The 288358-nt window shown below is 37.6% G+C and overlaps 17 protein-coding genes and 2 long non-coding RNA genes across 34 annotated transcripts; 13 read left to right on the top strand and 6 right to left on the bottom strand.

Moving 5' to 3' along the window:
- The first annotated feature begins 29247 nt into the window (after positions 1-29247).
- LOC147761350 (uncharacterized) lies at positions 29248-31625 on the top strand. The gene is made up of 4 exons (XM_087016004.1): positions 29248-30163; positions 30366-30515; positions 31011-31194; positions 31483-31625. Exons 1-4 carry the CDS (start codon positions 29333-29335, stop codon positions 31623-31625), a joined length of 1308 nt encoding a protein of 435 aa, XP_086872130.1. The 5' UTR covers positions 29248-29332.
- A 244-nt stretch (positions 31626-31869) lies between these two features.
- LOC147761349 (chitin synthase chs-2-like) lies at positions 31870-35347 on the top strand. Its single transcript, XM_087016003.1, has 6 exons — positions 31870-31955; positions 32269-32287; positions 32992-33115; positions 33405-33610; positions 34375-34542; positions 35069-35347. Exons 1-6 carry the CDS (start codon positions 31870-31872, stop codon positions 35345-35347), a joined length of 882 nt encoding a protein of 293 aa, XP_086872129.1.
- An 876-nt stretch (positions 35348-36223) lies between these two features.
- On the top strand, positions 36224-50617 carry LOC147761348 (uncharacterized). Its single transcript, XM_087014643.1, has 14 exons — positions 36224-36350; positions 36612-36738; positions 36942-37052; positions 39557-39640; positions 41819-41894; positions 42908-42996; positions 43240-43343; positions 43617-43685; positions 43931-44047; positions 45720-45843; positions 48831-48884; positions 49285-49443; positions 49630-49773; positions 50022-50617. The coding sequence occupies exons 1-14, from the start codon at positions 36321-36323 to the stop codon at positions 50297-50299; spliced, it is 1566 nt and encodes a 521-aa protein (XP_086870769.1). The 5' UTR covers positions 36224-36320; the 3' UTR covers positions 50300-50617.
- A 4843-nt stretch (positions 50618-55460) lies between these two features.
- Positions 55461-76460, top strand: LOC106166961 (chitin synthase chs-2-like). Its single transcript, XM_087014642.1, has 23 exons — positions 55461-56283; positions 58772-59713; positions 59937-60086; positions 60873-61056; positions 61636-61784; positions 62242-62353; positions 64060-64265; positions 64773-64940; positions 66747-67002; positions 67267-67382; positions 68076-68202; positions 68512-68622; positions 69517-69600; positions 69796-69907; positions 70316-70404; positions 70861-70964; positions 72520-72588; positions 72819-72935; positions 73428-73551; positions 74298-74351; positions 74709-74867; positions 75029-75157; positions 75439-76460. Exons 1-23 carry the CDS (start codon positions 55825-55827, stop codon positions 75681-75683), a joined length of 4266 nt encoding a protein of 1421 aa, XP_086870768.1. The 5' UTR covers positions 55461-55824; the 3' UTR covers positions 75684-76460.
- LOC147761347 (uncharacterized) lies at positions 71028-79741 on the bottom strand. The gene is made up of 2 exons (XR_015334935.1): positions 79615-79741; positions 71028-71746 (listed from the first exon to the last, which is right to left on the bottom strand). It is a non-coding gene; the product is annotated as an uncharacterized LOC147761347 (long non-coding RNA).
- On the top strand, positions 79094-101312 carry LOC106175109 (chitin synthase chs-2). Its single transcript, XM_087014641.1, has 23 exons — positions 79094-79815; positions 83024-83965; positions 84196-84345; positions 86702-86885; positions 87863-88011; positions 88429-88543; positions 91417-91622; positions 92127-92294; positions 92426-92681; positions 92911-93026; positions 93607-93727; positions 94072-94182; positions 94673-94819; positions 95016-95091; positions 95477-95565; positions 96021-96124; positions 97433-97501; positions 97749-97865; positions 98022-98145; positions 99259-99312; positions 99719-99877; positions 100033-100176; positions 100455-101312. The coding sequence occupies exons 1-23, from the start codon at positions 79360-79362 to the stop codon at positions 100700-100702; spliced, it is 4305 nt and encodes a 1434-aa protein (XP_086870767.1). The 5' UTR covers positions 79094-79359; the 3' UTR covers positions 100703-101312.
- Positions 101313-104314: 3002 nt separating this feature from the next.
- On the top strand, positions 104315-111571 carry LOC106175088 (uncharacterized). Of its 2 annotated transcripts, XM_087014639.1 has the most exons (9): positions 104315-104562; positions 106980-107117; positions 107581-107681; positions 108095-108193; positions 108452-108599; positions 109087-109223; positions 110049-110188; positions 110536-110710; positions 111042-111571. In XM_087014639.1, exons 3-9 carry the CDS (start codon positions 107666-107668, stop codon positions 111248-111250), a joined length of 924 nt encoding a protein of 307 aa, XP_086870765.1. In that variant the 5' UTR covers positions 104315-104562; positions 106980-107117; positions 107581-107665; the 3' UTR covers positions 111251-111571. The 2 variants fall into 2 exon arrangements, with proteins under 2 accessions (XP_086870765.1, XP_086870766.1); XM_087014640.1 differs by lacking the exon at positions 108452-108599.
- A 15858-nt stretch (positions 111572-127429) lies between these two features.
- On the top strand, positions 127430-134716 carry LOC106175108 (ankyrin repeat domain-containing protein 16-like). The gene is made up of 7 exons (XM_013556945.2): positions 127430-127937; positions 128160-128282; positions 128667-128764; positions 130366-130514; positions 131179-131337; positions 132054-132132; positions 134062-134716. Exons 1-7 carry the CDS (start codon positions 127600-127602, stop codon positions 134220-134222), a joined length of 1107 nt encoding a protein of 368 aa, XP_013412399.2. The 5' UTR covers positions 127430-127599; the 3' UTR covers positions 134223-134716.
- LOC106175107 (uncharacterized) lies at positions 133890-147651 on the bottom strand. Of its 3 annotated transcripts, none has more exons than XM_087014637.1 (6): positions 147568-147651; positions 144629-145387; positions 140171-140707; positions 139441-139609; positions 136831-136915; positions 133890-136356 (listed from the first exon to the last, which is right to left on the bottom strand). In XM_087014637.1, the coding sequence occupies exons 2-6, from the start codon at positions 144768-144770 to the stop codon at positions 135304-135306; spliced, it is 1986 nt and encodes a 661-aa protein (XP_086870763.1). In that variant the 5' UTR covers positions 144771-145387; positions 147568-147651; the 3' UTR covers positions 133890-135303. The 3 variants fall into 3 exon arrangements, with proteins under 3 accessions (XP_086870763.1, XP_013412395.2, XP_013412397.2); XM_013556941.2 differs by having other exon boundaries at positions 147319-147603; XM_013556943.2 differs by lacking the exon at positions 147568-147651 and adding an exon at positions 146848-147215.
- Positions 147652-149644: 1993 nt separating this feature from the next.
- Positions 149645-157618, bottom strand: LOC106160237 (uncharacterized). Of its 3 annotated transcripts, none has more exons than XM_087014794.1 (8): positions 157525-157618; positions 154903-155281; positions 154468-154569; positions 153491-153628; positions 152839-153045; positions 152241-152403; positions 151414-151588; positions 149645-150996 (listed from the first exon to the last, which is right to left on the bottom strand). In XM_087014794.1, the coding sequence occupies exons 2-8, from the start codon at positions 155215-155217 to the stop codon at positions 150354-150356; spliced, it is 1743 nt and encodes a 580-aa protein (XP_086870920.1). In that variant the 5' UTR covers positions 155218-155281; positions 157525-157618; the 3' UTR covers positions 149645-150353. The 3 variants fall into 3 exon arrangements, with proteins under 3 accessions (XP_086870920.1, XP_086870917.1, XP_086870918.1); XM_087014791.1 differs by having other exon boundaries at positions 152235-152403; positions 157525-157617; XM_087014792.1 differs by lacking the exon at positions 157525-157618 and adding an exon at positions 155638-155822 and having other exon boundaries at positions 152235-152403.
- Position 157619: 1 nt separating this feature from the next.
- LOC106175102 (uncharacterized) lies at positions 157620-174221 on the top strand. The gene is made up of 13 exons (XM_087014790.1): positions 157620-157816; positions 161812-161994; positions 163328-163515; positions 163941-164048; positions 164597-164698; positions 165168-165308; positions 165910-166116; positions 166386-166533; positions 166773-166965; positions 167245-170401; positions 171092-171312; positions 171599-171744; positions 172261-174221. The coding sequence occupies exons 1-13, from the start codon at positions 157720-157722 to the stop codon at positions 172386-172388; spliced, it is 5019 nt and encodes a 1672-aa protein (XP_086870916.1). The 5' UTR covers positions 157620-157719; the 3' UTR covers positions 172389-174221.
- A 134-nt stretch (positions 174222-174355) lies between these two features.
- LOC106175083 (HMG box-containing protein 1) lies at positions 174356-186089 on the bottom strand. Of its 2 annotated transcripts, XM_013556907.2 has the most exons (13): positions 185937-186089; positions 185005-185216; positions 184420-184580; positions 181127-181382; positions 180742-180879; positions 180108-180235; positions 179617-179734; positions 179342-179505; positions 178942-179080; positions 178346-178403; positions 177725-177903; positions 177156-177303; positions 174356-176844 (listed from the first exon to the last, which is right to left on the bottom strand). In XM_013556907.2, exons 1-13 carry the CDS (start codon positions 185949-185951, stop codon positions 176833-176835), a joined length of 1728 nt encoding a protein of 575 aa, XP_013412361.2. In that variant the 5' UTR covers positions 185952-186089; the 3' UTR covers positions 174356-176832. The 2 variants fall into 2 exon arrangements, with proteins under 2 accessions (XP_013412361.2, XP_013412362.2); XM_013556908.2 differs by lacking the exons at positions 184420-184580; positions 185005-185216; positions 185937-186089 and adding an exon at positions 182934-183174.
- A 105-nt stretch (positions 186090-186194) lies between these two features.
- LOC106175084 (centromere protein K) lies at positions 186195-191970 on the top strand. 3 transcript variants are annotated; one of them, XR_015334948.1, is made up of 10 exons: positions 186195-186384; positions 186626-186731; positions 187102-187237; positions 187897-188041; positions 188406-188504; positions 188929-188998; positions 189224-189286; positions 189608-189709; positions 190600-190866; positions 191152-191970. XR_015334948.1 is itself a non-coding variant. In XM_013556910.3 (9 exons), exons 2-9 carry the CDS (start codon positions 186642-186644, stop codon positions 190756-190758), a joined length of 849 nt encoding a protein of 282 aa, XP_013412364.2. In that variant the 5' UTR covers positions 186195-186384; positions 186626-186641; the 3' UTR covers positions 190759-191970. The 3 variants fall into 3 exon arrangements, 2 of the variants coding, with proteins under 2 accessions (XP_013412364.2, XP_086870921.1); XM_013556910.3 differs by having other exon boundaries at positions 187912-188041; positions 190600-191970; XM_087014795.1 differs by having other exon boundaries at positions 190600-191970.
- A 275-nt stretch (positions 191971-192245) lies between these two features.
- On the top strand, positions 192246-219346 carry LOC106176359 (NFX1-type zinc finger-containing protein 1-like). Of its 2 annotated transcripts, XM_087015214.1 has the most exons (10): positions 192246-193438; positions 196335-196466; positions 204093-204218; positions 204730-204855; positions 205624-205749; positions 210274-216165; positions 216364-216716; positions 216982-217263; positions 217795-218004; positions 218291-219346. In XM_087015214.1, the coding sequence occupies exons 2-10, from the start codon at positions 196348-196350 to the stop codon at positions 218293-218295; spliced, it is 7239 nt and encodes a 2412-aa protein (XP_086871340.1). In that variant the 5' UTR covers positions 192246-193438; positions 196335-196347; the 3' UTR covers positions 218296-219346. The 2 variants fall into 2 exon arrangements, with proteins under 2 accessions (XP_086871340.1, XP_086871341.1); XM_087015215.1 differs by lacking the exon at positions 204730-204855.
- A 2010-nt stretch (positions 219347-221356) lies between these two features.
- On the top strand, positions 221357-237549 carry LOC106176345 (NFX1-type zinc finger-containing protein 1-like). Of its 2 annotated transcripts, XM_013558688.2 has the most exons (7): positions 221357-221607; positions 224347-224406; positions 228896-229024; positions 229371-235013; positions 235208-235560; positions 235837-236097; positions 236350-237549. In XM_013558688.2, coding segments are annotated over exons 2-7 (6393 nt in total). In that variant the 5' UTR covers positions 221357-221607; positions 224347-224404; the 3' UTR covers positions 236355-237549. The 2 variants fall into 2 exon arrangements, with proteins under 2 accessions (XP_013414142.2, XP_086871291.1); XM_087015165.1 differs by lacking the exon at positions 224347-224406.
- Positions 237550-237712: 163 nt separating this feature from the next.
- On the bottom strand, positions 237713-239026 carry LOC147761346 (uncharacterized). The gene is made up of 3 exons (XR_015334994.1): positions 238794-239026; positions 238097-238349; positions 237713-237808 (listed from the first exon to the last, which is right to left on the bottom strand). It is a non-coding gene; the product is annotated as an uncharacterized LOC147761346 (long non-coding RNA).
- Positions 239027-241157: 2131 nt separating this feature from the next.
- LOC106176335 (NFX1-type zinc finger-containing protein 1-like) lies at positions 241158-256914 on the top strand. The gene is made up of 6 exons (XM_013558676.2): positions 241158-241394; positions 247952-248080; positions 248427-254315; positions 254518-254870; positions 255159-255398; positions 255651-256914. The coding sequence occupies exons 2-6, from the start codon at positions 247965-247967 to the stop codon at positions 255653-255655; spliced, it is 6603 nt and encodes a 2200-aa protein (XP_013414130.2). The 5' UTR covers positions 241158-241394; positions 247952-247964; the 3' UTR covers positions 255656-256914.
- LOC106176392 (uncharacterized) lies at positions 256908-259360 on the bottom strand. 2 transcript variants are annotated; one of them, XM_087015166.1, is made up of 5 exons: positions 259167-259360; positions 258410-258515; positions 258160-258376; positions 257451-257703; positions 256908-257182 (listed from the first exon to the last, which is right to left on the bottom strand). In XM_087015166.1, the coding sequence occupies exons 1-4, from the start codon at positions 259280-259282 to the stop codon at positions 257474-257476; spliced, it is 669 nt and encodes a 222-aa protein (XP_086871292.1). In that variant the 5' UTR covers positions 259283-259360; the 3' UTR covers positions 256908-257182; positions 257451-257473. The 2 variants fall into 2 exon arrangements, with proteins under 2 accessions (XP_086871292.1, XP_013414216.2); XM_013558762.3 differs by having other exon boundaries at positions 258160-258515.
- Positions 259361-267416: 8056 nt separating this feature from the next.
- Positions 267417-284603, top strand: LOC106180909 (uncharacterized). 5 transcript variants are annotated; one of them, XM_013565086.2, is made up of 18 exons: positions 267417-267620; positions 269197-270249; positions 271891-271932; positions 274346-274375; positions 277306-277388; positions 277850-277982; positions 278244-278318; positions 278765-278853; positions 279140-279213; positions 279624-279784; positions 280127-280179; positions 280492-280569; positions 280838-280898; positions 281323-281389; positions 282637-283185; positions 283462-283625; positions 283962-284096; positions 284414-284603. In XM_013565086.2, the coding sequence occupies exons 2-18, from the start codon at positions 269746-269748 to the stop codon at positions 284558-284560; spliced, it is 2445 nt and encodes an 814-aa protein (XP_013420540.1). In that variant the 5' UTR covers positions 267417-267620; positions 269197-269745; the 3' UTR covers positions 284561-284603. The 5 variants fall into 5 exon arrangements, with proteins under 5 accessions (XP_013420540.1, XP_086871644.1, XP_086871645.1 ...); XM_087015517.1 differs by lacking the exon at positions 267417-267620 and adding an exon at positions 267640-267658; XM_087015518.1 differs by lacking the exon at positions 271891-271932 and having other exon boundaries at positions 267418-267620.
- The last annotated feature ends 3755 nt before the right edge of the window (positions 284604-288358 follow it).

Here is a 288358-nt window from a genome sequence, read left to right as displayed (position 1 = left end):
GACAAGATGTGTATTGATTTATTTAAAAAATATTTTTTATCTTTATTTGCTATTAAACATATAAATGGAATATTTAGCTATATCACCCTTTCATTTAATGATCTACCGTATATGGTACTATTATAGTTAGTTTCTTAAGACGCTAGCATCCGGAGAGAGAGAGAGAGAGAGAGAGAGCGTTCTCTAAAAGAGAGTATAGACTTCATTTATTTTTAACTTTTAAGGGGAGGGGGTCCTGTTCTCATGGGATCCTGTTCTCATTCAAAGATGCTACCATCATTACGGGTTGAGACAAATGTCAAATCTGTTTGAAACTACGATCCTGTGCACAAATGTACCCAACCAAACAGATATTAGCTACAAACGACAATGCGCGCGACCTTCAGACCAACTTGCCGTAAGGCGACATGTATGAGTGCGACAGAAAGGGAAGTGTGTGGGCTACTTTTCATTGCATAAACTTTCCAAGAAGCAGAAGGCACCTTGACAATTGCCTTATTAGACGACATAACAAATATATATATATATATATATATATATATATATATATATATATATATATATATATATATATATATATATATATATATATATATATTGTAATAACAGGAAAAGTGCCTAGAAAATGTGCTTGACTTGCGGTATTTTTGTAATAAGCTAATGCAGGTATGCTTATGAAATGGCTTTCCATGCGACCTGGTTTGAAAGACGCTTCTACATTCTCAAATAAATGTATCATCGTGTAAGGGAGACATGTTTTAGTTAATTTTTAAGGTTTGTAAGCACTTAGTCCGAAAGCCGTGGAGGAAGACGTTTTATAAAGATAAATAAATATAATATATTTATTCTGAAATCTGAGCTGCAGCTCATAAAATTATGATATTTTTCTTTATCACAATGCCAGCAATTCATGCAGTCAAAGTACACATGACACAGGATCATTTGTAATAAGTCGAATTTTTGTCACGTACTGGCACAGTTTTAACCCCCCCCCCTTCCCCCCGCCATCCCATTAAGAATCATTTGATGGAGTAAACGTATTGGTAGTCGCCGCGCTTTTTTCAGTATTGCTCCTCAACTGAAATTTTCTACATCATTTCGAACGTGGAACGTGGAAACGTGACTTTAGTGAAAGTCTATTTGCACGCTCGTGACCCAAGGTGACTTTGTTATATGCCACAGGGTCTGGACATACGCTTCAGGAACCCCGTGAAAGACTTGCACAAGAATTCACTCAGACATATTATTCGATAAAGGTCATCCTTCTTTCAACGTTGGCATAGGGAGTATCTGATCACGAGTTCTCGATATACAATTTAGATGGTAAAATAAAATTCAAATTTATTATTATCATTATTATAATTATTATTATAGAGAAAAGATAAAGTCAAAGTAACGCACATACGATGTATGGTTTTATACAGCACCAATTATAATAAAACAGGCATAATACCAACGCTCATCAAAACTAACAGTCCACATTACAGTGTGTCCGTCTGCACAGGGAGGTTTAAGCCTTAGTAAGGCAAAGTCTGGAGCAGATGAGAATGTAATAAAAGTGAATTGCAACTCAATGGCACTATTGTCGCAGAGTTTACAGAGCTTGAAAACACCCCGCTTACGTATTAGTCATATTTGTGACATTAGTGTCAGTTTCTGATAAATGAATATAATGACTTCTTTCACAATACAACACTGGTACCGATACATTTTGCATCTGTCATATATTCGTTGTAGACAAATTGGTAAAAAATTAATAACGTTTTGGGATCGAAAACCTGGTCATTTTTTTTTCTTTTTGCTACTATAGTGCTATCAAAACGCATTATTGGGCTTATTAAGTAGACCCACACCAACATCGAAATTAGATGAAAGAAAGCAAGACAACAAAGTGCAATTCCATTTGACATCGCCACACGTTATAGTAAAGATGAAACAAATGTCAATTTTTATTGGGTTCTTATTAGACAGGCAATCGATTTATCTAAATGCAGATTCCCATCTATAATAGCAATACGCCAATGTTTGTTTTCGTTCCGGGACTGTTTGATATGCAGGTGTCACGAGGTGTGTCCTTGACCTTTCATTGACTGCGGTTGTTTACTATTACTCGATATCTATAATGGGGGTACTCTATATATACCTTACATTCAATTCCAAATGAAATGTGGTCATGAGTCAATCGGAAGGCTAACTGGCTACGGGACATACATACATACATAGGATGGCAAAAGAATTGCACCATCTCCATGAATAGTGCGCTACATGACATGGGAGCCAATTCGTAAAAAGTGATTCGCAGTTTATTCCTCATCTAACCAGTGGTAATATTTCATCCATGTGTACTATAAAGGGTTCCATCGAAGGTACAACGCCCTTCTGGCTGTCAAGTTTCTAACATGGCGAAGGCATGAGAGCTCACAAATCAAGGAAAAAAGAAATTGTTTCTCTGAGGGAGGAGGGTATAGATATTCCCTAGAAAACCATCAGACATGACGTGCTTGCATGGTCAGCCCTATACACTGGTGATGTCCATGAAGTCAACAGGAAGTTGCCGCCTGAAGAAGACAAGTGCCGGAGAAGACAGACGTCACTTTATGCTGTCAAAGTTTAGGAGGTGTGAAACATGCAGCAAATTAGTTTTGCAATGGTCTTGCAATTTGCAGAGGAAACCACTCATCACTTTGGTAAAAAGAAAAGAAAAGTGGCAAACATTTCAGCCATGCGCCCCCCCCCTCCCCCGCTAAACCCTGCATTTGTCAGCGGAAGTCGCTCTTCCAGAGATAATCGGTGGATAAATTGTTTACCATTAGACCACTGAACATTTGCTTGCTACTAGACAGACAGACAGATAGATAGACAGACAGACAGACAGATAGATAGAGTTATAGTTCGTAATTTGGTGGGTTGCTTAGATGACTAAGCAAATGGCCCGATAGAAGGACGGAGAGACAGGTATATAGCAAGATAGATGGTTGAAGGAAGAGAGCGTTCAATGCAGATTCAAAATCATGTGCCGATTACCTTATTTCACACGATGTGACAACGCGATTACGCTTTGTTTGGTCGAGCGCTTTAGGGCAGCTAATATACCGCACAAATCATTAGTGCATCGAGCCAGGGAAACCTTTTAGCCCTTCATTAAGACGCTCGGTAGTCATTTCCGAAACATGTCACTTCAAGACTTCTTTGCCTGACATCTTTATGCTTTAAAACGTAGGGTTGCTTAAATCTATTAGGAAGTTTCAAATAACCTTTCAAACCTAACAGTTCATTGACTCGTGTTGTAATAGTTCGATTTTTTTATCTTCTACTGAATGTTATTATCATCTGTCATATTCAGGCGAATGATTAAAAATAATAGTGGCTTATTTTTTTCATGCACCAAGTGTGTTTGCAATATTGACATCAACACTGCAATTATAATTAATTTTTTATTATTAAAAGAATTGAAATTCCTCAAAATTCTTATTTTGTCATCCACGGCTTTTTATACATGTAAAACTATACATACACTTAAATTGTTTAACCCCTTAAATATTTTTTCTGGGAGGTATATATCTTGATATATCCATTAGAGCTTATGCAAAAATGGTGGCCATTCATTTTAAGCTAAAATCAACCTTCATAAATTTTATCAAAGCTCGAATTCAAGTGCAGAGTGGGATAGAAAAATTATTCGTGAGTACGAAATAATTCCTTATTTCCCAAGAAAAATCCATGGAGTGTACCTTTAAATATCAAAATGAATTGTTGAAATTGCCAAAACATGACAACATGTGTTAGGTTGAAAACCTAACCATTTAAGCATGATGGATAATTGCCGTATCAGCTGTACAGAAACTCAATCTGTGCCATCGGCAGTCAACTTCTATTAGACAATAGAGCACAAATCCTAAACTATATCATATTATATTCCAAGAATCGTGCTTTCTCCCTATCATTGCCGACTAATTAACTCAGGATGCACCTTGATGGATACGCGTATGGAGGGTCGTTGTTAAAAGGTTAAGGTACTTTAATTTGATCTCTGCAGGCTATTATCACAGAAAGCATGGCTGTAGGTCTCATATCGTGATTGCTTTCTACCATACATATATATCACCAAAGGCTCTTTGCCCGTAGTTGACCAAAGTAGCTTAATGTGAACCCTTGTTACCGGCAATTCCAATGGATATGACACACGAGTGCCATGCTTACCAATTGGATGCTTATAAACTATTTAAATCCCACATAAAAAGCTTGAAAGGTTCCAGGGAGCACTTATGGTTAATTATTTTGCTGAAAGTCACGCTTGGGGCACACTTGACTGCGGGCTATACTTTTCAACATGTTGTTCGTGTATACATGAGTGGCAGCTTTTAAAAGTTGATTAAATGAATCATTGCAATGCGTGAATCTTCGGAAAAAATTCTGAACATGATACAGCGGCATGATATCTTCTGACTTCCTACCCTTTTAAAAGGTCACAGATTGATTTTTCACTAGATATTCACAAATATGTCTCTGGCTAATTTATGACACGATGCTCTGCCGCGCTGGAGAAAAATGCAACAAAGGCCACTGTTTTGCTATTTGCCAATTTTTTGCTCCAGTGTATGGGGGATGTGCGTGTGATCATTTAATTTGATGTTGGCATATATCCTTCTCTTGTAAATTCGTATCATATTGCATTTCGTCATTTTTATAAATGACACTTTTCAGTCACTTGGCCATTTATTTCTAATTGAATTTTGAGCAAAAACCAAGCTTCGTTGTGTTTGTGAACAGAGAATTTTGGGCTACATAAGCATAATAATTCTGCGGCCCTGGTAGAAGGCACTTGCTTATTTAAGTGATCCTCTACAAATGGTGGCTTTGTGCCCCTCCATAACGTCCATAATACATCACACGTCTATTTTATACAGAATGGACAGGATCTGGGACCGGCGTGACCGGTGTTACTCCCTCTAACCCTAACATGTACTAAATTTTTAATAAGGTACCGCGGACTTCCAGTCCTAGCACTATAATCCCTGTAATACCGCAATGTTCCGTCAACCACGTGCTAATTTTGCATGTAAGTGGACATTCAAGAACAGGGCTAAATTCAGTCACAAACTAACACGTTGACTCGTCTAAAAAAATCGACGACAATGTTTTCACTCATGCATCGATTCGATTAATTTTACAATCTAAAAAAATGTACAAGAATTCATGTATACACTTAACCATACGCGAACCAATGCTACTTAATCCAGCGACAGGTAAACAGGAGTTAAATGGTAGACCCTCCACTCTTAAGAACCATACCTTTGTCATTTAGTGTATCATTCAAATCTTCAATTGTTTCGGAATCCATGGGCACGTTCCCGAATGATTTTCCAATCCAATATTTAGCTGTCTCTAGCAACATGTGTTCTTCTATTCAGGCGCTGCTACTGGTAGTGGCGATAAGAGGATGAAAATGTCAGCTATCGGTTGCAGCAAGGCTATGTCTATATCTTTTATATCTTCATTTGATGAACTTTGGGTGACTCAGTAAGCGGATGATAAGCTTAAGCCTGCGCTACTGCCGGAAGGATATATTCGATATTTTTGTCTAATTAATATTCAATTAATTAGTTCAATGAATGCACAATGTTTCAATAAAATTGCTTTTGATCATCTCTGATCTATTTTTATATCAAATTATCATTCACCCCACGCCTTTCATTAAGAAAAGGATTTTGTTTTTCTTTATTGTTAACGGGACGTGCGTAATAATTTATTTCTAAGCATTTTGCTAAGAATGAATGCCACGGAAATGTAGTGACGGGGCCCGGTTTACGTCACGGAAGGGAAAAGTTATTGAATGGTCACTTTTCATTAGTAATACACAACTTAGAGAAAGAAATCAGATATAGATGAAACGTTCGACCGTTGCTCTGTGGGTGAATAAACGGTTGAACAAGTACTAGTATACCACCTAACCCTTCGGAACGGCATACTGAAACCATTGTTTCTAAACATACATGTACGTGTATGTAGGTCTACCTGTTTTTTTTTTTTTTTTTTTTTTTTTTTTTTTTTTTTTTTTTTAACAAAAAGACAAACAAAAATACATATGCAAACATACACACACACACACACACACACACACACACACACACACACAAGACATTCACTATACATTAAGTAAACATGAAATATATGTAGATAGCCAGAGTACGTACAATACAATATAATACAGGTGATGCTGCACATTACACGATACAAACATTTTACATAGAAGAAAGTAGCGGAAAAGTACCATGACACTGTAAAGTACATTTGTAAGCGGAGAACTAGTCAAAGATAGAATCCAAGGTTCTCCACTCTGTACGAAAATGGCATAACTACCTGTGTTATTTCACTAGCGTATCCAGGATTTTGTTAACAGACAGTGGAGGAGGGGGCAAAATGACATGGCATTTAGGGAGAGAATGGAAGAAAATGTGAAATTGCAGTCGACAGTAATTTAACTATAACATACTGGGGACAGGGATGAAAAGGGTTTTGCCTCGTTTCGCTCGGTTTGATGGGGTAATGGGGTGAAGATGAGGAAAGGGGTCGAAGGGGGTACTCAAAAATTAAGGCAAGGGCACGTGCTGCCTGCCACCTGCCTTCTCCTGTCGACAGACTATTGTGTTTGTGGTTGCCGTAGATGGAGTCAACGCACTGAGTATAAACACACCAGCCGTTCAAGGATGCCTTTAATGGTCACAAATGTAGTGCAAATCTGGCAAAGAGATTGAAAACAAAGATAATTGATATAATCATATGGCAGCTAAGACAAATAAAATCAATACCACAAATGCTCGCAATATCAATACGGAAATAAGTGCCTGACGGGTTAGGCGAATGAGCTGCCTACTAGTATACCTATAGATATGCTTTTTATGAAACTCCTAATCATCTCATAATCCGGCTTGGGTTTTTATCTGTGTAATATAATGCGTCCGTGTGTTTTCGCATTTTTGAATATACAAGTATACCGATATTACTACAGTATATGGTACATTGTACACCAAAAGCACAATCATCTGATTTAAGTTTGTTTCACCGGTACATAAAGAATTTTGGTGGAGAGTGAAGAGCGGCAAATGCAAAACAACAATTGCAAGAATGTATTCTGCACGAAAATGTATTCGTAGGGCGCACGAATGAAAATGTTTGGTTTCATCTGTTTTGCGCATTATCTAGACCTACATTTGAGGCAAGGGGAGAGGAAAAGGGAGAATGGGGCACCACAAAAGACAGGAAAGGTCACGTCGTTAATATTTTGACTTTGGAAAGTTGAGGAGGCTAGTTATGTATGGATTAACAACGTCATGTGATAGTGCGCTTTTCCGTACTAGCATCGCTCGCCTTTAACCTACGGGGAGCACTCTGCAACAGTGAAGAAACCAGGGTCACCGCACGTACGAAGGTGCCCCTGACATCTACCCCCTGCCTCCCCCCCCCCAAAAAAAGGAAAAATAATGATATAACAAGCGAACGACAACTCATAGTAAAACTTTCTTCATCTACCATTTCATAATTGATAAACTTTGATCGCTTGGCCAAAAATGATTTAATTAGTTAATAAAAATAGATATAAAAATGTTCCCCACGCTTAAGAAAAATCTTACTCCATGGACGACGACACTATAGAACTCTCGACTTCTTTTAATACATACAGTATCTACCTGCAGGCTACATTTTATATTCATTTAGGCCTATAGTACTCAATATACAGCGACTTACATGCTTGTAGGCTATGCCTGGTTTCCATTTCAGCGTTCAAATGACACAGGATGCAATGTACTACACGGATACGACAAGTTGAAAGCAATCAAATTCTCAGGCAAGGAGAAGCCATGTGAATGTCCACAGCATTTTAGCGTTCGTTCGGCCAGGTCCCAACTCCTTCGATACTTCAAAAGCTCATTGGCTACAGTACCGTCGTCATGGCAATATGGGGAAACTCACTGAACGTATTATATATTAAATAGTATTTATTGTTTTTGTAACGTTTTTTCATTAAAGTCTACCGTTGCCACCTCGTGTAAACAATAGATACTTGAGTAAATTAGATCCATTTTGTCACTTTATTTAAGAATTGTAGACGTGATTCCGTCGAAAGCTTATTATTACTTTATAACAACCAACATTTCATCTGCTTATTGTCATACGTCTTCAATGAAGCCTTTAAGTAGACGAAATGTAGACAGGAAGAGTATCAATTTATTTTTCTCGTGCTATCGAAAAAAATAACTGCCACATCTGTTGCAATTATGGCACATAGGTAACGATACTTTCCATCAGTGGTAATGAGATATGTGTGGTGACATAAAATACTTCAGCTCATCCTCTATCCATCCCTTATAAGTTCCATGTCGTGTTTTACTACTTTTTCTACATGGTTGAATTTTCTACAACATATCCTAAAAGTTGCGACATTCGGTGCTATGGCCGTCGTTGTTTGAGTTTCTTTCATACACACACACACATTCTGTCAAACTTAATCAACCTGGAAATGGAGCTCAAGGCATTTTTGTTTACATAAGTGTTTTCTTTTCTGACGAAGGCTGTCAAAGGTAAAGAGAAAGAGAGGCTCTTGAGACCGACAAGATACGTGCAAGCGTGTCATTTTCATGGATGTCGTCACACGGGAATTGGTTTAACCTTGGCTTATTCTTGGGGTGTCTTAAACAAAACAATAAAGAAACAAATAACTCTATCGGTACTTGTGCTAATAAAAAGAGAGAATTAAAAATCACGGAGCCAAAGCTTTAAGTTATTGTACGTAGAGGATAATTGTATCGAACGGTATTTTATTTCAATGTACACAAAGGCACTTTTTAATGGAACTGATGGTTATAGGCAGACAAAAAATCAACAGAAACCATTATCAATCTTCCTTTAAGCCTTATAGAGTCATTGAAGATAAAGGGCAAACTGTAAAATCCACAGTTACGTTCAATAATTTGCATTTCCACTACAGAAAAAGTCATTGCACTTCAGCCAGGTATCTAATGAAAAGAACCTTAGGGATCGAGAAACGGTATTGATAAGATGGTTAACGAGAGACTGCTGTATGTAGATAGGATCGACTGACGTCCTTTTTTGTTTTGTTTTTCAAAATGTGTTATTTGAAGGTCGTTTCTTAATTTTTTATTTTATTTTTAATTCATTTGTAATTTGGGTGGAAGTCGAACCCACATCGTGGGAAATTTTGAGGATAATGCTTACCTGGGGTCAATTTAACATTTTCGCACCAACTAGACCAATGCCCAATGCTTTTTATTTTATCTTTAAAAATTGGACTGTCAAAATATCTTATTTGCTTTTGTTATTATTATTATTATTCAATTTATTTATTGAACGATTTGGAGACTTTATTTTATTATTATACATCACCTGCCTTTAAAATATATATTTATGATATATATTTTTATTAACACTGATAAAGGGACATCTTTTATCTCGGATGACTGAACAACAGCTGTTTTCTTATTTCGTTTTAATTCTTTTTAAGATAGGATGTACACTTACTGAACAAGGTTATTTATATTTAGTACTAGTATATGTATTTATTTATTTCATTATTTCATGTACATTCGGTTCTATTTTTGTTAAAGTATGGGAATGTATAAATGGACTGACTTATCACGTGGCTGACGGTACAGCCGACGCACTAGATCTAGAGCATCCATTGTCTTTCCCGCCATGCGTAAACTTTGAATTAGAACCGCATGTATAACAGAACAAAAACGCCAAAACTTACAAAAGATATGTCGTTATAATCGTTCATTACTTTACTCTTTTCTCTTTCATACCTTACTCTTCAAATCATCAAAGGTGTCACCATTTTCACAACATATTGCACGTAAACAAAATGTTTTTATCGAAAGGAGAGCATTTGGTAATAATCTTCTGTTTACGGTATTAGTTGCTATCGAAAAACAAAGAATTCACTGTTAAGTGTCTTATAATGTGGGAGATGCCCATGGCAAAGTAAAAGTCAAGAAATTAGTTTTGCATTCGTAAAGGCAGAAGAGGTATCAACATCACATGTGCGTGATCGTTTAAAGCTTGGAGAATACCATTTTTGTCTCTGTCTTCTGGTTTGTTCTAAAAAAAGGGTTCCCATTATGCGTATAAGGAAAACCTACTCTTTGATTAACTCACGCACCGTGCGATTCAAGAATGTAAAAGAACAAGATAGATACACACTGTAACTTAGATATTGAAATTAAAGCGCAAGGTGTGTCTTCTTAATATGCAGTTTATAATCACTGCCTCTTAAAATATATCTATATATAGGCCGATGTCAATATGGCATTATTCAATCATGCTATGATTTTCAATATTCCTGGCTGACGATTGCACGACAAAATGTGTTAATTTCCTCGCAATTTTCCTGCGAGCAGGTGAAAAGTGAATGTGATTCGTCATCTCTATAAGCCTCAATTTGCCCTTCACTTTGTTATTTCTTAAGTAATCTAAGGCCTACTTTTAGTTCGAGGCGAATCCAATCGGGTGATTAAATATTTCTGTAGGAACGTAACTGTATTGTCCAGGCCCAAGTTTCACTCTCTCTCTCTCTTTCTCTCTCCCTCTCTCTCTCTCTCTCTCTCTCTCACACACACGCTACATGGGCATATGCACACATTCTTAGCCAGAGAACTGAGTTTTTTTTTTTTTTTTAATTTTGTAACAGCGTTTTATCCAAGCTACTTAATATCTAACTGGTGTGTTACAGACAGACAACTGTACCTCCCGTTGTTAAGAATAAAGACCGACTAAGGCCACATTCAGAATAGTGGACTAACTAGTCCAAGGGCCAAACATGGCGACCCCCTAAAAGTTTGCCTTCTAATCCCCTAATAGACACTGCATAGATTCCCCGTGGGAGAGTATTCAAGTGGGTCGGCCATATTGACTCTCGGTCTAGTTAGTCCACTGTTCTGAATGTGGCCTAAGATATAGCAACATGTTGCATATCAATTAAAATACTGTTTGTTTAAACAACTATTAATTCCATTTCGTTATCGCTATGAGCTGCGCAGGTGCAACGAAATACAGTTTTAGTATTTCTAATGCCATGAAACATTTCGTTTTTATTTCAGCTGAACAGGAATCCTTAGGTCGATAATTGTTTAAGTATAGCTTTATTTTATGCAATGAAATAACGATCGACCGCTGTGCACCTGTCTCCGCGCCGTATGTAATAAAGTATGAATACATAATCGAACTTTTATATAATTGTACCACAATGTGTCCAAAATGCAGCGCGTAGGCAAGACTTTGAATCAGGACATTGTACGTCGATCGTTTTAAGGGTTACAAGGTTGTAATAAAGTACATTAATTAATTAATGCCCAAGAGTCGTTATTCATAACGTACCTTACATTTGTCATCCATCACATTTTATGTATACAGAATAACTAATTGAGTACTAATTTAGCGATACTCCTGTATTGAAATTATTACAATTACTACCAGTACATCCACACTAAAATTAAAAGAACTCCCAAAGGTGTCCCATAAACAACGATCTTCCTTACCAGAATGTGGGATGAATTGTTCTAAGAGGGCAATTCGACAGCTGGAACATTGCATAAAAAATAAATAAATAGATAAATAAAATGGAAAAAAGAGAGAGAGAGAGAGAGAGAGAGAGAGAGAGAGAGAGAGAGCCGGTGTAACGTGGCATAGAGTCTTGACGAGAGTCCACTTCCCATATATTTGCACAGGTAAGCCTCGCCCTAAATTTTGACCCACTTAGGTCAGGCTATAACCCTAACTATGATAACTAAATGGTGGGCGGCTATTCTGTTACACGGAGCCTCAGTTTCGTTACACCAGTCTCATTTGCACGCAGTCAGTGCGCTTGTCCACCCATTTTCTGTCTGTTCAGTAAACTGCCGTCCCTCTACTCTAACGACACGTCTCAGATAGAGGAAACAACAACACCTCGGTCCGTTTCAAAAATGAACTTCATCCCGATAACTGGTCTTAACTTTTTGGCCAAAACTTACGTCAATTTTGGCCCAACATAGGGGCCAACAAACATGTTTTTAACCTTTTCGAAACATAGCAACTCCCGCAAGAAAACGCAGTAGATACTCCAGCGCAGTAGAATACTGCAATCATACTGCAAACCGCAGTAGACTACTGCAATCATACTGCAAACATGTTTCAAATCTGCTTCGATTTGGGAGCTAATTAGCATATTTGAAAAATGCTTCTATCATGCTGCTAATCTACTGCATTAATGCTCCTCTCTGTACAAACCTATGTACTTTTTGGAGTAGAATTGCAGTAGGCTATGCTGCATTTCTACTGCAAATATGCTCCACATCACTACTGCGTTAATGCTTTTTTGCTATTTCGATACTACTGCATTTTCGTGCCGGCTAAGTTTCTTTTGAAATGTTTTCTTTAAAAAATTGCAGTCCACAATCTAATGCATAGATTTGGGGTAGTCCAATGACATGAAATGCATTAAACCTATTGTATACAAGCAAGATAATGCTAATGTTTCAGCTCAATGATTACTTCATATGAGTGCCTTATTATATGTATGATTTACAAGAGTATACCAGCTTTGTTGTCCTAAAATCTTAGATCAATTTTCTGGTGTAAGTTATATTTTGAAACCGTCCGCTTAGCCCCATTCCCAACAGACAAATCTTTTGGAGACACCATCATTATGTGAGCAAAAATAACTCTGATTGTGGTCGTCTTAAAAAAACTGTTTGTGTTACAAAAGTGTCTTTGTTATTTGTTTGTTACGCAACGGGATAAAAGTAATACGATTGAGCTGTCGGTTTAGACGGAACCGGTTTACACGATTTGACACCATAAGCTGATCACCGTGGAGGGTTAATCGGGTTACTTTAAACTCATAAGAATCGTTCAAGGTGACAAAGATAATTAACGCAGTGGTATTGAAAAACACGTCTTTCTGGGGTATACATGTACTACCGTTATCACGAAAGAGCTCTAAAAACATTGTCAAACAAGGGTTACATCAGGGGACAGACGGTTGAATTATGTTATATCGAAGAATGTAGAAAATCAAGCATATATCCTGTGAACAGCATACATACATGAATAGCATATATAACCAAGTGTAATTGAGTCACATGAACAGTTTTTTCTACGAAGATAATAATGAACCCAATAAAATGTTCAAATGTATCAGGATATTGAATAATGTTGACTTGTGCATGTTAAGATGTGCATATAGATGTATACAATATATACAATGCACCATTGCATGTTCCCTAAACTATTGTATAACTCAGTATGTGAGAAATAAACTTGTCACACACATGGGAACTCATTAATTTCAATTGTAAGCTACTGGTATTTAGCGACATATAAAGTCAGACTTTTTTGTAGACAAATGTTAACTAATTGGCATTTTCACTGTCGCATTTACAACCGTAATGATCGAGCACTCTCTCGATATATAAAAAAACAGAAAATTGAAAATCTGACGTCAGATCTACATGTATTTTTCTCTCAACAAAATCGGGAATTGGTTGCTACCGGACTCTGCAAGATAATTGGCTGATTCTGACATGCAGGAGTAGCATAATTTGTATTTCATTTGACAGATCATGATTCACACATGCGCTTCACGTATCTTAAAAACGTGCCATTTCCTGCAGTTTTCCCTTGGGAACATGAGATGGCATAAACGTACTATATGCGCGTACTTAATGAGCTCAATGTTGCCCTCTTACTATCTACCTACGTACTGTAATTCTAAGCACAAACAAATTATCCTGTTCACTTCTAGTTGCCAAATGTAATCACCGTATTTACGTACTAGCAATTCTCATGTTCCTTACTGGGTACTTGCACGCACGTTCACTTCAAATCTGTACGTGCACATGGAAATTAATCGACTGAAGATTGACTTTGTTTACTCTGTGGTCTTTCTTTTTTTCAGTACAAACGGTAAGCAGTGTTGTAATTAGATATAGTAAACGGACTGGCCAGTCATTTATAACTAAACCATTCAATTAAAATCAAACTAGAAAAGCACTCATAGAGTGCAACCTTCCGTGAAGGCGAGACAGTTCTCATCATTATTAATTAATTGTTAATTAAATCTTAGATATAGGGTGTAGGTGATATACACAAACAAATCCTGTTTAATACCGCATTTTACTGATATGCATATTACAGGTATTAATGGTAATCCGTGTTGCCACTAAAACATTTATCCCTTGTTCCTTTACCCCACTCGATAGTTCCTAAAAATTCATTGAAATCCACCCATAACTTTTTTTTTGCATAAAATTGCCAACAGACAGACAAACTACAATACCAAACAAAGGGAACCATAAACAAAGGATCGATATTGCATGCTACCGCTGAATGCAGACATGTTTTTAACTTTATGCATGTTGCCCTTGGGGTGTCCACATTTTCTTAGCTTTAAAGCACCAGCTTCTGCATTAGTGACTTTTACAAAGCACACAGCACAGAGCTTGTCCTCAAGGGCGTCAGGTTTTCTTCATTTCATCCGACTGAAGAAGATTATTGATTGTCAAAGTGAAAATGTAATACAGGTTTTTTTTAAATGTACCTCATATCGCTAATACAGGTACAATACCTACAGTATGTGATAGTAAGTGAACACAGAGCGTTTTAATTGTAACCATATATATTGAAATACGTTATTTTATTTGAAGATGACTAAAGATTATTGCCGGATGTTAAAACAGATTTTTACGCACAGATGAATTCACGATGAACAAATAAATGGATGGATAAAAGAATGAATAAACGTAGGAATCGATAAGTCAGAGAAAAAAAATAACAACAAGAAAATCTACGATATTGATACTGAATTAGATGAAAAAGACAGGCCCTGTGATGGTCTATTAGTGGTGAACACGTACGTGTATCGCCATTAGTTGATTACTTCGGTTTCATTACATAAAATGCATTTCACGCAAACGATAATATCAATTGCAGTGGCTAATCACAAGCACCAGGATAGACGCGGAAGATCTAAAATATTGAATACAAAACATGTTTATTTTTTAATGTCACCAGTGAAATGACAGAGCACGCCCCCTCATATTTACCACCTGCTGGGTAAACAAAGTACCTCCACAGGGAATATTGATGCGTGCGTTTCCCAGAAATGGTACCGTCCCAGCGGGAATATATATATTCCTGGTAAAACCAATAAAGCACAAACTATGTAAATTCCTACTAGATAAATCCAATTTTACTAGCATTTCGGTACGTACATTTTTCACTCAGTATAACCAATTGGAAGTATTATGGCTATGTAACTGTATTTATAATTATCTGTACATGCATTTACTATTTCCTGTGTTGTTGGGCCACCAAAGCTTGGTATCGTTAAAAGTTGCTAGATTACAGTCTTGTACTAAGAACTAAACACACTACATATCGGCCTCCAAATGGAAGTTGTCATTCGAGAGCAACGGAGTTGATTTTTCCCCTCGAATCCTGGTCTAAAACTGTTTCATATGAATGGTTTTATAACTATTACTGTTACTGTAGAAAGTTATTAACCCATGTCCCACATATTTAATTATATAATTTCAAAAATGAATATAAATATTTATGCCAGCAGAACATAAAGACATGCAGACCTAGCTGCCGTAGCAGTTTTTAATTCTGGGTAGATCTTGGAGCTTCTGGAATCATTTCACATCTCATTAAAATGCCCTTTGTTAACAAAAATTCCCAGGCCTACTACTCAAAACGAGAATCCAGTCAATGATAATAAAAATATATATATACCACTACGAGTCCTATCAAATATCAGTATGCATTTTGACATTATTGTTCACTTACCGTCATGACAAGAATTTGCTTCTGATTCCGATCCGATTGGTAGTGAGAGTCGGAAGCTGACTTAGACACCAGAGCCGCGCCTCGCCCTAAGGGATGGTCTGAGAATACCCACTGTTGATACGTCAACCACGTGCCCCAGTTCAAACATCGGTAAACTTAATAAGGTCATCATCCTGATCGATACTACAATGTGAAATACCAATTATGCGCTGAGAAGTTTTCACAACCAGCTGGGGAATATGACGTCCATTATTGTTGACAAAATGGTGGGAGGTGCGTTCTAGCACGTGTATGCAAAGCGAGTTACTCCACGTGCGGATTGTTCATTCCCGACATCCCCCGTGGTGCATATACGTTAGTCAGATACACGACACATCGACGAGACATATGTGTCACTCAGCAACGTGTTTCGCATATGTGCATGTTTGAAATAATTGATACACTGTCACAACAAGAGATATAAGCTGGGACACCTCGAGTGTCAGCGTCACTGGGTGGCAGTGTATTATTTGCATTCATACAGCGAGAAAGTACTTGATTTTCACCGAAAAATACCCCAAAATCCTAGAAAGCGTATTTTGCCCCGGTCACATTACATTACTAGGTGCGAATGGAGCAGATGCCTCACAACGGACTCCTGGCGTATCTATTGCTTAGTTAATATAAGTACATGTACCTACATCTATTTTTGACCCTTAAATTTATATTCGTCGCAATTCTGAGCCAGTGCACGCTGTAACCTTCATGTATGTCAACCCATATGGCAGTTCCTCAAATAAAAAGTGTATGTAAGCATATACCAGTATACTGTCGTAGTGCAGTGAGGTTCCTCCTATACCAAGCTAGTGTCCTTTCAGTGTATTTCCTGATGTTTGATATTTTGAGAAAAAACGTTGTACATCTCTACGAGGCGAACTGCCTCATTGGAAACCTTTCTTTACCAATGCGGAGGCGATGTTTTCACTCGATCGGCTTACTCATACTAAATGATAACTCCCTCGCACTGTGAAAGCATGGAACAACCTTGCTACATGTACTCTGAGCTTAGCGTCTTCGTGTTTGTTATCTTTACAACGTTTCGCATCTTTATTTTTGCAACGCCTACACTGTTTAAGGCGAGATAGAGAGCTACCTCTCGCAATGATCAGCGATAAAGTCAACAGCGGATGGCTTTATTAGCGAGCCATGGGATGTTTATATTACAGGAATCCACTCCACGGCAGATACGTCAACAGAGATTATGCATTATTGTGCTTTTATTGTATAAACTCGCTGGCTTAAGGTTAATTAGGCAGGGTAAAAAAACGGGGTTTGGAATGGTTTTTTGTCAAATACCTGTTGAACGCCGAAGCGCAACTCAAGAAGTCGCCTTTTCAACTAAAGCGGCCCTCTTCCAAATGGTAAAGTCTACTTTATTAAGTACGCACGTTGAACTGCTAACTGTTTTACTTAAATCAATTCGCCCGTGCATTTAAACGTCAGTATAGTAAACTAACATTCGAATGAAACTCCTATGTCAAAATGCAATATCTCTGTCTGCAACCTTAAAGAAACATTTAGGTTTCACTTGAAAATATTAATATAAAATATGTGTTTTGTGCACTTCGGCAACTAAACACATTTAAGATTATCAGGTTACTTGTTTTGGCCAATTAAATTGGTCAGGCTGTTGTGAGATAAACAACTACTGTTGTGAAATTGAAGTTGAAAACAACACGCGAATATGACGTCACGATGGCTTAAAAAGTAGGCAGACCAACGAACCCAATTGTGAAACGACTTCCGCCCCGTTTATATTTTCAAACCAATCTCACGACTTCCGCCCCGATTTCATCGGCCTTGCGAGCATTCGAAAAACGAAATTTTGCCCACTTTTGGGGTCAGGACAAGCTGGTCAACATCAGATTCTTACATCAGTTATAACAAACTGCAAATATCGTAGCTTTTTTGTTACATATTTGTGAGAATTCAATCTCCAAGAGGTCGCAAACCCGATACGTGCAGCACGTTTATAAGCACGTGAAACACGCTTATTATATACATGTATTTACAAGCATTCAATAAAAATACATAAAGAGTTGGTATAAAATGTACAGTATCTCGCCTGAATCCGTATGCTGGATCATTATTATTCCGTGTGTACTCACCCCGCTCCCATCTCTCTTTTTATGTGTGTGTGTGTGTGTGTGTGTGTGTGTGTGTGCATTTATCCGAGGCAGTTCCCAAGATATTATCTGATGACCTCCATCCGCCGTTTATATTTTCAAACCAATCTCACTCTTTGAAGATTCATCACAATCACCGTGTTGATCTTTAAAAATTAAAAACCGCATCTATAAAGATTAACTTAAACAAGCTAGAAAAAAAATCTTTCCATTTTTTAAATTTTTCTTACTCTCTTAAGATAGCACATGTCAAAAGCTCGGGTATTTCCAGAACAAAATCGGCGAGTCACTGATACATTGTCCCATTTCAAAATTATCCGATAACAATAAGCTTAGACTACTTGACGAAATATCGGAAGTATATCTGAAGTTTATGAAATTTGACTGCCGCCTTAATTCAAAATGGCCTGGTTTGCCTTTCTTTTTACAGGAAATTAAATGTTTGAACAGGAATTTAGTAAGCCCCAGAATTACGCTGTGTTATAATCTTAATCTTCAAAGGGATATTGGAAATATGTAACACACTTCCCTCTGATTTAGAGGCTCCTAAAATAGTATATATAATTAGACTGTGAGCCATGGAAAATTTTTGTTACAGGTTACTAGTGCACCCTGTGCTCAGAGAGTAATTACACCATATACATGTAAAAGCAACCTCATACGACATTTGCGCACTGTTTTGAGAGAATGTGCACATTTTTGCTCCCACTAACAGTACGTGTATAACAGGATGCATGTTCTCGTAAATGGCGTCAAATTGGTATTTGCACCTTTTGTTTTGCGTACGTGACACTTGCAGTGTAAATATGTCCAGAAACTAATACAGTCTTAACCATAGAGAGATTCTTGAGAAATTTGCCTCCCTCTGATCTGTCATTAAATATACAAAACCTCATCCTTTGTGCATAGCAGTGTGATTGTGAAATGTGACAGCTGTGCAAGTTTTCAATTTTGTACTCTGCACAATGACATTTAGATGAATATATGGTTATACAGAACAATTCATTTACAAAACCAAACACTTTTTTACTAACATGTTACGGTATATTTATTAGTTGTACATGTGATGACAGCCGAATTTTAACATGGCTGAGCACTATATTCAGTTCATGTGCATGTGTACCTGTATAATTAAAAAAGAAACTTAACGGGTTTCTTCGCCCATATAACTGTATAGTGACAATTAACCCATATAGACCGTATGAAATAATCCTAGGCATGCATTCAAGCAACCAGTGACCCGGTCCGCACTTTAATGCAGAGTCAACTATATAAACAGGCTGTTTACCATGTGTTAATGGACATTACATGTAAGAGAACTTTCGTTTAATAAGGTAATTGCACTGTTATGTGCCTTACTGACGTGACCTTAATGCTGTGTACGAAGACATGGTAGGGACACTAGCTATAAATAATGTATTTTTGTGAGCAAAGTCAAATAACATCGCATGTCTACGAAATGAACCTATTTGTTATATGGGGTCGTGTTTAAATACTAGTGTTACGATTGCCCTTTATCCTTCTTTGAAACCGGAAGTTAATTCGCCCTTGAACCCGCAAGAAAATGCAGTAGTATCGAAGTAGCAAAGAAGCATTAACCCAGTAGTGGTGTGGAGCATATTTGCAGTAGAAATGCAGTATAGCCTACTGCAATTCTACTTCAAAAATTACATAGGGTTGTACAGAGGAGGAGCATTAATGCAGTAGATTAGCAGCATGATAGAAGCATGTTTCAAATATGCTAATTAGCTCCCACATCGAAGCAGCTTTGAGGCATGTTTGCAGTATGATTGCAGTAGTCTACTGCGCTGGAGTATCTACTTCGTTTTCGTACGGGAAGACTCGTGTAATTATTTGACAGCAATCATGAACATGGTGCGTACGTGAACAAGGGCATGTCTATTTAATTTTGAAATTGCACTTATGGGAAGCACTTACATTTTGCCTTTATTCGAGAACATGACACCCTTTTTTGTTTTGTTTTTTTTTTTTTTTTTGTTTTTTTTTTAATATAGGTATCTTTTTCGTACAATTAGTACAAAGTACATGTACACGTACCTGCACTCATGCAAGCAGCTTTTTTAATACAGTTTTGAAGCATTAAAATTGACAATAGATGAACTTTGGTCCTTTACTGATAGTATCGACCACTCTGGAGTAAATGCTGAATACTGAGAACATCTGCTCCATGTCTTTTTGATGTTTGTGTGAATATCTAATAATAAATCGCTGCACTTCATGAAAATTACAATTGCCATATATAAAACATTATACAACATGTCAGTGACATCCCCTTCAAGTGGCGCTCCGTCTGATAGCATGATTATATAGCCAAAATAAAACATAAAGCATGATGCTATTGAGGGTTTGTAGGTTTCGTCATCAAAACAAACGGCATCCATGTTGGAGTGAGACCTACATTGTACCCGTTTTAGTCTGGATCATAGGTCACTATCATCTGCCGTTATGGTCTACTTTACATAGGTGACTGTCCCAAGTATAAGCATATAAAGTATTCTTCCCAGCAAAAAAGTGTCACCCCTAATGCAATGCGTAAAGTGATACAGAAAATCGTGTCATAAACCAATGTGTTTTACTCAGTTGCAACTTCTACAAGGATTTTTCTCACAAAATTTTACAGATTGTACGACCAATGAATAAACTATAACCATAGTAAAAGAAAAAAAAGCTAAATTTGAGTATTTTGTACATTATTTCCGCATTGGAAGATGCACCTGATTCGTCTGTGCGTGGAGTCAAAAAGTTTTGTAAGTTTTGTAGAGTGATGACTTTCGACATACGATGCAAAAAAATGAGATAATTCTTGTTTGGAGGGTTATCCTTCAGTTATCCATTCCGAGGGTATCCCACATATTCTTATTGAGGTTCTGATCTAGGGATTAAGATGGCCATTGCGGGGTCTGGATCTGGTGCGCAAATGACCTGTCTATTGTTGCATTAGCTGTACGTGGAGTAGCACTTTCATGCTGAAACATATCTGGGTGATCATGGCGCCCGATGATATACTCGTCGTGGTAAATTCCTAAGGTTCCTTTCTTTAGATGCATTACTCTGCGTTAGGGTTCCCGTTGACAAATATCAGCTCGCCTGCACCCAAAGTAACCAGTACACCCCATACCATAATTGTGTGTGGTGTGTCACAGGCAGAGAATTGGAAAAATTCTTCTTACCAGCTGTTCTCTAAACCCTTACGGGCCCATCACTACTTACAATGCTGGACCTGCTTTCATTTGAGAACAGTATAATTGCCCAGTTGTTGACTGGTGTCGATGCCAGAGTTGTTGTATACCAGCTGACTCGACGTTAGATGGTTCCTAGCGGTGGTCATTGGTCTCCTAATTGCTGCAAAAATAACGGTGGCTATGCAGTCATCTTCTTACGGTAAACTCAGAAACATGGGTTTTCCCTATTCTTGTGTAATGTTGCAGTCACGTTCCTAAACGACAGGAAATTTTTTCTACGAAAAAGGCGTGGAAACATTCTCTTCTCTGGGTGTGGTTTCCTTTGGTCGGCCTGCCCAGGCAAACTTGCCCATCAATGAGGAGCCTCATATAAAACTTAATTGGTGTTGGGGTACTTCCACGCTAGGTATGTCAATGTTCTACTACTCACATCCCCGATTTACGGGTTGCCTACTGGTAGTTATTATGAAATATATGGTTAGATAAAATCTATGGGTACATGTACCCATATAGTAATGTACATAAATGCTGCAGGTGTGACGCTCTTTTGCTTGGGATGTATTGTATAAGACAGATTGTTTTATTATTATTGAATATTGATTGATTATTGATCCGGATCCCACCAAAAACTGTTCCTTGGTCCACTTCTGACCTACCCTGAAAATTTCATCAAAATCGGTCAATAATTTTTGGATAATGTCGATGATTGATTTTTGATTATTGATTGATTATTGATCCGAAACACCACCAAAAACTAATCATCTGTTTCTTGGCCTACTTCTGACCTACCCTGAAAATTTCATCCAAAATTGGTCGATAACTTTTTGAGTTATGTTGATGACAGACAGACAAACAGGGGTGAAAACATAATTTACCTCTTTGGCGGAGGTAATAACATTAGCAAATATACTTAAATAAAGGTCTTATTTAATAATATTTTGATAATTATTTGCTTTAACTAAATATTTACAAGTATCGTATGACGTAACTTGCCATATAAGATACATACACTGCATTTGCATTTGTTCTTACTGCACAGCATGGCCTTGCAATACAGAACATAAAAACGTGCGTGGTACCTCATTTAATAGCATATCAATAAGCGACAAACCTTTCTTGAATAAACTTAATTCGTATGACTAACCTGACTTTAAAATAAACACTTGTATTCTGACGAAAGCATATTGTTACAGGCCCCCGGTATCTAATAACGTCTCTACACGTGTTTACCGACTCTTTATATATTAGTCGAGCTTGACAAGTTTCTTAAATTGCCCCACTAAATCTTTATATTTCTTTCATGTATCACTAAATCATGGTGCACCACTTTCAGATTGAAAAATATCTTTTATGAAGCAGATCTTTTTAGCCCCTTCTTTGCAACCGTCAGGGCGGTAAGGGTAAGCAGTCGCAAATCGCGCGGATTCTTTTGTGTTGAGTCACTGGGAAAAAGGACCCGCGAGGTAACAATTTAAGGTGTTTTACCTGTTGTATTCAAGACTACAATTGCAATCTATACATAAACCCCAGCAAACGCAGTGCAAAATGCTCCTTCGCTCAAACTCAAATTATAAAATTATAAAATGAGTTGTTATCTTTAAGGAAGGAATGAAAGGTGAACATTTCGTCACGAAAATATGATCAAAGATGCGGGCTCACCTTTCGATAACATTTTTTTTTTTTTGTAAATAAATGAAAGGTGAATAAAGGTGTTTTTCTTGCAATGCTAGGGTACCGAAAAATCAATAATAATAATAATAATAATACAATGGCAGGAATTCCAATGGCTCAACGTCCTCATGTAAAAAAAATAAAGGTTTCATTATTCGTTGTTGTTACAAAAGCGACGTAGTAGCAAAAGGCACTCGGTTGGAAAAAAACTGCTTTTTAAAAGTCTAACGTTACTTTCTAAGAATGTTCAATCGAATGTATTTGATGCGTCTGCAAACTTTGTACATATGATATAATTAGTTTTGCCAAGCCGGGGTTTATTCACCTTTTAATACTGACATTGAAAGGGCAACTCGTAGCACGTTCGGCAGACGCGTGTTGGGTTTCGTGATCATTCCCAATCAAACTGGTGAGGTATCAGACATGGATAACTAATGTAAAATAATAACGATAAATTTCCAAACAGAAATACAAAGAAATTAAGAAAATATATGTTTTAATATACATTGTAACATGGAGATTTTGATTTTCCTTTTCTGCTACCAGACATACATTTGATTTTCTTAAGCTTATAACTCTTTAAATTAAACAATTTTACATTTTATAAGACATCTGACATAGCTGATTATAAAGGACCGCACCAATATATTGAGGTAATCCATGCACATAAATTGAGCCTTGGAAGTTTTTAGGTCAGCATTATGTGTTTTATTTAAACTCGTTTTTGAATATACAGTAACCTGCCCTTATACAAACAGAATCTCCTTTTCTCCGTCGGTTGAACGTAAATAAAGAGTGCTATTCACTGGAGTACCGAAAGATAAAAAAAAAAAATCAATGGTTGACATTCCAATGACTCAAGGCTCTTTTGTAAGGGGTTTCGATATGCTTCGAAATAACAAAAGCACGCCGTAGCAAAGGGCGTTCTTCTGGGAAAAGCAGCTCCACAAAAGTAACGAGTTACTTTTGACGGAGGTTCAGATCAAAATACTTGTTGAGTCCGTAAGATTGAACTTTTCAGCTAAATATATTTAAAAAAATAGCATTATCAAGCCGGGGAATAATAGCCTTTTTATATTGACATTAAAAGTGCAACGCTTAGCACCTTGGACAGACGCGTGTTGGATTTTGTGATCATTACCAATAAAAATGGCGACTCCGCAGGAAAGCTATGGCGAAATAAAACCGCTCCCACAGTTGACCGTTACAGAAGACTATGGTCAGCGTAGAGAGATCAAGAAAGGGTCAGCTTCTCTTTGGTACGAAGTGGCCAAATGGGTGGTCACGACCATCGTTTGTCTTGCGTTACTTTTTTGCATGGTCGCCAGCAAAATTTCCGTGATAGTAATTTCACAGGATTTGACCGAAGGTAACGGCACTGAGAGGCAATTTCAGACGCACCTTGATGCGGACGGACGTCTCTCTATGTTGATGCTTTTGCTGATATTTTTAGTTCCTTATGTTGTGACATTTCTGCGGTGTCTCTGGGCGTCTGGGGTGCTGTTCACAATGACAAGCTGGCTGTGTTGTCGGTGTTTAGTGCCTCATTTTGAAGAAAAAAACTCGGATACCGGCTTTAAACCATGGCCTGGTGGATGTTCTATAGTCGTGGTAAGATACAATGCATTAAGCCAGCATGAGCTCGGTTTCTCAAGTTTAATTTAGTTCAAATTTGGTCTTAACTTGTGGATCAACATACCAGTCTAATTAAATTCAAGATAAACATTCAAATGGAATTTCAAGGTGTTGAATGGCTTATACTCATGCATCATACACCTCCATGGGCTTTAAAATATCAGCCATATATTTCATGTTACAATACAAATATTATGCTCCCTTTCATTGATATACTACTTATTTATCTTGGGGCAAAGCAAATCGTTTTACTCTAGTTTAGTTCAGGACAGTTTTAGGGATAATATATTTGCAAAACAGTTCCTTGTTGACAAATTAAATGCCTCACAACGAAAGTTCAGTTATGAGATCCCAAGTAACCAATTTACATTGGCCAAAAAGGTTGTCCCACCCCTAATTCCATGTGCCTTTATTTACAGAGGATCACTTCACAGGTGTAAATTGTCTTTTCAAAACAGTGCTTTTTAGTCTTTTAAGAACAGTGTCTTTTAAAAACAGTGCTTTTTATTCCAGATTTCAGATCTTATATGATTAATGTTTAAGAAAATACAAAATAGTGGTGAAAATAGCCATATTTCATTCATCCATTTTATTTTATTCAATTCAATAGCATGTACCCTCTCAAATCCAATGTTTCACTGTAATTTCCACAGAGGTAAAGAAATGCCCGCAAAATTGAAAAGACACCACCAAATATCAAAATTTACACAGAAATAGCATTAGGGTATGTTCGTTAAATGTACGTGTTTAATAACGAGTGTGCCTATCGCGTGCTGCAATTATCCCCTGTAGGCGGCGCGACAAGCTTTCAACAAAGATAACAATTCTATTTTGTGGGATATTACGCACTTCTCCTAAAAAGCCTAAAGAGGTTGGTCCAAATTATTAGGCGGGTAGGTTCTCCTCTGCATTTCAATTGTACACATGCCACATGTGCTCAGCGCGTTAATACAGACTTGACATTTAATATGGAATATTTTTTTCCAAATCATTTTTCATCAGTTTTTTCCTATTTTGCTGACTGATAAATGAAAATAAGGATTTAAATCGTGTTTTAATAACTTTTAATTATCTCTTTGATGTCATTGTGACATCAGATCATTAATGGAATTCGCCAGAGAAGCAAACAAAAACACGTTGCCTATTCTATGTCATACGACAACAATTAAAAGCGATATTTTGGATCTCAATATTTTCCAAATTATTTTCTGTAAAAGAGTTACACGCCTCACAAAGAACCCCCATGTCAGTGTCAAGTCACAGTAACGGTAGCTGTTACACTTGACCTTTTCTGTTTGCTACCAGCACTCTCAAGTGGCAAGGCATTCATTGGGTTAGGTTTTTAGGGTTCAATCTGGAATAAAATTCCAGGCATCGGTCAAAATCTGTCCAATTTGGTCCAGTTTTGTTGTAGGACATGTAGGCCATTGATTCGGCCAGTAATGGCCTACCCACATATTGTCTATGTGGTTTAAATATGGCGATTTTGATTACCAAGATAGCTGCTCATTCCCTTGGTTCTGTAAGTAATCTGCTGTTAAAAGTGCCATGTGTGTACCGGGAATTTCACCGTGCAACCTAAAATTGTTCCTAAGGTGCCCCCTATCAAATGATAGTCAAGTGGTTCTCAGATTATTCCTTTATTTGATCTGGTCCAGGTTTTCGTGGATGACCATCATTGGTGTTTTGGCACCAATGTGGTATCCACTCCAATTACTGACGCTGTTAATGACCTTAGTCACTTTAGACGCGGCACACGCTTAGTCGTTGGCCTCTTCTGGATGTCTGTAAACTCTGTTTTGACTGGTTGAGCGGTACAGGTGAAAGCTGACCTCAATAAAGAAAGTCACGAGGTTTCAGTGTTCAACTCAGAAACGATTAGGGTCCCCAATTCATTAGAGAAACATACAACGACGTTTTGCTGTTTACGGTGGGTTCCCCTCAGGTCGACCGGTATTCTAACCAGCTAAAACAAGCTTGGTGTTCGCTAATGTACCTTGAAAAATGCGTTTTGGTGGCAATTTGCCCCTCATTCTGAACGGACTGGGTGGTTTTGTTTAGTTGCAATAGCATATCCCGACAGACAGTGGGTCCTGTACCCTGGTGGTAAGATTTCAATACATTGGTTGTGGCTTCTGTGTAGGTACATCAAACTGGGTATTACTCTATAAAACTGTGCGGACCCTTTCGTTTGGCGCAATTATCTGTCTGGCAATGTCTGTCTTTTTCGCGCCATTCTGCCACAGATTAACAAATATGCAGAGCACGGCATAGCTCATTTTACACCTTGCAAAACCGACCACTTGCATGCAAAATTTCAAATTCTTCTATGCAGTAGTTGCCGACATATGGATACTTTTTTGACAGAACCATGCTTTGCCAAAGCCAAGCTATGACCTGCCCAAAGGAGCACTACCCAATTAAATCACTGCATATTACATAATGCAGCAGCGCAACAAACCTGGTATTCAGTTTATTGGAAGCGACACACCTGGCTACACACTTCTCCATTCACATATCTTATATGAGATCGGAGTTTTTGAAAAAAGAATGCATTTTTACCTAGGCATACCTTCGAAACTGAAATATTCCATATTAAATGTCAAGTCTGTATAAGGGCTAAAAGATGGTTGTCCCATCATCAGAACATTGTGTTTCTGCAACAAATCGCTTGCCACATGAGACGTCCTTTCAAGCAGGGTCGTTAATTGCAAGGAGCGATTGCCGTGGAAATTGTGCTCATTACTTGAGTTTGTCTTGCTTCTTGTGTGCGTGGCACACACTCACCACTTACGAAGGGAATGCAACGCAGGGCGAAAGTAGTGCGCTCTTTTGCGTCAATTTTGCTCCACACTTGCCTCACACGTTTGTAGTGACGCACTGACGGCGTACGTGAATTTTGCTTCCTGTTCTCCTCTTCTTTCTTCTTCCTCCTCCCTTTTTCTACTATGTAAGCTTCTTTCTCTTGCCTTTTGGAGGCAATTTAGAAACTAAACTGAGCAAAAATTTGAAATTTTTGAAAATCGTTGTACACGTTACACAGTCGACGTTCATTGCAAAGACACGAGCGTGCGTCGTGAGCACGCCTCTTATACACCAGGCGTGGGGGTGACGCACCTGCGACGCATTCCCTGTGTGCTCTCGATTTTGTTCGTTAATTGTGAGGGCGTGCGCCTTACTCAAAACGCAAAGGGCACTTCTTCCTTCATTGCTTGCGACGTGCGTCTTGGACAACGTGCGTCTCTCTTGCTAACCCCGTGCGAGAGGAGCAAGTTACGCTTGCGGTCTCGCTGATCGCAGGCTATTCGTAGAATCTTTTGGACATGTCCAACATCCTTCGTACGTGCTTACGGGCTGTCTACGAACTCGAAATTGCGTAAGAAGGAATTGCGTACGACCGGTTGTGACCGAGGCTTTACTGAAATTTTCGCAACCTGATATCTCGTTCCATTTGCAAGAGCTGACTTCAGGTACATGCTACCGTACTGCACAGGTATTGTACGGGCATTGTACGGGCAATGTCCGGTGGACGAGTAATAACGCAAGGTGATCCTGCGATACGGAACTGTCAGAATTAACTTTACGGTCAGTTTACGAGCAGCGTACGGGCATCGCATATCAAATGTAAACGGGTTATGGGTTCTCGTGGACCATTTGCACCGTATGCGCGCGTTTACCCTCATGTTATTCCTAATGCGATTGTTTTACCTTTCTTTCCTTATTTGTGTTTCGATGGTTTAATGAAGCGCAATAAAAGTTAAAAGCTTAAAGACGTGCATCTCCTTGATATTTCGACGCTAGTGGTCAAATACGCATTGGGGCTGCATCGACAACGTATCGAACAATAATTCCGCACGGACACTGTATGTCAACTGCACAGTGGCTGAAAGGGCTCCATATATGATCGCTTTTCAACGGACAAACCGATCTTTCACGACCTGACCTCAAGGCCATGTGGGAGGAATAGGACAGTGACCGTATGCAATGTAGACATACTCGGCGTATTCTCTAGCCCCTTACGGTGTCAAAGAAATAATTGTGCAGAAAATCGTATACAATTTCATCGCACGGCGCCCTTGGCAAATGTAACCTAGGCTTTAATTATCACACTCGTCTATTGTATTTTTTAACTTTTGAATTACAGTGTAATCTTTTGTTGATACACGGAATACATATACAGATACAAATAATTATGGCCCCACGGTATATTTCATGTAAGTACGTACACAGTTCGGCTGACAGGCCCCGTACGTGGGAAAAAGTATGCTGGTTGCTCTTCCACCTGACATTGTTAGCCCTTAACCAACTTACGGAACGGATGTTTTCTTAAGTATTTATCAATGTTTATGTCACAGGCCAGATCCCAGTCTAGTCCAGTTCCTAACTGGCACAGACCACATTCCAACCGGGTCTTCGACTGTGTATTTCATTTGCCACACCTGTAAGTATCATTATATATGTCTTGATATATATGACATCCCCTATTCAATCACACATGGTAGCTCACCTGTAAATTACTTGGCCAATTAACATGCTCAATATGCAGCTAACAATGCAAAGACCCAGCTGGGACCGCGTCCTAATTGGGATGTGGTCTGGGCCAGTTGGGAAGTGGACTAGATTGGGACTTGGTCTGTGGCATTTATATTATATAACTTGTCCTCGCTTAACTAAAAAAAACATTTCTTTACAAAATATTTCCATATGCGCCATTTTTCATTTCAGGGGTTTCTGTCAAGTGCTCTAGAAGTTGGTGGACTCTGGTTTCTTGTCACCGTTGTGTATACTCACGCATTTGGAATCACAAGCGTGCTAATGGGAACTTTTGCTTTTGCCGTCTACAACGCCTGGAATGTTTTTTGCATTATATCATATTATTGTAGATGTAGGGATAGATGGCCCTTTCCCAATAGAGCGGTAGCTTGCTTTGAGTTTACAGCTGTCGTATTGAACATTGTTGGGCTTTTGGTAATAACATTACTTGCATACCTCTATAAGTCTAATAATTTGTTTGGACAGCTTGGAAATCTGTCATGGACAATTGCAGTGTCTGTGGCGTGTTTTTCTCTGGCCTGGTGTCCTGGAATTTTGAAATTCCAATCAACAACTTCTAGATCAACCAATGAGGCTGTTAACATGGCTAACCCTACACGCTGGAAGGCAGGACTTTTAACAAGCATGGAAAAGATATTGTTGACCCCGCTCACTTTGTATTTGTTCGGGTTATATTACTCCCATGATGATGCTTTCATCAGAGCTGTCTACGAAAATCAGGGTTGGGCTTGGGTCACTGGGCTAAGAGAACACCGTCTCTTTTGGTACTTCATCACAAATGTTTTGACCAGTTTCATCGCGTATGTCTTAATATGGTTGGCAACTGTCATGGACATTGGGTTTAAATTAAGGAAGAGATACATTTCGTTGGCGTTTGTTCCCATGGTGTTGGCGACCCCTCTGTCGGTATTTGTGGTTGGATTTTACCCAGTATGCAACGCGTTACTACCTGGTTACCAGTGCGATCATCTTGGGACTGAATCCTCGGTACTGAATTTGTCTGTCTTACTAGGTCTCTTGATTGCGAACTTTATCTCAGTGGGAGTGTGGCTGGCAATGAACGAGACACCAAAGATTTCAAAGGAAACTCGGGTATGCAAAATCCCTGACTTAAATATGTCAACGACCTTTTATGTTTCGCATTTGGTGAGACCGTAATCAAATATTAATTTCTCATTTTGCTTAAGTGTTTTATAAGAGTTCCCAACCTATTTTTCAAATTCCCGTTTCAAAATGTATTTGATCATAATAGTCAATTTCTTTCTTTTTCTGTCTTATTTTTGTTATTTGGCAGTTGTTCTGGCTTCCTACCTACAATGGGGTACTTATCGAGCAATGGTTATGGTTGAACAGAAGAACGGAAAAAAATGACCCAAATCACAGACGCATGTTCTTACAGAGAAAGGAATGCCAGATCTATATTTGTACTACAATGTATAATGAGGTACGACTGCATCGTGTACATTTACATATAAAAAAACAAAATTAAAGGCATTAAATTTCGTAATGGGGGTTAGAAACAGACAGGTAAATGTCAATTTCGGTAAAATAAGGAATTTAGAACTCAAAAGTGAGTAGATGAATCAATGGTCTTTGTTAGGTATGAATTAAAAATTATCATTTTTATTATTGCTATATGAAGGTCAACGTACACACTATACCTTAAAAAGTGTTGCATAGTTTTCACGTTTTAAATAACAAAAAAGAACCTTCTCGGAGACGATAGGGTAAGTAATAAGAATCTACAGTATTTTGGCCAGTGGGATGGCAAAGAAAGGAAATCCTTTCTAAAGAAACCAACTATGCCAAACTAGTTAACATCCCAAAGCTAGCACAATATCCAAAGAGATATTTAGTGTTAACTTACAATTTACCAGTAGATACATGTAGATGTATTCAATATTTTACGCGTTAGCTGTAGTTTCTTATGTATATGTAGTCCGAAGAGGAGATGCGACAGCTGCTGACGTCCATCAAAGATGTGGTAGACAAAAGAGATGAGAACTCCCCAAGTTACCAGTCACACATATGGCTGGACGGGGCGTTCGATACCAAGAGGAAGAAGTCCAAACATCTAAATGTAAATGCCCAGCGTCTTTTGGCATTGATGAGAAGCGTTTTCGGTAAGCGTTTCAGTAGCGTCTTCTAGCTCTGACATAGGAATCTGGCACAACCCATCGTGATCATATTACACATACCATGATCAAGATTTTTATTCTTACATGGGGCAGAGAAGTGACTAGATATTTCATAACACGATACATCTCGACAGCCCCTCGCCCAAGGATAATCTCGTCGAATAAATTTCCAAATAAATTAATTAAAATGAACCAGTGCATATATATATATTCTAAACCATTCACTTACAGTCTTAAGTTTGTCTAACGGGACACGGTTAACATTTTTCCCAGGAGTAGATTTCAAAAGTAATCAGGCAAGGGAAATTGGCTTCGAGAAGCATAACACTCCCTATGGACTTCAACTTGTGTGGGAATTTTGTGGTACCGAAGATAATCAATATTCAATGAGTGTTGTGTTACACTTAACCCCATAGAGCCCGTCGCCGCATATGTGCGGTTCAATTATCGCTTACCCCAAACGCCCAGAACCGCATATGTGCGTATCTTGGAAAGATCGTCTTCTGTACTCTTTTGTATCGTGAGTCATGAAATGATATATAGTTTAACATCCGGGCATGTTTCTTGTCTCTCATTGCCACCATTTTTAAAGGCGATAGAAATATATATGAGCGAGAAAACGGCGATTTTCAAGACTTAGTTGGAGAAAGTAAAATCAAGATGGCGGCTCCTCGCTACGGTAGGGACCTGCGAAGGGATACTGTTATTGAAATGATTGAAAATCCGGACTTTGAAGAGAAGTTTTCGTGTGACAGTAACATAGACAGTGGCGTTGATATTCATTTATTTATGATATAAAGGACGATAGAAATATATATGAGCGAGAAATCGGCGATTTTCTAGACCTAGCTGGTGAAAGTAAAATCAAAATGGCGACTTCTCACTACGGAAGGGGCCTGCGAATGAATACTGTTATTGAAATGATTGAAAACTACGACACTGATAAGGTGTTTTCGAGTGACAGTGATATAGATAATGGGGATGATATTCCTTTATTCATGATATAAGTTTTAAAGATGTTTTTGTCATAGATGGTGTAAAAATTTGACTTCTATTCAGCTCTGGCCACGATGTTCAGGTGAGCTGAAAAGCTGGTATACCTGATAGCAAAACGATCATAACTTGAAAATTGATAGAGATAAATTGCTGAAATTTCCTGGATTGAAAGTTACTATAATTGACATCATCCCTGTGAATTTTCAGGCAAATGTATGTAGAAATAAAAAATTGATGTGCATAAGATAAATCAACTTTGTTTTATTTTACCCATTACCAAATAAAAATGTAGTTTTTAACCGGCTATAACTTTTGATACTGCATGTTAAATTTAAATGTAATTCTATTTTCATTTAGCTTGAAATATTGGCTTTTTAAAAATGTATACTTTGTATGGGTAATAAAGGCAAACAAATAAATTATGACCAATTTACTGAGGTGACCCGGCTTTTCAAGGCTAGCTCACAGAATTAATTGGGCACAGCAGAGCTTTATGGGTCAGCATTAACTGGATCCTATGGGGTTAAAAGACAATCGGAAGGTGAAACCTCTCTTCTTTAAAATTGAAGTATTTTGTTGTATACCTTACGATTATTTTATTTCTTACACTATTCTTTTTATGTGTCAATCTAAATGATGTATATTTTTCTCTTCTTTTCTTGGTATATATAAGTATTTGAAACTGGTGTGAAACTTCCCTTCATATGTGAAAATTTATGCTACTGTCACTCTACGCTAAACTGTGTCCAAAATGTACCCAGGAAGTTGAAATGCTTGATGTTACAGGTGAAAAACAAGAAACGCTGGAGTCAAATCATGTACCTGTCATATATCATTGATTTTTTGCGAGAAAAGCCACTCGATGGAAGTGCTTCAATTGAAGAAATGAGTTACAGTGGCTGGGAAGAGCGTAAGTCTGGCGGGACTTTTTTTTTTTTTTTTTGCAAATACCTTTTTAAAAATTGCTGATGACCTATAAATATTTTCCTGTAGAATTAACTCTGTCTTCCTCTCATTTTGGGAACGAAATAGAGCCAGTTGCAGTGGGATACCTTCAAGCTGATTTAGACGAGATTATTGTATCAAAAGACGCGGTGATACGATGACAGAAAAAAAATGCAAAGAAAATAACATTACTTTCTTTTTATCATATTTATATCAGATAACAAGTTTAGGGTATAATTTTATTTTTTGTTTAGGTCTTAAAAAGACATTCATCCTCGCCACAGACGCAGATGTCAAATTTACCATGGATTCTGTGGAGGCGTTGTTTGACGTGTTTTTGAGAGACGGCGACCACAGTGTCAGCGCCGTCTGTGGCCGCACGCATCCTTTGGGGTCCAAAATCCAACCTATAGTGTCCTACCAGGTGTTCGACTATGCCATTGGCCACTGGCTGCAAAAAGTATAAAGTTGCTTATGTTCAATCTGATTTAGTTGACAACTGTGCATCTTTGCCCTTGGGTACTGATCAAAGATCGTGTATTGATTGATGAATGATACATATCAACGCCACTGTAAAATGATGAGTTTATAATACAAATAACCCATCTTTATATTATAAAAACCATTAACTTTATTACATACTACTCATAGATTACCTAATCGAAATAAAACGGAAGCAAAATGTCCATAAGAGTTAAAAGGAAATAACATAATGCAAAGCCTAGGTTACATTTGAAATGTACGTGTGAAAAAAGTATATAGCCCGTGGCCCCTTGTGAAGAATTCGTACGGAAAACCGCAAAGGATTTCATCGCACGTCGTCCATGGCAAATATAATCTAGGCTTAAGACTGGCTGAAAGAAAAGTTAAAAACAATTGACTAAAACACTACGTTTAAATAGTTTTTTATATACATTTTGCTTCCTGTAAAATTTGAATGTCTGTTTTGAGTTGAGGGAATAAATAAGGCCATGTAGTTGTTTCAATCATAATCTAGTCAGTTCTGATCGAGTGACTCGACCTCGTGGTCATAATGTTACCGCAAATGCCAAAATAATTTTAATGACTCATCTACAGAAGGTTGCTAATATCAAAGATATACCTGTTTATTCTTGCAGGATAACATAATTTGCCATTTTAAATTGTTTATTTCTGCTTATATATCATTAATGGGTAACGTATTTTGTTACTCAAAATTAAAAAACGATAAAATCAATATCTTAGGTCGCCAACCATGTACTTGGCAGTGTGCTGTGTGCCCCTGGATGCTTCAGCATGTATCGGACATCAGTCCTGAAAGACACAATAGCTGAGTACGCCAGTGACGCCAAGACTGGCTTTGAGTTCTTGTACAAAGACATGGGGGAAGACAGATGGCTGTGTACTCTGATGGTATGTGTGACAAGTTTTGGATTAGATTATGATCATCATATTTATTGTTTTCTGCCGTTGCATAATGTAGGGATACATAATATAGGAACACCGTTAGTTTGCAATCATTGTTTTATCATTTTTTTTACCATTGCCCTTTAGGCCTACTTGTATATACATTACATAAAATCCTAGGCCTGGATTTTATGGCAGGCAGAATGTACTTTCAGTTGACTGATTTGATTTATGCTGTACCTGAACACTGTGAATCAGTGTGACACAGGGTCTGATTTGTACGGCTAAGCCCCGTCCTAGATTTTTACCTATTAAAGTCAGGCGAGATTGTAAAACATTATTCGTTATATATATATATATATATATATATATATATATATATATATTTATTATTATTATTATTATTATTATTATTATCGTGGAGGTCAGAGTCTCAGTTACACGAACCTCAGTCTCAATTCCCCACCCGGGACGAAGATTAGGCCTGCAAGGTTTAATTATAACTTCTTGAGTAAGCTTGTATTCTCCCCAGATTAAGAATCAAAGCAGGCTAGAGTATTGCGCAGTAGCAGAGGACAAAACGTTCTGTCCGGAGACGTTTGATGAATTCTTCAAACAGCGCAGACGCTGGATTGTATCAACGACAGCCAACATGTGGCTACTGCTGCAATCCATCAGGGATTTGGTGACGTCAAGTGGAAGGATCACGTACCTATTTATGGTATACCAGTTCTTAATACTGGTGTCCTCGTTGATTGGTCCAGCCACTGTCATCCTGGTTTTATCTGGTAAGGGTAATGAGAAATTATGAATATACAGTGAATTCTCTCCTAGCAATATGTGTCACCCGAGCCGCATTTATGTACATTGATACAAGGGTACCCACAGTTTTAATTTTACTATTACATAACAATTAGGCAACCTGTTATCGTGTAAATTTGGGATGTGAGTGAAAGAACATTGACCTACCTATCGTAACCATTGAAATAGCCCAAGACCAGTTATTTTAAATATGCGGCTTCTAACTGAGAGGGATACAATTTTTTACCAAGCGGTTGACATATGAGCGAGTTTTGATGCACCGAATTTACAGAAGGTTGGGTTATTGCATGGGAACCATTCAGAGGGATAAATAATATCATAACCAAACAGGTCCATGGTCAAAATAACCTGCGTAGGGTCGATCAAAGGAAACCAAACCCAGAAAATTAAGAAAGAATGTTAATGCGTATTATTAGTACTGGATTAGTACTGGAAGGGAAAGGAATGATGTCGACAATATCTTTGGGGGCCATGATCGCCATGTTTATGACTAGTTTGTTCATTGGTTGTTTAATCAATTAGTATTTTGTGAAAAAAATTTTTTTGGAAGCTGAATAAAGAGCATTAGTTCTTGCCCTGATTTTCTGTACATCTCTACGCATTGCGTTAGGGTTGACACGTTTTGCAAGGGAAATGTATATACAGTAAGCAACTGGGAAGAAAGGAGAGAAAAGGTAGCTGTGTGTGAGTGAATGTGTACGTGCACGCTTGCGTGTGTGCGTACACATAGATGATAGGGTGGGGACAATATTAAACTGGTGCATATTTGGTTGGACTACCGTAAGAGACTGTTTCCGTCCCTCAGAAAGTTTTACTTCTAATTTTATTTTACTCCATGTGAAATAGATATATAAAACTACATCTTTTTATTCGTAGGTGGTTTGGAGTACGCGTTTGGAATAAGCGACATCACCATATCCGTGGTGTTGGTGGTCGTTGCTATCTTGTTCCTCTTTATTTGCATGTACACCTCAAACGACACGCAGATAAATGTGAGTGATGCGTTTAATATTGAAGACCAAGTTCGTACAGACATGTACTCGTACAGGCTATTTTATAATTAAACACAATTTAAATACACACACCAATAAGCTAAATCATAATAAGTCAAATGCCCTGGTACACGGACAATTATTTAATAAACCGTTTTGGGGGTTGAGGGATAAAAGTGTGAAGCTTTTGCTCACTGTCCCCTTAACCAGATCCGCCATTTGAGCTTCCAATTAAATGCATTTTTGCATCATTACATATAGGTAGCAATAGGAGCCAGTTCAATATTTGCTCTAGTAATGGCGGCGGCGTTCATCGGTACCATTCGGCAGTTGGTTGAGGAATTCAGTACCTTTAACCTACCGCCTGCATCTAATTCCTCTCAAGCAAGTAAGTACATGTGGCCTCTAGTGGGTAGTAACAAATAATGGAGGAAAATTCATCAAACAACAAATGCAAATATATATAAACCTAATAATATTATGTTTGTTTTTTTCACTAATAACAATTTTCACTTGAGCGGTGTTCGTTTTTAAACTGACTCTACTTGTATTGTAATATCTTGTGAATAGGGGTTTGGCATATTTTTTCAGATGTGACTGAACTTCCGGTTCCGGTTAGCTCCATATACATCTGCGCAATAGCTGGGATGTTTATTTTAACGGCATTATTGCATCCGACGGAGATCACGTGTCTTTTTCATGGTAAGGGTGCCACAAGAATAAGAACAGCGGGTCCAAAGGCCAAAGCAGCTAACACTTGTTTACAATCACCACTGGCCTTGTTTTACAAATAATCTTAAATCTGTAGTTGACTTAGCGTTGCTCTTTGACTTTGCTACAGGAAGGTCGACGACGCTATTGCCGACTTAGAGTGTTTCACAAAGAATCTTAAGTCCTAGCTTGGTGGGTTTACTGTTGCTAATGCGCTCTTCAACAAAAGGGGGTGGAAAGTCCCTAACATTTCATAAAAGACTGCGTTTCGTGACTTTTTCGGCTGCAAAGTTTATGCACAGTTGAATTAAAAAAGAAAAAAGAAAAAAAACCCCTTTTGAACTTAAGTTTAATTTAACTTCAAGATCAAAGTAAAGTTCAAATATAGGCTTGTATTGGAACGTTACCATCGGACATCTAGCGGTCAAAAAGTATAAACAAACACCGCAACCGACTGAGCGATGTTTCACTATTTTTTTATTTAAAAGTTTAACTTTAGTAACATTCAAAGACATTATAACAAAATATATTAAAGCAGAGTTTTGTTTGAGCTTTGTAGACTAAGTTAGACATAAGGCAGCTCCCTCCAGGCTATACTAGTATGTAGGCCTACATGTACATGTAGTTCCACTAACTGCTAAGAAAAACAAAGCAGCAAAGCTGCCAAATGTGCAGTCAAACAGCAGAACATAATGTTGCATGCCAAGTTCACACTTTGAAAATGCCAGAACGAGAAAAATGAAAAACTTACAAATAAATTACATAAATTTAAGAAAATCCAATCAAGAACTGTAAGTCTATATTAAGAATCATTCTTGTAAGTTACACAATAATAAGTAACACAGTTTTCTTTTCATAACATCTGTGATGGCAGTGCAGATTTTTTTTTTTATTTTTATTTTTTATTTATTTTTTTTTTTGTCAATTTTGATGCAATGTACAAAATGACTGATAGAATATGCAGGTAACATAGATATTTAGAAAATTTGCTAACCATTCGGCTTCATGCCAGTGGGAGCTTTGTTTGAAGTCCCACACTAAAAATTGTAGTATGTGAAAAAGAAAATTTTCGTTAAGAACTGCATTGCTTCCAGGAGAGAATGCAATCAGACTGGTTTTCCAAGGTTGCACTCAAGTTGCATTTCAGCTCTATTAATCTTTTCTGGAAGTTTGAGAATTAAATGTAACATAGTGTTCTTTAAATGGTCATAATGATGGCAGTGCCAAAAATTGTTTTTTTTTCCTTAATTTTGATGCAATATTACACGGTGGTTCGCAGCATGATGACCATCGATTTTAAAGAAATGTTCATATCTTGTAATTAAGTCAGACAATGTAACTAGTAAATGTCTTGCAGTCCATGGAATTTCAAAGTCACACCTTGAAAATGCCAATATTTTAAAAATTAACATTTCAGTAAAAATGTATAGCTTCCTGAAAATTATAGCAATCAGACTGGTTTTAAAAATGGAGCTATATTTGACTCCTGTTTTTTTTTTTTTTTTTTCCTGTACGTACAAGAATAGTAAGTGACATGATTTTTCTTAAATGGTCTCTGTTGTAGCAGTGCCCATAATAAAGTTCTTTTCAATTTTGATGCAATGTTACATAATGTTTAACAGTATAATTACCACCAATCTTTAATTATGCACTGCAGATAACATGGATGTTTAAAAATGAGACTAGCAAAGGTTTTCAGGCCAGTGGAATTTTAAAGTCACACCTTGAAAATGACAAAATTTAAACAAGAGAAAATCGTAGTGAAATAAAAAGCATACCTTTCGAAAAATGGCCTGATCACGCTAATTTTTAAATTGTACCTGTATTTTATAAATATTCATCAGTTTGAAGACAAAGGGTAAAAATGTTTCTGCTAATCTTGTTTTCACTGAAAGTGCACGGCGACGGCGCCGATGGCTTTAATAGATATTTGATTTTATTTTATTTGAATGACTTTATTGAGTACAAGATTATATACAAGAACTTTAAAAGAGCATAATGAAACAACTTACATCTAATAGTACGACATAACTTTAAATAATGCAAAAATAAGATTGTACCCAAAAGGGTTTGCCTAACGGGTCAATGACCCATGACTGGACACCCCCCCCCCCCCCCCCCCCATAGATATACAAATATCTGTGTCTGTACATAAAAGTAAGGTAAACGGCATTTAAGGTCGTTCATGAAACAGAAAAGGAACAAAACATCGTGCCAAAATAAAAATTGACTCTGTAAAGTAAGTCAAAGAACCAGACTTATTTCTTTTTTTTATTTTTTATTTTCTTTTTGAAAGCCCTTCTTCTTTGTACCTCCTCCCCACCACCAAATTAAACTATATATACATTTGCTTTTAGCGCATACGGCACCTACTCTGTATCGGTGCTGTTAACTGCTGTTAGCAGTTTTGTTAGCAGGTGTGTGCGCGATAATTCTTTCATTTACATTCTTCACTCTAACTTATACATTAATACAGGTATGCATTCTCTTTTAAGGTATCACATATTTGTTCTTTCTACCAGCCGGCTATCTCTTCCTCACTATCTACAGTATATGTAACATTACGGATCAGAGCTGGGGTAAGTACAAGTACCATATACACACTGTACATGTACACAAGGTAATAAAAGAAGACTGTACTTGGGGTTCGGGGCCCGATGAAAGGCCCGAAAATTGTGGTTATTTTAGAGGCTGAACGGTGCCATTTGGTACGGTTTAGAACTTTGATTCAGCTGGTCAAAATTCTACAGTAATTTCAAGAGGGGACCAGAAATTGAAGGGGGGGGGGTTGCAGGACCCCCCTGACCCCCCTTTCAATCCGCCACTGTCATTTTAATGTTTAAACACCCCAACACGATGGCTTCGTATAATTTGCCATCTGATTACCTCGTTGAGTCTTCTTCTAACCATTACACAGGCGATATAACAAATAGTGCCCATGAAACTACCTGTAGTCAACTTGGAAGCTCCGCATGGCTGCCCAAACTGAGTTTTTCGCAAGTGGTACCCCTAATGTATTCTACCTGTCCAGCAGTAATGTATAAGTACTCAAATATCACGGTACAGTCGTTCAAAGTAAGAAAAAGAAAAAGAAAAACATCTAGCTAGTATACAAATTTTGCACCAATGAAAGCTTGGTTGCTGTGAAATTTGAGAAATAAAAAAGTGTAGCTTAACTTATGAGCATCGATATATATATATATGAACTATTATAACGTTCAGTATTACATAAGGTGGGGCATCACAAAATGTGCAACACAAAGTAGGAACCAACAATTTTGTAACCTTTGTTTAGACGAAAAGCTGTTAATGATGCTAACGCCACAGATACTTTGAACAAAAGAACAGAAATTAGAACCACGTGCCGTCACAAATTACAAGTGACGTAACTACTACGGCATGCGACGCAAGAGACGTTACGCCCTTGCAACCGGTTGAAATATCATTTTGAATAAACACCCCCTGACGATCGGACATACCCTATTTATTCATTTATTAATTTATTTATTGTGTAAGGCCACACTTTTTTATTTTTATGGATGACATCCTGCGCGCGCACCGATTTTCGTCCGTTCTCAAAAAAAAAAAAAAAAAAAAAAAATCCCCCCCCCTCCCCCTAAGGAGGTCGGTTGTCGCAAACGTCGTTATTGAATTTGCCGGAAAATGCAATCGGCAATCCTCGGCTAATTCCGCAAGCTCCATACTGTCATTGTCGACTGCGGAGACATCCGAATAGTTCCAAATGCGGAAAATGAGCTTTCTGCGCATGTGTATTATCACCACATGGAAATATGGCCGCTTTGCCGTCAAATTCATCTCTGGCATAAATTTCAAAATACACGACAATTAAAGTCATAAAGAGAACGGGGGCCGTCGTTTTGGATTGGTTTGCCATTGATATTGGACATGGAGATATCACCCTTTTACAATTATACGAAAGGCTGGCCGCGGCCAGCGATCATCGCCCGGAAAATTTCAGTGACATTCTGTCCAAAGCAGCACATGCCAGGTTTTTTTTTGTAGCGAAAAAAGGGTCGACAAGAGCGTCATGGTATTTGGTGGACTGAAGGCCGGACAGGCCACCCGATAGTTGGCTGCTACGTGTGAGTCGAAGTAGACAAAATGGCATCGACCAAAATGACCTTTTTTAGATTTTGTAGTACTGTAGGAAGCATAGGCCTATCTTTGCTTCATTTTTTTAACAATTCTGTGAAGTGTTTACAATGCTTTAATTTTCTGAGAGTACAAATAAAGACACGCTGTTTATTTGATATTTGTTTTATTGATTGCTATACCAACAGAATGCATGAAATAACCTTAAATAGATTTGGTAATATGCAGCATATATGTTCATGACTTTTTACCTTTCTACGAAGTAGGCCCTATTCACAATGCTTTAATATTTTGAGAGCATGGATAAAGACATATTGTTAGTTTGATACGTGTTTCTGTGGTAAATTAGTGTTTCCAGCTGTGTACTGAAAACATAACTTTTCTTAAGCAGTTTTTTTTTTTTTTTTTTTGGACTGTTTTTTTTTTTTTTTTTTTTCGCCCGCTCGCACCGATTTTGGGGTCCCCAGAGGATGTCATCCATAAAAATAAAAAAGTGTGGCCTAACATCCAGTAAAATAATTGTGTTAAATGCGTTTATCTTATCTCACTAGACTTCATACATGTGGATCTTTAAGAAAGTTTTTTTTTTACAATTTTGAAATGCCCTTTCCTGCATCGTAGGAATTGTTGTCATATCGCTTCAGGAACAAGGGAAGCGAAGACCTGTGAACAGAATAAAAGTGCTCTTCAAAAACTATGGGGCCGAATACAAGGGACATGGTATGTAAGAAAACGTTAAAATAAACAATTTCCGAACCCATAAATGTGAGTACGCATCAGGAATTTTCTCGTTTTTTTAAAAATTAAATACAGTATATGAAGCATTTTGAAAATCAAATGTAAAATCTATTAGCTAAGTTTTCAAAGCCTACAATACATCGATGTTATGATCCTATGACAGTTCCTCCCCGGACAACCCCCCCCCCCCCCCCCCCGGACTATTCCCCCAGACAATTAAAGTAGGAAGTGTAAAGTTTAAAACATTTCATCCATTTTATTCATATTTTTAGTGTGATAATACAACTTCATCATGAAACAAATTATTTTATAACAAATTCCTTTTTCATTGAGTGCAAGTATAGGACTTATTAAATATCTAATCAAAGTACAGTATAACCACCTATCCTTCCGGTAAAGGTGGGGTAAACAGATAACAGGTAAACAAATATTTTGTGAATATTTTTATGAATATTAATAAAAGTGACAAATAATCAAAGGGATACCTGGATAAGCGAGAAAATCTGTTTACCCCACCTCTACCTAGAGATGCACCTTGATTCAAGAATTACTCAACCAAGGGGGGAGTAATAAAGCAATTAAAAGTAACAGTTAATTCATCAAAGGTTACCTGGATGAGTGAGATCATCTGTTTACCCCTCCTTTACCTGGAGATATACTTTGATCAGATTTTTGATAAAATGTTCTGTACTTTTATCTCGAAAATGTTATGTACTGTACTCCATGAAAATAATTTGTTTAATGAAATTAATATTATCTATCCTCGAGTTGCATCATCACACTATGAAATATTCAGAAAATGGATGAAAAGATTTAAACTTTATACTCTTTACTTTATATTTGTATATAAATATATTTTCTTCTGGGGCGAATCGTCCGGGAGGATTGTCCTGGGAGGGGGGGGGCTGTCCGGGGGGGGGGGGGGGGGGGGGGGGGGGGGGGTCCGGGGGGAATTGTCCTGATGCCCGATGTTATTTCTATCCATTTTTTTGTAGTTGCCCAACCCAGAAATTTACATCTGAGATCGGTCACGTTGAGGTGATCACGGATTTACCAGACGAGGCAAATGATACAGCGACAGGAGGTGAGTAAACCATTTCAGTGAACACACTTTGCAGTGAATGTTGTCAATTGATGACCCATCGCAATACAGGTTATTACTAGTCAGTGATACCAGCAGAAGCGATCGATGTGGTATACGACATGTAAGCGCCTCTTCGCAATTAAAGCATTAATATATGAGTCGTGTCTTGTTTATGGGGAATATATCACTGAGAAGAAATTGAATCATGATGTGTAATACTTTTATACTCTGTGATTCTGGAAGAAACACAGGAGGGCGTAACAGAAGCCACAGGTGACGATACTTGTGAAGAGGCCATTCCAGTGAAAGACTGGTTGTTTGCAAGGTTTTATCAGAACGAAATCAAGGTACCGTGAAACTGTGATGTTCAGCTCCAGAAATAATCTCACCATGAATATATTGATACTTGAATTTATCTGTACATTTTATGAACTAGATTGATGATATTGTTAACAATTGCACAAAAAAAAACGATTTTTCTAAGAAATTTCAACAAAATTTTATGATAATTTAGATTCATTTTAAGCGCTAAAAAGCTATTTTTTTATTATAAAAGCGGCCATATGTTTTAAGTGTTTTTTTTTTAATGTTACATTCTATTATTCAAATTTCTTTTATAGGCTTGTGAGGACAATTTTAAAAAGCTAGGCTATGACGACACCACCTTTATTGCCGAGATGAGCAAAGAGGTATTTTTCTTTTAATGTCAAATAACGAGTCCCAGCGTTTTTGCAACTGTACGAGCGTCGCGGCCGTCATATAAATTAAAAAGGCTTCAATTTCAAGTACATGTAGTACAGTCCAGCTCAAATCAGTAGAATAAAAAACACAATGGTCTTATTTTAAAAGAATTTGTTGTTATAAACATATATCATATAAATGTAGATACCTAGCCCAAACATGGTCCTTTCTTTTTTCTTTCTTTTTTTTTCAGGAAATTCGCCAAGTCGGTATAATCAATTGGGCCCACGTCAATTTGGTACACGCAGAGGTGCAAAAACTTCCCCCCTTTCAGATAGATCCACAGGTACCAACAACCCCTAAAGAAAAGGTGAGGAAGTAATAAGGTTAAATTTTGAATTTGTGTCAGGACAAATAAATCACGATTCATTTAGAAACAGCTTTTCACTAGAAATGACAGAAAAGATTGCTGAGATGATGTGCTGTGCTGTGAGTGATGTGCTGGGGCTGATCGGGCAATAATTCGAGTTTAGGGGAAATTCTTTCTCGCGGAAAACAAGAATTGCATTTAGAGTGAAAATTCCATATAGACTATGGCTGTGTTTTCTCCATTGCTTATTTTATAAGCAACTCTACAGATCGTGATGCAGGTGAAAAATACCAGAGATGGGACCGTCACTGTATCAAGGCAAATTCACAGTGTTTGCTTAGCTGAAAGGATTGGTGCTGATAAGAGGGTAAAAATGCCCACCTTTGTACATGAAAAATAAATTGTCAGTGAATGAAAAAAAATGATACCAAATTAATATTAAGGTATTATACTTTGATGATTCACTGTAACTTTTTTATTTTGAAATATCAAAAATTAATGTCAAAATGACCTTGTCAAATATTTATGAAATTGTGTGTTTTAAGGGAGTTCTGAAATACATTGCTGCCTTTTTATAGTTGTAGTAAGATGACAACCAATTTTGTAATTGGGTACAGAAGGTGCCAGTTTAAAAAAAGAAAAGCAATAAGTGGCCAAAGTGTATCTTTTGTACAAAAAGAACAACTCCAAAATACGTAGATCTTTGAAAGGGAAGCAGGGGTTAGAATTAGTAAAAAAATTTCAGTTGCAAAGAAAATTCATTTTCATGTAATTCATGCTAAAAAGGAAAATATGGGTGCCAAATGGAGTCTAAATACAGTTAGTATATATTTTTTCTATTCTTATTTCTTATAGGATTAAGAAAGATAAAATGTAAATTGTTCTTCAGATATTCAAAGTTATATTAATTGTGATAATCGCAGACGCACATTGTGGTGGCCCCTACTTTATAGAGACCCATGCTATATAGAGACCCTCTACACATAGGGTGGGCTTGACCAGCCCCACTCCTAATGGGCATGAAAGTACATATTGTACAACGGAATTGTTGTGTAAATACATGTACCTCCTTTTACATCTGTTTTGCATAAAAAGTAAAATAAAAAGCTCCATTACACACATCCTAGGTTTGTTACTTAACCTTCCACACCAGCACTATTTGTAATAGCAATGTAGATTGCACGTGCTCATGGTATGTTTTAAAATATTCTGATATGTGATTTTTTTTTTTTTTTTTTTTTTTTTTTTTTTGTGGAACATGAACTTCAGTTCTTATGAATGATAAATGTTTCTAATCTATGATCTAGGATATTTCTGAAGAGGAAATCATTTCTGAAGTATGAAATACTTCCTGATACGTTTATAGATGTTATTTTTGGCATTGAAATCATATTTTTCTGAATACTATTTATTGGTTCTGAGCTGTGATAAACATGTCCTGCAATTATTTCCCCTTTGGCATTCCATAACAGTACGTACCATTGATACACCAGTATTGTACTCAGTACATTTGTAAATGAGTCATTAGCTTTTAAACCTCTGGATAAAATATATTTAAGTCTTCCCGAAAAAGGAAACTTACACATATATTTAAACCATTTATCAAAAATAACAAAGCTTGATTTTGTCATTGATATATGCACGCCTTTAAAATTATAGATTAAAACTTCAGGGTAGCTGGATTGAGTCCATAGGCCTCGTAAGATACAGGAAAGCATTACTAGACCATTTCGATGACCTGTCGACAACCACGGAAAAAGATCAGCTGAGGATTAAATATGGAATTCACAAACCAGGTAGATGTAATTGTATTAAGTACCTGTATGCTGCTTGACCGATAATGTTTGTCTGTTGCTGCACCCCCTCCCCCCCCCCCCCCCCCTTTTTATTTGTTTGAATAAAAAAAATAGGAGGGCAGGGATCTGAGTACCGGTGAAATATAACATTTATTATATCCAAGTCCGCCAACACTCAATTACTTTTCCGTCAGTTAGCCTCTGGATGTGTTTCACAAGCGTTGCTAACAACGTTAACCTGCTTGCATGATCTGTAGCCCCACAACAGATGACCCCCACCCGACCCACTCGGAACTACCCGGATGTCTCCGCACTCGACGCATCCATAGCACGCTTTGAATGTTGGCAAGGAACTACTTTCAGTCCCATGCCCATGGGAAGACTAGTCGCAGTTTAGGATCAGGTTTGGATAGCTCGGAGACAGTATGCAATTTCATTTTATCTGAGTAGTCTTTATGATACTGCCCAAAAATTCGATTTTTGGGAACTTGTTCCTCTGGCGTATAGGCCCTGGTTGAGAGAAAAGGCAGTTCCGGCGGAGAAATGTATCGATTTGATGCATAGTCCTACACCTATCACATCCGAGGTTTGTATGGAGCTTGCGGAGTCAGCCAAGGAATGTCGATTGCCACCCGACCCCCAAGCCATTTACGCGGTATCTCAGTCTTGCCGGTCTGTGAAATATGATGTTTTTGCTACAAATTCACAGTATCTATGAATTACAGTTAAAGACAGTGGACGGCGTGTAATTTGGTTAGTATAGGCCCTATAGGGGAGAGCGGGGTGGGTTGGAACGCGGGTAAGTTGGAACATTGGCTTTATTTCTTAAATCACAAGACCGATCATGTGCTCCTTCAGCATAAAAATGTCACGTGGCATGGTCATTCATCTGGTAAACTTGTGGAAGTTTCGAAAATGCATTAAAAGTTTTATGCGAAAAAAACTTATTTTCGCTACTCGAAGTAAGTTTTCATATTTTTGACATTCATCGTGCTGTAAACTAAAGTATAAGGATTATATCACTGAAATTGTGCAAAGCGTTTAGGACCACCTTGATGTTCAAAAAGCTGTTGTTTTTTTTAATCACTTCCCACGTGTTAAAGAAATACAGTGTCATAAGTAGGCCATGACGTCATGGGGGCTGGTCGGAACATTTGACATGGGGCCAGTTGGAACACTGTCAGGGGTGTTCCAACCCACCCCGCACGGTGTTTTTCATTTTTTAAACCTCTCCAAATGTTTTAATTTCAACTTTGAAGAGAGTAGTAACGTAGTAACCCAGTACAACTCCAACTGGAGACGAAATCTAGCTGATAGAACATCTCCAAGATGCCGGAATGTACATGCGTGTAGAAGATACAAGGGGGGATGGTCACTGCTTGTTAAATGCAGTTGCTAGCTGTTTGGTCGAAAATTGTCTGCATGCCCACTGTTGCTTTTTGCGATAAATTGCTTTTATATGTGGAAGGAAATGTCGATTATTACTCTGCTTTTCGCGGCAAAATGAAAATATTCTAGCTGAGAGCCTATGTTATGGATAAACTATACAACACCAATTCTGCCGATATTGTTTTAGATGCTTTGTGTAATGGGTTGGGGGTTGCTGTTAATGTCTAGTGAACGAGGGCACAAAATCCGCCAGAAAAGACAAACATTCACCTCGTAACTTAGGCATAGATTCAGTTGAAATCTCAGTTGCCCTCACCGGAAGAGGTGCTACAGCACACTAAGGCTTTTAGATCGATCTAGATTACTGTCACTAGATTACTGTCAGATAATCCGGCTTAAATGTCCGTCCCGCCTACTACAAGCTGTAAGGGGGTAATTAACTTTGGTGTCCGCTCGGCTGACAGCTATTTAGCGTGAACCCCCAGGGAGTTAGGTCGATCTAAAGTAGATCGATCTAATCTCTGGAAATGGGGTCTAAAGCGCACTTAAGAAAAGCCCAAAACAGCTCAAGTCCAGCAATAATTAGACCGGTTCCAAAGGCTCACCGTCGCAGTCCAAATGTTAAAAGAAGAAAACGATGCAGTGCAGTACTAACTGACACACCTGAAAATGAGCTGCTCGAAAAAGAAAAGGCCAAGCCCAACAAAATTAAAAAGGACAAGCGCAACAAAAATAAAAAACAGTTAAAGATTTCTAGTCGATAGAGAAAATCAAGAAAAAGGAAATTAAAGATGACCAACGATTCTGAGTCAGAAGAAGAGTGGCCATCTCTGGTTTGTGGGGAGCCGTTCATTAACAGCCGACCAAAAGAGAAATGGGTTAAATGCATTGTTTGTCTAAAGTGGTCACATGAAGACTGTACTAAGGTTGACCAAGTGTACATACTGAGTATGTCAGAACTGCGATTTTGATTCTGAGTTGTTGAGTTGAAAGAGATACAGTTTTCATTTGTAGGTCTAACATACTGTTGTTGATAGGTTGAGTTATGTGAGTTCAATTTCTTTTCTCTTAAACTACACCACTTTTGTTATCATTATGAAATGACGTGTACCTGGATATGGTTTATACATCGAAAAGACTATTTGAAAGCGAATTGTAAACGTAAAAAATGCTTACAAACTATGGAGATACGAATACAAAGTAACACGCACTTGTTGGGAAATTAATATAGATAAACCTACTCTTAAAATGAATTATACTTTGAATTTATATGCAAGCGTTCCAACTCGCCCTCTTGTTCCAACTCACCCCACTGCCTGTTCCAACTTACCCCGCGGGTGGGGTGAGATGGAACGTTTTAGGAGGCAACTTTGAGCATTTATTACTCTAAAATAAAAAGACCTACTTGATGTTTTATTTCATAGATGAGTGCGGCATATAATTTTCCCCTATCAGATTTTTTATTTTTGTCCCCAAAGCTTTGACTGCTGAGATATCGCAAAAAAGGTGAAAACTGTTCCAACCAACCCCGCTCTCCCCTATACCCCGTATAAGTTTGGATGCATTATAATATACGACTACATTTTGTCCCAAACCAGGTCACTTGAAGCGCCTGTACAAGTCCATCCAGCAGCTTCGGCCTCCTACTCCTGGTAAGACCATGTGGGTGTCTGTGTCAATTATGAATCCATCATCTATCGCATTTATACACAGACCTTATAACGGTCACATTGATCTCAATGACAGTTATCATGTGCTACTATATGGTCATTAAAACTAATGCAAATATATGCATGCATGTAAGTGTGATCATGAAACAAAATATTTCTTCATACGGTGTTAATCGAAAATACATCCAATATGCAAACACTGAGTATATATATTTTACATGATGTATGTTCTTATATGCTACATTGCTCAAAACTTCAACGCTGACATACCTTAGTGAATTATTTCTTGTAAAATTAAGCCTTATTGTTACAAACAAGCGAAACTCAAAATCACTTAGATAGTGATTGCGATATAAAGATTTCACTTTTTCTACTTTTTAAGAAGAAAAACGCTTGATGGAGGTAAGAAGTGAATTGAAAAGTTGCAAGTTTGCCCCAGAGCCGCCAGACGTTATACGAGAGAAACAATTTTGGGAGAAACTTATAGCTGCTCGCCTGAAACCGGCAGCCGTTTTCAAGGAAAAGGAGGACGCACTGAAAAGTAAATGATCCCAATCTCTTCTCAAACCCAAACCCTTCTCAAATCCAATAATTTTCATTCTCAAACGCATCCAATAGTTTCCATCTTTAATTTAAAGGATGCCACCAATGTAAACTAATTAAATTTCATGATTCCTGTAAAACATAAATGTATCACTCCTATTGCAATCATTTGTGGTTATTTTAGATGAGCTGAAAGATCTCCGCAAGACGGCACTGATGTGGTTTGCAGTAGCAAACACGTTGTGGCTCACAGTATTCCTGACTTTTAGCAACTTGGTTACAGACCCAGAAAAACCCGACCTCCAACTTTTTGGGAATAATCCACTAGGTAATATGAGGTCCCTATAATTTAATTTTTTTAATGCAGGACAAGTGAAGCGTCCGTATGATTATTTTTTACACGCCATTTGATTGTCACGGATATATGTCAGAGATAGTTGTGTTTTCATTTTAATGCGGTCGTTCAGCCTTCTATTTTCCAAGTAAAATTATTTAACCAAATTTTTCTATTTATTTGCTTAACCCATTAATTTATTCATTACATATGTATTTATTCAATGACATATCTTATTACAGGTCTAGTGTTTCTGTTCATCTTCTGCTTCCTCCTTATCGTGCAGTTCCTAACCATGCTATGTCATCGTCTGCTGACCTCCATTCATTTGTTGTCGCGTGTGCCCTTGTGCGGAGGGAATGTCGATGGCTGTTGCCAAAGATTAAAATCCAAGAAATTCTGCCCTTGCCAAAGTGATCCTGAATCCGTCCAAAACACAATTTCATGTACTGCTTGCTGTTTCCAAAGAGCAGGCGACCCACAATCCGACGACAGATTAATGCCTGAAACTATAAATTAGGGAACATGGTGACAGGTTTCCTCTACAAACTGTAGTTTGTTTAGGAAGTTACTTTATCTGTTGCATATATCGAATTTAACATTGAAGTTAAAAAATCCAAGCGAATTGTTGAAACATGCTAGAAGCTGTAAGCGATTACATCGAGCTTGAATGTTGCTTGTGTGACCTACAGAGACCTGCAGAGATTATCAGGCCTACCCAACTACCAGACTCGGCACCTAAGGATCCTGAATTAACCGGTATATCGGACCACGCTACCCGTTTTCAAGGTGTGTGTCAGATCGCATTTCGGAGTATCATACCCCAGAACAAATTTTGTAGCACCCCGCAAGAAAACGAAGTAGATACTCCAGCGCAGTAGACTACTGCAATCATACTGCAAACATGCTTCAAATCTGCTTCGATTTGGGAGCTAATTAGCATATTTGAAACATGCTTCTATCATGCTGCTAATCTACTGCATTAATGCTCCTCCTCTGTACAACCCTATGTATAAATTTTGAAGTAGAATTGCAGCAGGCTATACTGCATTTCTACTGCAAATATGCTCCACACCACTACTGCGTTTATGCTTCTTTGCTACTTCGATACTACTGCATTTTCGTGCGGGACGACTGCGGGCTCATCCACGCTCGGCTGAACAACCTTAAACTGTACTCTTACTTTAGAGTACTCTATTTTATTGTCTCTATGGGGATATATGGGGACTTAACGACATTCGGTTTGAATGTTTTAACCACTTTTGATAGGGCTTTTTTGCATTGTATTAGATTAATGTGGCAGTCTAAGGTTCATCTAGGTGGCTTTCAAAATTATGCACCCGGTTTTAAAATCATATAGCGATTTTACGACAATCGTTTACTATCCAATCAAGGTGACAGTCGAGCATGTCAGGGCTCATCCTGTCGGTGTTCTGGCTGATACTCCGAAATGCGATTTGACACACACACCTTGAAAACGGGTAGTGTGGTCCGATATACCGGTTAATTCAGGATCCTTAGATGCCGAGTCTGGTAGTTGGGTAGGCCTGATTATGATCGTCCGAGTATATTATCCTTTTTAGAGTACGAAAATTCGACAGTTAATACCAGAGCACTGCCAACCAAAGTTGTACCTTGAGGAAGTGCACATGGTGCGGCCGCCGAAAGAAAGAGGAATCTATAGAGCTCAAAAACAGTCAATAAACAGATGTATGTTGTCGAATTATTATGTGTATTTGCAAAAGCTTGGACATTAACATGTTACTGGCTTAAATTTGTTCTCGACATACTACTGCATTGATCACGTGTGACACGGAAGTCCTAGTAAAAGTTGCACAGGTGTAAAAAACATTGTGAGCTGCTGGTAACCCAATAATTTTTTTTGTATTTTGTGGACTCCTCCACAGGTGTGAAGAACTTTACCAGCTGCCAAACCTTTATACCTTAGGTTACCTTCTCGTATAAGTCGGAAGGAACCACGCACAGATAAGCTTATACCTGTAGGTCCGTCATGTGTGAAAAACTATATCAGTTGTTTCCTTATAACCTTTACTGTAAACAAAGAATTGTCGTGTTTGTTTTGTTTCTTTATGGATAATATCAATGTGCAGAGTTTTTTCTTTGGTGTGAAAATATTTGTTGTAAGACTGGAGTTGAAGTAATTGCACCCGAAACTGAATCGACCTGAATGGCTTCACGTGCTTTGACGCTGCTAACGTCACTCTATAGTCTACTTCCTCGCAGCGCCGTGACGCGGACATATCTTAAACTGTATGTAGATTTACCCCTGTTGAAGGTCATTGTAAAAACCTATTAAATGTAATCACTTTTTTTAATTGATTAAAATGACTTTTGGGCACATAAATAATATTTTAACCAGTTTCTCCATTACTGTATTCCATTAACAGTAGAAATATGTAGTATTTGGTGTGGAATTGTGTATCGTTCTAATAAAGCATTGTAAATTTAACAAATAATTCCTTGATTTGACATACAAAACACAGACAGAAAAACAGATATCTAAAAAGAGGGTTTACTATTCAATTAATATGAACGAAAAATAACTCTGGGATGGTATGGGGATCGTGCCTGTACACTCGATCTTTCAAATACCCCCTATGATAAAAATCTGGGGGTTGAGGTCTGGGGAATGCAGAGAGCATTCACATTTGTATTTGGTTCTGAACAAATTCTGGCATGGATCAGGGTTTATGAGCAGTGGTTAAGGTGCAAATAAAGATAGGTGGGAGCCCCAGTGCTAACGGCAAGATGGGCCCACCCCTCATACAGCGAATATCTCTCCGGAGTGGCTGAACTGTAAGATTCCCCAAAAAACTCATCAGCCGCAATCATGAATGTGAGTGGCATCCGCATCACCCCCCCCCCCCCCGCCCCCGACCTCAACCACCAAATTTATATATGTGGGGCTCCATATATGGCTATCCTCTGTAATAATATCTTAAAAGAAATTCCTAAAAAATATTTTTAAAAATTTAAACCAAACTTTTTGGAAAAAATGGGAACATTTAGAATATTTAAATGATGTCATTAACCATTGACAAGTATAAAAAAAAATTGGATTATTCCCAAAGAAATCAATTTTTTTCGCCAACATGAACAGTTGTTATCCTTTTATACACCTTTGAAAATACATGTTCATACATGTTTAATTATATAATTAACAGGGTACCTGTGTGAATATAAGTATATGAAAATAACATGAAATAGCTCTTATGGCAGTATTTACATTGTGCACTGGTTTGAGAACATGATACCCTTTTTAAGATATCTTTTTTCGTAGAATTAGCTCGAAGTACATGTACTGGCATACATAACTTTTTGCTAATACGTACAATGGACAATTTCGAGGTATTAAGAGTGACACTATGTTATGTACCTTTACATATACATATGAGATGAATGTCCTTAAACTTATATAATTTTGAACGCTTAATTCAAGCGTGGGCTCGAAATAGGACATTACGTTTTAGGCTAACTTAGTGGATAACGCGATCCCAAGATTCCACAGTTTGTGTCAGATTTACATGTACGTAAGGTCGCTCAAAGAAAACCCAAGTCCACATAATGACCAGTTTAATGGTTTATTAGTTGACCATCTCTAACTACATGTTCTACGTGAAGCCTCCAACTTCTAAGCCGTCTCCCATGGCTGTGTCGAGCGGTCAAAGTTCGAGTCTTCTTCCTTCTTAACTCCCCGATATTAATTCTGAACGTCTTTTATACAATATTTCTTATCAGTGGTGGATTCTGTGCTGCATTATTAGGCGGTACATACTAATTTTAATTATTCAAATTGCACACGTCCACTTATGTTACATAATTACAGGTAAGGTCATAAACTAGTCGAGTGCACAAGCAATCGACTCTAATCAAATTAATTACAACGTCTGGAAATTATATTTGTGAAGTCTACAACTAGATGAACTCTCGACATTACCGATAGTATTTATCACTCTGGAGTATGCTGATACTGAGATCATTTGTCCCCTGTCTTTCTGCTGTCTGTGTTAATATCTAAAAGATAATAAATCGCAGTACTTTATGAAAATTACAATTGATACTGGTATATAAAAGATAAGAAAGCTTCCGTGATGTACCCTACAAGTGCCCCCAGGGTTGTGGGGCTTAATTACACACAGAGGCGTAATCGAATGTACTTGATGCTTTTGTAAGCAATATTAAAGAATTTTGCACCCACGTATATTCAAAATAATCAGCATTATCAAGCCGGGTCTATCTTCCTTTGTTTTGTATATCTATGAAAGACAACTGGTAGTACGCTTGTCAGATGGGCTTAATGTTTTATCATCATTCCAGGGTCGGCTTCTCTTTGCTACGGAGCAGTTAAGGCGGTGGTTACGGTCATTGTTCATCTGGTGGTACTTTTTGTCGCCAGCAAAATTTCCGGATCCGTGATAGCAATGTCACGAGAATTTACAGAGGCCAGAATTTTACAACCAAATTAAAAGGAGAGCATAGAGTTAGGCCTTTTTCGTTGCTATTGATTTATTGGATTTAATTTTCATTCATCTAAAATACTTTCATGTGTTGACTTTATCTAATACTGGAAAGAATTAAGAAAGAATACAAGTGCTGGCCTTATCTTGCCGTCATGAAGCCCCCCCCCTTACTTCAAAGGAGCAAGTTTCCATTAAATCTAAAGAACATCCACTAAAAGATAATTGATTAAGGTTAGAGCTAATATCCCTGTTAGGCATATGGTGCGTTAGGCCTTGAAACGCTTACATTTTATCTTTTCAACGTGCCATTTAATTCCTGCACTAACACAAACAGCTTTTCTTTCCTCCGTGGGCTCAAAGTCAATTTAGAAAATGTTGTTCAGGGTTGGTACCAACTTGTCTTTATCAGATCATAAGGGAAGTTACCCGTACTAATAAAATTCGATGGTAAGTTTTCTTTGTTCAACGTTCGTCTGCTCATGTTGAAAATATATACAGAAGGTTTTAAAATGTGTGGTGATTGCAAAGATGTCTAAGTAGCAAAAGAAGTTCGGATGGGAAACGCGGCTCCACAAAAGCAGGCGCAATCGAATGCACTAGATGCGTTTGTACTGTAAGTAATATCAAAGGAGAGTGTTACACCTACGTATATTCAAAATAATCAGCATTATCAAGCCTGGGTTTATCTTCCTTTGTTTTACAATATAATTAAAAGGACATCTCGTAGCACTGTAATGTTAGTAATTGACAACCACGAGTGAATACGGAGCGGGGAGTAACTTGGGTTGATTGACATGACCTCGTCGTACTTGAGCGCAGAATGTAATGTAAACGGGAGGGACGGATGTAGGTGGTTGTAGGGAGAGCAATGTAGAAGGTTGAAGGGGGAAGAAGAAAATGTAGATAATGTAGTTAGGAAGTAAAAATAAAGAATATGAAGGAATATGGAAATTGTTTAGTTCTTACCTCGCGTATTCAGTAACATAAATCCAATAACTTCGTCACAGCACGTTTTCGAGATCCCCGTAACTAGGAAAGATCCGTAACTAGGAAAGATCACTAAGTCCCACATTCACCTGGGTCCCATAACTCGAAAGCATCGCGCATTGCGAACGAGCGCAAGAGTCTCGATTCCATACCCCCCCCCCCCCCCCCAATATGGGACGAGCATGGGCGAGTCATGGGATTGAGACGCTTGCGCTCGGTCGCAAAGGCGATGCTTTCGAGTTATGGGACCCAGGTGAATGTGGGACTTAGTGATTTTTCCAATTCGAAATGACGACTCAGTTGGAAGGTGTCCCAACCCCAACCGTAACTCAGAAAAATACGGCCAGCGTCGAGAGAGCAAGGAAAGATCCGCTACAAAAGTAATAAGTTACCTCCGACAGAGATTCAGTCGAATGTACTTGATGCGTTCTAGTGATATTAAGGAAGAACTTTGCTCCTACGTGTATTCAAAATAATCAGCATTATCAAGCCAGGCTTTATCTTCCTTTGTTTTGTATATCTATAAACGACAACTCGTAGTACACTGGCCAGACGCGCGTGGAGTTTTGTATTCCACATGGAAATGGCGACAATGCAGGAAGGCGATGTTGAGCTAGAACATGTCCCAACCCTAACCGTCACAGAAAAATATGGCCAGTGTGAAGAAATCAATAAACGGTCAACTTCTTTTTGCTACGGAGTGGTTAAGGCGGTGGTTGCGGTCATCGTTTACCTCGCGTTACTTTTTTGCTTGGTCGCCAGCAAAATTTCCGTATTAGTGATTTCACAAGATTTGACAGAAGGCAACGGCATTGAGAAGCAATTTCAGACCCACCTTGATGCGGACGGACGTCTCTCTATGTTGATGCTTTTGCTGATATTTTTAGTTCCTTATGTGGTGACATTTCTGTGGTGTCTCTGGTCGTCTGGCGTGCTGTTCACAATGGCGGGCTGGCTGTGCTGTCGGTGTTCTTCCAAAGAGAACAATCTGGGTTTCAGCTATAAGCCATGGCCTTCTCTATTATCTTGCACCGTGGTAAGTAAAAGATGCATCTCCAGTTTTATTGTTTGCGAGCAGAATTCAATTGAAACTATGCAAAGCAAAAAAAAAGATGAAAGAGACGCGCTTATTACATGTATAGCAACGGTAATGTAGGGAAGACCGGGGGTAGTTGGCCCAGTTAGACACTTTGGCCTTGTAGAGCCAACTAGGAATGAGTTAGAGTAACAAAATCACTGTACGTCACTGTTTGGGGGGGGGGGGGGGGGCTATGTGTAGCAAGAACCAAAATATCTATCAATAAAATATGTTATGTTTGAATTCAGAATAAATTAAATATGGTATAAAGCAGGTTTTTAATGAATAAAAACGAATAATAAATTTTCGTTTTAAAAGAATGTAACAAATTCGGTTTTAAACCATTGAGGTTGTTTCAACAATTGTCTCTAGCTCTGTTGTGCGCAAAGGTTTTTGGGTAATATGCTCGAGGGGCCAACTTGCTCCGAGTTAAAGGGGCCAACTAGCCCTGGGTACACATTTTTATTTTAAAGGAAGGCAGCCATTTATGGTGCTAGAATAAGCAACGATGATACATCTCTGTGAAACTTGAAACAATGACCTTCAGTTTGATGTATTATATTTGATCAAAAGCCTATGAAAATAGATCTCTTAAACAAAATTACTTTTAGGTGCAAAAATCGTTTACTTCGACTTACCGCTTAAGTAAAACTTTTTAACGCCCGACACTTCCTTAGCATTGTAGGCTTCGGTCACTGTACAAGAGTATGTGGCCATTTTTTTTAACCTCGTACAGGGTAGTTACTTTTTTATCAATTGACGGGGGGGGGGGGAGGGGAGGGAGCTTACCCCGGGGTCCAACTAGCCCCGGTCTCCCCTATATAATAAGAGGTGTTTCTTTGGAGGGAACTAAACTATGTTGTTTAGTGTTTGGGACTGAAATGTTTTGTTTTGTTTTGTTTTGTTTTGTTTTGTTTTGAACAAGGAGGTAGATGGTTCATTCTCATGCCTCAGACACCTTCTTCTGAAATACGTGGTATTGGCAAAATATTATTTTCCTGGGGTACATGACAATCCTCTCATAATAACTAATAGTTAATGACTCCGTTAAGACATTAAACGTTGGTCCGTTTTTATTTATTTTGAAAAGCCGTCTTTGGAGGTCACGTGATCAGATGGCGCACGCGCACACACATATTCCAGAATAATTACAATGCCGCTGTTATGGTGGTTAAAAAAATTATTGCATTTCTTTGTCCTGTTGTTTGCAATGGATTTCATAAGAAGAGTTGTTATCTCTTTTTAAAGATAAAATTTATCAGATTCCTCGTAAACAATCTACAGGGTATACTCGACCTACATTTTTCGATTTACATTGTGCTCAGTCAAAGACTTTGATATATACGTTTCAATAAATCCTTTCAAGTACTCACATGAAGTGTATCACTGATGATAAACCATTTATAAATTACCATTGTTTAACAAGGTAGGTGTTAAAAATTGCGCGTCACCCTGGTACCCTGTATTATCGTTAAGGTCAAATGTTGAATGTGCTGGTACGATATTGTTACGGCTACTTGTTCACTATTCAAAAATATTCGAAGGTTTCCAAAATCAAAAAGGGTGCAGATGCCGTGAGTCCGTGTGAAAAGGGACATTCGGAAAATATTCGAAAATTATATCCAGTAGGCTTAACGTCTTTTAAGATTTAAAAATCTTCTAATGCATCTAAATGAAATATATGAGCCCTGTGATATTTATTTTTCTCTCCTCATATGAGGTAGATGGCATATAAATGGATATGTTTGAACTTTTGACATTGTTTTATATTTAGCTGTAAATATTCCACGGGCACCGGTGATACGGGCAGAAAGAGGCAATGGCTGTGCAACGAAAAGTTATAATCAACCGGGTATCGCTAGACTATCACGCGCTGCAGCGCGATCGCCGCAGGTCCATCCAAAACCTCCCGTAATCGCGTGCGGGAATTGAACAATGGCGTATAGATATCGCTGTAGCTTACGGCCCTTAATTTTTTTGAAAATATTTCAAAATGGCCAACTTAAGAAAATTGAACAGGCAACGGAGGTTCGCTTTGTTATACCGGCAGCCACAACTTGCCTCCTCACGGACTCCGCACGAGAACGGGCATTCGGGCAATTTTTCGGGGACCGCATTAGTATCGCAAGGCAAACGTATCAAGTGGTAACCTAGATTTAATCTGCGAACAGCGAGGCTGCAAACGTAACTTGCTTCACTCGCTAGAAGTTTGGGAAAAGTTCGAAGGTGAGACGTGCGTGGTCTAAGACGCACGACGCAAGCAATGAAGGAGCAAGTGCCCCTTGCGTGTTGAGCCCTCATAACTAACGGACAAAGTCGAAAGCAGGGCAGGATTTTTTCTTTAGTATGTATCAATTTTTACATTATATTACTCATGCCTTCGAGCAACTGAAACAAAATTAAATTTCTTTCCAAAAATCTCCAAATGCGCCATTTCTTATTACAGGGGTTTGTGTCAAGTGTTCTAGAAGTTGGTGGACTCTGGATTCTTGTCACCACTGTGTATACTCACGCGACAGGGATCACAAGCGTGCTGATGGGAACATTCGCTTTCACGGCTTACAACGCCTGGAATATTGTTGACAACATGATCACGAGACGTAGCAGATCCACAAACCCCGACAGTAACAGTAGAAGTCGCTGTCCAAAGGAAATTGTTGCTTCCATTTTGGCAACTGTAGCCTTCGTTTTGAACATCGTTGGGCTTGTGGTAATAACGGTGTATGCAGTTATGGCAAATTCTAATACTCCTTTTGGTCAGGTCGGACGTCTGTCATGGTCAATTATAGCGTCTGTTGTATGTTTTTCTCTGGCCTGGTTCCCTGGAATTTTGAAATATCAATCAACAGCTTCTAGATCAAGCAGCAAGTCTGACAGCATAGCTAATCCTAAACGGTGGAAGGCAGGACTCCTAACAAGTATGGAGAAGATAGTTTTGACGCCGATCATTTTGTATTTGTTCGGATTATATTACTCCCATGATGATGCTTTCATCAGAGCTGTCTACGAAAATCAGGGTTGGGCTTGGGTAACCGGACTAAGAGAACACCGTCTCTTTTGGTACTTCATCACAAATGTTTTGACCAGTTTCAGCGCGTATGTCTTAACATGGTTGGCAACCGCACTGGACATTGGGTTTATTTTAAGAAAGAGGCACATTTCGATGGCGTTTGTTCCCATGGTGTTGGCCACCCCTCTGTCGGCATTTGTCGTTGGATTTTACCCAGTGTGCAACGCGTTACTACGTGATTACCAGTGCGATCAACTTAGGACTGAATCTTCGACAGTGAATGTGGTTATCCTAGTCTGTCTCTTCGTTGCGAACTTTATCTCAATAGGAGTGTGGGTGGCAATGAACGAGGCACCAAAGATTTCAAAGGAAACTCGGGTATGCAAAATCTCCGACTTAAATAAGTCAACAACGTTTTTCGTTCTGCACTTGGTGTGACAGTAGCCAAACATCAATTTCTCATTTCGCCTAAGTGTTTTATAAGAGCTCCAAACCTAGGTTCCAAATTCCCATTCCAAAGATAAAGTTTTTTATTGATGGTCAATTCTCTCGGTTTATTATTATTATTATTATTATTATTATTATTATTTGTTTTCGGCAGTTGTTCTGGCTTCCTACCTACAATGGGATTCTTATCGAGCAATGGTTATGGCTGAACAGAAGAACGGAAAAAAATGACCCACATTACAAACCTGTGTTCCTACAGAGAAAGGAATGCCAGATCTATATTTGTACTACAATGTATAATGAGGTATGACTGCATCGTGTTCATTTGCATGTGTCACAGGCCAGATCCAAATCCAGTCCAGTTACTAATTGGACTATGCCAGATCCGAATTAGGATCTGTTCTAGGCCAGATCCCAATTGGGTGTTTTCATTGTAAAAACCAATATGAGCATGTTAATTGGCCAAGTAATTTGTAGGTGAGCTGCCAATTTGTTTGCGTGACATGTGTAATTTAAGTGCAGGTGTTAGAAATCAGGGTGTACCATATTAGAGGTATGGCAAATGATATTTAGCTTGCAAAAAAAATCTGATGATGATGCATTTTAAAGACTATCGCCTAAATACTTAAAGAAAAAGCATTTGGATTGAGAAAAACATATTTTCTTAAATGTTTTCTTAAACCTACAGATTTTAGGAAAAGTCTGCCCATAAATATATTGTACAGTTTTTAGGAAATTTCCACACTTCCCTAAGAATATATGAAATGTACAAAAAATGTACAAAGTTTGAATTGTACAAGCACATATATTTGGTAATCAGGCACCTTGAAGGGAATTTTTTATAGAACAGCTAAAAAAGACGATAGGGTTGGTAATAAGAATCAATTTTTGCTGCAGAAGGTATGGTAAAAAGGTCATCCTTCTTTAGAAAACGGAACATTTTTTATTAGTAAAACAATAAAAGCTTCCTAAAGCCTGTACAACATCCAAAGAGATATTTAGTGTTAAATTACAATTTACCAGAAGCTAGATGTGTTTAATGTTGTTCGTGTTAGCTCTAGTTTCTAACTGTACGCATATTAATATGTAGTCCGAAGAGGAGATGCGACAGCTACTGATGTCCATCAAGAATGTGTTAGACCATAGAGATGAGAACTCTCCAAGTTACCAATCACACATATGGCTGGACGGGGCGTTTGATACCAAAAGGAAGAAGTCGAAACACCTAAATGCAAATGCCCAGCGTCTTTTGTCATTGATGAGAAGTGTCTTCGGTAAGCGCCTCAGTAGCGTCTTATAGCTCTGACATTCGATTCTATGCATTTATGTTTATATCAATAACAAACTGTTTTACTTTCAGGAGGTTACGCACGCTGAAAACGTGTCAACTTCTAAGTCCATTGGAATATATCCTTTATGATCATAGCATCTAACATTTAACTTTAGTACATTTCAGCTATCAATATAAACTGTAATCATTAGTCGTATTTGGTGCATTCAGAACAATCGACCCACTCGAAAACTAGCCACAAAATCTCCTAATTTGAGATTTCCCGGCTTTTAAATGGATCGGCCATATTTGATCCGAGGTCTGATAGTCCGCGAGTCATCTTTGGTTGTGAATGCAGCCATTGAGAACAGACCGTCCCTGGACTAACTGATCTGCCTACTAAATATGGTCGACCCCATTTAAAAGCAAGCTACCTAATCCCCTGATGGTCATCCAGAAATGTGCCACGATGTTTTATTGCACAATGACGCAACTTAGCACTACCTCTCGCCGGGATTACCTCCGAATCATATTTCAACTGATTCACTAACATTTGTGTATAATGGGTTTACATTTTTTCCAGGAGTAGAATTCAAAAGTAATCGTGCAAGGAAAATTGGCTTCGAGAGGTATGACACTCCCTATGGACTTCAACTTGTGTGGGGATTTTTTAGCACCAAACCTGGTCAATATTCAATGAGCGTCGTGTTACACTTAAAGGACAACCAGAAGGTGAAACCCCTTTTCTTGCGATTAAGTATAATGTTGTATATTTAACGATTAATTTATTCTAACATAACTATATTTGTAAGTCAACTAAAATGATTGACTTATTACTCTTCTGCCCTTGGTACTAGTATATCTAATTGAGACTGTCGTTTACAGGGGTGGATCCAGAGTTATTTTCTTACAGTTTTCCAAATTATCTTTATCAATCAATCAATCAATTATCCATATATAGGTTTCCGACAGAAAAAAATTAGATGGCCATCAATGAAAACTTGAAAAATCTGACCGCCCCTGTTTTAACCGTCCTTCATATTTACGAATTACTAGCACTATTACTCTGCGCTGAACGAGTTCCTTCTTTTACAAATAAAACCCAAATGGTTGTTGTTGCAGGTGAAAAACAACTATTTAACAACTATAATGTAGATCTTTCAAGGTGCATCACTATATATACTTCTAGGTGAAAAACAAGAAACGTTGGAGTCAGATCATGTACCTGTCGTATATCGTTGATTTTTTGAGTAAGAAGCCACGCGATGAAAGTGATGAAGGGATGCATGAATGGGAAGATCGTAAGTCTCCTTGACTGATATAAATACTAAACGTTTCACAAACCTCATTCAATATGTGGACGGGTATAACAGACCATAATACGTATATCTTATAATTTTTCTACTAGCAGTCACGGCATAATTTGTTTTGCAAATAGCCTACCATTTAAAAATACCAGTTCTACGGACGTGTGACAAAAGTATTGCACCGTTTTTCTTGAAGCTAAACAACAGCTGTTTGTTTTCCAGTGATACATTTATTGAAAATGGCAATGTCAAGTTAGTGTCTTTAAAACAGGTTTACAGTCCCTTGCTTTGCCCTTACAATACGCCTGCTGCTGTATTTATGTCAGCATTTATCTTTTGTAGGATAGGCATATGATCTCAGTATGGCCATCAGCCTTTTGGATATAGACTGCTAAAGGTACTACTGTCTTCTGGGGGATGTGTTGGGCCAGGCTCTAAAGATACTTCGGATTAGAGCATTTCTGTTCAAGGGATGCTTCTTTGACACTTGATTTCCAATCTCATTCCACATATTTTTATTGGGAATTGCACATGGTGATCAGGCAGGCCAGTCCACCCTGTTGATGTCATGCCGTTTAAGCAACGCTCTAACACCCTTGGTCTTGTGGGCTGTAGGATTGCAATTTTGATAAATAGATGAGTGATTTCTGTCCCCAGCGATGTTTTATATCGATGGTCCAGAATTATAATGCTACGTGCATGGTTTAGGTTTCAATTTATCTACACCAGTCCATCAATTCCGTAGAAACCAATGCACCCCTAAACCATTATTGGAATGGACTGTCTATAGTGAGCAAATGCAAACTGCAATCTGTCATACGAGTAGATGACGGTGTTCCACATTATCATTTGTCCTCCAACGTTGTTCAAGATGAAGATAGATTCGCCAGAAAATACAAAATGGCGCCAGTTCAGGGCAACGGTCATTGCACTGGTTCTTGCAGCCCACGTATATCTGCTTCGTCTGTTTACAAAGCTGATAAGTGGTTTCTTTTTGGCAACCCTGCTGTGAATTCCTGTAGCATGTAGCCTACTTAGAACACTCCTTTTGCCTACCTCAACCTGCAAATTGCGCGGTCATATAAATTCGCTGCACGGTTCAAAATATTCTATCCCTTCACAGTATAAAACGACCCCTGGCGTCTCTGGCACTAGTCTTCTTCTGGAGGCCATTTCATGATGACCTATGACCATCACTTATGCCCACCAGCGTTCTGCATACCCCTCAGTCTGGCCAGAAACACCCTATCTTGCGGCTATCTGGGAGAAATTTATACCCCTCAAATATACAATTCTTTTTCCTTTTTTCATCTATGAGCTCCCTTAACTTCACCATGATACAAATTGGCTGAAATTCACCACTGGCGTTGCCAGCAAAATATAATAATAAAAAAAAAAACACCATTCGCTCTTTTCTTACTAACGGGCCCCCAATGTCACATATCACGCTATTCATCACACAGATGGTTCCATATTTTTGTCATCCCTCTGTACTGATATGCTTCTGTCGGATTCAGTTTGTCTTCTTCTATGTAACATTCTAGCAGGTTTAGAGGGGGTTTTTGTCATATCATGCGGTCATACGGCGACAGAAGAAAAATGATAAAAGTGTTTAATGAATTACTACCTCCTATTGATCATGTCTATATTTTTAAAATAGCATGCCTACATATTACTTGCATTTTCATTCATTCGTTTAGGTCTAAAAAAGACCTTCATCCTTGCGACAGACGCAGATGTCAAGTTTACCTTGAATTCCGTGGAGGCGTTGTTTGACGTGTTTCTGCGAGACGACGACCACAGCGTCAGCGCCGTCTGCGGCCGCACGCATCCTTCGGGGTCCAAAATCCAACCTTTAGTGTCCTACCAGGTGTTCGACTATGCCATCGGCCATTGGCTGCAAAAAGTACATATAAGAAGGTTCAATCTGATAATGTCAAAATTATTGTAGCGTTGGCTAACTGAAAATTGTTCTGTGAAATACATTAATTGGTATCATATGAATAATACTTATCATTATCTCCATATTATTATTTTAAAGCTTAATTTTTACAGTTTGCATTACAAATTACATTCCAGAAAAATATAGAAATGATTAAAGCTCATTTATTCAATACTTAATGAATAACCAAATTCATATAAAACGGAAACGGCATTTCACATCAGGTGAAAAACGAAATGATACGAGACCAATTGACTAAATTTCTGTTTTAAAGGTTTTTGAAATATATCTTTTTTCCCGTGAAAGTTTTAAGTCTACTTTTGAGTTGAGGGAATTAAAATGTGACATGATTTACCACTTTCTTTCTTACCTCATTTATATACGTTGGCCATGCATTTATGTTGGCTTACGTCGCCAAAATGCAACGTATCAAATAATCATGATTGAATACGGATAAGACCAATGTTTCAGGTCGCCAACCATGTACTTGGCAGTGTGTTGTGCGCTCCTGGGTGCTTCACCATGTACCGCACGTCCGTTCTTAAACGCACAATGGCGGAGTACGCCAGTGACACCAAGACTGGCTTTGAGTTCTTGTACAAAGACATGGGGGAAGACAGATGGCTGTGTACTCTTTTGGTAAGCGGGTCATTTTTGGGCTGATAATATGCAATGCTTTCTGCTGCGGGGGTGTGGGATCATATCCCTCCCCAGTGACTCACATTACACTGTTAAACAGCTGAATGTACATGTACAACATTGGTCAAAAAGTTGTCCCACCCCCTGTTTATGTGCTTTTAGTTATAAATGATCACATTACAGGATTTAATTGCTATGAATGGTGTTTTTCATTATAGATACCATAACTGACAAGATTATTGGTACAGAAAATACTAAATAGCGGTTGAGATATCCATATTTAATACCATTCATTCATATTTATTACATGTACCCCCTCAAATCCGATGTTCCACTGTCATTTCCATGGAGGTAAAGAAATGCCCATTAAATTGAAAAGACACCACCAAAAGTCACCAAATTAACACACATTTAGTATTAGGGTGTGCTCGTTAAAGGTCACGTGTCTATATTAGCGTGTGTGACTACCGCGCGCTGTAGTTATATCCTGTAGACTGCGTCACCGCCTTCAACAATGGTAACAATTCTGTTTTGTGGGATTTTACCCCATGTTTCCTAAAAAACTTGGCGGAATTGATCCGGACTAGTTGGGGTTTGGTTCTCCTCTAGATTGCACACTCCAATTCACGCCACGGGTTCTCAGTAGGTTTATTATCAGGATTCAAAGATGGTTTCTCCAGTTTCAGAACATTGGTTAGGTTTCTGCAATAAATCACTCACCACATGAGAACTGTGTGCAAGTGTGCTGTGTTGGTGAAGCCTGGATCATCCCCGAAGTCCCCTCTTGCAGATGGAATGAGGTATCAGTTGAGAATGTTAGGTTCAGTGACCCCAGAACTACCAGAACTTGGTCAACCATCACTAGGAACAAGTTGGGTTTGCTGAAGAATCAAGGTATTTCTTGTGTGCGTTCGATGGTCAAATTAGGGCCCGTAGACATGTTGCAGAATGCTTTTGGAAGGTTTGTGCAGAATAATATCGCCTGAGGTGTCAGGTCAGATAACCTTTGGAGCGAATTCCAAGCCCATGGTTTTAGTGCATTGTTATTTCCGGAAAAGAACGTTATTAGGGCAATTCACTGAAACGTTCTTAACAAATATCTCACTTCATTTGCAAAAGATTACTTCAGGGATACTGCAGGCATCATTATGGAAATGCACGTGTTCACAACTCTCGTCTGTTGAGTGATTTGTTGCAGAAACCCAAATTTCAGAGGATAGTGCAACCATCTTTGAGCCATGTTATTAACCCTAGTAAACATCTGTGACATGAATTAAAGTGTGCAATGGAAAGGAGAACTAAACTCCTAATAATCTGGACCAACTCCTCTAAGCTCTTTCGGAAGAATGGTACAATATCCCATAAAACAGAATTGTTACCCTTGTTGAAGGCACTCTGCGTCACCTACAGGAAGTAATAACAGTACGAGGTAAACACAAACGCTTTTAGACACATGACCTTTGAACACACCCTAATGCTAAATGTGTGTAAATTTGGTGACATTCGGTGATGTCATTTCAATTTAATGGATATTTTTTTTGCCCCTGTGAAAATCACAGCGAAACGTCGGAATTGAGGGGGTACATGTAATAAATGTGAATAAATGGTATTAAATATTGATATCTTCACCGATAGTTTGTATTTTCTGTATTAATAATCATGTTAGTTATGGTACCTGGAATGAAAATCATTATTTATAACAATCTTCACCTGAGATGTGATCATTTATAAATAAAAGCACATAATACTTAGGATGGGACAACCTTTTTGACCAATGTTGTATATATATATTACGTTTTATTTCAGGTTAAGAACCGAAGCGGGATAGAGTATTGCGCAGTGGCAGAGGACAAAACGTTCTGTCCGGAGACTTTTGATGAATTCTTCAAACAGCGTAGACGCTGGATCGTATCCACGATGGCCAACATGTGGCTTCTGGTGCAATCTGCCGAGAATTTAGTGACGTCAAGTGAAAGGATCACGTACCCTTTCATAGCATACCAGTTTTTTCTACTGGTGTCGTCGTTAATTGGTCCAGGCACTGTTATTTTGGTTATATCTGGTAAGGGGGAGGTTATATATATATATATATATATATATATATATATATATATATATATATATATATATATATATATACGCACGCGAGTAGATGTTTATTTCTCTCTCTCCTCTATCTCTCTTTCTCTCTCTTTCCACCCCTGTTTCCACCGTTCAGGAAGTTCGTAATTTTACTTACAGTCTCACAACAAACTACATCCAATTATTATTTTATCCAATTGAGAAGACCTGTATATAAGACGACATATTCCTTTTTTATTTTCAGGTGGTTTGGAGTACGCGTTTGGAATAAACGACATCATCACATCCATTGTGTTGGTGTTCCTTGCTTTTATGTACCTCAGTATTTGCATGTCCGCCTCAAATGAAAGACAGATTAATGTAAGGGTGCATGCCCAGAGATTTAGATCGATCCAGATATTTAGATTTAGATCGAACTAACTCCCTGAGCGTTCACGCTAAATTGGAGTCAGCCGAGTGCGCACCATAGTTAATTACCCCCTTACAGCTTTTAGTAGACGGGACAGACGCTTAGGCCGGCTAAGGTGACAGTAATCTAGTGAGACTCTCCACAGGGATAGATCGATCTAAAATCTATGGGAATGGGGTCTAAGTGATACGTTTTACCTAAGCAACCCAGTTCGTACATGTACGCCTACATGCACAAGCTACTAGTATTTCACATAATTAAACTCAGATTGTATAGACACTAATACCGGTGTGACAGGAATTGTGGTCCGCTAGGAACCGTATACTCCCTGCCCCATTACTTTGTAGAGGTGACATTCGTCCCATATACTAATCCTAATACTCCGACTAACCCTAAGCTGTACTTATCATATATGGAAGCCTTTACTTCCATTCCTAGGACTACCATTCCTGTCACACCGGCACACATTCCGTCAAGTTAAATTTTAATATACCAGATACTCAGTTACATACTGTTTCGACCAGTGGGGGGAGAAAGGAAAAAATATATGTTGAACCTCGTGCGAGCTGTCAGAACCACAAAATGTGTTTTTTTTTTTTTTTTTTGGTTTTTTTTTTTTTTTTTTTTTTTTTTTGCATCACTAGGTAGCAATAGGTGCCAGTGCAATATTTGCTATCGTAATGGCGGTGACGTTTCTTGGTACCATACGGCAGTTGGTGCAGGACTTCAGTACCTTTAACCTACCGGTTGCAACTGTTTCCTCTCAAATAAGTAAGTAGTTACAAATAATCAATGAACAGTGATCAAACAACAGATCCAAATTCAACAAATAGCACGATGGTTATTTTTTTTCTTAAACAATTGTTGCATATTGAACATTGTTCATTATTGCAATGACTCTGCACGTAAGTATATTATTTTAACATATCCCTCAGCAAAAAGAAAAGTTAGTGGCAACGAGTTTGCACAAGTTTGCCAGAGAAATTTTATTGCTGCTAACCTTCAAAATTTGAAGCAAGCCTTTTTTTTTTTTTTTTTTTTGCTAAAGGACACGGGTAAAAGTTTTACATAATTTTTCAGGTGTGACTGAATTGCCGGTCCCAGTTAGTTCGGTGTACATATGTGCAGTAGCTGGGATGTTTGTCATAACGGCATTATTGCATCCAACGGAGTTCACCTGCCTTTTCCATGGTAAGGATATATATATATATATATATATATATATATATATATATATATATATATATATATATATATATATATATATATATATATAACAAAGTCACAGTCACCTCAACCTGTCTATGTATAACAGGTTACCAAGAACTGTTAACTTTATTAATTCACTCTATCACATTTACAGCACCTTATTCATCCTAGTGTTAGCTGACCTTGCAAGGAATTCGGTTTATTTGAATGTATTTCTGAATAACAAGTTAAGAAAATTCACTAGTTCACTAAAGACACAAAAAAACTGTCACTTTTACTTTTAACACTTTTTGATTATTTTGATAAAGTTAGTTACAGTATTGATAAAGAAAGTATCATGTTTTCAACAATTAATATTTTAAAATATAATACATGTCTGCAATGTTGTGACAATGACCAAAATACAACGTTGAGTCAACGTCACATTATGGCGGTGTTTCGACGTGGCTGGATCAACGTTGATTTTACGTTGAATTTTGGTAGATCAACCGCAATTCAATGTATCAACCTGTTTTCAACGTTGATCCAACGCAACTATGCCTGCTGGGAATACGATATTTTCATCTCGGTGCCCTCATACGCACATATATTATAATGAAATTATCCTCGTTATACGTACTTTTCACCTTTAGTTCCTTGTGCTTATATATTCCCTTCCATTTACAAAGTATCGGATACGTCAGTATAAAAACACAATGCGCATATTGACATATTTGGTGGCTCTGATTCAAATAAAGGACAACTATGCATTTGCAGCTTATACGGCACCTGCTCTGTATTGGTGCTGTTAACAATTGTGTTTGCTGATCTGTTGGCAACAACTGTTTAAGTTACATGTTTCACTCTAACTTAATACATGTTTACATTCGTTTTAAGGTATCACATATCTGTTATTTCTGCCGGCTGGCTTTCTCTTCCTCACTATCTACAGTATATGTAACATTACGGATCAGAGCTGGGGTATGTACAGGAACCATATACAATGTATCTCAACATATTTTCTTGTTTGACTGTTGTTCGGTAACGTCCATTTAGATATGTTAAATGTTTGTTTAACTTATCTTTCCAGATTTCATATAAACAAATATGCACCTTTGCGTAAATTTCATAATTTTGAGTTTCATCAAAAGTATTAATGTTGTCGTGTTTCTGCAGGGACTAGGGAAGCAAAGACATCTGGAGTTTCCGCTGGGACTAGGGAAGCAAAGACATCTGGACAAGAAAAAAGCGCTCTCCGGGAAATATGGAACCGAATACAAGGGATGGCGTATGTTAAAAAAAAAACAAACAAAAAATATACCCTCCTAATTTTGTGAGAGTGCATCAGAATAGCATAGCCTTTCTCGTTGCTGATAACGTTTGGAACATTTCAATAATTTCTTATTGATTTTTTTTCTCGTTGTAGTTAATCACTGTTTTTAAGTACTTTGAAAATAAGATGTAAGAAACTACAACTGTAAACTTATACATTTACTTAACAACTGCCTAATAGCTTATTATCTAAAGCTATGTCAACCAGGGCCAATGGTCTTAATGACTTCACATTCAGTATATAAAATAAATCAATTACGAATCGGAGACTAAGGCTCCTAAGGTTAGTACCCGTGGTTTATTATATCACCCCTCGACTCAATTTGTTTGTTGTGATTAAGTTCCACTTGATACATTTTTGTAGTTGCCCAGCTCAGAAAAATACACCCGAATTTGGCAACGTAGAGATGATCACTGGTCTACTAGCCGAAGCAAATGATACATCGGCAGGCAGTGAGTAAACCAAAAATAGTAAACACATTAACAGTGAATGTTATTATATGATGAGCCCACGCAGTACAGGTTTGTACTGATTAGTGATACCAATAAAGTCGGTTTATGTGGCGCAAGGCATACGAACGCCTCTTCGTATAGCATTAAAACTAGACGTGTAGTTAGGAATATTTTACTCAGGTTCAATTGGTTTAGTCAATTGAGTTAAGAGTAAAGAACGAAATATACTAGTAAGGCTCATTTCGATGATTCAAGTCATCAGATAAGGATGCTGCAAGGTATTATAGGCATTAAGGTGTAAGAATGGTCAACACAATCAAAACCCCATGCGTGAGGTTTTTCAAGCTGCGTGCCTTACAAAAAGTCAAACCAACCACAAAGTACGAATCGGTTTAAGACATTTTAATGGGTATTCATCATTGCAGTCTATTTGGTTATAGTGTGTTATAATTTTAGGCTTTGTGGAAGAGGAACAGGAAGGCGCCAGAGAAGACAGATGCCAAGACACCATTTCAGTGAAAGATTGGTTGTTTGCAAGGTTTTATCAGGACGAAATCAAGGTATCGTTGAACCCTGATGGTCAGCTGCGGAGTAATCACATCCTGAATATATCGACACATAAATACTGGCTTGACATTTAATATGGAATACTTTTCAGATTTTTTAAATTAAATTATTATATTTTTCTGACTGATAAATTAAAATAAGGCTGTTTTAATAAGATTAATTGAAATCGCCATGGAAGCATTCATTGCTGATTCCAAGTCATACGACAACCATTTAAAGCCATATTTTTAGATATCCATATTTTCCAAATTTTCATCTGTAAAACTGTTACAAGTCCCACAAAGGACTCTCATGTCAGTGTATATAGTCATAGTAACGGTCGCGTGTGCGTCTGACCTCATCCGGCGTCTACAAGGGCTCTCAAGCGGCAAGGCATTCCTTGGAATAGGTTTTTAGATTTCAATCTGACATAACATCCCAGGTATCGCTCAAAAACTGTCCAATTTGATTCAGTTTTGTTGTAGGATAAGTAGGCTGTTGATTCGGCGAGTTATGACCTAATCACATACTGCCTATATACCTGTAGTTCAAATTTGGCGGTCTCCATGGCCAAGGTAGTTGCTCATTTACTTGGTTCTGTAAGTTATCTGCGATTAAAAGTGCTCTGTTTGAACTGGCATTTTCACTTGCTCCCTATCAAATGGGAGTCAAGTGGTTCACAGATTATTCCTGTATTTGATTTGGTTCAGGTTGTTCTCGATAACCATCAGTGGCGGATTTAGAGGGGCTTCAGGGGGGTCCTGACCACCCTCCTCCTTCGATTTTTGGTTCCCTCCTGAAATTAGAATTTTGACTAGCAGAATCATAGTTCTAAACCGTACCAAATGGCACCGTTTGCCATCTAAAATGCCAAAATTTTCGGTGCCCTTCAGCAGGCCCCAAACCCCACACCAAGTGGAGGGGAATGGGGGTGAGGGGGGTCGGCTTCGCATCTGTGGACCCCCACCCTTCAAAAATCATAGCTGTTTTGGCACCAATGGGTTATCCACTCCAAATGCGGATGCTGTAAATGACCCTACAGTCACTTAAGACTTCGTCGTAGGCCTCTTCAGGATGTCTGTAAATTCTACTTTGACTTGTTTAGCGGTACAGGTGAAATCCGACCTAAATAAAGAACGTAGTTTCAGTGTTCTATCCAGAGTTGCGCAATGCAGCAGTGATACAGCCATGATGTAGCGACACACTTGACTACACACTTTTCCAATTACATATTTTGTGTGAGATCTGAGCATTTTAAAATTTTAATTTTAAAAAAAACGCATTTCAACCTGGGTATAAGTCCGAAAGTAAAATATTCCATTTTAAATGTCAAGTTTGTATATTGGCACTTATATTTGTGAACTATATTGGTGATAGTGTCAACAATTACACAAAAAAACAATAACTCTTATAATCTTCAACAAAATTTTACCTGATAATTTAGATACTTTTTTTAAAAGTAATGAAAAGTGGATTTTTTAAAAATAATTATAAAAGACGCCTTTTGCTGTGAAGTGTTTCGGGTGTTTTATCTTATTTTTAATACCATTGTTTCAAACTTTTTTATAGGCTTGTGAGGACAATTTTAAAAAGCTAGGTTATGACGACACCACTTTTATTGCCGGGATGAGCAAAGAGGTATATTCTCTTTTAATGCCACATGTGTCCCCGTGCGTCACGATCGCCAAAGGGATTAAACAATACTAACATTCCATGAAGTACATATGGTACAGTCCATCTCAAATCATTCAAATACAAGCTACAAAGCTCTTATATGAGATTGACTTGTTGTTATTAATAGATAGCATATACACGTAGATTCCTAGCCCACACATGGTCCTCGAAAAAAATTATTTTATTTTTTTCAGGAAATTCGCCAAGTCGGCATAATCAACGTGGATCACGTTAACCTGGTACACGCTGAGGTACAAAGACTTCCTGCCTTTCAGATAGACCCACAGGTACCCGAAAACACGGTAGAAAAGGTGAGGGTGTAATAAACTTTATTGAAAATATGTGTTGATGGATTTCATCGATACATTCAGTCAGGGCTGAGGCCTTTCCTTTGAAGCAAGACACCATACTAGTAGGTAACCGTTAAACATGTTTTTTTCGCACGTTGGGAAGATTTGGTTTCTGTTAGGTAAACATTGAAGGTTTCGCTATTGAAATATTCCAAAGCCATGTTTTTTTATGGATTAATATACAACAAAGCCTACTCAAACGATAAATAGTAAACAAAAATCCCTAGGAATCGATTTCCTACTTGACAACATGGTGGTCTAAATTAATTGTTTAGGATCTGCTTATTTGATTAGCAATGGTAAAATCACATGCACTGACAATGCAATATTTCGAGGATAAACCTGCTTTTTATCGAGGAGAATAGGAATAACATATAGGATACATTTAATCCACTGTCTAATTTCCTTATTAATGTATAAGCACGTCTTTGAAATTATGGATTAACACTTCAGGAAAGGTGGATTAACTCCATAGGCCTCGTAAGATACAGGAAATCACTACTAGACAACTTTGATGACTTGATGACCACCACAGACATAGATCAACTGAGGATTAAATTTGGAATTCACAAACCAGGTAGATGTTATTGTAATACCTGAACAGTGTGCTACTACAGTCATTGGTCCGACGCCTGGGGCCAGTAACCAGAAGGTTTTTCAGAATGTGTAACTTTAGTGGTCCAACATGACTAGTATATTTTTTGATAAAAAAACCAAAAACTCCTCAATTTTCCATAGATATTTATGAGTGTGTCTCCATGGGTGAAAGTTTTTCAGAAAGAGTGACACAATGAAGGTTTTTTATGATAACTACTATTAATATGTAATAGGGTGGAAATTAAGTTCTAATTAACATGTTTTTTTGGACCAGTAATTCATAATGCAGACCAACAGATTTTACAAAATTGGTGGTCCGAATGGCCAGTTAAATGAAACGTACAAGGTACAGATTTGACCTGTGTTCTTAACCAATGTTTGTGTGTAGGCATGTTCATCTCCCCGATTCAATATTTTTAAATATGCCAGAGTACATGGAACAGTGTCAGCATTTTTCTTTCTCCCAACCCACGAGCAGTGTCTTATTTTCCAGTCAGTCTCGCTCTGGATGATTTCCATTAACAATGCATATAGCCTGAATCAATTGTAGACCTACAACAGCAACCTCCCCCCCCCCCCCTCCCAAAGCCATTTTCCTCTTCCACGGTAATTGACGTGATTGTGTGCGTGAGTTTTCATATTGTCCATTAAATGCAGTACAAAACGTATAAGTGCATGTTCTTTTGTTTTTGCATTATAACTTGATGTCATTTTGTCTCATACCAGGTCACTTGAAGCGGCTGTACATGTCCATCCAGCAGCTTCGACCGCCTACTCCTGGTAAGACCACGTGGGTGTCTGTGTCAGTTATTACTCCATCATCTATTATATATATACACAGATTATATAAATTACGGTCATATTTCTCTTGGAGGAATTTTTAATGTCCTACTGAAACATGAAACGTTTCTTCACACATTGTAATCCTAGAATAGATATAATGTGTACATTGAGTATATATTTTATACGATGTATGTTCTCAAGTGTAATATTGCATCAAAGTCATATTCATCAGTGAATTATTCATTCTAATTAAGCAGCAGGTCACCAGGTAATTATTATTGCATACAGTCGAAACTCAAAAGGAACCTAGGTAGTGACTGGATTATATAGATTCCACTTTTTGTGCTTTTGTAGATGAAGCAAACTTGATGGAGGTCGAAGACGAATTGAAAAACTGCGAGTCGTCTCCACTCACGCCACAAGGGAGAAGAGAGAAACAATTTTGGGAGAAACTTATAGCTGCTCGCCTGAAGCCGACAGCCGTGTTCAAGGCAAAGGAGGACGCAATAAAAAGTAAATGGTCCCACGAGTAAATCTCCTCTCAAACCTGTCCAATAGTTTTCATCTTTAATTTAATCTCAAACTACCTATTTAAACGGATTTAATAATTAAATTTTATTAACCATGTAGAACATAATAATGTCGCTCTCATAGCAAACATTTTGATTATTTAGATGAGCTGATAGACCTCCGCAAGACGGCGCTGATGTGGTTTGCGGTAGTAAACACGTTGTGGCTCACAATATTCCTGGCCCTTGGTAACTTGGGTACAGACCTCCAACTTTTTGGGAATAATCCACTAGGTAATATGAGGTTCCTATTTATTTCCTGTTTATATCAAATGTGGGCCTATATACTACTGGGTAGTTTAGCGTTCGTATGATTACAAAATGCACGATATTTTCATCGTAGCGACTACATATTAGATATTGTTCTCATTCATTTTTCTATTTTCCTAAAAAAATTATTTACCGGAATTGCATGCTTGCATATTATACATTTTTATTTATTTAACCCATTAACTTATTCTTGACTGAAAATTACATGAAAATATTAATTTATTCAATGACACATCTAATTACAGGTCTCGTGTTTCTGTTCATCTTCTGCTTCCTGCTTATCGTACAGTTCCTGGCCATGCTGTGCCATCGACTGCTGACCCTCGTCCATATGTTGGCGCGTGCGACCTTGGGTGAAGGGAATGGCGCTAGCTATTGCCCAGAACTAAGATGCAACATATCCTGTGGAGGCAATGGCGCTTGCTGTTGCCAAAGAGCAAGCGATCCAGAATCCAACCTAAACTTAATTGACTTTCCAAGTATAAATTAGCAAACATAGTGGTATTTTTCCTTCCTTTACTACAATTTGTTCAGGAAGATACTTCATTTGACGTATATATCGAATATGTTTTTTTATACAAATCACAATGACGATCAGCAGACGTGAAATATTTGATAAAACGTAGAGGCCGTTAATTAACATTACCGCTGATTAATGAACACTGTATGGCTATTCCTTGTGATTTGTGTTCATACATATTTCTTCTTATCCAACACTTAAATTTTATCTCTTATTAGTAACTGTGTATAGCGTAAAGGTGACATGGTTACGTCGGTAAAGGATACTGCATACTTCAATTTGTGCTGAACTGTTTAAATATATAGCATTACATCGGTATTGAAATTTGCATCGTTGCTGGATGCCACATGGTATATGCTATCCAGGAGAAGTTCGGGAATACGTAGACAAACGGATATTAAAAACGAAGAACATTTGATTTTGCAGGATAATACCCAATAGGATAAGGTCCGATTCCGATTTCAACAGAGGTTCATCTCAGAACCCAATTTGCCTCAGCCGAGTCTACGTCACGACGAACGGGCTTGTGGGGTATTTCAATTCCCTTAGTCCCCGTTAATATGCACATTTCTGCTTCGTAAAATCTTATTATGCGCGTTTGAACTCTAAGGTGATTGACGTTAAAACATTGAATGGACTCTAAATTGTACGACAACTCATATCGTAATTAACTTCGTGTTTGGTTGGCGGGGAGAGGTTGCACACAAAATAAATTCGCTTCAAGCTATTAAAATTTGTGAAATAGGAGGTTTTGTCTTGTTTGCATTGATTGTGGCATAATGTGGGTCTCAGGCAGAAGCTGACAGAGATATGCTGGATAAAATTACAGAAAAGGGGATTAACATATTTATTCTTCCCCCCCCCCCCACCCTGCAAGAATCTAGACTATCAGCTGTCACAGTTTGTCACTGATATCACATGTTCTGTGCTAGTACAGTCCGGACTTTGGCCCCATCCTGGTTGTTTACAACATAACATTATTTTGCTGCTTTGATCGGGTGACAATTTCGAAGAACTTTAGATAACCTGTATTAAACTATGTGTGTGCACAACTGCATAGATAGCAGCAGGTAGCGTGGGAGCCGTCGACTAAGGGGAGGTTGGGCGCTGTGCCTATTTCTGCGGGTAAAATCAGTTAGGTCCCTTAGTATAAAAAATTTGGCATTTCATTCAATTTAAAGATAAATGCTATCTCAAATGCTTAGAGTGGTATCATAGTTCTAGCTTATTTTATGCTTATTCAATAGAAAAAGACCAGACAAAACTATTTAGGTTTAAAGTTGTCACGTAGAAGAAGTCCAGCATAATAACTAAAAAGATACTATGATGGGGACAATAAAGGCAATTTTTACACGTTAAAATGATGATCTAAATGCACATGGCTCGGTGTTAATTTTTTTTGAAGTGCCAATTGATAGTTAATTTGCTCTCCATCGCTCTCTCTCGGACCAGAAAACAATAATTGTGAATGTACCAATTTTCAAGAAATAAGAATTAAAATCATAATGCTTATATGTGCTTTGCCAGTGAAATTGAAGGCTGTGAAATAATCAGTTAAACTGGTATCTTTCCACAGTGACATTGAGGTTTCCATATCTGGTTGAAACTGGTTCATTTATCTCTGTAACCTGACTGACGTTTAATATTGTTTGCACAAGAAGTCTCAAGAGGAAAAAAAACATTGACTAGAAGTGTCACCCCTACTGAATCAATACTTTGGGGGAGATAAAGGACTGTAGAATGATTTGCTCCTGGTATCATTTTAATAACATCAAATTTCACAAAAGAAACGGTTCTGATTAATTAATTCACCCGAATCGATATTCTGACATTGCTTATATTCCGCCTCGTCAGGTTAATAACTTTGATTACTCTGATTCAGGGGGTGACACTTCCATTTTCCAGTGTGTGTATCTTTACATATACACTGCAGAGTGATCATCTGCCCCAACCAAACGGCATTTCGTTATTCGCTTCCTTCTTCCACCATATACCCGGTAGTAATACCCCCTCCCCAAATAAAAACACCCTGTAAAACATCTAACAACTGAATCCACATTTCTGTGGTTGTTTTCCATTGTAGGCCTAATCTTTAATAGAAAACAATAATTGACTTCATTTTGTTATTTTGTTGGTTTTTATGTACGAAAGACCCCAGTGTGTCCGGTGTGTCTGCAAGTGAAATATCAAGATTAATTATTGTTTCGCTATTGTCATTCACCTCCCTCTTGTAAAACAGTTCCCTTTACCTTGATTCATTGTTAAGTTTATCATACCATTATATCAATTACAACAGAATAATTTTTATAAATGATATTGAGCACTATTCCTTCTGTGAAGGAAAAACAAGTCATCTTTTAAAAAGTAGTTAAGCATAAACCTGTAACCTTCAAATATTAATTATACACACATATGGCCACACAAGTATAAAATAGTCACACCCATTGCTCAATGGAATAAAATATGTATTTTCAAACAAATAAATACGCATAAAAAGCGGAAGAAAAAATACTTTCATATTTTGTTGGTACATGTAATTATATGCGACCAGTCATTAACGGGGTATACATGTATAGTACGTGTATAAGGACACGTAAATAACATTTTGAAATAGCACCTACATTGAGACTTTCTTTGAAAGCAAGACACCCATTCTGAGATATTTTTTTCGTAAAATTAGCCCAAAGTACATATACTGGCATATATGACGTTTGTTAATACAATGAACAATTTCAAGTTTTAAGAGTGACATTTGCCATTTGTCCCCTGTCTGTCTGCTGTCTGTGTTAATATCTAAGACCCCATTCACGGAGATTAGATCGATCCCAACTAGATCGACCTAACTCCCTGGGGGTTCACGCTAAATAGCTGTCAGCCGAGCGGGCACGAAAGTTAATTACCCCCTTACAGCTTGTGGTATGCGGGACGGACATTTAAACCGGATTATCTGGCAGTAATCTAGTGAGACTCCCCACGGGGATAGATCGATCTAAAATCTCTGGGAATACGCCCTAAAAGATAATAAATCGCAGTCCTTTATGAAAAATTGCTACTTGTTTATGAAAGATAATAAATCGCAGTACTTTATGAAAATTACAATTGCCACTGGTATATAAAAGATAATAAAACGTCAGTGATGTACCCTTCAAGTGCCCCCCAGGGTTGTGTGGCTTACCCGTTATACTGTACTAAGCATATACCGGTAGGTCACTGTCCCCAACAAGTGTGAGTGTGTGAAGTGTAGTGAACATACCCCACATCATTTACATATAGAAATACTTGAAAAAAATACAAGTGCTGACCTCATCTTGACGTCATTAAAGCTCCCCGCCTTAAATAAAAGGAACAAGTATTTTTAATCTAAAGGACTTGTGCTAAAAGATAATTGTTGAGATTAGTGTTGACATCCCCGTTAAGCATCGAGCGTATTTCGCATTGAGCGCTTAACATAATTGCCTGTTTATTTATTTATTTATTGAAACGCGTAGGGGCGAGTTATGGAATCGAGACGCTTACACTCGGTCGCAATGCTGATTATTCAAAATAAACAGCATTATCAAGCCGGCCTTCATCTTCCCTTGTTTTGTGTGTCTATAACAGACAACTCGTAGCACACTGGCCGCGTGAAGTTTTGTGATTATTTTAAATGGAAATGGCGACAGCGCAGGAAGGTACTGCTCAACTAGGTGTCCCACCCCTAACCGTCATAGAAGAACATGGTCAGCGTGGAGAGATCAAAAAAGGGTCAACTTCTTTTTGCTACGGAGTGGTTAAGGCGGTGGTTGCAGTCTTCGTTTACCTCTCGTTACTTTTTTGCTTGGTCGCCAGCAAAATTTCCGTTTTAGTAATTTCACAAGATTTGACAGAAGGCAACGGCACTGAGAAGCAATTTCAGACCCACCTTGATGCGGACGGACGTCTGTCTATGTTGATGCTTCTGCTGATATTTTTAGTTCCTTATGTGGTGACATTTCTGTGGTGTCTCTGGTCGTCTGGGGTGCTGTTCACCATGGCGGGCTGGCTGTGCTGCCGGTGTTATTCCGAAGAGAACAACATGGACTTCGGCTTTAAACCATGGCCTACTCTCTTATCTTGCACCGTGGTAAGTAAAATATGCATCTTCAGTTTTTTTGTTTGCGAGCAGAATTTGATTGAAACTGTACAAAGCAAAAAAGACAAAATTGTCTGGAGACGTGCTTGTATAGCACGGTAAAGTATATAATTGAAAGTGTTTGTTTAAAGGGACTGATCTGTTTTGTTTTGTTATTCATACTGACGAAATTTTAAGTGTTCGATTTCCACACTTACTGAAAGGATACCTGCAGAATTAATACGAAGAGATGTTTGCCACCAGACAAGCATAGCGCCCAAAGATCATGCAGTGCTTTGATGAAAATGATACATTAATGCCAATGGTGTGGTTTCACAAGTTAATTTTATCTGTAGAATTTGGTCGAAACTTTTGGATCAACTTTTGGGTCTATTTAAGCTCAAGGTGGAAATATGATTTAATTCAACCTGAACAAGGAGGTAGTTGGCTCATACTAATTTTTTATTAAGATAGGTGTTAAATATTGCGCAATACCCGGGTACCCTGTGTTATAGGTAAGGTCAAATGTTGAATGTGCCGGTACGATATTGCTACAGGTTGTTGTTTACTATTCAAATATACATGTATACGAAGGTTTCCAAAACCGAAAAGGCCACGAATACCATAAGAAGGAAACCGGACATACGGAAAGTATACGGAAATTATATGAACATCGCCCTAGTGACCTTGGCTTAGTCATGTAGACTTAATTATCGTCCTATGCATCTAAATGAGATATATGAGCCCTGTGATATTTATTTTTTATCTCCGGATAGGTTATCGGATAGGTGGCAGAGAAATAGATATGTTTTAACTTTCGGGACTGTTTTACATTTAGCTGCAAATATGATACGGACACCGGTGATACGGGCGGCGAGCGGCAATGGCTGTTCATCGAAAAGTAAAACAACCCCGTATAGCAAGACAATCACGAGCTGCAGCGCGATCGCCGCAGGTCCATCCAAAAACTCCCGTAATCGAGCATGGGAATTGTACCATGGCGTATACGCTACAGCGTATCGCTACAGCCTACGGGCGTACGTTGGAAAAATATGTCAAAATGGCCAGCTTAAGCCTCGGTCACAACCGGCCGTGCGGGCTCTTACGGCCTGTTTGCGTCCAACTTTTGCGCATAATCTCACTTGCCGCGCAAGTTCTTCTTGCGAAATTTGGAGTTCGCAGACAGCCCGTAAGCACGTACAGAGGATGTTGGACATGTTCAAAAGATTCTACGAATAATCTGCCAACAGCGAGGCCGCAAACTAACTTGCTCCACTCGCAAGGAGTTCGCGAGAAGTATGCAAGTGAGTCGTGCGTGGTTTAAGACGCACGTCGTAAACAATAAATGAACAAGTGTCCTTTGCGTGTTGAGTACGACGCCCCCACGCCAGGAGTATAAAAGGCGTGCTCACGATGCACGCTCATGTCGCTACAAATAACGTCGCTTGTGCCTTGTGTACAACATTTCAAAAATTTCGAAATTTGATCAATCCACCTTTAATATGCCTCCAAAAGGCAAGGGAAATAAGCTAAGAGAACAGAAAACAATGGTCAATAATGGTCAATAGCAAGACAAACAGGTTGCAAGACAAACCCAAGAATTAGTACATCTCACCTTGCAATTAGCGTCCCTGCTTCTCACGTGGACCCTGCGACTCTCAAGGCAGACTTGCGCCTTTCCTCTACCTCTAAGAACTCCACAGCCTCCTAAAATTCGTACGTCCGGTTGTGACCGAGGCTTTAAAAAAATTGAACAGGCAACAGAGGTGCGCTTTGTTATAGCCACAACGTGGCTTCTCACGGACGCCGCACGAGAAGGGGCATTCGGGCATATATACGGGCAACGTATGAGTATTGCAAGGCAAATGTACCAAGGGGTAACCTACCTGTAGATTTTTTTCAATGTGGATTTTGTGTAATTGTAGTCGGGGACTGCATACAACTTTTAAATGTCAAAAGTCTGCGCGCACTATTGACACGCAGTCGTTTGCTTTACTTTCATCTATAGAACACTCCACGGGGTTGAACACCTAAGCCTCAGTCACAACCGGACGCACGAATTTCTTGATTTTGTGTTGCTTCCTGTGTACGTGGCACACATTCACCACTTACGAAGGAATGCAACGCACGGCGAAAGCAGTGCCCTTTTGTGTCAGTTTTGCTTCACACTTACCTCACACGTTTGTGGTAATGTACTCACGGCATGCATCAGTTTTGCTTCCTGTTCTCCCCTTCTTTCTTTTTCCTCCTCCCTTTTTTCTACTATGTATGCTTCTTTCTCTTGCCTTTTGGAGGCATAATAGAAACTAAATTGAGCACAAATTTGAAAATTTTGAAAATTGTTGTACACGTTACACAGTCGACGTTCATTGTAAAGACACGAGCGTACGTCGTGAGCACGCCTTTTATACACCATGCGAGGTGGTGACGCACGTGCGACGCATTCCCGGTGTGCTCTCGAATCTGTTCGTTAGTTGTGAGGGCGTGCGCCTTACTCAACACTTGGACACTTGCTCGTGTTTGCGACGTGCGTCTTGCACAACGCGCGTCTCTCTTGCTAACTCCGTGCGAGGGTAGCAAGTTACGCTTGCAGCCTCGATGTTTGCAGGCTATTCGTAGAATCTTTTGGACATGTCCAACATCCTCCGTACGTGCTTACGGGCTGTCCTCGAACTCGAAATTGCGTAAGATGGACTTGCGTGGGACGTGAGATTCTGCGCAAAATGTGGACGCAAACAGCCCGTAAGAGCCCGTACGGCAGGTTGTGACCGAGGCTTAAGACGAAAATACGCTGAGTTCAGTGATAACCTTAGCATGTGTACCAAATCGGCCGGTTTGATGTGCATCGAATTTTTTCAACAAATCGGGACATAAATCAGCACATGTGCTGTATTCCATGGGCAGAATTTGGACGAAAAAGGCCAAAGTATATTATTACTCTGATATAAAGCGTTCTTTGTATTAGGGAGACGAAATGTCAGGATAATCAATAAACCCAACGTACATGTAGTTTCGTCTTGGGAGTTCAAACACTTGCCTTCACACACAACATGTCACCTTACAAGTGCATGCCTTCGCCAAACTGGAACAAATCTTGCGAAACAGATAGATTTTTTTTCTTAAGTATATATCAATTTTTACATTGTATTATTCTTGCCTTCGTGCAACTGAAACAAATTTTCTTTCCGAAAATCTCCAAATGCGCCATTTCTCATTTCAGGGGTTTGTGTCAAGTGTTTTAGAAGTTGGTGGACTCTGGATTCTTGTCACCACTGTGTATACTCATGCGACAGGGATCACAAGCGTGCTGATGGGAACGTTCGCTTTCACAGCTTACAACGCCTGGAATATTCTTGACAACATGATGACGAGACGAAACAGATCCCCAAACCCCGACAGTAACAGTAGAAGTCGCTGTCCCGAGGAAAATGTTGCTACCATTTTGGCAATTGTAGCCTTCGTTTTGAACATCGTTGGGCTTGTGGTAATAACGGTGTATGCAATTATGGAAAAGTCTAGTACTTCTTTTGGTCAGCTGGGAACTCTGTCATGGTCAATTGCGGCGTCTGTTGCCTGTTTTTCTCTGGCCTGGTTCCCTGGAATTTTGAAATATCAATCAACAGCTTCTAGATCAGCCAACAAGTCTCGCAGCATGGCCAATTCTCCACGGTGGAAGGCTGGACTTTTAACAAACATGGAGAAGATAGTTTTGACGCCGCTGACTTTGTATTTGTTTGGGTTATATTACTCCCATGATGATGATTTCATCAGAGCTGTCTACGAAAATCAGGGTTATGCTTGGGTCATTGGGCTAAGAGAACACCGTCTCTTTTGGTACTTCATGACAAATGTTCTGACCAGTTTCAGCGCGTATGTCTTAACATGGTTGGCAACCGCACTGGACATTAGGTTTGTTTTAAGAAAGAGGCACATTTCTATGGCATTTGTTCCCATGGCGTTGGCGACCCCTCTGTCGGCATTTGTCGTTGGATTTTATCCAGTATGCAACGTGTTACTACCTGATTACCAGTGCGATCAACTTAGGACTGAATCTTCGACAGTGAATGCACTTGTCCTAGTCTGTCTCTTCGCTGCGAACTTTATCTCAGTCGGAGTGTGGCTAGCAATGAACGATGCACCAAAGATTTCAAAGGAAACTCGGGTATGCAAAATCCCTGACTTAAATATGTCATCAACTTTTTTCGTTTTGCACTTGGTGAGACAAGACCCAAACATTGATTCCTCATTTTGCCTAAGTGTTATATAAGAGCTCCCAAACTAGGTCTTAAATTCCTGTTCCAAATATATAGTTTTTCACTGATGGTCAATTCTCTCGTCTTTATTATTATTATTATTATTATTATTATTATTATTATTATTTGTTTTTGGCAGTTGTTCTGGCTCCCTACCTACAATGGGATTCTTACTGAGCAATGGTTATGGCTGAATAGAAGAACGGGAAAAAATGACCCACATTACAAACCTGTGTTCCTACAGAGAAAGGAATGCCAGATCTATATTTGTACTACAATGTATAATGAGGTATGACTTCATCGTGTCCATTTGCATGTGTCACAGGCCAGATCCAAATCCAGTCCAGTTACTAAGTGGACGATGCCAGATCCCAATAAGGATCTGTTCTAGGCCAGATCCCAATTGGGTGTTTTCATTTTAAAAACCAATATGAGCATGTTAATTGGCCAAGAAATTTGAAGGTGAGCTGCCAATTTGTTTGCGTGGCATGTAATTAAATTGCAGGTGTTATAAATCAGGGTATACCATATAAGAGGTCTGGCAAATGATATTTAGTTTAAAGAAACATCGAATAATGATGCATTTTAAAGACTATTGCATAGACATTTAAATATAAATCACCACACTTCCCTTATGACCAGTATACTCATGAGAAAATGGACGTTTTCCTGAATTTAAATGAAACATGGATAACTTTCCTTGTCACATCTTTAATGAAATTAACATTCCTTATCTATATGTCTTAATCATTCTAAATGCCTTTTCTTTACATACTTATGAATTAATTTTTTTTAAGTATCATAATCAGATTTTTTCAAACTACATAAAATGAATACGACTAAATCTTATTTGCCAGACCTGAAGTTAAATATGATACACCTTGACCTATGATACCTACAGTTTATTGATGCCACACAAACAAGCAACTCAACCTTTGGCTTATTATGGTTCTAACAATGCAGAGAGTCCATTACAGTCTGACTTAGACCAGACCCCAAATGAGACATGACCTAGTTCAATAGGTAACTGGCCTAGACTGGGAACTGGCCTGCTACACATAATATCAAAACAAAATTTAGGGCTGACATGATATGTATTTGTAGCAAAAATGTGTTTGCCTGGTAATTTCTTTTTTTTTCTTACCCGCACGAAAACGCAGTACATACTCCTGCGCAGCAGACTACTGCAATCATACTGCAAACATGCCTCAAATCTGCTTCGATTTGGGAACTAATTAGCATATTTGAAACATGCTTCTATCATGCTGCTAATCTACTGCATTAATGCTTTTCTCTGTACAAACCTTTCTACTTTTTGGAGTAGAATTGATGTAGGCTATACTGCATTTCTACTGCAAATATGCTCCACACCACTACTGCGTTAATGCTTCTTTGCTACTTCGATACTACTGCATTTTCTAACCGGTTAGAAACAGACAGGTGAATGCCAATTGCAGTGCAATAAGGAATTTGAACTCGAAAGCAGGAAGATAAATGAACGGTCTTTGTTAGGTATAAAATCATAATCATTACTTTTATAATTGCTATATTTCACGATGAAAAATTACCGAGTTCAATATTTTTTTTACTTAAATCAAATCCACTTTTCTGTAATTAAATGACCAGTAAATTATTGATAAAATGACCGTTTTCCTAAAATGTTTGTAAATGACACATTGATAACTTTACTTGTCACACGTTAAATGAAAATTAGCATTCCTTAACTAAATGTCTTAATCATTCTAAATGCCTTTTCTTTAAAAACGTTGCAAATACCTCGTTTTAACAAAAATGCTCCTTGGAGACGAGAGGGTTGGTAATAAGAATCAATTTTGGCTGCAGTGTAAATGGTAAAAAAGTCATCTTTCTTTAGGAAACTGGGGCCCGTTTCACGAAACAGTCGTTAGTTAGAATAACTAACTACTGAACTATCTCGCTAACGAGAAAGATTTTAGCGATTTTCGAGGGGTGTTTCACGAAGCAGTCGTTAACTCATCGCTATGTTCAGTCGTAAAGTTCGGTCGTTAGTTCTCTCGTTATACTGACCGCACTCTCGAAACAGTCTACCGGAAGTGAAACTCTTGCGTAAAAGTGTCACTAATAACTCTCCAATGTTTGGCGGCTGCAAATGCATAAGAACGTCTGCCTTGAGGTCGTCGAAAAGGATCTCCACCACCTTTTTTGCCGCTCTTTTTGTCACAGCCAGACGTAACCTCTCGTAAATTGCATCATCGTAAGTATATTCTTATAGATTCTGCCTCTGATGGTCGTGGTCTACGTCGTGGTCTAAGCAACCTTTCTATTTTACTCATTACGCATGCGTACGATTAAACTCTAGATTTAGCAACTGGTCTGACCGGTCGTTAAATACCCATGGTAACAATAACGAGAGAGAGAACTAGCGATAGCTTCGTGAAACGGCACTCATAACTAGCGAGAGGCTAACCACCGATCGCTAACTAACTACTGCTTCGTGAAACCGGCCCCTGTACATGATTTACTAGTAAAAAAAATCTCAGCTTCCTAAAGCTTGCACAATATCCAAAGGGATATTTATTGTTAACTTACAATTTACCAGTAGCTAGATGTGTTTAATGCTTTTCGTGTTAGCTCTGGTTTCTAACTGCACGTATATTTATATGTAGTCCGAAGAGGAGATGCGACAGCTACTGACATCCATCAAGAATGTGGTAGACAATAGGGATGAGAACTCTCCAAGATATCATTCACACATATGGCTGGACGGGGCGTTCGACACCAAAAGGAAGAAGTCCAAACACCTAAATGCAAATGCCCTGCATCTTTTGTCATTGATGAGAAGTGTCTTCGGTAAGCCCCTCAGAAGCGTCTTGTAGCTCTGACATTCGATTCTATGCATTAAGGTTTATATCAATAACAAGCGGTTTTACGTTCAGGAGGTTACGCACGCTGAAAACGTGTCAGTTTCTAAGTCCATTGGTAACTATCCTTTATGATCATAGCACCTAACATTTAACTATTGTACATTTTAGCTGTCAATATAAACTGTAATCATTGGTCGCATTCGGTGCATTCAGAACAATTTAATCCTCGGATTCGCTCGGCCCACTCGAAAGCTAGCCACATTCTCTCCTAATGGACATTGAATAGATACCCCGCAGGAATACGTGGAATGCTTTTAAATGAGTTGGCCATATTTGATCCGAGGATCTGTTAGTCCGCGGATCAATTTTGGTTGTGAATGCGGACATTGAGAACAGACCGTCCCTGGACTAACTGATCCGCCGACTAAATATGGCCGACCCCATTTAAAAGGAAGCAACCTAATACCCTGATTGTCTTTTCGCCTCCACACGCCCCATTAAACGGATAAAATCTTGGTTTTAAGGTTAAATTGCTAGGCCCCTACAGCGAAGGAACGTGTGAAGGCGGGGAGGCCATCAGGGGATTAGGTAGCTTCCTTTTAGGTGGGTCGGCAATATTTAGTCGGCGGATCAGTTAGTCCAGGGCTTCCTTTTTAGTGGTTCGGCCGTAGAAAGTCCGGGGATCCGTGAGTCCGCTGATCAAGTTGTCCTGAATGCGCTCATTATCATATACACACTGTGCTACGACAACTGAAAACAAAGACAGGTCGTTATAAGTATGACTGTGACTTAACTCCTAACACAACCCATCATGAGTACATCACAAAGACCGTGCACTTTATCCAGAAATGCGTCACGATGTTTCATTTCACAATGCCGCAACTTACCACTACCTCTCGCCAGGATTTAATTGATTCATTAACACTTATTTCTAAGGGGAAATGGGTTTACATTTTTTTCCAGGGGTAGAATTCGAAAGTAATCCTGAAAGGAACATTGGCTTCGAGAGGCACGATACTCCCTATGGACTTCAACTTGTGTGGGGATTTTTTGATCCCCACTCTGGACAATATTCAATGAGCGTTGTGTTACACTTGAAGGACAACCAGAAGGTGAAACCCCCTTTCTTGTGATTAAGTATAATGTTGTATACTCAACGATCAATTTATTTCAACAACACTATATTTGTAAGTCAACTAAAATGATTGACTAATTTTCTCCTCCGCTTGGTACAACTATATCTAATTGAAGCTGTCGTTTACAGGGGTGGATCCAGAGTTATTTTCTGACAGTCTTCCAAATTACCTTTGTCAAACCATTCTCCATTTTGACCGGCTTCCGACAGAAAAAACTAGATGGCCATCAATGTAAACTTGAAAAATCTGACCGACTTCTGGAAGACCCAGAAGACAGCCTATAGCCGCCCCTGGTCTATCCGTCCTTCATATTTGAGAATTTAATAATACCATCACTCTGCGCTGAACGAGTTCCTTCTTTTACAAATAAAACCCAAATGGTTGTTGTTGCAGGTGAAAAACAAGAAACGTTGGAGTCAGATCATGTACCTGTCGTATATCGTTGATTTATTGAGTAACAAGCCACGCGATGAAAGTGATAAAGCGATGCATGATGCATGGGAAGATCGTAAGTCTCCTCGACTAATATATATATATCACACGTTTTACAAACCCTATTCAATACGTGGACGGGTATGTATAACAGACCATAATACGTATATCTTATATATTTTTTCTACCGGCAGATACAGTATAATTTGTTTTGGCAAATAGCCTACCATTTAAAACTATCAATTGTACAGATGGGTGACAAAAGTATTGTACTATGTTTCTTGAAGTAAACAACAGCTGTTTGTTAGATTTTTCCGGTGGTAAATATTGAATGGCAATGTCAAGTTAGTATCTTTAAAAACAGGTTTACAGTCCAATGCTTTGCCCTTACACCTGCTTTTTGTCAGTATTTATCTTCTGTAGGATAGGCATGTGATCTCAGTATGGCCATCAGCCATCTGGATATAGACAGCTAAAGGTACAGCTATCTTCTTGGGCTGTGTTGGGCGAGGCTCTAAAGATACTTCGAATTAGAACATTTCTGTGCAAGGGGTGTTTCTATGTCACTTGGTTTCCAATCTTATTCCACAAATTTTTATTTGGAATTACATCTGGTAATCGGGCAGGCCAGTCCACCCTGTTGATGTAACGCCGGTGTACCATGAAAATCTGACTCCCCTAAAATGTGACTCCCCACTCAGATTTTCATAATGAAAATCTGGCTCCCCCTATGAAATTTTGACTCCCGAAAAAAAACGTTCATAAATCTCATTTAATTTGAGTAAATGACCATGATCTTGTAGTATGCATAATGGATGACACATTGGCACTTTTTGTTAGTTTGCAGGTGAAAATTTTCATGAAAAAATAAAAAAATTAAAGATTTGTATTTTACCACCCAAGGACTCCCCTATGAAAAAGCTATTTATTTGACACTTGATGATCATTTCAACATCTTTCCTTTTAGGTTACTTTATGAAGATTATATTATAAGTACTTGAAAGTTTGATGGTAAAAAATTGGGCGGAAAAAACACATTAAAAAATAAGAAAAATTAAGAATACAAAGCCTATGTATTCTTACACCCAGTGACTCCCCTATGAAAAAGCTATTTATTTGATATTTGTTGATCATTCTAACATATTTTCTTTGAGGATACTTTATGAGGAATATATTGAAAGTACTTGAAAGTTTCATGGTTAAAAAATTGGGTGAAAAAAATAAATTTAAAAAAAGCATGAAAAGTAAGAAAAATTAAGGATTTGTATTCTAACACCCAATGACTCCCCTATGAAAAACTATTTGATATTTGATGATCATTCTGACATCTTTTCTTTAAGGATCCTTTATGAAGAATATATTGGAAATATTTGAAAGTTTGAATGGTAAATTACTGGGTATGCTATATAAGAAGAATTCAGTAAAAAGGCGATGGAGCCAATTTCTTGAGTTAAAAATGTAGCGTTTTGACATGGAAGTGCAAGACCTACAGGTAGTAAGATGAATACTTGTTTTAAAAATATTCACCACAAATTTCACCACCAAACCTTCAAATAATAAAATGTACATCTCTGTGCAAACTATGTGGAAAGCAATGGTATGGTGACTGAATATAAAATAGGTCCTTTTCTTCATGGGAGCCCAAATCTCATGGGTATAAAAATGAGGATTTTCATGATTTCTTTTTCATTCTTTCACTCAGTATTTTATCATCAAACTTTTTAATATTTCCAATATATTTTTCATAAAGTATCCTAAAAGGAAAGGTGTTGAAATGATTATCAAATATTTAATAGATAGCTTTTTCAAAGGGGAGTTTTTGGGTGATAAAATGCACATTTTTAATTTTCTTATTTTTCATTTTTTTTTTTTTTTTTGGGGGGGGGGGTTCACCCTAAATTTTACCGTCAAAATTTCAAATATGTCCAATATAATCTTCATAAAGTAAATTTAAAGGAAAGATGTAGAAATGATCATCCAATATCAAATAAATAGCTTTTTCATAGGGGAGACAATGGGCGGTTAAGTGCACATTTTTTATTTTCTTATTTTTTCATGAATATATTCACCTGTAAAAAAGTGCCAATGTATCCTCCATTTTACATACTACAAGATCACAGTCATATACTCAAATAAAATAATATTTATGAAGCTTTGTGGAGGGGGAGTCAAATTTTCATGGGAGGGAGTCAGATTTTCATTATGTCTAGTGAGGCAATGCAAACTCGATCTGGCATACGAGTAGTAGATGATGATCCCTGTTATCATTTGTCCCCTCACAAGATGAAGATAGATTCGCCAGAAAATACAAAATAGCGCCAGTTCAGGCATTGCACTGGTTCTTGCAGCCCATGTAAATCTACTCCGTCTGTTTACCACGCTGATAAGGGGTTTCTTTTTTTCAACCCTGCTGTGAATTCCTGCAGCATGTAGCCTTCTTTGAACATTTCTTATGTCTTTATAAAACTGAAAATTGCGCGGCCATTGTAATATTAATTTGCTGCACGGTTCAAAATATCCTACCCTTTGATCACCAGTGCCCTCCAGCCTTCTGCATATCCCGCATTCTGGCCAGACACACCATATCTTGCGGCTATCTGGGATACATTTATACCCCTGAGAGATACATGTTCTTTCCTTTTTTCATCTGTGAGCTTCCGTTACTTCACAATGATAGAAATTGGCTCAAATTCACCACTGCAAAGCCAACAAAAAAGATGGTGCAATACTTTTGTCATCCCTCTGTACTGATATGCTTCTGTGGGATTCAGTTTGTCTGCTTCTCTGGATCATTCAAGCAGGTTTAGAGGATATTTTGTCATATCTTGCGGTGATACGGCGACAGAGAAAAATGATAAAACTTTTTTTATGAATTAATACATTATATCGATCATGTCTATATTTAATAGCACGCCTGCATATTACCTGTATTTTCATTCATTCGTTTAGGTCTAAAAAAGACCTTCATCCTTGCCACAGACGCAGATGTCAAGTTTACCTTGGATTCCGTGGAGGCGTTGTTTGACGTGTTTCTGCGAGACGACGACCATAGTGTCAGCGCCGTCTGTGGCCGCACTCATCCTTTGGGGTCCAAAGTCCAACCTATAGTGTCCTACCAGGTGTTCGACTATGCCATCGGCCATTGGCTGCAAAAAGTACATATAAAAGAGAGTTCAATCTGATAATGTCAAAATCATTGTAGCGTAGGCTAACTGAAAATTGGTCTGTGAAATACACTTACTAGTATCATATGAATAATACTTATCCCCATCTCGATATTGTTATTTTTACAGTTAATTTTACAGATTGTAATACGAATTACATTTCAGAAAATATATAGAAATAATTGAAGCTAATTTATTCAATACTTAATAAATAACCAAATTCGTATAAAACGGAAAGAGTATTTCACATCAGATTAAAAACGAAATGCTATAAGACCGATAGACTAAATTACTAAGTTTTTGCGAAATATATATTTTCCCGTGAAAGTTTGAAGTCTACTTTTGTGTTGAGGGAATTAAAATGTGACATGATTTATCACTTTCTTTCTTACCTCACCTTTATACGTTGGACATGCATTTACATGTTGGGTTACGTCGCCAAAATGTAACGTATTAAATAATCTTGATTAAATACGGATAAGACCAATGTTTCAGGTCGCCAACCATGTACTTGGCAGTGTGCTGTGCGCTCCTGGTTGCTTCACCATGTATCGCACGTCCGTTCTTAAACGCACAATGGCGGAGTACGCCAGTGACGCCAAGACTGGCTTCGAGTTCTTGTACAAAGACATGGGGGAAGACAGATGGCTGTGTACTCTTTTGGTAAGCGGACCATTTTTGGACTATTATATGCAATGCTTTCTGCTGCGGGGTGTGGGATCATTTCCCTCCCCAGTGAATCATTTTACAATGTTTAACAGCTTAATGTTTATATACTATGTTTTTTGTTTCAGGTTAAGAACCGAAGCGGGATAGAGTATTGTGCAGTGGCAGAGGACAAAACGTTCTGTCCGGAGACGTTTGGTGAATTCTTCAAACAGCGTAGACGCTGGATCGTATCCACGATGGCAAACATGTGGCTTCTCCTGAAATCTGCCGAGGATTTGGTGACGTCAAGTGAAAGGATCACGTACCCTTTCATGATATACCAGTTTTTTCTACTGGTTTCGTCGTTGATTGGTCCAGCCACCGTTATTTTGGTTATATCTGGTATATATATATATATATATATATATATATATATATATATCAGCACACGCAGAGATTTCACTTTCTCTCTCTCTCTTTCGGTCTTTTCTTTCTCTCTCTTCCAACCGTTTCCACCCCCTCGGGAATATTTTTAAATTTACTTACAGTATCACAACAAACTATATCCAACTATTATTTTTATCCAATTCAAATAGACCTATAAGACGACACTTTCCTTTTTTACTTGCAGGCGGTTTGGAGTACGCATTTGGAATAAACGACATCGCCATATCCTTGGTGTTGGTGGTCGTTGCTCTCTTGTTCCTCAGTATTTGCATGTACACCTCAAATGAAACACAGATTAATGTGAGTGATACGTTTTACCAAGGCAACCAAGTTCGTACATGTACGCTTACTCGTACCCGTATTTTATAATTAAACACAAATTGTACAGACCCTAGCCTGACTGGTTTGACAGAAATGGTGGCCCGCTAGGAACCAGAGTCCGTTCCCCATTATACTTACCCCGTATACAGGTACTAACCCCAAAACTGCGACTAACCTGCACTGATCATTTTCGAGTCCTGGGATCCGTATCTCGAAAGGTTCGCTATGTTGCGCACGTGCTAAAGTGTCTCCATTCCATGGCCCCGTATCTCGAAATAGAATCGGTTATGGAATCGAGACACTTGCGCACGTGCGCAACATAGCGAACCTTTCGAGATACGGAGCCCTGACCTCCATTCCTAGGACTACCAATCCTGTTACTCCGGCACACGTACAGTCAAGTTAAATTATAATAAACCAAATACGCTTTTGCATACTGTTTTCGACAGGGGGCGGGCGGGGGGGGGGGAGAAAGGGAAACTTACATGTTTGAACCTTCTGCATGCTGTCAGAACCACCATATTGGACATCCATACCAAATGTGTTTTTGCATCACCAGGTAGCAATAGGTGCCAGTGCAATTTTTGCTATCGTAATGGCGGTGACGTTCATTGGTACCATACGGCAGGTGGTGCAGGACTTCAGTACCTTTAACCTAACATATATTTCCTCTCAAATAAGTAAGTAGTTACATATAATCAATGAACAGTGATCAAACAACAGATCCAAATTAACTAAATTGTGTGATGTTTTTTTTTAATTAATTATACATTTTTTTCATATTGATCAATGCAATGACTATACAGTACATACATTAATCTCCCTTAGCAAAATGAAAAGTAAGCGGCAGCGAGTTTGCGGGAGTTTGTTAGAGAAATATGCAATAACATTGCAGCAGATGTGCTGCAAATTTCCAAGAAGGAATTGCAATTTGAAGCAATATTGCAGAAAATTTGCTGCAAAATTTGCAGCAGGCCCTATTTTGGCTGAAAGTCACGGGTAGAAGTTTTACATAATTTTTCAGGTGTGACTGAATTGCCGGTTCCGGTTAGTTCGCTTTACGTCTGTGCAGTAGCTGGGATGTTTGTGATAACAGCATTATTGCATCCGACGGAGTTCACGTGTCTTTTCCATGGTAAGGGTACCACAAAACTTACAACAGCAGGTCTAAGGGTCAATGCAACGCACTTCACTTGCTTAAAATTAACTCTGGAGGTATACTTTTTTAACCCCCTGCCAACTACAAAATAAAAGAGTAAGGGAAGAACAAAAAAAAAACGAAACGAACAAAACAAGACGATATTTTCTCCCTGTGCCCTTCATATGCTCACATATTATAATGATATTATCCTCATTCCCTTTTCACCTTTTAACCCTTGTGTTTATTCTTCTCCTTTTACAAAGTATTGGATACGTAAGTGATGTAAAAAAAAAAACATTGTGCTTATTGATATTTTAGTGTCTGTGTTTTCATCTCTAATTTTTGTAAAATAATACTGATTCAAATAAAGGACAACGGCACCTGCTCTGTATCGGTGCTGTTAACAATTGTGTTTGCTGATCTAGTGGCGACAACTATATTAGTTACATGTTTCACCCTAAATTAATACGTTTGCATTTTTAAGGTATCACATACCTGTTCTTTCTACCGGCTGGCTTTCTCTTCCTCACTATCTACAGTATATGTAACATTACGGATCAGAGCTGGGGTATGTACAGGTACCATATACAGTGTATCTACAGTATATGTAACATAACGGATCAGAGCTGGGGTTAGTACAGGTACCATATACAATGTACCTCAACAGATTTTCTTGTTTGACTGTTGTGCGGTAACTTCCAGTTAGATATGGTAAATATTTGTTTAACTTATCTTTCCGAATTTCATTTTAACAAATACACACCTTTGCGTAAAGATTTATAATTTTGAGATTCATCAAAATTATTAATATTGTCGTGTTGCTGCAGGGACTAGGGAAGCAAAGACATCTGGTCAAGAGAAAAGCGCTCTTCAGGAAATATGGGACCGAGTACAAGGGACGTGGTATGTCTTAAAAAACTAAACAAATAATATTCCGTTCCAATTTTGTGAGAGTTGCTGATAACGTTTGGAACATTTCAATAATTTGTTATTGATTTAGGTTTTTTCTCGTTGCAGTTAATCACTGTTTTTTTAGTACTTTGAAAATAAGATGTAAGAAACTACAACTGTAACCTGATGCACTTTATTTACAACTGCCTAATAGCTTATTGTCTAAAGCCATGCCAACCAGTGCCAATGATCTTAATGACTTCAGATTCAGTGTTTAAAATATATCAATAACGAATCGGAGACTTAGGCTCCTTAAGTTAGTACCCGTGGTTTATTATATCACCCCTCGACTCAATTTGTTTGTTGTGATTAAGTTCCACTTGATACATTTTTGTAGTTGCCCAGCTCAGAAAAATACACCCGAATTTGGCAACGTAGAGATGATCACGAATCTACCAGACGAAGCAAATGATACATCGGCAGGCGGTGAGTAAACCAAAAATAGTAAACACATTAACAGTGAATGTTATTTTATAATGAGCCCTCGCAGTACTGGTTTTTACTGGTCAGTGATACCAATAAAGGAGCTTTATGTGGCACAAGGCATACGAACGCCTCTTCGTATAGCATTAAAACTAGACGTGTAATTAATTAGGAATATTTTACTCAGGTGGAGTGGGATAAGTCAATTGAGTTAAGAGTAAAGAACGAAATATACTAGTAAGGCTCATTTCGATGATTCAGGTCATCAGAAAAGGATGGCTGCATGGTATTAGGCATTAAGGTGTAAGTATGGTCAACACAATCAAAATCCCATTCGTGAGGTTTTTCAAGCTGTGTGCCGTACGTCAAATCAACCACAAAGTACGAATCGGTTTAAAACAAATTTTATGGGTATTCATCAGTGCAGTCTGTTGGATTATGGCGTGTTATAATTTTAGGCTCTGTAGAAGAGGAACAAGAAGGCGCCAGAGAAGATAGATGCCATGACGCCATTTCAGTGAAAAATTGGTTGTCTGCAAGGTTTCTTCAGAACGAAATCAAGGTATCGTTGAACCCTGATGGTCAGCTGCTGAGTAACCACATCCTGAATATATCGACACATAAATACAGGCTTGACATTAAATATGGAATACTTTTCCGAATTTTTTAATTAAATTATTCCATTTTTCTGACTGATAAATGAAATTGAGGCTTAAAAGCTGTTTTAGTAACTTAAATTGAAATCGCCATGGAAGCATTCATTGCTGATTCCAAGTCATACGACAACCATTAAAAGTGATATTTTGGGATATCCATATTATCCAAATTGTCATCTGTAAAACTGTTACACGCCCCACAAAGAACCTCATGTCAGTGTCTAGTCATAGTAACGGTCGGGTGTGTGTCTGACCTCACATGGCTGCTACTAGGCCTCTCAAGCGGCAAGGCAATCCTTGGAAATGATTTTTAGACATCCCAGATATCGCTCAAAAACTGTTCAATTTGGTTGCGTTTTGTTGTATGATAAGTAGGTTGTTGATTCGGCGAGTAATTACCTAACAACATATTGTCTACGTATTTTAAATCTGGCGATCTTGAAGACCAGGGTAGCTGCTCATTTACTTGGTTATGTAAGCTATCTGCGATTAAAAGTGCTCTGTTTGAACCGGCATTTTCACAGTGTGCCCTAAAATTGTTCCTAAGGTACCCCTGTCAAATGGTAGTCAAGTGGTTCCCAGATTATTCCTGTATTTTATGTGGTCCAGGTTGTTCTCGATAACTATCATTGGTGTCTTGGCACCAATGGGTTATCTGCTCCAAATACTGGTGCTGTTATTGACCCTAGTCACTTTTGACGCGGCACACGCTTCGTCGTAAGCCTAATCAGGATGTCTGTAAAATCTACTTTGGCGGTGCAGGTAAAATCAATAAAGAAAACCACGTATTTTCAGTGTTCTATCCAGAGTTGTGCAATGCAGCAGTGCTACAGCCATGGTGTAGTCAGTTAATTGGTAGCGACACGCCTGCCTACACACTTTTCCAATTACATATTTTGTGTGAGATCTGAGCGTTAAATAAAAGCATTTCAACCTGGGTATAACTCTGAAAGTAAAATTTCATATTATAAATGTCAAGTTTGTATTTTGGCACTTGTATTTGTGCATTATATTGAAGTTATTTTTAACAATAACACAAAAAACAATACCTCTTATAAGCTCCAACAAGATTTTACCTAATAATTTAAATTCATTTTTTAAAAGTGATGAAAAGCTGATTTTTTAAAAATTATTATAAAAGACGCCTTTTGCTTAGAAGTGCTTTGAGTGTTTTATTTTAATTTTATTATCATTATTTCAAACTTGTTTTATAGGCTTGTGAGGACAATTTTAAAAAACTTGGCTATGACGACACCACTTTTATTGCTGGGATGAGCAAAGAGGTATATTTTTAAATGTCATATGATAGAACTGCAGATGATTTACGATCGCCCCAGGAATTAAACAATGCTAACATTACATGAAGAATATGTGGTAGGCCTACAGTCCATCTCAAGTCAATTAAATACAAATACAAGCTACAATGATCTTATGTCAGACTGATTTGTTGTTATCAATAGATAGCATAAAAATGTAGATTCCTAGCCCACACATGGTCCTCGACAAACTTTTTTCTTTTATCTTTTTCAGGAAATTCGCCAAGTCGGTATAATCAGCAGGGACCACGTTAACCTGGTACACGCTGAGGTACAAAAACTTCCCGCCTTTCAAATAGATCCACAGGTACCAACAGACACTGCAGCAAAGGTGAGGGTGTATTAAACTTTATTGTAAATATGTGCTGTGGATAAATCTGCTTTTTTATCGAGGAGAATAGGAATAACATACAGGATACATTTAATCCATTGTCTAATTTCCTTATTGATGTAAGCACGCCTTTGAAATAATGGATTTACACTTCAGGAAAGGTGGATTACCTCCATTGGCCTTGTAAGATACAGGAAAGCACTACTAGACAACTTTGATGACTTGATGACCACTACAGACAAAGATCAACTGAGGATTAAATATGGAATTCACAAACCAGGTAGATATTATTGTAATACCTGAACAGTGTGCTACTACAGTCATTGGTCCGACGCCTGTGGTCAGTAAAATTCCGTGCAGACCAGGTTTTCAGAATGTGTAATTTTAGTGGTCCAACATGACTAGTATATTTTTTTCGATGAAAATAACCTTAAAGGCATAATAACTCTTCATATGAGATCTATATTTCATAATAAAAACATTGTGAATAACTCATAGAAATATAATATATTCTGTTTTACCACAAAAACAGCAGTTATAGCTATTATTCTGATATCTGAGCTTGTCTTTAGACGATGTAAGCTCCATTGATGGCTATACTATGTTAAAATCTCTTAAGAGATTTTAACAAAAAACCAAACATTTAGAAAAAAAACCAGGGACTAACTTTGAATGTAATGGATTCATTAACCATTGGTAAGTATGAGAAAATTGTTGTTCACTCCAGGAAAATTCATTTTTTGGCCAAAACAAAGAGTTATTATCACTTTAATCCACAGTTTTCCATAGATATTTATGAGTTTGTCTCCAATAGTGAAGTTTTTCAGAAAGATTGACAAAATAAAGTTTTTTAAGAAAACTATGTTAATGTGTAATAGGTTGAAAATTAAGTTCTGATTGACATGTTTGTTTGGACCACTGATTTGTAATGCAAACCAAAAGATTTTAGAAAATTGGTGGTCCGAATGGCCAGTAAAATGAAACGTTTACGGTACAGATTTTACCTGCGTTCTTAACCAATGTTTGTGTGTAGGCATGTTCATCTCCCCGATTCAAGATTTAAAAAAAAATGCAGGACAGGGAACAGTGTCAGCATTTTCCTTTCTCCCAGTCGACGAGCAGTCTCTAATTTTTCCGTCAGTCAGCTACTGGATGATTTCCATAAGCAATGCATATAGCCTAATTGCATAAATTGTAGACCTACAACAGCCCCCCCCTCCCCTCCCCCCCCCCCCCCCCCCCCAAGCCATTTTTCTCAGTTCACGGTAATTGACGTGCTTGTGTGCGTAAGTTTTCATGTTGTCTTTTAAATGCAGTACAAAACGTATAATTTAGTAAGTGCATGTTTTTCTGTTTTTGCATTATAACTTGACGCCATTTTGTCTCATACCAGGTCACTTGAAGCGCCTGTACAAGTCCATCCAGCAGCTTCGACCGGCTACTCTTGGTAAGACCACATGGGTGACTGTCTCAATTATGACTCCATCATCTATTGTATTTATACACAGATTAAATTACGGTCATATATCTCTTGGTGGAATTTTTAATGTTCTACTAACTAATTTATGTTATTGTGTTCATGAAACATGAAACTTTTCTTCACACATGGCAATCCTAAATAGATATAATGTGTACATTGAGTATATGCGTGTGTGTGTGTGTGTGTGTGTTTGTGTGTGTGTGTTTACGATGGATGTTCTCTAGTGTAATATTGCATCTAAATCATATTCATCAGTGAATTATTCATTCTTATCAGCACGTCACCAGGTAATTATTATTGCATACAATCGAAACTCAAAAGGAACCTAGGTAGTGACTGGATTATATAGATTCCACTTCTTCTGCTTTTGTAGATGAAGCAAGCTTGATGAAGGTCCGAGAAAAATTGAAAAGATGCAAGTCTTATACACTCACCCCAGAAGTGAGAAGAGAGAAAGAATTTTGGAAAAATCTTATTGATAAGCGCTTGAAACCTTCCGCAGTATTCAAGGAAAAGGAGGACGCACTTAAAAGTAAATGGTCCCATGAGTAAATATTTTTTCTTAATCCTTAATTTAACCTAATATCTAATTACTACCTATTTAAACGAATTAAATGATTAAATTTTATAAACCATGTAGAACATAACAGTGTCGCTCCCATGGCAAACATTTTGATTATTTACTAGATGAGCTGTTAGATCTCCGCAAGACGGCACTGATGTGGTTTGCGGTAGTAAACACGTTGTGGCTCACAATATTCCTCACCCTTGGTAACTTGGGTACAGACCCAGAAAAACCCGACCTCCAACTTTTTGGGAATAATCCATTAGGTAATATGAGGTTCCTATATTTTCCATTTTATATCAAATGTGGGCCTACATACTACTGGGTTGTTAAGTGTCGTATGATTACAAAATGCACGATATTTTCATCGTAACGACTACATATTAGATATTGTTCTCTTTTATTTTTCTATTTTTCCTAGGAAATTGATTTACCCAAATTACATCCTTGCATATTATACATTTATTTTAGTAACCCATGATCTTATTCTTGACTGAAAATTACATGTACACATTAATTTATTCAATGACATATCTTATTACAGGTCTAGTGTTTCTGTTCATCTTCTGCTTCCTGCTTATCGTACAGTTCCTGGCCATGCTGTGCCATCGACTGCTGACCTTCGTCCATTTGTTGGCGCGTGCGACCTTGGGTGAAGGGAATGGCGTTTGCTGTTGCCCAAAACTAAGTCGCAACGTATCCAGTGGAGGAAATGGCGTTTGCTGTTGCCAAAGAACAGGCGATCCAGAACAGCCATACCAAACCTTAAGGGATATTGCCAGTATAAATTAGCAAACATAGTGGCATTTTCACTTCCTTTTCTACAATTTGTTCAGGAAGATTCTTTATTTGACGCTTATATCGAATATGGTTTTTTATATCAATCACAATGACGATCAGCAGACGTTAAGTATTGGATTAAATGAAATGGCCACTAACATAATCGCATATTAAATGCCATGTTTCTTGCGATTTGTGTTCCCACTTTTTTCATATTACACGTCAGTTAAATGACTATATTCTTTTGATAAATACATATCTAATATGTCTTATTAGATAACATAATTTTGAAGAATGTAGACTTTATACATATTTTATTTTCTACTGGAATTTTTTCATGTGTGCATGTTCCTCAAAATCGTAGAGCGGCAAAATTTGACCTTGGCAACATCGTAACTTTGGCCACTATTCCTCAACAAGAGAGTGTGTGGGAAATATCGGTTAAAGTATTTTCCAATCAATATTGGAGGTACATCATATATTTGTCTTTGCATGGAAACAAATGTTTCAGTTGTATTTAGACTTTTAAACGAAGTTGTACACAAGCCCGGGTTTGATGATGCATGTTTTTTTTTCTTTTCCTTAAAATAATAACAATAAATAAAATAAGGATTTGACGACCCGTATGCCTTAAAACGAGTCCAACGCGACACATGTTTGTTTACATTAACAAGTATCTTTATTTTAGCGATTATCATTGTTGATTTAACACACAAGTCTATTTTATCTGGTGGCGTATATGGCTACTGTTTATATTACTTATACGCTTAGTTCACCATTTCAATATTGTTAAACCGGTTAATTGTATGAAATCTTTATTCAAGACTTGGGAGTGTATGATGTATGTGCATAGGGAAAATACAAGTTCATCATGTTCATGTACATGCCATTAACAAATACATATTGTTATGAAAAAGAAAAATTACGACTGAGTTTGATAACTTTTTTATTTCATATTCTTAGCATGAAAAATCATTTTAATTACATAATTTCCGGAAAAATTTTTTGTAAATAAAAAATTCAACAATTTCTTTTACTGAGCATAAATAATCAATCTCATTTATTTAGTTTTAAAATTATCATAGAGAAATTAAAATAAACTAATCATTAAATATTTTACTCATAATAATAATCAATATCATTTTCTTAGTTAAGAGTTATCAATAAAGAATTTCATGAATACATGTAGTTGCAATACGCCACCAAAATTTCTCAGATTTAAACAGTTTGTTTCATCGCCCCAAAAATAAAAAAAATATCTTGCCAGTATGGAGCCTCACACACTTCACTTGGAGCTGTCACCCTGCGGTTCAAACACGTACTGAAATGCATCAGAGGGGCTAAGGGAGCATAAAAAACTGGTTGCTCACAACAAAATATGTCCTTGGCATGCAAACTATAAATATAAAAAATCAACAAAAGTTTTTAAATATGATTCATTTTTCACTCACCTCTCTCAGAAAAAAAAGACTGTAACATATGAATCTAAAGATTTTAATTGTCCTATAAAGCTGACCTGAATTGATGCAACTATATATGCAGGCACCATCGAATCCCACATGACCCGATATCTATGATCTGGTGTAATACAAGGCATTTAAAACATATTGGTTTAATTGGCAGGTAGCATACGAATTATGAGAATTGCCCGAGTAGACTTTCTGCACTTAATTTACCCTATGGAGAATATTGAAGAACCTAATTGTGTCTGTGTTAATGTGACAATGGTCTTCTTTGGAACGACCGATCTTGACCTTTCCTCTAAAACTACGTAACATATACGATCGACTGTTCACGTGCCCGCCACTTATCTGTCTTCACATGTCCGTTCCCTGTGTAACCTACAACGTCCAATTGAATTCCAGGCGATATAGACGACGCCAGACTAACCACTGAACTTCATCGTCGTCTTCCTTGTACCATCAGCGGCGACCAGTGGAGGTCAGTGGCGTGCTCTCAACGTCTTTCTGCTTCCTATGAGACCAATGAGCGTTGTAAGGGCGACCTGGGCGAGAACTAGAAACTTTAAAGTGCTTCGATATATTCTATTTTTTTATTTCATCATTTCTGTCCCATTTGACCAAATCGCATGAGGCCCCTTCTATAACTATCCTCAGTTGTGTCGGAAAATAATATTAGAAATATATTAAAAAAAACAACATAAAACTTGTATACGAGACTTCAATTTCAAAAACAGTTAGACAGCGTGAAACATGTATATGTGGGTCCGACAAGGAGCTCAAAGTCTTAAAGGATTTCAGCCAGACCATCAGAAAATGTTTTGAACGGAGCATAACCTTCAGAAAACATGCCCAAATAATTATTTCTTAATCAAAATACACTAACTAGAAATTCATTTTGTAAATATCAAGCTTCTAAAAAGAATCATTTTCGTTAGGCCTGGGAGTTAATGAGCTACGGTGACGACATAAAAGCCACAGGAGGAGAGGGCCAGCGTGTTTAGCTGTCAAACTGAGCTGCCACTATCTACCTACTATCTATCTACTATGAAACCATTTTCCTGTCAGTTCAAACCTTTAACTAGTATTTAATTACGACTTGCTATACTAGCATAAACTAGTATTTATTTACTTTATCTACTAGTATAATCAGATATTCTCAATATATACGTCCATTTGAAGTAAACAGAAGAATTATATTTTTTCTAAAACCTTGGTGAAAGAAAGTGATAAATCTATTGTGTGTAATCACGCATACTGCAATCTGTCCAAAGTGCTGCAGCACCACTACAGACCAAATTCTGTAGCGAGGTTTTTAAGAAATAAATATTATTATTATTATTATTACATGTTTCCATATATGCCTTGGTAGTATGCACAGTTTTCATATTCAGTGACGAAGGTTTTACCAAGGAAAAGTTCTGTCTTTATTGCAATCACCACCAGTCCTATTCATACCCATCACTATATTACATATCTAATTAAAATATTATCTTTAAACATTAACTTAAGATATTATCTAGCTGTACGAGACAAGGGTCACGAGAGACGGGCGACATCATAATGTGAGCGGGGCATGTTAAGGGGCGCCACAACGTTCCTTACAGTCTATGCTAATTTTTTTTAAATTTGTCTCAAATGCTAATTTTTGATAACTAAGAATACGCCATACCGCCGCCAGCCACACATTGGTTGGTTGAGTGCAATAACTTTGTCCTATACCAGATCAGTGTTCACGTTTTGTGTCAGGTAAGGGGCGCACATATTTGCGTGATATTTGCACCTGTATCAGTTTGACTTGCCCCCTCCCCCTTTTTTTACTGGGCGCCCTCCAACATGGATAGAAACCAAGAACATATCAAAGATGAAATAAATCAGTTTAGCAATATACTACTAGAAATTCGAGTGTCTTTAAAAGGTTCAGTAATCGGTTCGCTGATCTAGAAAACTACAAGAGCCGTGTATTTACAACCAGCTGTACTTCTACAGCCTTAGGTCTCTATTCATTGTACTCACCACCAGTCCTTCCAATATTTATATTTCAAATCTAATTAAAATATTGCCTTTCATAATTAACTTAAGATATTATCTACCGTGTAATTTCGCTTATAAGGGTTACGGGATGTGCACGACATCTAAGGGGGAATGGGACACACAGCGTCCATTAAGGTAAATTTCGTGCGTCAAATGCTCATTTCTTTACAAATGACCTGCATATAAATGGATATATCATTGTTAAATGAACAATACATTTGTGTTGCATCCGTTCTGAAAAGACAATTACCAGCAACTATAAAAGGTTCACCTTTTTAACTAGAACTTGGACACATTGACATATATTTCAAGTTATTTGAACGAAGCACATACAGCAAAAGACCAACATGGATGCATCTTCCATAGCGGCAAATGACGGTAGTATTTATGTACATAAGAATTATAGCTGCTGAGTACATATATATCTCGCTTGAATCCTTTTAATGAGAGTGCTATAGTGTGACAAAAACTCGATTGTAAATTTTTTACATGCAGCATTTTATCTAAATGTAAAATTGCAGGATAATGTATAAAACATGTATACATATTTTTGTTTTATTGCTTGTGAAATGGACAAAAAACCTTTTAGATAAGTATTCAGGTCCGTACCAGGGGGTGGGGGTTCGGGGGTTCAAGAGAATCCCACTTTTTGCTGGGAAAATATCGCCTCTAAGTAAAGTTTTTTTGGAGACATAAAGGCTTTATGGTAAAAGGTCTACTTTTTCCAAAAAAAGAATCCCCTTTTTAAAATTGCTGGCTACAGGCCTGAGCTGCCTATTGCTTTATTAACAACCGCATTATACTTCAATATTTGTGTACATGTACATGTAAAATGTAATGAAGAAATTTCTAATCACCTACAATGTTTTTTATACAAAGCTAAAGCAATTATTTGAGCTAGTGTACATAATATTTTCCTTTAAGCTTACAGTGTCGTCTAATAATCACCGTAGTCATTCAATTCAATGTATTTATTTATTCAATTTTATTTTAGTCATATGGTGCAAAACAATTGCTGACGTGGGTGTGTCATGCACTAAAGCCTCGGTCACAACCGGACGCACGAATTTCCCTGCGATTTTCGGGTGTTGCGGAGGCCGTGGAGGTCGTAGAGGTAGAGGAAAGTCTGCCTTGCGAGTCACAAGGGCCACATGAGATGTCCTTTCAAGCAGGGATGCTAATTGCAAGGAGTGATGGCCGTGGAAATTGTACTCATGTCTTGAGTTTGTCTTGCTTCCTGTGTACGTGGCACACACTCACCACTTACGAAGGGAATGCAACGCACGGCGAAAGTAATGCCCTTTTGCGTCAGTTTTGCTTCACACTTGCCTCACACGTTTGTGGTAACGCACTGATGGCGTACGTCAGTTTTGCTTCCTGTTCTCCTCTTCTTTCTTCTTCCTCCTCCCTTTTTTCTACTATGTAAGCTTCTTTCTCTTGCCTTTTGGAGGCATGTTAGAAACTAAATTTAGCAAAAATTTGAAAATTTTGAAAATTGTTGTACACGTCACACAGTCGACGTTCATGGAAAAGACACGAGCGTGCGTCGTAAGCACGCCTTTTATACACCATGCGAGGGGGTGACGCACGTGCGACGCATTCCCGGTGTGCTCTCGACTTCGTTCGTTAGTTGTGAGGGCGTGCGCCTTACTCAACACGCAAAGGGCACTTGCTCCTTCATTGCGTCTTGCACAACGCGCGTCTCTCTTGCTAACTCCATGCGAGGGGAGCAAGTTACGCTTGCGGCCTCGCTGTTCGCAGGCTATTCGTAGAATCTTTTGGACATGTCCAACATCCTCCGTACGTGCTTACGGGCTGTCTGCGAACTCGAAATTGTGTAAGAAGGACTTGCATGGGACGTGAGATTCTGCGCAAAATTTGGACGCAAACGGCCCCTAAGAGTCCGTACGGCCGGTTGTGACCGAGGCTTAAATAATGAACTTCCCATGCTATCCTGTATATGGGGCTATATGTGGTAGCAGTGCTTTATTTGTCAAACATACAAAGGGAAATCGTACATGTGCCCCACCCCAAACCCTTAATTTTGAAAAGAATACGCTGAAGCATTGCATCACCGTACATAGGGCGATAACAGCCCCATGATGTGCATAGGAAAGTAAGCATGTAGGTATGATACGTCCGAATACAAGTAAAGGCTGATAGAAATAATTGCCATAAGAACCATTAAGGGTCAAATTATGGAGTGGTAGTCGGACATGAGCAATGGCTTGTCCTCGGTGAATACATAAAAAGCGGTCCATGACATAGTTGAAAATCCATCACATCACAGAGTGGCAACTTTGTGGTAGAATTCAGAGGGTGTACTACAAAAGTAAAAAAAAAAAAAAAAAAAAAAAAAAAAAAAAAAAAAAACATTCTGTGGGCAAAGAAAAATTGCCAATAGTTAACATAACGTCAACAAGTGGCACAATTAAAGACAAAACGGAAATGACATTTAATGAATGAAATCCCAGAAGTAGGTCCGTTTGTTACCCGATGCGTGTGAAGTAGGCAGGACGTGACATACATGCACTGACCCGCAAAAGGATAAGGATTGTTTACAGTGATCCCACAATGTTCTCCACCATTTTGTGGCATCTGTGTGGAATCATTAGAGCCGCACGATATAAAGTACTTTGACGCATGGCCTGTCCAAAAATGAAGACAGTTTGTTGATGAGCTTTATATTTCAGTCACTCTTAAACATTACTTAAATGCAACATTATTTAGAAAAAAAGACGCTTTGCCTTTATCGAGCAAAACACAGAGACACATGTAGATTTTTATACTTACAGAGACCAGAGTCAACCAGTTTGAACGCCCGATCTACCGTGTTCCAGACCGATATGACGGATCTCGCTTTTGGAGCGAAAATGGTTCTTATTCCGAATCATTGTATAATGATGAGTTAACCATGGCGCTGCGGGCTATAGGTATTTTATTTTCATTAAATTATTTTATTTAGAAATTAAAATTGCTGAAATAAAAAATACAGAATTGCAGACATGAGTCTGGGTTTAAAAAACGGAACATTTATCATAGGAAACACTCAGAGCGAGAAGAGCAAAGTGATAGCTAGGCCGCGAACTAAATATGGCGGACCTACATGAAAGGAAGACCGCTTTATCCTTTAATGGTCTCTCCGCCTCTCACACGGCTCCCCACGCATCGCCCCTCGACCGGTTGAATTAAGCCGAGATTTAATTACTGTGACCCTGCAGGGACGACGCATGGGGAGGCGTGTGAGAGGCGGAGAGACCATTGCACGTATATATATGTGCATTTCTTTACTTTTTAAAATCACACTGGAGTACCTTGCTATGTTCTAACTACAAAGGCATAATAAACAAAATTAAAGAAAGCAACTTACTACGTAAGGTAATCATACTTTTTCAGATGAAGCATCGGTGCTGAATAACAAGAACCCCTTTGTCATCTGTGATTATGGTGCCGGAGATGGAGGGACATATCTTTTAAGTTTATGATCGAGATTAAAGGTACGAATGAAAGATCTTTATCAAAAGCCCTATCTTTGTGTGTGTGTGTTGGGACCGGGTCCTCGTCTTGATATACAGCTCTCAATCGGAAAAGAATAAGTGGGGGTTTACTCTTGAGTCAAAGAAGGATTTCTAATCTCAAAACTGTATTATATATCGTCTTCATCTTAAGAGAGGAGAGAATGGCGATTTTTTTCAGCACAACAGTTTAAATTTGCATGTCTCACTTAGATAAAAAGTTCCTTTTGTTTAATTTGGATACCAAGCATTTTATTGTAAGTAAATCAGTAATTTTCACATATCAGATAATAGATAATAAAAGTTAATAATATTCTGTCATTTACATAAAAAAATTTTGCCTAGTCTTTCGGGGCCACTGTCTTTTTAAAATAAAAAAGCATTTTACTTTCAAGGAGCACTACGAAGAAAACATGGATTTGAAAAACCGCTCCTGATCATATATGAGGATCAACCATGGAACGACTTCAATTCCCTATTCCGTGTAACGCAAGGTATACGATCTAAAAACCTCCGTGGTCGAGAGGTCGCGTCGCACCAGCTCTCATATGACGGTCATTTGTGAATAGGGCCTACTGTTATTGCAAAGTCGGCAAAATGTTTTTTTACAGTATTCTCACATATAAGTTGGTATATGTGTTGGTGTTATTATTTATGTGTTGGTGTCATTATATACGTGTTGGTGTCATTATATACATTGTCAACCACAGAGGCTGTTATTTTTTTTCTAACGTGATATTTTTAATTATTAGGAGAATCGATAAACCTTGACTCCAGTCCCGTGGCATTTCAAAACGTGCATATCTTCGCAAGCGGTTCTTCATTCTTTGGTTCCTGCACACCAACAAATTACGTGGATCTTGCTGTGTCGTCAAACGCAATGCACTGGCTTAGCAAACGGTGTCTTAATACTTTTTTATTTATTCTTCGTGTTCATAATGAGATATATCTGATTCTGATCCCCATATTCCTTTACAGAACGTTCTTTGGATTGATACGACGTAATATATACACCTCGTCAGGTGTACAGATATACCAATCACATCAGCTTACAGCAACATTAATTCGTACTCGGACATACTGATTAATGTGTAATGTCTCATTACCTGTTCATTAAAAAAACATCTAATCTCATATTTGACAACAATTTAACTGGTATTTCTTAAAATAACTGCATCAAAGTTAAATGTTTTGACGATTATTACGCATAATCATAAGTGATGTCAATTAGTTCAAAACCGACAGTGACTCTCGGGGATTTCGCAACTTAAAGTAGCTCAATGGGTGGCCCACAATGCGAAAATGCCTACAAAAGCAGTACACATTTAAAAGCACAGATCAATACGTGTGAACTCCCCTTATTATCACAATGCATTATATATTCTAGCCCCTGTACCCTTGAGCGAGCTATTTTCTGCCAAGAAGAGGCAGATGTGAGCGACAAGGAGCGCCATGCATATCAAAAACAAGCTGCCGAAGACTGGGAAACGATTCTGATAAACAGGGCAAGGGAAATGAAAACAGGTATTAGGTATTTTAAACATCCCGTATGATAATGATGCATCAGTAATTTTACTGGTTAAGATAGATAGATAGATAGATAGATAGATAGATCCCAACGTGAGCAGAAAGTACAAATAAGTGTATTTTACAAACACCAAAATGCACGAAATATAGAAATATATGCACAATTAGCGTAACAAAAACAAATTTATTATGCTCAAGTTGGTCGAGTCAATATGTTAGCATTAGGAAAATAAACAGTTTACAGCATATATCAAACGACATGCGTCTCAATAAATGTTATTCATGATATATATGATAAACGATTTAGGTTAAAGAATTAAGACCCCGTTCCCATGCCAGATCAAGAAGGATCGACATATCTCCGAGGGGTTTCTTGTTACACTGCATTCAGCTTAAGCGTCTCTGATGTCTGGCACGCCTAATGAAGTTGTTAGGCATAATTTTAAAACTATCGTTTAGCAGCTTCCGTAGGGGTGTCAGGCATCTTAACCGCTTAAGCTGAATGCCATTTAGCGAAAATCGTCTCGGAAATGGGTCGGTCCTGCTAGATCGATCTAGAAATGAGAATGGCGTCTAAGGCTGTATTCCCAGAGCTTTTAGATCGATCTATCCCAGCGGGGAGTCTAACTAGATTATTGTCAGATAAGCCGGCTTAAATGTCCGTCCCGCCTACTACAAGCTGTAAGGGGGTAATTAACTTTGGTGTCCGCTCGGCTGACTGCTAATTAGCGTGAACCCCCAGGGAGTTAGGTCGATCTAAAGTAGATCGATCTAATCTCTGGAAATGGGGTCTAAGTTTAAATAATCTTATTGGTGTTTTAGGTGCTCATCTGATCATTGGATTAATGGGGTTAAAGGACGCGAATGAATTTAGAAGACCCAGCAGTGGGGGCACCCCTGCCTACTTACGAGTTTTAAGAGACATTTGGTGGTCAAATGTCGAGCAAGGTGTGATAACAAAGGTAATTTCACTGTTAACAAAAATTAAAATAACAATAATAATAATAAACTGTGCAAAATCATATTCTTGTTTCAGAGCTCTACTGATGCATACATGTATTTGGTAACGATAGTGATGAAATATCTTTTTTTTTAATTTTTATATTATATTTATATGTTAACTGAAAAAAACATCATGAATGGCGATAAGTGCAAAAAATAAAAGAAAGTATAGAAAAGAAAATGTAGATGATCAGATTGACTGAACAAGAATTGAAGTTTGTGCATGCTCGTCTAGCATAGGTGATATACTGTATTTAATATTCAATGCAATATAACTTAAATTCTAACAGATTCATTATTTTCGTAGGAGGAATTTAAAAATACAAACGCTGCATATTATCGACGATCAGAAGTTGAATTAAAAGCACCGTTTGTAAGCAAGGACTCCAAGGTTTTAAAAGAAGGTTTAAAACTTATTTCAATCAAAATGAAAGATGTTCCAATCAACCCAGCTGCAATGGTAGGAAAAGAGAAAGTTACAGGTAAGTTTTAATAATATATGCGTATGGTTTCTGCGTTGTACAAGTGGCATATTGTTTCTCTTTCTCAATAAAGTTTCTGAAAATATACTCTGTGATGTTCATGTATACAAGTAAAGGCACGAAATAATAAAACTATTCTACGAACTAAAAAAATCGTGTAAAAGCCCAATGATAAGTGTCCCCAAGTTTCTCTGAATTACTACTTTTAGGCAAAAATTCTACTGTTCTTGTAATGCACATCGTAAGACGAACATCCGTAATTTGTACACAAGATTACATGATTGAAGACTACATGTATATAATGTAATATAGCTAACCATTTTTAATCCAGGAACTCGCTCGATAAAAAGGTACGTTAATTCGGTCCAAGCTTGGAGTAATGCTATATTCTACTCTGGTCTCTCCGAGCACAGATCGGAAGAAGAACGAAAAGTCATAATGGATCAGTTATACTCCCAGTTTGAGGAATGTATCATGTGCAATCCCGATGACTTCATTTTTGAGTTTACAATGGCCTATGTAGACATCGTGAAGACTTAAAATCAGACAGCGATACCAATATCTTTGAGGCGGAGAGTAAAGCAATTGGTGTCAAGCAATGCAAAAATACATGTAATAACGCCACATTTTTGAAGTTAAAATCTTAACGACATCTACAAAGAAAAAATGAGATAATTCTTCTTAATTTTCATTGCTAAAAATATTTGTTTTAATCCACTGACAATAGCTGTTGTAAAATAGTAAACACGGAAAATGAAAATAACATTTTACCTAAAAAAGTTGCTACTAAACCATAAATTTCGTCAGCAGAGATACTAGTGAAGTGGAATTTGGAAAAAATAAATCTGCTGATGTAATGTGTATAGCTTTTTGCTTTTAATTTTTCATTAATTATCTGAATCTGATAACAGTGATTTCAGAATCACGCGTCCTTCCCAGGTACGAAATATGGCGTCTTTTATGAAGACAAACATGAGTAGTACAAGGAGGCAATTAACCGCAGATTGGATACGAGACGGCAGATAGCCACCAGGATTAAAGAGGCTTTTCAGAATGAGTATTGTCGACCTACCTATAATATGCACTTACTCCATGGGGACTCTCCCTGAAGGCAACCAATTAACATGCCTCCTCTTTGCGTTGAGCAGAATACAGAGAAGCTGGTTATTATACGAGTACGTTGGAAAATAAAGTAGACATGTTATTCTGTTAATCTGATTGCATTCAGCGAGAGTCCCCGTGGAGTTAGTGTGCATTAGCTACCTCTAATTAAAAACCATTCTTCCTGATCCGAAAGACTACATAAACTCTTAACCCACACCAGTGACAGCATCACGGTACCAGGATCAGAAAGCAACAAACAGAAAGGAATCTCAGCAATAATTAATCCAGCATCAGTGAAATCTACCTCGAGATCCGGTGTAACGTGACAGAGAGTTCCCCATGACAGAGAGTCCGCTTCCCATTCATTTGTACAGGCAAGCCTCAACCTGGGTTTTGACCCACTTAGGTCAGACTAACCCTAACCATTATAACTTAACGGAAGGCGGACTTTCTGTTACACGGACCCTCAGTTTCGTTACACCGGAACAAAGCTACCCAGCTATTTACTCCAGCATCTTTCATAGTTCGGTCCTCTGGGGGCATGCTTCAGTATTATCCTGAGAACGCATCACAAACTAGTAGGTGGTGGACGGCACAACCAAAGAATAATTGGTGCAACTTTATAGACGTACTACATTACATTTCATGTTTCTGCTCCCAATAGGATCATATGACCAGTGGTTTATATAGTTAGCTTTATTATACATGTATGTTCCGTGAAAGCTACTCGTTGATACTTCAAATGAAAAAGTTCGTGTTTCTCGTGGTGCAGTGCGAATCAGTGTGCAACTTATGTGTGTGTTTGGAGTTTCACGTCTTTGTATACATCAGTACAGTTACAAACCATCACTGAAAATCCAATTAACTTGTAGTGTTGAAAAATACAGTTGCAATACTCCCAGCAAGTAAAATATTTCAGATTTGAACAGTTTCATTCATGGCTTTAATAACATAAGAATATCTCTCCAGTATAGCAATCCGTGCAGCCTCACACGTTTCACTGGGAGCTGCTGCAACCGCGTGGGTCAGAGATGCACAGAAATACAGCGGGGGGTTGGGGGGGGGGGAGGGAGCATACAGAGTTGGTTGCAAAATATCGCTTTGGCATGCAAACTGAAAATATCATACAGAAATCAAAAAAAGTTTCTGAAAAAATTATTTCTTCGCTCACCTTGCTCAGGACCAGTTAAAAGGAATCTTTCTCTTATGCCACAGTCTTTAGAATTGTCCTCTAAGGCTGACCGGAGGTGATGTACATGTATAATCAAGCATGCATCAATCCCACATAACCCCATATCTCGATCATATTACAAGTGTTCCAACAACTCTTCTTCGCTTTTTCGGAAAAATCCCCATGAAAATGTCACTGCAAAAGTCCCTTTGACATGTACATCATGGGCGATATTTCTCCAACCGATTATTCAATAAACTGCGGTGGCGTCTAAGGGCTGTTTTTTTTTTTTTTTTTTTTTTTTTTTTTTTTTTTTTTTTTTTCAAGACACGTTAAAATACGGAACCCATATATGCATGCAACGATAAGGTATTTGACTTTCCTAAGCTCTGTTCTACTTTTTGCTACAGAAAATCCTTGAGGATTAATCAAAAATACATTAATGATAACATGGATCAGCCAAACGTTTCTAATTGGCACATGTAAAATATGGCCACGGCTCATAAATGATCTGATAACCCTTAATGAAGAATAACGATACTATTTCCATTCACAACAATTGACTTTTCACTGACGTAAAGCAAGAAAAAAACATTGCCGCATTCTATGGATTAAGTAACATAAACTGAACGAAATTCCATTAAGGAATACAGTGTACATAAGACCTTTCTACTAGCAAAGATTATTCTGGAAATTTAAACAAGGTACCGGTAAATGTCACCATTTCTTAAACAGCTGAGAAAATTCCAATCTATAAACCTGGTTACAATTTCTAAATTTCCACTCTAACGTCACCAGCCACTATCGCCATAACAGGAAAGACTAAAAACCTTGAAACCTAGAACTCAAAACCGGTTTACTTGCCGTAATTTTTCGTCGGCTTTGGAATTTGCGTACGTCCCTGGAGATAACATTTTTAAAAATGACGGAATTTTCAGGAAAATTACATTTAGTACACAAATGTCTAATTCTCATTGTATAACTTTGACCTTAATTTCATTAGCAATCTGCTCAAATTACTTTCTTTCTGCAGTTCTAAAGGTCATCTTTGTCACATCTTCATTGCAATGGCACAAAATACAGCTGCACTGCTCTGATTCTCCTTGCCAAAAGATAACGATGCCAACAATAAAATTTATACAAAGTATAAAACCAAAAATATGCTCAATAGACTTTACTATGTTAATACACAATTTAAATGTTTTAAACGTTGATTTGGGCACTGAAACACAGGTATTTTAGCACCCCTTCCTGGCTGTATCTGCAAAGTACCTATGTAAATGTAATTAGATTTTTCCTCCCTGGGGTCGGTGTTGTAATGGAACATCCAGGGGCAAAGACATCTTAATGTCCTTAGAGTCAAACTAATTACCAGACGACAGTCTAGGGTTTTCTTTGTAATCGGATAACTATGCTGTGGTTTCTGGAGGACTGTCAGAGATCCCATTATAGAAGGCATTTACGTAAGGTAATTAAGGAAGGCTCTGTTTTAAAGCAAAATACTTTAAAATATAAAATGAGACATGTTAAGTACACGCTTCAAATTACATTTGCCATGGGCGCCATACGATGAAATCGTGTATAATTTTCCGTGTTGGTGCGGTACCATTTCTCCGACATCACCTTGAGGTCGCATGAGAAAAAAAATCGGGTTTTCGGTTGAAAAGTGAAAAGTGACAGTTTCAGTCTCAGTACAGTTGCCGCAGGCTGTCATCACAGCCTCCTTGAAGATCGTTGTCGGCTCAGTCCCCTACGATGTATTTTATAGTGTGGAAAGAATAAGGAAAAGCGCAATCTCAAATCCTGCAAGTGAATTATTGAAAGGTTTAAACACCTTTTCTATTGCTATACATCCTTAAACCATCAAAAGAAGGAGGGTTCAGTCATTATCAAGATCCCTGCAAGTCAACCCAACACTGCCCGTACGTGAACGGTGCATGCCATCTTCGATATTGCTACGGCCTACGGGCTTACAATTCTAAGATTTCTCAATGGCTTTAGCTTGACAAAACCACAGAGGCTATCGACGCCGTGAATCGGTAAAATTTTGCATGACCAACGTCTGTGTCCGCACAGTCACCTCAGGAAAAGGGATAAAGGGACAAAACACGAGTACCGGACGGAAATGTAATCTACTAGTAGGCTTTAACAAGACTTGGACGTTTACTGACCTAGACTAGTGTTTATTCGTGACAGAAATAAGATATACATGTACTTCCTCAGAGACTAAATCTTGACTATAACAAACAATCATATCTGTTCATTGCAGTAAGAGAAAATTAACCCGTTTTTAGACAAACACATCAACGACAGTCATCATATGCATATCAATAAGCTTGATACGAATTAGTCCAAGTCATTCGGGACATGATAAAATTGTTTGAATCAGATTGTTAGATTTTGAACCAAATCGAATTCAAAGTTGTTCCTATTTAAGAAATCTTGTTTCGTCTGCAAGTCTCCAACATCTTCATCAAATTGTATACTGCACTTAAAACAACAGTACAAATCTAAAAATACCCACAAGAAATAAGCCATGTTTCCGCTTTCCATAGACGGAAATGTGATTGAAATAGAAATAGCATTTCTCTACCAATATTATCAAACTACTGACAGTTTCCTTGTGAAATTTTTATTGGTTTTGTTAGGTTGGCTTTGGTCTAAACCAACTCAATACCGTTGCTGATTAATCCATTTTCTATTATTTCATGTACGAGAACAAGCCGTGGTCTTTGGAGCACTAGCTATACGGTATATACTCTACATCTATTTCTTATGTTTTCGTTTCCATTGGTTTCATGTCTCTTGGCCTTCTCTCCCTAGAATCTCGTGGCACGTAGCCGTGGGTGGTTTAAGTTGTTCCTTTGAAGGATGTTGCCGCCTATAAGAAACATGTTTCAGATGTAGTGTTGTGAAGAATAGCATTTCGAAAGCTAAGTTAACCGGATAATAATCACTACCTAGATCCTGAACATTTGTCAAACTACCAATTAATGATTTTATTTCTGCTCGAAGTAACCGCATTAAATGCGATCCATCTGCGGTTTATTGACAGTGAGACCTCTTAGCAACAAACTGAATTAATACGAAATTCATTCCCTTTTATTTGCAGCCCCGAAGAGCAGGGTCGCATTACTTTGAGCAAGCGACAACATATAGTAGAACACAAATGAAATTAAAAAGTAGTATTGGCTTTTGTAACAAAAAGAACTTATTTCAGATTGTTGACCTAAGCATGATCTCAATTCTTAAATGCTCTGTTCTTTGAAAAAGAGCGACGAGCATAAACTTCCCGTTGTCTAATCTTGAAAGTATTCTATCTGGGATTTTCCGCCAAATTGAATTTTCTTCAAAAAGAAAAAAAGCAATTTCCTTTTATTCACGAATCATTACACAACTAATTCCTTTACTTGGATCCAACGTATAGTATTCTTTTTACATGATTTAGTTCTAAATGATGGACCAGTCATTTAAACCGCATTATGTCCAGAACAATTCAGAGAAAAAAAACGTCAGGTAGGGCCTACGTTTATTTTAGGGGGTTAATCGTTTTCTAAGTTCTATGAAAGAACAGAAAATGTAGATATGCAGATGTCTGAAAATATAACTTTAGAGCAATTTCAACCCTTCAACGATGGAAATGTCGCAGGACCCATTTTGGACAAGAAAGAATTTTTTTCTAGTTTTGCTCAGTAGTGGATTGCTGTACAAATGTAAAAATGGCGTATATCTTTACTATTTTTGGCCTTTTAAAAAGCGATATGCACGGTGTAAAATTCCAAAGCAGAGGCAACGAACACAAGGTCATGAAGGTAAACAAGGACATAAACCATCCAAAATCTTACTTTTCTAGTAAAACCATACAGTGTGTATTTGTAGTGTGAGAAAATATCTCAAAACGATTTTATTCACCAGTTGCAATCATAATGTTACGTGCACCCCATAGCAGTTGGTGACTGCGTCCGTGCATGTGCGCATGACCAATGTATTCCACACATGAAAATGGTGACATAACCAACAAAATGGAAGCTCAGCTGTTGCTCGTTTAGAAAACAAAATGTTTGCCAAACTTACATAGAATATTGTAAATCAAACTCGGCAAAATAGGAAACAACCTGGTTTAAAGAAAACGATAGTTTGACCCGAAAACAATTTCTCTGAAGCTCTTTTGAATGGGACCGAGAAACCACGTATTTTCGTTTCCACATCCGCTTTATAACACTTTTCCCGCCAAATTAAGGAGTTGTTATCCTATGTGAGTGGGCTAATTGGAACGTGCTTAAGTTGCAGCAGCTTTCTTCACCTCTCTATTACTAGAGGACAAAATATCCTGCATTCAGCGAAGAATTGCTTAACTATCATTATGCTTCCTCTGGCTGCAATCCAACTGATTTAAGATGTCTGATATAAGTTGAAATCGATGTTTCTGTCGCAGGTGTGTTTTGATTTATTACCATCAGACTTAGGATAAATACTGTCTCTACCTTAATAACTTCATCAGTGAAGAATGAACGGCAGCGAGTCAATAACCTGCAGATCGGGTGTCTACCATAAACAAAATGCGGATACTAGAATAGCTGAACTATTATTAAAGGTATCCTTTCCGGTATTGACCCACCACATCGAAATCTCTTCATATAATTTTCTCTTACTCATGATTCATTGCTTGACCGTCCCTATCACCTTGACCAGTTTTTAACCATTTTCGTGTTTTCGCTCCCTTTTACATTATTATTGGTATAATCTCACCAGATTTTACTTCAGGAATTTGATTTTGATACAGCTGGTAATGCCATTTATCCGTAGGATAGGTCACAGAACCATATTAAAGATTGACAAAGCACGTCCTCATCGGGTAAGAGTGGCCATCGTGTAAGGTGTAAGATAACATAGGAACGTCCACATAAAGGACTGAACTGCCTATTCCCGCTACGATTTCAGCGAAGTCCCCCCCCCCCCAAAAAAAACACACACACACACACACACACACACACACACCTGTAGATCCAAAACTAGAATTGCATTCTACGTACATTGTAGCTCCAAACATTAACTACTCGATGGAGAGGCGTTATGAAGCATTTGAGTTTGCCAGAGGCAGACACACGATACTGAAGACTCGTAGAGATGTGAATTTAATTTCTGACCCCTGTGATAATTTTTATGCTCATTTGCATAATAATCTTTGATAGTTAAGTCCAAACACAATGTACATTTCAATAAAGCGAACAATTATTGTTTTACGTTTTTAATTATTGAACAGAAAGGCTTATTTTAAATGCCTGCTTTTCTAAGTGTTCCCTTAGTGAAGAGTAGCATACACGTAGCAACGCCGTTCACTTCAATTCCCCAATACATAGCAGATATCGCCTGTGTTATTGCAGATTCAGAATTAGTCCTGCATGTGACAGGAATTGTAGTCCTAGGAATGGAAATCCGGGGTCTCATATGATAAGCACAGATAAGGGTTAGTCGGAGTATTGGGGTCCGTATATGAGACGAACGTCACCTATACAAAGAAATGGGGTCCGGACCAATAGCTGTTAATAGCTGACTACCATTCCTGTCATACTGCCGAAAATATACTTTGGATGTACAATAAATTATCTCTTTATCTCCCCTTCGAGTTACAAATATACAAGTGTTCTTTGGTCAGTACTATCGATGACATCACTCAAAACCCCGTGCCTTGGTATTGGCTCTGGTGGCATAGGTGGGAGGGGCGCACGGTAACCGATATGTCACGCTTTTATCATATTCATCACAGTCTGTACAATCACTGTCACCCGGTGCTTCTCGTGGAGGTATTGGACAAAAACAGTATCGGTGGGCGTTCCTAAGGTGTCCTTTAAGAAGTTGCAGCAGTATATCGTTGCGGTAAATTCTCCTGCTCGTCAATTAAACACCACTTGTACGTTGAAAGTTATACAGTATGTCCGCAAAGGGAGACTCACTATCTTCCAATATGAACCTATCTTCAAACTTGTCACTTAACGGTACCTTTGAGAACTCGTGGACAAATCCTGCAAGTTTGCAGCATGTTCATCTGCTTATCAAGCTACTGGCTATGGTCGCAGGGATTTTCTGCAGCATTTTCTCGGCAGTGATTTTTCGCCGACCAATGTTTTATAAGAACATAGCAGCAGCATATCTCCTGTCGGTGATTTCCATAACAGACGCCTGCTATTTGATTTTTGCGTTCATGATAGGACTCGAACGCATGCAGTGCGGTTTTGTTTTAATTAATGGCTTATGTCAAATTGTCTTGTATGCATCGTACGTTTGCAGGTGCTTTTCAACGTGGCTGTTGCTTATCCTGATGTTTTTCTCCTTCGGGTATGTGTCACAAGCAGGGGCAGCACAGAAACACTTTAGTTCCATTCGCTGCAAGATAATTGTTGCGTGGCTGGGGACATTTTCAAGTATGTCCTTCATTCATCTCACATGGATGTCGGGAGTTGAGTCAGGAATGTGCTTACCGCAGTTTGGGCTCTATTTCTCCACCCTGGTCGTTATGGAGAAGATTGAAACGTTTTCGGTGGTTATTTTACCAGATGTCATATTATTCGCGGTAAGCGCTTTAATTTGCTATATTTGCTTCAGGAGATTTTACTCAAAGCGTAAACAGGCACGGCAAAATGAGGCTAACTCTAATACAGAAGTGGTTTCCCTTCGCATGCAGGAGAGTGAGCCGGGCCAAAATTTCGATCATAACCAGGAAAGACCTGTCGAGAAAGATATAACATTCCATTTGAATATTCCTTTCGTGATCATTTCCATATACTTGGTGCTCTCTTTGCCTCAACACGTCATTCAGATAAAAATCATCGTTCTACAGTTTATATACGGAGACTCTGGCTACAGCCTTTCACCCGAGGAGCATAATCTCTTTGGCCTCTTCCATATAATGTCACTGATCAGGTACAGTTTAAACTGCGTAGCATACGCACTGGTTTCATCGTCATTTAGAGCAAGTGTAAAATTGCTGGTCCCGCAATCAAAGAAATTGCGAGCGATAACAGCCACGAACGATCTGGATACTCTCGGAGTCGCGAACGACTTGGACGTCGGATCGTTGGAGTTAATGTCGGACGACAACTGTTAAGAGTGAAAAAATGCAATGGCCTCTTAAAGACGAATTTAGTTCAGGGAGGCTGTCATTATGAGCTTATGCGTTGTGTTTTAACTGTTGCATTTAAATTTTGAGCAATGTTTTTTCCACAATCTGTTGGAAGCATTTACTACGAAACTAACTGAAACGTACGTATTTTTTACCAGATTACGATTCATTCAAATGACAGACAATCCGATGTTCTATATTCTAAATAAATTATAGAGGCACAACAAGTTTGTATACATTTATGGAACATGGGGCACATTGAACATACAATAATATACAAATGATATTATTCAGGAGATTAAATAAACATGAGTGTTCAAAAGAGATTTGGTACTTCATTAGAGTAAAAGCAATAGCATTCGTAAAAATAAATTTTCATCACGCAGCGATATTTGGGCTATAATGTCGCTTTACCCGTTTGACTGAAAAACGGTGTCTCATTTACCAACATAGTGTAGATTCTGCATTACTTAGACACAATGAATGTCAACTGAATGTCAACTACGGACGTCTGTTGGAGATTTGTAACCTGACAATTTGCAAACCAAAACTGGTTGCGTATGGAATCAGAATTCTATAACAATAGTTATTGCCAAGCAGTTTGAAACTGCTGTTCTGACTACCAGTTTTTTCTTCCTCCACCGCCCACACACACTTTTCAATGATAAAAAGAAAACGTCACGTTAGCCGCCCTGATGATACAATGCCAATTGGCTTTATCGTTTAGAACATATATCAATTACAAATGTACACGATATACTTTCATCTAGGTTTACACAATTTTTTATTTTTTTTTTGAAGTTTCTCTACGTGTTTTAAAAAATGTTGTTCTTCCAAATACACATATAGCCGTTTGAGACTTTTGGAGAACTTGGAAGATATCATCCTATGTTTCGTAAGTGCTAAAGCAAAGCAGGGCATATAAACTGGTTACTACTGCCTTTGGCTGCAATGTCGCTGGGTTGTGAGCTGTATAACTCTAGGAAGTTGTGGCCAAATTTCAAAGGCGATTTATACTGGATCAGGTTTCACAAAGGAAATTAAGAACGACGGTTAATCTTAACTTTTAGACCAGTATTGTAATAACCAGTCGGTTGGTTATACAGGTTCTTTGATTTCTCTTTCACCAAAAGACAACTGAGACAGGCAGGTATAATTTCTGCTACATGATTAATTTTATTCAATCGACTGTACAACTCAGGTCTCTCCTATATGTCTCTACATGTATATCTCTCAGTCTCTCTCTCTCTCTCTCTCTCTCTCTCTCTCTCAGGCAGAAATCAAAGAACCTGTATAACCAAACGACTGGTTATTACAGTATGTTGGTCAACTGTAATCCAGAATAAATTTGTAGTATTCAAGTGACTTTTAATCTGAAACAGGTGCATTTTTGCCTGGCTACAAAACAGGCTCAATACTTCATTTCAGTGAACGATTAAAGATAAACATGTACCTTGGGTCACTGCAATATCGCATCAATTTTTGTAAAGGTGAGGGTAACTTCTATGGTTGATCTTTAATTCCCCAGCCTTAAAGAGACAGGTTTATTTCCAAATGCGCTTAGCTTTTGTGTGTGTGTGTGTGTGTGTTGGGGGGGGGGGGTTGTTTGCGTGTGTTTGCGTGTAAGTATACACGTTTGTGTAATAACTCGCAACGACAAGTATGATATCTTGAAGATCTGAAAATCATATCTGCAAGTAAGCAGTTAATCAAAATAATAATTATAATAATAATAATAACATGTGTCTGGACACCGCTTGGTTTTCCAGGAAGGCCTAACTTGGTTTTTAGTACACGTAAAAACACGCGGGTAGATTAAGCTTCCTACCGGTACATGTCAATCTTGTAAACAAAACGATTAGATCGCACTTCAAGTTATTTGAGTGTCATGATTCAAACTTAGGGCCACCATGCAAAGAACCTTTCTTATGAGCATGATATAAAAGATCTTATTCATTACCACGGATGACCAGAATGTTATCTGTCAATTACCACTCATGACAAGATTAGTTTTCTTTCATTCCCGATAAATTCAATAATGTCACCAGAAATATTTTGGTACATATTCTCGCGGTGGAAAAAAATTATAGATATCCTGCAACAGTTCTAAGGAAATTGCGTTCTTGAAAATTAAAGCAGATTCAATATGCGAAGAGACTAACATACAGATAAATATGTAACCAAGAGGAATTTGGCAGTCTCTTATTAATCCAAGGAAAGTGAATTCGTTTGGTGAAACTAGTTTCACATTTCAAGTCGACAAAATAAAAAATTATTATTCTTATCCCAGACTCTAACCCTGATTCTCTGTTTAATACCATAAATAAAACTTGTCGATCGATCCTGATGATTTTCGTCTCCAATCCATAAGGTTGTTCAATTACGAATGGCATACCAGGACATGGGTTAATAATTGTGTAATGTTTTTTTTTAAGACACTAACACTAGCGTGCACAAAATGAAACATTCATCTGAAATGAGATGCCAATAATTCGGCTTTACAACGAGCGAATAAACCAGCCTGCAGCTTCTTGAACAATGACATGAAACATTCAAATTATGAGCCACAAAAGCAACCTATATCGACCCTGATTAAGTATATTCTTCCTTATTTCTGAATTATATCACATGTTGCAGCTGTTGACGTGCGGCGAGTTTAATAACGGATGCACGACCCGATCGATTAGACTCTGGCCTTTAGGAAGGGTTACTGCTTACTGAGAAACCTCATTATTAGTTTACAAGGTCGAGCATTTTCATTACGAAGAGATTTTACAACAGGTGTGTTCTATAACAGTTATATAGTAAAGCATCCTTGATTTTTGTCATGGACCAGCTCAAGTAAACAATTTATTTATATGGTATCATCCATATAAAGACTTTTTAAATCCACTTTTCAAGTTTGTAAATTTTCATTACTACGGAGGACCATCTTCGATTTTCAGACACTATAGCGACTGAGTTTGTGACACACCAAGCCGTGTAACAAATCCAATATGTCAGGTGTTTTATCTTTACCTTTTGCAGTATGTGTTGAATATTTGGCTTCCTAGTTATTATAGAGAAAAAATGACCGAAGGGTTCTGTAGAGGAGAAAAACTAAAGATTCCAACCTTAATTAAGCAATAGTTCTGTAAATTGCATGGACAGTACCTTTTACCAATGACCTTTTTGTGTGGCTTCTAATGACTGCTGGAATGAATAGATCCTATACTGTGTGTTCATATATTAACAAAAAAACAACACTATTACTGGCTTGGGAAGCCTCAAATGAATGGCCAATTCCATTGTCCTTATGTGCTGGTCTTACCGTAAGGTATATAAACAATGTTCGTGAAGTTTAAAAAGTGCCAATGTGTTTTCAGTAAAGATAGTCGAACAGGTGAAAACCACATCCTACTTAAATTTTTCCTCAGGCCTTTTTCCCTCCGTTCTTGGTCAATGTATTTTTAAATTATACATCAGAGTAGGCATATGACGCATTTTGAATGTCATAATATCAAAATAATGATGACTTAACCAGGCGCTTCGAAATAGCAAACGGGATGTTAGTTTACCTGTGGGCGATTTTTGTCTAATAAAAAAACACGAAACTCGACTTTGTGGTTTTGGATTTTCTTTATTTTTCATATTACAGAAGACCGTTGGAAGTGTGTTGAGTGTTTTATGCCTACAAAGAGCACTAAGCCGCAGGCAACAAAAATACCTCTCACGAAAACAGCATCCAAAGCAGTTCAAATCTCTAGGTCGAATTCTCAAACAGCTCTTTGCACACAGATTCTAGTTACAGTACGTGAATAGACGCACTTCGAAATCCCAAATATTGTCTCTTCCCTTCACCACTGGGAGCCATCTTGGAAAAATGTCGCCTCGCGTAGGGGGGGTGGGGGGGGGGGGTCCGTGGGTGGTGGTTTCGTACCCAGATATGGTAATATTTGCACGAGTCACTTATGTTATCTGGGCAAGTTTCAGGAACTTGAACAAAAAAAATGATAAAATTGATTGGTCAAATCTGATTTTGATGGTCATATTGTAATAAAAGGTCACCTGGGATCCATTGATGTGTTAAATATCTAGATTTGATCGTATCTGTAAATCAAGTTGACCAGGTTTCATGCCTTTAACAAAAAGGGTGAACAACTGGTAATGTTTTTGAATGACAAACAGCAGGCCTAGTAGGCCCTATGTCTCATGAAACCATCGACGAATTACAAGTTACACAACAGCAAAAGTCAGGGGGCACATGAACCGACTACCGACATCCTGTTTTGAAACTCACGCCTTATTAACCACTTCTTTTGCAATTTCTGCCGCAAATGTAGGCGTTGTAAAGTCATGGATCGCTCACGACCTCACTGGCTCAACGTAATGGTAACCTGGAAAGATTGTACCATTTTTGGCAAGTTTTAATCTGAATGTCAAAAAACAGGTGCCCTGCCATATAATGGTAGACGAGGTTTAGTAATGTTGTATGTTTAAAAGTTAATTCGAAAATACTATTTTATTTTGTTTAAGAATGCTATTGTTACATTCCTTTAACAAGGCTATATGTATACACACACACACACACATTTCAAAACATAATATTACAAACAGGTTCCACATTTGTACACATAACTGTCCGCCATGCTTTTTATCTGATAGAAGTCTTTTTAAAAGGCAGTAAAGACGTGTAGAGCTTCAACATTCAAGCTCCATATAGACTTTATTTCTTTAAGGCCAAGCAATCGGGTCCTTGACACACCGCAAAGGAAGCATTCAGCTTTATCCGACAATTTATTTCCCTTTGAGATAAGCAGCTGATAATGAAGACGGGCAGTGCGATAAGAAACAAAGTGATCTACAAGCTAGCACTCAGGGAATTCTCGGAAAATCTCAAGCAACTAGTGGGTAAATGTTTTAAGGTGAAAGACTCCTGCGGCACTAAATAACATTATGAACAAGTGGACGTGGCAGCAATGACATTATAAGAAAACCTTGTAGCATAGTTACTGTATAAGATGAAGTTTTAATCTCGAATGCAATTTGTTTTATTGGAATAAAGCCTATTTGACAGATTTTTCCTACTTCACAAAACAACCCCTGGTCATCCAAATTATAGTCGAAGATTTGAATTCGGCTTTTTCTTATCAGCTGAGCAATATTTTATTTATTTTTACTTTTACGTCTTTAAATTTTATTATTATTATTATTATTATTATTATGTGAATCTCTCCATCTCTTAGATGTTCTTCTGGGTCTTTTTTCTGTGTGTCAACTGCTTCCTGCAGCTTAGACACCGTACTTTTCGCAAAATGTGAGCCGTTCCAAGTATGACTGACAGTTGTGCCCTTCCAACAATGTTAGGCAACTTCTCGAAACAGGCTTCTGCGTTCTTCGGGATTGTTCCTAGTGCCCCAATCACAACTGGTATCACTGACACTTTTGATCCTCTTCTATTATTATTATTATTATTATTATTATTATTATTATTATTATTATTATTATATTCCTCAAACTAACCCGATGAAAAGAGGCAAGAGTCATTTTCAGATCACTTTAAAATAGCAGAGTAACGCGTATATATATATTAACGGAACAGTCAGATAACTTAGGACAGGTTTGTACTAATTGCTTTCAACCCATGCTGTCAAAACTAGTGCTACAGCTGTCGTGTTGATCCAAAAATCCCTGAAAGGAAACATTATATTCATCCCCTAAAAGGCACAGGCCCTATCACGAAAGTCGGTTTCAAAAGATTTGCTATACAGTTTGCTACCTGATACCCGTCACATCAATCATTGAACCATGATAAGAAATTAGTATAACAATAATATAAAAAAAAAAGAATAAGAAAAGGGTCTGACTGTGAACCGAATCCTCTAAGCTGAGATAAACAGCCAAGAACGTTACCACTCGGCCATCATTATTGTAGTGCTATTGACAATATATGATAACTTTCACACATGCCAAAGCTTTACGGAAATTACTTAAGGCTAGAAAATGCCTTCAAAATATACTTTTAACAGTTATAATCAAATTCAAACTAAGGCCACTATCTTCCCACTGCCCTAAGGTATTGCTAACACCTGTCAGTTGTCAACGGGTCGTTGTAGTTTTGGAGAAAACGTGAAAAGGGCACTTCGGCTCATCTTCAATTACCAAATAGGCGTAGAAGACAGGGAAGGGAGATCCCATTATCTTCACCTCAGTCATAAACACAAGCAGCAGGACACGGTAAAGAGGATAACAAATATCTTTCTGCACACTTTTAAAACCGTAACACCCACTTACAATTTGCTACCTATGCACTTTTGCTACCAGGAGTAAGATTTCACCACAGATTTGCCCACGGAGAGTATAATTGTTTCAGTTGGATTATATCCACTTACAACAAACACCCACTTAAAATTTTCTTCCTATGCGCTTTTGCCATGCACAAGGAGTAAGATTTAACCGCAGGTTTGCCCACGGAGAGCATTTTTGCATCAGCTGGATTACTTCACGCACGCTGAAGAAATCAGAAAGAAGGCGTTGCATGATACTCCTTAACAAGTTAGTGCAAATATAATATATAATCACACTGGCAAAATAAAGACAGAAGAGGAAGAAAAAGAAGGGAAAAGAGCAACTTCCGCCAGTCGCCCTTACCTTTCCTTGGTTAATCCTGCCGTCTATTCTTTCTATATACTTTCAGCGATGTTAATGAAGGTAGAGATTATATTACAACTAGACAGCAAAGCTACCCAACTACCAGACTCGGCACCGAATGATCCTGAATTCACCGGTAGATCAGACCACACTACCCGTTTTCAAGGTGTGTATCAGTACGCATTTCACAGTATCAGACGCGACACCGCTCTTGCCTTGTACGCGATGTGATAGTGACGATTCTCAGCGGGGTTGAAAGGTATTGCATCACTACTCAAAATTTGTACGGGGTATGATACTGAGATGTAACAAAAAAGAATGTGCGACGTAGTAACAAATGTATGTAGGCCCCCCTACCGACGGACAGGCGATGAAAACAATAACATCAACAGTGTAAATGATTTTTACCTACCGTTTGAAAGCAACATCCCTCTTTTGTCTCGTTTCTATTTCAATGTAGATCTAAGGCTGCATAATTAAAATTAGATGTTGGCTCACATTTTTTTTTTTTTCACAACAACGTTCTGTGTTCACTGGGAACATATTCGCAGTTGGCTCAACCTAGAACCACCATTGTTCCTGTCCCCACGACCATGTTGCTTCCTTCAAAATAAGTTAGGGAATTTATAGGCAAATTATGTAACCAATTTGACTTCATTGCGTTTGATGCGACAGACGCAGATGAGATTGCAGAGAGCAGCTGTTCCCGCCTCCTTTTACGAAAGATCACGAAGTCGTGTTGTCGAGGGTGCTGAACATTTAGGCCCCTGGTTAAAGCGCATTAAATGGGCGAATAAATTGCTCAGTATTTATGCAGGATACTACTGTGTGAAATATGTGCAGCACTTCTGATAAAAGCCTATAATGCCCTCTCCAAACGCCACAGACGCCCTTCTTAAAGAGGCGCAACACGGCCATCTGGAATCGGTGAAACGCTGCATCGAGCATAACTTTCCTGGTGATGATTTCTCATGGCTAAGGGCACACCACGCGAAATCGGGGGACACTTTGTTCACGTTGGCAGCAAGACACGGACATGTGGACATATTGAATTACTGCCTGGAGGCCAGGGTTGACATAAATCAGGGCAATTTCGACGGAAAACGGGCACTGCATGAAGCGTCACATTTCGGTCAGTTGGAGTGTGTGACGGTTTTGTTAAACAATGGAGCGGCAATAGATGCTTTGAAGAAAGCTGATTGGTATGGGACCATGAGAATGTAATGTTTTATCGTTGATTAAATGAGCAGAATATACCTAGACATCCATGTTTATTATGTTTATTACTACATTATAAAAATTATTATTTTATTTATTTATTATTTATTTATTTATTTGCTTTTGACTAAACTGTTGATGCACAAAAATTCATAAGTAGATTTTGATTATTATTTATACATATTTTAATTTCATGTGTACTGAAGGACACCACTGATGTTGGCCTGCACTAAAACTAACCTTGAAGTAATCCAGGAGCTGATACAGAGGGGGGCCAATATTAGCTTGAAGAATAAAGATGGCTGGAACTGCTTCCACCTGGCTGTGAGGTGCGTGTGTGCGTGCATGTGTGTGTGTGTGTGTGTGTTATGCATGCATGTGTGCGTATGAATGTGTGTGTGTTTGTGTGTACATTAGTTTGTACAGTATGTGTTTGTGTGTTTTTATGAGCAGGTTTTCCATTTCAAAGCATGTATAACCATTCTTAATAATTTACCCATTCTTAATAATAACCACCATTTTTTACAAGATGATTGTGTGCAATCAAGAGATAAGAGCTCATATTTAAAAAAAAAATTCATCACCTTTTATCAAGAAAAATATTTTGATAAGAAAACAATGTGATTATTAAAGATTGAAATATGATTAAAATAGAGTAAACACAGATATCTGTAACAATTATTCCTTAAACAGTGTATTTTATGTCCATACAGGGTTGGATATGCCAGGGTTCTGAACTATCTACTGGACTGTGATGAACTGGTGTCTAATACTGTCAGCAAAAATGGAAGGACACCTTTACATACTGCAGGTTATTAAAGTTCTGTTTTAAATTCATTTTATAAACACTTCCGGACACTTAACTAGTCTTATAATAATTTTACAGTTATTGCTGGGCTGGAGACAAATTTGTATTGGTTACATTTGAAGGATTTCAAGTTTGGTTAATATGAAAAATTGAAACTAATTTTAACAAAACAGAAAATAATGGTGTACTGAGATTACACTTTGCTGTGTATTTACATGTAAGTTGGGTTTACTTAAAAATGCTAGACATCTGATCATGATCATTGCACGCAAATTAAAGACAGTCTCAGCGCGTTAAACCCTTAAAACAGCACGAAAATGAATTTTCCTGGAAATCTCACCAATTTCCCCATAATGACCAAGGTATATCCTATCCAAAACCGTTGAGAAAATGAACCTACCTAATACCGTTTTTAAGTTCCATTAAATAATAAAAGACGACTCGTCTTAAATACTCAGCTACCACCTCACAGTACGGCTTCAGAACGCGCAATTTCTCGCTAAGTCTCGCGGTTTACTATGAATGAAGTACTACGGCTGAGACCCGGATGTTACTATTTGGCGCCAAAACAGCAAACATGGCTCAGACGCGCGTCAAGTCTGAAGAGGAGAGCGACAAAAAGGGACGAAAGAAAATAGCCACTCCAGTTCGAAAGATACGAAAGAAAATTAGAGACAGACGAAGAAGCACTCAGACTGTGTATGTTGGGAGGGAGGTGGGGCGGTGGAGGACACTTAAAGCTGAGTTAGGACTCACATACGAGGCAATGGCGAAACTACTCCTCGACACGTGAGTATGCGCTTCACAGGTCTCAAGTGTGTCTGATTATCATATTATCCTGTTCACAATAAATGACAATATTTGTGCTCATACAAAGTTGGTTACGTGTATAAGAGCGTTTTGGGCTTTACGTTGTCTATTTTTGATCGGTACATGTACCGAAAAGATGGACAGGCGGCACTTACATGTCTGACAAGTTTCGCTGTGTAGTCGTGACGTCTATCTCATTCTGACTGAAGCCTGCTGTGATTGGTCGTAAGCGTGGGAAAATCGAGGTCGTGACCTTGAGCCGGAAGTACTTCTGGCTGTGCTCCGAAATCATGATAAATAGTTTTCGTTTTCTAATTCTTTATTCTAGTTGTCTTAACAGGACTTTTGTGACCCAGACTTATTAATATAATAATAAACAATCTCACAAAACACAAATCTGATCAAAGCTTTACATAGAACCTGCTTCTATACATTAATCTAACCCACTGAGACTGTCTTTAAACATGATTTTCCATGCTAACAGTAAGCATACTCCTTTTGTGACCCTAAGTTACTTTATATGTGCCTTGTTCAGTTTTGTTGGTGACAGAACAGAGGAACATTTTGGCTGTATTTCTAGCTTTAATTGAAGCAGGAATTGTTACAGTTATTGTATCAAAAATGGTCTCCCTAACTCATATGTAAACATGCATTTCAAGAATTTCAGAATATCCTTATTAAGAAACATTTTGAATCCATAACATACTAGGCTACATTGTATCTTCCTGCAGTAGAAACCATTTTTAATAGGCAGAACTTTGACTACTGTTTATTAAATCTCCATTGTTCTCTAGCTCTTCATGGTCAGCAGTCAGCAGTGGACATCCTTCTGGACAGAGGTCTGACTCCTGTTGACCAACAGGACAGCTGTGGAACCACACCCCTCATGGACGCTCTCAGGGCGGGGCACCTTCATGTGGCGGACATGCTGATAGCACATGGGGTATGTTCAGAGTGAGAATATGAGTGCATTCCCATAGATTTAGATCCATCTAGATCGACCTAACTCCCTGGGGGTTCACGCTAAATTGCAGTCAGCCGAGTGCTCACGGCAGTTAATTACCCCCTTACAGCTTTTAGTAGGCGGGACAGACGCTTAAGCTGGCTAAGCTGACAGTAATTTACTGAGACTCCCCACAGGGGTAGATCGATCTAAAATCTGTGGTAATGGGGTCTAATTTTCATTTCTGATATTGCTATCCAGTGATAAAAATGTCTCCTTTCCTCAGGATAGCTGTCCAGAGATAACAGTTGAGTTCAGGTGATTAATTCTCATCACTGGTTTTTTACAGAAATGTTACAGCAATAGGCCCAGCATGTTGCAGTCAGAACTGCTGTATGCATTTTATTAAATTAGTAGACTTCTTTATGTTTTTTGTCATTACCTGCACCAACAAGAGGTAATAGTGACCTAGGTGTCTCTAAACATTTGTCTAGATTTGAAATTTGATTATATTCAGGTTTCTGGATAGATGTTGAGGAGGAAAAGAAATGATAACAATATCAACAGAATCTGGGGCTCGTAATATTTTTTTTTCAATAATTTCAAAAAGAATTTGACACCTATCAGTGCTCTTGGGTGCTCTACAGTTTAAATCATTTTACAGGCAAGTGTCAGAAAACGGGACATCCTGGGCAGAGAAGCCTTCCACCTTGCTGCAGAGGCAGGCTGTGTGGAATCAGTGGAGCACTTAATACAGAAATGTGGGGTAGACATCAACACTTCTACACATACTGGGAACACTGCTCTACACCTGGCTGCCAAGGTTAGGCTGAGTTCATGCTAGGATGGAATGGCACCCACAGCAAATAGTGAATACAGTAATTTCTCAATTTTTCATTGGGCAAAAATTATCATACTTTCATATATACATAATTTTATAATCACAAAATTGTGCTTTTGTATAAAGCATTTTTGGTACTTTTGATGAACAGAATGGAACTATAGAGTAACATACATTTTAATTTTGTTGCCACTCAAATATTGAATACTAGCAATGTTCTAATTGTAAGAAATTAATATGATTTAAAGAAAATACAGTATCTGTAAAATTCATAATTTTCCCCCCATTGAAAAGGTCAAGTAATTTCTCTTAAGTTACTGCCTGTGTAATTAAATTAATACCAAGATATCAACTGAATGATATATTGGTTTGTAACTGAAGTAGCCAGAAAGTTAATTTAAAAGCTGGCTGATTCACAAAAACAAAGTAGATGAGACTTAAGCAGAAAAGTTCACATGAAAAATCATGATGATCTTAGTTTTCACCAACACATAGATTCACAAATTTGGTATTTGGGTTTTCCATTCTTTTTGCTGTCCATTTTTATTGAAAAATGTAATTTGCTGTCTGTTTTTAATTCAGTTTTGGTGGGTTCTAATATTAATCAAGATGAAGTGTTTGGTCCCAAGACAAGATAAATGAGATTTTTTAACCAAGACTCATGTCTGCAGCTAGATATATTTTGTGTCATATTTTAGGAGGGCCAGTCAACCATGATGCTGTGTCTACTGCAGCATGGCTGTGACTTGAGCAAGAAGGACAACAGAGGCAGATCAGGTGAGAGAAATTTTCACACTCTTCATACTTCTGGATTCTGTGTAAGACAAAGACTTCCCAGCAGTGGCAAAATTGAATGATGTTTGCATCAGTGAAAGTGATAAAATTTTCTTTTTCATGGACAGATGCTATAACTCCATTAGCAAAGACACCATCAGTCTAGGTAGATTAATCCAAGTCTTCTGGGATTCTTGCTAAATGCAATCAGTTTAACTGAATAATATGCCTCCTCTTGTTTCCAACGCATCCGTATAATCACCAGCTTTTCTGTATTCTACTATACCAGGAGGAGGTGCGTCATTCAGGTAAGCTGATTGCAGTCAGCGCGAGTTCCTGCAGAGTTGGATATATAGTCCTGTGCTAGGCGCATTTTCTGAATATTTAGAGAAATAGAAGCACATAATTGAAATTTGGTAGTGACTATGCCATTAAGTTTGTCTGTAAGGGCGTATTCCCAGAGCTTTTAGATCGATCTATCCCTGCGGGGAGTCTCACTAGATTACTGTCAGATAATCCGGCTTAAATGTCCGTCCCGCCTACTACAAGCTGTAAGGGGGTAATTAACTTGCGTGCCCGCTCGGCTGACAGCTATTTAGCGCGAACCCTCAGGGAGTTAGGTCGATCTAAAGTAGATCGATCTAATCTCTGGGAATGGGGTCTAAGACACAGTATGTCTATACACATAGCCATCATCTATGTTTATCATCATCAGGAGCATCGCCACAATCTCATTACCTAACATAAAAAAATAACAGGTACTTTTAAATAAAAAAACATTTATTTGGCACCTTGAGAATATAAGCAAATTATTGACATAGGATTAGGCACTGTGCATAATAATCTTGTGCATATAACAACATGCATTTTTAACTTAAAATATTTGAGATAATTAAAAACTGTCATGCGTTGTTATAAAAAAGTTTAAAATATTGATAGTCTTGCATGATATAAGTTCTATAGCATACATAACTTGACCATAATACTCAGTTCTTTATTTTGGGTTTTAGGAATGTAATTTTTCAACCTAGCTATCTAAAGCAATCCATAGTATTCCTCTGCTTAATAATCTCATAACTTTTACAATAAAGCCCAGTCAGAATTTTTTGAAGCACCGTTGTAGTTACCTTACACCGTGTGCTTCATCATAAATGTTTTAAGCGATTTAACTTGCAGCAAAAACACACCATACAGTGCACCTGTTCCATTCAGATATTTCACATCTACAATTCATAATCAAGTTTTGGATAGTGAGAAGTGTGGGTTTTTGTTCCCCGTGTTCATTCCCATCAGCAAGTCTGTAGAATTTACTGAGACATTTAGCTAGCTGTATGAAGTCCAAAGACTGAGAAGGAATAATTTTACCTTATACCACTAAATAATGATTTAATAACAGTAATTTTTGACTTAGAAACTAAGTAATAAGTTGTAAACTAGTCTACATTCAGATTCTGATCCACCATATTTCACCTTGATCACAATCTTGGTCACCTGAATGTGATACCTAGGACATGCCTAAGCCACTGTGGTATGAGAACAAAATTTGTTCAATTATCCAATGATGATGAATCAGACATGGTGTATGGATAATATTATTAAGTCTCAAGTTCATGAATTAATGCTTTACCATAATATATAGAGACCATCAAATCATTTTTCAAAGTTTCCAGCTTATAAAATATCATAAAATACAATGAACATGTACAAGGACACTGAAATTGTGACATGATTGTCTAGTGCAACATACAGAGGACCTCATATCTGTTTAACATTTATTGGCATAAACCATTTCAAAGGCAAGGTCATTGATTTAAAGTTGTCAGTCTTAAAAACTAGACAATACGTTACAGAAAACTGTAAAGCTCGATGTGAAAAAGACCCAATATGTAATAGTAACTTGTATGTTAAATCATGGTGGTATTTCTCTTGCAGCATTACATATAGCCAGTGGAGCACAACATACAGAGTGTATCAAAATTCTCTTACAACATGGTGCTGTTGACCAGCCTGACCTCAGTGGACAGCTAGCTTGTGGACTGGTCAGGGATTCTGAAGTGGCCAAACTTTTTAGCACTACAGTGACCAAAAGGTGACAAAGGCGTAACTTGGATGTTGACATTCTAGTCATGACACAGCAAGAAACTTAACTTATAATTTTATATGTCCTGATTTTCATAATAATTTATGCCTATGTGGTGCATTCTTGATTATTTTAACAAAAACAGCTGGTAAATCCATACCATAATAACTGCAATGTGGAGTTTATGGTAAAGTTGACTATTAAACAGCATTTGAAATAAATAAATAAATAAATATATGAAATATTTTTAAAGCCTGTGTAACAGGCTTTATGTCACAAGAAGTAGTATTTATAGATATAACAATTAATATTTATGCAGAAACAGTGAAATTTCTTTGTATTCTTCAAGAAAAAACAGAGATGGTCAAACACTGTTTAAGCACAGTCACTGTTTGTGATAACTGTATAAAAACCAACTGAGATTTTTTTACCCTAAAATAGAAGTTCTCATTGGTCTGCTACATATGACTTCCATTTAGTTTTTCTCAATAAACTGGGTATAATATTTTTTTGTGTTTATTCAGTTTGGTCAGTTAACTTATTTGAAAAATAGGTAAGTAATGAATATAGGTGGGTGGAATATAGTCGTCTGACGGATTTTTCAAAACCGACGAAATTTTAAAGTTTTTACCGTAGGTATATTTTCATACGATGCAGTACAATAAACCCTGAAATTCTTACCCACTTCCACCTGGGCTGAGATTAAATCACCAACTTTTACACAAAAAAATCGCTTTACCATAGTTACAGATGATATCTTCATCTGACATGTGGCTATGCCAAAAAAATGAGATAAATTATATCAAGGTATAACATAAATTAGGCCAGCATTCCATACACTACTCTACTACTAGTACGCACTTGCTCGTCCAACATTCTTTGGGATATAATATCAGATGGAAGGGTATTTTAACACAGGGTAGAGGGGATGGAGGCAGGGGTAGAAAAACTCATGCCTCTCGTTTGTAGAGTTTTAGCAAAAATAATAATACATGTAATTCAGTGTAATTAAGAGGATGTGTGTGAGGCTCTGTTTTCTAACCGTCGTTGAAGATGCCAGCATGCATTAAACTATTAGAAAAAATTATCAATGTCTATGAGTCCCCCTTCCATTCCTCTGGATCTTCTAATTCATAATATTCGCGTTCATCGTAGGGTTCAACTGCTGTTCCACTTGTACGTCGGCTTCCATCCCCTTCGAGTAGTCTTTGCCCTGAAGCGCCAACTGCTGGCTCTGGTTGCGACCCCAGAACGCTGAAGATGCTCTGTAGTAAATCTTGATTATTGTCCGAATGGAAAGTTCCTATGGAACTAACAGTGCTACTGCTGTCAGCTATACTTCCATTTTGTAGCAGTTTGGTAGTCTGGTTTTGTGGAGGCAGCCCTGCTGAAGAATTAGCAGACGACCGCTTCGCACCAGCTCCGGTGCCATTTCCGACAGCTTTTGAAGGTCGTGGATCGTACCCCGTGAACTTTGGGGGAACATCTTCCTTTTCTAGAATGAAGTATTCCGGTTCCTCTCCCTCTGTTTCACTGTCAAACTCAGGGTAATCATAGTCTTCGCTCTCTCCTTGTTCAGGGTTGGTGAACATGGAACGCCCCCCACCGTCGGCCATTAAATCCGAGCGCCTTCTAGAATCGTCCGCTCTTATCAGCGGTGTAGGACTAGCTATGGGTTCTAGATAACTTCCGTCAGAGTTTACGGAAGTACTACATTTGCTTGGAGGCACTATGCTCAAAGTTTCCGAATTACGAGACGCTTTAGAAGCAAGACTAGTTGGGCGAAATCCTTCACTTCCTCTTTCGTTTTGTCCTCCTTTTTTCTCTCTGTCCGCCTTTTTCGATACCACTGCGTACGATGCATTATCAGCGACAACGTGGCTCGGTCTCAAGTCCGGCTCCATATTACTGTTGTTTTCGTCTGGCAAAAGAGCTTGGTAATCGTTGTGGGCATCTTCTCTGCTAGCATTCCGTGGTAATTTTTCATACATGTTTGCCTTGTCCTCCACTTGCTTGCTGTGCGGGAGGGTCGTAATGATGCCGTCTTTCATGGTCAACATGTTCTCGTTGTGCGGGTTCTTGTTAGGCATCGTTGGAGTGAAGGCGTTGGAGTTGGATAGACAGAGGTGACGAACGGCTGGGTTACCCTGGTAAATTTAGATGAGATTATTATTATTATTGTCATTGTTGTTGTTAAGGCATCACTGGTCTTAAAATAACGATCGATCGACATTCAAATTTATACTGCAAAGGTAAATGAAAACTTGTAATAGGCCCATGTAACAACATATATTGTGTACACAACTAACTGCCTAGCATTCTATATCTAAGTAAAATACTTTTTCAATTGCCTTTCTCACGACTTAAACGGTTGACAATTTCGGTGTAAAATATGACATAACGTGCGAGTTTCTAAAGAGATAAAACCTGTTTTTTCTATCTAATAGGCTGACGTGTCGAACCTACATCAAAGGTGCCTTGATCTTTGACTGAATTGACATGCCTCATTGGTAGAATAACAAGTTCAGTCTTTTTATTTTCTTTAATTCTTTATCCCGATTTGCATTTTGTTCAAAAGTAAATGACAAAACTGATTTTTCACAGTTCAATGCGCTACTAACCAGTTCCTCGTCTTCCAGGACTTCACTGTAAATCTCAGAGTTGTCGTCTCGGAAATTCCGAGAACGCCCGCCGTTCCCAAAGCACCTGAAATTTGTAGATAATGACTGATAATAAGGCGTGTTTCTATAAAGTAAAAAAAATATATGAAAAAACATTAAAGCAATATTTGGCCCGATGGCAAAAATATTAGTTTTCTGGGGTTTTATCCGTATTTTGTATAAATTGTCATCAAAAATGCACAGAATGTTTTAATTTCAATTTTGTGATTTTATTTTTAAAAAAACAATTAAAGACAAGGAGTATGTTGCAAAATTCACATCATCTGTTTCGCACCAGAATTGTACTTTTTATCATAATTAGAGAGAGAGAGAGAGAGAGAATATCCGGTATTTACAGCATATTGGCAAGGACATCAGGCTTTGCGGTGTCTCGAAGTTGCGTTTGGCGCTGAGTAATTTAGCAACAATTGCATTTTAAATATGTGATAAAATGTCATTCGACAAACCACAGTCACATGTTGAACAAATATGTTATTCAAAGATAATGGAAGGATAAGGACCTTAACTGCCATTCTGCCAATTTTTAAATTGCAATTTAATTTAACTTGTGTTATTTAAAATTCGAATTACCAATCCCTATAAAGAAACGCGAGCTTTAGATCACACAGTTTATAGGGCCTATATCTCGGTTACCAGTAATAAGATTTCAACGCAGTTTAATCCTCATTAAAAAGGGATAAATGCAGCATAGGAGAAAATGCGAATGCATGTAGCTATCATCCTCTCCTTATGTATTTAACTGCTCTCTCACTCTCTCTCTCTCTCTCTCTCTCTCTGACACACACACACACACACACACACACACACACACCACACACACACGTACCCAAACACATTACTACAAATATACAAACATTAAGTCTCTCTCTCTCTCTCTCTCTCTCTCTCTCTCTCATGATTTAAAGTAATTGCAGTTCGTTAATTTTAACGAGCAATAACTGCCAGTCAACATAAGAAACGGAATTGATATTGAGCCTGAAGTGACGCAGCTTTCTGCCATTCAACAGCAACTTGTATGAGTCACTACTAAACCGGTCACCGGCGTCGGCGTGAGATTACCAAAAATTAAATGCTATTTCCTATGTGGTCTTGTTTGGGGTGCATTAGTTCGTTATCAGTAAGACACACAAATGACCACGAGTGATTAAAAACCACTTAACAAAAACTTATGTTCAATGGAATTTTTAGAAAAGATGTACTTTCTACTTTGGCTGTTGCAATTTGACAAAGAACATGGAAAGTTAATATAACGTATAATGTTTCACAACATTCAGGGTCTTGGATATAGAATAAAGAGCGGACCTGACCCATGTAAATATTGTACTTCAGCAGTGCTTAAAACGTCAATCTAATTGTAACACATAAAACACAGAAAATGTCCCTCATTTTATAACACATTTCATCAGAAAGAGACTGCAAGTTCAGCAATATATATAATTTTACTGCATTGTAATCATTTGGAACAATATTTTAGGACAAACTGCCTCAATTTTAACAGAGACAATCCCAGCAGGTATGCGTAGGTGACCTCAATTCCAGCGTGTTTTGATAAGGTATTTTCCCTCTTTTTCCCTTGTGTACACGTTGCATTACGGGGACGTTGGGTACACGTTTAGAAATCGGAGTTACAAAATGTTTACCCTGGCTGCGCCCAATGATATTTTCACAAACATGTCCATTGTTGGGGAATTGAATTTTACTCCCATGGAGTGAAGATAGTTGAAAACTTAAATAATCACAAACGTTTAGTAAATATTGGAGAGGTCCTGGAGGGAAATAGACACGCGAAGGCGGAGAAATGTTTGCCATGCGTTAAATATAACAGAACTATGAAAATAAACCAAACAAAAGCTAAAAATTTTGAGGTAACTTTTGACTTGAATGTCCGTAAAATCAGGACTTAGCTACAGAGCTACATTTATCGTAAATTTAATTTAACGGGACTACAAAAATAGGTCAGACAAAAGCTAGATATTGTGGGGTAAATTGACAGTTGAATGTCCCTAAAGCAGGTCTGGAATTTGCAATGAGCCATATATACTAGGATTGGGTCTTAATGTGCTGGTTTCTGAAGACGTACTACGGAAAGCAGCACACCTTAATAGATACACCAAATTGCCAATAATTCAAACTGGCGGTTTTTATTTACAAAGACAAAGTGCCAAACTCCTCATCTACAGCTCCAGTATGCAATCCAACAAATGGCTGGCGATAAAAACTGTACTATGCTTGTAACCTTGTAAAGATGATAATCGAGTAAATCTCATATTTTCAGACGCCTCATGGTTTTCTCATGTTAAGATCTATGTGTGCGTTTGCGTACGTGCATGTGAGCGCGTGAGCGTAAGTAGGGTGAAGGGGCTAACACACATACACACCCATACATCATAACAATACCAGTAAGCATAAAACCTGCATTAGTTTCATCTCCCCACTTTTGCGCGAGCGAGTCAGTGCGTGCGTGCGGAAGGGAGTAGGGAAACCACTCTCACTTTGTATTTTATCACAGGAAAAAAAGGATTACCACTTGTCTAAACAACACAGCCTTACCCGTGTCCTTTCCCGCGGTTTCTCCTCCACAGAAAGAAGAGCACCACTGCTACTATAACGAGCACCGCGGACACCCCTATACATGTCCCTACTATGACTGCCGAATTCACACCCGACTGCCCAACGTATAACGGATCATCCGGTGTACTCTTCTCAAGGATGGTAGAACCTGTAATGGCCATTTATCTATATTCATGTTTGGTATTTATATATATATTTATTGTCTTTTGTGCACTGATGGTAAAATGGGAATCGAGATTAAAGAGATAAACGGTATCACTAGTTTGGCGAAGACCCTTGAGGTTGAGGTGGAACCCGCCATGTCTTATAGATAGAAAATACGCTTAAGCTCAAGTCTCTCTTGAAACAATATTTTTAATATATATTTATGTTGTTGGAGAGACAGACAACAATGAGTTGCATATACTGACAGTAAAAAAAAGAATATCTTTAGAGGAAATAAGCCCACTGAGAGGGGAAATCTCTGCGTATGGAATTGAATCGAACAAAAAGATGCATATCAGCTCACAAATAAAAAAGTGTGCAACTTTGTAATCTGTTGATTTATCATTTCAACCTTCAGCAGCAGAGATGAAATAATCAGACAAACTTATGCCATAAAAGACAAACAAAACAAATCTAATAATAAAGGGAATCTTTCTGTTGCTTTTCTATTTTCTTTCACATTAGAGTGTATATAGATCATAGAAGATAAGAAATAAAACCTTACCATTTGTATTATGAGTGGAATCACCCGATGGTGTGGTTTTCTGCGTTGAAGGAATTTTTTCTTTGGGTTTATCTTTAGTTGATATTTGCACAACTGCGCTCGCTGTTGTTTGTATCAACCGCGTACCACTTATTGTTATTCCCTTTGTTCCGTTTTTCCTTTGAGTTACCACGGGAACAGAGGGTGGTGAGCTTTTGGGACTAGTTACTTCCAAATGTGACCGTGTTATCGTTTCTTTGTGATCATTTCGCGACGTTGACGCCCGTGTCGTCTGCTCAACCTGAGGTCTTGTAGTGATCTTTGATATTTGTCTGGCCGTCGTCTGCGTCACCTCTGGGCAGACGACAGGTACGCAAGGTTCAGAGTCAGTGAGAACGCAGTAAGTTAAAGATTCGTTGAAATGTTTGTTAGGGGGACACATTTTTTTCTTCCATCCGTTCCACGTGCACATAAAGAATTCTCCACACTGGCCTGGCACGGCGCGGACCTGAAGGATCTCCTCGCATTCATTGCTCGTGTATCCGCATGGCCACCTCGCTGGAAGAACATCAAACAGAAAACAATAGTACTCTATCTGTCAACTTGACGTTCTGAATATAATAACATTATGATAGGCAATAATATCAGTATATGTGTCATTTAATGTAACGTTTTTGAATCCGTTTTGGTCTGAAATTCACTTAAGGTTTAGCCTATTTTATATTCGTGGTCAAGGTCCAAATATTCAAGCCCATTCAACTCGACAAAACGCACATACATGTATATGTGCTCATGCAAGCGCGCGCGCGCACACACACACACACACACACACACACACACACTACTATGTATTGGTCAATAGGCTATGGATATAGGCCTACATCGCTTTTTTTTGTTCAAATGTGTTAAGAGGATCAAGCACAAGTTAAGGAATGCCTCACAACTGTTTTGAGTATTCAATTAGGCCCTATATCAACCAAGGGGTAAATGGACGAGAAACTGACCTTTCAAGCGTTCTACATCCATCACTGCCCAGCAAAATTAACTCATCTAATTGTCTTCATCAACCGATAAATTTGGACTTCATCTGAACAGGTCTACCTATAACAAACATGCCTTTGGCCTTTCAAGGGTCCAACAAACGTCATTTTCTATCAACATTGACCTGTCCGTTTTTTTACCCCTTTTTTATAACACTCTCCTTAAACTTTGAATTGTTTATGGACAGAATACGAAGATGAATCCCTTGGGCATTTATACAGGCAAAATAAAGTAGATCGGATCTAAAATTCTTCGCCGCTACAAGAATGTGCGTGTGTTTATCTTTGCGTCTCTCTCTCCCTCTCTTTCTGTGTGTGTGTGTGTGTGCGCGCGTGTTTTAGTGAAGTAGACTTCTTTATTTCATCTTAGAGCACAACGTTACATTTACTTGACAATGTGTGCACGCGCTGGAGTGTGCGCGTTCTTGTGGTATTTGTACATGTAGCATGGATCTTGGGGGCTTATATACATGTACATTGACTGCGTGAACACAGCTGCTACTTTCTGCCTCAAAAATAAAGGCATCCGGTTTTCCGCTGAACTCAATTTGCGCGGAGGGGAAGCAAGGTGTGTTAATATCTTTAGTTGATTTTTAAGCGTGTCAGTTTAGCCGAAATTAAGAAGACTGGCTTGTAATGAACACTATTAGCGCCTGTCAAGTGTGCTGAAATACAATATTGACGAAGCGCGTTTTTTCAACAAAAAACCGGACATGTTGCAAAAGGACTCCCGTTTACTCAGACTTACGCATCGTTCAGTTAGTATTCTTAATGTATTACTCATACATGAAAGGCCTTAGGCGAGGTTCCATTAACTCGTGGCGTGAAGCTCAAATATTTAACCCTCAAGTGACCGAGTGGGGTCATTTACGACCCCAGCCATATGATTTAATGTGCCATCTCTTTATTTTTTATTCGAATTTTCTTTCCTTGCATGAGTTTGTCAGTCTACTAATCCTACACACTTTCACAGTTTTTTGTAGTGATCAACCAATTAGTGTGGCGTATACATCAAAAACTCTTGTGGGGTCATTTATGACCCCAAAGAGAAGCATTGGTTTTTACATATTAGTTTTTAAATTTTATTCAAATGTTTTGCCCAAGCAACACTGACAGGAAAATGTCACATGCATGTGCTTCATGCAACCAGCCAGTGTGCCCAAAACATAGGCACAAATAAGTGGTTTGTGAAGATTGTGATTGAAGTGTTACTAATAGTGCATCGCTGAATCCAATTTCAGTAGCTTTGTTGGAACTTGTTCTCATAACTGGGTCTCTCATTTTGACGGTTACAATTTTCGGGTATTTCTGAAATCTAAATAATTCTGTCGATATCATATTATACATATATTAACAAATTGTTTGTGTGGATTTTGTTTTATACACAGCTGCGGTAGTAACATACATGTGGGTTGGTTGAATGTGTTCTGAGTAGTATGACTTCCTACCAGCATTAGGGTATCCCCTACTCAGCATGTCAGCTAATTATGCTTATTGAAGTTAGCATGATCCTATACAACATAAATCAAAATATTTTTACTCAAAGTAATTATGTAATGTATTTTTTTCATTTAGTGTGGCAAATAAAAAGAGAAATATTTCTGCAAGTGGAAACTGACAATGACTGTCTAAATACCGGCGTAATGCTGTTCTTAAAATCTGTGCTTGGTTATTTCATGCAATGAAAGTATTATTACCAAAAACTTATTACATTAGATCATTATAAAATACTTGTCTTAAATCCCGGGAGTAGTATGGGTGTGATAAAGCCTCAACAGCCTTTTATAATAAGGATCCCTGTACAGAGCATAATGGGGTCATAGATGACCCCACTTGGTCATTTCAGTCAGTAAAATAGCTTGGTCTCTTGAGGGTTAAAGGTGTTTATTTAGATTCATATTTAAAACAAGTGCTCATGTACATCCATTCAGCTTACAGATATAGGTAGACATTTGACTTAAAATAATGATGACTTAAAATAATGATGATTTCGAAGCTGTAGCCATAGGGTATATTACAGGGGCGGATCCAGAGATATTTTATGACAGTCTTCCAAATTGTCTTCGTTGATTCATCCTCCGTTTCTGACCGTCTTCCGACAGAAAAAATTAGATACCCGCCAATGTAAACTTGAAAATCTGACCGTCTTCCGGAAGACCCAGAAGACGGCCTAAATCCGCCCCTGTATTAGTAGGCCTACTGGAAATTAATAACTGAGATATAGTTCCAAACAGAACTCTCGAGTCTGTGTGCAGATTGGCACTGGAAATGTTTAAAGGAAGATATACAAGTAAAAAAGGACCTCATACCTACACCGTACCCTAAAGACCTCTCCCTGACACCTGCAGTCTGCGCGCTTTATCTACCTGTGTTTTCATCCTCAATAAAAAAGAGAAATATGTTCCCTGGAGCGGGAATGCGCGCAATGTACGTACATAAAGAAATTTTATTACTACATTTATTATTACTACATGTATTATTACTACATGTATTATTATTATTATTATTATTATTATTATTATTAAGAGGTAGTAGTAGTGATAACAGTAGTCATATTCATTCACTTGTCATTGGTACCGTGCAGCAATTCGCAATAAGACTGCAATGGAGAATACACTTAATCATCTTATATGTATCATTTTAGTTAGTTTTATTATAATAATAAATATGTTCCATGTGATGTAAATATTTCGGCAAGTTTACAGTATTTTACACAGTTGCTCCCTCTACAATATCCCTGCGTTTGCAAGTCCTATCAAAAATGTCTTTTGTTTTTCTTTGTCACTTCCGAAATGCATATAGAGACCGGTGGATTTAACTTGTGACGGCAATAATCAGAAATTCGGAACCCGAAACTTTGTTTGTAGGTCGTGATTTTTCTCCTGTTTAAAGGTCTAATTCGCATAGTAGGCCTACGCCTTTAAACAGACATCAGTGAAATTATAATACAGAGATCCTCAGTAAACAAGTGATACAACACGCTGAGTGTAAAACACACCCTTTGGTGCAGTGTTATCAGAGGGCAGCAATACTACAAACTTGACCGTGCTGCACGCTTTGAAAACAAACACGACACCGACCAATACAAAGATGGAACTAGAGACCACGAGTCGGGACTGTTATCTAAACAGCTCGCTGTAGTGAGCTTTTTGTTACGGGAGTTTTCATAGTTTCTTAGGGAGCATTCTGTACTGAAATTGCGGTATAATGGGCTATTATTTAAAGTGTGGGGGAGATTAGAGTGCACCAAAGGTGTGTATGCGCGTGTATTAGTATATTGTTTTGGACCCCTCCCCCTTCTTCGGTATAGCCAGAACAGTTTCTGTTTGATCGTCTCTCTCTCTTTCTCTCTCCCTCTCTCTCTCTCTCTCTCTCTCTCTCTCACACACACACACACACACACACACACACACACACACACGCGCGCGCGCAAACTCACCTGGTGTTGTTGTAGATCTCCGCCAGTGCCTTCGCCTCCACCCTCCGCGTTCACCGGCACTACCCTTGAGGAGTAGATCCACAGAAAACAGCCACACCATTACTGTCACTAGCCCAGTTTTACTCTGGAAACTTTTCGCCATATTTAACGCCGTTTAAGTCAAACCTTAAGCCCTTCCTTTTGTCTATTGATTAATCACCCGGTGTTTGCACTGTTTGTCAGACGCCGCTGGTATTAACTTTATATAGAACAATTAACCTTCATAGCCCCGAGTCTTTAAATATCCTTTTCTTAATGGTTGACGACCTCGTTAAAACTTGATTTAATGAATTAATGTGCCGAAACTTTGAAGTCTCTCTTCCCCTATTCCTTATTCTCTCTCGTCACTCTCTCCAGCCTTGGCCCAGAATACTCAATATATATATATACATATATACACTACGTGTGTACTGACTGCTGTGGCTGCTTTGGTGATTGTGAATCAGTTTCGATGAATGCGTGTATACATAGGTCTCATAATCCGGGATCCCTGTTCAGCGTGGGCATACGCTACAGTTTCTATGTAGTCACCTGTATTGCTCCCACTGGCACCACTTATTGGTCCACGGACGCTAGTGGCAATTTCTTAGCAGTTTTATTTGTTCGGTGTGGTTAAGAATCCTATGTCGTGTTTCAGCCCTGGGTATAAGAAGTAGCGCATACCTATTGCATGTTAATTCTTCGTGAAGTTCATCGGCGTTAAATCCTGTGGCGCCTCAACTGAAACAAAGAAATATAGATTTGCGTAAACCGATTTGCTCCCGTCAAGTTGGTCGGTTCAAATTCAATGTTGATACCACAAGGAACAATGAACGAGTCGGCTGAAACAGAAACATTGATCAGTGTAAACAACTTTGCACTCGATGTTCTGAAACTGGAAAGAATTTTGTTCGAGTTTTGTCGCCTTCTAAACAACGAATAACTTGTACATTACTCTACAGAAACAAAAATGAAATATTTATAAACCAGCAAAGGCTAGTTGCTATCTATTTCTGGTATTTTATAGATGTCACTTTGTTCAGTCTGCACAGCGTCAAACTATGACGCTAATCAGACGTCTTCGGTCGGCGGCTAGTACGTCAGAAATTCCTCCGTTACACCAGAGAATTTTAAGCCGTGCTCACACTAAACTCGGATAGCCCGAACCCGAATTCCGTCTGTTGTCCTACCAAAAAAAAAAAAGGCTGACCTTAAAATATAACTTTATGCACCAGTTACCACAGCACATTTTTATTCCGCTGAGATTTCCAATCGAAAGTATTTTTTTTTTAGTTTTACGTTGTGTAGACACCAGCTCGGGATTCAACTGTTCAGCTTTTGTCATTAAGACTGATTCGCTATGTCCTTAGAGTGAACGCAGCTTTGTATTTTTCTCACCAGACTCATTCACCATGGTCATTATCAGGCAGAAACAGAAGTTGCAGCTCGGCTGATACGCGGTCGTTCTCCGGATCTAGTTCCGTTCCGGTTCACTGGCCACTCCAAGTCACGATAATATGTCTCTGTGGATGATCGGTACCCTGGGTTTCACAGTTATTTCTGCCCCCCCCCCCCTTCCCCTCTCCAGCATAAGAGTTAAATATGGATTATTTTAGAGAACACCCTCCGAAATATTGGGTGAGAGTTGATGACTCAAGGAACACAGTCGCTACATAATTGTGGGTTTCCCTTAGTAATGAAATCATGTCTTTGTAAACAAACGTTGTTGTTCAGCCCCTCAGTATCAGTGCACTCACTTTGTCCAGAGCATACATGTGCAATGTTGATACATACACTCGGCCAAAAAAGTCCGGAAACGTCGTTATTTTGAATAATTATAAAATTACCAGGAGCTAAGGTAAATATATTTTTACCAAATATTGATGGATAATGCACCCATCAACCGTTACTTTTTTATATACACCGACAGACAGCTTATGTGACAAAAGGAATAAACTGACCTTTCTCTGACACTCAGGTTGACAAAGAGTGTGATGACAGAGGAAAGCCACTGACAGTGCTCTGACACAAACAGAGTGACACACAGCGTAATAATAAAGTAAAGAAAAAACAGATCACTGGTTTTTCAGGACGAAGAAATTACATTTATATATCTCTCTTTCACTCAGCGTTCTGCGTCGCTAAAAATTTTCTACGTCGAGTCTCATTTTATACTAAACACGTGCCCGCAACGTACTTACAGATGCGTTTATTCCAATACCCAGCTCTAACGCAAGTCCATATAATCCTCGTTGCCTCCCTGGCTCCCACGCGTTCACGTTATGCCAGCTTTCCAGATAACCGCACACACGCGGCTTTAACGTCTTTATTATACACTATTGACCGTTCACTCTTCCCGGTGAAGTGGTCGTCTTTCGTGTAGTGTTATCGCTCTTCAGGAAATACTTACCTATTGATCACCCATTTCCCGTAGAAAGAACGACAGCCTCCAAGGCACTGTATTTCCAGAGGGTCATTTTGTATGTAGAATTGTTATCAGACACAATTAGAGCGCTTCGAAAACACGAACTGTAATTCAATTATTTTGCCATTAAGGTGCCTGGAAACGATAATTAAAAAAAAGGGGGAGAGAGAGAGAGAGTGAGAGAGAGAGAGAGAGAGAGAGAGAGCTGCGCTTCCACTACGATGTCTTTCTCAAAAATAAAACCTACCGGTTGTATTGTGCTAATTGCTGTGTCACTAAGTTCACAGGCTGCGGCTTTCTAACAGGAGACCAGGAAATTCGAACCATACTTCCTCTAAACCCCACCGTGTCTTTAATAACTCTCTCATCCTTAATTGAACTCTGTGTATCCACTACCGTGTCCTTTGCTAGGTCTAGTATATAAGGTGGAAGTAGTGTCGGAAAGCGTGGTGGTATGATATATCAGCTTCTCACTAGCTCGTCCAGATAATCTTACCTGTACATATGACTCATTCATTCATTCGTCTTCCACTGCCAAATCTCCCCGGCGGCGAGGGGACGAACTGAGGGGCTACGAAGTGGGTGACCCGGAACGCGGTCAGAAACGTGTGGGCGTTAAGCCGTTCCGTGGGCGAAGTGAACAAAATATCTTAAAGTTATTTTTACAATTTTTTAATTAACGTTTCAGATGCAATAATCTGCTTTAGTCCGCTCGCCTTAATATTTTTTCAATTATAAAAGGTACCCATGCCCCGCCCACACACACACACACACACACACACACACACACACACACACACACACACAGAGAGAGAGAGAGAGAGAGAGAGACTTACATGTACACCGAGTTGGGATTGGTTATTTTTTCCACTTTGAAACCAATAAAAAAATTAAACACTTCTGACAGACCGCCAATATCTAAATGTTTTCACACTATAGGGAACAGCATTGTTTTCTACATTCTCATGTCTGCTTTAAATTATGTAACTGATCGTATTTCCCCTTATTACCTGGATCTCAAAGTGCGGTTTAGTATTCTGTTTCTGATTCCCTTAATTCTTTTTTCGATAAATGAGCGTAATGAATCGCTACAAAAAGTGTGGGGAACTTAAACATGAAATAGTCAACAAATAGACTTCTTATGTGAGTATGGCTCGGCATAACTGTCACCTTGTTTTATCTATAAAGACATAATTTAATATTGTTAGCTCAAATGTTACCGCAGCTGTGGAAACAAGTGACGATCTCTGCTCATCCGTTTTTATCCTTCGTCTTGCTTTAATTTGGTTCATGGGTATATTTATATAATTATAAGCAGAATGTGAAACTTTAGAAATCGTTTTGGTCCAACCGCTCACCTGTGTGGACAGCCAGTCAACTTCTTTTTCATAGTCCCAACCAGGCAGTGCTTTGTTAGATTAAATACGTATATTTTATACTCATCCTTAGACAAGCTCCAAAACTTCGGATAAAGAAGAGTATTTTAAGAAAGAGGAGTCATCGATTTACCAGGAAACAAAATCGACGTTTTTATCTGACTTGCTCGTTCATATTTGCCGTGCTCAGCTGTGTTCATAAAACTTAATACAATTTATGGATCTGGGGTTCTGAGTAAGAACAGGCAACCGGTATGGTTACGACACTTGATAATATGTAAATGATAAAATAACACGCTCATAGCCTTAGGCGTATCACTTAGTAACGTATCATAAATATTCAATATCAAATTTCATGTTATAATCGATATAAAATGCACGAAGACAAAAGCTTTTTTCCACTTTAGGGGAAGAGGAGAAGACGTAGGAACAAACTCCCTTCCTTGTGTTTTTCTTGAAACTCATTCAAAAATAACCTGGCGTCAGGTTAGGGATAATCAGAGATAGTCAAAGGGTTCTTTCCCAATGAAACTACCGTTCTACGTAGATCTGACCAAGGACCTCCACTGAATAGAAGTCCTTGATCGGCCTAACTGATACTGTCTTTGGAAATGAACCCCCAAACGAAGGCTGGCTGTACTGCGTGACGCCACACGAGATGAGAAAACGTTAGAGAATGTGGGTGAGGTTGGGGTACTCTCTTAGCATAAGGATGAACTTCTGTGGGCCGGGATTGTCGCCCTAGATAGCAATACAAAAATGACACGCAAAATGTTGTGAAAAAAGTTGCGCAAAAGCGTGTGATTCTACAAAATTGAGAAAACCACCAACAAAATATCGTGGATAACTTCCAGCATTTTTATTCGTTGCCGCACCACCTAGCTAGTCTGGCATTTTTTGAACCCCACTATCCTCTATACCTTTTGAAATCTGCTGAATTTTACGCTAGATTGCTACACTCTGGGCTTTCTCGGACGATTCCCATTGGGAAGGGAGGATAGGATGATTGTGTTAGTGAGATGCGGAACACCTAACGCAATACACAAGGTCCGGTGTCAAGCACGCTGGAGTTCCCATTGATTTTTACAGGTAACAACCGCTTTAGAGTTTTGCTCCACTAACGTTACACTTACCCTAGCTTGTATGGCACTGGCTTTCAAAATTAAAATGAACAATAACAACAAAAACTAAACGAAATAGTAATCAAATAATTCAGTGTTTGATTTAATTCATAGTTATCTTGAATGTAATTATACACTTTCCACTGTTACAATACACAAATAAATTAAGAGGAAAAATGCTCTTGCTTTCCTAAGAAATGTTCCAATTATATAATGGTAAACCTACAAGGAAATATCTTTATAAATGGCATATGATATATTATTTATTGATGTACCCTAAAACGGATATCTTTTTTTTTTTTCTTTTTTCAACATTGGACTGAGACAAAATTGTCACAAGAAACAGGTTCCCTGCTGATTCTTGACAATATGTAAAAGTTCTGAGTACTGAAGTACGAGTTTTGAGTATTCAATGTTATTACAGATAAATAAAATATCATTGAATCATAAATAAGTTACTTGTGCACAGAAATAAGCTAATAACATAATGCGTAGATAATTGAAAGTCGAATTTTGTAGAAATAATCAAAAATTAATCAAATGTTCCATAAATAATGGGAACAATTGATTCTTTCATAAATACTGGTAACAGAAAAATCAACCAATTAATCCCTCATTAAATAAATAAATAAATAAATAAATACGCAGAAATTATGTTATCTGGAAAACTAACATAGCCCATGGAACACAAAAATTGTTCTCACATCATTCCAATGTTCTATTTATAACTGCTCACAAACAAGACGAAGAACTGCTTTTAGCAAAACATGGACCACATCACAAGTTTAACGTACGACTGAGCTACACAAACACCATCTGATTGGTGGAAAAAAAGACAAGCACTTAATACAACCACTAACTGGGCCAGATTTCTTCTTTTTAAACTTAAACTTGGGGGGAGGCAGACTATCCTCTGATAGGACAGATTCATTCAAAACTGCATAGGGGGCCGCAGCAGTGAAATCAGGGACTCCCTTGAACGAGACCGTATACACTGATGATTGAGGAGACTGGACCGTGGGGCTGAAATAACAGGTTCCTGGCTGTAAACAAACACTCGACTGTCCACATTCTTGAAAAGAAGCATTATTATTCTCACTGGCTTTGTTCTGTAAATTCAAACGAGCAAGATTAGGTTTCTTTCCTTCTCTAGGGGGCGTTGTGGTGAGATCTCTAAGTTCAAAATCATCTCGCCAAGTATCTGGCTCTTGCTTTTTGATGCCTACTGACTGTTCTTTACGGGCACTAGATGGTGTTGATGTTCCTTTTGGTGGTGACACGGGCGGTTTGATACGGATACGACCGCTGTTGGATGAGGGTGATGATTTGACATCCGACTTCGATTTCCATTTGAAAAATGTCCATTTCTTTGAGTCATCATTAGCACTCTCTCCACCATAATTGCCATCTTCTTCTGAATTAGAGGAACTTGTGAAAGGAAAAAAAATTAAAAGGAAAAATAATATGAAATCAAATAATATCAAAATCTTTTAGTATGTCATCAAGTAAATCTATATGTTAATAATAATTTTTCATAACCATTTAAGTTAAGCAAAGTTTACACCAATTTCAGCCAATACCCAAGTAAAAAACAGCTTAAGAAGGTATGCTAGAGACAAATAATAATAATAATAATAATAATAATAATTCAGGTTATAAGGTGATGTTTGATGCAGAAGCTTCTCCATGCCACAACTACCACAATTTAAGATAAATTTTTGACCTATCAAATGGCATACTGCAGTTAATAATGATAAAATTCTAATACATACCTGTACAAATAATTATATGTATGCAAACTCTCCTTACTAAGAAAATCAAGTATTGTCTACACTAAATGCATACCTGTTGCTCTTAAGAGCTGTCCTCATCTTGTTGCCCTCTCCTAGCACTACTGGGTCATAGCAGTGCCTGAGCATCATCTCCTCGACCACGGGAAGCACGAAGGACTGGATGTAGTCAATGACAAGATGGCCACTGCAGGATTCCAGACCCTCCGATTCTGCTGTGTGTTCTTGCCCTGACAATTGATATTAAAATTAGAAAAATGATTATTAATTGAAATGTATTGAAATTGGACTTTTATATTCTAGGACATTCACCCTGCAAATGGTCTTTTACTGAATGTTGTTTATTGATCAACAATACTCTTCATTTTAAATGCCATAACTGTATTTAAAAAAAATGTTCTTTCCTCCTCACTGTTCACATCATAATTATCCTGCTGATACTGGAAATTGCCAGCAGGAAATTTCCTCATGCAAAAACCACAAAGCTTTGCTTAAAAAATGTATGTACACTTACGCAAAAATAGCACTTGCCGTAAAAGGTTTACTCACAGTTTGAGTAGAATAAAAATATGTAAAAAGTTGCAATGTATTGATTTGTGATGAAATTTCACTGTGACTAAATGTGCCTAAAATCACTTTACAAACTCATTTAATTGAAAACTCTGTCAACAGAGTTTATGGTTTGAATTTTGAGGTCAATTAAATTAAATAAAAATACTGAATATATTGGAAGAGGTGACTGGTCTCATACACACTTACAGTACGTACGGCATGAGCATGCAAACACTTACATGCGCGTGCACAAACATGCACTCACACATACACACATCAGCTGAGACACGTACATACGTACTGTACACACACACATGCACTTACATGTACCTTCCTTGCCCAGCACCTGTGCGGGTGAAGATGTCGTCACCGATGTCAAATTAGAGGTGACATTTGACAGGGCTTTAATTGCTGGCCGCACTACATCCAGGTTACTCTTGTGTCCATTGATGGCTCGTAACAGTAATTCTGCTCCACTCTCCCCAACAGCTGGCTGGAATTTACCAGAAATAAACAGGACTTAGGTCTAATTCACAAAAAACTGACTCTGATCAAATAATACCTATCAATCCAAACCATGAGCTAGTTTAATTCAATTGTATCACTTGTAGTGAACAAAATGACATTCCTGTGATTTATGTCGGAAATAATCCATAGACATGTAATTAAGTTTCTTGAATTAGCAGGTATAATATAATTGGTAACTCTTTCTATTTGCAAACTTTGATGTATTAAAAATGCCCTTCAATTAGAGACTATTAATTTTCAAAATACAGTGAATCATGAATTGAACCCCCCCCCCACAAAATAAAAAAAAATCTTTTTTCTATTTTTATTTAAAGAAATTATTAAAGCCTCTTTCGTAGTACAATTGATGAGCTCATTATTTTCTTTGTTGTCATGAAGAACAAATATTACAAAATATTACCTTTTTATTTGGCAGTTGTTGATATGTGGCAATGTATGCCAATATGGTGCAGCCATGATGCTGAACCAGCGCGTGACGGCTGTGGACCGCCATGACACCCATAACTGTGGCCGCCACTTGACACTCAATCATGACAGTCAGGTTTTGAGTAAATTGACCAAATATGCTAAGCAGTTGAAGACAAACAATTACATTTTCCACAGGGTCCTAAAAATAAATGATAAAAATTATAAAGATTAAAACAAAGTGAAAACATAAAAGTGTAAGCAACAGTTTCTTTTAAGAATGCATTGTTTTACCTCGAAACTCCAATACTAGGATAAGGATTTTCCAGTCAATTTCAACATATTATTTCATTACTTATGGAATTTTAAGGAATAAATTAAGGTATGTGAGAAACAGAAATACATGTTAAATGACACCAAACTGATACTGATAATATAAAGATTGTTTGTCCTGAATACATTTATCATTTATACCCTCTATAACACACACACACACACACACACACACACACACACACACACAGAAAAAAATTAATCACACACACAAACACACACACATACACACACACAGAAAAAAAAATTAATCACACACACACACACTAACACACACATACACATACACACACACACACACACACACGTCATACCAAAGAGACCAACAGCACATCCAGGAGCAGTTTAATCACTGGGCCATGCAAGGCAGTGGTGGAGGCATACTGATTTAGACACTTGTTATACTCTACTATAAACTTCAGCAGGATATCACGGTCAAGAATGGCCACATCCTGAAATGAAGACCAATTTAAAGATACATGGGGGTACTTAATAATATATGTAAATCATAGCCTCTAAATCCAACCAGATGTTTATCAGAAAGAATAACTGAAAGAAACACAGTTCAGTCACATCATATATCCCCCCAAAATGGTATTTGCACACATATTTTCTGCTTACTTAAACATAAAAAATAAATAAATACCTAATATGAAGTATCAATTTATATAATTACTTAATAACAATCATTTAATTCATAATATATTCATTAATGCATGCACAACTAAATCAACTATTAAGAAATAATGGATGCATAAATGACTCAAAATGAATGAATTCATCAGACTTTGAATAAAATAAAAAAGGATCATTTTGCAAATTGCTAATTAAAAATTATCATATACATCCCTGTCCCAGCAACAGCAATTATTATCAAAATAATAAAACCTCACCATTCAACTACTAGAATTTAGTACTGTAAATCACCCTCATGCAGTTTATCCAAAACCTGTGAATCTCAGCGCATCAGTGAGATATATTATAAGGCCCCATTCAGATTGAGAAGAGCCGAGTGCTAGCTAGGTCGCGACCTAAATGAAAGGAAGACCGCTTAATCCTATAATGGTCTCTCTGCCTCTCACACGGCTCCCAACGCATCGTCCCTCGACCGGTTGAATTGAGCCGTGATTTAACTACTGTGTCCCTGCCGGGACGACGCGTGGGGAGGCGTGTGAGAGGCAGAGGGACCATTACAGGATAAAGCGGTCTTCCTTTCATGTAGGTCCGCCATATTTAGGTCGCAGCCTAGCTAGCACTCGGCTCTTCTCGATCTGAATGGGGCCTAATATACCTGCATGACTCTCACAATCTGGTCCATTTCCTGGGTGGTCAGGCGGCAGTGACTGTGCAAGAGAACCTGCTGGTTGACATAAGATGAAGCCATACTGGCTATCTGTAATTACAACATATTGGTATTAATAATTATTGTTTTATTAACAAACTGCAAAATGCCCTTGAAATATTATCTGAAGGATTAAAGTCTAACAAATATATCAAAAGAAAAAAAAATTAACAATTCTGCCTTATTCACCAAAGTATAACCGAATAGTATCCAAAATTGTTGAATTTTTTTTTAACATTCCCACTTTTGCATGCTGAATTTTCTATTTTTATCAACATAATTAAAATTTATTTGCCAGCCTCCATCTCCATTATGAAAGTGATTCAAAAGTTAAAACTTACTAAAATGGCTCTCTCTATAATCAACGCCCCCACCCCACCCCACCTGATCTGGCGTCTGAAGCTGTCTCACTAAGTCATAGTCTAAGTCTAGCAGCTGGGCATCAGGGGAGGATGACATGTTAATCCCAGAGCTACTGGTCACACTGGCCGGATACTGCCACCGACTCATGCGGTCAAACCCTGACCACCCTTCTCTCCAGTAGCGGCTACTTGATTCACCATCTCCTCTTGGCGGTCGAGGCGACCTGTAAGTCTCGGTTATCTCTGTACTGTTGGTGCTGCAGGATTCGGTGACTTCTGTGATAATACGCTTTGGGCGTTTGGGCGTTCTTTCCATTATGTCAGACATGTCGGACATACTGGATGTGTCTTCCTAAGGTTCCTGTTGGTTGACTCTGGTGAGAGGTTCTTTGCAAAGAATACTATGAAAGTTGAAATAATATATTACAATATATATATATATATATATATATATATATATATATATATATATATATATATATATATATATTGGAAAAAAAGATAGCAGTGTGTCTGTTTGTTCTTCTTCATGAATAATTCTGATCCATAAATTTTCTACATGTCTGACAAATTATTTCAGGCAAGAGTAAATGATCCCCTTCTGTTTTCACAGAAAATAAAAGAAAAAAGTAAATATCTGACACCATCAAACTGATTTTATTTAGACATTTCACGGATTTATTTTTCATTTTTCAACTGATATAATTTTTTGAAAGAGATAAAATATGCTGGGATGACAACATTAACTTTTACTTACCTTTTTCCTGTAAGTATCCAGTATGAAATGTTAAATAAAAATATCAATTAAAACAATTCACTTAACAAAGATATGAATAGACTAAAATGAGCGAAGAACAAACACGTATATATAAATTCCAATTAACTTTAGCAAATGTTCCTTCATGCACTCATATATCAGGACTATCAGACATCAAATTGAAATACTATAATATATATTATCTGCAGCAGTAATCTATTCTAGAATCTTTTTTTTTTTTTTTTTTTTTTCTGAAGACTGATTAGTGAGGAAATTACCTGGCACCTGCTCAGTTTAATACTGCATATATATAATGGTAAAATCCGCATGATTTTAGGGGAAAGCAGTGTCCTTGTCATTTTTCAATTTAATTGTATACGCTATACTGGCAACCTATATTTTAGTGCAGGGAGAACCGTTATACATGAATATACCTCTGCGAAACCTTTATCATATAATCAGTTTAAGTAAAAGATACCAATGCAGGACAACAACAGGCACGCCTGTGGCACAGCTACATGTACATATAACTACTGCAGAGAGTGACTCGTTTACATGCTTAATTACTGACAAATACTAGTATTTAAATGTAAATTAATTTTTTAAGATTTTGTATATACTACAGGTACATGTTGTTTATGCAACCATAACACAGCAAAAGGGATTTGCAGGTCTACAATTGTGCTGGAGACAATTTAACAGGCAGTAACAGGCAATGTATGTCACTAAAATAAAAGACTTTAGTTAGTAATTTTGATTGCAAAAATTAAGATGCTGTAATACAATCACTACAAAACTCACCATATTTTATCTTCAGTGACTTAATAGTATTGTGTACATGTACATGTTCCACTGCTACAGTAGTGCCCCTCTGTGTCAAACATGGTTACTAGCTAGGTCAAGTTACATAAAAGTGTGTCCTCTCTTACCATATATAATACAACACACATAGAAAGTCTTAGCCTGCATGTGAGGATTGTATAAGGTGACTGGGTCACTGTTTTGTTGTTTACCTAATATGTGACCAGAAACACCCAAAGCAATGCGTCCTCATGTTTATTGTTATTGTTATGACTAGTTGTCACTTCCACCTATACTAGCTGTTATTCCTATTCCATTGTCAACTATTTAGAATTTTACCTATACAAAGTAAAGCCAATCAACAGCAATAAAAATAATAATAAAGATCACTGCATACAAAACAGCATTGTTCACAAACAAGCTACTCATGTTTGTCTTTTTTTACAAATAAATTTACTAGTACATGTATTAATTTTTTTTTTTTTAAATCTTTTTAAAATATCATTAACAGTGTACATCAGGAAAGGTTGAAAGATGTTTGGTTTTCCCATCACCATCCCCCGAAGGAGATACTTAAAAGAATGAGAGAATCATGAAGAATTTTCAATACTGCAGGAGTATGCATGTAAGAAAGAAAAAAAAAATGCTGGTGTTTTTGAAAAGAATTGATGTTGAAGCCTATGTGGAAAGGGATGTCAGGAGGTTTGAGTGTGTCTTGGGGGTAGTTGGAAGTGTCAACTACATGCAATAGTAGTTTAAAAAACACGTTAAATTAGACTGTTAAATTAAACATGTTAAATTAAACTCCCTCAAAGAAAATATATAACCCCCCCCCCCCACAATAATGATAAATAATTGCAATGATTTAATATCCACCTTAAATAAATAAGATTGGTATAATCATCGCTGAAGTGAGATGCAGCACTGGATTTTTAATTAGCCTACAGTATTTTACTTAACTTACTGACTTATGCAAAAATTAAATTATATATGCTTGCTTTAGTTTAGAATTAAGACTTTATGTGAATGCACTTAAAATATATTCAAACATGGATGTCAAGTGCATAATAAACTGAAAAACCTTACGAAAATCGCATTTGCGTTGCACGTTGTCTCAGCCTTCCTCTAATTTTCCCGGGAAGTTTCAAAACAAATCTCCTAACACAGTCGAGCTCAACCCCTTACCTCTTTTGCATTGAAGTACAGAAACGGTAAAATGGAAAAGGAAGAGGAGTCGAGATAAAATGAAACGAAATATTTATCCATTTTTCTGCTAGAATCATGGATTCTGAGCAGCTCAGAGACGCGGAATGTATCCTTGACTTGAAGACAGGGAAGGGAGTGTCTCTGGCGGAGGCGGAAGATGAACAGTGGCTAGGTAAGCAAGTGGATAAACAATCCTGGATCCGTTCTGGAAGTGACACTGTTTTGTGATTAACATGACACCTCTTATCTGACAAGAAAACCAAACAAACCGGTGTCGGTGTTATGTTTGAACAAGACCGTGTAAAGGGACTGCTCGTAGTCTCATAATGATATAGATTACTTATGGCTTTTAACTTTTAATTTTGACGTTGCCTGCCGTTTGAATTTGAGGAAAGGAAAAAAATAGGGTAGGTATATCAGAAAAATTTTCAAACTGATCAGAAAATTAAAATACTTATATCATCTGAAAGGTAATGCAAAAACCGGATGAAATCATTTGGAATTTTTTAAATATTCCTACAAGCAACAAAGATATTGAAGTTTTTTAACTGCAAAAATCCACCAAAAGTGTCCACACTTCTCAGCTCAAAACCTGTGCCCACTGACCAGCAATGATCACTCAGGCGCAGCAGAGCACCCTGTGTGTCTTTGTGTGCTCAGCCTATTGTCTGGCTCACATAGCCTGTGACTAATCAGGGCAGAGCTATTTCCCTGTGGTAATTTTCACATCATGTAATATTGCGGATTAAATTAACTATACTTCGCAACCTTCAAATTTCATGATTTTTCTACATAATATAGCAAATTTCATAAACTTTGCTGGATATAAATTTCAAAAAGATGATACCAGCACTTACCTGAAATTTTTTAGCATTTTGTAGAGGCAAAACTTAAAACAAGCAGAACCGAAACTTGTCAAAGACTGCAACATGGGAAAATCATGTGACCGGATTTTACTCTTTGATTTACAACTTATTTAGTTAATGGCTTGTATTAGTTTTTTTACGCAGCGCTAAAAGAGAGATTTAAAAAAGGGGTTCCATAGGCAAACTGTCAGCAGGCCGACTTCAGTTTAACACTTCACTGCCCGTGGACAGTTACGACTGTAGCGCCCCTAGCGGATTGTGATCTACCTAAATAGGGGCGAGCATTACATAATACATCTGCCCAAATTATGACAAGAAATTTGCTTCATATAACTGGGAAAATTGAAGATTCATTCTATTTCAAGTCCCCACCACGGGCAAGCTTTTACAGGCAATAAAAGAAAAATGTGTGGTTTTTCCTTTTGTCTCATATTTTGGCAAAGACAATTTCCCATTGACTTGCATGCATACTGTCTAGTTTCTCAGTGCCTGGGAGGGAGGTTTTTGCTGGGTAGAGGTAGTGCCCATGGTACCGCCCACAATATCTGTACAGTTTTCAAACTATGCCATTCTGTCACAATTGGCTTTGTACCTGAAACTTGTGAGCTCGCACTGCACAGTCACCACCAATGGGGATAATCCGAGATAGCCTAAAGTCTTCAGACTTAGCATAATATCAATCAAGATTTCACAGTATTTTGGTGGAGAGGGGGGTCAGAATCGATGGCAAGTTTGGTAGAAAATGTGGGATGAAATGTATGTGTTATAACTCGGGGAGTTTCCTATTGATGATTTTTAACACATACGCTGTGCTAACGCATGAAACTAAAGGGCTCAAAAAGTGTAAAATGACGACCAGTTCCCACATTCACCATCTCAAATTATCGTCTTTAGTTATCTCTCATCTCTTCAACTTGCACACTCTTGTGAAGCCAACCAGTTTTTCCATAAAAGTGTGTCCTCTCAGAGCCATCAGTAAGGTAAGATTCATCTTCTTGTCTACCAGTTAAGTCACCATGAAATCATACACTCTCTCTCTTGGTATGAACAGACTTTTTTATAAGAGAGATTTGCTAGACCCCCCCCCCCCCCCCCCACATAATAATAATAATATTAAATATTTGCCAATGCAACTTATGAAAATGTTCTCGGCAGTAGGTCGTTTCCTGGCAGGAAAGATATAATTATTACCATTATTTGACCTACCTCACACATGCAGAAGTCCATTTTTGGTTTATTTTTTGCAAGTGCTTAATTTCATGGTGGCCTAACTGGTAGACAATCAGATGTATCTTATAGACAAGCAGATGACTCTGTGTAATACAAAATCCCTTACAGTAACTGACCCAGATGTTGTATGAGTCAGTCCTCTATGATGTGATATAGGAAGTTCATGTACGTATATTACTTCATTCGTCTTCATTGCCATGACACTTAGTCATACTGTGCATTTGCAGCCCCTTTGCTTTATATGATCTTGTAGATCTATCTTGTAGATGTCTTTGCTTAAAGAGATAACAACTCTTCATTTTCACAGGAAAAGTGCCATAAAACATTTTCCTCAGGTAAATAGCAATGCTTTCATTTTGGTTTATAATATTTCTGTGTGTTGTTTACAATGTATTTATTATGGCATTTTAAATATCTTAGGAAGAGCTGTTACCCCTTTTAAAAAAGGTTAGCAAGCAGTATAAATTATTAAGATACGATAATAATTAAATTTAAAATGCAAAAAAGAAGAGAAAAAAGAAAATGCACTGTTAAGCTGTGATCAATGTGTCTCATGCTATAAAATGTGGTTACTTCCAAAAATTGCAAAGTGGTTGGAGCTCATGAGATCATGAAATTTGTCACAGACTGAGATATTTTATGAGATTGCAATTTTTGTTTCCCAGATATGAGTAATTTCCAACTGATTCAGTTGAAGTGGTTTTCAGATGCTTTTCATATCAACATGGAGAAATCTATCATTAAGAGGTTGTTTCTTAAAAAACTGCCAAGAAAAAAAGGTAAATTAAAAAGAGAATTATTTATGTTTTTCTGTGGAAGGAAAAGACCTTGTAATAGTTTCTGAAACAGTAATATAAAGCATATTATATTAAAGAAGGCATTATAACTTAGTACTGACCTTTCATAACTATTTATGATATTGAAAGTATGTGAAGATGAGCAGAATCACTGACAGAAAGCCATTTGCTATGCATTAAGCATGTATATAGAATGTTTTAAAATAATTTATTTATTAAAATTTGTATTTATATAAAAGCTGCATGTACTTAAGCTGATCCAAAATTGAGAAGGTCATTTTAATTAATTTCCCCTTAATCTAGTAATTCATATTATATATCATTGAAGTACAGAACTATTCATAATATTATGAGGTAGTGCACAGTTTTCTCCTCTACTTGTAACCTTAACATAGGAATCCAAGGAGGTGACCAAAATGACATACAATTTTTTTTTGTCTGTCCTGGGCCTGTATCACTGTCCCAGATTGTTTCACTTTCCTTTTTTTCCGGAATAAGCCCCAGGTGTTGTGTTACCTTTCAATCAGCATTGACTAGCCCTAGAGGTAGTAAATCTTTTAGACAGAACAGTATCAAATGACATGTAATGCTTTCAGTTTCCTTACTTTTGTTGTTGTTGTGGAAGTAAGGTCTTCAGGTGACACTAATATCACCTGGTGTCATTACAGCACATTGGATGTCAAAATGACATGGGAATTAACATAATTTATACACCAGTGAGTATCTTAAAAAATTGTATAATAATTATTATACATATATTGTACAAGTGAAATAATTACTAGTAGGGCAATGGAAGATTATGAGCACAGACTAACAGATCCACAGATCAAATATGGCGACCCACTAAAAAGCTTGCATTTAATTCCTGATGAGACACAGAATAGATTTCCCACTGGGATTATGCAACAAGCCATATTTGATCTGGGGATCTGTTAGGTTGGGTTCCCATACTAGTACTTAGATCAATCCATCTGGACTAAGGGGCCATTCCCACAGATATATGGATCGATCTATCTCACTGGGGGTTCACACTAAATTGCTATCAGCTTAAGAGGCTTAAATGTCTGTCACGCCTACCGAATCAGCTAGGGGTAAAGATAATTACCTCCTAACAGTTTTACTAGACGTGACGTACGTTTAAGTCGGTCAAGTTGACAGCAATTTAGTGAGACTCCCCAGTGAGATAGATCGATCCATATATCTGTGGGAATGGCCCCTTAGTCCACTGTACTGAATGTCTTTAATGACCTGGAATTACTTTCCTGTTGTTTCAGTCCAGTCTGGTGAACATGTGGAGTTCAGAGACAACAGCCGAGTGTTCGTGGAGAAGTCCGGAGAAGGTGTCCTGTTTGGGCTGAAGAAGGAGAAAGGGGAGTGGTTGGTGTGTCCCTGGAGTGCAGACGAGCCCTGTCTGCTGGATGACCTTGAACTTGTCCAGCCTACCAAACTTCAGAATGGTGGGTGGTCCAACACATAATTATGGAAAGCTGTTTTAATACAAAAAAAAAGAAAGAAAATGAAAAAAAATGAAATCCAAAAAAAAAGAAAACAACGGGTGTATCAGCATGCACTGTACTGACTAAAACTAGACATTAATTTCATTGCTTCACTTGAAGTTTTCAATTATTGTAAAAAGTGACTTTTGTACAGATTCTTAGATTAAGAAACTTTTGAAAGTATGACAAATTCAATGCAAAGTCAAATAATATTAAGATTCTAAGCTTGACTAACTTGAAAAAGATAACAGTAAACCAATGTCCTGTGATCCACAATGCTTTCCTGGCACCAAATGAGCTTTCCTATCAAATTGTAACCTTAATTTTTTTTTAATGAGAAGAAATTTTCTAAGACATTTGAATATTGATTTTCTCAAACAAAAATTGCGATAAAATTAAATCACTTCTAAAGAGACAGAAATAAACTTGTTTTTCTGTCTAGATGATGTCGATGGAAGTTTCAACCCTTCATCGAAGAAAAAGCACCTTAAACCCCTTTAGAAATGTTTTGCGTCTTAATCACCATTACACAAGAGACAATGAAAACCTGTTTCACCAAAAATATCTGCTAATATTTGCATTTAGTAGTTATAATGCACCTGTGTAATGTATTGAGGTCAAGTGCCACCTATCTAAAAATGAAAGTGCATCTGTTTAGCTAGCTGAAGATGTAATTTATAAGACTGACAGTCTGTCACATGGTCAACATAGCCAAGGGGAACATAACTGACAAATAAAGGGGGGGCCAGGCTATATATTTCATATGTGAGAAGAGGCACATGATTTGAAAGTAGGCCAATGCTATTGCTATTGTGAATGCTTACTAGCAGACACTTATATTAAAACAGATAGAAGAGGCTGCATCGTTTTAGAATGTAATTTTTAAATTTGAAACAAGAAGGGGTACTCACTTGGTAAGGTTAGTATATAAATAAAAATACTGTAAATATATAGAAAAGTAACTTGATTTGGCTGCATAAAAAAACGGAATATATATGAGCTGACCTTGGGTCTAGTCTGAGCATTGTCTGTTGAGTATGTGCTGTGGTCTGTCTTCTGTAAATTTTCTGTAATTTTACTGAAAAACTGACCTTTGTTTTTCTTTCCAATTTCAGGTAACACTATAAAATGTGGTTCATTTTTCTACCGCTATCGATCCAAAGAGCCCAAAAAGTTATGTTCCCCTTGGGTCTAGTCTGAGCATTGTATGTTGAGTATGTGCTGTGGTCTGTCTTCTGTAAATTTTCTGTAATTTTACTGAAAAACTGACCTTTGTTTTTCTTTCCAATTTCAGGTAACACTATAAAATGTGGTTCATTTTTCTACCGCTATCGATCCAAAGAGCCCAAAAAGAAGAAGAAAAGTCCAGGAAGTCCAAATGAAAATCTTCCAAAGATGCCTCCCCCAAAGCCAAAGAGGACATTTGAGTACCAAAGGCCAAAAGAAGAAGCAGAAGACAGTGCTTCGAAGTTAAAGACAGAGGTATTAAAATGTAGATTTAGTAAAAGACAGTAAGTTTTGCAGTAAGACCCTGCTCTCTGTTTTCAGTTAGTCTGTTTATTTTACTTCATCTTTTGCTTAATTGTCAAAACACATGTTAATATACTTTAAATAAATTCAGCTTGGTCATTTTCCCCAAGCCTGTGATAATAGTAATGAGCCAAAAACTTTATCAGGTGGCCCCTCAGGGCAACAAAGTCTAGAAATCTTAAGTCATGGGCAGACATAGTATTTGGTGAGTGAAGATATGAAAAAAAATTACTAGCCTGGCTTCAATTTCTGCAGTAGTATTTGTGTCGAACCAGTACTTATGCGACAGACTGATAATAGTACAAATATTTGATTCAGAATGTTTATACACACCATGACTGTCTATTATATTTGATTACTTTCTTTCTCTCCCCCAGATGTCACTACCGTTGCACTCACTGGAAGAAGAGTCCTCTCTGTCATCAGAATGGTGTGTCCTGTCTGAAGACGACCAGCTGTTTGCACAGTTAAAAACACCAGAACAGGTGAAGTGGAACTTCTGTGTGTCAAATGATGACACTTTTGCTTTTTGTGATGACTAACATCATTTTCATCATGCAATCTAGCATTTTTTTATAATGATTTTTAAAATCTGATCTCTGATGAGAAAAACTTTGTCTCAAGGTGCAGTTTGAATTTGGTGTCAGGGATAATCTCTCTGGCTGATAGGAGTAAGTTTCTTACAGGCAAAAGCTTGAAATTCCCTTTAGCTATATTACCCTAAGATAAATGGAAAATGTCTAATGGGGTATGTAAATACTAACTGTATGTGTTATGCATAGGGTAAAGTATTAATTCAAAAGTGGAGGTGGTGTCCTTTTTGATAGATTGATTTATATGATAACAAAGTTTGTTTTTATTATTAAAGGGAAAAAATTAATAACATAATCTGACATAAAAGATGACAGTTTTATTCTTGTGCCACGTGGCCTCCTCATCTTATTAACATTTAGTATGGAAGTTTCCAAACCACATAAAAGATCAGTTTCATGACAATAAGGGATATTCAAACTGCTTTTTCTAAATACCTCAGGTATCAAGTTTATCAGCATCCTACACCAGCCGCCAGCTTCTGTTGTATTGTGATTCTGAGCTTGGAGCAGTGGAGGTGGACACAATCTTCAAAATGTTTCAAGTAACTATTAAAGAAATTATAATTGTAAAAAGTGGAATGAGTTTTGAGTAATGACCCTAGCCTTAAGAAGATAGTGCTATGAAATTAAAGACAGACTGTGGTGTTTTTAGGTTTTAATTTATAGAAGACGGTAAGACAGAAGACACTGCTTTTTAGACAAATTGTATCTCGAGTTTTAATATTTTCATTATTCTTTACCAAAGAATTTGTTGATTTGTTTGGCTGAAAATTTGGAATTGTGTTTTGATGAGAATTTGCAAGCACTTTTTTAGAAGTGTATATTTAAAAGTGTATAATTAAAATGTATATTTTGTACCGGATTTATTTACTAGCCTTAGGAGTCTTATTGAAAATTTTTCAAAGCTGCTTTATAACTCTAAATATTTACAGTGAACAATGTATATTTTGTGAACTCCACTGCTTTCAAAATGTTTTCTATTTTAATTTGTTCATTTGTTTTTCAACACAGGAAATAGCCACCCAAGATGACTCAGCATTTCGCGACTTCATTACTGAATATCGCCAGGAGGAGAAAGCAATGGGTGGAGAGAGCCATGCCATCTTTGCTCCTTTGATAAAACTAATGGTGCAGTTGCTCCAATACTCACTGGTAATGAATGTAATATAGAGTTTTGAAACAAGTCATGTAAACATTTTGCTGGTATCTTTGAATAATAGAAATTAATTTGACCAGTATTGGGATGAAAGTCCAAACTTTCAATATTTTGATTGCTAAGTGAAATAACTTATTAACAACAAGTATACAGTGACTGGCTTTATTGCAATCATTGCACTGTCCAAATTGGAATACTTTTTAACAGAGTGTCCAGTTACCACCATGTTGTGGGATAGAGGTACTGTACCTTCGATGTTAGCTTGCATCTCTTCTTCAGTAGTCCTTAATTCCAAATATCTAACCGTTAAGCCTAGGTCCCAACCGAACGTACGGGCTGCTACGTGTGGTCTACAGCCAAAAGATGGGGAAAACGTGGGAGTTTGTGTGTGAGGAGCACGTCCATCGTGCGACTTTTGGAGGATGCAAACAGCACATAAAAACTTTTCGACATGATCAACAGCCGCTACTTGCGATCTAGCTACTTCCTAGCAGGACGCAGGGAGCCTAAAAACCGTGCGTCCAAAATGTTGTTGGGACCTAGGCTTTACTATGTAACAGTAACTGTAGAGTCTTATGTCTTCATATTTACTTATAGGACCCTGTTGAAAGTAATGTAATGTGGCTGAGAATTCTGGCAATACTTTGTCGCATCCCTCAGAACAGTGAAATCTTCATCCAGTGCCATGCTGCAGCGACAGTGATGGGGACAATGGCAGCACACTGTGCAGTGGAGATGGTTCAGCTCCACTGCTGTAGGATACTGGCAATGTTGGCACAGTACAGACCGCTGCCAAACCAGAAGGTGTGTGTGGTGAAGTGTTTCTTTTATTTAGATAATAACTTTCTTGTGTATTTTGACTGATGTTGCAATCTTTTATTTATTTGTTCTTCAAATTTTCATCCATATGATTTTTCCATTTTTCCATTTTTTGTATAATATTCAGTATTCTTTTATAATAATTATACTAACTGTCTATCATTGGCCTTTGTGAAAGTAAATTGTTTTAGTAAGTGGTATACAAGATCAGGTGTGAGCGTTCCGTGTAACTGTTTATAAATGGTAATTTTCAGGCTCCAGTACGAGAGAGCGGTGTTGATCTGTTAACTCGTGCCATGCACAATTTTAAAGAGAAGCCTGCAGTAGTCAAAATGGCAGCTCAGGCTGTGGCGAATGTAGCAGCTTCACAAACATCTTTGGTTCAGGGACTAATGAAAAACAGTAAGTTTTTGAGTTACATATTACAGAAAGAAAAAACGCAGTATACTTGTGAGGTTTTAGGATTGTTAAAGTATATTAAGTATTTGTTGTCAATTTCCTAAATAATACAATATATAATCATTTTACAGAAAATTCTGATTCTCTCTGCAGCTGATATGTGTCAGGCAAAAAGCAGAACAAAACTCCATGATAAGACTGCAAATTTTACCTCCTAGCTACATTTTTTTTAAATTTTTCAGAGAAAACGCGACACTTGACCCAGTCTGAGATTGACAAGCATGTAGCAGTGTTGGAACATATTGCCCAGTACTCCATTCCAGTGGTGAAACACATGATGGAATATCACCACAAAGACATTGGCATAGTCACTGAAGGGAAACGTCTGCTCAACTTTTTTGTTGCTGCCTCAGAAAGTGAAGAAGATCAGTCACAGTAGGTTCTTTAAAATTCTATAAAAACCTGTTTGTAACATGTTTAGACCATGTTGCAACTGAATGCTGTCTTTTTTGTCACACGTTGGTCACATGACCTTAACTTGGTGTGCTTATTGGATAAGCTGCCCAACTGTGCAATATTCAAATGTAATTATATTTCTGAAAAAATAATTCAATGTGTATATGTGTGGAATTGTGGCTTCTTAAAGGAGATCAGTATTAGAAATGATGCAAAACAATTAACACATATTTAAAGTCTTTTTTGCTATATTTTCAGAGCTTGTGAAAATTCACCAGACATAAAGGTGGACAACATGTCCCCACCTCCAGTGTCGCCTCCTGCCAGGGGAATCTTGAAAAAATTTCCCTCCATGGACCAAATGAACAAGAAAGTTTCATTTGCAGACGACACATTTGGCGGATCAATAACAACCACAGATGGAGAATCGTCTTTTGATGAATTGCATTACCATGGCGATATCAGTGGATCTGATAGTTTCTCTTCGTCAGGGAAACACGATGGAAATCTGCTATCCACCTTATCTCAGTCACAGCCAAACATTCCAACTGACACACATTCCAAGGCAGATATTTCATGTGACATAAGCAAAAAGAGTGTGAGTGGTGACACCTATGGTCCAGATGACACCACAGGTCAGAGTTCACGTTGTAACCAAGGTTACACAGCAGCAGACTATGATGATGTCATCATTACAGGGGATAAGGTGACAGTACAGAGTTCATCGGATAACAAAGGTGATACACCCACTTTGTGTGATGACACTCAAACTACAGGGGACACAGTGAATGTGAAAAATGCAATTACAGGTCAGGAATCTGCTGCAGACATTTACGACAATGCAGTGACATTGCCAGGTAATTCTGTTTCTCAGGACTTTACTTCTAGCAATGGAACCCCCCAAAAGGCATCAGAAAGTGAGAGACCTGATTTTCAGCATTTGTCTTCCAATGACTATGTTTACGATGATGTGGCATCTCTACTTTTTGGAACAGGTGATATTGTGTCACTTGATTTGGACTCGAGCACAAGTCAGGACACACCGAAAGCACAAACCCAAGATATCCCATCAGCCTCTTGTAAGAAAGTTCCCAATGATAGCAACCATCTAGATAAATCTGACCCATCTCAGGAAATCAAAAGTGATAATGCCAATATATCAACGCAAAAAATATCCAGCTTGACAGCAGAGGAAAATATTGACAATGAAAATAAATCTTTGCTGACAAAGGATTCTTTTGACACTGATAGAGTAGCAAAAACTGTAGAGTCTACAGAAGTCATTGATGAATGTACAATAAGTAATAATACTAGTGCTACTTGCAAGGACTCAAGAAGTCCTGAAAACCTCAGTGACGATTGCCTTACAGCTAATGTGGATGTAAAGGAAGGGAAATTGACTACAGAAATTGATGGCTCTCAAGATGCAAATATAGGAAATGATAAGGTTGCCAATCCTGTTAGTGACTTTGTCGGAGAAGAAATAAAATTAGACTGCAAAGCCACTGAAGATGAAACCATAGATGAGAATGCTTCAGTGGCTGAATTGCATACTAACAGACTGGATATTGCTCAAGCTGGCAGTGCAGACAGTGGTCATGTTGGCAGCCTGGACAGTGGTCAAGCCACCAAGGTTGGGGATGCTGGAGAGGTGGTCAGTCAGAATGTAACAGACACAATATCAGATCTATGTGCTGTGTTACCAGAGAATATTAAAGAAAAGAACATTGTTGATCAAAGTGTGAAAATGTCAGATTTTGAGAACTTATCTTCGAACTCAACACAATTACAGACTCTGAGTAAAAACACTGGACATGTGGAAGGACTGTCAGATCTTAGGCAGCCACAAGGAAATGCTTGGCTATCAGAAAACACTGAATCAGAGCAAAGAGAGACTGTATCACCAAGGCCAAAACCAAGACTAAAAGATCAGCCTAAAACTGAACAACAATATCCAGCACAGCCTCCATCAATTTTAAGAAAATCTGACCAACAGGAGTCTGGAAACAAGGATTCAAAATTACCAGAGCAAAGTCCCTCAGAATCTGATCTTCAGACAGCAAAGCAGGCAAAATCGCCTAGACCTCTAGATAGAAAGCAGGCACCAACTGCAGTTAGTCCAAGGATCAAGTCAACTAATTTGGAAACAAAGCTTAGAAGAAGGGAGGGAGTGAAAAAGAGTCTTCAAAAACATGGTGGTTCACCTAGACTTTCATTACCGCAAGTAAATCATACAACTGAGGTTGCAAGTGGAGCTGCTGTTATCTGTGATGAAACAGATGCTGAGCAAGATAAGAAAAAGGGTAACGAAGGAAATTCTAAGGCACCTATAGTATCGAGTGCCACAATCGGTGCTGAAACTCTAGAGGCCAAACACGATGAACATGCAGATCATCACAGAAAAAATGAAAATACTGATAAAGACAAGCACAGAGAAAGTGTCAGTAAAGGAAACTTCACCCTGATTTTAGCAAACAAAGAACTACATACAAATAGTGCCATTGTGAATACTGCCAAAGAAAACAAAGAAACTAAAGAATCTATATCTGGAGGGGTGAAGATGAGTGAGGAGACCAAATATGCTCCTGAGAAGGAACGATATGGTGTTATGTCAGTCAGTGCCGTTTCTCCGGGAGGAAAAGTGGTTCAATATGCCAAATTCAAAGAATTTCAAATGCACCAGTGGGTCAGACGGTTCTCCTCTGAGAAAAACATACATATCCACGAAACAGAGCCCGAAAATCAGGTGAAACATTCTAAGTCTGCCGAGGAAATTAGGGACCTAGAGGACCAGGATTCAAAATCGAGAAAAATGTGGGGCAGCGTTCACATGCCAGATGTTGACACTCTTTTATCAACGAGCTCCATGACTGAGTCTATCGAACTTCCGCGAAGTGATGTCACCCCGCCAGAGGCTCCCTCCTGGGTTCAGAAACTTGTCCCCGATTTTGACACTAGTGACCTTGGTGAGTGCGTTAGTGAGGACGATAACATGACCAGCAGCAGACGCATGTGGGGGAGCATACATGAGCCTCACGTGGACACCCTTTTAGCCAAAAATGACGCCACGACACCCATAGAAGATACACACCATGTCAGTGACCTCATCCCCCAAGAAGAAAAACCTTCTGAAACTGAAAACCAACAGCCTGAAAATACTCAGCCATTGAAACCCATAGAAAAAAACAAGGCAGATTTAACTGTAAAAAATTCCAGGATTAAACGAAGCAAACCTGTTATTGGGAAGAAACCTGTGGTGGAGAAAGTGGACAGAACATTCCAGATAATTCCACTTGTTAATGTCACCATGAAGGTCACAGAACAGAAGCCGCTGTACGAACTGGAAGAATCCAAAGAAGATACTTTGAGTAATGATCATGAGAAAATGTGCCAGATTTTAGCGCTGAGAACTCTGGTAAGAAAATTGGTTGGTGTTTTCCAGCTAAAATCTTCAGTTTATTCCTTTAGTTCACATTGATTTTATAACAAGACTTCGAATTGAGCTCCATTAGAAAATATGAGAGAGAGAAGATCTGATACCTTTTGGTATAAAAATCTTGTTTCACCTTGTATACTGTAGAGAAACAAAATCACGTGGCATGATAGAAACAGACTGTTCACTTTTGATTTGTTCATAATTTTTTTTAAACCAAGAGGTATCAGATTAATCTTTTTCCCTCATGATTTTTATAAACAAAGCTTGCACCTACATAAGTATGCTAACAGTGATTACCTATTTGCTTATTGTTTTATCTTCAAGAGAAATGACAACTTGCTGAATGTCATATTAGCATCCTACAAAAATAATATTACTTCATGTTAGTATACTATTTAACAGTGACTAAATCACATTTGTCTATCATGAATTTGTATAAAAAATTAATTTAGTGATAATATTTGTGCATTGATTTTTCAATTCATTTTATTTATTTTCAATAACTGTAGGGTACTAATTTGAATCAAATTTGTATTACACAATGGATCCAATGCATTAATCTTCTTTCATTTTGAATATTTATCAATGAAAAATATTGAAATCAAAGTGCAAGATGATCGAATTCAGTTGTAAACTTGATATTAAAATGTTCAATATCTCCTCCGTCAGATCCTCAACCACATCTTCACCCTATGGAAAGAGAAGAAGCCCATCTCCTCCCTAAGTTTACTGGACAAGCCACTGAGCGAGGTCCTGTCAGAGGTCAAGGGGTCACCCTACCTGTTGGACTGCATCACAAGGGGAAAGGACCCCAGGTATTTGGAAGGGAAGATCCTGAAAGATGTGGACCCAGCCATTGTGGTGAACATCATTGAGGCTGCTACTAGCAAGTAAGTTGAGATGGTCATTTTGGGGAATTGCTTGTTAAAAGCAAATAATTTTTTTATGATTATATTTTAAATTCTTTATGTTTTGATTATATTCCCAATTCATTTTGTTTTGCAAAAAAAAAAAAAAATAGTAATGATAAATAAACAAAATTACCATTGGTGCAATAGTAGTCTGTTTTGGGCATGCTGTTTTCAGCAAAAGCAGTCTTTTTAAAAAATATATGCTGATAATATGTTAATTTATTCCCAAATATTATGCTAATTATATGCTTTATCAAAATTTCAGGACATCAAGAGTTAAACCAGCCATGAAACTGCTGGAGAAGCTGGAGACACTATTGGAGCCAGTTCAGCTGAGTCCACATCTGGAGACAGCTTGTTTGTGTCTACAACATCTACTCCATGGACCTGTCACTGAAGCTTTAAAGACAAGTGAGTTATGTTTGATATTAAAGTATTTATTGTTTTAGAATTACAGTGTGCTATGCTTTTTTTTAAATAAGTAATTGAAATATAATTTTTGAAGTAATAATGATTATGTAACTTATGTTATATAATTACCCCCACCAAGGAGGTTATGTTTTTGGTTCCGTCAGTTTGTCTGACTGTCTGTCTGTCTGTTAGCAACATTACAGAAAAAGTTATGGACCGATTTTGATGAAATTTTCAGGAATTGTCAGAAGTGGGCCAAGGAACAGATGATTAGTTTTTGATTTTGATCCTGATCAATAATCAATCAATAATCAATAATCAAAAAACTAAATCATTATAGAATGAAAATTTAGGGGTGAAACGGCATTGGGTGGATACTTTGCTGCCTTGCCGGAGGTCTGTGCTCTTGAAGTGTTTTTCTAGTTCTTCTTTGTTTGATTTTTGTCTATATTAGCTAATCTGAATCTTTGTGTAACTTCACCAAATTTACAGATCTGTATGTTATTGATTTTTCAGATGGCACTGTGGCACAAAATCTCCACAAGAGACTGAACATACTATTGTTTTCTAAAGATGTGGCAGAGAAATGTAAAGTGATCATACGAGATGTTGTTTGTTCCCTCAGACAGTATCAGCTAGCTTGACACAGGTCTTTGACCTCTTTTTAAGTTTGCCATGTAAGGCACAGATGGGTGTTGCATTCATGATGGATTTTGTGGTACTGTAGAAGGGTATGCGAAAAAGATTAAAAAAAAACATTTTCGGGGTTGAGGTTTTTCGTCTATTGGCAGATTTCCGACTTTTTTGGGAGCCAAAAATATCATTGACCTTGGCGACCCCCTGGACCCCAAGCAATATTTTCCAACTTTTCCACTAAATGGCAGTCTCATCCCTGATTTTACGTTTGTGATTGACATGGTGAACTTAAATCAAATGCTGCTTGAGTTAAGACACGTGGGCATGCTGGGGAAATAAAACAATGAAGAAGTTGGCACTTATCGAATCTGAAATTGATCCGAGTAGAATCACATCTGATTATGGACAAAAGTTTGAAACTCTGCAGTTTGTGAAGTCTGTTTGTGTATCATGTGTACCCATAGGGGATAAATATATAAAAGTTGCTGACAAGACATGTATGTATAATAATATCACTGTATGTACGTATGCATGAACTATGTACATTGTACTGTACACTTATTCAAAGCGGGCATGGTTAAGATACTGAAAAATAGAGGTAAGTAGCTTTAAAGATTTTATGTGACTTGGTCAATTAAAGGTCTCAGTAGTTTCTTCTAAGACTGAGTTTCAACTTAAGTTGTTTGGTGTCGCAGGCTATCCAGCATTATTTCCAAATTATAGGACCCTATTTTATACTAAATCTAACACAAATGGTGCTTTTTAGGGATTATTCACTGGGTATTATGGACAGCATTACTATTAAAACTTACAATATACATAAATGCATGTATGCACATTGTTTCTGTTTCCCAGAAGAACCTCATCCTAGAAATTGGGCCACATTTTCAGAACCTGATTTTAGTCTTTGACTTACTGCTATGACACGAGATAAATCAGTTGTAGTCAAGTTAGAAAAAATATTGTGCCTGTTTTATAACAAGGAAAACTTCACTATTTTAGACCACAGGCAGTAGTAAATTATTTAGGTGAACCACCATCATGGAATCGGCATCAGCCAATCAAAATAATGGTTACATGCATTCCTTTCAATTTTGCTTACCAGAAGAAAATGCAATTTTTGAGCAGGGTTAGTAATTACATCAATGAAAAAAAAACAACATACTTTTGATAATGTTGATACATTTGATACAATTTTGATATAATTCAAGTACAGGTTATTAAGGAAAAAAAGTTTGTGATATGTAAGACTGTCACCCTCAAAGAAAAAAAGGCAATGATTTATCCCTTTGAATTGATTTTCACAAGTTTGTATTATAGTGTATTCAACATTTGATATTTACTATAGGTGCTGTTAATCTTGTAACTTACAACAATATTATGATTAGATGAATGTTAAGTTTTACTTATTCATGTGTAATTATTATAACAAACTATGGTGCTTTAAAATTATAATTGACTGTATTTTGTATCCCTCTTTTCTTCACTGTGATGAACTTTTTTGCCAGCGTGAAAACGGACTGCTTTATTCAGTATTTGTCAAGAATAATATAAATAATGTGATAAGTGCTTGCTTTAATTATAAACAATTTAGTTGAAGATGATAACATACACTGTCTGCCTTAGAAGATAGGTTCTTAGTAAGCAGTGATATGCAAGTATTAATATTATAGCTTTTAAATTAATGTATTGGTGGTATTTATGTGCCCAGGCGACAAAAACTGTGCTTAGAATTGTATAGTATTTTATATGTAAACATTTGTAAACTTCTCTGTTGAACCAACTTAATGCCGAGGATCAGCATATACATATTACACATTAAACTTGAATATTTTCCATGAGTTGTTTGTAATGTGTCAGTGCTGTTGTAAAATAAAATTAAATATTTTCAAAAAATAAAAACATGCATTTGTAGTTCTCCCTAGGTAAGTTTGCATGGCCAGCAAGATAAAAGTAACATAAAATAAGACGAAATCCGAAAAAGGGTCATTTGATTTAAATTTTCTTTATTTTATCATATTTTCAATATGAAAAATAAAAGAAATAATATATTGTACATTCAATTTGGGAAACAAACTTTAAATTAGCATACAAAACGGTGCACCAAGACAATTTGTAGACAAAAAAGGGCAAACATCAGGCATCTCTAATACAATTTAGTTGGGGGAAACTAGAGTGACGTAAAATAATGTGCAAATATTATGACTAATAAACAGCATCAATCTGGAAAGACTTCATAAAACTAATATAATAATAATAAATAAAATGCATAATTTGAAAACTTAACTCCTCCACAAGTGCCTTCATAAATATCACTATAAACAAATTGCTTAACTAAATTTTGAAAATATCTGTTCCTTGCATTCCACCAAAAACAAATTACAGTATAAGATGTGAATTTATACAGAAGAAAAAACATTAAAAAAATGGGCATAGCATCTGCAGCACAGTATACAGCTTGTGCTACTCCAGGCACCTTAAAAGACTGACTGACAGGAGGAAGAAATCAGCATCAAAACAATGGTCCAACATTGAACCACTTACAACTGCAGCCCAGAAAGGGTAGGTTGAGTTTGCACAGTATCCATAACCCATCATCAAGAATATTCATTGACAACCGAATATTAACCTGTAGGATAAAAAGCATGCAAATGTTGCCTTAGCCAGCTATAAGACTTAGTATATATTTGGTACCAGTTGACACTTGGAAGATGTGTCTGTTCAGGAATGTAAATGTCTTTTCACATCATTTCATTTTCAACTGGAGCTAAAAATCCTTAACTTTTCTCTTCGCAATTCCATGCACTGAAGGAAACTTGGTAAATAACTAGTAAGATTCTTGGTATCGAATATATCAATTATAATATTATAAAGATTTCTGATAGCACTGATAGTATGTACATTAAATAATTAGAAATATATCTATAAATGTACAAATTGGCACAAACAGGAGAGTGCTGAGATCAGTACTGGTCACTATCAGACTGACCACTTCTTGACCACTCCTAACATACCATGCAGCACAGGGAGGCTTGACTGAATTACATCATGCTGAGATCATGATATATAATTTAAACAGTAGTAAAAATAATGATCATAATCGTCTTTTAACTTGTAAAATTTCAACTTTTACCCTTGAGTGAATTACATCCTGCAGAAATTTAGATATTATATTTTTAAATATTCAAACTGCTACTAACAGCAGTTATAGCAATTGGCCTTTTATTTCTGTTTAAATTAAGGAACCCCCAAAGCATGGACTAGGTGTAGAAACAAAAGTATATCTTGTCAAAGCAACCATTCAGTGCTAGGCCACCACTTTAGAGATATAATTATATCATAGTATTAAATGAAGTTATTATACATAATAATTTCATTTTAATCCAGAAATAAATATTGAACTTAATGGTGTATGTACTGTGAAAACAAATTAAGTTATGAATCTGCCCTTTAACAGACTGTGAAATTCAAAATCACATGATTAATAACTGAATTAAAAAACTATTCTCTTTTATTTCTAATATATGATTTAAGATTAAAACTTAGTATCAAAACTAAACAATCACTGCGTTTTTATCATCTTGGCACCTGGAGTATAACTGTTGCAGTAATTGTTATATCACAATATGCTTTTAATTAGCTCAAAAAGCAGCAGTATATTTGCTATATACTTACTATCAATGAATAGTGAAATAAAGGAAATGTATGGAAAAAAATTAATATGCTTAATAATTTGAACAGACATCACAATATTATTATTAACTGGAAGATTACCTTTACCCAATGTTTTCATTCATATAATCATATACAAATAATATATATATCCATCATATATACATTTAAAATATCAAATAACAGTAAGTATTTCTTAATAATAAGGGGGACTCTTTAATAAGTTCAGCAGCCTTATCAAATGTATCTTGAAACCATATATATATATATATATATATATATATATATATCCTTTAGCTCATGGCTATATTACTAATAATCACTAATAACGTGAGAACACCATTAAAAAGCTGGGTTGAAATTGGCATAATGCCAGTAATTAATACAGCACCTAATAAACAATCCACATATTCATTTCAAGTGCTCTTACTACAAGAACTGTAAAACTAAAAGGTGTAACTATCATAATATAAATAAGAATAAATAGTCCTAAAAGAATAAATTAAGCCGTCTTGCAAAGACTGGGGTAATCTGGGTCTAATCCGTTCAAAGTTCCAATAATTAACAATTTGAAACTGGAATGTTCTAAATGCAGTGAATTCTAATGAATACTACAAAGTATTCACAAGACAAGAAGAGAAAAAAAATGGAGGGAGGTCAGTCCACAGGCCAAAAATTAGGCAGATAATGATGAATAAATGGCAGTGTAAAATAACTTTACTGTAACAGTTGTTTGTTTTAGTTTTCTTTTCTTCAAGTGCCCTCTTTTTGATCAGTGTGTCATTCAAGACTCTGAAATTTTAAAATAAAACGTATGAAATTTAAAATAAATATAATATAAAATATAAATATTTTTCAGCCACAGTTAAACTGTGGATTGTCAAACAAGGTGAATAAAGAGGTGAACTGAACCATTCTGAATGAGGAGGACACATATAGATAATGATAAAATTTTTTAAAAGAATAAAAATTATAATAAAAAATTTAACCCCACATTCCATATCTCAGTGCTGACAAAAATTATGAAATAAATTGTTTTAAAAATTCAACACTTACAAAGAAGCCCAATTAATTAACTAATTAAAAAGTATTTAACAGCATACCCCAGTAGAAGTGGATCTCTTTCTCTTCCAGCAATCTGGATGGATCTTCTTGTGTTGGTCTGCCAGCATCTTGGCTTCCAAGGAGAAAGCCTTCCTTTCCTCACTTTTCAGCTTTTTCCATCTCTCTCCAAGAAGACAGCTAATGGCTCTGGAAGAATCAGAAATAATGAAGGTTATACTCTGCAAACTATATAATTTTTATTTAAAATAAAAAAAAATAATAAAAAAATAAAAAAACTATCCAAATTTGGCTTTCAAATGCAACTGTACATGATGATGATGACTATATATTCAGCATTAAATCCTCGTGGTGAACAAGACTGCACATTTTTATTTCAGAATCTGCTTTAATGGGGAAAAAAGATAAAAACAGTTTGGCTTCACCATGCTGATCTGATAGAATTATACTACAGCTACAATAACTTAACAGGGAATAAATAATTATTTTATTAAGCAAAATTTTCATTTAACTTTTATCCACTTAAACTCATCACTTAAACTCATCATGTTTTAAACTCATCAAAATCTATCATTGTAATAATTTTCTACTTCTATCTAATTATACCAACCTGTTATCCTTCCCAGGATACATCTGTGTGTACTCTACACGGTATTTCTTGGCAAACAGCATGAAGGCGTTCATGGGCCTCTTTGCCTTGCTGGGGGACTCTGGTTTGGAGAGGCGCTTCCGGTTGGGGGAAGTGGTGGGACTGGACTTTGGACTCCAGCTGTCGCTTTCTTTACTTTTCTGCAGATAACATGTATAATATTTGAAATCATTCTAATAAAGTATCTTGAGGACATCCTAAATACTTAAATAATTTAAAGGATAGAATTCATTACATAATTTAAACTAAAGTCACAGCTGAACAAGATTTTAAGATTTAACATAAAATAAAAATCATGTAAATCCAAAAAGGAAAATATGTATACAGTTAAACAAAATGAAATTTGCAACATCTTTAAAATCAGTCTACGGACCTTTCTTTATTTTTTTAAATTTAAATACTAAAAGTCAGCCTTGATTTGCTTTTGACAAAAATGTAAATCAAACACACACAAAACCAATAACTAACTCTACAAAAAATAATACTTATGTGTGATAGATAACATATTTTAATGTAAAATTTAAAAAGAAATTGGATTCAATATATTCTGAGTTTGTGCTATAGTGGATCATTTTATTCTACCTTGGCCATTGTACTAAGAGTAAACACTGCAGAGGAATCCATAGGAGTGAAGTCATAACTGAAAAAAAAAGTAAACATAAAAAATAATAATAATAAACAAAAAAACATCTTTAGAATTCAATTGGAATGAAAAAAATCTCAGCAAATTTTCCATTATGATCAAGACAAACCCTATCCAAACCATTGGGGGAAAATTGCCTTTATGTTGACTTCCAAATTTCCAATTTTTTATTGTCATAAGTGAAATGAACCTGCCCCTGTCTCCGTCATGAGACTAACTCAAAAACTAGAAATGGGTTCATGGGTTGTAATCCTGAAAACAGTTGGTGATTAAATGAAGGGTTGACATCTCCAGCAAAATCAAATTTTTAGCATGATATTAACATCTTGCACATATTAATATATGCTTTTATCTTAATTGTAAGTCTTCATTAGACTGCAGATGAAGCCACTTTGATTTGATCATCATGAAATTTTAAACTGAACCAATTAAAAATATTCAACTGAAAACATGTGAAAATTAATATTTGCACAAAATAAAAATGAAGTTCCTCGTGGCAAAGATTGCACAATATTCACACAATCATACAACTCACCTTTTGAAGCTCTCAAAGACATCCACAGTAAATGTAGCCTCTGGGTGTGAGGGAGGCAGTGTGATATCCCCTACCTCCAGCTCACTGCAGGGGATACCATAGTGCTCCACTGTCATACTGGGGTGGAAACTGGACCAACCTGAGAAGACAAAACTTTATACATGTATCTTACAGTTAATAACTGACAATAACAGTCTGTGCCAAAAACTTTATAGGCTACTTGCCTTTTCCATAATCAGAGACTCAAAGTGGGCTAGTGTAATATTAAGTTCAAACATTTTTACCAGCTAAGGCTAAGCGGAATGTCTTTTTGGGTAACTGAGCAATTGCCTCATTTTCTACAACACCAATCAAGAAACTAAAATAATACTGATAACATACTATGACTCTCTTGACTTACCTTTCTCCCTGACAAAGAAGGGATGATCCAAGGCACACTCAGCAATGATTTCTGACTGTGTGGGAATGTCCGAGGAGAACCTGAGGCGAAGAAATGGCACAGGACGCTGCTCTGTGGCTTTGCACTCTTCTATGTGGAGAAGTGTCAGCCCATTGGGAGCATAGCTAAATAAATAAATAAATAAATAAATAAATAAATAAATAAATTCCACAATGGGGCTGTTTTTACTTAATTTTTTAAATCATTAAACTAAAATTAAAATGATGGCAACGTACTTGCTGTCTTTTGGAAGATTGCCTTGAGAAGCTTGAGCTGTGAGATACGAAGTATTTGCCAGGTCCTCCGCTAGCTGCCATTCTGTTTTGTTACCCGTTGTGAAACGTATTCTTGTTCCTGGAGTAGAAAATGTAAGAATATATTATATAGATGATGAACCATTGGGCTGTAGTAAGTATGGATAACAATGCAGGTAGGTCTCCTTATGTTCAAACTTATACCTTCAGATTTGATAGGGAAATTTCAAGATAACTAGAGTGACTGGCAAATAACTTAAAGTGTACACTGTCATGCAGCTTGTGACTCGATCTGCACCATATATATCAGATTCACATACACATGTTAAAAATGATATTCCATTTACTAATTTGAAAGAATATATCTATACAAACTAACAGATAGATAGGAAACATAAATTATGCAAAATACAGAAGAGTGACATGGATTTTCATATTAAAAGATAAACCAACAGATAAACCAACCAACATACCTTGTATAAAGCACTGCCACACTGCAGAGGGCCAGGAATGCGACCAGCTACCTGAGCTGCCATAACTGTCATCTAGCGGGGACGAGGGAAATGGCGACGACGAACTCACACGAGATTCACTTTCATCACTGAAATATTCATAGTACACTATTTACTTGACACACTACTATGAAACTGGGAAAACCAAGTCAACCATAAGGGCTTAGGCATGATATTTGAATCCTGCTTCGAAAAACACTTGATCATTTCATTTCATCACTCCCTGCTTTTAAATATGCTAAGTCTCTAAAATTTATTTATTGTACTTTTATTTAGCACCAACTTTACACTGTAAACAAAAAATGAAAAAAAAAGTACCCCATGTTATAAACTATTGTTACTTAAGTGTAATTTACATTTTAAGAAATGATCACCAGTTTAGTTATATACTTGACAATCTGTAATACAGCAAAACTTGGTACTTATAAAACTTTAACAATCTCTGTATAGATGAACTATATTTAGCCTAAGTCTTCATAAAACCAAATTCTAAATACACTCACACTTTGTCAAATGAGACCAATCAAATATCCCTTCAACAAGATAACTCTCAAACAAACCATACGACCATTACACAAAAGAAAAAAAAACTCACCAGTTATATTTGAAATGACTTTCTGAAGCAGAGGAAGACAAACTTCTGGTGTTCCCACGCAGTGGAGAAGGAGAGCGTGTGCGTGGGGGACGGGCATATGAATGGAGAGAACACTCCAGGAAGCTTTTGGCGGGACTTCTACAGAAAATGCAAACAAAAAAGCATCAATTTTATAAACACTGGGTAATAGCTGCCTGAAAGTTACAAAATAAATCAATTTGTATCTCATTAGGTAAATACGAGTAAAATCAATCTGCTTTTGAGACTGAAACTTGATTTAAAAAATCTTGAAGATGTTGTTGAAAACAAATAGTTATTAATAGCTGGAAGAGGAAAAACCCTAAAATAATATAGTCTATAGCTAGTGGTTGTTACTTTCCAATACCTCTCAGAAGTGGACTGTTTCTGTATTAAAGGACTCTTTGGTCCTGTGGCTATCTCAGCCAGCTGTTCCAGCCAGTTGGAAGTGGACACAGGCTGGACAGTCACATGATTGGCATTACTGTCCTCCCCATCTGTAGTGGACACCACATCTATGGGCGAGCTGTCCGAACTGTCCAGGCGTAGGGACGGTGGGGTATGTTTTGCTGACCGTGTTGTGGTCACTACTTCTAACATGTCATCATCCTCATCATCATCAACTGTAAAATGATACAATTATCTTAATACATAAATTTATATTGTATACAAAGAAGAGAGTTAGCAACTAATTTTAAAATTCACAATCAATGTTTTTTTCAACAGTTAAAGAAGTTTAACATGACATACAAAAATAAATAACAACATAAATTGAATATTCAAGTATACACATAATTAGGCTGTTATATATTATATAGCATGAAACAGATTTCGTAATCTTATTAAAATACTGATGGCAAATTCTATTCATGAATTTAAATTTAAAGGTTGAAAAGACTTGGGTGTAAAATAAAGAAAATAAAAGTCAGTGTTTTATAATTGTCATATGCTGAGTATTTACTTATAAATCCTGTTTTTACGTGATTAGATTTTGTATCCTAAGAAGTTTTATGTTCAGGTTAAAAGCTTTATGGGCAATTATTATTATTATTATTTTAATTTAATTTTTAGATTTTTCTACATCTTTCTTTCAACAATACTGGGGGACTTTAACTGATATAAATTCATCAAATTACCTGGCTTAAATAATATAACAATTATGTTGTATACAGCAAGATTTTTATCAATATTAATATCAAAACATTTACCTCACACAGTAATGAAATAAAAAAAATTAAATAATAATTCAAAAAATGATTTTTAAAATGAAATTTGCATGTGAATCATAAACAACTTTGTCCCATTATATTTATGCAATGAAAATCAAAATGCATAATTAAATCCTTTCCCATGCTAGAAGATTTCTTGACCTTACTATAATTTATATTTGAATGCCACCTAAATACACTTCACATTTCTTTTGAACATTTTCATTAAAATTTTTGCTTTAATGTAACAAAAATGGAAAAAAATATGAATAAATAAACAAATTTTGAATAATTAAGTGCAAACCACACAAGAATGAATTTCAAGCAGTCATACAAAGGCATGTAATCAATTTTTTTTTTTCTGAACACAGTCTTGTGAAATTTAATGTGCTGTGTAATACTCAATGTGTATGTTTAATTTTTTTCACACTTGAAATCAATAATTAATACAACAACATGGTTCAGTAATTGAAAGCATTCAATAGGTTTTATTTATAAAATTTTGAGACCAATGCACAAAGTAAAGCTTATTCTGAAAGAATAAAGGAACACACTTTCACCTTGCAGTGGAGTCTTAAGTCATGTAAATGGTTGCTATTGAATTGAAATTGAAAAAGACTAGCAGCAAGCGACCTTTCAGAAACCCCTTGCACAGAACTTGGAACAATGCAACACCTCATTCAATAGTACGATTTCCTTTGTTGTTATATCACCCAAAGGAAAATCTTGAGTCATCAAATTAAAAATAGTTTAAAAATTTAAAAATGCAAACCCCTTGAAACACGCATCAGTCTGAGATGTAAAATGGGTTAGATAAATAATAAATCAACATTAAATCTGAGTGGCATTAGATTGAATGGTGCCTTATCAATGGGGAACCATTCATCACACTACACATTCATTGCTCTCTTTGATCCCAAATGACATTTTCTTCACAGAGTCACTCTAAAAAAAGCTCCTAGTTACCTTTATGCCTCCCCATGTTTCAGATCTCCATTGCTAGCAAGTCCTGTTTTAGATGCCTTAGTAACTTTTCAGAAAAAAATCAACTGTCAAGCTTGCGTGCTAGGGTTCAAGATGTCTGCGCCAAACATTGCTTATTTAAATACCTGGATTGACAGCGAGGTCCCTTACCTCACACCAATTATCGAACAAATTTTTTTGTTTTTTTAGGCCATACAATTGCCAATATTGAAAGAACAAGACAAAATTTTGAAGGAGGAAAATGAAAGGCACAACAAATTTTATAAACTTAAGGAAAAATTTGCCTGCGTTAAGTTTTTCAGCAGGATGTGGCAAGAGACCCTGTATTGCAGGGAACTAATAAAATATCAATACACTATACAACTGAATAGGCTAGGAAAACAATAATTTCTATAGCCTATAGTGTTATAGCGAGTTCATTTAAATACCCAAGTGTTTACTCTGACTGAAGCATACGCACATGATTGGTGAACTGTTGTTGTTTGTTTGACAGTTAAGTAAACAGTTAATCTCATTTGCATGTTCAAACACACACACAGCTCACTGTGTTACCTACATGAGACCAGCTGCATATTAATCATTTTTAAAACTATATTTTATAAACTAATAAACATTTTTCCTTGTTTGGTTCAATTGTATTACTTTTCCTTTACATTTTGAAAAAAAAGAGAAAAGAAAAGAAAGTAAAGCGGTTTCCTTTAGTATTACTACTGTAAAAATAGATCAATTTATTTGATAAACATGCAGAAAGAAAAAATCATAACCTTATTTTTATGATTTATTTCACTAATGAATGCATCCTTATTAACATGTCAACATTTAAGTTTAGTGTGTGTGTGTAACAAGAAATTAATTTATTTGATAAACATACAGAAAAAAGTTTATGTTCTTATTTTTAATGATTTATTTCACTAATAAATGTGTCCTTACGAACATGATAAAATTTTAGTTTAGTGTGTGGGGTGAACAGGTCAAGATTTTTTCATTGTTTAAATGATAAACTCTATATATCAGAAAAGAACTAAACTAAGTAACAATAAGAAGCAGAGTTTAATTAATCGATATGAGAGATTTGCTTATCAAGAAAAAATAGGTGTCATTTTCCACAATAAAATAAAATAATACGAATAAATTGGAGACTTAAACATATTGATCAAAATCATTTATAAATCACATTGTTAAGTGATCACACTCAGCATTTACCATAAGCCAGTGAATAATTTGAAAATATTTTTCTATATATTTCTTCTTTCACTTGTTTATTGACAATTTACCGTGGTAGTTACATATATAATGGCTGTTTAATTTTTTTTTTTTAAGATTCACCAACAAAATAAAGGCTACAGCCAACCATGGGCAAAACACCCTTACCAAACAAGCTGACTGAGACATCTTAGTTTGCACCATTTTTCTTACCAAAAAAGTAATAATAAAACAAGATGAAAACTAAATACATCAATAGACTTACATGGAAGACTTTCTGATCCTTCATCACATTCTAAAGTTGGTGTAATATTCCTACAGAGATTAGCTGAGATACTGGAGTCTGCCCAGCTAAGAGTCACTGGCTGGAATGAAGACGTCTCTACACAGGATGTTCTCTCTCTGTGGTATTTAAGGCCATTGGAGCTGAAAAGAATTAATGGATTAATTGAAAAAGGACAAAACAGGCAGTGCATGTCCCATAAAACAAAAATCACTCATACTGATAGATATTTTTCAATTTTTGGGAAATTTATTTTAAAAAAAGTATTTTTACACATAATGCAAAAATTTTAATCATGATCTGCAAACCCAAAAACAATGCTAAAGCCATCCTGAATTGAAATAATAATAATAATAATAATAATAATAATAATAATAATAATAAACTAATGCACAATAAAATTATATTGTTTTTTAAATTAGTTAAAAATAAACTAATCAAATCTTACATATATATCTCTCTTTAGAAAAGAAAATCCAATAATAAATAAATCAACAGATAAATACTAAATAAATAAATAAATTCCCAAGGGATCATCAAAACAATATACTAGCACAAACATCTCACCTTTTAAAGGTCTTCCTGCACTTGTCACACATGTAAGGTCTGTCCTGGTAATGTGACTTCAGATGATACCTCAGTCCCGGGGAGCTAGTAAGAACTTTATCACAGCCATCATGGGGGCACTTGAGGAGTCGCTGGGGGCTTATAGGCACATCACAGTTGTTGCTTAAGTATTCCTGCATCCGCTCAGTTTTCACGTGGGGCCTCTTCTGGGGCTGTTTAGAATAGTAGGGTTATTAGTATAGTGCTGAGGTGAATGACTTAAGTTTTGATAAATAAATGGTTGGCGTTTGTAAATGTGTTTTAAAAAAATGCACCGGTGTAGTATACCAGATACGTACTGTACATGTACGTCAATTCGTCAATTGCCAGTCACTACAAGTTTAAGCACATACAGGAGACAGAATGTACTTGTTAACAGAGAGGAAAACTGAAAGCTCATAATGTAGTAGTAGTAGTAGTAGTAGTAGTAAGTTACATGTACCAGTCCCGCCCACCGGTACAGGCAGTGCATGCATAATGAAGTACTGTAGTGTGTATATGTTCAATGTAACACTACTTTAAATTGCACAAGCAAAGAAACCTGGACTTCGACGATCTTCCAACTTAAAAATATGAATCCTTACATACTAGCTGGGTGAACCCAGAAAAAATAACAATTTTATCAGTTAAATTGGGTTGAATACACGATTCAAAAAGTCATTAGAAGTTTTCAATCAATGGGCAGTAGCTACGTAAACATTGAAACAGCTGATATCGTACAGGTTATATTCAATGAAATTTTCTTTAATTTTTTATGTCTTCTGTTGAAATTAAGATCAGATATGCATCGGTATCTATATTATAAGTCTGCAAAATTCTGAATATTTAGGGTAACGATTATTTGCACATTTGCAGATTTTTTTCAGAAAATTACATTTAAAACTCGCACTCACCTCCACTGACGCCATCTTCAGTCAATAGAAATGCCATGCACAAGTGAGGGAAAGATTTTCATTGGTTGATTATCCCATCGCCCCAGTTAAAGTCTTGTTCATTGGACAATAGATGGCTTCATTGATAGCTTGGGTTGTTATGTCCTCGGGATACATCTGTTACTCTAGTCTAAATAAAGTCTAAAATATCGTCATTTTAAGTCTATCTTTCTATAAGAATTAGCAATAAACGCTTAACAAATCAACTTCTTTTGTACACTGTTTATTCATTAACGCAACTGCAAAACCAACGTTGTTACAGCAGTCAAAATAATATTTTATGACGTAGGAAGCTTAGCACATGATAGAACAGCCGTACTGCTCGGCTAGGCGCGGAGTTCAGATGTAAACATCCAAGAAACGAATGTACGTGCTGTTGATGAGATCGTAAAGCGATTACGCAGCTTAGGTAAGTCTGACATAAAGTTCTATGGGGGATATCCATTCAATTGTGAATTAATGCAAAATTGAGTTGTTTCTGTGAAAAAAATGATAAATGTCAGGCAACAGATATTTGTGTTGATCGTGGCCCTTTTACACTTACAGTTACTAGTAAGCTAAAGTTGTAGACTAGACACTTGTAGAGGCACTATTAGTATTTATCTGAAGTCAACTGTTGTGTAAAGTTTTCAATTTTTCTAATCTTCTAGGCCTTGTCATATTATAATGTCAAGTTCAGACATTCAGCTCAAAAAGCAAGCTGCTGTGGCCGCCCTGAAGGCCGAATGTGAAGAAAAATGGACACAAATTACACAGGTAAATCTAGGAATTTTATACTTGATACTCTTAGGATCTACCTGATTTTTTCTTTGTTATGTTAACTACCAAAATTCATCCCAGCTTATACTTGTGTTACCGTAGTAAAAAAATGAAAAATGTAAGCTGCACCTCAAACAAACAAATAAAACATTATAAGTGATCTCATAGTTTTTTACAAGGGTTGCTGTCAAAATGTATGTCTCCATGGACCCAGCCTTGGACTGTGCTATTTTGATAAGAGGGATTTAAACCAAGGCATGAGGTGACCACCCCCCAACTAAAATCTAATCTGATGGCCAGTATAAAACTGCAAGCCCTCATACTGCTTAAAATTTTGAGTTATGCCTAATAACCATATCTTGTTCAGTTATATGAAGACATCCAGACACACAAGAAACCCCATGATGAGCTTGTAAGAGATGATCCACTGTTAAAAATCTACCAGGCAAAGGAGAAGAGGTTAAAAGCTGAAGTGGAGGTGCTTAAGAATAAGGAGACAGAGGGTAAGATTTACACAGAAAGTATATATATATAGTGGCTTATGATAAGGTAACAAATAACACATTTCCTTTAACCCATTGTCAGCAGCATTTTTTTTTTTTTTTGGGGGGGGGGGGGCACTTGCCTCGCCCAGCACTCATCTGTGGTGACGTCGTCCTCTTTTCCCACAAAAATGAACTGACAAAACTAACAAAAAGCAAGCATTTTTATCCATGTACCCCAGACATACTTAATTTGCCCTCGGCCCCTGCTGTATACATGGTTTCTCCCCTTCCCCTCCTTCACCGCAAAATTCTGGAGTCACCATTGTATGTTATACAACCTTATGTAACCATTTTTAAAAATATTAAATTTGAAAGTAATTTGAGGTGGATTGTGGTCAGACTTTACGCAATGGCTTTCCTGGGAAAAAGTCAAAAAAAAATTTATAATTATATATGTCTTATATATGTGTTTTCTAAGATGATATTCTTGGGAGTCAAAGATTCTCTTATTTTTAATCTGATTTTGTGTTTAGTTCCAGTGACATATACATGTCACATTTGATTTTGCATTGTATTTTATTTTTTATTCATTGTATTTTATATTTCAGTTATTAGCATTTGTGTATAAAATTCAAGTTGTAAAAATTTTTAAATCATAATGAATGAATTAATTTTAGTGACTTTCCCTCTAGCTCTCCCTAAGGACCCAGTGGTACTTCACACCTTACTTAAAGATGAGCTTACAACCTCTATCACCCAGCTAGAACACACCCTAGCCATGGTGACAGGACAGAAGGCAGAGATGCTCAAACAGATTGAGAGGTCTGTCTTTGTTGTGCAGTTTTTTTGGGGCCTTACATTTCAACAGCTGAAGAAGTAATGTAGCAATTAAAGCTAGGTTAATGTAAAACACCATACATTTAAATCAAACAAGATTATTCATAAATAAAATTATCAAACATAAGCCAAAATACTTTCATACTGTTAGCTTGCGGCCAACCTGGGTGAAGGCCTTCATAAGACTTCATTAGACACTGGCCTTCGCCCAGGTTGCCACAAGCTAACAGTATGAAAGTATTTCTGCTTGTGTTTGATAATATCATTTATGATCCAACTACCAAGCTAATGAACATTTTTGCACAACAAGATTATTTTATATTAATGATTTTTGTAAAATTGTGTGCAGAGATGAAGCCCGATTGGAGGAACAAAGAGAAATAAAAGCTGCCCTGGAGGTAAAGGTGGAAGAGATCATGGCACAAGAGACACCTGGAAACGAAAGAAGGTGATAAAATGTCCACATTCAACCAGTCAATGTACTTAACACTGGTCATACACCAGATATATCAGTTTAATTGAAGCCAGGCCAGTAAAATTGTTTTGAAAATTGTTCATTTACTTGCCCTTGCTTTGATTGTAACATTGCTCATTATTATGATTTTGTTCACTTTTAGTAGTTTGAGAGATGACATATTAAATTAATAGTTACAAAACAAATTAATTCTTTAGTTTTGATATATTAAACATGTTGCAAAGAAACATGGTTTTGACCATAGCATTGGTGGTACTTGCCTGTGTCTACCCTGGCCAGTCACTTGATAAAAAAAAAAAAAAATATATATATATATATATATATATATATATATATATATATATATATATATATATATATATATACTGACAATGTCATATGGAATTTTTTATATCAGTTATTTGAAAGAATTGGAACATAAAAGAAAAAGGGCCATTGAAAAAAACAGAGAGCTTATGTTGGAGATGGTAAGATTAGTTCTCTTTTATAATATTTTAGAATCCTTAAAAAAAGAGCATCTAATCTAGACAATGCAGTTGAATTTTAACCGAATCAGATTCTTTTGTCTTGGAGTATATGTTTTACTGGAAATATATTGTACAGTATTTCAAAAACATTGGTAGATAATTTGGTATCAGTTTAACACCTGTGAAAAAATGCATGATAAGTCACTGTTGAGGTTGTATTTTCAGCGTGACTTTATAGCAAAATTCTTCCCGCCACCAACGTACAACCAAATGAAGGAGTGGAGAAGGGTAGGTGTGAACTGAAGTATTGTGTTCTATCCCTCCGTCTGTCTTCATGAACCTCAATAAATAAAAAATATTGGCTACAGGTGCTTCTGTCATCCATTTCTTTTCTCAAAGAAATAGCCAGTTTATAAATTAATCTTTCTTTAAATTTTTCTTGTATTTTGAAAAATGTTTTTGAAATAGGCAAATGAACGTAACAGTAGTGAAAATAATTGTGAAGGTTTGTGTAAAGTGTATATTTTTAATTTTAAATAATTTATTAATTTATTTATTAATTTTATTTTTTTAATTATCTTGTAAAACAATTTTTAATTTTGTGTGCAGAATCACCAGCAGCCAGGTACAGGACGGAGGTCTAACGAGTCCTACACCAGTTCTGAAAGCCTCAATGGTGACAGTGTGGTCAGCTTGCAAGATATGGTAGAGGTAAAGTAACTGCTCTAAATTGGATTTATTAAGTAGAAATTCAGTTCAAAGTTTACAGTGTACGATCCCCTTCCCCCCCCCCCCCCCAAAAAAAAAATAATAATAATAAAAAAAAATTCTTAAATTTTCTATGGGTGCATGGTATTTTTCTCTAACTAACTTATGCTTGGTCCTCTCTTACTTACACTTTAATTTGAATGTTACATAACTCGGATGCCATTATGTGTCTTTAGCACTAAATTAACTTAAAAGTAGTGTGTGCACAGAGTGACTACATATCTTGTTTTTTTTTAATTTTTTCAATTTATTTATTTATTTCTTTTTTTCATAAATGTGCCCATGAGAAAGAGGGAAGGGGCTAAGCTTACAATTTTAGTGTGCATCGAAAGTCCCCACAAAGGATCCATAACAAATTCAACTGAATCCAGGTCTCCAAATATTGTGACAGTATTTTTTGTTTCTGTTACCCTTTAAACAGCACTTGCCTCCTGGCAGATGTCAGCACTGTAAGGGTGATCTCTTTCCTTTTTCAGAAACTGTTGAAAGTTCAATCATTCAATCAAATTGACTGCATTAATTAAGCAACAGCAAAAAATCCCAAACCCCACCAGTCTCCATGACACTGGCAAGCTCAGTCATGTTCTCTAAGCCAGTATACTCAAGGAGAACCTGGACATGAGTTTTGTTTCATTCACCCATAAAAACGATTTAAAAAACAATGACGATAAAAATGGCTGGTAGCCCTCAATCTGCAATGCATTAGAAGTGACTTTTGGGATATCGCCACAGAGCTCCATGTTTGGCTCCTATTAAAAGTAATTAGTGTTATAGGGTTTTATGTTTGCAGGCATTGATGAAAGCTTACTTAATTATTCTGTTTCCTGTTTCAGCAACTGATGAACAAACTGCTGGACAGTCCACATGACCCCTACCTGACCACTGACCAGTCTTACTGGCCTCCTTACTTGGAACTTCTGCTCAGGACTGGCATTGCTTTAAAACATCCAGAGGATGGACACAGGATCAAACTGGTCCCCTTTCACCTGTAATCCTCTAAGTAATGTGTGAGTATGGACAGAAATTCAAATTTGTCCCATTTCACTGGTTATGCTATAACTTATAAGGATGGGCAGAGGATCAAACTGGTCCCTTTTCACCTGTAACACCCAGAGGATAGACGTAGGATCAAACTGTTCCCTTTCACCTGTAACACCCAGAGGATAGACGTAGGATCAAACTGTTCCCTTTCACCTGTAACACCCAGAGACTAGACGTAGGATCATACTGGTTCCTTTTCACCTGTAACACCCAGAGGATAGACGTAGGATCATACTGGTCCCTTTTCACCTGTAACACCCAGAGGATAGACGTAGGATCAAACTGGTCCTTTTTCACCTGTAACACCCAGAGGATAGACGTAGGATCAAACTGGTCCCTTTCACCTGTAACACTCAGAGGATAGACGTAGGATCAAACTGTAGGATCAAACTGGTCCCTTTTCAACTGTAACACCCAGAGGATAGACGTAGGATCAAACTGGTCCCTTTCACCTGTAACACCCAGAGGATAGATTTAGGATCAAACTGGTCCCTTTCACCTGTAACACCCAGAGGATGGACAGGGAATCAAATTTGTTCTCTTGTAATGTAATGAGGATGAACAGGATCAAACTTGCGTTCTTTTGCTTGTAACATCCCGAGGATGGACAGGCGATCAAAGTGGTCATGAGGACAGAGGAGCAAACTGGCCCCATTTCACTGGTACTACCATGAGGATTGACAGAGGATCAAACCTGGTCTGTTTTTACTCATAGCAGCTGGAGAGAGAACAGCAAATCAAGCTCATCCCCATTAACTTAAAGACAATAAGAGCGTAACACTTATATAAATTTTATCAATCCCAAAATTGGCATTTTTAAAAGATTGACTTGAGGATCATTTTGGTTGTACTGACTGTAACACCCCATTTCCATAGATTAGATCGATCTACTTTAGATCGACCTAACTCCCTGGGGGTTCACGCTAAATAGCTATCAGCCGGGCGGACACGAAAGTTAATTACCCCCTTAGAGCTTGTAGTAGGCGGGACGGACATTTAAGTCGGATTATCTGAAAGTAATCTAGTGAGACTCCCCGCGGGGATAGATCGATCTAAAATCTATGGGAATAGAGCCTAAGATAATATATGTTCTTCGCATCATCCCTGACCAGGAGTGTAGTGCACACGAAGAAAATAATGAAAAAAATAAAAAATAAAAAGGACCATATGAATTTTTGCACCTGATGGTGCATATGTTATTTTATTTTATTCATATATATTTTTTTTTCTTTTTTGCCAAATGAAAATAGGTCGAAGGCCTGTAGCAAACAATTTGAAAGGAGGGGGATATCTTTTTCTGAAAAGATGGACCGTTTTATTCCTTACGTTGATCCTTCTGGAGCAGTGACACAGAACCTGGAACAAATTTTGATTCAGACTGGTTCATTAGAACCCTGCTCTCTCTCCCCCCCCCCCCCCCCCCCCCCCCCCCCTCCACCTCTCCTGACCCAAGCTCACTTATTAAGGACAAGATTCTGGCAAACGTATTCTTCTTTACAATTTAACTAATGGAAGTTGTGAAGTTAATTGTTGGCAATAGAGATAAGGCTGCCAAAGCAATGTACCAAACTACAAATACTGTCTTGTAACTCGGTAGGCCTACTCTTCACTAGCGATCAGCTGAGGGATGACGTAAATTCTAAAATCTCGCTCGGCAATGTAGAAAAGTGCACTGAATTAGTCAGAGACATATCTTATGATTTCTTTTGAAAAGTCAACGTGTGATCCTGGTGTAGATATAAATTAGGTGGTCCCCTTTTCAGGTTAAAAAGGCATCTTTATCTGAACAGATTTCTTATCGTATCGATTGTAGACGGTACGTATGACGCGTGGTGTAACCCGGATATGACAAGGTCGGGTATGTGCTATTTATTAATGCAAATGTATACAAAACGAAGACAAATAAATTTGTTTAACTATGACTTCACAAGAATTTGCACTGTCTTGGATAGTTTGGTTTGCCCCTCCACCTAAAAAGAAACAACGGGCCTTCCCATTTGGCGTAAAATGACCATTTTAACGACGTCCATTTTTGGTCAGATTTTTAAAAATACCCTCAATATGCAAATTTTAATGAAAAAAATTAACATTTTTTATCGTTTTAAAGAAGGGTAATTAGAAAATGAGGACCGGGTTTAGGGGGCTTTAAAGCTCAGATTATGAGAAAATTAGAGCTAAGTTAAAATAATACCAAATTAAATCAGGATGAGAGTGAAAAAAGTGATTTTAAATTTAACCAAACACAAAAAATATAGTTTAACCCTCCGGACTTTTGGAAGTATTGGTTGCGGAAGATGACACATATTCCTAAATGGCATGGTTACCTTCGGTTTCAGTTATTTAGAGAGCGTAAGTGGCCCAATCCTGTAAAACGGATGTATTTTACGGAGGGCGTCTCTTACAGAATAGTGCTCTTTGTGCTGTATTTACCAACTCTTTGTTAGAACTGCCACGCAGAAAGCTAGACGTTTATTGCAGAGGGAAGAAATATTCCATAATATCGCACGTGGAAGGGGGGAAAACTGACACAGTGGGATATGGATGAAAGCTACTCGTACCAGCCAGACTACGAAAGCGAAAGTTAACCAGGAAATGCCGTTGACTCGATAGGCTGTTTCTCACGTCTTTCACGTAAGTCTCTCTCTCTCTATCTCTCTCTCAGGTTAAAATAGTAGAATACACAGGACATGATAAGTATTGTAGTAGGATGCAGAGGTAGGATAATAGGATATATTCAGGGAAAAGCTTTTCTCTTTCACTTTCTCACACAGACAGACGCATATAGCATTTTCTCAGCCTACTGCCCCTAGTTAAGTTATATAATAATGGAAACTCCCGGACTTCAAATTCCCATATTAGGGACCATTCCCACAGATATTTGGATAGATCTATCTCCCTGAATTGCTGTTAACTTGACTGGCTTAAATGTCTGTCACGCCTAGTAAAACTGTTCTACTTGTACCAGCCAGACTACGAAAGTGAAAGTTAACCAGGAAATGCTGTTGACTGGATAGGCTGTATCTCACAGCTTTCACGTAATTAAGTCTCTCTCTCTCTCTCTCTCTCTCTCTCAGGTTAAAATAGTAGAATACATAGGACATGATGAGTATTGTTGCTAGATGCAGAGGTAGGTGAATAGGATTTTCAGGGGGAAGCTTTTCTCTTTCACTTTCTCACACAGACAGACGCATATAGCATTTTCTCAGCCTACTGCCCCTAGTTAAGTTATATAATAATGGAAACTCCCGGACTTCAAATTCCCATATTAGGGACCATTCCCACAGATATTTGGATAGATCTATCGCCCTGAATTGCTGTTAACTTGACTGGCTTAAATGTCTGTCACGCCTAGTAAAACTGTTCTACTTGTACCAGCCAGACTACGAAAGTGAAAGTTAACCAGGAAATGCTGTTGACTGGATAGGCTGTATCTCACAGCTTTCACGTAATTAAGTCTCTCTCTCTCTCTCTCTCTCTCTCTCAGGTTAAAATAGTAGAATACATAGGACATGATTAGTATTGTTGCTAGATGCAGAGGTAGGTGAATAGGATTTTCAGGGGGAAGCTTTTCTCTTTCACTTTCTCACACAGACAGACGCATATAGCATTTTCTCAGCCTAGTTTGGTTATATAATAATGGAAACTCCCGTACTTCAAATTCACATATTAGGGACCATTCCCACAGATATTTGGATCGCTCTATCTCCCTGGGGAGTCTCACTAAATTGCTGTTAACTTGTCCAGCTTAAATGTCTGTCACGCCTAGTAAAGCTGTTAGGGGGTAATTATCTTTACCACCTAGCAGGGGGTAATTATCCTTACCCCCTAGCTTATTCAGTAGGCATGACAGACATTTAAGCCGGTTAGTTGATAGCAATTAAGTGAGACTCCCCAGTGAGTTAGATAGATCCAGATGGATCTATCTAGTCATGGGAACCCAGTCTTTTGTTAATGGAAACATTAAGTATAATTTAATTAAGATAATAACCGCATGCAATCCAGATCGATTATGTCAACTGAAATCCATCCACTGATCATGAAATGCAATGCAATTTGAATACTAATTTACTCTTTCTTTTAATTATACATGTATATATATATATATGTGTGTGTATTTGTGCACGTGTTTGTTTGCACGCGGGCAGTGGATGCAAACTAGTGCACGTCCCTGTAATTCTATATTATAAGATAAGATGATATAAGAGTTTATTTAACTGCCTGTTAGTACTATGTCACTGATTAGTGAAAACTCTATATTGTTACTCAGATGTATGTGCTTACCACCCATGGTTTCAGAGTAGATTCTTAGGCGTACACATTTTTTCATTTTTAAGTTATCGGACAATTTAAGTGTTTCAGTTATGTACTAATAAGGCAATTTGGATATGAGGAAGCCTTCATCTGGGGTCATTATCACAAATTGTTGTTTCAGGGAAAAATATCTTATCCATCCCAAGAAGTATATAAGATTTATTAGCTCAAGATCAGGAATCTAGGCTACACACACACACACACACACACACACACACACACACACAGCACTTTGAATCTAGATTAACACATATCAGGGGCAGATCCAGAGATATTTTCTGAAAGTCTTCCAAATGATCTTTGTTGATCCATCCTCCATTTTTGACCATCTTCTGACAGAAAAATTAGATATCCGGCAATGTAAACTTGAAACTCGATCTGGCCATCTTCCAGAAGACCCTGAAGACGTCCTAAATCTGCCCCTGCAAATAATCATAAAATTAAGGGCTGTTTTATTGTCACATATGAGCAATTTTAAAACTATCTTGATTACTGTCAAAGGGACTTGGTAGGGACTTGCTAAGATAACATGCCTGAGTAGTTAAGCAAACGATTACAAGCCATGTAATCATCCTTGAGATTTCAGAACAGGGTCACAGTGCAGAGATTATAGCCATCTATTTAACCAGAGACATATCCGTTATTATCTAGTGAAAAAATCAATCTGTGGCCCTGGTAACTCATAATGTGTGAATGCATGCCATGGGGTTAATGATAAACATGATACAAGACTGGTTTTGGTTTTACGGTGCCCATTGCACTATTAGCTGTATGGTGCCCCGATACCTGGCCAGGTAACTTGTGGCAAGCAGTCTTAAAACAAATAAAAATTTCACTGACACTCATTTACTCCTCATATCATATTATTCCTCTTTTGTTCTTTTCTCTCTGTTGTCCAAATACCAGTATCACTATATAATTTCGGTTTTATACTGGTTTATTTTATTTCCCAGCTATCTCATTAAAGACAGAAAGAATTCTCAAATTTTTCTTGGACACATTGCTTAAAACACTGATTTTGGATATGGAACCAGTATATAGATATTAATTATTTATTATCAAGCTGTTGTATTACAATAGAAAAGAAATTTGTACTGATTACTTTAAGTATTAATGTTGAATATGGAACCAGCATCTAGAGAAACAGTGAACATTGCAATGCTAATTTATTTGCTGTCAACATGTAACCAAAGTACATTATTATATTACACAATAGATATGCATTGAAGATGGCAGAAAATGAGGCAAAAGAAGAAATGCAGAGTCCACAACATGAACCACTAAAGCAGAGGCATAATGAGAAGAAAGATAAATGTGACACAGAAAGCCTGCTCAAAGCCGAGGAAGGGTAGGTGTAAACATGACATGTGTACTGTTAACTTTATATTTGTTCTGTAGCACACTGAATATTTTGGTATTTTTACAAACTTATGATATCTGCTGAAGTCTACCTGGACACCTGAAGTAACTCTAACACAAGAGAACAATAACTAACCACTGCACTACCTGTGCAGCTCTTTTTTATAGTACCAGTTATGCAAATGACCCAATGCTACAAGTCCAATAAATATGATTGGCTAGTTTACCACTACATAACCACTGCAATGCAACACTTAACCATAATTGTTTGAGATGTTATCACATAGCCATTATGTAAGTTCTACAGTTCCTTTCCCACTGCCATCAATATATTATTTTCTTAATTTTTGCTCAGCCCTTTTCCCTTTCATTTATGTTTTCATATACAGATGTCATCATGCATTTTCCTCTGTGAAAACCTTAAAGGGAAAACATCCCTGCATACGATACCTAAAATTACAAAAAATGGAAGTTTCTTTTAAATTTGATAACCAGCCTGATTGAATTTTTAGCCATCATCTGCGTCTGTCGTCACCGTCGTCGCCGTCGCCGTGCACTTTTACCGATAACACGATAAGTGGAAAACCATTTTACCTTTTGACTTGAAACTTGCAGAACTGATGAATATGCATAATACGCAGGTCAAGTTCGAAAATCAGCATGATTGGGTCACTTTTAGGGAATTTATGCTGTTTTTTCACTTTTTTCAGCATATATGCAGCACCGATAACACGATAAGTGGAAAACCATTTTACCTTTTGACTTGAAACTTTCAGAACTGATGAATATTCATAATAAGCAGGTCAAGTTCGAAAATCAGCATGATCGGGTTACTTTTAGGGAATTTATGCTGTTTTTTCACTTTTTTCAGCATGTATGCAGCACCGATAACACGATAAGTGGAAAACCATTTTACCTTTTGACTTGAAACTTACAGAACTGATGAATATTCATAATACGCAGGTCAAGTTCGAAAATCAGCATGATCGGGTCACTTTTAGGGAATTTATGCTGTTTTTTCACTTTTTTCAGCATGTATGCAGCACCGATAACACGATAAGTGGAAAACCATTTTACCTTTTGACTTGAAACTTACAGAACTGATGAATATTCATAATACGCAGGTCAAGTTAGAAAATCAGCATGATCGGGTCACTTTTAGGTAATTTATGCTGTTTTTTCACTATTTTCAATATAAATGCAACACTGATAACACAATATAAGAAAAACGGATTGGCCAATTGTAATTATAGTCAAAGGAGTGGTCAATCTTACTAAAACGCAGGTTGAGTTCGAAAATAAGCATAATCGGGCCATTACTTAAGAAGTTATACTGTTTTTTCACATTTCCTCAGATTCAATTATTAGGCATGTTAACAGTCTCATTATTTAACTAATAAGATGCCTAAAAGTGTTTGTTTGATATTTCCTGCATCTTTACAACATTGTTAGTTGATTGTGTAAAAAACATGGTAAACTTGTTATCATGTATTGTGTAATAAAGTGTCAAAAATGGAAATAAACTCATATCATTGCAGTTTGTCAGATTCAATCATCCACTATGTTCAGAATCTCAGAATGGAGGAAATTGGACATTTAACACTGTTCTATTGATACTTTTCCCATCTCATCAATTTTCTTAGTTGGACATATAAAAATGGCAGTAAAATGTTTATTTTGCTTTATGTTAAAAAAGTGTTAAAAATGGAAATAAACCCATTTCAGAACAGTGCTGTCTTGTTTACATTTTGGCATTATCAAGGCGTGACTTTGAAGTTCCATAGGCCTGAAGACCTTTGCTAGTCACATTTTCTGAATATCTGTGATACAAATATTTTATAATTAAAAATTGATGGTCATTAAGCTGTTAAACATTATGTAATATTGCATCAAAATTTGAAGAAACCCCCATTTTGGGCACTGCTTCCATGATGACCATTTAAGGAAAATCATGTCACTTACTGTTTTCAAACTTACAGGATAGAAACATGGGACTAAAATACAGCTTCAGTAGGCAATGCAGTCTGTTTGGTTTTTTTTTTTTTTTTTTTTTTTTTTTGGGCAGTTAAACAGTTTTTTGTGAAAATTTAATTTTTCACATATTGGCATTTTCAAGGTGTGACTTTAAAGTTCCATGATCTTGAAGACTTTTGCTTGTCACATTTTCTGAATGTCCATGTTACTAATATTTTATTAATAACATTTGATTGTCATTATGCTGTTAAACATTATGTAATGTTGCATCAAAATTTGAAGAAACCCCTATTTTGGGCACTGCTCCTATGATGACCATTTAAGGGAAATCATGTCACTTACTGTTCTCAAACTTACAGGAAAGAAACATGGGTCTAACATACAGCTTCAATAGGCAACGCAGTCTGTTTGGTAAATTTTTCTGGCAATTTAACAGTTTTTTGTGAAAATTTAATTTTTATGTACAGACACAGATGTGTCTGTACATATTGCCATCACCTGCGTCTGTCGTCGCCGTCGCCGATGCCGTTGCCGTGCACTTTCCTTGTAAACACGATAAGTGGAAGGCAGTTTTACTTTTTGGCTTTATATTTACAGAGCTGATGAATATTCATAAAACGCAGGTCAAGTTCAAAAATCAGCATGATCGGGCCATTATTGTAGAAGTTATGCTGTTTTTTCACTTTTCAGGATATATGCAACCTTGTAAACACATTTTAAGGAAAACCGTAAGGCCTGTTGTCATGACACTCACAGGAATAATTAATCTTACTGAAACGCAGGTCAAGTGCGAAAATCAGCATGATCGGGCTACTATTTTAGTAGTTATGCGGTTTTTTCATTGTTCAGCATATATGCAACACTGTAAACACAATATAAGAAAAACAGTAAGCCCAATTGTCATTAAACTCACAGGAATGGTCAGTCTTACTAGAACGCAGGTTGAGTTCGAAAATCAGCATAATCGGGGCATTATTTTAGAAGTTATGCTGTTTTTTCACATTTCCTCAGATTTCCTCAGATTTAATTCTTAGGCATGTTAATAGCCTTATTATTTAAGAAATAAGATACGTAAAAGTGTTTGTTTGACATTTCCTGCATCTTTACAACATTGTTAGTTGATTATGTAAAAATGATGGTAAACTTGTTATCGTGTATTGTGTAATAAAGTGTCAAAAATGGAAATAAACTCATATCATTGCAGTTTGTCAGATTCAATCATTCACTATGTTCAGAATCTCAGAATGGAAGAAATTGGACATTTAACACTGTTCTATTGATATTTTTCACATCTCATCAATTTTCTTAGTTGATCTTATAAAAATGGCAGTAACCTATTAATTTTGTTTTATGTTAAAAAAGTGTTAAAAATGGAAATAAACCCATTTCAGAACAGTGCAGTCTTGTTTACATTTTGGCATTGTGAAGGTGTGACTTTGAAGTTCCATCGGCCTAAAAACCTTTGTTAGTCACGTTTACTATTTGTCCATGATACTAATATTTTATTATTAAAAATTGATGATAATTATGCTGTTAAACATTATGTAATATTGCATCAAAATTTGAAAAAAACCTATTTTGGGCACTGCTCCCATGATGACCATTTAAAAAAAAACCATGTCACTTACTGTTCTCAAACAGTACAGTTAATATGTACAGATGTGTCTGTCCATTTTGCCATCACCTGTGTCTGTCGTCGTCGTCGTCGTTGCCATCACTGTCGCTGTCGCTGGCACCATGCACTTTCATTGTAAACACGATAAGTGGAAGGCAGTTTTACTTTTTGGCTGTATATTTACAGAGCTGATGAATATTCATAAAATGCAGGTCAAGTTCGAAAATCGGCATGATCGGGCCACTATTTTAGTAGTTATGCTTTTTTTTCACTTTTCAGCATATATGCAACACTGTAAACACAATATAAGAAAAACAGATAGGCCAAGTGTCATTAAACTCACAGGAGTGGTCATTCCTGCTAAAACGCAGGTTGAGTTCAAAAATCAGCATAATCGGGCCATTATTTTTAAGAAATGCAGTTTTTTCACATTTCCTCAGATTTAATTCTTAGGCATGTAAACAGTTTCATTATTGAACTTATAAGATACGTAAAAGTGTTTGTTTGGCATTTCCTGCAATTTTACAACATTATTAGTTGATTATGTAAAAATGATGGTAAACTTGTTATCATGTATTGTGTAATAAAGTTTCAAAAATGGAAATAAACTCATATCATTGCAGTTTGTCAGATTCAATCATTCACTATGTTCAGAATCTCAGAATGGAAGAGATTGGACATTTAACACTGCTCTGTTGATATTTTTCCCATCTCATCAATTTTCTTAGTTTATCATATAAAAACAGCAGAAAACTGATAATTTTGTTTTATGTTAAAAATTGTTAAAAATGGGAAAAAAAAAAAACATTTCAGAACAGTGCTGTCTTGTTTACATTTTGGCATTTTCAAGTTGTGACTTTGAGGTTCCATGGGCCTGAAGACCTTTGCTAGTCACATTTTCTGAATATCCATAATACTAATATTTTATTATTAAAGTTGATGGTCATTATGCTGTTAAACATTATGTAATATTGCATCAAAATTTGAAAAAAAAACTATTTTGGGCACTGCTCCCATGATGACCATTTAAGAAAAACCATGTCATTTACTGTTCTCAAACTTACAGGAAAGAAACATGGGACTAAAATACAGCTTCAGTAGGAAATACAGTCAGTCTGGTAATTCTTGCTGCCAGTTAAACAGTTATTTTGTGAAAATTTAATTTTTCACATATTGGCATTTTCAAGGTGTGACTTTGAAGTTCCACAGGCTTGAAGACCCATGCTAGTCACATTTTCTGAAAATCCATGATATGTATATTTTATTATTAAAATTGAGTTATTATGCTGTTAACCATTATGTAATATTGCATCAGAATAGAAGAAAACACAATTTTGGGTGCTGCTGCCATGATGACATTATGGGAAAACCATGTTACTTATGATTGCCAAACTTTCAAAAAAGAAATACAGGACTAAAATGCAGTCTGAGTTGGAAAAGCAGTCTAAGGAACTTCTTTTTCTGGAAGTTATACATTTTCAAAGTGTAAACTTGTCACATATTTTAATTACATCTGTTGAGGATAATTAAAATTTGATGTTGAATGTGCAGTTTAACATAATGTATTTTTGCATCAGAATTGACAGTAGCCTATTTTGTGCATAGTTATTTCCTGTTTTTTGTCTGTACATTTGACAGCTTTGCTGCCTTGTTTTTCTTGAAGTTCTGCATTTTTATGTCTGTACATATTGCCATCACCTGCGTCTGTCGTCGCCGATGGCGATGGCGATGCCGATGCCGGCGCCGTGCACTTTCCTTGTAAACACGATAAGTGGAGGGCCGTTTTACTTTTTGGCTTTATATTTACAGAGCTGATGAATATTCATAAAACGCAGGTCAAGTTCGAAAATCAGCATGATCGGGCCATAATTGTAGAAGTTATGCTGTTTTTTCACTTTTCAGCATATTTTTCACATTTCCTCAGATTCAATTCTTAGGCATGTTAACAGTCTCATTATTAAACTAATAAGATACGTAAAAGTGTTTGTTTGACATTTCCTGCATCTTTACAGCATTGTTAGTTGATTTTGTAAAAATGATGGTAAACTTGTTATCCTGTATTGTGTAATAAAGTTTCAAAAATGGAAATAAACTCATATCATTGCAGTTTGTCAGATTCAATCATTCACTATGTTCAGAATCTCAGAATGGAAGAAATTGGACATTTAACACTGCTCTGTTGATATTTTTCCCATCTCATCAATTGTCTTAGTTGATCATATAAAAATGGCAGTAAACTGTTAATTTTGTTTTATGTTAAAAATTGTTAAAAATGAAAAAAAAAACATTTCAGAACAGTGCTGTCTTGTTTACATTTTGTCATTTTCAAGTTGTGACTTAGAAGTTCCATGGGCCTGAAGACCTTTGCTAGTCACATTTTCTGAATAACCATGATACTAATATTTTATTATTAAAAATTGATGGTCATCATGCTGTTAAACATTATGTAATATTGCATCAAAATTTGAAAAAAAACTATTTTGGGCACTACTCCCATGATGACCATTTAAGAAAAACCATGTCACTTACTGTTCTCAAACAGTACAGTAAATATATATAGATGTGTCTGTACATATTGCCATCACCTGCGTCTGTCGTCGCCGTCGTCGCCGTGCACTTTCCTTGTAAACACGATAAGTGGAAGGCAGTTTTACTTTTTGGCTTTATATTTACAGAGCTGATGAATATTCATAAAATGCAGGTCAAGTTCGAAAATCAGCATGATCAGGCCATTATTGTAGAAGTTATGCTGTTTTTTCACTTTTCAGCATATATGCAACACTGTAAACACAATATAAGAAAAACAGATAGGCCAATTGTCATTAAACTCACAGGAGTGGTCAATCCTGCTAAAACGCAGGTTAAGTTCAAAAATCAGCTTAATCGGGCCACTATTTTAGAAGTTATGCTGTTTTTTACATTTCCTTAGATTCAATTCTTAGGCATGTTAACAGTTTCATTATTTAATTAATAAGATATGTAAAAGTGTTTTTTTGACATTTCCTGCATCTTTACAACATTGTTAGTTGATTTTGTAAAAATGATGTTAAACTTGTTATTGTGTAATAAAGTTTCAAAAATGGAAATAAACTCATATCATTGCAGTTTGTCAGATTGAATCATTCACTATGTTCAGAATCTCAGAATGGAAGAAATTGGACATTTAACACTATTCTATTGATATTTTTCCCATCTCATCAATTTTCTTAGTTGATCATATAAAAATGGCAGTAAACTGTTAATTTTGTTTTATGTTAAAAGTTGTTAAAAATGGAAATAAACCCATTTCAGAACAGTGCTGTCTTGTTCACTTATTTGCATCTTTATTTTCTGTTTTTTTGTCTGTACATTTGACAGCTTTGCTGCCTTGTTTCACATATTAGCATTTATATTGTGCATTTGACTTTGATATCCCACTGACCTGTGTGAAGCCCTACTGAATGTTTGTGCCAATTTTTAAATGAACTTATTACACATTATACTTGATTCAAAATTGTTGGTGATTATATATATATATATATATACAGTTAAGCATAATGTAAATATTGCATCTAATTTGACCAAAACACTGCTTTAGGCGCACTCCCAATTGTAAAACCAAGACCTGAAAAACATGTTATTTAAAAATTGGTAGCAGGCATGCAGTTAAGCGTACAGTAATTTTTGCTTCAAAATTGACCTAATCCTATTCTGTGCAAAAGATTTCCATTATTTTCTGTTCATGTCTGTATATTTCACAGCTTTGCTGCCTTATTGTCTGCAGCAGCTTAATGTCCCTCAACTGTGCTGTCTAAACATGAGCTTTGTCTGCTTATAAATACATAATTACCATCCTCACACACTATATTGATTTATTTATTGTCTCGCTGTTATCTTGAAAAATTGGGGGGGAGGGGGGAACCTGCTGAGATTGCTTGAAATACTGATTTTGGTTATGGAACCAGCATTTAGTGACAAGAGTGAACTTCTAAATTCTAGTTTATTTGCTGTCAGCATGTTACTAAAATACATTATACTATACACTAGCCATACATTGGAGATGACAGAAAAAAAGGCAGAAGAAGAGACAAAGAGTCAACAATATCATCCCCAAAAAGAAAGGGATGATGAGAAGAAAAATAACACAGATGGCAAGTTCAAACCCAAGGAAGGGTAAGTGTTAACAAAACTTGTATATTGTTTATGTTTGCTTTTTCTCTCTGCCATCAATATGTACATCTTTTTCTTTAAAGTGCGATAACCAGCCTGATTGAATTTTTTTCTTGATTTTTTGTATTTTTTCACATATTAGCATTTATATGGGTAGGGTAGGTCAAAAATGGGTCAACTTAGAAGTGATTAGTTTTTGGTGGTGATCTGGATCAACAATCAATCAAAAATCAAAAATCAATCATCAACATGACATAAAAGGTAATGGACCAATTTTGATGAAATTTTCAGGGTAGATCAGATATGGGTCAATTTAGAAGTAGTTAGTTTTTGGTGGTGATCCGGATCAGTTATCAATACAAATAAAAGGTTGATGCCTTGGTGGAGGTCTGCACTCTCGGAGTGCTTTTCTTATTTTGGTTATGGAACCAGCATCTAGTGACAACAGTGAACTTCTAAATTCTAGTTTATTTGCTGTCAGCATGTAACCAAAATACATTATATTATACACTAGCGATGCATTGAAGATAACAGAAAAAAAGGCAAAAGAAGAGACAAAGAGTCAACAACATCATCCTCCAAAACAAAGGCATATTGAGAAGAAAAATAGCACAGATGGCAAGCTCAAAACCAAGGAGAGGTAATTGTTAACAAAAATTGTTTATTGTTTATGTTAATTTGCTTTTTCTGTTTGCCATAAATATATCATATTCTTATAAGTGCGATAACCAGCTTCATTGGATTTTTTTTCATTAATCTTTGTATTTTTTCACATATTAGCATTTAATAATATATTGTGTATGTGACTTTGATATCCCATTGACATACATGGAGCCCTATGTTTGTGTCAATTTTAAAACGAACTTATTACACATTGTACTTGATTCAAAACTGGTGGTGGTTATGCAGTTAAGCACAATGGTGATACATGTATTGCATCATATTTGACCTAAACACTGCATAAAGCACACTGCCAATTGTAAATTAAACCAAGACTTGAAAAACGTGTTACATTTAAAAATTGGAAGTAGGCATGTAGTTAAGCATACTGAAATTAAATTTTGCTTCAAATTTGACAAAAAAACTATTCTGTACAAGATTTCTGTTATTTTCTGTTCATGTCTGTACATTTGACAGCTGTGCTGACTCTCTTGCAGTATGATGTCCCTCAACTGTGGTGCCCTAAACATGAGCTTTGTCTGCTTATAAGTACATAATTACCATCCTCACACACTATATTGATTTCTTTATTGTCTTGCTGTTAACTTGAAAAATGGAAAAAACTGCCCAGGTTGTTTGAAATACTGATTTTGGTTATGGAACCAGCATCTAGTGACAACAGTGAACTTCTAAATTCTAGTTCATTTGCTGTCAGCATGTTACTAAAATACATTATCTTATACACTAGCCATACATTGAAGATGACAGAAAAAAAGGCCAAAGAAGAGACAAAGAGTCAACAACATCATCCTACAAAACGAAGCCATAATGAGAAGAAAAATAACACAGATGGCAAGCTCAAAACCAAGGCAGGGTAAGTGTTAACAAAACTTGTGTATAGTTTATGTGTGCCTTTTCTCTCTGCCATCCAAATATCATTTTTTCAATTTTAGTTAAGTCCTCTTTCCTTTAATACATAATGAGAAGAAAATTAACACTTCTCTGATACTTTTCTTTCTTAATCACTGTTAAAGGGATTATAACTCTTCGTATGAGATCTATATTTTACAATAAAAACATTGTGAACAACTCATAGACATTAATATATTCTGTTGTGCCACAAAAATGGCAGTTATAGCTATTATTCAGATATCTGAGCTTGTCTTTAGACCACGTGACCTCCATTGATGGCTATGCTCTGTTATAATCTCTTAATTAAAAGATTATTACAAAAACAGCAAACTTTTTAGAAAAAGAAAAAACAGAGACTAACTTTGAATGGGAAAATGGATTCATTAACCATTGATTAGTATGGGAAAATTGTTAACGCCTGACCAGGAATTTTTTTTTTTTTTTTTTTTGCCAAAATGAAGAGTTATTATTCCTTTAAGGGAAAATTGTGTTGCTTAATAATAATTAATGCTCACAATAACAAGATTATGAAGAGTAATAATATAATAATGATATATTTATTTCAAGTCTAAAATCCATAAAATGTTCAATAGACTGTACAACATAAAATACAAAGAAGTTTATAGATAAAAATGGTTAAGATATATATTATATAAATAAGAGCTAAACCAAATTGTAATAAACAGTAATTAAAAGTAAAAAATACAAGGTTTCTTTAAAATTATAAAATTTAAAATTCATGAATAAAATGTCTTAAAAATATGAGTTTTCAATTCCTTTTTAAAAGATTCTTGAGGTTCTATTTGTCTAATAAAAATTGGCAACTTATTCCACTCTACTGGTGCAGCTACACAAAATGATATGTCACCATATGATTTTAACCTTGATTTTGGAACTTTCAGTAAAAGTTTGTCACCAGACCTCAGGGATCTTTTTGGGCTATAATGTTTGACTAGATCAGTTATATATGGTGGAGCTAGATTATAAAAAGCAGCATGTGTAAAAACTAAAACCTTAAATAAAATTCTGGCCCTAACTGGTAACCAGTGCAGCTGCTTTAAAATTGGAGTGATATGGCAATCCCTAGGCTGTAGCATTAAAAGCCGTGCTGAGATATTCTGGATGTGTTGTAATCTTTTGATCTTATCGTCTGGACATCCATATAATACAGAATTGCAGTAGTCCAGCCTGGAAGTTACCATGGGTGTATAACAGTAGCAGCAGATGATTGATTCAGATATTTCTTTATGGTGCCAATATTCCGAATGTTGAATAAACAAGACCTTGTGATGTTGGAGATCTGTTTGTCCATTGAAAGTGTAGAATCAAAGTATACTCCTAAATTTTTTACATGGGGGGAGAAAAATGCCATACTAGCTCCAATTTTAAGTTGCAAGTTGTGAGCAAGGCCCTTGTTGTGGGGTTGAGTAATGACTAAAAATTCTGTTTTTCCATCATTTATCTTCAATTTGTTTGAAATGAACCAACCTCTGAGATCTGATATACAATCAACAATGGTATTCACAGACAATGCTGGATCATGGATGTTACAAGATGTGTACAACTGAGTATCATCTGCATAAAAGTGGTAACCTATCTTATGATAACGCAGAATTTCTCCAAGGGGTAACGTGTAAACACAAAACTTTAGAGGGCCAAGAACGCTCCCCTGAGGAACACCAAATAAAAGCTGTGAGAGTTCAGAAAGCACGCCATTTATATTAACTTGATGCATTCTCCCAACAAGATAGGATCGTAAAAGATCCAAGGCCTTATCTCTAACTCCTACACTCTGCTCTAGAAATGTTAATAAAATATTATGGTCTACTGTATCAAAGGCAGCAGACAAATCTAACAGTACCAATAACATAATCATTTAACAAATCATTTTTAATTCTCAAAAGTGCAGATTCTGTGCTATGATTAAATTTATAGACTGACTGCATTTCTTCAACAAGATTGTTTGCTTCTAAATGCTTAAATAGTCTAACTGCTATAACCCTCTCTACTACCTTAGATAAAAATGACAAATTGGAAATCGGACGATAGTTTACCAAAAGATCTGTGTCAAGGTTGTCCTTTTTGAGTAGTGGGTGAATTATTACAGATTTAAACTTTTTTGGAAAAACACCCACAGTGAAACATTTGTTGATAATTTCCACAATCAAATTTATTACAGCCGGAAGAATCTAAACTAATAATGATGATGGGATCGGGTCTAACATGCATGATGTCTCTCTGGAACTGTTTATTATCTTTGTTACTTCGCAAGTGGTTGTTGGTTCAAACATAGTGATGAGTGACTGCGGTTCTTGTAAAAGTTCTGACAAAGGTGGATGCGATGGTGTAGTCACAGTCTTTTCTAATTCAGAAAGTTCAGCGTTGATATTACTGACTTTAGACACAAAAAAGTCACTCATGTTATTTGCAAGAACTTTCACTGAATCTGTTTTGGGGTACTTAGAGCAATTGGTTTTTCCCAGAAAAGTGTTGACAGTTCTAAATAAAGCCTTGGTATCACCATTACATTCTTGTATCATGTCAGAATAATATGTTTCTTTAGCTTCACAGATTAATTTGTTTACATGGCAACATGCTTCTTTATAGATCTGATGATGGACAGTTAATTTACTACTTCGCCACTTCCTCTCCGCCTTCCTTCTGTCTCGCTTTGCCTCCAGAATGTGATCATTCATCCAAGGTTGCAGATCTTTCTTAACAAATGTTTTAGTTTTGACAGGTGCAAGGTTGTCAAGTGCAGTTGTTAATGTCCTGTCATACAGAAGCAGACATTCCTCAGGACTCAAATTATCAAAACTTAAATCACCCAGTTGTGATGTAACCTGTCATTGTAATTCATTCACATCAATGCCCTTGATTTTTCTGAACGAGACTTTCTCCTTACTGGGGTCCAGTCTGTCACATCTAAGGGTGGTGTTGGTAACATGATGGTCAGAAAGTAAATGCCCTACCTCACATGATGTTACAAGTGAATCACTTTCCCTAGCCAATACCATTTCAAGCGTATGGCCAAGAACATGGGTGGGATCTAACACGTACTGTGTAAGTCCAAATGAATCAATTAATGAAGCAAACTGCTTGGTTTCAGAAATGTGTTGATCATCCCAGTGTATATTCAAGTCACCGATGATAAGAAGTTTCCCTCGAAGAGGTGCTAGGTACTCAAGGAGATCAGAAAAAACACTGAGGAATAACATTTTTCTCAAATTATTGGTTTTAGATGGCGGTATTCTGTATACTGTAATGATACTCAATGTCACTGATATAGCGGTAACTAAAACCTCATTGTACTCAAAAGACAATGGATCAATCCTTTTTGGCTGTTGGGTTACTGTGAAACTGTCCTGTGAAAGAAAAGCAACTCCACCCCCTCTTCGAATCGTGCGGGATATATGAATACACTGGTAACCGGTTGGGGTAATATCGGCTTGCATATAATGTTGAAGATTGGGTGTTATCCAGGTTTCCACTAAGGAAACTAAATCAGTATTATCATCCTTCACCAAGTCGCGTATGATAGAGCCCTTATTCATCACTGATCTACAGTTCATAAGTGCCAACTTGACTGTGGGTACCTGTACAGATTTTTCAGTTATCACATACGTACTTTAAGTTATGAAAGTTTACACCACTTTGATAATCATCGTTCCCATTTCTTAAGCAAATGAGTAAGGTACACCTCATATGCTTAAGCCAGCCTGATTGGATTTTTTTCTGTAAGTCCTTTTTTTTTTTCTCCCACATATAAGCATTTTTATTGTGCATGTGGACTTGATATCCCATAGAGATGAAGCCCTAATATATGCCTAAGTTGAAAATTTTCAATGATCGTGTCACCTAGAGTAAGTGTTGGTGAACGTGCAAGTTATGGCATCAAATTTAACCAAAACCCTGTTGAGCTCATGGCCAATTTTAGCTCCAAGATGATGAAAACCTGTCTTAATACTAGTTTATATGTTGTCAGCATGTTACCAAAGTTCATTATATTACACACTTGATATATGTCGAAGATGGCAAAAAATAAGGGCAAAAAAGTTGCAGAATCAACTACATGATCCACAAAAGCAAACCAAACAAAGGCATAGTTGGATGAAAGGTAGATATATGTATGATATAGATAGCATGTGCAAAAAAGGAAGGGTAAATGTCAATAAAACTTTTTGTACTGTAAACCCTCATTTGTTCATGTCTCTATTTTAAGTATTACAGGTTTTGCTTTACATGTGTATGTGTTTAGGTGTGTGAGAAAGAGCATTGGAGACAATAGAAAAAGTATACTGTCAGACAGAGAGAGGTGGGGAGGAAAAGGTGTGGGGGAATATGAAAAAAATACTACCAGAAAAAGAGCTTAGGGAAGGTAAATTGGACAGATTTTTCATGCTGAGGTATATCAGTGAGGAAAACAATATGATTCAGATATTGAATTTGGGCTCAAAAGATGTAAGTAGGCTTACTTTTCTTTCAGGTTGGCCGAACCTACTGATAAACATGAACGAAAAGCTCGTTCCATGATGACGAAAAGGGCACAGGGCAAAGTCCAGAACATGGATTACAAGAAGTTGGAAGAATTGCTCCAAAGGAATCGGGGTGATGCTCTTCTGTACTTAGCATCACCTGAAAACAATTTTTGTGCGCTTCTTGTGTCTGAAAAGGTGAAAGGTGATCTTCTCCATCTTCTCTTGTCTGTGTTGGTTTATGTAGGCCAGGCAGATCACTTGCGAATGCATCTGATTAAAGTGCTTAACATAACCAATGAATCACCATTGCTTTCATCAGTCGGCCCGGTTCAGAGTTGTATTATCAAGATGGCTTTTGTTCAAAACATCCAGGCTGTCGATGTCAAATTTCTTGGCAACGTAATCAAGTTGGTCCAGTTACTTCTGACATATCTGTCTCGATCCAGTTACCTACACGCTAGCTCTCTTTTACCACTAATACAGAAGGTAGTAGATGGCAAGGCAGACAGTGATAATATTGAGTGCCTTAAAGAACCATTACTGCAAGCCACTCAGATGAAAGATGCTGTTGAAAATGACCTAAGACTTGGGTTTCAAGCACAAGATGCAATAAGCACTCCTAAAGATCTCACAACTGTTCCCAATGATTTTCGTGAGTTTAGTATATTTCCAAGTAGAGAAGACCTTATCACCAATGAACAACCTTTCCTGAGGGCCAACATCGTGAAAGGAAAGTACAGTTCCGTGGATCATTATCTTGATGTCCAGTTTAGGCTGCTGCGGGAAGATTTCATAGCACCACTTCGTAATGGCATCAAAGAGTACTTGGTCAATTTGGATCAGGGCCAAGAACATGCCAGGCTGTCAGATGTTAGGGTATACCATAATGTCCACTTTCTAATGCCCAATTGTGCTAAGAATCAAATCACTTATCCGGTCAAGTTTGATGTGTCGAGGCTCTCCAGGGTCAAGTGGGATTATAGTAAACGACTGATATTTGGCTCCATGGTATGTTTGTCAAAGGACAGGTTTGAAACTGTAATTTTTGCAACAGTTGCTGATAGAGACCCAGAGAAGCTTCAGGAAGGTATTATTGACCTCCACTGTGATGAGGCGAGCCTTGCAGTGCTTGCCACAAGCATGCATGAGGTTTTTGTGATGGTTGAGTCTTCTGCCTATTTTGAAGCATACCGTCATGTCTTGAGGGGTCTTCAGGAGTTGAACCAGGAAAAATTACCCCTTCAAAAGTACATTATTGGCTGTGATAGTGCGCCCAGACCACCGAAATACATTTTAGCTTCGGGCCTGCCATTGGACCTCACCTGTCTAATTGACACAGATGTTGTAGGACGAGAAAAGTTTGAAGCAGTTGACATTTTCAAAGAAGATACTTGGCCAAATGCAGAGATGCTGAACTTAGATGAATCACAAAGTGCAGCATTGAAGAGTGCACTAACCAGGGAATTCTCTGTCATTCAAGGTCCACCGGGAACGGGAAAAACTTACATAGGTTTAAAGGTGGCGAGAGCTCTTCTGGCAAATAGACGAATGTGGGCATTTGAACATGTACAAACAGGACAGAGACAGGACAATGGCAATGGCACCCAACACAATCCTTTAAATTTGTTTGAACCGGAAGAGGGGGACCCAAAAGAGAGAGATGTTAACAGACCGATACTGCTCGTATGTTATACCAATCATGCCCTAGACCAGTTTTTAGAAGGCATTGTAAAGTTTCAACCTGACAAAGTTGCAAGAATTGGAGGAAGATGCAGTTCTGAGGATCCAGTTCTTCAGAACTGCCTTCTGTATAATCTTAAAAAAAGTCATTTAATTGACTGGGAAAGAAAGAGGGAAATTGACAGTTTACGTGGGAAGCTTTCATTATTGGAAAACGAAATCCATTATTTTACAAACATTTTTCAGTCCTCTAAAGTTATTGGATATGAACACTTACACAGCTTTATATCTGAATTGCAACTGCAGTCACTGCTGTATGTTGCAGATGATGTTTCAAGGCCATTTGATTATTGGCTTCATGCTGTTGACCTCAAGAAAATTTTACAGCAAGAGATTGAACAAAGGTACCAATTTAAGAATAAAAGTCAGTCTGCTAGCAAAGTTAAAGCAGATATTGATGAAACAAACCCCCAGGCAAGTGATAGTGGTGTGGATGATGGTCACCCGCATTTACCAGGGTCTGAAGAGAAAACAGTCAACCAAAATGAGGGATCTGATGAAGATACAGCAGGTGATGAAACAAACCCAGAAAGTCACAATGATGTGGCAGTTAGGCACAAACCATTTGCAGGGTCCGAAGAGAAAAAAATTGACCACAGTGAGGGATCTGACGTTTCTGAGCCTAGCAACTCAAAAGTAAAATTGTTGGGTGAAGAGAAATGTCCAGATGATGAAACAGCTGCCAGATTTAGGTCACCAGAGACAATGGGGGAAGAGGTAGATACAAGAAGTGACAGTGAAAGTCAACTTGATAAGGCAAATGGTTATATTGCTGTAAAAGGAGAGGCTGAATTATTAACTGAACAACGTGAAATCATAGAAGGAGAATATGATTTTGAATCAAATGAGAAGATATATAACCAGTCCGATGGATTATTAAATGATGCCCAAAATATGGTTGCTGACATGAATATTTTGAAGACCCCACATGAAGCTCAGCATGTAGTAAAACATGAGGGGATAACAAAGGATGCAGAGTTACACACATTTAGGAAACCTTTAAAAATGTCAAAAAAAGGGGAAAAAGAAATGCGAAAGAACATGAAGAAACTTGAACGTGATATTCAGCAGGCTAGCTCTTCTGATGACTACATGACTGAAGATGAGGCAAACAGCATAGAGAACCTTTGGGTTCTCTCCACTGTGGAAAGATGGCGTTTGTATCGTTATTGGAAATGCTTATTTTATAACGACAGTTTTCAGCGCCTTTGGTATCACATCAGAGAACACAATCGTACTCGGCTTGAACTGCAAGAAATGAAGGATGATGAAGATTTCCAGCTGCTTCAAAACATGCTAATATTAGGCATGACTACAACTGGGGCAGCAAGGTATCACCACATCCTCAAAAGACTGCGTCCCCGGATTGTTATTGTAGAAGAAGCAGCAGAAGTGTTAGAGTCCCACATTGTGACGGCACTCAAAGAAGAATGTGAGCACTTGATTCTCATAGGAGATCACCAGCAGCTTCGACCAAACCCTGCTTTTTATGTTCTGGCCAAGAAATTCAACCTAGACATATCCCTCTTTGAAAGAATGGTGCGAAACGGTATGCACTGTGACAGACTGGCCATACAGCACCGCATGCGACCTGAGATATCACGTCTTCTGGTGCCTGAAATATATGACCATCTTCTTGATCATGAGTCTGTTTTCCAGTATGAGAATGTGAGAGGAGTCGAAGAAAACCTTTTCTTTATTGACCACAATTTTGAAGAAGAAACTGACCATGATTCCAAAAGTCACTCCAACAAACATGAAGCGACCTTCCTTGCTGCTCTCTGCCACTATCTCATAAATCAAGGTTACAGTAAATCACAGATCACCATTCTGACCGCATACACGGGCCAACTTTTTGAAATGAAAAACCACTTCCCAAATAAATTTGAAGGGATTCGAGTGACACCTGTGGACAATTTTCAAGGAGAGGAAAATGACATAATTCTTCTCTCCTTAGTCCGCAGCAACAAGCAAGAACGCATTGGTTTTCTTAGCACTTCAAACCGTGTTTGTGTGGCTCTGTCTAGGGCGAGAATGGGCTTCTATTGTATTGGGAATGTTACGCTAATGTCACGGCGAAGTAGCCTCTGGGAAAAACTGGTCAATAAGCTGAAAGAACGGCAACAGGTGGGCACTAAACTGACTTTGTATTGTCAAAACCACCCCAAAACGAAATATCAAGTATCAAAGAAAGAAGATTTCCAGCACATGCCTGATGGTGGGTGCGGATTGCCATGTGAATTTCGCTTGGAGTGCGGCCACGTATGTGCACGTAGCTGTCATCCTTATGATGCAGATCACATGCTGTACAAATGTGAAAAGCCATGTGAAAAACGCTGTGACTTTGGACACAAAACCTGCAAGAGAAAATGCTATCAGATTTGTTTGCCATGCAGTTTTGATGTTACTGTTCGATTGCCAAAATGTGACCACAAAATTAAAACCAAATGTTTCAGAGATCCAGCTGACATAGATTGCCGATTCCCATGCGAACGATATCTTCACTGTGGGCATAAATGCAAAAACTTGTGCTCTGAACCATGTACTATGCATTGTAAAGACCAAGTTTTGAAATATTTGCCATGTGGGCACGAGCGTTTCCTACCTTGCCACCAGGATGAAGCCTTTGCAACATGCCACAAAATTGTAGAAAGACAGCTGCCTTGTAACCACGTGGTAAATATTGCCTGTCATACAGATATATGTACATACAAATGTACAGAATTGATGCAAAAAAGTCTGCCATGTGGGCACGAGATTGCAGCACCATGCTACCAAGACGTAACATGCCACAAAATTGTAGAGAGACTGCTGCCCTGTAACCACGTGGTAAATATTGCCTGTCATACAGATATATGTACATACAAATGTACAGAATTGATGCAAAAAAGTCTGCCATGTGGGCATGAGTTTGAAGCGCCATGCTACCAGGACGTAACAAACACAGAATGCCCACTACGAATTACCGTAAGGCTTCCTTGTGACCACACTCTTGAAATGAAATGCCACGAAAAAAGCGCAGACTTATCTCATCGATGCACAGTCTCTGTAGAAAGATCTTTGCCCTGCGGACACACGGGGAAAATGGCTTGTCATCTAGAAGTGGGACATTACCAATGCAGACAAAAAATGATGCTGACATTCCCAAAGTGCAACCATCAAGTAGAGGTTAAGTGTGCCACTTTAGAAAAAGTCTTGTCGAAGGGATGTCAGTTGCAAGTGGAACGAATGCTCTCTTGTGGCCACCAGGTCAAGGCAAGTTGTGGAATGGCGGAAAAGGAATTAGTTGAAGCTTGTCCTGCTGTCTGTAAAAAAACACGTGCTTGTGGTCACATCTGTGAGGGAACATGTGGTTCTTGCAGACAAGGTACCCGCCACATCCCGTGTTCAAGCCCTTGCTTATATGTGTTTCCTTGCGGACATCCATGCAAGGAGAAGTGCAGTGACGTATGCAAACCTTGCTTCTTAGGTTGCGAACGATCCTGCGCTCACCTGACAAAATGCAGTAAGAAATGCAGTGACTTCTGCAAGCGTTGTCCTCTGCCATGCGACTGGAAGTGCTACCATGTCCAGTGTAAGAGCCTCTGCTCCGAAATCTGTTCAGATCGCTTAATTTGTGATGAGCCTTGCCCGGAAAAACTATGCTGCGGCCACCCTTGTATTGGGATGTGTGGGGAACCATGCCCATTGCTGTGTCGAATATGCAGCAGGAAAAGCAGAGTCTTTGCCGGTTTGCCACCCAGGTCCCGCTTTATCAGAGTCCAACCGTGCAACCACGTCATCGAGGTGACCAAGATGGATGCCCACATGGCTCGCCAAGGAGATGTAGTGACACTAGCCCCAAAACGGTGTCCTGTACCAAGCTGCAGGAAAATAATCCAAATATGCCCTCGATATGGAAGGGAACTGAAGACGTACATTAAAGCCAAGGACGAGGCTTCAGCAATTTTAAGATATGAATATTCTCTTTGTCAGCAGGTCCTTAAATTTACAGAGTTGATGACAAGAATAAAATCGTTGGACTCTCCAATCTGCGCTGAGATATTTGATTTTTACAGCACTTCTGAGATCGAGGGTCAAAAAGTACAAATGGATAAAGAGACCTCCCTGATGTTGCTGACAATGGGCACCATTTTAGATGCAACAGACGCCATCAAAGAGTATGTTCAGACCTTAGTTTATATTAACGCAGATTAACGCAAACAAATAACAAATGTGTGCTTTCAATTAATTGTCTTCGCCATTAAATATATCGATCGCTTATTTAATTCTAATCACAACTGTTTCAGTTTAGAGAAGTTTTACATAAGATGCTCTTACAGTAATACTCCTAATACCTCATTGCTCGTCTGTTTCAGGGTAAACTTGTTAAGGTTTTACCATGACTCTACCAGCCAAGCAAATCTTAACAGTATTTTAGAAAGACTGCGAAGTGCTAAAGGTGACGCCGACCTTTTCATTGTGGTCAATACTCTACAGCATCTTTTCCTTCGTACATTGATCCTATCCTCACGCACACAGATTGATGAGGAAAATGTGGGTCTTGGCACGGCCCAACGTCTCAAGACCCTCAACTGTCCCTGGTCAGAACTTGTGTTGATTTTCAAGAAATTGAAGGGGGTAGGAGACAAACACTCTCATCAAATGAAAGCACTGTTGCATGCGCCTTTTACTTTGCCGGAACGGCGGCATTGGTGGTACTGCCGAAGAGGTATGCTAAAGAAGCTGTGGCATATTTCATGTACAATTTTTAAATGTCCTTTTTTTAAGTTGTTTTTAAATACATATAATTGAATCTTGTAACAATCTACATGTATATCAAATATTTCAGAAACTGTGTTCCTTAATAGGCCTATCCCCTGATTATTTTCTTGTGTCACATATCTTGTCTAAAACATCTGCACACACATTGACGCAATTACTTCACACTTCATTTATAACAGAAATATATTATAAGTTGTTCATCTTAATACCAGGTCACGTGATGAGGACGTCCAGCAAAGAGGCCCCAGCATGTGAGGCCTGCACCCTTGGGGGAGAAACGGACCTTAGTCTTCACCAGGAGGGTCGGACTAATGCAGGCGCCACATATTCTTCAGGCCAACCCCGCCCGCAGGCTCTAGACGGTTTCCGTGGTGGTGGTTTTGCACGTGGTGGAGGAAGAGGTCATGGAGGGCAAGGCCGTGGGGGTCAAGGCCGTGGTGGAGGAAGAGGTCGTGGAGGGCAAGGCTTTGGAGGTCAAGGCCGTGGTGGAGGAAGTACGTTACTGTTCAATTGTTACGTTACCGTTCAATTATTCTTCACCATTTTAATTTTCCTTACACACGAAGTAAGATAGGGTTAGAAATAAGCACTCGCACTCATTTAAAGATAATGTTTTGCTTCCGTTTACTGCTCATTCTTTACCATTGTGCCACAATTTGAATTCTAAGTCTATTGCTACTCAATGCAATAATTTGACCGCAATGCCAGCGAATAGGGGAAGTCAAATTGATGCTACTTCCCTTGAGTTACACTGACTGTAATGCTAGCAATTGGTACACTGCACTTTAACGTGCAATGCTCAACTCGTCATGGCTATTATCTTGGTCTCTTTGTCTGACAAAAAGTCCATTCTTGTTGCCTGTTATTACACTATATACACATGCACAAAACAGTGCAGCACATGTGTACCTACCTATCTGTATACTTACATTGTAAAAAATAATCATACCGCCACGTAAGTCAATCAGTATGGCACCATGGGTCATAACAGAAATAAATTATACGTTTCTTTATCTCAATACCAGGTCTTGTGATGAGAATGTTCAACCAAGAGGACTGGGCCCTTGGAGGAGATAGAAATAACCCAAATCGTCCTCAAGAGGGTCAGACTGATAGAGGTGCTACATATAACTCAGATTACCGCCGTGGTGCTGGTCGGGGTAGCCATTTTGCACGTGGTAGGGGACGAGGTCGTGGAGGTCTAGGTCATCGGGGTAAAGGTCGTGGAAGACGAAGTACGTCGGTGCTCAATCTTTAACACAACCGATCAATCTTTATTATTATTTTTTGCAAGGTTTTAGTTTGCCTAATATTTCAAGTTTTTTCATCATTTGTGGAACTAATTCACTGTACCATATCTGACAGATACACACTGTAGTGAAAGTGAAAAATTTTTATATTTCCAAATGTTCATTGAAGTACGTCTCTTCTTTAAAAGTAACTTTTTTGAAAGACAAGACAAGCTTGTAATATTAATTAAGTAATAAGCAATTATTAAAGGAATAATTTGATTTATTACAGGATAAGAAAGAGTACATTTTACTACTGGCACATCAAAGTGGACTTTTGACAAAAATTGAGGATAAACAGTACCTTTATAAGGCAATTTCCAGACGAAAAAACAGGGATAGCTATGAAGAAGTTTCAAACATGTGCCAGGCGGTGTTTTACACAGTGAGTCCCACTTATATTGGGAGCACGTTTTCAGTAACGATACACTAGCACTATCTTGGGTTTATTAGATCACACTTCTACGCAGTTTAATATTTAAATGCATATATGTCATTATGAATTATTATTACATATTACTTTAATAGGCTTTCTAATTTTAAATTAGTTAATCTTAATTGCAAACAATTGTATTATCGGGAACGTCGTATGAGACATGCATTGAAGTTAAGGAAACATGTTTCACTCATGTTTAGTTATTATTATGGTTATTGTGCATTCTTTTTTCTTTCAATGTTCTGAGTGCACATTTTTTGTAAGAGAATGGATGGGCCATAAAGGCCTCAAGTTGAACAAACTTTCCTTCTTTGAAGACGATTGCGTAAGGCAAAACATTACCAGTTTTTCTGCTTGTGTTTTCATAGGTGCAGTTGGTTGTAGTGATCAATTAATTGTACAAAGCACGCCAAAAATAACAAGTAAGGGGATTAGATTCATGGATAGATGATTATTTTAGAAAAACTTGATCTATTTCATTTGTGCAAAAAAAAAAAATGAAATTGAGAAAATAGTAGAGAAAGGGAGATTGCACATTCTCAAAATTAGCTAATTATTTAACCACATTCATTTATACAGCACGTCCAAAGTAACAAACAGGAGTGAAATGTCATCACTACCATTAAATGTCCGTTTCACTTGAAGCAGAGTATTATATTATATTATATTATATTATATTATGGAAATTAGTAATGATGATCAAATATTTCTTTCTGTAAGTTTACAGAATTTTTTTACGACAATCACATAGTAAACAGGCCTATACCCATAGTTTGTAACACTTAATTAATGAATTATTATATACATGTATAATCTCTACGAAATAAATTGAACATTGGCTGGATGATGTTACTCTGGTGTCTGTTCAATGTTTAAAGCTTTTTACTGTATAGAAAGAGAAAAAAGAATAATTAGTTTATAAGATCTGGCCAAAAATATCGGTATAGGTCTTTAAATGGACATGCTATTCATTTTTTGCGAGTGTAAAATATTGGGAGTGTTATGGACTCTAAATACCCAAAAGCAATTACTTTTTGGTCCCTTAACTCCACATTCCTTGCCAAAATCCCATGATTTGAAGAATTAGACTGAAACTTTTTTCCTGTCGATGTTGTGAGCCTTCCAGCCAATAGGGCTTGTCAAATTGACGCCTACCAGTCCCGTAACCAGCAATTTCAAAAGGGTGGGGGGTCCTTTTTCTGAAAAAGTGGACCTTTTATCATGAAACCTTCATGTATCTGGATTAAATTTTACCCAGAGGGGACCTTTTCCCAGCAAAAAGGGGTGTTCTTCGTAAAGATTCCCCGTAACGCATACAGATCTTTACTATCGGTTTCTTAGAATGACATGCCTCACATATACCAATTCTATCACTCGGTCAGCAAAAAACCAAACTCAAAAATTAGGCCCTGCGTCTGCTTCAAATTTCTGGACTTACATGTACTGTACTTATCGTTCCAAGAGTCTACGGTACATGTACGGTAATCAGTCAAACTTTCAGGTCCATATTTTTCCAAACACAAAAGTTTATTTCTATAAAAATAGCATAAATTTTGTGGTGCTTGTACTGCATAGAATAAAGCTATAGAGTAGCATGCATCCCCCCCCCTCCCCCAATTGAAAAGCTCGAGTTATTACAGTCTTCTTTGTCACACTCGAGTGTTGGGGTGTTGATGACGTGCTGCGTAAAGGAGGCGTGTCAGACAATTAACCTGATTACGTTATCAGATTCATAGTGGTTCTTAATATTATCGGCCCCTCCCCCTCCTTTAGGGTCCTGGATACGCATACGTAATTTTAGAAATTCAACGAATGGAAGATTTGAAGATCTATATAGTTGGCAATTAACCTAATTACATTAACTGCAGGCTTGGGTCGATCCAGCTAGGGTTTATCTGATAATTCTGATTCATAGTGGTTCTTAAGAATATCGGCCCCTCCCCCTCCTTTAGGGTCCTGGATACGCATACGTAATTTTTGAAATTCAACGAATGGAAGATTTGAAGATCTATATAGTTGGCAATGGGAAGGGTGCCGAAACAGCGTACCAAATTTAAGTACATGTAGGCCTACTTGTAAATTGTATATCGTTTAGTAGAAGTCACCTGAGGGATGAGGTAAATTCCATACATGAATTCTTATCTCGGTTGACAGCAGAGAACAGTGCACTGACTGAGTTAGAATTCAATCTTTGACCCTGGTACAAATTGAGTAAGCTCCGTTTCAGACTAACTTTACCTTAAACAAACAATATTATCGCATTTCTAGTAATGTGTATGACGCATGGTGTAACCTGGATAATATAATAGGTCGATTGACCGCGCTATTAGTGTATATATATATATCAAAATGAAGGAATAGATCAATTTGTTTATCTAGGACTTCACCGGAATGTGCAGTGTGTAGGCCTACTATATATATTTGGTTTTGTTTTCTCTCGGAACTTTTCAAATAAACATTTACAGAGGTTTTAGGTGGTACCGGTAGGCACCCCCCCCCCCCAAAAAAAAAAAATAATAATAATAATAATGATAATAATAAAAATAAGAACAACAATTATAATAGTAATAGTGGCCTTCCCGTTTGTTAAATAACCATTTCAACGACGTCGGTTTTTGGTCACATCTGAAATATTACTCTCAATCCAGATTTTGTGGGTTATTAGAAAATAAAGACCGGTTAAAGGGCTCTTAAATTCAAGAGCAAATAAGGGCGAAGTTAAAATAGCAAATTAAAGCGGGGTGAGTGTGGAAAAAGTGATTAAAAATTTAACGTAATGCAAATAATTCAGTTTAACCCTCCAGACTTTAAGTATTGGCCACGACAGATGTTATTTTCCCAGTTGCTTTCGGTTTCAGGTATTTAATATAGCGTAAGAGACCCAGTTCTTTGAATCACTTCAACGGAGGGCGTTTCTTTCAGCGAAATACATTTTATAGTGCTCCGTGTGCTATATATTTCAACGCGCTATAATATCTGTCACACACAGAGGTATACGTATTGCAGAGGGAGACAGGAAAAACCTGACGCAGTGGGATGGATGAAAGCTTCTCAAACCAGCCAGACTACGAAAGCGAAAGGAAGTGACAGTGACTCGTTCTCACGGTTTAAACGTAAGTCAGTCTCTCTCTATCAAAGAAGAAGAATGCACAGGGTATGAGAACAGAGGCCTAGTCTGCAGGGGGCGGGGTGTAAATGACGCACACACTCACTAGCATTTTTCTCGGCCTACATTTCTACTACCCTTGCTTCGCTATAACATCTTTGGAAAACCCTTGACCTTCAAAGTCACGTATTTAATGTGTAATCAAGCATATGCAATCCAGATCGATTTCGTCGACTGAAGTCTGTCAACGAATCACAAGTACGATTTTAATACTAATTTACTCTGTCTATCTCACTCTCTCTCTCTCTCTCTCTCTCTCTCTCTCTCTGAGTGTATGTGTTTGTGAACAGACGACGGTGAGCGTCATTCTATTTCTATTTGGCGTGTACAGTGCCGCCGGAATGTCCCCTTACCAAATGGCCGTATGGTTTCCCAACCCTGCCCCATATGGTAGAACAATAGAGGCCGTATGATAATTACAGGGTAGGGGAATCCCCAAGCAATCCTTATCGGACACCCAAATTAATCGGTTCAACGAACACGGTCTGCCCCTTCTTAATTGCCTCACTTAAGGTTTCTATTATAGCTGATGCAAAGAGATTGCTATCGCAAACAATACCGGGTTATGTATCAACTGCAACATAAGACTCGAGTAAAGGCAAGTCAAATATTAGAACAAAACTCTGAAGAACAAATCAGGCTTAGTTTTAAAACACGTATAACAATTTTATTTGATGATAATAAGTCACGATCAACAAAAGCGTAGTTAAAATGGAAAATTTTAAATAGCTAATGCATCAAATAAATATCAATGTCTCATTACCTTTATTACATGTGTTGCTAGTTTAGTAGCCTGATGCACGACCTTCTCTCTCAAGTACCGCTGGAATCACCTTATTTAGGTGATTAATATATTTATTACTGTATAATACACTTTTCTGCGTTAATATGGTCATCTCCTCGTCTATAACGTCCATGTGGCGCAGGTCAACCTTTGAGGGACGTCCACTTCGTGGCTTATCTGCAATACCAAGCCCTTCGTCGTATTTCTTTAACGCATAGTAAATGGCTTGTCGCGACTCTTTATGGCCTTCATTTTCCATTTTTGCGGTCATGTTTTTAATTCGCACCCCTTGTTCTCGGAGGGCGATGATACGCAAACGCACGTAATCACTAAGAGGAATCTTGGAATTGTGATGATTTGGAAAATTTGAGTGTCGATTTATACCATTCACTTGGCAGGTGACACGATGGCATGGAAATCAGTGACATAAACATGTCATATTAAACAAAATACTTATTGGCCATTTAGGAAGTCCAGATACACAAACAATCCTGTTGACACGTGTCAGTTGATTTAGAATTATGTGCAATTGATTAGTTTGGATTGAAGAGCGTCATCGCAATGTTAACATTAATTTTAGACGACGCGTGTCACACAGTAGTGATTATGTAATAGTCAGGGCTTAATCACTGTGTTTACCCAGCATGAATAAAGCTAACCTGAACTGATTGTTAATTAATGTGAGATGACACGTGCCAACCAGTGAAGTTAGCCCGAGAGATTGTAATCCAGTTTTTTTAATTAATTTCTTTTGATGCGTTTAAGTTTGAAGATGGCTTTTGGTTAAGTTTGGGCTTTAGATCGTAAAGATGAACTATTCTTATCGGTTTGAATTACATATCAAACAATGATAGAGAAACATATCCTACTTTGTGTCCTACAGAATCAAGGAATCTGTCTTTCGGCCGGCCACCCGTCGCCTTGTCAAATAAAGAAATATTCGAAATTCGACAACGGGCCAGTTCCCCAGGCAACTTTTGCGTTCAGTTGATGGGAAGGTTGTTTACTATTGATGAACGAATACGAAAGGACAGAAATGTTACGGGTGTAGATGGGAGAGATCCTATATGCAAATATAGACTGAACTATATTAAAGATATGGCTAACAAAATGTTTATCACTGAAACAACTGACAAGTCTTTTTGGAAAAAATGCATTTCGTCTATGAACAAAACTAATAGAAATATAAGGACATACTATAAAAATAAATTTCAATCTTGTTAATAATATGTATATAGTAAAGACCGTTTGAAGCCTAATAAATATTACATGTACAAGTAGTGTTTTATTTGATCTTTAATAAATTCATAAATTCATTTATTAAACTCTATGTAAATTCAATCAATTCATAGCTACAATGTACACGAAAATTGCTGTCATCACCGAATCTTTTTGGTAAAGCGACTTTTAAAAATCACTGTTGGCAAGTTCTTATACTTATAATCTCCGTATCAGAGTAGAGTGATCAAAATAGAGTGAAGCCACCGCGCATTAAAGGTAAATTAACGCTTAGACGAACACTTAATTGCGACCACGCTCACCTTCGATCTTTATCTCAGCGAGCTAGGGTTAGGCTCTTTTGTTAGCAGAAAGTTTGTCACGATAATTGCCCGACGGGCAGGGTATGGAACTATTGTTAACAGAAACCAAACAGCGTATGGATGACAATGTTATTTCCATAGTAACCGAGCCAGGCCGTCCGTACAACCCGCAGCGACCCGGAGGGTAAGTAAGGGGAGATTCCGGCGGCACTGTAGTCAGAGTCAGTTTAGCGTATATACCATGCATTTATCGATTTTCTACTGTCCATGTAATCGTAGCACAGTTGAAGGGGATTCCCCTTTTATCAGGTTATATTTGTCCCACGGAATAATTTAAAGAATTTTTTGTTTCGATTCGTAGACAAGCAGCCACGTTAAGCCAGCTACTTGTTAGCACTCCGATTAGTGACAGCTGTTTAATGTAGGTATTTGTGTCTCCTTGATTTAAGCTAATTTGAATATAACGACATGTTGATAAAGTAATGTGACAAACTCAAGTATGATGTTCGAAATTTGGCCGGTGACGGCCGCATTTATTGAAAGTCCCAGTACTAAGAGAAATGAAGCAGACTAATAATAAACACTGAAAAGTGTTGACAAATGACATTTAACATTAATGTGTGCGCCTGAAATATCTACATTTAAAATGAAATTTCCAAAAAAATAGTGCACACATTTCAATTTGTGGGGTTGCAAAGAGGCCCTTTTTGTTCTGACTCTGTTGGGTATTTTCGTTACCTGTGAAAGCCATTTTTAAATTATATACTTAAAATGTTCAATTTTTGTGTGATTCTTGAAGGCGCACAAAACGAAAGACAACCAATGAAAATAGTTACCATGTAGCGTGTAAATACTTTTATTTTTATTGTTTGCTGTCCGTTTTGTTAGCAAAAGCCTTATTCTTACGGTATACTACATTACAATAAGAAGGAAAAGCGGGGCAAGTAAAGATTACTTGTCTTCAAACCGTTTGTTGAAATTGTTTATATGATACATACGTCACCGATAGGCCTACATACGTTACCAAAAATATCATTGTTTGTTCTCTGTTGTCGCAAATCTGGTGTTGCGTGCGACGTTGTATATGTGCGCACGCATGTTATTACGTCGCTCATTCTTCTTTGTTACGTTAAAATGATACATACGTTACCATAAAGCGTGTAAATATTTTTTATTCTATTTTCATTGGTTGTCTTTCCTTTTGTACGCCAACACTTTTTTAATGAAACAAAAATAAAAGACATAAGTGTTGTCCCACAAAGCGAAAGAAAACCAATGAAAATAGAATAAATATTTACACGCTTCATGGTAACGTTTGTATAGGTAACGTATGTATCATTTTATCGTAACAAAAAAGAATAAGCGACGTAAAAACAAGCGTGCGCACATATACAACGTCGCACGCAACCACACAGTCACGACAACAGAGAACAAACAATGAAATCAGAAAACAATACCTTTTATTCTATTTTCATTGGTTGTTTTTCCTTTTGTGCGCCAGCACTATTTTAATGAAACACAAATAAAAGACATGATTGATGGCCCACAAAGCGAAAGAAAACCAATGAAAATAGAATAAATATTTACACGCTTTATGGTAACGTATGTATCGGTAACGTATGTATCATTTTAACGTAACAAAGAAGAATAAGCGACGTAAAAACAAGCGTGCGCAAATATACAACGTCGCACGCAACCACAGAGTCACGACAACAGAGAACAAACAATGAAATCAGAAAACAATACCTTCACGTTATTCGATAACGTATGTATCGTATTTACGTAAGAAATAAGAATGAGCGCCGTAAAACTTAGTGCGCACAAATACAAAGTCACACCCACTCACAAAGTCGTCACAACAGAAAACAAGCAATGGAATCAGAAAACAACACCTTCATATTATTTGGTCACGTACATATCGGTAACGTATGAATCAAATGGACAATTTTCACAGATAGTTGAAGGCAAGAAATCTTATTTGTCTCGCTTTCTTTCATTTTAATGTAACATTAAGACATAAATGCTGGCCCACAAAACGAAAGACAACCAATCAAAATAGAATAAATAAATATTTACACGCTTCATGGTAACGTACATATCGGTAACATATGTATCATATGAACAATTTTCACAGATAGTTGAAGGCAAGAAATCTTATTTGTCTCGTTTTCTTTCATTTTAATGTAACATTAAGACATAAGTGTTGGCGCACAAAACGAAAGGCAACCAATGAAAATAGTTACCATGTAGCGCGTAAAAAAATTTATTTTTATTGTTTGTTGTCCGTTTTGTGAACAAACGCCTTATTCTTACGGTATACTACATTACAATAAGAAGGAAAAGCAAGGCAAGTAAAGATTACTTGTCTTGAAACCGTTTGTTGAAATTGTTTATATGATACATACTGTTATGTTCCTTTACATATACATATGAGATGAATGTCCTAAACTTATATAATTTTGTACGCTTAATTCAAGCGTGGGCTCGAAATAGGACATTACGTTTTAGTCTTACTTAGTGGATAACGCGATCCAAAGATTCCACAGTTCGTGTCAGATTTACGTAAGGTCGCGCAAAGAAAAACCAAGTCCACATAATGACCAGTTTAATGGTTTATTGGTTGACTCTGTCTAACTACATCATCTACGTGAAATCTCCAAGCTCTAGGCCGTCTCCCATGGCTCCGTCGAGCGGTCTCCTTCGAGTCTTCTTCCTTCTGAACTCCAGATATTAATTCTAGACGTCCTTTATACATATTTCTTATCTATAGGTGGATTCGGTGCTGCATTATTTGGCGGTACATACTAATTTTAATTATTCAAATTGCACACGTCACTTAAGTTACATAACTACAGGTAAGGCCATAAAACGAGCCGAGTGCACAAGCAATCGACCCTAATCAAATTAATTTACATGTCTGGGAATTATATTTGTGAACACTACAATACGTCACCGATAGGCCTACATACGTTACCAAAAATTTCATTGTTTGTTCTCTGTTGTCGCAAATCTGGTGTTGCGTGCGACGTTGTATATGTGCGCACGCATGTTATTACGTCGCTCATTCTTCTTTGTTACGTTAAAATGATACATACGTTACCATAAAGCGTGTAAATATTTTTTATTTTATTTTCATTGGTTGTCTTTCCTTTTGTACGCCAACACTTTTTTAATGAAACAAAAATAAAAGACATAAGTGTTGTCCCACAAAGCGAAAGAAAACCAATGAAAATAGAATAAATATTTACACGCTTCATGGTAACGTATGTATCGGTAACGTATGTATCATTTTAACGTAACAAAGAAGAATAAGCGACGTAAAAACAAGCGTGCGCACATATACAACGTCGCACGCAACCACACAGTCACGACAATAGAGAACAAACAATGAAATCAGAAAACAATACCTTAACGTTATTTGGGTGTCCGATAAGGATTACTTGCCGATTCCCCTACCCTGTAATTATCATGCAACCTCTGTTAATCGACCATACGGGACAGGGTTGGGAGACCATGCGGCCTCTTGGTAAGGGGACTTTCTGGCGGGATTGTATATTAAAATATACAGCTGGAGCGCGAAAAACCTTGAACTGAACCTTTCTTTCTTGAAGTGATGTATTTTTTGTTCACGTTGTTAATTTTTTTTGTTTTGTTTTGTTTTGTTTTTTATTTAGTTTTTCCCATTGTTTTTTAACGTGTGACTACGAAAAACCACTATGCACATTTCAAAGCATTGTCGCCTTGGCAACTCCGGCAGCTTGGTGTACTCTTAGCCGTGGCGCAATAAGGACGTGTTGTTTCTACATACCTTAAGCCTCGGTCACAACCGGATGCACGAATTTAAGAACCTTACGGCCCCTGCGAATTTTGGGTGCAGTGGAGGCCGTGGAGTTGGTAGAGGTAGAGGGAAGTTTGCAATGGAAAGGCGCAAGTCTGACTTGCGAGTTGCAGGGTCCTCGTGAGAAGCAGTCCTGAACGCTAATTGCAAGGTGCGATGTACTCATTTCTTGAGTTTGTCTTGCTACCTGCGTACGTGGCATGCACTCGCCATTTACGAAGAGAATGCTACGCACGGCGAAAGTAATTTCCTTTTGCTTCACACTTGCCTCACACGCTTGTATTGATGTACTGACCGCGTACGTCTACATACGTCATTTTTGCCTCCTGTCCCCCCTTTTTTCTTTTTCCTCCTTCTTTCTTTTCTGTTTTCTTAGCTTCTTTCCCTTGCCTTTTGGAGGCATATTAGAAGCTGAACTGAGCAAATTTCGAAAATTTTGTAATGTTGTACACGAAGCACAAGCGACGTTATTTGTCAAGACACGAGCGTGCATCGTGAGCACGCCTTTTATACTCCTGACGTGGGGCCGACGCACTTCCGCCGTGCTTTCGACTTTGTTCGTTAGTTGTGAGGGCCTGCGTCGTACTCAACACGCAAAGGACACTTGCTCCTTCATTATTTACGACGTGCGTCTTGGACCACGCACGACTCACCTGTATACTTCTCGAGAACTCCTTGCGAGTGGAGTAAGTTACATTTGCTGCCTCGTTGTTAGTAGAATCTTTTGGACATGTCCAACATCCTCCGTATGTGCTTACGGGCTGTCTGCGAATTCCAAAATTCGCAAGAAAAACTTGCGCGGCACGTGAAATTCTGCGCAAAATTTGGACGCAAACAGGCCGTAAGAGCCCGTGCGGTGACCGAGGCTTTATACATAAATCTGGCTCTGAAAAAAAATATATGGATTCATTTATAATCCAGTTGCTATCTTAAAAATAAGAAAGATTGGCCAGATTGCTATAAATATTGATTTTCTGTATGGAACAAGCAACAAGTGAGAACGGTGAAAATTTTAACACTAATTACAATTATTTCCTGTCATGTTACCTAAATGCGTTATATTATGCACTAGGTATACATTGAAGATGGCAGAAAAGTTCAAAGAAGAGAGACAGAGTCCACTACATGATGTACGAAAAGAAAGACTTAATGGGAAGAATGGTAGATATGACACAGATAAACCAGTCAAAACCCATGAAGGGTAAGTATTTGCAAAACTTGGGATCTTAACGTTAATATACCCTGTACTGTTTGTGTGTGTGTGTTTGTGCGGGCACATGTGTGTGTGTGTGTGTGTGTGTGTGTAAAAGAGTGACAGAGATATAGGTCGAGGGTGTTGAGAAAACATACTGTCAGACAATGAGAGAAAGAGGGGAGAGAGGAAAGGAGGGATCTAGAAAGAAAGACTGAATGAAGGTAAATTAGACACTTTTTTCACGCTGATACTAGGCATTTAAAAAAAACATCAGTGAAAGGAAAATAAAACGTTTAAAATATACAATGTGGTCTCAAAATGTATAAGTAGGCTTTCTTTCTTTTTTTTTCAGATTGGCCAGGCCAGTTTATAAACGGGGGCCAAAAGCTGGTGACATGACCACGAAATGGACACAGAGCGAAGTGCGCTACATGGGTTACAAAAAGTTGGAAGAATTGATGCAAAGGAATCAGGGTGATGCTCTTCTGTACTTGGCATCCCCTAAAAATGGTTTTCGTGAGCTTCTCGTGTCCAAAAAGCTGGAAGGTGGTCTTCTTTCTCTTCTCCTGTCTGTGTTGGCTTATGTGGGTCAGGCAGATCAGCTCCGATCGCATTTAATTACGGTTCTCAACATTACCAATGAATCGCCATTGCTTTCAGCAGGAGGTCCTGTTCAGAGCTGTATTATCAACATGGTTCTAGCCCGAAACAGCCAGGCTGTCGATGTCAATTTTCTTGGCAATGTAATCAAGTTGGTCCAGTTACTTCTGAATCTTTTGCCTCGATCTAGTCACCTACATGCCAGCTCCCTTTTACCATTAATACAGAAGGTAGTAGATGGCAAGGCAGACAGTGGTAATATTGACTGCCTGAAAGGACCATTACAGCAAGCTACTGAAATAAAAGATGCCGTCGAAAATGACTTAAGACTGGGTTTTAAAGCACAAGATGCAGAAAATGCTCCTGAAGATCTCACAACTCCTCCCGATGATTTTCGCGAGTGCAGTATATTTCCAAGTAGGGAAGACCTTATCACCGATGAACAACCTTTCCTGAGGACCAACATTGTGAAGGGAAAGTACAGTTCCGTTGATCATTATCTTGATGTCCAGTTTAGGCTGCTGAGGGAAGATTTCATAGCACCACTTCGCAATGGCATCAAAGAGTACTTGGTCAATTTAGATCGTGGGCAAGAACATGCCAGGTTGTCAGATGCTAGGGTATACCATCATGTGTACTTTCAAATGCCCAATTGTGCTAAGAATCAAATCACTTATCCGGTCAAGTTTGATGTGTCAAGGCTCTCCAGGGTCAAGTGGGAGCACAGTAAACGGTTGATATGTGGCTCTCTTGTGTGTCTATCAAAGGACAGCTTTGAAACTGTAATTTTTGCAACAGTTGCTGATAGAGACCCAAAGAAGCTTCAGAAAGGTATTATTGAGCTCCACTGTGATACAGAAAGCCTTGCAGTGCTTTCCGCAAGCATGCGTGAGGTTTTCGTCATGGTTGAGTCTTCTGCCTATTTTGAAGCATACCGGCATGTCTTGAGGGGGCTTCAGGAGTTGAACCAGGAAAATTTACCCCTTCAAGAGTACATTATTGGCTGTGAAAGTGCGCCCAGACCACCGAAATACATTTTAGATTCGGGCCTGCCATTGGACCTCACCTGTCTAATCGACAGAGATATTGTAGGACGACAAAAGTTTGAAGCAGTTGATATTTTCAAAGAAGATACCTGGCCAGATGCAGAGAAGCTGAATTTAGATGAGTCCCAAAGTGCAGCATTAAAGAGTGCTCTAACCAAAGAATTCTCTGTCATTCAAGGTCCACCGGGAACGGGAAAAACATACATAGGGTTAAAAGTTGTAAGAGCTCTCATGGCAAACAGACCAATTTGGGCGTCTGGAGAGAGAGAGGAAAATGGGAATGTCATCCAGCACGAGACATTAGATTTGCTTGACCCAGAAGAGGGAGCCCTAGAAAAGAGAGACGTTAACAAACCAATACTGCTCGTATGTTATACCAATCATGCCCTAGACCAGTTTTTAGAAGGCATTGTAAAATTTCAGCCCAACAAAGTTGCAAGAATTGGAGGAAGAAGCAGCTCTGAAGATCCTGCTCTTCAAAGGTGTCTTCTGCAAAATCTAAAAAAAGATTATCCAACTGACAGGGAAAGAAGGAGGGGAATCGCCCGTTTGCTTGGGGAGCTTTCGTTATTGGCAGAGGCCATCCGTTATTTTACAGATATTTACAATTCCCTCAGTTATATTGGAAATAAACAAATACGCAGTTTGTTATCTGAATTGCAACAGAAGTCTCTAGAGTACGTTGCGAAAGATGTTGATTACTGGCTTCTTGCTGAAGACCGCAAGGTAATCTTGCAGCAAGAGATTAAACAACGGCACCAGTTTAAGAATGATAGTCAGTCTGCTGGCGAAGAGCCAGCAAACATTAATGAAACAAACCCCCAAACAAGTGACAGGGATGTGGAAGACGGAGACGAGTTCTTAGCAGTGTCTGAAGAGAAATCAGTCTACCGAAGCGAGGGATCTACCGAAGAAACAGTAGGCGTTGGTGAAACAAGCCCCCAAGAAAGTGACAGTGATGTGGAAGAAGGAGACAAGCTGTTAACAGAGTCTGAAGTAAATAGAGGAGACCAAAACAAGGAATCTGACGTGTCTGAACTTTGCAATAGAAAAGAAGAATTGTCGGATGGAGAGAGTGATCTAGATAAAACAGCTACTGGATTAAAGACACCAGAGACAATTGAGGAAGATGGAGATATGAGAAAAAGTGACAGCGAAAGTCTGTTGAATAAAGAAGATAGCTCCGTTGCTGTAAAAGGAGAGGCTGAATTATTGTCCGATCAACGTGAAATCATAGAAGGAGAATATGATTTTGAATCAGATCAAACGTCATTTAATCAGGCCGATGATTTCTTGGATGATGTTCAAATTGTGGATGATGACACTGATATTTTGAAGACCATCGCTCAACATGTAGTAAAATCGGAAGAGATGGAGGAGAATGCATATACTACCGAGATGGACAAATTTGAACAGCCTTTAAAAATGTCGAAAAAAATGAAAAAGGAAATGCGACTAGAGATGAAGAAATTTGAAAGTGAACTTCACCAGGCCAGTTGTAGTGATGACTACATGACTGAAGAGGAGGCAGAAAGCATAGAAAACCTTTGGGTTCTCTCCATTGCAGACAGATGGCGTTTGTATCGTTATTGGAAACGCTTATTTTATGAGGACATTTTCCAACGCCTTCAGTATAAGATCATAGAATACAATCGTACTCGGCTTGCATTGCAAGAAATATACGATGATCTAGATTTCCAGCTGCTTCAAAACATGCATATATTAGGCATGACTACGACTGGGGCAGCAAAGTATCACCACATCCTCAGAAGATTGCGTCCCCGGATTGTTATTGTAGAAGAGGCAGCAGAAGTGTTTGAGTCCCACATTGTGACGACACTCACAGAAGGTTGCGAGCACCTGATTCTCATAGGAGACCATCAGCAGCTACGACCAAACCCTGCTGTTTATGCTCTGGCCAAGAAGTTCAACCTAGAGATATCCCTCTTTGAACGAATGGTACGAAACGGTATGCACTGTGACAGACTGGCCATACAGCACCGCATGCGACCTGAGATATCACGTCTTCTGGTGCCTGACATATACGACCATCTTCTTGATCATGAGTCTGTTCGCCATTATGCGAATGTGAGAGGAATTGAAGAAAACTTGTTCTTTATTGACCACAATTTCCAAGAAGAGAGTGACGATGATAGCAAAAGTCACTCAAACAAGCACGAAGCGTCCTTCCTTGCTGCTCTCTGCCAGTATCTCATAAATCAAGGTTACAGTAAATCACAGATCACCATTCTGACCACATACACTGGCCAACTTTTCGAAATGAAAAAACACCTCCCAAGAGATAAATTCCAAGGGATTCGAGTAACGCCCGTGGACAATTTTCAAGGAGAGGAAAATGACATAATTCTTCTCTCCTTAGTCCGCAGCAACAAGGAAGAACGCATTGGTTTTCTTAGTATTTCAAACCGTGTTTGCGTGGCTCTTTCTAGGGCGAGAATGGGTTTCTATTGTATAGGGAATGTTTCGCTAATGGCACGGAAAAGTAGCCTCTGGAAAAAGCTGGTCAATAAGCTAAAAGAACGGCAACAGGTGGGCACAAAACTGACTTTGTTTTGCCAAAACCACCCCAAAACGAAATATCACGTATCTAAGAAAGAGGATTTCCAGCCCGTGGCCGATGGTGGGTGCCAATTGCCATGTGAGTTTCGTTTGGAGTGCGGCCACGTATGTGCACGTAGGTGTCATCCTTATGATGTAGACCACAAGCTGTACAAATGTGAAAAGCCATGTGAAAAACCCTGTGACATTGGACACAAAACCTGCAAGAGAAAATGCTTTGAGATTTGTTCACCATGCAGTTTTATTGTAAACGTTCGGCTGCCAAAATGTCACCACGAAATTTTGACCGAATGTCACAGAGATCCAGATAACATAATTTGCCCTATCCCATGCGAACGGCTCCTTAACTGTGGGCATGAATGCAAGAACCTGTGCTCTGAACCATGTACCGTGCAGTGTGAAAGAGAAGTATTAAAACATTTGCTGTGTGGGCACGGCTGCCTTCTACCCTGTCACCAGGATGAAACCCTCGTGAGGTGTGACTTTATGGTAGAGAAACAACTGCCCTGTACCCATGTTGCAAATGTTCCCTGTCATACAGACGTAACAAACATAGAATGCCAACAACCGATTACCGTAAGGCTTCCTTGTGCCCACCATATTGAAGTGAAATGCCATGAAAGATACGCAGCCTTGTCTCGCCGATGTACAGTGTCTGTAGAAAGATTATTGCCCTGTGGACACATAGGAATAATGTCTTGTCATCTAGAACTGGGACATTACAAATGCAGACAAAAAATGATGCTGACATTCCGTAAGTGCAACCACCAAGTTGAGGTGAAGTGTGCCACTCGAGAAAAAGTCTTGTCGAAGGGGTGTGAGGTGAAAGTGCAACGAACGCTCTCTTGTGGCCACCGGGTCAAAGCAAGTTGTGGAAAGGCTGAACAGGAATTAGTGGAAGCTTGTCCCGCTGTCTGCAGAAAAACACGTTCTTGTGGTCACACTTGTGAGGGAACATGTGGTTCTTGCAGACAAGGTACCCTCCACATCCCGTGTACAAGCCCTTGTCTACTTGTGTTTCCTTGCGGACATCCATGCAAGGAGAAGTGCAGTGCTGTATGCAAACCTTGCTCAGTCGATTGTGAACGATCCTGCGCTCACCTGACAAAATGCACCAAGAAATGCAGTGACTTCTGCACGCGTTGTCCTCAGCCATGTGACTGGAAGTGCTACCATGCCCAGTGTAAAAGCCTCTGCTCCGAGATCTGTTCAGATCGCTTTATCTGTTTTGAGCCTTGTCCGGAAAAACTAAGCTGCGGTCACCCTTGTATTGGCATGTGCGGGGAACCGTGCCCATTGCTTTGTCGAATATGCAGCAAGAAAAGCAAAGTCTTTGCCGGTCTGCCACCCAGCTCACGCTTTATCAGAGTCCAACCGTGCAACCATGTCATTGAGGTGACAAAGATGGATGCCCACATGGCCCGCCAAGGAGATGTAGTGACACTAGCCCCAAAACGATGTCCTGTTCCAAGCTGCAGGAAGATAATCCAAATATGCCCTCGATATGGAAGGGAGCTGAAGACATACATTAAAGCCAAGGATGAGGCATCAGCGATTTTAAGACATGAATATTCTCTTTGTCAGCAGGTTCTTAAATCTACAGAGTTGATGACGAGAATAAAAGCATTGGATTCTCCAATCTGCGCTGAGATATTTGATTTTTGCAGTACTTATGAGAACGAAGGTCAAAAGGTACAAATGGATAAAGAGGCCTCCCTGATGTTGCTGACAATGGGCACCATTTTAGATGCAACAGACGCCATTAAAGAGTATGTTCAAACCTTAGTTTATATTAATGCACTATAACGCAAACAAATAATAAAAGTATGCATTTATATTTATTGTCTTCGCCATAAAATATATCGTTTGATTATTTAATTGTAATCAGAACTGCCTCAATTTCGTAAGTTTTGTTTTGCTCTTACAGTAATACTCCTAATGATTCATTGCTCGTCTTTTTCAGGGTAAACTTGTTAACGTCTTACCATGACTCTACCAGCCAAGCAAATCTTAACAGTATTTTAGAAACACTGCGAAGTGCTAAAGATGACGCCGACCTTTTCAATCTGGTCAATGCTCTACAGCATCTTTTCCTTCGTACATTGATCCTATCGTCACGCACAGAGATGGATGAGGTGAACGTGGGTCTTGGCACGGCCCAACGTCTCGAGACCTTGGACTGCCCCTGGTCAGAACTTGTGCTGATTTTCAAGAAAATGAAGGGGGTAGACGATCAACGCTCTCGTCAAATGAAAGCACTGTTGCATGCGCCATTTACTTCACCGGAACGGCGGCAGTGGTGGTACTGTCGTAGGGGTATGCTGTAGCATATTTTATGTGCAGTTTTTAAATGCCACTTCTTTAAAGTCCGTTATAAATACATGTAATTGAATCTTGTAACCATGTACATGTAAATAGTAAACGATCATGAATGGAACCATCCATTTAGGAAACTGTGCTTCTTGTAGGTCTATCCCCTGATTACTTTCGTGTCTCATATATTGTCTAAAACATCTGCACACACATTGAAGTTATTACTTTACACAACACGTATTACTGGAATAAATTAGAAGTCGTTTATCTTAATACCAGGTCACGTGATGAGGACGTCCAGCAAAGAGGCCCCAGCATGTGCGGCCTGCGCCCTTGGAGGAGAAACGGACCTTAGTCTTCACCAGGAGGGTCGAACTAATGCAGTCACCACAGATTCTTCAGGTCAACGCCGTCTGGAGACAATTGCCGGGCGCCGTGGTGGTGGTGGTGGTGGTGGTGGTTTCGCACGTGGTGGGGGAAGAGGTCGTGGAGGTCGAGGGCGAGGGGGTCAAGGTCGTGGTGGATATCGTGGTGGACGAAGTACGCTATTTTTCAACCTTTTAACAATTAACAAATCAATATTTTCTTTTTTCCAGTTTTAAAAATTTTCCTCGATATTTCTAGTTTCGGAAAATGTTCATCATACTAAAATCTTCCAGTACTGACTAATACACTTTACCATATAGGAGAAATACACGCTGTAGTAAAAATAATGAATTTTCAGATGCCGGCTTAATTTATTTAGTAACGATCGATAAATTTATAAAGAAATATAACATTTATACATTCCAGGGTAAGAAAGAGTATATTTTACTACTGGGGCATCCAATTTGGACGTTTAAAAGAACGACTACATGGAGGATAAACAGTGCCTTCAAAAGAACTGTCTCCGACAGAATGACAGAGAAAACTACCGGTACATAGAAGTTGTAGGTGGTGGCTCTGATGTGTTTTTCATAGTGAGTCCCACTTGGAGTGCGTGCTCAGTGACAGTATGGTAGTGTATATTCATCGTGTTTTTAACTAGTAATTGTGTTGGTCTAGTAACATCACGACCTTGTGCAGTTCCGGCTTGTCTTGAACAGCGAACGTAATTGCTTGTAAATAATTGTCTTAGATTGATTATGAAGAACCAGCGTTTTTGCAAATTCAAGTATCAGAATGTTTACAAATGTACATACATGTTTTTCAATATGAAAGAATTCTTAATTTGAGTGGGCACGTTATTAAAAACAATGGTAAACTGTGTAGTGAGATGAAATTGTGTAGTGAGGGATATGTTCCCAAAATAGTTCATTAGTTAGTACCAAAAATGAAACTTTATAGAGGAATTTGGAAAATACTGGAGTTGGGTAGCGTCGACCAGAAGTTTTCAAGAGATTTCGTTTGTAGGGTGCTAATGACGGTCCACCAAACTCACGAGGCAGGCCCGTAGCCAGAAATGTCAAAAGGGAGGTTCTTTTTCAGAAAAAAAGGACCTTTTACAGTGGAACTCTTGTGTACCTAGATCAATTTTACCAGCATTGACGTTTTCCTTACAAAAAGGGCGATTCTTTTTAAACCCCCCCCCGGCTATGTGCCTGCGGGGTGTAAGATCGGGTACACCCAGTGTACGTTACATGTGCTTTACTACGCTGTCTGTTTTTGAATTAGTAACAACTTTATTTAATAGCAAAAAATGTGTAATCTGGCACGTTACATTAGACATGCAATGAAGTTGAGGAATAGTGTGACTCATGTCGGTTGATTGACAAGGGTGTTTACATATATACATTTTTAATGCTCTGTTGTCAATGCATATTCTTCGTAACGTAATTGTTTGACCTCGCAGGCCTCAAGTTAAGAGATTTTCTTTCTTTGAAGACGACTGCATAAGTCAAAATGTTGCTTATTTTTACCTTAAGTATTTTTATAGATGTGCACGATTGTAATGATCATCTAATTTTACAAACTGCAAAAAAGAAGTAAAAAAGGCAGTTCTCGTATACATATTTATTTATTTCAGAATATCTCTATTTATTTCAATTGCGTAAAAAAAATGAAAGTGAAATTGCACATTGAGAAAATTGGAAAGGAGAGTAACTGGCACATTTTAAATATGAGATACTCTTTGGCGTAGTGACGACTATCTCTTCTTTTTTTATCTTTCTTCTATCTGTCTCCTTTTCTTATGTTACAACATCGATATGTATATATACAGCACATCCAAAGTAACAAGAAATGTTATCACTGTCATCACTGTAGGCTTCACCTGAAATGGAGTATTTCGGAAATCAATAGGGATGATTTAATATTTTTATTCCTTCATCGGAAAGTTAAGAAGTGTTGTATATTCCGATAATCACATCATAAACATCGGACTATAACTAGCAACACTTAATTAATAAGCTATGTTATATTATCTCTAAGAAATAAATTGAACATTGGCTGGATTGTGTCATAGTGGTGTCTGTTCAACGTGCATATGTATAAATCCTTTTAACAGGAGAGAGAGAGAGAGAGAGAGAGAGAGAGAGAGAGGGAGGGATATATAGCGTACCTTGGTATCACGCCATTCCCATTTTAGTATTTGCTATATCCGTATCCGTGACTGCTGGCGTATCTACCGGCGTATATGTCGTTTAGGTTGATGTCACAGATGGCAGCACCGCGGTAGGCATTGCCTGGCACCAGATCGAGGCCGCTGGTAGCGCTACCTGGAGCACAACGCTGCACAGTGGTGATTCCATTGGAACAGAATGTCAGAGAGAAGCCGTCAGCGTTGGCGTAGATACCGTCGTAGGCGCAGACTCCTGCGAAATTATAAGTGTGATAAAATAATTTATTATTCAGAATTTCCTTGACTTTAAACATAAACCATCTATTAACTCCCACGTATAATTGGAAAAAAAAACACTGCAAGCTGCTTATAAATTTTAACAACGAAGTACCCCAGCGCAGTGATAGATTTGAAGACAAGGCACAGCATAATTTATTTTGAACTTTGACATTAGTAATTAACTGATAAAATAGTTGTTCTGCTGAGTTCTTGTACGCGAAATGATAGCATATCATTTAACGTTAAGTCTTTCAGATCTATGCTTTTCTCTATAAATATGGAATCATCCACGGTTTTTTTAGCCGACAAAAGAGAACGAAGATGTAGCCTACATATTGTGGGCACAAACACAAAAATAGAGAGGAGGATAAAGGTGCAGGGTTAGGAAGCGTGAAAGATTGAGACAGAGTTTACTCACCGCCGTATTTTCCACGGTACATGTATTACTCGTTATATTTGAGTGTTGATGACGTGTTTTGGGCCTGCAACCACTGGTTGCAAAACACGTGGGCGAACTCTTGGGATCAAACGGGAAGCGACTGGGAGAACTCTTGTGGCCACACGTGGGTGAACTTTTGAGACCACACGTGGGGCAACACGTGGGTGAACTTTGGGGACCACACGAGTGACGACAGGGGCTGCTGGTTTCACAAGCTGTTTGTGATAACGGACGAAACGGTTACTGTAAAACAATGGAAAAATACCTTACCAATCTAACTTCACTGAAATATACACTTACTGTTTATGCCAATTTTAAGTTTACAATTTGAAAATGATAACTAAAGGACTTTGGTATAAATTGAAAAAGCGGAGAACGTTAGCCAAAAATTCTATGTTTTTGATGTGAAAATCATTTTCTGAGACGAGGTAGGTGTTATACGGGGGTAAACGTATGCGTCATATGTCATCTGGTTGCTTCGTTTAGGTTCTTGGGACGTTCAATTTGCAGTTATTGGTGTTAAAGTGCAGCCGGAAAAGGAGAATTTATTTATATTTCCATAGAAGTACCAGGTCAATTAAGGAATGCGTGTGGTGTGAACAAAGCATGTTTACACAATGTGAACTTGGAACTACTGATTTGTATTTTAGTGCCTGGCTTTAGATGAAAGGCTGGACAGCTCAGGCAGTAGAGTGATCGCTCTGTGGTATAAACGGGAGGGTATAAACGGGAGGGTCCGGGTTGGAGCCCTGGTGTGGCGTGCGACATTTTTTTTTTTTTTTTTTTTGCTTTATTTTGTTTCTATTTATTTATTTATTTATTTATTTTTTTTTTTTTTTGCATATTTAAGCATATGTTAACATTGTTTTATTTATTTATATGAAAAGATAGTTACATTATTATCAGATATCTACTTATGAAATAGACTAAAAAATATGGCAATCATTTATGCAATTATAATGCAGTGTAAAACAAAGATTTAGATAGAATAAATATGCTTCCAGTACAACTTGCATTTTATTGTTTAATTTGTAATTACATCTAAATATTACTAGATTCAAAAATGAATAAAGATTAAAAGTAAATTGAAATTTAAAAATTTTACAACATTTGCAGAGTTTTTTGCTCTATGAGCAATTTTATTACCGTATTCTTTGTTATACTGGAGTGTTGGGGTGTTGATGACGTGCGTAAAGGAGGCGTGTCTGACAGGGGCGTAACCAGACCTTTAAAAATTGTACGCACAGATTTTGAAAATTCCCAGGTACAATTATATTCCATGAAAAATACACTGAATTTATGGAGAATAATATCATGGTTGGCTCAAAAAATTGTACGCACAGTGCATCCGTGCGTATGCCTGGTTACGCCCCTGTCTGACAATTAACCTGATTACATTAACTGCAGACTTGGATCGATCCAGCTAGGGTTTATCTGAAAACTCTGTCTCATAGTGGTGCTTCAGAATATCGGCTCCTCCTCCTCCCTTTTTAGAAATTCAACGAATGGAAGATTTGAAGATCTTTATAGTTGGCAATGGGAAGGGTGCCGAAGCAGCGTACCAAAGTTCAAGTACATGTAGGCCTACTTGTAAATTGTGTATCGTTTACTAGAAGTCACCTGAGGGATGAGGTAAATTCCATACATGAATTCTTATCTCGGTTGACAGCAGAGAACAGTGCACTGACTGAGTTAGAATTCAATCTTTGGCCTAGGTACAAATTGAGTAGGCTCCGTTTCAGACCAACTTATCTTAAACAAACAATATTATCGCATTTCTAGTAATGTGTATGACGCATGGTGTAACCTGGATAATTAGGTCGATTGACCGCACTATTAGTGCATATATATATATATATACCGTGTATTATTTGTTATTAATATATATATATATATTTGGTTTTGTTTTCTCTCGGAACTTTTCAAATAAACCTTTACAGAGGTTTTATGAGGTACCCCCCCCCCAAAAAAAAAAAAAATCTAATAATAATAATAATGCCCTCCCGTTTGTTGTTAAATGACCATTTAAACAACGTCAGTTTTTGGTCACATATGAAATATTACTCTCAATCCAGATTTTGTGAAAAAGCACGTAAACCTTTTTAGGGTTATTAGAAAATAAAGATCGGTTAAAGGGCTCTTACATTCAAGAACAAATAAGGGCGAAGTTAAAATAGCAAATGAAAGCTGGGTGAGAGTGGCAAAGGTGATTAAAAACTTAACGAAATGCAAATAATTCAGTTTAACCCTCCAGACCTTAAGTATTGGTCGCGACAGATTTGTTTTTCCCGGTAACTTTCTGTTTCAGGTATTTAATATAGCGTAAGAGGCCCAGTTCTTTGAATCACTTTAACGGAGGGCGTTTCTTTCAGCGAAATACATTTTATAGTGCTCCGTGTGCTATATATTTCAACGCGCTATAATATCTGTCACACAGAGAGGTATGCGTATTGCAGAGGGAGACAGGAAAAACCTGACGCAGTGGGATGGATGAAAGCTTCTCAAACCAGCCAGAGTACGAAAGCGAAAGTTAACCAGGAACTGACAGTGACTCGATAGGCCGTCTCATACGGTTTTAACGTAAGTCTCTCTCAGTCTCTCTCTCTCTCTCTCTCTCGCGAAGAATGCACAGAATATGGGGGGGGGGGGCGTACGGATAAAATTTAATCCCAAAATATTACACGTCCCTATACTCCCATTACCGATAGATACATAAAGGAAAAACTGAAAAAAATCGTCTTTTTAGATTTAAATACCGATAGATCCGATTTTCACCACCGTCCTATATATTTGCGTTCCTATAGATACCGACGTCCACATAAACCCACGTACTTATAAGTCCGCATACCTATAGATCCACGCATTTTTAGATCCAAATATCGATAGATCCCTTACAGGTACACTATTGCCCAAAATGGTTGGTATACTACTCAGTACATGAAATGCACTTTTTTTAAAACGACAGTACACATATTAATCCCTTCAGCAATTTATTATTCTACTACATCGTTTTTACGCAATACTCGGGTAATTTACATTACTAACGCATTATCTGACAGAAATTTATGATTTCACTAGGTGAAATTATGTTACATTCATTTAGTTTTGATTACGCAGGCTTCTGACGGGAACCTAAGATTAGGCCTATATAGCGATTAATCCCAGAAGAACAGATATTGCACTGGATATTTTTGGTAAAAAGAGATGGACATTTCTTCGCATGTGATTCTTAAGTATTGCATAGTACTTTACGTTATCTTATATTACATCTGTTAAAAAAGAACATTTCATGTTTTTCATCAGAGAAGAAGTTAACGATACCTAACTAGAGAGCGTTTTTATGGTAAAAACAAATGGACATTTTCACAAGAGTGATTTTTATGTGTTACATTGTTTTTCGTTTTGATACTAGTATATTACATTTGTTACAAAAGACAGAACTAGCGAAAGGGTAGCGAAAGTCAGGGGAAGATACACAAGCAAATTATTGGCTGCAGCCCCCTCCCCCCGCTTCTGACGGGCCCTTGTAAACAACACAGTTTGTTTGGAAATGCCATTAATTGTTAACTTTTACATAATTTAAGTAATGTGTAGGTTAGGAGATTTGAATTCTGATCATAGTAAGAAACTCAACCTACTTGTAAAAGTGACCTCTAATAGTTTGGATTGATGATTTAGAACAAAAATGGACTGGTGAAATAAAGTCCAGGAAAAATGCAGTTTACCCTGGTGAAATTCGTTTTCTAAGGGAATTTGCGCCTTTTTAGAGCTTAACATACCTTTAAGGTAATAAATATCAGGTTGTAATTAAGTCAGATAACTAAGTGGGTCAGTACTCAATTGCAGTCTGACTGTCACTCGAAAGTCTGATACCTGTATCTCAAGTTGATATCGCCATTTTTGCCGATAACGATGTCTGATAGATGGATCTAGCGGTACCTGGATCTAAATATACGTGGGTTTAGAGGAATCTGCTGGTGGATCTATCGGAACGTAAATTTAACGAGACGAAAATCTATTGAGACGCGTATGTATAGAGACGCATCTATGGGGACGAATATTTTATAAGGACGTTGATCTATATGGCGGACCCCGTAAGGGGGGGGGGGTAATTTAGGGGGAAGATATATGCATATGCCTTTCTCTCTCACACACAAACACACAGACGCACGCACACACACACACACACACACACACACACACGTATTCTTCACAGCCTACTGCCCTTGTTACGCTATAAAATCTTTGGAAAACCCTTGACCTTTAAAGTCACGTATTAAATGTGTAATCAAGCATATGCAATTGAAGTCCGTCAATGATTCACAAATACGATTTGAAAACTAATTCTCTCTCTCTCTCTCTCTCTCTCTCTCTCTCTGAATGTGTATGTTTGTGAACAGACGCGGGTGAGCTATTTGGCGTGTAGTCAGAGTCAGTTTAGCGGAAATATCATATCCATATACCGATTTTCCACTGTCCATGTAATCGTAGCACAGCTGAAGGGGATTCTCCTTTTATCAGGTTATATTTGTCCCACGGAATAATTTAATTAAAAGAGGGTCCTATTGGGTAATTTCGTTACCTGTGAAAGCCATATTTTAAAAATTATATGCGTAATGGTATTTTTTTTTTTTTTTTTTTTTGCGTGATTCGTGAATCACCCCTTTCCCACGACTCTTGAATGTGACTTTTTATTCTCCGCCCTTCGTGAAACGAAGTTTATACCCGGTGATCAGTGATTTTTCGGATTTTCGACGCTCATTATCAGTGAGATATAGATAAAGTTTTAACTACTGTAATACAGCATTGGTCAAAAAGGTTGCCCCACCTTCAGTATCATGTGATTTTATCTATAAATGATCACATCACAGGTGTAGATTGTCATAAATAGTGATTTTCATACCAGATACCATAACTAACATTAGTGATACAGAAAATACAAACTAGCGTTGAAGATATCAATATTTTTAAATATTAAAATAAATAAAATACTATTTATTCACATTTATTACATGTACCCCCTCAAGTCCGACGTTTCACTGTGATTTTCACAGAGGTAAAGAAATGTCCATTAAATTGAAATAACACCACTAAATGTCACCAAATTTCCACACATTTAGCATTAGGGTGTGCTCGTTAAAGGCTCCTTGCCTAATAGCGTTTGTGTTTACCGCGTACTGTAAGTACCTCCTGTAGGTGGCGCTGCCTGCCTTCAACAAGGGTAACAATTCTGTTTTATGGGATATTGTCCCATTCTTCCTAAAGAGCTTGAGGGAGTTGGTCCAGAGCATTAGGAGTTTGGTTTTCCTATGCACTGCACACTTCAGTTCATGCCACATATGTTTAGTAAGGTTAATAACATGGCTCAAAGGTGGTTGTTCTATCCTCTTAACGTTGGGTTTCTGCAACAAATCACTCAGCAGACGAGAGTTGTGAGCATGTGCATTTCCACGATGACGCCTGTAGTATCCCTGAAGTCACCTCTTGCAAATGGAGTGAGATACTTGTTGAGAACGTTTCAGTGAATTGCCCCAATAACGTTCTTTTCTGGAAAAAACAATGCACTAAAACCATAGGCTTGGAATTCTCTCCAAACGTGGTCTGAACTGACACCTCAGGCGATATTATCTTCCACAAACCTTCCAAAAAGCATTCTGCAACATGTCTACGGGTCCAAATTTGACCATCGAAGGCATACAAGAAATACCTTGATTCTTCAGCAAAACGAACTTGTTCCTATTGATGGTTGACCAAGTTATCGTAGTTCTGGGGTCACTGAACCTAACATTCTCAACTGATGCCTAATTCCATCTGCAAGATTTTAAAACCACTGATATGCAGATTTGGAAAGGAGGAAGCTGGCATGTGCTGGCCTGGGGCCATATTCTCGAAGGTTGTTTCAGAAAAAAATTATATCTCCACCATCCCATGATACCGGTAGTCCGTCAGGTACAGGGGTCCATCACTACAGATCGGGCGACCAAGGTTGAGGGATTCATTGGTATCATGTGAAAGTTCATTTAGACAGGAATCATTGTCTGTGTGGTAGCACTTTCAATTCTTGGCTTTCTTTATGCGAACGCTCTTTATATAACGAAATGTTGCTTAAGGATGCATATGAAGTCACAATTTTGTCACAAAAGCCAACCAAATGCCAGCACGTAGTTTCAAGTAGTAAAACTAAGAGAATTAGTAAAAGGCATTGTTAAAATTTACCCGAAAAATGATATTTGAACGGATATTTCGGCTAGCATTCTATGCTGTATATCAATGGGGCAGAAAAGTAGGTCACGAATGTAGGTTAAATTTCTGACCAAAAATTTAAAGACAGGAGCAGTCTTAAGGTCTTTTAAGGCTGATCGAGTGATATATTTAGTTTATCCCTTGGCATGTCGACTTTATTTGAGTCGTATAAGAAACTAGTGGAAGTGGTTTATATGTGTTACTGGGAATCCACGCTCCACCTATGCTCGGTTCATATGTACCGCATCTAGAAAAATGGGGGTAGGGGAAGAAAAACATACATAATATGAAAATAAAATAAACTTAAGTAATAATTTATGTATCATTATACAGCTGAAGAATAGTCTTTAAAAAATCAACTAAGTGAATTTTGTAATAATACATAATCTGTAAACAAATAAGGTCAGAGGTAACCTAAGGTCACATTTGAGGCAATTTTCGGAGAAATAAACATATTAAATTTTATTTTTTAAGAGAATGTAAGTCAAGATTAATAGTTCATCCATAAATCTGTCATATTGTTGAATAAATTGTCAGAACTTCAGCATATCCCTGAAATTTAGACCAAGTTATTAGAAATAATCCAAAACACTTCCATTTCCATTCTCTAAATTAAATAACTTTTGGGTTCATTTTTCCTAAAATGCATCAAATTTGACCTAATGTGAACTTTGAAATACTTCAATTGCTATATTACATGCTAACAAATATTTTTCTTCACCTATTAGAACATCCCCTCAGCTAAATAAATGAGCCGAATTTTATTCACACCTTACAAGTCTATCAAATAGTGAGCTTTTTTTCCTCCCCTACCCCCATTATTCATAAACTGACTGAACACCCCTTACAGCACCTGTGTCATCCATAAGCGTCGCAATTGTCAAGTTAACTGTCAAATCTCATCAAATCCCTTTAATATATGGAGTTATCAGTAATAGCAATAAACCATTAATTTTGTCTTACATTCACCTTGAAGATTATTCCATTGCTTTATTTTTTTTCTGGAAAATACCTCAAGTTTTACTTCAGGTGACTTTTGACCTCATTTGTTTACAGATTATGGAACATAAAAAACTCACTTTACAGATCTTTTAAAACTATTCTTCAGCTGCATAATATCAAATATAATAATGCCCTACCTTTTGGTATTTTCATATTATCGATATTTTCCTTCCTTTTCCCCATCTTTTTAGACGCGGCCATTTAGCAACATTTCGTTATATAAAGACCATTCGCATGAAGAAAGCTACTGATTTGAAAGTGATACCACACAGGCACTGACTTCTGATTAAATGAACTTTCACATGATACCAATGAACTGTGGTCACCCGTTCGGTAGCGATTTAAAATTTAGGGGTCTGCCAGAAGGACTTAGAGGCATGAGATTTATAAGACCAAGTTCAATGACAAACACAATACGGACTGGATTTTGGTCTTTTGGTGCCTTTAGCACTCTCAGCACCATTGCGCCCCCATATCTGCACAGATAACTTTTGGCAAATATGCGTTGAACATTAAAAAAATTCATTTGATATTTACTTCTCATATATTCTTCAACTTTTTTCTTTTCTCTCTGCTATCTAAATGTCATTTTGTCAATTTTTTGAAACCCTTTCCCTTTCAATTACACTTACACGTATTTATGTGCACACGTCGTCGCACACGGCTACCACAAATACTATTCGGACTGTTTAATGGACAACAGTGTCACTTATTATCCTCAAACATAAAATAATTAGGCCTATAATGAAGATTAATATACAGCTGGAGCGCGAAAAACTTTGAACTGAACCTATTGTCTTTTTGTTATACATGTATTTTTTGTTGTTATCGTTGATATTTTTTTTTAACATTGGCTTTTTTAATGTGTGACTTTGATGTACCACATGGGCCAAGAAGTATGTGCATTTGATTGCACGGTCGCCCTGTAAACTTTGGCGGCTTGGTGTACTCTTAGCCGTGGCGCAATAAGAACGAGTTATTTCTACATACCTTATACATAAATCTGCATGGCCCTGAAAAAATATATGGATGTATTTATAATCCAGTTGCTATCTTTAAAATAAGAAAGATTGTCCAGATTGCTATAAATATTGGTTTTCTCTATGGAACAAGCAACTAGTGACAACGGTGGAATTTTTAACACTTATTACAATAATAATAATAATAATAATAATAATAATAATAATATGTATTTATTTGCAACTTAAAAAGTTGGTTTTTACAATAAAAACAAATAGTCGTGAGATGCACAATCTTAAAATATACTTGTAAGTGTCAAAATGATTCGATACACATTAGAAGTTCATAAAAACCGCACTACTTAAAATTTGATAAAGCCCATGGGATAAAAGATTTTGACGATCGTACATTCCTCAATTTTGGCAAAGTGTACTTATAAACCCGGCGCAAAGTGTAGGAACCTTCATTTATCCCTGGTAGCAAATGATGGATTTTGTGTCCTTCAGAGTAGATGTTATGCAATAATGTTTTAGATAGTTCATCTCTTCTACAAGCAAGAGTGATAAGTTTACATGTTTCAAGTGCCCCATCATAGGGCAGCTCTGGGAATATAATCTTACATGCTCTAATCCGGATGGATTCGATTTTATCAACTTGTTGTTGTGTGAGACCTGGGTGCCACACCTGACATGTATATTCTAATGTAGGTCTGATTACTGATGTGTAAAATCTTACAAGTTCATTGGCTGGAATACCCGCTCTTTTCAGAAGCTTAAGATTGTGTAGCCTTTTACTAGCTTTTTTTACAAATATCACAGATGTGACCTTCTCAGCTCAAATCGCTGCTGATCCTAACCCCTAAGAAAACAGCAGACCCTACTCTCTCAATTATTTCCTGTTATGTTACCAAAATGCGTTATATTATGCACTAGATATACGTAGAAGATGGCAGAAAAGACCAAAGAAGAGAGACAGAGTCCACGACATGATTCACGAAAAGAAAGGCTTAATGGGAAGAAAAGTAGATATGACACAGATAGGCCGTTCAAACCCCATGAAGGGTAAGTATTTACAAAACTCGTGAACTTAACGTAAATATACCCTGTACTGTTTGTGTGTGTGTGTGTGTGCGCGAGTAAACATGCGCACATGCGTGTGTGTGTCTGTGTGTAAAAAAGTGACAGAGATATAGGTCGAGGATGTTGAGAAAACATACTGTCAGACAATGAGAAAGAGCAGAGAGAGGAAGAGAGGGGTCCAGCAAGAAAGACTGAATGAAGGTAAATTAGACACTTTTTTTCACGCTGATACTAGGCATTTTAAAAATACATCAGTGAAAGGAAAACAAAACATTCAAAATATACAATTCGGGCTCGAAGTATGAAAGTAGGCTTTTTTCTTTTTCAGGTTGGCCAGGCCAGTTTATAAACGGGGGCCAAAAGCTGGTGACATGACCACGAAATGGACACAGAGCGAAGTCCGTTACATGGGTTACAAAAAGTTGGAAGATTTGTTAAAAAGGGATCAGGGTGATGCTCTCCTGTACTTGGCATCCCCTAAAAACGGTTTCCGTGAGCTTCTCGTGTCTGAAAAGCTGGAAGGTGGTCTTCTTTCTCTTCTCCTGTCTGTGTTGGCTTATGTAGGTCAGGCAGATCAGCTCCGATCGCATTTGATTACGGTTCTCAACATTACCAATGAATCGCCATTGCTTTCAGCAGGAGGTCCTGTTCAGAGCTGTATTATCGAGATGGTTCTAGCCCGAAACAGCCAGGCTGTCGATGTCAATTTTCTTGGCAATGTTCTCAATTTGGTCCATTTACTTCTGACTCTTCTGCCTCGATCTAGTCACCTACATGCCAGCACCCTTTTACCATTAATACAGAAGGTAGTAGATGGCAAGGCAGACAGTGGTAATATTGTCTGCCTGAAAAGACAATTAAAGCAAGCTACTGAAATAAAAGATGCCGTCGAAAATGACCTAAGAATGGGTTTTAAAGCACAAGATGCAGAAAATGCTCCTGAAGATCTCACAACTCCTCCCGATGATTTTCGCGAGTGCAGTATATTTCCAAGTAGGGAAGACCTTATCACCGATGAACAACCTTTCCTGAGGGCCAACATTGTGAAGGGGAAGTACAGTTCCGTGGATCATTATCTTGATGTCCAGTTTAGGCTGCTGAGGGAAGATTTCATAGCACCACTTCGTAATGGCATCAGAGAGTACTTGGTCAATTTAGATCGTGGCCAAGAACATGTCAGGTTGTCGGATGTTAGGGTATACCATCATGTGTACTTTCAAATGCCCAATTGTGCTAAGAATCAAATCACTTATCCGGTCAAGTTTGATGTATCAAGGCTCTCCAAGGTCAGGTGGGAGCACAGTAAACGGTTGATATGTGGTTCTCTTGTTTGCCTGTCAAAGGACAGGTTTGAAACTGTAATTTTTGCAACAGTTGCTGATAGAGACCCAGAGAAGCTTCGGGAAGGTATTATTGAGCTCCACTGTGATGCAGAAAGTCTTGCAGTGATTTCCACAAGCATGCGTGAGGTTTTCGTCATGGTTGAGTCTTCTGCCTATTTTGAAGCATACCGGCATGTCTTGAGGGGGCTTCAGGAGTTGAACCAGGAAAATTTACCCCTTCAAGAGTACATTATTGGCTGTGATAGTGCGCCCAGACCACCGAAATACATTTTAGATTCGGGCCTGCCATTGGACCTCACCTGTCTAATCGACAGAGATATTGTAGGACGACAAAAGTTTGAAGCAGTTGATATTTTCAAAGAAGATACCTGGCCAGATGCAGAGAAGCTGAATTTAGATGAGTCCCAAAGTGCAGCATTAAAGAGTGCTCTAACCAAAGAATTCTCTGTCATTCAAGGTCCACCGGGAACGGGAAAAACATACATAGGGTTAAAAGTTGTAAGAGCTCTCATGGCAAACAGACCAATTTGGGCATCTGGAGAGAGAGAGGAAAATGGGAATGTCATCCAGCACGAGACATTAGATTTGCTTGACCCAGAAGAGGACGCCCTAGAAAAGAGAGACGTTAACAAACCAATACTGCTCGTATGTTACACCAATCATGCCCTAGACCAGTTTTTAGAAGGCATTGTAAAATTTCAGCCCAGCAAAGTTGCAAGAATTGGAGGAAGAAGCAGCTCTAAGGATCCTGCTCTTCAAAGGTGTCTTCTGCATAATATGAAAAAAGATCATCCAACTGACAGGGTAAGAAGAGGGGAAATCGCACGTTTGCATGGGGAGCTTTCGTTATTGGCAAAGACCATCAGTTATTTTGCAAATATCCACAATTCCCTCATTTATATTGGATATAAACAAATACGCAGTTTGTTATCTGAATCGCAACAGGAGTCTCTAGAGTACGTTGCGAAAGATGTTTCCAGTCCATTTGATTATTGGCTTCTTGCTGAAGACCGCAAGATAGTCTTGCAGCAAGAGATTAAACAACGGCACCAGTTTAAGAATGATAGTCAGTCTGCTGGCGAAGAGCCAGCAGACATTAATGAAACAAATCCCCAAGCAAGTGACAGAGATGTGGAAGACGGAGACGAGCTGTTAGCAGAGTCTCAAGAGAAAACAGTCTACCGAAGCAAGGGATCTGCCGAAGAAACAGTAGGTGTTGGTGAAACAGGCCCCCAAGAAAGTAACAGTGATGTGGAAGACGGAGACAATCTGTTAGCAGAGTCTGAAGGAAATGGAGTAAACCAAAACAAGGGATTTGATGTGTGTGAGCCTTGCAACACAAAAGAAGAATTGTCGGATGGAGAGAGTGATCTAGATAACACAGCTGCTGGATTAAAGACACCAGAGACAATTGTGGAAGATGGAGATATGAGAAAAAGTGACAGCGAAAGTCTGTTGAATAAAAAAGATAGCTCAGTTGCTGTAAAAGGAGAGGCTGGATTATTGTCCGACCAACGAGAAATCGTAGAAGGAGAATATGATTATGAATCAGATGAAATGTCATTTATTGAGGCCGAGGATTTCTTGGATGATGTTCAAATTGTGGATGATGACACTGATATTTTGGAGACCATCGCTCAACATGTAGTAAAATCCGAAGAGATGGAGGAGGATGCATATACTACCGAGATGGACAAATCTGAACAACCTTTAAAAATCTCGAAAAAAATGAAAAGGGAAATGCAACTAGAGATGAAGAAATTTGAAAGTGAACTTCACAAGGCCAGTTGTGGTGATGACTACATGACTGAAGAGGAGGCAGAAAGCATAGAAAACCTTTGGGTTCTCTCCATTGCAGACAGATGGCGTTTGTATCGTTATTGGAAACGCTTATTTTATGAGGACATTTTCCAGCGCCTTCAGTATCAGATCATAGAATACGATCGTACCCGGCTTGCGCTGCAAGAAATATACGATGATCTAGATTTCCAGCTGCTTCAAAACATGTATATATTAGGCATGACTACGACTGGGGCAGCAAAGTATCACCACATCCTCAGACGACTTCGTCCGCGGATTGTTATTGTAGAAGAGGCGGCAGAAGTGTTTGAGTCCCACATTGTGACGGCACTCACAGAAGGTTGCGAGCACCTGATTCTCATAGGAGACCATCAGCAGCTTCGACCAAACCCTGCTGTTTATGCTCTGGCCAAGAAGTTCAACCTAGAGATATCCCTCTTTGAACGAATGGTGCGAAACGGGATGCACTGTGACAGACTGGCTATACAGCACCGTATGCGACCTGAGATATCACGTCTTCTGGTACCAGAAATATATGACCATCTTCTTGATCATGAGTCTGTTCGCCACTATGAGAATGTGAGAGGAATTGAAGAAAACCTGTTCTTTATTGACCACAGTTTCGAAGAAGAGAGTGACAATGATAGCAAAAGTCACTCCAACAAGCATGAAGCGTCCTTCCTTGCTGCTCTCTGCCAGTATCTCATGAATCAAGGTTACAGTAAATCACAGATCACCATTCTGACCACATACACTGGCCAACTTTTCGAAATGAAAAATAACCTCCCGAGAGATAAATTCCAAGGGATTCGAGTAACGCCCGTGGACAATTTTCAAGGAGAGGAAAATGACATAATTCTTCTCTCCTTGGTACGCAGCAACAAGGAAGAACGCATTGGTTTTCTTAGTATTTCAAACCGTGTTTGCGTGGCTCTTTCTAGGGCGAGAATGGGTTTCTACTGTATAGGGAATGTTTCGCTAATGGCACGGCAAAGTAGCCTCTGGAAAAAGCTGGTCAATAAGCTGAAAGAACGGCAACAGGTGGGCACTGAACTGACTTTAATTTGTCAGAACCACCCAAAAAGGAAATATCAAGTATCAAAGAAAGAAGATTTCCAGCATGTGCCTGATGGGGGGTGCCTATTGCCATGTGAGTTTCGTTTGGATTGCGGTCATGTGTGCGCACGTCGGTGCCATCCTTACGATATAGACCACCAGCTATACGAATGTGAAAAGCCGTGTGAAAAACCTTGCGACGTTGGACACAAAACCTGCAAGAGGGAATGCTTTAAGATTTGTTCACCATGCAGTTTTATTGTAACCGTTCGACTGCCAAAATGTCACCACGAAATTTTAACCGAATGTCACAGAGATCCAGATGACATAATTTGCCCTATCCCGTGCGAACGACTCCTTAACTGTGGGCATGAATGCAAGAACCTGTGCGCTGAACCTTGTACCGTGCAGTGTGAAAGACAAGTACTGAAATATTTACCGTGTGGGCACAGCTGCCTTCTTCCCTGTCACCAGGATGAAGCCCTCGTGACTTGTGACAGCATGGTAGAGACACAGCTGCCCTGTAACCACGTGACAAACGTCGCCTGTCATACAGATATATCTACATACAAATGTACAGAATTGATGCAAAAAATTCTGCCTTGTGGACATGAGATTGCAGCGCCATGCTACCAAGACGTAACATGCGAAAAAATTGTGGAGAGACAGCTGCCCTGTAACCACGTGGCAAACGTCGCCTGTCATACAGATACACGCATATACAAATGTCCAGTATTGATGCAAAAAATTCTGCCATGTGGCCATATGATTGCAGGGCCATGCTATCAAGACGTAACAAACATAGAATGCCAACTGCCGGTGACCGTAAGGCTTCCTTGTGCCCACCATATTGAAGTGAAATGCCACGAAAGATACACAGCCATGTCTCTCCGATGTACAGTGCATGTAGAGAGATCATTGTCCTGCGGACACACGGGAATAATGTCTTGTCATCTAGACGTGGGAAATTACATATGCAGACAAAAAATGATGCTGACATTTCCGAAGTGCAACCACCAAGTAGAGGTGAAGTGTGCCACTAAAGAAAAAGTCTTGTCGAAGGGGTGTCAGGTGCAAGTGGAACGAATGCTCTCTTGTGGCCACCAGGTCAAGGCAATTTGTGGAATGGCAGAAAGGGAATTAGTGGAAGCTTGTCCTGCTGTTTGTAAAAAAACACGTGCTTGCGGTCACATCTGTGAGGGAACATGTGGTTCTTGCAGACAAGGTACCCGCCACATCCCGTGTTCAAGTCCTTGTTTACTTGTGTTTCCCTGCGGGCATCCGTGCAAGGAGAAGTGCAGTGCTGTATGCAAACCTTGCTCAGTCGGTTGTGAACGATCCTGCGCTCACCTGACAAAATGCACTAAAAAATGCAGTGACTTCTGCAAGCGTTGTCCTCTGCCATGCGACTGGAAGTGCTACCATGCCCAGTGTAAAAGCCTCTGCTCCGAGATATGTTCAGATCGCTTAATCTGTGATGAGCCTTGCCCGGAAAAACTAAGCTGCGGCCACCCTTGTATTGGGATGTGTGGGGAACCATGCCCATTGCTGTGTCGAATATGCAGCAAGAAAAGCAGAGTCTTTGTCGGTTTGCCACCCTGGTCCCGCTTTATCAGAGTCCAACCATGCAACCACGTCATCGAGGTGACCAAGATGGATGCCCACATGGCCCGCCAAGGAGATGTAGTGACACTAGGCCCAAAACGGTGTCCTGTGCCAAGCTGCAGGAAAATAATCCAAATATGCCCTCGATATGGAAGGGAACTGAAGACGTACATTAAAGCCAAGGACGAGGCTTCAGCAATTTTAAGATATGAATATTCTCTTTGTCAGCAAGTTCTCAAGTCTGCTGAGTTGATAACGAGAATAAGGGCATTGGATTCTCCAATCTGCGCTGAGATATTTGATTTTTGCAGCACTTCTGAGATCGAAGGTCAAAAGGTACAAAGGGATAAAGAGACCTCCCTGATGTTGCTGACAATGGGCACCATTTTAGATGCAACAGACGCCATTAAAGAGTATGTTCAGACCTTAGTTTATATTTTTAACGCAGATTAACGCAAACAAATAACAAAAGTATGCTTTTATGTTTTTTGTCTTTGCCATTAAATATATCGATTGCTTATTTAATTGTAATCGGAAGTGCTTCAATTTAGGTAAGTTTTGCGTAAGATGCTCTTATAGTAATACTCCTAATGACTTATTGCTCGTCTGTTTCAGGGTAAACTTGTTAAAGTTTTACCTTGACTCTACCAGCCAGGCAAATCTTAACAGTATTTTAGAAAGACTGCGAAGTGCTGAAGATGACGCCGACCTTTTCAATCTGGTCAATACTCTACAGCATCTTTTCCTTCGTTCGTTGATCCTATCCTCACGCACGGGGTTGGATAAGATGAACATGGGTCTTGTCAAGGCCCAATGTCTCGAGACCTTGGACTATCCTTGGTCAGAACTTGTGTTGATTTTCAAGAAATTGAAGGGGGTAGACGATCAACGCTCTCGTCAAATGAAAGCACTGTTGCATGCGCCGTTTACTTTACCGGAACGGCGGCAGTGGTGGTACTGTCGAAGAGGTATGCTAAAGAGGCTGTAGCATATTTTATGTACAGTTTTTTAATGCCACTTCTTTAAAGTCCGTTATAAATATATGTAATTGAATCTTGTAACCATGTACATGTAAATAGTAAACGATCATGAATGGAACCGTTCATTTCAGAAACTATGCTTCTTAGTAGGCCTATCCACTGATTACTTTCGTGTGTCTCATATCTTGTCTAAAACATCCGCACACACATTGAAGCTTTTAATTTACACAACACGTATTACTGGAATAAATTAGAAGTTGTTTATCTTAATACCAGGTCACGTGATGAGGACGTCCAGCAAAGAGGCCCCAGCATGTGAGGCCTGCGACCTTGGGGAAGATACGGACCTTAGTCTTCACCAGGAGAGTTGGACTTCTGCAGGCGCCACAGATTCTTCAGGTCAACGCCGTCTGGAGACAATTGCCGGGCGCCGAGGTGGTGGTGGTGGTTTGGCACGTGGTGGGGGAAGAGGTCGTGGAGGTCGAGGCCGTGGGGGTCAAGGTCGTGGTGGACGAAGTACGCTATTCTTCAACCTTTTAACAATTAACGAATCAATATTTTCTTTTTTCCAGTTTAAAAAATTTGCCTCGATATTTCTACTTTCAGAAAATGTTCATCATACTAAAATTTTTCAATACTGACTAATACACTTTACCATATAGGAGAAATACACGCTGTAGAAAAAATAATGAATTTTCAGATGCCGGCTTAATGTATTAAGTAACGATCGATAAATTTATAAAGAAATATAACATTTATACATTCCAGGGTAAGAAAGAGTATATTTTACTACTGGCGCATCAAAATTGACGTTTAAAAAGAACGACTACACGGAGGATAAACAGTGCCTTCAAAAGAACTGTCTCCGACGGAATGACAAGGATAACTACCTGTATATAGAAGTTGTACGTGGTGGCTCTGATGTGTTTTTCATAGTGAGTCCCACTTAGATTGGGAGTACGTGTTCAGTGACAGTATGGTAATGTATATTCATCGTGTTTTTAACTAGTAATTGTGTTGGTCTAGTAACATCACGACCTTGTGCAGTTCAGGCTTGTCTTGAACAGCGAACGTAACTGCTTGTAAATAATTATCTTAGATTGATTATGAAGAACCAGCGTTTTTGCAAATTCAAGTATCAGAATGTTTACAAATGTACATACATGTTTTTCAATATAAAAGAATTTTTAATTTGAGTGGGCACGTTATTGAAAACAATGGTAAATTGTGTAGTGAGATGAAATTGTGTAGTGAGGGATATGTTCCAAAAATAGTTCATTAGTTAGTACCAAAAGTGAAACTTTATAGAGGAATTTGGAAAATACTGGCGTTGGGTAGCGTCGACCAGAATTTAGCAAGAGATTTGGTTTGTAGGGTGCTAATGACGGTCCACCAAACTCACGAGGCAGGCCCGTAGCCAGAAATTTCAAAAGGGAGGTTCTTTTTCAGAAAAAAAGGACCTTTTACAGTGGAACTCTTGTGTACCTAGATCAATTTTACCAGCATTGACGTTTTCCTTAGAAAAAGGGCGATTCTTTTTAACCCCCCGAACCCCACCCCCGACCCCCTACTACGGGCCTGTGGGTTGTAAGATCGGGTACACCTAGTATGTACTGATATATATATATATATATATATATATATATATATATATATATATATTGGATACGTTACTTTACTACCCTTTCTGATTTTGAATAAGTTACTTAATAGCAAAAAAAAATTGTATTCTGACACGTTACATTAGACATGCAATGAAGTTGAGGAATAGTGTGTGACTCATGTCGGTTGATTGACAAGGGTGTTAACATATATACATATTTAATGTTCTGTTGCCAATGCATATTCTTTGTAACGTAATTGTTTGACCTCGCAGCCCTCAAGTTAAGAAATTTTCTTTCTTTGAAGACGACTGCATAAGTCAAAATGTTGCTTATTTTTACCTTAAGTATTTTTATAGATGTGCACGCTTGTAATGATCAACTAATTTTACAAACCGCAAAAAAGAAGTACAAAAAGAGGCAATTCTCGGATACATATTTATTTATTTCAGAATATCTTAATTCATTTCAGTTGTGTAAAAATGAAATTGAAATAGCAAATTGAGAAAATTGGAAAGGGAGTAACTGGCACATTTTAAAAATGAGTTACTCTTTGGCGTAGTGACGACTATCTCCTCTTCTTATTTTATCTTTCTTCTATCTATCTCCTTTTCTTATTTTACAACATCGATATATATATACAGCACATCCAAAGTTACCAACAAGAAATGTTATCTCTGTCATCACTGTAGGTGTCACCTGAAATGGAGTATTTCGGAAATCAGTCGGGATGATTTAATATTTTTATTCCTTATTCGCAAAGTTAAGAAATGTTGTATATTCCGATAATGACATCATAAACATCGGACTATAACTAGCAACACTTAATTAATAAGCTATGTTATATTATCTCTAAGAAATAAATTGAACATTGGCTGGATTGTGTCATAGTGGTGTCTGTTCAACGTGCATATGTATAAATCCTTTTAACAGGAGAGAGAGAGAGAGAGAGAGAGAGATAGCGTACCTTGGTATCACGCCATTCCCATTTTAGTATTTGCTATATCCGTATCCGTGACTGTTGGCGTATCTACCGGCGTATATGTCGTTGAGGTTGATGTCACAGATGGCAGCACCGCGGTAGGCGTTTCCTGGCACCAGATCGAGGCCGCTGGTAGCGCTACCTGGAGCACAGTGCTGCACAGTGGCGATTCCATTGGAACAGAATGTTAGAGAGAAGCCGTCAGCGTTGGCGTAGATACCGTCGTAGGCGCAGACTCCTGCGAAATTATAAGTGTGATAAAATAATTTATTATTCAGAATTTCCTTGAATTAAAACATAAAACATCTATTAGCCATCACGTATATTTGGAAAAAATATAGAAAAAAAAAACACTGCAAGCTGCTAATAAATTTTAACAACGAAATACCCCAGCGCAGTGATAAATTTGAAGACAAGGCACAGCGTAGTTTATTTTGAACTTTGACATTGGTAATTAACTGATAAAATAGTTGTTCTGCTAAGTTCTTGTACGCGAAATGATAGCACATCATTGAACGTTAAGTCTATCAGAATGATCTATGCTTTTCTTTCTATATATGGAATCATCCACGGTTATTTTAGCCAACAAAAGAGAATAGAATTGCACAAAATTGTGGGCGCAAACACAAAAATAGAGAGGAGGATAAAGGTGCGGGGTTAGGAAGCGTGAAAGATTGAGACAGAGTTCACTCACCGCCGTATTTTCCACGGTACATGTATTCCTCGTTATATTTGAGTGTTGGGGCGTCGATGACGTGTTTTGGGCCTGCAACCACTGGTCGCAAAACACGTGGGGGAACTCTTGGAACCACACGTTGGGCGACTGGGAGAACTCTTGAAACCACACGTGAAGCGACTGGGCGAACTCTTGGGATCAAACGGGAAGCGACTGGGAGAACGGACGAAGCGACCGGGCGAACTCTTGGGATCAAACGGGAAGCGACTGGGAGAACTCTAGTGGCCACACGTGGGAGAACTTTTGAGACCACACGAGTGACGACAGGGGCTGCTGGTTTCACAAGCTGTTTGTGATAATGGACGAAACGGTTCCTGTAAAACAATGGAAAAATACCTTACCAATCTCTATTCACTGAAATATACACTTACTGTTTATGCCAATTTTAAGTTTACAATTTGAAAATGATAACTAAAGGACTTTGGTAAGAATTGAAAAAGCGGAGAATGATAGCCACTATTTTGTCTACTACTTTGATATTCCAACGTCCTTGTTTACTTAAAGCCAATTACATTCCTTATTTTTTGACTAGTCTCCAAAACCCAAATCCTCTGTTTTTATAAAACGCCCCGAATGTGACTAAACAACTTGACTGAAAAATTGCCCATGGTTTTCTTGTTTTAAGAATTCAGGAGTAACATTAATAAGACTGCTGCTAGTTCTTTCAGTCAGATTGGACCCAATTTTCGGTCAAAAATTTAACTTATACTTTTTTTTGTGAAACAAGACCTTAGTTTCCTTCCTTTCTTGTGTTGATAAAAAGGCGCACAATGAGCAATAGACAATTACAAATCAAATTTAATTTTTCATGGAAACATCGACACGTTGTCATTTATCAGCGGTCTGCCATATCCAAAGCCTTTGACAAAATATCTTGAAAAGAATCGCTTAGTTTTCTATGAAAATAAATTCCTTTGCTATCCAAAGTCTAAAAGAAGAAGTAAAATACATCGAAGACACCTTACCTGAGAGCAAGGTTGGCGTTGCCGTACACGGGGGAAGTTTTTCCAAGCAGGTAGTCATTGTAGTTGGCAGTGGCCACAGCCACGAAGACGAACATGAGGGCAACGACTGACTTCATCTTTGTCTTTTGATCCAAAGACTGTGCTGTAAGATCTTCACCGGAGCTTAACTGATCCCGAAAGCTGACGGTCTTAGATTTCCAGAACCTTTTATAGTCCGCGATGTCCATCGGAGGGACTTGAAGGGGGTGTCGGCGGCGCTTCCGTCTTGTCAGATTGTCGCATCTGTTGCAGGTGTTGTTGTATCTGTAGCTGGTACCAATTTAATTCAATTCTACATTTACTAATTCTACATCAAACTACCCTTTTAGGATTTTTTTCAACAAACGCTCTTTAAGGTTTTATGATTATACATTTATTCTATTTCAACGGGTATCTTAGACATAACTTCTATATCTTGTTCCCTTGGGTGCCCGACGAGACAGTACGTGACTCGAACCATTTACCAGAAGGTGACAACGCGCACGTCATTTTGACACATTCCGGAACATTATTACCCCGAACGCTTCATTCATCAAGATTCTCGTTGTCCAGCGCTCTACACACGCATCATTGTCAGCTTTTGGTTTATAATTGTTTCGTAAACAGACAACTCTGCCATACGGGTAGCAATAATTGTTCTCATTAGAGCTGTGAGCACGCGACGGCTTTCTGTCTATGTGTAGAGGTCGCGGTTAGTTTAATAACCATTTTTAAAGCCTGCATAAGCGGTTATGTGTGAAATTAACCCACAATGAACTTTAAAACAGAAGTCGGTCATTGTTTTTAAGTTACAATTTCCTTACTGAGCTGTTTTAACACATGCGGGAGTATCTTACATCTGAGAGTAATTTATAAATGATCCGGTAACGATAAGAACTGCCTTAAAATACTAATACTACTCCTAGATTTATATCATCAAACTTGATCAAAATGGAATGATGGTCAACCGTCAATTCGGAATTTCGATCCACTGACATCACTCTAACCTTAACCTGTATGCATATAATGGAGGGTGAAAGAAACGTTTGATATGCCCAAGGCTGCACTGACCTTCAGTTTGCTTAGACATGTCTGGACGGAAATTCAAGTACATGCAAACACGCACACGCGTGTATACAAACACGCACACATACACACACACACACATCACATCTGTGAACAGGTACAAATTCAAATAAAACGTTTCAATAATCCTCCCCCCCCCCTCCTCGGACCTCACGTCTCGCCATCAATTTGCTAGTTTTCCTCTCTGTGCATTTACAAGAGTGACTAAAACATTGGACTCCTCATATATCATGATATGATTTATTTATTTATTTATTTATTTATTTATTTATTTATTTATTTATTGCTAAGCGCCCATTGTATGCCTGTATTAGTCTATTTAGACTGAGATAAAGAACGATTAAAGTAATATTGATGGCCAATGCACATTTGCAAATATTTGATTTCGTCTTTTAAGTTATTAACAAAAGAACTTTCTTTTGTTTTGAAAAAGACACGGTTATTCAGTTGTACTTAAGAAATACACGATTATCTTTAGGCAGGTTGCGATTCAATTGCTGTAATAAGTATGACTTCAAAAAATGCATAACATCCAAGATATACTGTCTGAGTTGTAAATGTTCCAATTTCATGTTTGCTACATGTATGCCTTCATAGTATGCCAAGCTATTTATCATTCCCAATTCAGAACTTAAATGTATAAAACATGTGAAATGAATGCATGTATGTGATGTCAATATTTCTTTCTGACATGGAGGTCTTCGTAACTGACCAGTCTTCCAGAACTTAATTATTTAATTAGAAACATAATTTAAAAGCATCGAATCTAGGCGCAATGGTTCGTTAGTAGAAGAAAATTGCTTTGTTTCGAAGAAAATTCCATTTGCGAGAAAATCCCAAATAGGATATGTACCTTTAACAAAGTTGTCAAGCAAACTCATCATGATAATTAAAGGTATTTTGGATAGCTTATTTTCGTGTAACATAAGACAGATAAGGTCCAGACCTACGCTGTAAATTATTACACGCAGCACGAAACGTTTTATTTTGAAGTAATTTAGTTTCACAAAATTGCTTCTCATTTGTTGCACAATTAATCTTTGTTAAATGTCGCAAGCCTCCATTATTTTGACGAACATGTACTGTCAAAAGTTAGACCATGACTTAACTTTCATTTAAATCATATTTTCTGTTTAAATCATCTTTAAAATGGGACGTCATGATGCATGAGGGGTCAGATGAAAAAGTACTAGGGTGCAAAGGGCCTATTCCAGAAAAGAACTTAAGATGAAACGGTGGCCTAAACTTTAATAGCCAAATTTTCAGTCTAATTTTCCCAATTACATACAATCATCTTAATCCTAAGAAATTAAATGATATCTTGTTTTGTTACAATCAAGAGCTGCGTGCTACCAGTAGTAGACCTACTGCTTAAAACCAAGTGCAACGCTAATATGGTGAAATAATTCACGTTCATCCTGGATTGAAGTAGGCCAATAACTGGGACTTAAGATGAACAATAATTGGGTCTAAAAGCTTCATAGTAAGACCAACTCCCCCTCTAATGTTTTTTTCAAAATGCCGGGCCTAGGGATGTGTGTGCGTGGGGGTGATGGGGGGGGGGGGGGGAGGGAGGGGGTGGAAGCGAAATTAATAGGGACAATAAACATTCCCTCTTTTCTCGTCAGTGACCATTATCTCATTAAAGAGTCTTCCTATGTGTCTCTGTAGGTCTTTGATCTCAGTTTTCCAAGCAGTTACATGGTGATACTAGTACTGTGCATGTATCAACTTAATTATCAATTCATGGACAAGAACTTAATTATCTCATTTACTTTATCTTGTATAGTGTAATAAATGGGATGCTTTGACAGATGCTGACAATGGCATGAATTTATAATTGTACAGACAGTATTATAAACACCAATGTGGTAGCATATGGTCGTTTATGTGTAAGAGCATGATGGATGCACATCAGGCCAATGCAGTAACAAAGCGATCTTGTACAGAATATACCGGAGTGGACTACAATACACGTATAGTAGAATAACATTTCGACCTTGCTACATCTTGAAAAACAAGAAATAAAATTTTCCTCTCGTGCATTTGCCATTTTAGAGACTTTTCCAGGGTGTTGAAGTAATGGGACGCGAAATGACCACAGGAACATCTATAGGAGATATAAGGTTATTTTGGTTTATTCCTTTAAGAATATTTAGATATAATTAAAATTCATAATTATCGTGGAATTTAAGCTGTGTGTGTGTGTGTGAGAGAGAGAGAGAGAGAGAGAGAGAGAGAGAGAGAGAGAGAGAGATCACTGTGCGCGTGAAAGAGAAGGTGAGAGAAGGCGGCTAGGGCCAATATCTTTATGATTCTAATGTGGTTTGGTGGCTGTGATTTGTCCGAATTACAAAAGGCAAAAGAAGAATGAAGGAAAAGAAGGAATGAATTTACTGGGGACAGGGGGTCTTAATGGGGACCATCTGATGTATACAAAGTTTTAACTTTAAAACGTTAAAACAAGTGTGTGTGACATCACGCGAGACTAGAAAAAGTGCGAGAATCCACGAAAAGTATGGATAACTTTTCTTCGCCCTGCTCAAGCACCACATACGAATTTCTCTTCCAAAGATGCAGCTTCCTCCCAACGAATGTTATTACAAACTAATATAAGTGGCAAAATAATAATGAGACATCAATGAAGATTACAAAGAACGTCAATATAAGAACTTAAAGGGTCCCCTCGTTTTCAATTTGCGAAGTGTTTACGACAATGAATTGAAACAATTAAGAATGTCCATTTATCTGCATGATTTCCATTAAGCGGGAACAGGAAATTAGCCTTTTCACAGTTCTGTTGCAACGAATGTCGTTAGACTTAATTATATCACTGCTTAACGATCGAAAGCCATTCAGATGTGGCTAATTTAAGCTTTATCAATCGTTTGATTCAACAATACTGCAACAATCTCTCACTCTGTAACGCGCAATTGATACTCTCTCTGCTATATTTCTTGTATTAATCGTAATTGATTAGCAATACCACGTGTATCCGCACTCTGATGGGAGATGAAAGTTCAAGCGACCCTTGGCGCAAGCCGTGAGGGGACAGGCTTGACGGAGATGAGGGTCAGTTATACGAAAGTACGTTAGCCCAGCGAAAATTGGCCTTAACTTTGAAACCAAAATTTCTATCTTCCCTTCAAGATTAATTCATAGTAACTGACTTACGTACAGTAAGACCCCATTTCCATAGATTTTAGATCGGTCTATCCCTGTGGGGAGTGTCACTAGATTACTGTAAGCTTAGCCGGCTAAAGCGTCTGTCCCGACTACTGAAAGCTGTAAGGGGGTAATTAACTATGGTGCGCGCTCGGCTGACTGCAATTTAGCTTAAACCCCAGGGAGTTAGGTCGATCTAAATCTTAATCCTTGGATCGATCTAAATCTCTGGGAATACACCCTAAGTATCTGGCTGAAACACTGGCCATGTAGTTGTTGTTATTAAATCAGGGTGGTATTTTATTTGATTGGATTAAATGTACTAATGCCTGGAAAAAAACAGACCGCTGGAGTCTTAGACAATGCGTTTCTTTCCGAACGGATAGCAGGAGACTTATTGAGTAGCGGTAATTTTTTACATCGTCTATGGATCTCTTTTACTGTAATTAATAGATATTTTATGAATCGCCTTTTACATGAATGCTATACATGTATTATTCACAATAACGTAGTATAACTAGTATCAATAATGCACTGAGAAAGCAATACCGCAATTTCCTTATATCGCATATTACACCCTCCCCCCCTCTCGCGACTCATAGGGTACGACCCCCTCAAGCGCCACCCCCACCACCGATGCGGATGCCATCTGAGAACACCCCCCACCCCCACCCCGCCCCATAATCAACTCCCCTGTCCCCTCACTGACAAGACCTTTAATCTCAAACGTAACTCCGTGCCAAAAAATCAATCGTCTCCAAGCCGTATTGTTGAGGTATGTTTTAACAATTGATCAATAAACAGGTTGTGGATGTTCACTCAACATCGGCGTTAACTGTAACGATCCCATTAAAAGTGAGTGGGACGCCGTGAAGACGTGTGGGGACATTGAAAGGACAGATTTAAAAAAAAGGTAAGCGTGTTTATCTTAAGAGAAGAAAATGAGTGAAAGAGGGATTATTTGAATATGCTCTTAGTAAAACAATTACTGTTTCGAATAAAAAATACATACATTGTATAAGTAAAACAGGTATATACACATGTATGTATGTCAGATCAGAAAGACGGTTGTAGTGGCAGGTTTATTTCTTTGTCACTGCTTTCAAGATTTAACTTTTAAGTATGTTTATTTTTAATAATATCTTGGTTCGCGAAACACAATAAAACACGGTGAAACAAAATAAGGAATACACATTTTGCTTTTTAACAAATGAACATGAATATGATAAAGTATTTGAATTCCCAAAAGGAACGTGCACGTGCTGGTACAGGTGGGTTCCCTTACGGTCACCATTAATCAACCAAATATAATAAAAAAAGTAAACATATACAAATGATGTTTTTATTTGAAAAGTGACATCTGGAAAACGAATACAGAGACCTCGCTTATAATGATATCACATAATCTGTAGCTATCAATCTCTTTTGAAATTACAATTTACTGCTCTATACGCGTTTAATAGACTTCGTATATTACAGACTAAAATAGTCGGTCCACATCGGTCAGTTATTAGCAAAGTCTACTTCAGATGCGTTTTTGTCAAAGTGTGATGAATGTAGTTGTAAAAAAATTATGCCATCTTAACGTTTATTCTAAACGCTGCACAAAGCATTTGTTCGACGTGCTTTCTAGGAAGAGACAGTATGACTTGGCACAGATATAGCGTTATTTAACGTTCACCCCCACCAGGTGGTACATGTAAACAAGAGACACTGCACCCTACATCTTCTTTTCATAATCTACACTAGCTCAACTAACTCGAGGGATTTCCTCCTTTCTAAATTGGCAGAATCGTCTAACCTATATTATCTTTCTCAAGCAGGTGTCTGAGAAGAAAATGAGTCTCAGGCACTTAAGTTAGGCCTTCTCTAATGTGGTCTTCTTCATACTTTCAATTTGTATACTGTTTTAGAAGCCCCTAATATCAGAGGGTAATCTTCGTTTACTGTGTCAAATACCATGCAGTAGCCTATAGACCTGCCCGTAACTATCCCGAACCATTCTTTTTGTAAATTGATTACAGAAACAAGACAAAGAACTGAAGAATGGTCCCTTGCTGTCCACCCTTCAGGCCACAGTTTCCTTTCAGAGCTGTCCCCGACTATTCACCGTATCTCATAAACAGCCACATCGTAAGGATCTATAAATCACCGCCCAGGTTTATGGTCCAGATGTCCTTGTCGCTATCCCCCTCCCTGCCTTTTATCGGCCACGTCATGTTTACACTGACCGGTCAATCATTGCTGCCGCACAACACGCTTGAATACACGTTAAATTTGTCTCCCGGCGTTAGGCGCGTTAGGCGCGAACGTGATCCATTTATCCTCTACGTTGCAAAAATATACACATATATTTGTATTAATAATAGTACATTTTGCTTTGTAAATGTAAATGTAAATGTTTGCTGTTGCACTATTCATCCATTGGCAAACATCGCCTCTAACGCTAACCATGAAATTGCATGAAATTGGAAATGAGCAATGTTTAATAGTCCGCGTCATTTTGATGTAGTTGTCACAGCTTTGTTCTCGTAGTATTTTGTAATAGAACTGGTATTTGAACATACAGGTAAAAGCAAGTTAATTTTTTTTATATTCATATTTTTCTGTTTAGACTAAAAATAATGTTTATTCCCTGTACATATAAGATGAAACATAGACACATCTCCAGTCACACTAAAATGTTTTGTTCCTTTTGAAAAGGTAAATCCAATAAAAGAAGATATGCGTACGATATGAGTATAAAGAAAAGAACATTTTGCTATTCAACTAAATTATTTTCAAAGTTCTCCGCGACACTGGCTTTTTGATTTAATGTTCGGAGGCATGGGGTATCCCTTAACGACGCTTGTTTTTATCTTCAGTCCAACCTAAAAATAGAAAAATTTGCTCTAAATACTTCACACTCCTCCAACCTCTCTCTCTCCCTCTCTCTCTCTCTCTCTCTCTCTCTCTCGTATTTACCGACAAGAACACGTTGCCGTTGTATTTGTTTTCATTAAAACAAGATTAGGGCTAATATAACCGTCTGAAAACCACGATACCGATCACATTAATTGGCTTTCAAGCGAAGCGTGGGCAAGTTTTAAATGAAATCTGTCTGCAATCCATTTATAAAAAGTCGACAAGGAATGAAATAAGCACCAATCATTCAGGCCTTTTATAGTTGTAACAATACGACGGTGTTGTGACAGCGTCAGAGAGTGTGATTTATAAATGCAATCATTAAGTAATGCCTTGAGAAGTCATTTTATCGACACCGCTGAGTGTCTCGTGTACTGTAGGGCTTGGCTGAGCTGTGCAAACAATTAAACACCTGACACAGAAGACACAAGAATGGCAAATGTTTAACCAAAAGGCAATGGGAGGAGAGAGAGAGCCTCTTGTCGCAGAGGACAGGGTTATGGCGAGTGCTGTTACAATTTGTGAAACAGGAGCATTTTAACACGTGAAATGTGAGGTCGGCCACTGAGACGGAACGTGGAATATTATGGATGAGAACTTTGAGGTTTTTTATGGATATAAACACAACATTCCAAAGCTTGCTGAGTGTTTCTTTGCTTCAGGATTAAGCTGGTAAATGAGCAATAAGAAATAGGTTATATAATCACAAAAAATACTTACTGAAAATAATTATTATACTTAGGAAGTTTTTCAATTGAAATGATCCTTTTATACCAAGACAATCTCGACTATTATTTAATGTAAATGGAGGTTTTTATAATTCCTATTTTTATGCACATTCAGCCATATATATTTCCATTCGACAGAGATACGCCGTAGAAAAGCAGTCTTTAGCGGTTCTTGATAAGTATATAAAGACACGGCTGATTAGTTAGAAATTAAACCAAATATGGAAAGGAGTACGTTGTCAGCATAAAAGAAGTCGTCTGCACACAGAAAGGGGACTTTTACAGAAGTCAATCGTCTGCCATCTGCTGAAGAGGCTAAGGACAAGCGACCGTTTTAAGCCGAGAGATGTGAAGACGGACATGAAGTCAAACCCTCCACTTGATCAAATACGTAATTGGTGAAGTGTTGATTTGCCTTGGTCGCTAACGTGGTGTTGATGTTTAGTAATATATTAGTATCTGGCTGCTTAGAGAGGTGGAATTGAAGTTTATGTACTGTCTAGGATATGGATATCAACGAAGCGGTGCCCTAACGAGAAATTCTGGGATACAGGTAGGGTTTTATGGTGATATTTTCAGTTACTCCAAATAGTAAGTTTACTTAAAAGAACGGATGTAAGGGCTAAATGGGGTAGTGAAGCCTAGATGTATAGAAAACGCTAAATAAGATTTTGTGACTTTTTTGGTGATAAATTCTATTCTCAATAATAAAGAAATTAAAAAAAATATATTAAACCACCTTGACGTTAATACTAAAATAAGTCCCGAAGACAATTATAAATGCGAGTGGAAGCTGAATAAAATTTTTCAATTAACAGAGAAAAATGTTTTTAGATAGTATGCGAAATACTATGTCAGCTACTCTATAATAGAAATACATGTAATCATTCGATATATCCTTTATATGTAAAATCCATATACTAAACGAAAAAACAATGTTGCATTTCATACATACTGAAAAACAGACTTCTCTTAAAATCACTTTGATTGAAAAACCTGGAAGTATTTTGTATTTATAACTCTAGTGCATACATACAAGCAAATTCATATTCAACATCTAATATAACTTGCTTTGACAACACAATCAATTATAATACAGGAAAAATATTCCTTATACATTTATTTATCCTTTTATTTATTCTTATTACATTGCGGTGACACATTTACAGACACAAACGCAGAGGTTGAAGGTTATCAAAATTTTTTCTTCGGTTATTATTATTAATGCATCTGTAACAAAGCGTAAGGTTATGCTATCAACTTGAGAGGTGAATTTTTTCGCATGGGGTGAAGGATCTACTAATGCCCTTTGTATTTATTGCATTAGTAAGTCTTCATACCATTCAAATCAGCGTGTCGTGCGCCTTGTGTGTATTTCGTGTATTCTTAAATGACCAGTGTAATGAATATATGGTATTCTTATTTCATATACCTGATATTATTGTTGTTTGATAATGTTGCTGCATTAATTATCGTTATTCAATTATTGATCATAGCAGGCATGCTTAGGTAATCAAATCCAGTATTGAAATCTTAGCACTTACCGTTAGGTAGTTTTGATATTGATCTTGTATTGAACATTGGTCCTTTTCAGTCAATGTTCAATCAGCCTGCACTAAAACTTTCGAAAGAGTTATGCAGTCTACGGTCAGCAAAATTTTAAAAATTCGAACCAATAAAATGTGAATTTTTGCAGTATCTGGCTGCTATCTTTGTTTTAAAGCAGTAGATTATTGGTTTTCTTAGGCAGGAATGGTCGGTATATATTTAGGTCTTGACACCTGTAGATTATATATGGTTAACGGCATCAACTTGAATTTCTAGGGCTGTTGTAATATTGCGCTTTGTAATTATTGTCAATGTGATCTTTGCCTTACAAGTCTTGATCACGATTAATGTGGTTAGATAATAGTGCTGATGCTCTAATCTTAGCGCACGGGTATTCTAAGCTTGTGATTGTTGCCTAGGAAGACTTCAAAATCAATTTAACCCATTCTCATTAAAGTAATTTGTCCTTCAATTTTAAACGATTAAGAGCGAATTAAGATTCCATCAGCTGCACCGTAAAGATGGAATTTTATCATCCAGTTGAAAATGGCTTTCATTCCGATTGTTTGTTTACCTTACAGGCATTGAAATGTTTATCAGGGGAATCGAGAAGAGCTGATAGAAGGTCGTAGGATTTCGGTGTCTTCGTCCACGCCGTTACGTAAACCATTCCTTCCACTCCCTAACGACAGAGATAATACGCAGAAGACAACGACGCGTGGCATCTTCACGACGGAGACTTATCTGTAACTGTCACCGAGTAACTTGGTTACGTAGTTAGGCGAATTTCCTAACGTTTTTATCAAGAAACGCCCATCACGTCCGAATCTAAAATCATGTCCGACTTACGATAATTCAAAGAAGAGGCAAAGAACGACAATTTAACGCAGAAAAATTAATACAATTGATGTGGATCATCGGATGTTAACAAGAGATAGCTATCCAATTGGAAGGCTTGCGTAAACTTATGAATGAAAACCACCGCGGATATACAACTTCTCGTATCTAAGGATAAATGAAAAAGGAGTCTCCCGCTTTGATGAATTTTTAGATATACTTAAAGTGAATAGTTACTTCATTTTTCGCAGATCGCATTGCAATACATGCGTTACGTTCAATCATCCTAGAGTATGCTACTAAGTCAGCCTCCTCCGACAATACACACACTGCGCTTTCACGTCAGAAGGTCTGAAACCATGGCAACGACGTCGGGAGGAGACAAATCACCAGGGCGACAGCGCATCAACAGCTTGTACGGCACGCTAGCCAAAGGGTCAGCGTTCACAAACTCTCGGCGGTACTCCCACGCCCCGCAGAGCCTGGGGGTGCCTTCTGTGGGGGTTGCCAGTGACCGCAGATCGTCGACCCAGGGGCGGCATCACAGGGGTATGAGCATGGACACGGCGTTTGCTGATATCAGCAAATCCGTGCTGAAAGGATCGCGGAAGCAGTCCACGGATAAGTCACGTCTCGGTCTCCCATTGATGGACGCTTCGACATTCGGACGTCGCCGGTCGCTGCGAGAGAGAAACCGAGGGACGTCGGATCCCACTCTGCCTGCGAGCGGCACAGAAGACATGGGACCCAGGAAGGCGTCCAATAAGTCCATCAAAAGTTTCAGCAGACAGTTAAAGGTGAGTAGTTTATAGCAAAACAGTGAATTATAGCAATTTTTTGTGATTTTTCTTCGCCCCCGCAAAACGGCATACGCCAACTGATGCTGGTTTCATTTCTAGTTGTTAATGACATTGCTTCAAATAGATTATATTAAACGACTGTATTTTAAATAGAAAATAGTGGATCCGGAATAGCATAACAAATATTTTGCCACATTCACCTGTACAACAACCTCTTTGGGGCACATATTTCAGGTACATCGATCTGATTAAAAAAAGATGCAACAATATCAAACGAGAGAAATAGGTGAAAACTGATGACGCCAATTACAACGTAAACTATGTTGCATTTAAAAGAGTAGTATTAACTAGTCGAACTATTTAAGATGCTGAGACGTAATCTGTGAACTAATAGATATACTGAAACGAGCCACATTCTTCTGGGGTTAAAAATGAGGTTTCTATCAATATAAGGCTCAAGCCCATAGCCAGCAATTTCAAAAGGGGGGTTCTTTTTCTGAAAAAGTGGACCTTTTTCCATAAAAATTTCACGTACCTAGATCAAATTTTACCCAGAGTGGACCTTTTCCCTGCAAAAGGGGCGGTTCTTTCGAACCCCCCGAACCCCCCCCCCCCCCCCCCCCCCGGCTACGGGCCTAAGGCTAGAGTTGATAATTCCATATGTCAATGTAGAACGATATAGCCCGTTAGAAAACAGTATGAGCAGATCATTTAATGTGTAATTAGAAAAAGCCAATAATCAACGAATCCAGTTTAATGGTAAAAATAATAATATCAGTGAAATAAATGATAACATGCTTGCAAATAAAAACGGAAAAAATAAAAGGAAGAGAAAGTCTTGAATTATTGACAGAAATTTGACACTAACCTGTCTCTATCTCTTCTGCATATACATTATACCATATACACACTATTAATAATAGATACGGTTGAAAAATAAAGACATAATTATAAGAAGCTGTGTCAATAGAAACATTGCGACACCTGCAACTTCCCAAAACAGCGTGAAAAGTATTGAAGCAAATTCATAGAGTGCTTCTAAAGAGAAATACTTCAGTCAATAGCAACAGAGTAGGTTTTCGTCTTTTTACACCTGAAGTGATATTGGCATAAATACATAGAGAAAATACTAGGTAATGCATAAAGAGCATTACGTTGCACTTGTCCCTTTTTTCCGAATAATTGAGTCGCATTGTAATAGATTGACAAGGGTATTCGGTTAACGTAATGCGATAGTGTAAATATTTAGTTTTATGTTGTTATTTGAACTACCAAATCCTTTCCAAAGAGACTGATAATAAGGTCGAATCGACCTCTTTAAATCTTTTTATATGATTGTCACAATTAACAGACGTGCACATACATATATGTTAGTGCAAAACAACGAATATTTCAAAACAAAATTTCATTCATATGATAAGGTATGATATTTTTATTACATTATTCGATATATGTAAAGTGATTTTTGTGCCGAAATGGGGGTTAGGAAATAGAACACAGCTTCCAGTTAATGTAAAACCCATGTTCGACATTCAAGCAACACAACGCACAACCATACGTGTTTGCATTCATGTTCATGTTTCCATTTGGACAGTATTTATTTTCTAATTTTTAAAAAAAAAGTTTAATCCCTTGCAGTTTGTAGAAACGATTAAAGCGAAGGCCCGCTCTGCCCGGAGGGTAAGGATTGTGTAAATATAGGTGTTGTCGACATTGCTTTCTGTTGTATCGAATTATCAAAACTGAGTTGGCCTATAGATGGATTGTTTTATAGCGCGTGATAAGTAGCCTCTACCACGTCCACAGAGATTTTTTCCAAAAAATAATAACGGATATTTTTTTTGGCTGTTCATTGGCTGAATACATTTCATATCCCGTGACCTCTGGTAGAGGGTAGGCTTACAGTGTACGTGGATAACATTACGTGTTAATTTATTGTGTAGATTCATCGGCTTAACTACTGTATATTAGTTATGCTATATTCTTTATTCATGTTTTTGTTTTCTTTTATGTATTTATCGTTATTGTAATGTAAGTGAAAGTGTACCGATAGTCATATACATGTAATTCTGTTATGAACAGGATTTACAGATCATATGGAACTGCTTCTCGTAAAACTCAGTTTCATTTATTTTTACGGTGGTGAATATGAAGGTAGGGCCCAATTCTCCCCCCCCCCCCTCAGGTTTCACCTATGACGTAAAACAAAGTAAATGCAATGTTTGGTTTTAAAACCTGATTTTCTCGATAAACAATCAACCCAAACGGGAGGTTCTGTATATGGCCATCTTCATCCTCAATCGATCTCTACACCAAGGAGAGCACAGAACCCCCAGAGATACCGGAAACAGTAGTCGACAATTCAATAACAAAAGTACATTTAGCTAAAAAAAAACTATTCCTCACTGAATGTGCCCGTTTTAATTCCATAGAGTGCAAATGTTTGCACCTTCATTGTGGTTGGTGAGACAGGCGCCACTAACGCACTGATAGAAGCCTAAATTTTAGCTCTTTTAACAGTGAGGGTATTTTAAAGTATCATTACTGTTAGGCCTAATCCAACTTTTTGTTGCGAACAGATACATGTATAATAGTCCTCACCAATAAAAACTGCAATGAAGCCGTCTAATTTAGATTCAGACGCTTAAATGCAGTACTTGAGAGCAGGTTCAACGCAACTCTCTGAATACATCACCTTCACGAAAATATTCTGCTATGATCCCATTTTGTGTTGGCAAACATTTTGTGCAAATTATTAGAAAGCTACTTAAGTGTGTCACTGCTACGCTCGTTTACAGTTTTTGGCCGCAAGGTGTCCTTTGACGACGTTCCAAGATGAGCTCTTATTTTATCGTTACTGTACTTCGATCTAGAACTGAATCGCACCATGGCCAAAGTTTAACTGTCTCATGATGTTGAAAATATACTTTATATATGTATCTGTTTCGTTTTCTGATCATGAACAAACGAAGAATCGCCATGAGCTGTCATCGATTTTTTTAACCTTTTTAGAAGCGTTTCTCAGACGCGTGAGTTGAGAAATCTGTGGAAAGTCGCTTAAACATTTTTAGATGAAGAATTAAAGTTCTTCGTGAAACACAATTAACTGGCTACTTTTGACAGGTTTTGTTTACCTGAATTGTCTGAAATGTCACAGTTAAACATCTATTATTTATTTATTTATTTATTTATTTATTTTGGGTAAAACGGGGTCAGTGCGCAGCAACAACTATGTACATTCATTTTAAGTCAGAGATTTTCGGAAGGGTGTCCCTTTCATCTGGTTAACTTTACTTCTGTGCTACACAAAGACTGAGGAAATTATGCGTACCGAGTGTAGGATTGTGCACCGCTTCTTCTCTATCAGAACGTCACCCAGGATTGGTTTGATACTCTCCCCCTTCATAATTCAGAGAATTTCTGAACCCGACCCTGATGTTTTATTTTTTTTTCATGGCACAGAACACTTTTAAGCAAAATATAGCCTGACTTATTTACCAATAAAAACTTCATTTAAAAATCAGGTATCAAATTGAACGTTGTATTATAATCATCATTGTTATGTATTAATCAACTGATTTATGTATTGTAATGTTTTTACTTGGTATGCAACGTGCCACTTTTTGTAAACGTGACTGCATTAATTAGAGGTTATTTACTTTCTTATCAATCCAAACATTTATTTAGTTTGTACGCGACTTGACCCACTCTTTGAAACGTGTCCAGCGTAAGTTTGATGTTATCCTCTTCCAGTGCATGTGTACCAAGTTTATGGATCTTCTCCTACTGTCTGTAGTTTAACCACCTACCTTAAATTTTATAGTTGTGTAAGTTACACTGAGAAGCCTTGAGCGATAGATACAACATTCAGATGTATTAGTTATTTATCTGACCAAATGATAATTATTAATCAAAATTATTTAGTATACTTATAGTGTATTGATCAGGAAAAAGTAAGGAAAAAACTGAGAAAAGGTGGAAGTGTGTTAATTTTTTTTTCAAAAGCTGGTGCCGAATCCTTAATGGTTTCAATATAAAATTATTAAAAAAATAATAATAAAATGAATCTTATACTTGATTATTTTTTATCAAGTTCGTGCAAACGCTGAAGGAAAAACAACGGGTAAGAAAGAAATACTCCAAGAATGAATTGCATTTTGCTTGCGGTTTGGTGGTTTTTGTGTCCCATCTATCAAAAGATGATTTACATGTTGCTTGATTGTTTTTCACTCTGTGTGACATGACTCTGAATTTCTTTTACGTATAAGTGTTTTGAATAGATTGCCGTGGTGACTGTGTTTTGATTAGATAGGTGAAGTGCGTGTCGGGGAGGGGGGGGGGGGGTTACCTGTTCAGGAACACGTTACATAATGCGCAGGCACGACTGTTGCTTGTATGACAAGTGTGGTTAAACTGGGTACATGACTCGGTGCATTTGAGAGCGCGATGTTGTTTTCTGTGCATTTTCTTACTTCTTATGTGTGTGTACGAGTGTGTGTGTGTTTGCTTGCGTGTGTGTGCTCGTTATGAATGTGTTTGAGCGTGCGCGAATGCTTGTTCAGTACGAGTGCGTGTCTGCGTCTTAGTGGATGATTTGCTGCCTACTCAAAACGGATTAGAATTTGATTAAAATTATGTTTTATATTTTTGTTGTTAGTGTGAGATGTGCAGCTTATGTAAATCTGATTATTGTTTTCTTACATTCATGTTTATTTATTGTATTAGTGCATCCATTTTTATCTTTTGACTTGCTTTAATGCTTCTCTCGGTGCGTCGATAATTTGCTGTCTGTCGGTTATAATATGTAGAGCAAAATGTGCAACAACTTTAAGAAGCTGCGACTGACATCGACCATCTGAACGACCACTAAATCTCGAGAAACATCTGCCTCGCCCTTGTTGCTCGTAAAACACGTCCGCGTTTACTGTGCCGTGAGCCACATTTTTCGAGACGCGGACCGTCCCATTTTTCATATTCTGTCATCAGAGGAGTTTATCCAAAAAGTGAGCGCGGTATTCAGATTACTGCCATCACATATGCTGCTTTCCTGAACCAGAGATGAAGAATTAGAGGGGAAAACATTCTCGAGAAACTGATTAGAAATCAGGTACGTATTACAACATCTTGGGGAGTTATTTAGACTTAGTATTGGTGAGCAACGTTATCCAAATGTGCACAAAGTTCACACACGTGTCATTTGTCTAGACGTAGTGCGTGAGGTACGTTTTTCACTCTTGTAGGAAAAATCGAGTTCTTTTGTACTTACAGTTTATCGTTATACGTGATGCCTCTCTCTCTCATATTTAATTATGTTCATCGTATACAGTATCTGTCTACCTGTACATAGACATATATCGATTATATTGTCTTTGGGTATGTCTTTAGATAATATATATAGAAATATCAAATATGTGCCTCCCTTTGGGTCTGTTGTCCTCAAATTAACTGCCGTTTTATTATGATTCACCATGGCAACAAAGTACCGCGCTGCAGGCAACGAGTGTTCTCATTTTTCACGGCTTGTACTTTTTATGGCATAAAACAATACATTTGAAAAAGTGACTTTTAGAGTTAAATCGATTAGTAAACAGATTTCTCTAATCATATTCCTTGGTTATCAATGTAATCTAAGTTTTGAAATTTTGAAGAAAAATTCGGTACGTATATCAAAAAATATTACCAACATTGAAAGGTGGCTGATAAACTCATAAACTGCCTAAATATCAGAAGCACTTTTATGTGCAGAATTGTTCATTGGTTTTTAAAGCTGTTAATTAATTTTGCTTGGAATCTCCCTAAATTTCAGAAGCACTGTTATTTCCAGAATTGTTCATTGGTTTTTAAATCTGTTAATACATTTTGCTTGGAATCTCATGTAATTTTTCTGCCTGTTTCAGTCGCCATGAGAAAATGGAGAGGAGTTGCGAGGAAAGCAACATCGCAGAACTTGGTTCTCTCTTGCCAGAGAGAAAATGTAAACGGCTTAGAGGGACACAGTCTCTTCCTACAGAGGGCGACACGGAGACGGTGTCGGCGCGGGGTGAATAATAATAATAATAATAATAATAATGATGATGATGATGATATGAAAAGGGTATTAGTGACTTTATTAATTACTAGTAATAGTGTGAAGTTTCATGTGACTGTTATGAGTAACAGAAAGGGTGAGAAACAACGTCCGAGTGCTTAGCTTCAGGAGGAATCTCGAGACCTATAGAATAAAGGTGGAATAAGCTATCTAGTGCGTGGGGATGGGGAATAGATGGAGAAGCCACCTTTTCGAAATCAACAAAATTAGTGGACCTACCGGTACCAATGCAAGCGTGGCAAATTTTAATTAAAATACTGTAGATGTACATGTATGTTGGAAGTTATCGGATAAATGTTAAAACTTTCTTTGGCAACATTAAAACAACATTCCAACAAAATTCCAGCCATTTGTCTAAAGCAATGAAGCATTACTCTATGCTTTACTCAATGTACCAGCAGTAAAACCAAGGTGTTGTATATTGTTTCCCTGGGTAGCAAAAACGAGTAACCCTCTTTAGCTCAAGAACTTTAGAGTTCATAGTGCATTTGGCGTGGAGCATTTTGTTCACCCACCACTCCTAAGGGGAGGTATTGTCGAACACGGAATTGGCGTGCTTCGGTGGGCTTTGTAAAGACATAAATTTCACGCAAGTAAGCAAACGATTTCACGATGAATAAATATGTTTTCAATTGCATGCGTTCACAGTTGTTTTTTCTTCCTCCGTTTGTCAAATGGCTCACAAGTATCGTCATCTTTTATGCAACATTTCTTAGAAGTTTCGGTTTAACGATCCCACTGGAACACATTAATCACATGTTGTGACTAGAGTTGTTTTTAGGGTTAAATATATTAGATAAACAAAATATTTTTACAGTACGTGAAAAGGGAAGTAGAAAAAATAGAATATGATTTAGGATCAGAAATGCACACACGTCTTGTATTGCGAAATGCTAAAAACCTTTGCAGCACAAGGGTTTATAAGTCCGATGAGAGACACTTACAAGCGTCTTTCTGCGTTTCAGCTCCAAGAATTAATGAAGAAATTCAGACGTGCAGCTCGCCTCGCCATTTTCTGCAGACGACAAACTCTAGCGCATTCTTTGAGGTAATCGCCTTTTTGTTTCATTCTATTCTAGGAAATAGGGGCTTGTATTATAAAACTGCGGAAATAATTTCAATTGAAATTCTGATTAATGCATTTCTTAACTCTTAAAAGTTAATTTAATCTCAGCATTATTTTTGTTGCTAAGTGCTTAATTTGTAAAAGAAAGGGAAGGAAAGTGAACGTGAGAAAGAAAACGGTAAAGATCTAGTGCACGTGAAAGTAGGAAAACGTAGAAATTTTGAGAACAAATAAATTATCAAGTTTGCGAATCTCAATCCCGCAAGAAATATATTTCTTTATATTCTAATATTCACTTATTTGATAAAATAAATACTTTTACTTCAAACTGTATTTAACTCATAAATACTTTTCAAGAATAAGCTTAGATCTGCGCCTTATATTTTAACTTCCTGGGTACAACAACCGCAAAATTGTTTTTATAAATTATTCTTGTTTTCCAGAAACAAAGAACACGATGAACTTCTACCCTTTATCCGGGACCTAAAATTTACGGATTATCAAGATTTTGGAACGGCACTTGATGTTGATATTTGGGACGGGTTCAACCCAAACGACTTCAAAGCAAATAGACAGGTAAGTCATGATTTATTGTGTTCAGTGAGAAATAAGTAATAAAACGCTACTTATCCCAGTAGATGAGCAACTTAATCAGCGGGTGTTTAAAGGTTCTCAATAGCAAACCATTTGAAAGACCAAAAATTACCTTCGCCAAAGAAAATAGTTTTCTTCCACGTTGAAAGCATTGTTTGGTACCAAGTATTGAAATGGATATAATTATAAAAATCAACGAAGGTAATTCTATGTATTTATTTATCTATTTGTTTATTTATACAGTTACGTCTCTCGGAGGAGGCCAAGAGGATCCTGACCAAGCCATCCGGAGAAAGGACGGAACAGGAACTGAATTATGTGAGTGACGCTGTCTCAGATAGATGACCCCCATATTTGATTTATAACATTATTTGTTACTGAAAAAATGTACAGGCATTGGATGTGATATACATTGGCAATTTTCTAACGTAAATTTTGATAATTATCTGTTCGAAGCCAATATTCCAGTTTTTACTTCTGCACACAAAACACAGAATCTACACCCGTTTTATATGTTTTAACCTTGTTTTAATCATAATTTTATCATTATCATTTTATCACAATCATTTGATGCACGTACCATTATCATTTTATAGTTTGATCGTCCCGAGCTTTCTTGCGTCCGTGTGTGTTCTCTCTCTCTCTCTCTCCTGCCTCTGTCCACCTCTCACTCTATGTGTTTTGCAGTAAGGTCTATTGAACTTGGTTAGCTAATAGATACTTTATTTACAAATAATAACCCCTTAACTCTTGCTTTCCGATAGGTTGAGATATCTCTGCGGAATATTAAGGCTTACAGTGACTACACAGTTCGAATGCAGAGGAAAATTGCAGAAGTGGGAATGTACGAAAGGTGAGTTGTTTTATGGAAGGGTTTTCCCTAGGACAACTCAGAAAGGTCTTTTAGTCACGATTACAAGAGATTCTTGTTGAGAAGGAGTAATGGAAGTGAGGGAAGACGATTGCGACAGAGACGCTTGGTTACTATGAACACAATTGGTTGTGCTTTGATCAAATGTTACATTGTGGTATGTAAAGTGTAAAGTGAACTACACAGTTAACGATTGCGATTTGACCGATGTGAGCGGTGTGTCCGAAAAACTGATACATTTTTCAATATAAATTGTTCTTTTTTTTAGATTTGAAGCGAAGAGAATAATTGTGCGTCAAAGTCACCCACCAAATGCGTTCTATATTTTACTCTCAGGATCGGGTAAGTTGCAATTTTATGGAAATAATATCATACTCGAAGAAATATTAAAATGCTGCATAAAAGAGATCTGGTTTTTAAGAAGGCCTTCACAAGAATCCGCCCTATTAAACGCCGTATTAAGGGGGGTGCAGAAGGCACATACCACTTCTTGGCGGATTATCGAGCAAAGGAAATCGAAATCAACACAAAACATTTTTATGCCTACACACAGTATTAAAGTATCCATCGTTTGACTAATACAAAAATATATGTGCCGCGCCATAAAAAAATCTGGATCTGCCAGTGTTATCAAGATATTTTTATTGATTATTATTATTATTATTGTTATTTATTTATTTATTTATTGAAAACGTCGATAAACAATTACATTTTATGTTACAAATAACAAAAAAATTATTCTTTTTCTACAGTCGTTGTTGTCGTGATGGACCAAGAGACACGGGTGGCAAAGCCGGTAGCAATCTTAAAGAGGGGTCGAGCGTTCGGTGAACTGGGCTTGATAAACCGTACACCACGCCAGTCGTCGTGTATAGCAAAAGAAACCGTGGAGATGCTCAGCATTTCAATACAGGTAATTGGCCGATTCATGTATGGTTATTCAAACGTTTAGTACATTTTATAAAGATTTAGACAGCTTTTCATATCGGCTGACACTAACTGCTGCTTTCGGGTTTGAAATCGTTGGCTATAATTTCTTGTCATGAGTGAACTTCCACCAAAACATTTTATGTAAATTTATGTATGTTCGTAGAGATAAAATAAAAAAAATATGAGTAAGATTACAATTCTGAAATACCATTCCAAAACCATTCCAAAATATTTAACACATTTATTTGTATTAAAAATGAAATTCATTAAATTTAATTTGGTTAAAATTTAAAAAGATCAAACATTATAACATTTTGAATTTTAGGATTTTCGTCAGATTTTCATGACTGGAGGAGACGACGACGAAGAGTTAATTGAGTGAGTATGCAACTGAAGTAAAAGTTTTCATAAGAATTCAATTATTCTTTTTTAAAGACATACAAAGCTCGAAGTAGAAAAATACCCAGGAAGTTTCAAATATTTTACCTCAATAATGCTAATTTTACGTTAATATTGCAATTTCCAGTAAACATTATTTTGCTTCATTGGGACCTAACACAAATGGTGTGCCCTTACTACATGTTGACCTTTGCAATGAAATATTCATTCCAGTTGATACCCATCGTGAGATGTGATGAGTCTTTTTATTTTTAAAACAATTTTAATGAAATAATTTATATTTTGCCGCAGGAAATTGGATTGTTTTAACGGATGGCCAGTGCAAATTCTTGAGTCCAATCCAAAGAAACTGATGCATCACTTTTTCAAGTAAGTACGGTATTTAGCATGAAATTATCTATATTTTTCAATATAAAATGTACCATGTAAGTACCCAACTCCCAACAACATGCTGCTGTGTTGGCTTCATTAACGGTCCGTTCAAGTTAAAGTGGTATTTATATGTTACAAAAATGGCGAAAAAAAATAACCAGAACAAATTTGGCGTATTTCAGTTCCCACCCCACACAATAAGAAGTATTTCAGTCGATCGCGTTGCGTTTGTTTAAAATCTTAATTTAGACATCTTATTTTCTAGGAAAGGAGATGTCGTGGTTAAGGACAGTAACTATTCTAATTGGATTGTAGTTGTAAAGTCGGTAAGTCTGGAACGTTTTCTTCTTTTATTTACAAATTTCTACAGTTTCTTTGTTTTATTGTTAAACTATAAATTTCTGCAGTAAGAGTTAACGTTGTGAAATTTGTACCAGGTTATAACATAATGATACTTTCAACAATTATTATTAGTAGTAGTAGTCTATTTTATCTATTTGCTATTCAATGCCGGATGTTTTAGTTATAGTGATTACTTTAATTCTAAAAGTGAGTTAAAGAACATTAGATACATTTTCAAGAACTGTGTGAACACTGAAAAAAAAATTCAGCTGATAACTTGAAAGTTTACATTACCCTTTCTGTAAATAAACTCTTCTGGGGTCTAACACTTGAAGCATTTGTTTTGTTACTTTAACTTCATGGGATTTAGTAAGATTCGTAGCGAAAGTCGTTTACTTTTTCCTCCAGGGCCACTTGCACGTGCTGAAGAAATTAAGAAAAGTTGGCGCTTACGAGTGGAAGCGAACATATTCAGGTAGGTTTCCATGGCGATAGGGTTCTGTTGCCGTATTTATGTCACGACAACAAGATATATTGCCCAAAGATATATTGCTCAAAAGTGCGATTTATTTGATGAAACCAGAAATCTCTAAGAAAGTAATTATGTGGCAACTGATTTCAGGGCACAATGGAATTAACGATTACGTACCACTGTAGTTCATTAATTGTTATAAAGATGGGCCCGTTTCACAAAAAAATTCAACCATTTTCTTTAAACTTAAAGGCAAAACTTAAGTTAACTTTGACATCAGAAAGGCAATAGAAGTTAAATCAAATGGGATGTTAAATTCACAGTGCCCCTGTTTTATGACATGGAAGACATGTACAGCGTTTGAAACTTATACTTGATATTAGTGGGTTACTGTGCTTTTATCTCGAATTTAAGTAGACCAAAAATGTAAAATCCTTAAATGTAAAATAATTGTATGGTCATGTATTTGAACATAAGTCCTGCACCTCAAAATGCCAATGAATGTAAAACTTGACTATTGCGTCTTTTTTTACCAGTTGTGAATATTAGTAATTATTTGACTGTGTCTTTGTTTTGAAAAACAACACAGTCAGGCAGTAAAAGATCTGATATTGTTTAAATCCTTGCATTCCATTCATTTCTGTATCGTATTATTCAGTCGGACGACCGGATACGACATATGATCCGCTCTCCGGATTCGGTTTTAAGTTTCCCTTTCCGGATGGGCCAGTCGGTACGGTGTTCGGATATTGTTGTTGTTGTTGTTGCTGTTGATTTTCTGTTATGAACATTATATTTTTTGAGGTTTTCAATGGTTCCTCAACGTTGTTATTCTTCACTGCTGTATGCGTGTGGTATATTAATGTCTCCTTTTGTTTTTGGATTTTCCAACATGGCCTTTTTTAAATTTGTATTGACATTTGGTATATGCGTATCACTGTATTTAGTTTTCAAAATTTAATTAAATCCTTGACGTCATACTGCATGGCCCATTTTACACTCTATGTAGACGTGTGAAAAGGTTTGTTTAAATCTATAAAACTATATTTTACAGTTTTAAGTTTGATGTAACCGTAAAAAAAGTTAAACAACATCTTCAAATTTTTGCGGATGCAATCACATGTAGAGATCCAAAATATGAGTTGTAAACGGGCTTAAAAAACTATTACTGATCATATATGAATGTAATTAAGGGATATGTACACTTATTGAGGGGTGGCTGAATTTTATTACACTGTATGTGTTTTCAGACTTAAGTGAAGCAGAGAAAAAGAAGAGGAATAAAGCAGAGATGAGGGAATATCGCCTTCAGAAAAACTTTTTGCTCAAATACATCTTGCCCGAACTGAAAATACCCCTTAAACCTACAGAGACCGAGGAACCAACAAAATACCGACGATCTTCGGTGAAAATAAGTGGCAATTTGCCAAAACAGGATCCCACCATAAAAGATGTTCAGTTAACGACAGAAAGTTTTGCGTTGCCAGACATTGGCCAAAGTGACAGTCTGGTCAGACGACACACTGACATGCCAGAAAAATCTCCACCAGGGGATGCTAATAATAATGACACGACACGTTCTAAATCAATGTTAGAAACTGTGCAGACGACGTATGATATTGACCCAGTGGAGGAAGTAGCACACGTTAACACGCCACGTGGTACAGTATCACCACGTGACAAAGTGTCACCACGTTACCACGTATCACAACGAGACCAGGAATCACCACGTGATCCAGGATCTCCGCAGCAGCCAAAATCCAAAAGGAAATCCAATAAAAGTCCAACAAAATTAAAAGGTATTTGTGTGTTGTGTCGGTGGTATCTGTACGTGTTTACATGACTGCCTCATACTTACAGCATAGTTTGCTAGACATTTAGAAATCTACAGCACAGTTGTCTACCGTTTAATAAGTGTAGTCCAAATCAAAGCAAAACTGTTATACCCTTGACATCCCCACCCCCTGAGCGAAATTCTGACTCCACCACAGGCTTTTTAAAATTAAAATAAATATTATTTGTAGACACGTTTCAATATCATGCAAAGACGTGAACTCCATATTTCTCCATTTCAGTAAAAGAGGATAAAGACGAGGACGAAAAGAAAATCCAGCAGCAGGTCAGGACGATAAACGACGACTTAAACGCTGAATACAAGAAGGACGAGGAAGACATGACAGACGCCGACAGGAACCCCGCCTTCATCCACGTGCAGACCCTTTCACGGGGAGATGTTTTTGTAGGTTTATAAACTGTCGAATGAGTGAATAACATCTTAAATATTTTTATAAGTCAAAATCAATCTAGCACACTGTTGAATTTGACTTGTTACGGTAAAATGAAATTTAAGAAATCGAAAATGATTTTATAGATTTTTTCACGGATAAATGTGGCAAGGGTATGTCTTACTTGTTTAGGAAAATTGTTTAAAATTCCAGAAAAGTACATTTTGCATGTTGACGTGGAGTGGGCGTGGCATGCCTTTGAGTTAAGATGGAAATTTTAACAATTATTAATAAAAAAAATCACCTTATTAAATTGTTTTATTATATTATAATAATATTAATTTCTTCAGGGACTAAACCAATTCGTGTTGGGTAACCAGCCCAGTTTCTGTGTGATGAGTAACGGCGCTGAAGTGATGATGATTAACAAGCAGTTTTACCAGGATAATGCTCCAGAGAAACTCATAGCAAGACTCCGACGACGGGTAATTTAATTGTTTTGAAAGTTTTATTGTTTTGTTTATAGCAAGATCTGTCATAGTAGCATCTCATGTAATAAATAATAAATAAACATACAAATAAATAAATAGTAAGCTATTACGACACATGAATGGCATCCTCTATAGCCATTTTTTTAAATTGATACCGATATTTAGACATAACTCATAGAGACTGTCCTTAAATCTTCGAATATAAATAGTGCATATTAAACAACTGTATTACTTATCATTACAAGCATTTCGTACCAACAATAAAATCATCAAAATGGTAAAATCATTTTTTATTTATTTATTTATTTCAGCTGGCTCCGTATCCTACCGATGATGAAATGCAGGACAACCTTCAGATCAGCGTGGATTGGGACGCTTATAAAGGAGAGGCACTCGGGAGAACGCTGGCTGACATTGAGACGAAAAAGAAAATGGCGCAAACTATTTCACCTCGGTGATAAGGTCGCTGTCAGAGATGACCGTAACCTTGATCTACTTTTTTTTTTAAATAATATTCCCAATAGGATTACACTAAATCAACGGAGAGACGAAGTCATAGTCAATATTTTAAATCCTGTCTTGATAATTTTTTTCTATATTATAAGGAAACAGCTTTACTAATATTTTTAGCATGAAGAGAATGCTGTGAACGTGCCGCTGCGCATGCGTGTGCCTGCACATCTTGTTGATTCTCAGTTATCAGTCAAAGATTAACAACTTACGTTATAACAATAGTTTTATTAAACATCATCAGATAACCTACGAAAATTATTTGGATAAGGTGGATTAAATTATTTATCTGACGAATAAGTGTGCTGAAGGTGACGCAAGAGCAGTCGGGCAAAATTTAATTAAAATCTAAAAATGCCCATGATGTCAGATACAGTGTACAAGACTCAAAATGCAAAAAAGCACGTTTTTTTCTTGAAGAAAGAATACTATTATGATTTGTTTAAGAGAGGGACTGTATGAGGATATTCAACGTTATACTTTTATTCCGAATTTGCTCATAATATAAGGCAGATTTATATTGCTGCTTTGTCTATACAGTTGTCGTGCCAAGAAAAATTAAGTTTATTTTGAAATTATAAACTGCTATTAAAGTCTAAATGCGTTATGTTATGATACAAGCATCTATGTAATGATCCAAAATGATAGGTCTATCGACTGTTAAGCCCCCTTTACACTGGACGGCGTCCTTTCTGCGACCCATAGAACACCCCCGTTTGAGAGTTTAAAAAAATAATACTTTGCGTGCCGACAACTGGTCGCTCATTGAGTATTCATTCTGTAACCAAAGCGACGCTTGCTTTCTACGACCACGGCGATGCCAGTTTCACGGTAGCACAAAGGACGCGGAAAGGCTGCCGTCCAGTGTAAAGCGGGTCTTAATAAAGAGGGTATATTTTATCAGTTTTATGTGAATAGCTTATCTTCAACGGTCAGTCCTGTTATACATGTAGGCCTACTCTAATTTAGGTAAGTTGTTGTTATCGATACAGATTTCATTATGAACAAAGAATTCAGTCATTCAGAAATTTTCCCGATATGATTATCAATATAGAGATGGAATTTCAAACAATGGGACGGTGCGCTTGTAATCTCAGTGATAATATAGCGAGCCATACAGTACGATCACTCTTCTTCCAAAACCTGGATTGCACCTCCAATAAATATTATTGCAGTATATGAAACTTATAAGGGGGTCTAGGATTTTTTTTGGCGAATCTAGGGTTTTGCTCTGGATGGGTGGCTTCGATTTGGAAGCATGGAACAATAGACAAGGAAACGAGGATACATATATAATTCTGAAAATTTTACTGTGTACGTCTTGGGAGGAAAATCGTTTGATTTTGTCTCGTTTCGCTTGATTTCTTTTTCTACGTCTCTCTCTCGTTCGCTCTCGGTGTCTCTCTTTTTATTTATTTATTTTTGGTTTAGGGGTGGGGGATACGTGTAGGTAGGGACATGCGCACGCTGTACCCCTTCTATTAATGATGTGTCAAAGCAATGAGAGGGTAGTCACGTGCAGTAAAATAACCCTTACCTGGTTCAACCTAATTGTAAAGAATTGCCATTTGGCTGTCACTTTCAGTCGTGCAATGTACCTCTTTCTTCATAAACTCTGACACAAAGGACGCATTATTCAGAAGGCGAGTGGATTTATCTAAAGAAATGTATGTACAAACATACACCCATTGATCATAAGTGGGTCAACAACAAGTGCGCCAGTCCCTTCTGCAGTGTCAATAACCCGTGTGCTGTAACGATTTTGAATTAATAAAAATAATGGTGAATAATAACAACAACAACAATTATAATAATAACAGTATTTATCCCTTGCAACCGAAAATAGTTTCGGTCATATGTTCCTTCCTCAGTACGGGATTTTATCAGGATGACTAGTGGGCGTTTATCAGATTTCTAAATTGTGTACCTCACACAATACACGCACAAAGGTGACGCAGGTAGTGTAGCAGCAGCAGGTCACTGTTACAGGAAACGTACCACGGTGTCATACTAAATGGCAGGCTGCAGTTAGTCTGGGTAGTTCGCGTATAGGATATAGGATATTCACTATCACAAATAGCCAAGCTCAACTCGAACTGCGCCCAGATTAGGTTTACAAGGGAGAGTTATATAACTTGTATTAGTGAAGGTGGATATCGATACAAGTGACCCAGGTGCTTCACGTGTGTCGCTTTTACTACGTGCAATGTACCTGTAGATTCAAGATGTCGACGCCGCGTATTTCATGGCTTCCTATGCTGTTTACGATATGAGGCGACGATATGGCCCCTCTGTAAAAGTGGCACTGGATCATTAAAATAAGGACACTGCTAAATCTACACGGCACGGTACTGTTGTAAATGACAAAAAATGTTGACGTACACTACAATATGAGCTCCAGTGTCAACAGTAACCTACAGAAAGCAATCATTGATTTCATCTCTGTATAATATACTGGTAGGTCTGCAATGTATATTCGATAAAATTAACTATAGCATTCCATATACATTATTCATTAAAAGCCAGTATACCGAGATCAACTACATCAACAGGTGGCTGTAATAAGATAACATAGATGCTACGTGGTAAAGTTACAGAATATGGCAGGGTCCATGCGGAGTGTCATTCGAGGAGTTTTCGCCCTCAGTCTTGTCGTCTGCCAGGTCATCTCCCTCGTGCGTCTCGGCCATGAAAACAACATCAACGGAGTACTGTTATTTCTACTTGAATTCCTCTTAATTTCATCTCTTATACTGAAGATGACTCATCCGGCTTGGGATATCATCTACGAGTCGACACTCGGTGCTATTTTGGGGATTCTCACGGGAGCTGTTGATGCCTTCGGTAAAGATCGGCTACTCACGGGTGCTTCCGCCGATGGGGATGCAGACGACGATGTGACTGACTATCCGGTTGAGTCGTATTTCACAGGAATGGCATTATTCACAGAGCATTTTCAAGCAGTTTTAGTGTCAGGTGTGTTACTCCCTAAAATCGGACTAGAAGGCGTGAAAATGTATCAAATGTGGGAAGTTAACCTTAGGTTCCACAACGTTTCAGACACGTACGGACTCACTGTTTTTATTTATTCGATACCAGGACTCGTCATTGTTCTGTGCATCTTACTCTACTGTGTGCGACCGTTGGTGCTAGTTTTACCTCTGGCGGTTCTCCTGTATCTATCATCATTTGTATTGGGGTGGTTTCTGTGTTATTTGGCGCTAATATTCTGCAACGGGTGGAACACCATATTCCTCCTCACAACCGCTGCGCTGCTGTGGGATTTAATTTGGCAAAGCATATGGATCTACAAAGCACATGCATGGCCTTGTCTCCCCGTACTTTTCACCAGTTTGCCTTTTCATCTTCTACGCAGGGAAACAGTCTCCATCTTTCCGGTGAAGCAGTCGTGGTGCCATGTCTTGCACGAAATGGCGCCATCATGCGCGTGGAGTCACTTGATCAGTTTTCTCGTAACTTACGCAATCACTGGCATCATTACATCCAAAGAAAATTGGCTAACGGACTTCTTATTAGGATGTATTGTAACCTTCGTTATTGGGGTTCTAATAAGTGAAGAGAAAGAAATTGGGAGTTGGCCCTCTGCCCTGGGTCTATTCACGTTGACAATTCTTTATTCATTTTCCATTCGAAAAATTCAAAATCCATTCCTGGTGGACGATATGGTGCTTACTGTTTGTATGTACGTTGCCTGGAGACGAAAGGATAAAGACTTCTTCATAGAC

This window comes from Lingula anatina, chromosome 6, assembly GCF_051362555.1.
Source record: "Lingula anatina isolate TDL-2025a chromosome 6, LinAna3.0, whole genome shotgun sequence".
Classification (NCBI taxonomy): Eukaryota; Metazoa; Brachiopoda; class Lingulata; order Lingulida; family Lingulidae; genus Lingula; species Lingula anatina.
The sequence above is the reverse complement of the archived record's forward strand: the minus strand, read 5'-3'. Positions and strand labels throughout refer to the sequence as shown.

Bases quoted from the DNA above. Each gene is read 5' to 3' on its own strand.
- LOC147761350 (XM_087016004.1), top strand. From the start codon at position 29,333: ATGGGAACTTTTGCTTTTGCCGTCTACAACGCCTGGAATGTTTTTTGC. The intron at 30,164-30,365 runs GTATGCAAAATC...GTTATTTGGCAG, and splicing joins AGATTTCAAAGGAAACTCGG to TTGTTCTGGCTTCCTACCTA. The intron at 30,516-31,010 runs GTACGACTGCAT...ATGTATATGTAG, and splicing joins GTACTACAATGTATAATGAG to TCCGAAGAGGAGATGCGACA.
- LOC147761349 (XM_087016003.1), top strand. From the start codon at position 31,870: ATGGCGGCTCCTCGCTACGGTAGGGACCTGCGAAGGGATACTGTTATT. The intron at 33,611-34,374 runs GTATAAAGTTGC...TCAATATCTTAG, and splicing joins TTGGCCACTGGCTGCAAAAA to GTCGCCAACCATGTACTTGG. The intron at 34,543-35,068 runs GTATGTGTGACA...TATTCTCCCCAG, and splicing joins GATGGCTGTGTACTCTGATG to ATTAAGAATCAAAGCAGGCT.
- LOC147761348 (XM_087014643.1), top strand. From the start codon at position 36,321: ATGTACACCTCAAACGACACGCAGATAAAT. The intron at 43,686-43,930 runs GTATTTTTCTTT...TTTTTTTTTCAG, and splicing joins TTGCCGAGATGAGCAAAGAG to GAAATTCGCCAAGTCGGTAT. The intron at 45,844-48,830 runs GTAGATGTAATT...GTCCCAAACCAG, and splicing joins ATATGGAATTCACAAACCAG to GTCACTTGAAGCGCCTGTAC.
- LOC106166961 (XM_087014642.1), top strand. From the start codon at position 55,825: ATGGAAATGGCGACAATGCAGGAAGGCGATGTTGAGCTAGAACATGTC. The intron at 62,354-64,059 runs GTAAGTCTCCTT...TCATTCGTTTAG, and splicing joins GATGCATGAATGGGAAGATC to GTCTAAAAAAGACCTTCATC. The intron at 64,266-64,772 runs GTACATATAAGA...CCAATGTTTCAG, and splicing joins TCGGCCATTGGCTGCAAAAA to GTCGCCAACCATGTACTTGG.
- LOC106175109 (XM_087014641.1), top strand. From the start codon at position 79,360: ATGGAAATGGCGACAGCGCAGGAAGGTACTGCTCAACTAGGTGTCCCA. The intron at 88,544-91,416 runs GTAAGTCTCCTC...TCATTCGTTTAG, and splicing joins GCATGATGCATGGGAAGATC to GTCTAAAAAAGACCTTCATC. The intron at 95,092-95,476 runs GTATGTCTTAAA...ACATTTTTGTAG, and splicing joins GACCGAGTACAAGGGACGTG to TTGCCCAGCTCAGAAAAATA.
- LOC106175088 (XM_087014639.1), top strand. The intron at 110,189-110,535 runs GTAATTTCACTG...TTATTTTCGTAG, and splicing joins AGCAAGGTGTGATAACAAAG to GAGGAATTTAAAAATACAAA. The intron at 110,711-111,041 runs GTAAGTTTTAAT...TTTTTAATCCAG, and splicing joins AGGAAAAGAGAAAGTTACAG to GAACTCGCTCGATAAAAAGG.
- LOC106175108 (XM_013556945.2), top strand. From the start codon at position 127,600: ATGCCCTCTCCAAACGCCACAGACGCCCTTCTTAAAGAGGCGCAACAC. The intron at 127,938-128,159 runs GTATGGGACCAT...TGTGTACTGAAG, and splicing joins GCTTTGAAGAAAGCTGATTG to GACACCACTGATGTTGGCCT. The intron at 131,338-132,053 runs GTTAGGCTGAGT...GTCATATTTTAG, and splicing joins CTCTACACCTGGCTGCCAAG to GAGGGCCAGTCAACCATGAT.
- LOC106175107 (XM_087014637.1), bottom strand. From the start codon at position 144,770: ATGGCGAAAAGTTTCCAGAGTAAAACTGGGCTAGTGACAGTAATGGTG. The intron at 140,708-144,628 runs GTGAGTTTGCGC...ATGTTCTTCCAG, and splicing joins GAGATCTACAACAACACCAG to CGAGGTGGCCATGCGGATAC. The intron at 136,916-139,440 runs GTAAGGCTGTGT...TACAAATTTCAG, and splicing joins AACCGCGGGAAAGGACACGG to GTGCTTTGGGAACGGCGGGC.
- LOC106160237 (XM_087014791.1), bottom strand. From the start codon at position 155,217: ATGTCCGACATGTCTGACATAATGGAAAGAACGCCCAAACGCCCAAAG. The intron at 154,570-154,902 runs GTGGGGTGGGGT...TTGTAATTACAG, and splicing joins AGCTTCAGACGCCAGATCAG to ATAGCCAGTATGGCTTCATC. The intron at 150,997-151,413 runs GTATGCATTTAG...TCCTTTCACAAG, and splicing joins ACAGCTCTTAAGAGCAACAG to TTCCTCTAATTCAGAAGAAG.
- LOC106175102 (XM_087014790.1), top strand. From the start codon at position 157,720: ATGGATTCTGAGCAGCTCAGAGACGCGGAATGTATCCTTGACTTGAAG. The intron at 164,049-164,596 runs GTGAAGTGGAAC...TAAATACCTCAG, and splicing joins AGTTAAAAACACCAGAACAG to GTATCAAGTTTATCAGCATC. The intron at 165,309-165,909 runs GTAATGAATGTA...ATTTACTTATAG, and splicing joins AGTTGCTCCAATACTCACTG to GACCCTGTTGAAAGTAATGT.
- LOC106175083 (XM_013556907.2), bottom strand. The intron at 180,880-181,126 runs GTATTGGAAAGT...CATTTTCTGTAG, and splicing joins AAACAGTCCACTTCTGAGAG to AAGTCCCGCCAAAAGCTTCC. The intron at 177,904-178,345 runs GTAGAATAAAAT...TGTTATCTGCAG, and splicing joins CTCTTAGTACAATGGCCAAG to AAAAGTAAAGAAAGCGACAG.
- LOC106175084 (XM_087014795.1), top strand. From the start codon at position 186,642: ATGTCAAGTTCAGACATTCAGCTCAAAAAGCAAGCTGCTGTGGCCGCC. The intron at 187,238-187,896 runs GTAAGATTTACA...AATTAATTTTAG, and splicing joins TAAGAATAAGGAGACAGAGG to TGACTTTCCCTCTAGCTCTC. The intron at 189,710-190,599 runs GTAAAGTAACTG...TTCCTGTTTCAG, and splicing joins GCTTGCAAGATATGGTAGAG to CAACTGATGAACAAACTGCT.
- LOC106176359 (XM_087015214.1), top strand. From the start codon at position 196,348: ATGGCAGAAAATGAGGCAAAAGAAGAAATGCAGAGTCCACAACATGAA. The intron at 196,467-204,092 runs GTAGGTGTAAAC...ACTATACACTAG, and splicing joins CTGCTCAAAGCCGAGGAAGG to CCATACATTGGAGATGACAG. The intron at 205,750-210,273 runs GTAAGTGTTAAC...CTTTTCTTTCAG, and splicing joins AAGCTCAAAACCAAGGCAGG to GTTGGCCGAACCTACTGATA.
- LOC106176345 (XM_013558688.2), top strand. The intron at 229,025-229,370 runs GTAAGTATTTGC...TTTTTTTTTCAG, and splicing joins CCAGTCAAAACCCATGAAGG to ATTGGCCAGGCCAGTTTATA. The intron at 235,014-235,207 runs GTATGTTCAAAC...CGTCTTTTTCAG, and splicing joins GCAACAGACGCCATTAAAGA to GGTAAACTTGTTAACGTCTT.
- LOC106176335 (XM_013558676.2), top strand. From the start codon at position 247,965: ATGGCAGAAAAGACCAAAGAAGAGAGACAGAGTCCACGACATGATTCA. The intron at 254,316-254,517 runs GTATGTTCAGAC...CGTCTGTTTCAG, and splicing joins GCAACAGACGCCATTAAAGA to GGTAAACTTGTTAAAGTTTT. The intron at 254,871-255,158 runs GTATGCTAAAGA...TCTTAATACCAG, and splicing joins GTGGTGGTACTGTCGAAGAG to GTCACGTGATGAGGACGTCC.
- LOC106176392 (XM_013558762.3), bottom strand. From the start codon at position 259,282: ATGAAGTCAGTCGTTGCCCTCATGTTCGTCTTCGTGGCTGTGGCCACT. The intron at 258,516-259,166 runs GTAAGGTGTCTT...ATTGTTTTACAG, and splicing joins AACGCCAACCTTGCTCTCAG to GAACCGTTTCGTCCATTATC. The intron at 257,704-258,159 runs GTGAGTGAACTC...ATAATTTCGCAG, and splicing joins GTACCGTGGAAAATACGGCG to GAGTCTGCGCCTACGACGGT.
- LOC106180909 (XM_013565086.2), top strand. From the start codon at position 269,746: ATGCTACTAAGTCAGCCTCCTCCGACAATACACACACTGCGCTTTCAC. The intron at 277,983-278,243 runs GTAAGTCATGAT...TTATTTATACAG, and splicing joins ACTTCAAAGCAAATAGACAG to TTACGTCTCTCGGAGGAGGC. The intron at 279,214-279,623 runs GTAAGTTGCAAT...CTTTTTCTACAG, and splicing joins TATTTTACTCTCAGGATCGG to TCGTTGTTGTCGTGATGGAC.